Source organism: Ylistrum balloti, unplaced genomic scaffold (genome assembly GCF_031769215.1).
Source record: "Ylistrum balloti isolate Yb309-2 unplaced genomic scaffold, AGI_CSIRO_Ybal_v1 Utg370700, whole genome shotgun sequence".
Taxonomy (NCBI): domain Eukaryota; kingdom Metazoa; phylum Mollusca; class Bivalvia; order Pectinida; family Pectinidae; genus Ylistrum; species Ylistrum balloti.
The window spans coordinates 474,006-700,985 of NW_026782420.1; the positions used below are offsets into that span (position 1 = coordinate 474,006).

The 226,980-nt window shown below is 35.9% G+C and overlaps 7 protein-coding genes across 7 annotated transcripts; 4 read left to right on the forward strand and 3 right to left on the reverse strand.

The window, feature by feature from the left end:
• Positions 1-22,076: 22,076 nt before the first annotated feature.
• Positions 22,077-23,339, forward strand: LOC132557617 (thyrotropin-releasing hormone receptor-like). The gene has a single exon (XM_060222125.1). It carries the CDS (start codon positions 22,077-22,079, stop codon positions 23,337-23,339), a length of 1,263 nt encoding a protein of 420 aa, XP_060078108.1.
• A 13,407-nt stretch (positions 23,340-36,746) lies between these two features.
• Positions 36,747-62,790, forward strand: LOC132557614 (contactin-like). Its single transcript, XM_060222121.1, has 24 exons — positions 36,747-36,807; positions 37,916-38,010; positions 38,403-38,488; positions 38,681-38,832; positions 39,540-39,647; positions 40,242-40,420; positions 40,631-40,787; positions 41,487-41,582; positions 41,785-42,018; positions 43,724-43,832; positions 44,169-44,368; positions 47,997-48,272; positions 49,082-49,381; positions 49,914-50,084; positions 50,322-50,444; positions 50,781-50,948; positions 52,819-53,063; positions 56,574-56,675; positions 58,262-58,412; positions 58,579-58,700; positions 59,220-59,409; positions 60,167-60,282; positions 62,289-62,466; positions 62,678-62,790. The coding sequence occupies exons 1-24, from the start codon at positions 36,747-36,749 to the stop codon at positions 62,788-62,790; spliced, it is 3,732 nt and encodes a 1,243-aa protein (XP_060078104.1).
• Positions 62,791-74,218: 11,428 nt separating this feature from the next.
• Positions 74,219-76,162, reverse strand: LOC132557601 (transient receptor potential cation channel subfamily V member 6-like). The gene has a single exon (XM_060222109.1). The coding sequence runs from the start codon at positions 76,160-76,162 to the stop codon at positions 74,219-74,221; it is 1,944 nt and encodes a 647-aa protein (XP_060078092.1).
• Positions 76,163-76,226: 64 nt separating this feature from the next.
• On the forward strand, positions 76,227-96,930 carry LOC132557602 (uridine phosphorylase 2-like). The gene is made up of 9 exons (XM_060222110.1): positions 76,227-76,292; positions 76,839-76,894; positions 78,364-78,478; positions 78,930-79,091; positions 83,971-84,091; positions 85,785-85,855; positions 86,844-86,979; positions 96,462-96,608; positions 96,791-96,930. Exons 1-9 carry the CDS (start codon positions 76,227-76,229, stop codon positions 96,928-96,930), a joined length of 1,014 nt encoding a protein of 337 aa, XP_060078093.1.
• A 5,499-nt stretch (positions 96,931-102,429) lies between these two features.
• LOC132557609 (tRNA-uridine aminocarboxypropyltransferase 1-like) lies at positions 102,430-106,082 on the reverse strand. Its single transcript, XM_060222118.1, has 4 exons — positions 105,914-106,082; positions 105,294-105,434; positions 103,472-103,973; positions 102,430-102,801 (listed from the first exon to the last, which is right to left on the reverse strand). The coding sequence occupies exons 1-4, from the start codon at positions 106,076-106,078 to the stop codon at positions 102,527-102,529; spliced, it is 1,083 nt and encodes a 360-aa protein (XP_060078101.1). The 5' UTR covers positions 106,079-106,082; the 3' UTR covers positions 102,430-102,526.
• Positions 106,083-109,619: 3,537 nt separating this feature from the next.
• LOC132557588 (protein NCBP2AS2-like) lies at positions 109,620-114,482 on the reverse strand. The gene is made up of 4 exons (XM_060222097.1): positions 114,407-114,482; positions 112,505-112,538; positions 111,194-111,266; positions 109,620-110,637 (listed from the first exon to the last, which is right to left on the reverse strand). The coding sequence occupies exons 1-4, from the start codon at positions 114,427-114,429 to the stop codon at positions 110,402-110,404; spliced, it is 366 nt and encodes a 121-aa protein (XP_060078080.1). The 5' UTR covers positions 114,430-114,482; the 3' UTR covers positions 109,620-110,401.
• A 5,287-nt stretch (positions 114,483-119,769) lies between these two features.
• On the forward strand, positions 119,770-222,605 carry LOC132557587 (double-stranded RNA-specific editase 1-like). Its single transcript, XM_060222096.1, has 10 exons — positions 119,770-120,805; positions 122,691-123,040; positions 141,222-141,248; positions 170,212-170,234; positions 176,104-176,147; positions 179,842-179,887; positions 183,873-183,875; positions 194,654-195,303; positions 216,066-216,740; positions 221,509-222,605. Exons 1-10 carry the CDS (start codon positions 120,787-120,789, stop codon positions 222,045-222,047), a joined length of 2,376 nt encoding a protein of 791 aa, XP_060078079.1. The 5' UTR covers positions 119,770-120,786; the 3' UTR covers positions 222,048-222,605.
• The last annotated feature ends 4,375 nt before the right edge of the window (positions 222,606-226,980 follow it).

The window sequence follows — 226,980 nt, forward strand, 5'->3', positions numbered from 1 at the left end:
TGGAAAATTTGTGAAAATGGAGAACCGAAGCCAAAGAAATGAAACTAGTCTATTACACACACAAATGGTAGAAGGACTATAAACTATACTAGGACGTGTGCTGCTGAACAATCTCTAATTAGCCAAAAAATCGCGTTTGTATACAATGTGTTCGGGGTGAACCACCAGTAGATGTAAATAATCAGCAATCAACAGGAGAGTACATGAAGCCAAGAAATGAATATCACGAAGCTGTTCCGATTCTTAAGGGCCGAAGATGTTACATGCGCGTTCAACACACGTTTATAGGTCATCTGAGACAAAGCATCATGGTTATTTTTGCGATCACCTTCATCCGGCGTCGTGCGTCCGTAAAGAATTGAACATTTTAGACTTCTTCTAAAAAACCTGTTGATCAGATTTCAATTTTTCAGAAATCTTCCCCGGCCTAAGATGAACCAGAATTGTGAATTACACAGTCCCAACCCCACAGGGGCCTGAGGGGCGTGGCCAAAAGGGGTCAAATTGACTTAATTTTCAAAACTCTTCTTCTCAACACCCAGATATGGTACAATCAAATACTCTTCGTGGATGGAAGCATCTAATAGTGCTATACCAAAACTTTGTGTTTCGTGGCCCCAAGGTATCACATTTCCCCTAGGGGCGGGGGTAAAGTTTACTACTGTCTATATAGGAAAAATAGATTTTTGAGCATAATTTGTTTAATTTCCATTGGAAATGCGTGTATTTCAAACTTGGTTATAATTATGAGCGAACGATAACAGCTTGATAGTATGCCTATCCTGATCCTGACTGACCCCCCGGGCTGATGGAAGGGATTGAAAGGGTTCAAATTGACTTAAATTTCAAATACATATATATGTATATATATATATATAAACAAGTTATTTCAACTGATACTAGTCACTCTTGTTGGTCCTGATGTAAGCGCGCGAGGGGTCTTATTTTGAGAGGAAACCGGAGTACCCGGGGTGTCTTCTCAACACCCAAGTATGGTAGAATCAAATACTCTGTATGAATGGAAGCATGGAAGGTACTTTAATTACCAATATGTGCCTCACATTTCTTCTTGTGGAGGAAGTTTTTACTGTACTTTACTGTAATTTTCATTGAAAAATTGCACTATTGTACATAACGTTAGTTATTTTCCACTGGAAATTATTAGTATAGGATGAAAGTTTTGATGGTATACATGTTTTGACACCGGATTACTTTATTCAGTGTCCAAATTTCTGTTTCATGACTGTTTGATAACTATGCTTTAACCTTTATATTCAAAATTGCTTATCTCAGGTGACCATCAAGGCCACTAGGTTTTGTTGTTTGTATGTGTTTTTTTTAAGAGAGGGCACAGTGTGTGAAAAGTGACACTTTTCAGTAAAATCCCGTTCTCTTGATAAAGTTTCAGGTTATAATACTTTTATTCTAGAGTCAACAAACGGTTTTAAATAAACGTTCCGGGAACTAGGTATTTTTGTTAAGGTCAAACCGCGGGGACACTACGTGATATCCCACCGCGGTACAAAGACAGCTTCTCCGGAAGTCTGTGCTTTCTTTTAGCAACGTGGACGAGGTTGTGTTTCCGCAGAGTTAGTGTTCTGTAGCGTCAGTAAACATTCGCTAAAGGATTCGTGTTGCCTCACGCAAGCGACTATAAACCTACACAAATTAAACAGCTCCTCGGACAATTGGTTCCGGATTAATCTGCCCATCACTGTCATTCTGACGCTTTGACACCGAGGTCGGGACAGGTAACTGCTACCTTCGATATGTTTATCAATATTATCGCTGTGTACCTGGTAGTGAAAGTAACATTTGAATCGGTTCTCAAAAAGTGTTGATGGTAATGTTACCTTAGAAAGAAAACGGAGTTTTTATGGTCCGGTTAAAGTCACAACAACCCCGATTTTTGGGCAGTTATTAAAAGAAGATCAGATGAAAAAACACACATCATAACCCGTCGTAGATGAATACCAAACTTTCTGATTAATTATTAAATAGATATATTGTTATATTGCTGAGTATCAAGACAAATATATAAGAAGGATATATGAAAGAAGTATAATAAATACGTAGAATTATTCCTCCTAAAATAACAATATTTTATTTAAATGAAGATGTTTTATTTAAGATTAAGATGTTTTATCGAAAATTATACACACATTTAGTGATAAAGCTATAACTGATAACACTTAAACATGGAAGACAATGATCTATTATCCAGTATTGTAGTTTTAATAAAAAATATACACTCACAAAAAATATACACTAATGTACAAATAAATCATCCGTTTGTGAAGTTATTTGGACAAAGATAATCGGATATGTATTATGTGTAATAAACTATATTACAGACTGAAAACTGTAGATGCTCTATCCCTGTCAGAAATGTGTGTACATGTATTTCGTTCTAAAGCTAGATATGCTAATATGCATGATTGCAAAGAATAGACATTCTCGATCCAAAACAGAATACCTTTTTTTTAATCTGATACAGAGTCGTGGTGATTTTCCTATTTCTGGATAGCAACATCTCTTCTTCTCCAACCTATGTGCTAACATGTCGCAGTTGATTCAATATTAAAGGATCTGTTCCCGTCATCACGATTTTCGTGCAAGAATCCGTTAACTGACAACACAATGTCTCAAAAGATGCAGGTTGATGAAAATTATGGGGAAGTTTTACGGTCGTTATAGTGATCTCAGTGATAAATATTCTATTTCTATGAGCGATGTGAACCTAGACGTGTTTGATGCTTGTTAGTATGCCTGTTTGTTCCGTTGTTGTATACCTTGTTCTTTATTTGAGAACCTGGCATTACTTACTTGGATTGACCACGATTTACATGCTGGGTGTCGTTGAGGAAGCAGAAGACGTTTTCTATTCTGGAAACTATGATCTTGTTCTCCTAATTTGTCTTTTGTTCATATTTGCCCTTTTTCATTGAACTTGAGTTTGGACTATGATTATGTCGGCATGTATATTGGCGTTCTATCTATTGTGTTTGTTGTATCATATCTTATTTTAGATATACATTATGTCAGATACTAAAGTTCGGTGTCCCAAGATAAAGGTCAAAGTTCAAACTACAAGCCAAAACTTGTTGACAAAGACTAACCCATGACAATGGTGTAGTGAAACAGGCTGGACATTTTTGAACAAATTAACAGACAATCGACTGCTCCTTAGAATAATTAGTTGAAGAAATCGTGATAAATCTGAAAAATTAATTGATGTTTATACTCTAGAAAGCCCATCTTTGCTTACAAGAGATTTGCTGAAGTCATTGATTCTCCCCAGTGCGTTGAACCTGGTCAGGTAACGATTAACGTGAATCATGCTTAATGAGGGCCTTACATGGCGAGATCCTTATTGATCAGGTGTTCAGAAGTCGATACATCATACCCTTGTCACTTCCATCTCTCTGCAATACAATTTACATCATACAACAAATATGCTAAGAATCACCGAGAAAGTCTCTTTAATTACTGTATTGTAGGTAGCGTCGGTGGACTTAATAATTCTATACAGAAATAGCATTTTAAACTATAATATCTAATAGAACGTTTACCCAGGAGATGCAATGGTCATCAACACAATCAATTGGGAAAATTGGATTTCCTTTGTGTGATATGAAGTCAAATGTTTTCGGTGCTCATTAGAAGGCTTGGTTGTAAGTATCACCAGGATGATAGATTGAGAGACGACCAAATGTAACATGTTGGGTTATATAGATGAGATAAAAGACGCCTACTCTTCCGAACCACATGGTCGTATTCTCCCCTACTTGTCTCTAGCTGACAAAAATGCTAATCCTAAAGACAGAATAATATGATACTTACTTTGATATGTTTACAATGATCTGAATAAAAAATAATAGAATGATATGTCTCAGTAGCTTTGCTATACTAATCAATTGTATTCTTACCATATGCATCAAGTTGTAAAAAGACATGTATAGTGACATCAAATTCACTGCATGGTATAACAAACTGAGAGATGTAGACAATTCAATAGAATTTCCACTGAGTCCTTATCATGAGGTCATTAAAAGAAAGTACATCAAAACCTGTATTTGATCATTCAGTTCGGTTGTTTTCTGCAAATTTGTTTTAGACCAGTTTTATGTATAAAATTATTATTGAACTGATAATCCGTATTTTCCCTATTATTATTTGACTGTCTCTGTACCTAGATCGTGTGGAGTATTAAAGCTAACTACAACAAAGGAGACAAGTTTACATTTATGTTAAAAGTGGCCAAGTAAACAACCAATAAGAATCTTCTTTAATGTAACTCTGCATATTTGTTTATAATGGTTTCAGTATGAGGTCTAAAACGTACGTTAATTGTTGAGTGCAGCTATTTGTCCTCATGACTTCATTACAAACCAGTAGGATTTACCAATTAATTATGTATCGGTTTGTTCTTAAATGACATTACAAATGATAGAACTTTTTTGTAAATATTTAGTAGATCATGGAAAAAATATTTTTTATGATAATAAACTTGAGAAGATACTTTTTCTCTGTATCACGAAAAGGTGTGATTTATGGTCATATCAGATCATTGATAATTCTGTCTGATTCAAAGTCCTAGAGAGCTTGTCACTGTTGCGACCCCAGAAATGGTCATGATATTGTTACGGCTGACAGCCGAGTTAAAGAGATATATAGCAAGTACAGCTGGGGTTTCACAGTAAGAGTAAATTCCATTCTTACGGAAGATCTTGCAATGAGAAAGCTCTCATTCCGTTGGGTACCAAGACTTCTGACAGTTGACCAGAAGCACACCTAGGGAATTTGTAAGGTGTTAATCTGAATCTTTTGGAGGCAGACCCTGCTAACTTTCTGCAGGGGTTTGTGATTATGGATTAAACGTGAGTCTATCATTTTACCCCAGATGTCAAACAGGTTCATACCCATCAATGAAGGCAAAGATTGTTCCATCAACTGGAAATGTTATGGTCTTGGTTTTCTGGGAGGCTAATGGTATTCTTAGATAGTTACGAGAAAACCCAGTGAGGTGTGTTGTTCCACCAGGACAATGCCTCTGTTTACAAATCTGCCATTGTCATGGCTGCCATTAACAATTGTGACTTGTAATTGATTAAGCATCCGCCTTATTCGCCTGATCTCGCTCCATCAGACTTGCATCTATTTCTCTATTTCAAAGACTGAAAATAGGCCATTTCTAGACCCATTTTCCGACCGGTGATGACGTCTTGCATGATGTGAAAGACTTTCTGAGCCGTCAAGAAAAGGACTTCTTTAAATGTGGCATTGAGGCCCTTATACATCGCTGGGAAAAGTGTATAGATACTGAAGGGGATTATATTGAAAAATGATGCGATATGTCCGTCAAAGTCAAACACTTTAGTATGAAGCTCACAACTTATCAATCGGCCCTTGTGTCTATATATATATATATTAGAATAACTTAAAACAACACTTAGAATTAAGCATTAGCGCATACATAAATTATATATTTATAATCTAGTAAATAATATTGATGGTATGGTCCAATATTGGTACTGAATCCTAACAAACAAATATTTGTTGGATGTGTATTACTGGAATAGATGTATGATCAATGACGTGATAGCTACAGTACGGACAAGCGAATTGTCAAATTTTCGAGGCAGTCTGCTTCTTTATCAAGATACAAATATTGCATAAATTACATCACATACACAGAACATAAAAAATACAAAGTTATAAATCTAAATCGAGAGCGGTTGTGTAAATTTAGGTTCCTCGATAATCCCTTCGGCCGATGGACGCTGAAAGCCGTTCATAACGGACAACAAACCCAAGTTGTTGTATGTAAGATGGTGATTACAATATCAGGAATGTTTTATATCAGTCTAGGTATGTTTTGCATGTATATGCATATCTATCTTATATATGACCGTGACAAAAAAAGATGATTACAAGTTTTCATTTCCTGTGAAATGTTTAAAACAAGGTTAGTTAATCTCCAAAAAGCCGACATTTAATCCGATTCGCGTCTAATTAATGACCCACTAATCATAACTCTGCTCTAAATGATAATATGGCAGTACTAGGCGTGCATATCTAACCAGAGTATTGGCGGAAAGGTTGGACAATTTTGTAACGTCTTGTAGGCCCTGCTAACAAACAAGAATATGGTTATTTAGAGCGCCGTAACTAAAGAGCCTGTGGATAATCAAGGCTTTGATTGAGGTTCTGTGTGTGTTTGAATTATTTCCGTGTGTTAGAGAACTGAACTGTGAACTATGATAAGACTAAATTTAATGCTGATCTAATAACATGACGTTAATGAGAGCCCCTGTTAGCCTTTCTTACTCTCACCGGTCGGGCATCAAAGGTGAGAAGACACGTGGCAATCAACACGATAAGGAGTCAGGTACCTTACTAAATACGATAGTGTTTCTAAAGTTTCGGACTACAGCAATTAGCATAGAGGTTTCTCTAAATATATTGTAGAAAAAAATACGGTCAAAGTCATCGAATTAAACAAAATGAAATCTACATTACCACCCTAGATACACGATAGTTTACTTTCAGTTTAATTACATGTGATATGACTAGTTTAGTTGGTTACTATGACAATTCATCACCACTAACATCACCACCACAACCACCACCGACACTATCATCAACACCACCAACACCATCACCACTACCACAACCACCAATAACGCCATCACCACCACCATCATCAACTCCACCAACACCACCACCAACACCACCACAACCATCACCAACACCACCACAACCATCATCACCACCATCATAAAATCCACCACCATCATCACCAACACCAACACCATCATCACCACAACCACCACTACCACGGCACCATCACCAACACCACCACCACCATCATAAAATCCACCACCACCATCATCAACTCCACCACCACCATCATCAACTCCACGAACACCATCACCATCACCACTACCACCACCACCAGCACCATCACCACCACCACCACCACCACCACCATCACCACCACCACCAGCACCATCACCACCACCACCATCACCATCACCACCACCACCATCACCACCACCACCAGCACCATCACCACCACCACCACAACCATCATCACCACCATCATAAAATCCACCACCATCATCACCAACATCAACACCACATCAACACCACCACCACCATCACCACCATCACCATCACCACCACCACCATCACCATCACCATCACCACCACCACCATCACCATCACCATCACCACCACCACCAATCAAGTGCGACTTTTAAAACATACTTAAGCAGAATGGAAAGTGATAGTACGATCCAATCTTCGACTGCCAGAAAATAAATATTTCTTTCGGAATAAGAAAGGAATTTTTAACTACCTTAAATAAAAAATATACATGCTATTCTGTTGTTTTGTTTGGGACTTTTACCCGGTGTAATGTAGTTAAATGTTCCTTTCATTTTCCCAAAATAAATATTTATATTTTCTGGCAGTCGAGAAATGGATCGTACTATCACTTTCCACTCTGCTTAAGTAGGTTTTAAAAGTCGCACTTGATTGGGAGGACATACACTGTCAGTAATGTTTTATTTGTTGCTATAACCTGACTACAGGACAGTATCGATGAAATCGATTACCTGCTGGTAATGAACGCTGCTATTGGAGAAGAAATTGCCGTATACTACACCGCGGAAGGTAAACAGACGGTTTTATAATTAACTACCGTCGATAATCTCACACCTTCCTATAAACAGTCAACGCTCTGACCGAGGCAGGTGTTACATCGAGTTTATACTGCCGGAACTTTACAGGTAAATCTATCACTTATTACATGGTATTATATTATAAACACTTTTTGTCTGATATTTAAAATTTAGAACCATTCATTGATCAACATTATAGATAATATTAATGGTCAATTTTGAATTACACAGTTTTACGTTTCATCCCCTGAACTATTCCTTTATCTTATCAGCTTTCTTTACATTCAAATATTTAATATGTCTTCGATATAGACAAATGTTTTAAATGAATATGATTGTTCCCTATATAGTCGTGGGTGCTGGGCCACGATAGGACTCAACATTCTAAAACCTGTGCTTTGATATCAATCATAGTCTGTGCTTTATAAAAAAAAAAAAAAAAAAACTAGAAAACTTTTACTTATTTTTCCAATAATTTGTTGCAATTAGTATTTTTTTTTCTGAAAATTGAAGTCGCAGGTCCTAATCTTCGCTAGGTCTAAAGTTGTGCTGGTAAAGCATATGGGGGTCATGTACCTCGCTAGAACTCAGTGTCGCAGGTCCTAATCTTCGCTAGGTCTTAAGTCGTGTCAGTAAAGCTCCTAGATAGGACCTAAGTTGTACATAAAAGACTCAAAGCTATTCTTTGATATGAGTCAAAGTACGCGCCTCTTTTAACTCGTTGCAAACGTGTACTAATAAATCCTATTTATTTTCACATGAAACATTGTATTGATTCCATATTGAATTTGAACACGCCCTTCTGATATATATCTACCACAAAAACATCGGTTCTTATTTAATCTTGAATTTCCTTGAATGTTACCAGCAAGGACATGTAATTGTATTTTAGAAATACAAAAGCGATATTTAACTAGACGACGTTGTCATCAGTATATTGTTTGAGGGAGTACTGTATATCTGTACCATAAATGATACAAAAACATTCCTTGTTTATAAATAATATCTACTTGTCATGAATTAGAGGATAACGGTGTTAATATAGTTAACATAACACTGACTGTCAATTAAGATTAGAATTTTTTTGGAAGTAATTGATTTTTTAGTATTGATCATACAAGAAATGAAATTGGTATGTTGGTGATCATCAAGAATGTATGAAGATTTGTTGTCCATTGAAAAAAGAACCTTTGTTCTGCTGATGGGTTTTTGTGAGTTTCAGAAAGTAATTAAAAACAAAAAGTCGTCTTTTTCCGACACAGGAATACGTGTAAAAAAAGAGACCATTTCACTTATCATTTCTGATTTTCCTGAACAAGAGGTATTCCTTGTTAGTTTCGAGGCAACCTTTATAGACACAAATTCCTATTTCATTAAGTCATTAAAACGTAGTAGAATATTACTGGAATAATGATAGAAAAAATAATTAGATAATACTTTAAAATTTTATTTCACGAGATTAAAACTGCATACCAACCAAAAAAAATTACATTTTTTAATTTCTTAAAAAGTCTTTGATAGAAAAATGTTCGAGGTAAATTTTTCGTAGATAAACAAGATGGTGTCACTGTGCTTTATGCTTTGTAAGTTTTACCTAAATACCTGGCTTTAGCAAGATCCAGAAACAGAAATATTTGTTTTCGGATCCTGAAAATCAAGTAATTAAAAGCTCAACTTTTACAGTAATTAAAGATGCAGTAAATAGTGTTGGGAATTTGTACTCGACTGTTATAATTAGTGGGCATCTCATGCCGCGAAGCAGATAGTGATAAATTATGTTAATTAAGGGAAAGCCACGACAAAGGTTTTTTTCATTACATTAAGTAATATTCATCATTTCCATCTAAAACCAGGAATTCAAAGTTTAGTCATGCCAGGTCTAAATATGTTAATGATAAATATTTATAAATTTAAAAAATATATAAAAATTAAGTACTTATACGGGGGAACATGGCTAAGAGGGTTTCCGGTTTATGTCGGGGAGTTGTTTCAGAATATTTTTATCATTCTGCGCTTTTTAATCTTGTTTGTGTGAGTGTGTTTTCGCTTCAGGTCCTTGCAACTTACGGGTATCCTCGATCCTAATAAATAATTTGTACCAACAATGTCGACGGAAATAAAAGGCAGTTGACAAGGAAAAGCAAAATACCATAAAGAAATTTAGAGGGAATGTTGGTTTTAATTAGGGTTGATCAGTGTCATGATATTGCAAAGTTCAGAAACAAATAGTTCGATACTCTTTATAAACAATTTATACCGACATATTGACTGAACTGAAAGTTTTCTAGACATTTAAATTTGATCAAGGAAAAATAGCAAAAATCCGTAAATATACGGTTGTACATTTTAACTTTGTTTACAAACAGTTATGTGACCTGCTGTGTATTTTACTTAGCCTAATAGAGAATTTCATTCATTGATGATCAGTTTGTTGGATGGAGCTTGTTTTTATTTAAACATTATAGACCGGTCAGAATGTTTTGACGTAAGACTGTAATTATACACAGTTTTCATTATACGGAATGTTTTCGCACTGGAAGATCAAACTGATAATGATATGGGTTTAGGTCCGATGGCTTACTTAAACGAATTGTCTTCTTTCCCAGGAAGTAAAAGGGCCTTCAGATACCTTATTATTAACTATTCTAGCACTCGTTAAGATAAATATTTTAGTCAGCTTACTTACCGACTTCTTACTCGTTAATTGTTTAAATTCTCACTTTAAGACGATGCATAAAACCCCGGATCAAGTTGTAAATAAATCTCAGTTATCAACACTGTGGGGCCAGTACATAGAGGAAAGGTACTTAGCAATAAATTGATATGTTCTTACAGAAGACTGTATTGTGTGTAGGGAGGATGTCAACACTGAAACACCATCTTTATCACTGTTTTGTTCAACGATCAAATAAAAACAAAAAACAAAAAAAGTACACACACACAATTAATTTAGAAATGATAATACAGAAATTGATGAGATTTTGTATGAGATAGTGAACGGCGTTACTCAGATCATGTAGTTTTAAATCCCCTAACGTTTAGATACTTTGTACATTTAAAAAAAAAATCACTTCAATCTAAAAAAATGAAATAAATCATTTAAAAACCAATAGAGTATTGTCTTCTGTGATAAGTCATGGCATTTTTTTTAAAAACAAAAAGCCCGTTTTGACTTTTGAATATCATTTGTAAATGTTGTGCAAAAGACATCCTAATCATGTATTTCAGTAAAAGATAACACTGAGAATCCCCACATATCCATAGAGTCTTTATCCATACTTAAATACTAAATAGTTCGAGGAGAATTCAAAATTAGATTCAGCACAGCTATAAACCAGAGTGTGTCATCCTCAACATACTCACCAGTGATGTTATGACGTAGAGGGAGGATAACAGAATTTTTATCGGGTCGGAAAAAACATCGTCAGATTATAGTGATCATATTTAGTTACTTTTTGTAATTACATCTGTATTTCCAAATTTTGAAGAATGTTCTGTTTACTACAATGTAAAGCTCCAGTACACTTATCCCATTTTATTGCCATCAGCGTATGTTACAGAAATGTTGTCCGGAACTTTCAGTATTACCTGAGTCTTAACGCTCGAACAATTTCCCTCTCTTCTTTCTGTGCGCTTGTTATTACTGATACATGAACTATTGTCAGTACTGTGTCTGTGTCCCGGAAATGCAATCATGAACACTCAGCATCATCCGTGTCTAGACTCCCTGCACCCTTCCTCATGAACACTCAGCATCATCCGTGTCTAGACTCCTGCACCCTTCCTCATGAACAATCAGCATCATCCGTGTCTAGACTCCTGCACCCTTCCTCATGAACAATCAGCATCATCCGTGTCTAGACTCCTGCACCATTCCCCATGAACAATCAGCATCATCCGTGTCTAGACTCCTGCACCATTCCCCATGAACACTCAGCATCATCCGTTTCTAGACTCCTGCACCATTCCTCATGAACACTCAGCATCATCCGTGTCTAGACTCCTGCACCCTTCCTCATGAACACTCAGCATCATCCGTGTCTAGACTCCTGCACCATTCCCCATGAACACTCAGCATCATCCGTTTCTAGACTCCTGCACCATTCCTCATGAACACTCAGCATCATCCATGTCTAGACCCCTGCACCCTTCCTCATGAACACTCAGCATCATCCGTGTCTAGACTCCTGCACCCTTATATATGGATACATATTTGCATAAGTTCTATGTACTTGTTTCTGAATCCTAACATATTTGTATATGTAACACTGTAATATACTATGGTGAAATAAAGTCAAAGTTTAGATCTCGTGGTTATAGAAAGAGTATTCGAGACAACGTTGGTGCAGTAGAACATTGTATGAAGTATAAAGAGGAACAATTAAAACATCGAAAAACAAGAAACTGACAATTCATTTTGCAAAAAAATATATAAAGATCTACCTTTACAGAGTTTTCACTCTACGACAACCAGAAAAAATATTGGGAATTCAGGTATTTTAAATGCAAAGGTTGTAAATGAAAAAATTCCAGAGGGAATTTAGAATTTTATTGAATTACATCGCAATTTTTTCATGAACATAATTATCGTCTTTACCAAAATGACAATAGGAAATGACGATTACACTACCTGTATAGAATTCAAGTCTCATACATCATAAACTATAAATTCATGGCATTGTCAAAGTGTAAAATAAAAACTCGTTAAGATCGCGGTCACAATCCTCGGTAAGATCAGAGTCGCAGTTTCCGGTAAGATCAGATTCACAGTTTCCGGTAAGATCAGAGTCATAGTTTCCGTTAAGATCAGAGTCGCAGTTTCCAGTAAGGTCAGATTCACAGTTTCCGGTAAGATCAGAGTCACAGTTTCCGGTAAGGTCAGATTCACAGTTTCCGGTAGGATCAGAGTCATAGTTTCCGTTAAGATCAGAGTCGCAGTTTCCAGTAAGGTCAGATTCACAGTTTCCAGTAAGGTCAGATTCACAGTTTCCGGTAAGATCAGAGTCACAGTTTCCGGTAAGATCAGAGTCACAGTTTCCGGTAAGATCAGTGTCACAGTCGCCGGTAAGATCAGAGTCATAGTTTCCGGTAAGTTCAGAGTCACAGTTTCCGGTAAGTTCAGAGTCACAGTCTCCGGTAAGATCTGAGTCAAAGTCCCCAGTTAGATCAGAGTCACAGTCTCCAGTTTTAATGACCAGTATCGATATGTCAAAGTTGGTTACTGTGTTACCTATGTACATCTGAGTTTCGTGTTATTAAGGATGAGACTTTCAATACGCTGAATTTAAAAGCAAGGTCATGTAGTTAGGTTGTAGAAATGGTTGGTTCACCTGCTCAGGTCTTTATCCTTGCAATGTCACCGGCCCCTGCTAGTGTACTAGATTCTTTTGAAGAATAAGATCTCTTAGCATAAAAGAGGTGATATTTGTACAAATTTGTACCAAATTCGAGGTCCCTCGTAAATATTGTCCCGTTTTTGTGGATCTAGAGAGTATTGATAATGACCAAACTGAATACTCCAAGATGTTTGTGATAATACACTAGTATAAAATAATTGACCAAATCAAGAATTGTCAAAGTCTTGAAGATAAAAAAACTCCGAAGTATTCACACCGAATGTATCAGATCAAGTTTCCAATATTTCCAGCTTGTCTCATTAACAGGAAACATTTTCCCATGTTCAAGCCTTATTTGGCCAATCATAGTATTATTACACAAGAAATAGGTGATGTACGGTGTTATACGAAGGTGTGTCTGGGTTAAAGGGGTGCTGTGGTACAGGTAGGGACACAACTCGGCGATCTTTATACTGATCTATATTTAGGTTTCATTTGTCTTTAACGGGAGGAGAGGGGTGGGTGGGGATGGGTAGATATTCTGCTGCTACTAAAACACGAAAAATATCATTTGCTTTGCTTGTGCCTGTCGCTGTTAAGCTGGTCATGTTTATTTGGCCATTTACACAGTACATTATCGAAATTAAAAACACGATACACAGTAAAAAAAATCACCAGTCTGGAGTTATTTTTAAAATTGTATGGATTCTCCAAAAATAAGTTTTTCAAATGTAAAATAAAATTTGTGAAAATGACATTTGAATAGAAATCGTACACAGTCCACAGAAAAGAAAGGTAAACTGTTCATTAGTGAAAACAATCCTTCACGCATCGTTTGTTCCCTTCTCACTAACTCATCATTTTCTGTCCCCTTCTCACTAACTCATCATTTTCTGTCCCCTTCTCACTAACTTATTATTCTCACTAACTCATCATCGTTTGTTCCCTTCTCACTAACTCATTTTTCTCACTAACTCATCATCGTTTGTTCCCTTCTCACTAACTCATCATCGTTTGTTCCCTTCTCACTAACTCATTACCGTTTGTCCCCTTCTCACTAACTCATCATTGTTTTTTCTCTTCTTACTAACTCATCATCGTTTGTTCCCTTCTCACTAACTCATCCTCGTTTGTTCCCTTCTCACTAACTCATCCTCGTTTGTTCCCTTCTCACTAACTCAACATTGTCTGTCCCCTTCTCATTAACTCATCATCGTTTGTTCCCTTCTCACTAACTCATCATCGTTTGTCCCCTTCTAACTCTCTCATCATCGTTTGTTCCCTTCTCACTAACTTATCATCGTTTGTTCCCTTCTCCCTAACACATCATAACTCATCATCGTTTGTTCCCTTCTCACTAACTCATCATCGTTTGTCCCCTTCTCACTAACTCATCATCGTTTGTCCCCTTCTCACTAACTCATCATCGTTTGTTGACATCTCACTAACTCATCATCGTTTGTTCCCTTCTCACTAACTCATCATCGTTTGTTTCTTTCTCACTAACTCAACATTGTCTGTCCCCTTCTCACTAACTCATCATTGTCTGTCCCCTTCTCAATAACTCAACATCGTTTGTTCCCTTCTCACTAACTCATCATCGTTTGTTCCCTTCTCACTAACTCATCATCGTTTGTTCCCTTCTCACTAACTCATCATCGTTTGTCTCCTTCTCACTAACTCATCATCGTTTGTTGACATCTCACTAACTCATCATCGTTTGTTGACATCTCATTAACTCATCCTCGTTTGTTCCCTTCTCACTAACTCATCATCGTTTGTTCCCTTCTCACTAACTCATCATCGTTTGTTCCCTTCTCACTAACTCATCATCGTTTGTTCCCTTCTCACTAACTCATCATCGTTTGTTCCCTTCTCACTAACTCATCATCGTTTGTCCCTTCTCACTAACTCATCATCGTTTGTTCCCTTCTCACTAACTCATCATCGTTTGTTGACACCTCACTAACTCATCATCGTTTGTTCCCTTCTCACTAACTCATCATTGTCTGTCCCCTTCTCACTAACACATCATTGTCTGTCCCCTTCTCACTAACACATCATCGTTTGTTCCCTTCTCACTCACACATCATCGTTTGTTTCCTTCTCACTAACTCATCATCGTTTGTTCCCTTCTCACAAACTCATCGTCGTTTGTTCCCTTCTCACAAACTCATCATCGTTTGTTCCCTTCTCACTAACTCATCATCGTTTGTTACCTTCTCACTAACTCAACATTGTTCCCTTCTCACTAACTCATCATCGTTTGTCCCCTTCTCACTAACTCATCATCGTTTGTTCACATCTCACTAACGCATCCTCGTTTGTCCCCTTCTCACTAACTCATCATCGTTTGTCTCCTTCTCAGTAACTCATCATCGTTTGTTCCCTTCTCACTAACTCATCATCGTTTGTTGACATCTCACTAACTCATCATCGTTTGTTGACATCTCACTAACTCATCTTCATTTGTTCCCTTCTCACTAACTCATCATCGTTTGTTGACATCTCACTAACTCATCATCGTTTGTTGACATCTCACTAACTCATCATCGTTTGTCCCCTTCTCACTAACTCATCATCGTTTGTTGACATCTCACTAACTCATCTTCATTTGTTCCCTTCTCACTAACTCATCATCGTTTGTTGACATCTCACTAACTCATCATCGTTTGTCCCCTTCTCACTAACTCATCATCGTTTGTCCCCTTCTCACTAACTCATCATCGTTTGTTCCCTTCTCACTAACTCATCATCGTTTGTTCCCTTCTCACTAACTCATCATCGTTTGTTCCCTTCTCACTAACTCATCATCGTTTGTTGACCCTTCTCACTAACTCATCATCGTTTGTTCCCTTCTCACTAACTCATCATCGTTTGTTCCCTTCTCACTAACACATCATCGTTTGTCCCCTTCTAACTAACACATCATCGTTTGTCCCCTTCTCACTAACTCATCATCGTTTGTTGACATCTCACTAATTCATCATCCTTTGTTTCCTACTCATTAACTCATCATCGTTTGTTTCCTACTCATTAACTCATCATCGTTTGTTGACATCTCACTAACTCATCATCGTTTGTCCCCTTCTCACACACTCATCATCGTTTGTTCCCTTCTCACTAACTCATCATCGTTTGTTGACATCTCACTAACTCATCATCGTTTGTTCCCTTCTCACTAACTCATCATCGTTTGTTTCCTTCTCACTAACTCATCATCGTTTGTTCCCTTCTCACAAACTCATCGTCGTTTGTTCCCTTCTCACAAACTCATCATCGTTTGTTTCCTTCTCACTAACTCATCATCGTTTGTTCCCTTCTCACTAACACATCATCGTTTGTCCCCTTCTCACTAACTCATCATCGTTTGTCCCCTTCTCACTAACTCATCATCGTTTGTTCCCTTCTCACTAACTCATCATCGTTTGTTCCCTTCTCACTAACTCATCATCGTTTGTCCCCTTCTCACTAACTCATCATCGTTTGTTCCCTTCTCACTAACTCATCATCGTTTGTTGACATCTCACTAACTCATCATCGTTTGTCCCCTTCTCACTAACTCATCATCTTCTCACTAACTCATCATCGTTTGTTCACATCTCACTAACTCATCATCGTTTGTCTCCTTCTCAGTAACTCATCATCGTTTGTTCCCTTCTCACTAACTCTCATCATCGTTTGTTCCCTTCTCACTAACTCATCATCGTTTGTTCCCTTCTCCCTAACACATCATTGTCTGTCTCCTTCTCACTAACTCATCATCGTTTGTTCCCTTCTCACTAACACATCATCGTTTGTCCCCTTTGTTTTCTTCTCACTAACTCATTATCGTTTGTTTCCTTCTCACTAACTCATCATCGTTTGTCCCCTTCTCACTAACTCATCATCGTTTATTCCCTTCTCACTAACTCATCATAGTTGGAGACATGGTTCGCACCCATAATTTTAATGAAATGCGTGCTGTGTTTTAAGAGACCTGACTTGACGTACTTGGTCCACTTACAGAGAATACTCTGTGTTGGTACACGAGAAAGCTTTTACACATCTTTTAAACAAATGCCACGCCGTCTTTCTCGTGGAACTTCCTCGTGAAAATGTTGTTGTTTTCACTTGACATTACATTGAGTAACAATACGTTTCCGTCGGTAAACATTTGACGCGTAAAATGTTACCACGCTTCATCGAATCCCAGCTGTCAACGACGCAACTACAGCGCGAATTGTTCACTTCTTTCAATACTGCTACGACTTACACGAGTAACATCGGTGTCCTTATTGAGTCATTCTCGAGGTTTTCTTCAGGCATAACGTACCAAAGTTTGTAATACGCAATCTACATTCACGGGACATCTAATTACTTTGATTTTAACTAGGCTGAATAAGTCGCTTCAGAAATAATCCTATCGCTAAGCTACAATCCTTGTTAATATATATCTGCATTTATCTACCATTTTGATGCACCGGAGCTATACTTCAATTTTTTTTTTTTTTTAATTTGACATTGGCAATTTCTCAAGAATCCACAAGTTGTCAATTGTTTTGCAGTTCATATCAGTTAAAAGTTTTGTTAATAGCGATGTGTATAAGGATTGTTAAATAGACACAATATAGTTACACCTTGAATTGCAAAGATTGGACCCAGTAGAGCCAAATTTGAATTAAACTCAACACAGGTGTTTCATTCTCCTGGAACCTGTCATTACCTAGAGAGCGACAGAGGAAAGTCCCAATGCGTACCGAGTGTTAAGAATCTGTATACAATATCTTTATCGTTTCTATAAACCATATGTCACAATATGGACGTCATTTAGTTGGCCCAACCCAGCACTTCCTTGAGACAATATTGCGTTTCCGAGGGCCAACGCGTCGAGGAGTCACAACTTTCACACAGAACTTCCGTATTAAAAACATTTGCCAAGGATTTTAGACTACTGGGTTCCGCAGTAATGGTTTAAGTTCTGATAAGTCGGTCAAACCAATCTGGACACTATACTTCCTAACTGATAGTTCAACAGATATGTAGTTACTGAATTCTGAAATGTATGGGGTGATGTATTACATTTCACGGATATAAAGCATGTCGTACGTTCGGTTTGAAGATACGGTCGAATCCAGCTTAGCTGTCAATCGGCCATGTGTTTCGATTGTGACGTGATGAAATAGTCCCTGTTGGACACCTTTCAGCAAATGCAGGTACGCAGAGCCTTATAAGTCAGAAACAGTCAGAACAGTGATAACGATACCAAGTCTTTCAATCTTTTAGCCAAACCAATTTATCATGGTGTTAATTGATGTCTTGCCTTTTGCAATAACATCAAGATTTGAATTTTCTTGTGATGAAATATTTGAAGATCCTACAGTGTAGATAGCGTATATACCTATTGATGTAGATGCTATACCAGGTACTGGATAGCTGTGATATAGAACACAAAGGCAGACCTATGCCTCACGCTGCAGTGACCTAAAATGTTTAAATGTCCACTTCCGATCGGTGTGGTGAATGCCCCTCCATATCTTTGATGTTGGTCAGCCCCGATGAAGAACAAGTAAAGCCCACACCTAACATAACATGCCACTTATCGAATCCCACATGCATAATAGATGTATATGAATATTCATGAGGATAAATACGGTCGCAATTGATAGACATAGCGACATCGTTATTAACAAGAAGTAGGCAGTAAGTCTTGTTTGATGGATATAGAAAACTAGGTATTAAAAACAAAGGTTTTCTTGTGACTTAATTTATGTATTACATACCCTGTTATCATTGTGGCGATCATTAAGCCATTGTGCATATTTTAATTGAAAATGCTTAGCGGAACTGTGGCTGGTCAAGGTTTCTGTTTTCACTCCGAGATCATCATTTCGTAGCGTCTTATACATTGCGTTTTTTTATCGGTTCAGTCAAGTGCTGTTCCCACGAATGGTTTCAAAAGTGTCAACTTATGCGATAAACAGAATTTTACATTCGTTTCCATGATACTGGCATGCGGAGAAAATTTAATTATTGGAAAAATATTCAAATTAGCACCATCTGCAAGAAAGGAGATCATAATGAACCTAGGTAATTGAGACGATCTTGAGAAGTGGATTATGTGAATCAAAATGGACTACCTTCGCCGAGATGATACGGTTCCTTTACGGCAGGTTAACTACGCTACACCGTAGGGTACTGAACACATGTCTATAGACTGCAGTGATAGCGGACTTTCAAAAAACACTTTATGCGTTCGCTCGTGAAAGTTTAATAAGAAAAATGTCATCGAACGGGTCAACAAAACAGGTTTTCAAATGATTAATAGAAAAAAAAAACTAAACTAAAACTAAAATGAAAAACTCAAAGTGGACCACAGTTACATTGGGAGTGCCCCAAGGATGTCTGGACCTATTTTTCTTGTAATAAACATGACTTATATTCCACATAGTTTCAAATATACTGGCTACATTTTTTTGTTGATGATACAGAAATGAAAAGTCTTTCTAAGTGGAAAGTTCAACCTAGTTAATGTGAATCTATTCAGAGGGTTTGAATAATGAAGTATATGCGCAAGTTAAAAAGGCAAATATGAATGAACGTGCTTCTCTCTTTAGAATATGAAAACACTGTCATGGTACCCTTACAAAGCTAAACATAATAATATGATTGAAAGAGTTCGAAGAAGGATGCCGGAACAAATTCCGGATTTTAGGATCTCCCATACTCGGAAAGAATAAAAAAAAGACTGAAATCTTATCTGAGTTATAGACGTGGAAGACGAGATGTCATTGAAGTATACAAGATAACAGTTTCTTTCACGCCAGATTGTCTTCAATTGTGGCAGGATTATTTTGATGTGGTAACATGGCACATTCCAAAGCAATTAATCCACAACTTTCACGGATTGAGGAAAAACTTATTTCCTCTGATCGAATAGTCTTCAGAGGAGATGATAACACTGTCGATAGATATATGAACTCTTGATAAACACTGGATTGGTCAGGATACTATATGCAATTACAGAGATAAGTTAACTTAAAAACGTGGGATGACCATACCAAAAAACTTACATATAGTTGTACTGTAAAATACATATTTAAACAACTTGTTTGAGTTCGGTGGACCGGATCCTGAATCCTGAATTCCGAATAAAAAAACTGAACTAAACTTAACTAATACTTACATAAACCGTCACTTGTTTTTCTCTTTACCTCCCCAGAGAATCACGTAGATAAACCAATCTGACAATTACCACTTAATTGACATAAAATGGAAACTATTTTAAAATATCCTAGGTAATATTGTGATATCATACTCGTATATCGTAATTACAACTGAATTCATAACGACATGTAGGTTTTGGTCGGTTAAGGTCTAGATAATGAGACCTAACGCAATCTAGTCCTAATTAAGCATTAAACATATCGCTCGTGTTCATTTCACGAACTTGTTACATATATTACACACACGTGATATACTAATCAGACATGTCATACAGCTTAACAATATCTGTCACACGTATATCTGGGAATGTCGTACATAAATTGATATGTCAATATAATTCGTTTGTTGACTTTTTCATAAATATTCTGAGAACTGTCACAAACATCTGGTTATCTTCCCCTTTTCCACGTGTTCATCTATCTCACCTACATCAGCACGTTGTGTGTACCGTGCAGTAGAAGTTGTAGTACAGTATATAACATGTCACTATATCTCACCTACATCAGCACGTTGTGTGTACCGTGCAGTACAAGTTGTAGTACAGTATATAACATGTCACTATATCTCACCTACATCAGCACGTTGTATGTACCGTGCAGTAGAATTTGTAGTACAGTATATAACATGTTACTATAATTCACCTGCATCAGCACGTTGTGTGTACCGTGCAGTAGAAGTTGTAGTACAGTATTGTTTCAGTATATAACATGTCACTATATCTCACCTACATCAGCACGTTGTGTGTACCGTGCAGTAGAAGTTGTAGTGCAGTATTGTTTCAGCATTACATCAGTAGGTTGTGTGCACTGTGCAGTAGAAGCTGTAGTACAGTATATAACATGTTACTATATCCCACCTACATCAGCACGTTGTGTGTACCGTGCAGTAGAAGTTGTAGTGCAGTATTGTTTCAGCATTACATCAGTAGGTTGTGTGCATTGTGCAGTAGAAGCTGTAGTACAGTTTTGTTTCAGTATACAAAATGCATTTGCATTTAACACGGAAAATAAATGAGTATAATTCTCTACAGATTTACGTTTTGTCGGAGAAAGACGAATGCTTTGATGTTTTAAGGGACCCTACTTCACTGGAGGTTACGACGACCAATCCACATCTACCAGATTCGCTGTCCTCTTCTGTTGGTATGGACCAAAACTTATTTTCAAACAAAGCAGTCGAACTACGTGAATGAGATGCTGACATCTAGCCAAGTGAATCTTGGTCAAACTAATTAATGTCACGTTCCCAAATGAAAACAAGGGTAACAAAACGGAACTACCAGTCATACTAACAAGCATCAACACGTCCAACTTCATATCAAGCATAAGACAATATTCCCCAATAAAAACATTGTGACGACTGTAAATTTCAACCTGCATTCTCGGACTCTTGGGTTGAAAGTTTGTCTGTTAACGGTCAGTATCTTTTATAGAAATCGTATTCTTGGGGACACGTCATTACATGTCAAATCAAACGCTACATGTAAATACCCAACAGATTATGGAAGCAGGAGATGTCAATTAAGATAAAGTATTCGATTTGGAAACGTCTAAACCGTATAGAAACATTGAGTTCTAAGGCTATTGTATATTCACTGATATCAGGCGGTATGGTTTGTTAAAAATCAATAACAGAAACAAGAAAATATCAATCAAAATCGATGAAACGAGAGGGGAATTTAATAAAAGAAAGATTTATACGAAGGCCATTGAAAAAATAACAACAAGTAATGTTATTAAAGCCATATAAATAATGCCATCTAACTTAGTAGCGCTCAAGGAAATTGCATTCAAGCCCATAACAATGTCTTTTTTTCGTCCTCAGATAGACGCTGCCAACGCTGATTATGAACATGTCAACAGAAGCTTCTAACACTTCCGTGGCAAACACAAGTTTATCGTCAGCCATATTTTTTGATAACATCACTTCCGGTTCCAACACAACGTCTACTGTTAGTTCGAATTCGGGACCATCGATATACGACTATGGTGAATACTGGGCTGCACTATACATTAACAAATATTATCTTTACGTCATAGTGGCCATCGGGTTACCAGGCAACCTTGCCGCTGTTGTGACGATTTGTAACATGCGTCCACTGACGTCATCATCCATGTATATGGTTGTTCTGGCCGTTGTAGATAGTATTAACCTGGGTTTGAAGATCCTTTACCTCCAACTGACATTACACGATGTACAAATGGGTCATAACGGCTGTAAAGTCATGTTTTTCTTTGGAACATTCTTCATGCATTATGCCAACTGGATCTTAGTTGCCATGACTATTGAGCGTTTCCTGGCGATATGGCTACCTCTGAAAGTGTCCGAGCTGTGTACGCGAACCCGCGCGATGTTTGTAATGGGTCTGATAGCCGTGCCACTCTTAGGACTCAATCTACACTTTTTCTGGTCGACCCTCGAGGTTTGGGACGACTACTACTCATGGGATTGCCAGTTCAGGTCTGAATTTGAGTACTTTATGACCAAGTTATGGTACTGGATAGATGGCGCTGCTTACAGCCTGATCCCTTTCATCATTCTTGTGGTCTTCAACATCCTCATCATCGTCGGCATCAAGCGAGGACATCGGGGAGTTATCAGTAAGATCGACAAAACTCGTATGACTGAGAAAATGAAACAACAACAGCAAATCACGATTATGTTGATCACCGTGTCTTTGGTTTTTGTCATTCTTACAATGCCAAATTGCGTTTTTTTCATCTTTCAAAACTACTGGGATTACACCGCGACCCTGCACGAATACGCCCGATATTTTCTCTTCTATCAGCTCGTGTTTGTCCTATCCGATTTTAATCACGCCATCAATTTCTATCTGTATTTTCTCAGTGGTAAGAAGTTCAGAGCAAGATTTCACGCTATCATCTGTATCTGTCGCCGGAAACAGATCAGTCGTCGACTTGGAACAACCATCTCGCACATGGCGTCTACTCGGATGTCGGCCACGGAGATGGTAAACGGACACTCTCGGAGGCCTCCCGAAAGGACAGTGCCACCAAACAGCAATGGAACGAATACGCCGGTAACGTTTAACGAAATTTGTGAATCGAAAAACGATGAAGGAAAACTAACAGAAAATGAATACATGTAAATAATTTGGATTGTTTTAATGTTAAAGAAGGCCTACAGGTCACAATAACCGTAAAGGATGGTTCATTGATAAACAGAGATACAATGTAAAACTTTTTATCTTGGTGCCAATTGTATATCGACGGGAAAACCACCATGTCATGTCAGCGGACCTTCCAGATTTAGATTGCTCACAGGTTGCACACGATCCTAGAAATAACTCGTTGCAACTTTTGATTTTTGATTTTGATAAAAGGACGTCAATCATGGGAAAAGAGACGACTTACGTCTATCCGCTGATTGACCGGGAATTTATAAGACCTGACGCTCAGCAAGATCTGCGTTCGATTTATTTACCTGCGCTCCGAAAGGCTGAAAAAGGTATTGATAACAGTTGATCTTTGGTGCCAGGATGCGAAATACGAATTTAAGACAAACAAAAACAAATAAGGACACGGTCATCAGATGGATTCTGTACAAGACACCCAGGTGTCGAAAATGTATGTGATCACAAAGGACATACGGGTAGATAGTTAAACAAGCATGCATTTGTTTGAAATATCCACGCGTGCCGAGCGTCGGAGACGAAACTGTAAGAAGTCACAATTAATGTTCTACAAAGTTATATTAATCAGTGTTGGTGGTTTGGAGGGCGTATCGTCCATATGCATTCTAAATGTGAAAGGAAACTAAAGTGCGCGAGGAAAACCCGCCGTCGAGCAAGTTTTCATCTCCGGTCAAAGAATCGAACCCTGGTCGCCGAATGTTAGGGACCATATGCCAATGCGCATGCAGGTTTTTCGGTATAATTTTTATTGCCATGATAACCAGATCATTATACAGAGTTTTTATTTTAATCAAGCATAGCTCATCAGTACTTGGGTCAAAGACTTTATTTTAACGCGTCAGGTGTTTCCAGAACCGTAACTATGGAAACATAATAGAGGCTTATAATTTTTTGAAATTGGGAAATTTTCCGATTATTCTGAAGTTTAATCATGTCAGTGTTCTGAAGAATGGTATTTGCATGACAAAGGTATTTTGCATGTCTAGGGAAATTCAAGGTCATACATAAAACATGGATGTCACACTGGGATTGGATCTAAAACTGCGAGGTGTTTATTATTATCATTATTATTACTGTTTTTTTAGTGGGGTTGGGGTGTTAGTGTGACAGTTCAAGGGAGAAAGGTGCGAACAAACAAACTATATATATATCGACCCATTCTGATAGAAGATCATCTCAAAAACGAAAATTATTATATTATATTCACAATTCACATTTCGCAAGTTTGCGTATTTTTCAGCCTTTTATTATCAAGACTTGTTTCACTGAAAGTACTAAGTTCGAACCTTAATCGTGAAAATACAGTGATGTATTATTGTTGTTGTTGGTATTGTTGTTTTAATGTTCATAGACAATCGCTTATATTGTACGTTGAATAAAATAAAAACCACAGTTGGTATGTGGACTCAGTAGTAAGTACAACGTATGGACGGCTTCCTTACCGGCAGTTAACAGTAGCAACTGACCTCTCTCAAAAATGTCTATACTTAAGAAAAGTATGCCTATCTGGACCTCCAATAAAAGAGAATAATATTTTAAAAGTGATTTCCTGATAGGTGAATCTCGCTAGCTTTTGTCAATAGTAGATCATTCTGTTTCTCTCTCAGTTATCGTGTAGTTCTATATCCATTAAATGTATTTTTACACGTGAAAACAATTTCCTAACTAGCCCATCTCGTGATTTATGTGATATTTGTTTATCGTATCGACCTTCAATGTTCTCAGGTAACTTGTTACTGATATCGTATGTACAGTGATATGTATACGTGTGTAAAGTAAAGTGGACAGACAAGTGTTCATTTACCATTTCATTACCTCACGGTAGATACGTGTGTTAATTATACAGTCAATAAAGGTTCGTACAGCTATGGAAAATTCTTTGTTTGATTTTGATGTAATATAGCTAAAACTTGTAGCAAAGGGTCACAAACAATAGAAATCCGCGGATTTTCTTGATTGATTGATGAATAACAATGACTAAAAGAAAACACACACTATATGTGATTTCGTCAAAATTACGAACCTCGAAAAAAGTTTCTTCAAAGTGTGATAATGATATTTATGCAATTTGTGTAATATATTGTATTTGTAAGGACAATACAAACCATACAAATATATAAAATAATAAATACATATGATATACATAGAAAGGTCTTCTAACTGCATAAATCAACAATTAAAAATACCTATTTCTTTAAGTGGTATCAGTATCCTTCATAACGTCCAGACAGGCTAAAAAAGTTATGAAATGAAGTTGCTTGCTTGGATACAGTGACAACATGTGGGAGACAATGGCCTGTATGGAGTGTGTTTGGTTGTTAGGGTCATCACCGGTGAACAATCAGGGTCATTTTGAGGCGGACTCACACTATAGTAGCTGTTGGCTATCCTATTGAACAACATCCAGGAGGCACGTCGCATGCGGGGCAATTAGAGTAAATTGCCTAGCCCAAGGACACAACCACGTCAGCACAGAGACTGGTCCCTTTTAACTGCTTCCTGAGAAATACCAACCTGCACGAGTAATGAGAGTCGAACCACGCACCTCGGATCTTCACCTAAGGTCACGTAGAATATCCCTCCATATATAGTAACAATGGCCGGTTCAGAAGGAAGAAAGCTACAAAACGTCAACTAAACAGCACTCGAGACTCTGAATTCATCAACTTATGACAACGGAACCATTCCACTACAAGGCGGAAATACCATCTTTGCCAAAGTTCGACTTGGAGTGGAACTTGACTATTTTCACTAACGTTGTCAGTTGTAGTAGTTTCTGACTGTTATGGAGATCCGTTCCGGTTATTGTTCTCGGAACGAAGGATGAATTGGATCATAACTTGACCATTTTGACCACGGCAAGGAAAATGGCAGAGTCTTTATGACGTTACCCTCTATATATCTAGTATGTCTCATAGCGATGTGCAATCACGCAAGGAATTCTTCAAATCGCTGTGAAAGGTCAAATCTTAACATCTCGTGTCATGTAACTTTTTAAAATGCTACCTCACAATGACCTTATACATCAGTATGACACAACAATTATCTACGATTTATATACAGTCTGTGTGTTTTATAAAGATATTTCGGAAGGTTTTTCAAAAATTTATTACAACACATCAAGAGGTGCTAAATATCCACATTTGTTGATGACGTCATATCATTGTTTTCGGTACTATTGTAGTGTTTACTTAAGTTCTGATTTCAAAAATAATTCGAGTCACTATTAGCAGTATAATGTTGGAAATGTTAATAAGCAGATGACTGCAGAAATCAAAGTAATGTGTTATTTTCGCTAGTAGAGCATTTGCCCGACCACTACACTCGGTTTCTGTCTCCGTTTCTGTGGATATGATGTTCTGTCACACTGATGTCGGTTTTTGACACTTGCAGCGGACAAAGTCTTCACAAATAGACCGCTTTATATGACGAGACATATCGCCTTTGTTGTTTTCAGAGTAGGTGGTAAATATTTTGAAATAGCCTTAAGCTTGGAAAGCCTTCCCAACAAGTAAGAAGTGAAGTGAAGGAATGAAAAGTACTGCAAAAAACTTCTAACGACAGACAAGTTAATGTACCACTGTCTACAGCACAAACCATGGGACCCTGCCTTATCACTTCTCTTAATGTAACACTGTTTACAGTACAAACCATGGGACTCTGCCTTATCACACCTCTTAATGTACCACTGTTTACAGTACAAACCATGGGACCCTGCCTTATCACACCTCTTCATGTACCACTGTTTACAGTACAAACCATGGGACTCTGCCTTATCACACCTCTTAATGTACCACTGTTTACAGTACAAACCATGGGACCCTGCCTTATCACACCTCTTCATGTACCACTGTTTACAGTACAAACCATGGGACCCTGCCTTATCACACCTCTTAATGTACCACTGTTTACAGTACAAACCATGGGACCCTGCCTTATCACACCTCTTAATGTACCACTGTTTACAGTACAAACCATGGGACCCTGCCTTATCACTCCTCTTAATGTAACACTGTTTACAGTACAAACCATGGGACTCTGCCTTATCACACCTCTTAATGTACCACTGTCTACAGCACAAACCATGGGACCCTGCCTTATCACTCCTCTTAATGTAACACTGTTTACAGTACAAACCATGGGACTCTGCCTTATCACACCTCTTAATGTACCACTGTTTACAGTACAAACCATGGGACCCTGCCTTATCACACCTCTTCATGTACCACTGTTTACAGTACAAACCATGGGACCCTGCCTTATCACACCTCTTCATGTACCACTGTTTACAGTACAAACCATGGGACACTGCCTTATCACACCTCTTAATGTACCACTGTTTACAGTACAAACCATGGGACCCTGCCTTATCACTCCTCTTAATAATGTAACACTGTTTACAGTACAAACCATGGGACTCTGCCTTATCACTCCTCTTAATGTAACACTGTTAACAGTACAAACCTATGGGACCCTGCCTTATCACACCTCTTAATGTAACACTGTTTACAGTACAAACCATGGGACTCTGCCTTATCACTCCTCTTAATGTAACACTGTTTACAGTACAGACCATGGGACTCTGCCTTATCACTCCTCTTAATGTAACACTGTTTACAGTACAAACCATGGGACTCTGCCTTATCACACCTCTTAATGTAACACTGTTTACAGTACAAACCATGGGACCCTGCCTTATCACACCTCTTAATGTAACACTGTTTACAGTACAAACCATGGGACTCTGCCTTATCACACCTCTTAATGTACCACTGTTACAGTGCAAATCAAATATGTTCGTTCATTTCGGTTGCCGCAAACTAAAATGAAACAAATATGTGGTAGTTGAGATGAATGAATTGTGACAACTGTATTATAGATACAGATACGATTGATCGGTGTATAATATACTGTTTGTATTACTAACTAAAACTACCATACTGGGTGATAAATAATCGAATATGTAATTTTTCGTGTCAAATGTGTGTTTTTTGTTCAATATCGTGAGTATGACAGGGATGGGAAGACATATTAAATTCAAAGCAGAATATTGCCCTATCCATGTAATCTGATGAACTAGTAGTTCTGGGATAATCTACTTTGTAGTTGGTTCTACAGTCTATGTAATCTGAAGAACTAGTAGTTCTGGGATAATCTACTTTGTAGTTGGTTCTACAGTCTATGTAATCTGATGAACTAGTAGTTCTGGGATAATCTACTTTGTAGTTGGTTCTACAGTCTATGTAATCTGATGAACTAGTAGTTCTGGGATAATCTACTTTGTAGTTGGTTCTACAGTCTAATTAATCTGATGAACTAGTAGTTCTGGGATAATTTACTTTGTAGTTGGTTCTACAGTCCATGTAATCTGATGAACTAGTAGTTCTGAGATGCTTTACTTTGTAGTTGGTTCTACAGTCTATGTAATCTGATGACTTTGTACTAGTAGTTCTGGGATAATCTACTTTGTAGTCGGTTCTACAGTCTATGTAATCTGATGAACTAGTAGTTCTGGGATAATCTACTTTGTAGTTGGTTCTACAGTCTATGTAATCTGAAGAACTAGTAGTTCTGGGATAATTTACTTTGTAGTTGGTTCTACAGTCTATGTAATCTGATGAACTAGTAGTTCTGGGATAATCTACTTTGTAGTTGGTTCTACAGTCTATGTAATCTGATGAACTAGTAGTTCTGGGATAATCTACTTTGTAGTTGGTTCTACAGTCTATGTAATCTGATGAACTAGTAGTTCTGGGATAATCTACTTTGTAGTTGGTTCTACAGTCTATGTAATCTGATGAACTAGTAGTTCTGGGATAATCTACTTTGTAGTTGGTTCTACAGTCCATGTAATCTGATGAACTAGTAGTTCTGGGATAATCTACTTTGTAGTTGGTTCTACAGTCTATGTAATCTGATGAACTAGTAGTTCTGGGATAATCTACTTTGTAGTTGGTTCTACAGTCCATGTAATCTGATGAACTAGTAGTTCTGGGATAATCTACTTTGTAGTTGGTTCTACAGTCTATGTAATCTGATGAACTAGTAGTTCTGGGATAATCTACTTTGTAGTTGGTTCTACAGTCTATGTAATCTGATGAACTAGTAGTTCTGGGATAATCTACTTTGTAGTTGGTTCTACAGTCTATGTAATCTGATGAACTAGTAGTTCTGGATAATCTACTTTGTAGTTGGTTCTACAGTCTATGTAATACTTTGTAGTTGGTTCTACAGTCAGTCTATGTAATCTGATGAACTAGTAGTTCTGGGATAATCTACTTTGTAGTTGGTTCTACAGTCTATGTAATCTGATGAACTAGTAGTTTGGATAATCTACTTTGTAGTGAACCTACTTTGTATGTAATCTGATGAACTAGTAGTTCTGGGATAATCTACTTTGTAGTTGGTTCTACAGTCTATGTAATCTGAAGAACTAGTAGTTCTGGGATAATCTACTTTGTAGTCGGTTCTAAAGTCTAATTAATCTGATGAACTAGTAGTTCTGGGATAATCTACTTTGTAGTTGGTTCTACAGTCTAATCTGATGTAATCTGGACCTACTTTGATGAACTTTGTAGTTGGTTCTACAGTCCATGTAATCTGAAGAACTAGTAGTTCTGGGATAATCTACTTTGTAGTTGGTTCTACAGTCTATGTAATCTGATGAACTAGTAGTTCTGGGATAATCTACTTTGTAGTTGGTACAGTCATGTAATCTGATGAACTAGTAGTTCTGGGATAATCTACTTTGTAGTTGGTTCTACAGTGTAGTTGGTTCTACAGTAGTATGTAATACTTTGTAGTTGGTTCTACAGTCTATGAATCTGATGAAGAACTAGTAGTTCTGGGATAATCTACTTTGTAGTTGGTTCTACAGTCTTTGTAGTTGGTTCTGTAATCTGAACTAGTAGTTCTGGGAACTACTTTGTAGTTGGTTCTACAGTCTAATGTAATCTGGAACTAGTAGTTCTGGGATAATCTACTTTGTAGTTGGTTCTACAGTCCATGTAATCTGATGAACTAGTAGTTCTGGGATAATCTACTTTGTAGTTGGTTCTACAGTCTATGTAATCTGAAGAACTAGTAGTTCTGGGATAATCTACTTTGTAGTTGGTTCTACAGTCCGTGTAATCTGAAGAACTAGTAGTTCTGGGATAATCTACTTTGTAGTTGGTTCTAAAGTCTAATTAATCTGAAGAACTAGTAGTTCTGGGATAATCTACTTTGTAGTTGGTTCTAAAGTCTAATTAATCTGAAGAACTAGTAGTTCTGGGATAATCTACTTTGTAGTTGGTTCTACAGTCTAATTAATCTGATGAACTAGTAGTTCTAATCTACTTTGTAGTTGGTTCTACAGTCTAATGTAATCTGATGAACTAGTAGTTCTGGGATAATCTACTTTGTAGTTGGTTCTACAGTCTACATGTAATCTGATGAACTAGTAGTTCTGGGATAATCTACTTTGTAGTTGGTTCTACAGTCTAATTAATCTGATGAACTAGTAGTTCTGGGATAATCTACTTTGTAGTTGGTTCTACAGTCCGTGTAATCTGATGAACTAGTAGTTCTGAGATGCTTTACTTTGTAGTTGGTTCTACAGTCTATGTAATCTGATGAACTAGTAGTTCTGGGATAATCTACTTTGTAGTTGGTTCTACAGTCTATGTAATCTGAAGAACTAGTAGTTCTGGGATAATCTACTTTGTAGTTGGTTCTACAGTCCATGTAATCTGATGAACTAGTAGTTCTGGGATAATCTACTTTGTAGTTGGTTCTACAGTCTATGTAATCTGATGAACTAGTAGTTCTGGGATAATCTACTTTGTAGTTGGTTCTACAGTCTATGTAATCTGATGAACTAGTAGTTCTGGGATAATCTACTTTGTAGTTGGTTCTACAGTCCATGTAATCTGATGAACTAGTAGTTCTGGGATAATCTACTTTGTAGTCGGTTCTAAAGTCTAATTAATCTGATGAACTAGTAGTTCTGGGATAATCTACTTTGTAGTTGGTTCTACAGTCTATGTAATCTGATGAACTAGTAGTTCTGGGATAATCTACTTTGTAGTTGGTTCTACAGTCCATGTAATCTGATGAACTAGTAGTTCTGGGATAATCTACTTTGTAGTTGGTTCTACAGTCTATGTAATCTGATGAACTAGTAGTTCTGGGATAATCTACTTTGTAGTTGGTTCTACAGTCTATGTAATCTGATGAACTAGTAGTTCTGGGATAATCTACTTTGTAGTTGGTTCTACAGTCCATGTAATCTGATGAACTAGTAGTTCTGAGATGCTTTACTTTGTAGTTGGTTCTACAGTCTATGTAATCTGATGAACTAGTAGTTCTGGGATAATCTACTTTGTAGTTGGTTCTACAGTCCATGTAATCTGATGAACTAGTAGTTCTGGGATAATCTACTTTGTAGTTGGTTCTACAGTCTATGTAATCTGATGAACTAGTAGTTCTGGGATAATCTACTTTGTAGTTGGTTCTACAGTCTATGTAATCTGATGAACTAGTAGTTCTGGGATAATCTACTTTGTAGTTGGTTCTACAGTCCATGTAATCTGATGAACTAGTAGTTCTGGGATAATCTACTTTGTAGTTGGTTCTACAGTCTATGTAATCTGATGAACTAGTAGTTCTGGGATAATCTACTTTGTAGTTGGTTCTACAGTCTATGTAATCTGATGAACTAGTAGTTCTGGGATAATCTACTTTGTAGTTGGTTCTACAGTCTATGTAATCTGATGAACTAGTAGTTCTGGGATAATCTACTTTGTAGTTGGTTCTACAGTCCATGTAATCTGAAGAACTAGTAGTTCTGAGATGCTTTACTTTGTAGGTGGTTCTTAAGTCGATGGTTTCTGCGATATATCCGCGGCTGAACTAAATTACGCAACGATGCCATATAAACACCAGCGTGTGACAGGGGAGGCAACTCCAATTTTGATATCTGAAATAATAGACTAATAATTGACATCGATTTATCTTGTTTAGGAGTCGTCACAGGCTCTATATGAGTCTCACTTACCTTGAGAAAAGGGACATACTTAATATTATTTGTGAAGTAAAGAAATATCACGGATGCCAGAATTCAAATGCATGTATTTACGGATGAATAAGTTAGCAATTCGCTAAAAAGACAGAAACACAGTGACAGTTTCTAAACAGAAAACACAACGTGTGTAGCCATAACTTTCTATAACAAATAATGGAGGGGGTGTGGCTTAATGACGTCAGACTATGATACGTCGTCATTATGCTGTTGAATATGCGTGGCAGCTTGGATGATGTACACGTTGTCATGGTGCCATTGTGTCGTAGAGTGTGTGTGAACGCTCGGTGATGTCAGACTGTTAAAAATGATGACGTCAGAATGTGTTGTCTTTGTGTTGTAAAATGTGTGTGAGAGCTTGAAGACGTCTGACTGTTTGAACTGGGTGAAGTAAGAATGTCTTGTCATTGTGTTGTAGGGTGTATGTGAATGCTTGATGACATCAGACCTTTAAACTTGAAATCAAATGTGTTGTCATTGTGTTGTAAAGTGTGTGAAAAAGCTCAGTGACGTCAGAATGTTAAACTTGATGACGTCAGAGTGTGTTGTCTTTTTGTTGTAATTTGTGTTTGGTAACGTTAGACTATTAAACTTAGTAAAACTTTATGAAGGTTCAGCTGGATGTCCATTTAAAAAGTTAACTTGGTGACGTCAGAATGTGTTGTCTTTGTGTTAAAGCTAGGTAACATCAGACTATCAAACTTAGTAAAATTTTATGAAGGTTCAGCTGGGTGTCAATTTAATTATTATTGTCTTTATTTTCTCCAAAGATGAAGAGCATTACATACAAATTACAAAATAAATCAACATGAAAAGCATACAATTAAGGTGGAAATTAATGCAGATATTACAAATTATGATTATACATACAATATGTTAGTTTTATGTAATTTATACTCCGTGAAGAATTATCTTGCAAGTTATAATGTTATGAAATAATTACATTCTAAGTATATATGTCACAATAATAGGTTTTAAGTGTACATAATACAGAAGGCCTCCTGGCGCACTATACATAGCCATATAGTTCAAGCATCCTTTTTATAGAACATGCTGACTTCAGTCTAAATTGTTCAAAATCATGTTTGTCTAACTGATATGCCAGAGGACCTCCTAGTAAAATGTGAAGCAATATATAATCTGGCAACGATTGTAAGTACGAAATAAATTCAATACTCGAAAACGATACAATTGCGCACCATAAATCGTCACGTACAATTTCTGTTAATGAACAATGTAGAATTGCATGATTCACAATATCTGTATAAAAATATCCACAAAAATGACACAAAAATTGTGTATTTGAGTTTCGTATGGAAATAATAAGTTTGATTACATAACGGATATTATCGAGAGAACTAGGGTGATACAGAGCTAGTTTCCACAAACAGTGTGGTTTTAAACAATCGTGCAGTAGTTTAAATCTTGAAAACTCTGCGTTGTTAGACATTCTTTGTAACCATGCATTTGTTTCATAGTCTTTTACAGAATTATAAGTCAGTTACTTCCAATGTGTTTTGTTTGGAAAAGTACCGTCATCCAGTAAAAGTTCGAAATGCTGGAATAAATTATACTTCTTGAAGATTCTGACAATATCTGGTATATAACCATTTTGTACATATTCATTAATTGTTAACTTGGTGACATCAGAATTTTTGAACGTCAACTTGGTGAAGACGGAATGTGTTGTCATTGTGTTAAAGAAGTGATGACATCATGACGAATGCCAGTATGGCGTTATGTTGTAGTGTGTGAAATCTTCCGAGTGTTTAAGGTTAGAAAAGTCTACAGTTACAACTCACCCATGCCGTGTATATATTGGTGATTTTTTTCCGCTCGCATGATGTCGGATCACATAAACCGTTCATACCTTATAATTATTCACGACTTAACAGATACTGTCTTCACTCAGTTTACTGTTAATAGCTCTACATTTTTCGAGCACCGAAAATTTTCGATGAATTTAAAACCACGTTTAATTTTTTTTTAACTGAACAGATCACGACAAGTAGCATGCCCCTCTATTCAAAATCGCTAATATATATATACTGCTTGTCTTACCAGATCCTCGGGTCACTCATTAAATAATTGGCATTAATTTCTTAATTGCTGAAATATGACTGACAGGTTTAACGAGGGATATTATCTCTTTTCATTGGTTAGAGGTGTCGTTTTCGCTATATTACATAATCCAGGTGACTCCCCGGGTCGCCCGTGTGACCCAGTGAATGAGAACGTACAGGACATGCCCGGGGGCTAGCGCACTGCTATGAACAACAGCGGAAGAATGCTCGGGCATCATCGGACCGTACCGTCAACAAGCCATCACTAAACCGTGAAGAGTATCGTCCTTTTTGAGGCTGATCAGATAACTCTCATCCTTCTATACACTGAAGAAAGGCTCAAGTGTCATTCGACTCCTATATAAATGCTGATGCATAATAGGAAGGAGAGTTTGAAGGGCATTCATTGTTAAAGTGTAGTAATTATAAACTTCGGAATACCAACCCATGGATGGTAGGCGCTACATATTCAGGTGAAAAATACAGGTAAGCTATTTCTCAGTTCAAGAACAAACTGATTAAAATCATTAACATTGTTTTCAATATTGTGTAAGTAACAAGAAATTTAGCTTATGAATGAAAGTGTTTTAAGTCTATGGTGAAAGGTTATATGGTTATCGTATGGGTGTCGACATGACGCGCTCAATACGTAACTCCCTATGTTTTCACTTTCTTTTAATTTCTGATAATCTGTCGAGAAATGGGGCACTAGGCTAGATCTAATTTGATTTCTGCTCATTAAAAATCTGCTATGGCGATATTATGGTTTGCAAGAGGAATGATAAATTTACATGTCGCTGAACTGTTTTGTTTTTAATGTACAAATGTATATATAAGTTTGTTCGAGACAAAACCGCCTATACAAAATGGCGGACTAATATGCGCGAGGTAATTAATCAGCTATCCACGCCCTCGGGTGACAGTTGTAGGGATATATGTGTGATAGTAAATATGATTCACCAAGCTCTGCTTTCCAATACAATCTCACAGAGATAACGTGTACAATGATTTAAAGGTGCAACTGTGGTCCTTTTACGACGGCAAAGTTTTCACACAGATTCAGCAAGTTGTGGGCCCGAAACATTTGTATTGGTGTTGTTAAAAGATAAAGTTATAGCTGATACCTGTTATGTTAATGCTATAATGTTGTTTTCACTGCAGATAATAATTATCAGTGTCTAATACTTTTAATCTTTATTTTAATATTTGCTTTAAACTGTTTTCAGAATCTTACCCAGCACACAGCAAAAACATAATGGGTAATTGTTGTTTGAAATAAATATAGCTAATTTGGTCATGAGTTGTAGTTTATACAAAAATTGTTGATAAATTCTAATCACTTTTGTGATGATTTTCCGAGATCATGACACCTATTACTAAGAAGGATTTTCTCAAGGTCAAAAAGACCAGACAACTTAAGCACCACACCATACTGTTGCAAAGTCTCACTTATTTCATATGAGGACATAATTAGAACTAGGAAAGCCTCCTTATTTATAGATCAGAGGTCAAAAGGTTAAGGTCATTGGATGATTTTTTAGTTGCTTGTGACTAAATTTTCTGGTAGAGATATTTTACTGACATTGGCTATGGATTCATGTGTAATGAAATATTGAGCATGAGATCAGTTGAGCTTGTGTGTCCGTTCTCCCCTTATATGTATAGAAAATCATTCTGGTATCTATTAGTTACATTATATTTAACAAACTTGATTTATCATATCAATCAGTCTTATCAAGTACAATAAAAAACAAGTATAGTTATAATGAAATATTTTGCATAAATATTCTTTTCTTGGCTTAATTTTGTGAGATACATTGTATCAGGGGCCTGATTGTATTTAGTGAGTTTTGTGGGTTTTTTTTACACCCTTGTCAGAACACAATTTTAAAATGTTGACAGTTTGATTTCCCAGTAACATCCGTGACAGCCATCTAAATCGATGGCCAGTCAGTCCTGTACGAAGATCATCATCATAAACAATTTTGTTTTGTTTTTTATTCTGTTCTATGACTTGCACAGATAGGTACTTTCTAAGTAATTAAGTTAGTTATCCTGTGAAATCTTGATTTCTTTTGACTTTCTAGAAAATTGTTTTGTTGTATAATAGATGGCTATGACTTAATTTTACAAGATGTGATATCAAGTTGATAAGATCAGTGAGCCTTGATTTTTTTATCATTTACAGTGCTATTCTGTGATAAATCTTTCTTATCATTGACAGGTGTGACCAGGAGTATGTTACCAGTGTACTTGTTGACCCTGCTGCTGACAGGAACAGATTCAGCAACTATGTTTGGTAAATTAACAACTGTCATTCTTTAACATTTTCATTTATTCAGCTTACTGCAGGATTTTGTTAGTATAAGTGGGTTGGTACTCTCTTTCCCTGTAGTCAGGTTAGGGTGGATATACTGCAATCAGCTTGTATCTCAGTCTGTTCATAGAATTTTTTGATCAATTTAATTGAAACTTGGTTACGTAATGTAAATTATCAATGCTAGTAATTTTACACATCATATGTTTCCAGAACCCTTATCCTGGAAATACAATGGAGGCTTATGATTGGTTAAAATTGGGATATTGTCCGATTGTGCTGAATAAAGATATGTAAGGGTGTTGAGGGAATGTGATTACAATGGTGCCATTTTCAAAAACGTTCAATGCCATTTGATTGCTATAGTAACCACATAAGATCCATAATTAAAGAGAACTTTTCCAGGCTTCTAATGTTGTGGACCAATTTCAATGAAACGACATAGGGATGTTAGAGACTATGTGTTGATAGTCATGCACGTTTTTTTAGTAGAAATTGTGGTTGCCATGGTAACCAGGTCACTATACACAGGTTTCCAAATAGAGTGCCATAGCTATTGGCATTTTTACTGATTTCATTTAAGCTTGATAAAATTCCAAAGCTTATTAACACATTGCAGGTTTCTGATTGGTTGAAATCAAGATATTATTCGATGAATTTGGAAAAATGTATATATAGGTCGCATTTGGTTGCCACAGTGTCCAAATGAAGGCCTCTTGAATCTTTGCTCTGAAAAAACCCTTCTTTACTGTTGATTGGTGAGTGGGTATATATTAGTCTGCCATCCTGGGTACAGTTCTAGTCATACCAAGCACAGACTGATTGGTAGATCAGTTATGATTAACAATTTGTACAAGTTTGTTTTAGCAAGTAAGTGATGCAGGCCCATAAGGCATTTTGCTTTAAAGTTGCACAAGGATGATTTAATTGTTAAAATAGCTTTACATGTCTATTAGAGATATATCATCATTTTGTCCCTAAATATTAAAAAAGATTAATTGTCTCCTGAAATCAGAAAAAGGTCATCTTGACGTGACAGATAGAAGTTAGATTGTTTTTACAATCATTTAATCTTCCTTTATTTTTTCAGACTGCCCTAGCGATTGGTTAAACAACGACTTCACTTGTTACAAGTTTTTGTTTGACCCAAAGGCCTCTTATGAAGAAGCGCGTGCATCCTGTGCAGTAAGTATTAAACTGCAAATAATCTGTATGAATACTTGAAATTACAGTAGTATGATTACATTCAGGCAATAAGTTGTTCCGTCACAACAACATAACATTTACATTTACCAATATGTCGTCAGAAACAGGCATTGTAGTTGTTCATTATGATCAGTAATAAACAGTTTTCGAGTTTCTTTATCTATCATTGTGATGGAACTCTTTTGAAATACTGTGGGGAAAAAATTTAACTGTTCATATAAGAGAAAAATGTGTTTTATCAAACTGAGAGTTTCATAAACGGAATTCAGAAACAGTCATATATACTAATTAAGATAATCATGAAAAAATTACCTCCTTGTTGAGTTCAGCGTTTTACTTTTTGTGATGAGTAACTTTCTTGATGGTTGTAGATAATGGGATCGTCCTTATTGTCAGTGGGCAGTCTAAGTGAGCATAATTTTATCAACAATTGGCTGCAACAAAATGACTTTTACAGGTGAGAATTAGTAAATATGCATTCAAATACACTTTTGTAGGAGACTGGAGGAAGCTATTTTATTAGCCTATATTGTAGCAGTACAATTTCACAGTCAAATATATCATTCTTCAAAAATAAGCCGTCTGAAATTAGAAGACTGTTAAATGTTCTCAATTAGTAGAATATACCTTAACTGATTTACATCCTCAGGAATGTATGGTACACCAGTGGTATTCAGGAAACAGGAAGCTCCAATGTCTATAGATGGGCCAGTGATAGTTCTTTAATCTCATCAGATCTACAGTTCTGGCTTGCCAACCAGAACAATGTTCAGGGCGAAGTCATCGTCTACAAATTTGATGGTAATTTAATTAGTTATTTTATCACTTTTACTGCTGTGATTTAGAAAATTGACTTCCTTGGATATGTCAGTAAATAAACCAATCACAGCTATATTTCTAGGATCAGTGTAAGAGTAACACATCTGTGTTCTAATTTTGCCTGATGCACCTTCAATAATAGTGTTGAATTCTGCACCTGTGGATATCAGTTTGAAATAACAGCCCGACTAAAACTTAGGTTATTGATTCATTGTGCTAAAACATATTTAAAGATCAGGTGTTATATTTTTTTATTTGCAAACACTTTTAAAAAGCAATTGATTTAAATGTTTGCCTTGAGTTTTCTGAAACGAAATACATTTTTAGGTCATCTGACCAAAAAGGTCAAGATGTCCTATTGCTATCATGCATCATCTGTCATCGTGCACCATTTGCCATTGAAATCCTACTCTTCCTTAATGTTTTATGATCTTATTCGGAAATTTGATTTGACGTTACAGGAGTTGGGGGCAGGGCCCCATGGATGTGAAATTAGACGATATTTTGTTTCAAAATGCTACTCGTTCTAAATGCCTTCAGCCAAATTCTGTGGTTTGTTCATCCATTCATGGATGGTCAAATGACCGTTTTGGGCCATGGCACTCTTACTAGTAATGGTAATGCTGTTCTAGATTTCAATTTATGTACCATATATGTGTGTAGCAGGATTGTTGGATGCATTTTTACAGGTGCCAGTTATGGGTGGAGTAAATCGGCTAAGGATGTGATGCTCTCTTACATCTGTGAGATTAGTCAGGAGGAAGCTTATCGACTAGTGCAGGAGAAACGAGACTTCGGTAATTAGGATTGAAAAAAAAAAGTCTTTTATTTTAGAAAATAGTCGTTGTAATGCTTTATGGAATTAACCTTATTTTTTTTGTAGAAATCATTATTATATTATTCCCTTCAATAAAAATGAATCTTTTTATGATACCAAACCCTAAGTGTAAAATCATGTATTTTCCATCTTTTTCCCCAAAAAAGCTACTTTTTTGCGGACACTTGATTTCGTGGATAAATATTGCCAAATAAATCTAGTTCTACATGGACTTATATAGAGTTGTGGATGAAAATAATTAATGAAATCAACAAAAACAAATTCCTGATGATAATAAGTTATTTCATAGTGATGTTTATTGCAAATTTAGCTTTATCAGTAATTAAGGAAGAATTTCCTGTGAATGTCATCAATATTCTGTTCTAGTGAATTTAAGATATATTGATTAAGAATATTGATCAATTGCATGTTTAATACTGAAACAATTGATTTTACGATTGTGTAATGCTGTGATCTTCCACCAGTATTTGTAGGATGGCTTGCACTAAAGAAAGTCAAATTTTCAAAGAACTAAATAAAGTTTATTCTTAGGTATCAACATTCTACTATTCAGATTATGGACAAGTGGTGTCAAATATGGACGACATCATGTTTGGACCACAGATGACAGTGCAGCCACAGAGTGTTATAGTGGTTTCACGGGCAACTAAGGCTGTGTTGGAATGTCGTGCCCTTGGAAACCCACGTCCCCAATATACCTGGTACAAGATGGTCAATGGTTCTGAGGTGATGGTAAGTTTACGGTCAAAGTTTATTCAGTTAACAATTTATCAGAAAGTAAATTTTGTGGTAAAATTACATTAATTAATAATTTTAACTTTTAAGATAGAGTCAGCATACGTGTCAAAGTAACTTTGAATGTAACCAGAGAGACATGAAATCGGTTATCCTATTGTTGTATTCTTCCTTTCTGTCTTTCTCAATTTGGTTTTTCTTTGACAGATAACGTCCAGTGTGGACGACCGATTTACACTAACCAACGGAAAACTTACGATCCAGAATCCTAACGAAGATGCAGATGCTAATGAACGTTACCAGTGTACCATAGAGAACAAATATGGAAAGATATTCAGTGATCCGGTGTCTCTTTCTTTTGGTTGTGAGTTATTTGAATATCATTAATAATTTTTTTGTAAGCATAAACATCAGGATAGAAATGTATAAAGAAATAACCAGAGGACTAATTCAGTCTCACTTGACATAGATAACCAAGTCTTTTGTTGGATATAAAACAAATCTTGATTGCTGTTTTCTTGTCATGAAATGAACTTTATTGGAACTATAAAAGCTTATCAGAAGTTCAGTATGAAAACGTTTATTGTGACAAACACGTTATAAGTTGCATGTGCCCTGTACCAACTTTTATTGCACAGAAGATAATTTTGCTGATGCCAAAGAAAACCACTGCATTCATAACAAGCTGACACGTGGAATAGTCATCATGGAGAAAGAATGTCAAACTCAGCATAAACACTAAAATATTTATGATTAAAAATAACATTATGGATTGTTTGCATTGCATTATTGTTGAAGTGTAGATGAGAATGTCAAATTTTGGCAGGAGAAGGCTTTACCTTGCTGTATTTTATGAGCTTGTCAGTGTCTAGAAATGCTTAAGAGAATATTGCAGTCTTTCTTGGGTATTAGATGGTTTGTCTTTTCCAAGTCTGAGGCCTTTGTAATTAACTAGCATTAAGTATAAAGAGTTTACTTGTTTCTACAAAGTATCCATGCAAAAATGACTATGACATTTATTAACCACTGAAGTTTAACCTTGACTAAATACTTATGGTTGCAGTCTTGGGGGACTTCTCGAATGTACAGGACGCACCTGTGTACGCCTTTGCCTACGATGGGGCTGTGATCAAATGTAGCAACATCAAATTCAAACCAGGTAATGAGAACCAACATGTGTCACATTTTATGCCATGTCATCATCCCGTTTGCTTCTTTTTCTTATTCATTAAAATTAAAAAGTTACTAGATTTGAATTTGTAGACAAAATCAAAACACTTATATTAATAGAATTATTGCAACTTCAAAAAATTGTCGAAAATTTTCATAATTGAAACTGAAATGTTTTATTTTGGATACAGCTGCGGTATTTAACTGGCAGAGAGGGGAAAAGAAGGAGTATATATTTGCCTCTACAACACCGTATACCTTCATCTCCAGTAATGGTCAGCTATACTTCTCTGAGGTGACCCGAGTGGATGAGGGGGACTATTACTGTCAAATCACACTGACGGCTCTGTCTGGCACTGCTCTAGGGACATCACAGGCGCCAAGTAAAACCAGTCTGGTCATCACACTCAGTATCATTGACCAAGGTCAGTCACTGTAGCACAAGTCTAAGGTCAAGATCAGCAGGGCTTTTTCTGGGTAAATTGGGGAAAAGGCTCCTCTGTAAAATTCAGAAAAAAGCATTGACATGTCAGCAAAATATGTCCGTCAACAAAAACCAGTATATTGACTAAATTTTTCATTCAGACCCTCAACACAAATAACCATCAGGTTTGAAAAAAATGCCCCTACTTTTAACAGCCATTTCATCAAACTGAATCCTCTCTTCTAAAGTTGGAACAATGTTTATCAAGTTTGTTACTGAAGATACTCTTGGAAAACATTTTGACCAACACCCATCGATTGGCCTGATATTTCACGTGTCAGTTTGAACTGAAACACTTTGTTTTGGTTCACCAGACTTTGTCAAATGTCAAGTATTTTACTGTTGTTTGCAGCGTTTTCCTTCTAGATTTTACATACGGTAACCTGCATTTTACTTGGCATTATGTGAGGACATGATGACAGACATCATACACAATATGCAATGTTGAAGAAATGCTTTCCTAAGGCACTTTGCAAAAAAATACTTCATTTCAATGACTCTCTATATATAGGTCAACAAGACACTTTGCATATTCATGACTTAAGAGTTTGTTTTTCAAGCAGATTGTCATCAAATGTTGATTGCAACCTGCACTTAACATTTTCACTTTCTAAATATTTTATTTTGGTCATAAAACATGCTTTTAAGGTTCAAATATGCATCATCATCAGACTTGGAGGGGGAGGAATTCTGAAACTGGGAAAATTGAAGGCTAAATCTCATGGGGAATGGGGCTGTATATCGGCCCCTAAGACACCCCATAAAAAGCCCAGATCAGTCACTGTAGCACAAGCTTAAGGTTTAGGTCAGTAACCGTTACACATTCTTTAGTCAAGGTCATCACAATAACACATGCTCAAGGTCAAGGTCAGTTATTAAAGGTATAGATAAAGGTCTGTGGCAGTAACTCACAGTAAAGGTTAAAGTGAGACACTGTTACAGACAGTTGCTCAAGTTTTAGGTCAAGGTTAGTCAAGGTATTTCAGGCTATAAGTCAAGGATAATTGCAGTATCTCAAGGTATAGGTCAAGGTCAGGTTCGCTATCTAGAGGTCTAAATCTAGGTCAGTCAAAGTAACTCAATGCAGCTAGAGTAACTTGGTGTAAAGGTGATTCTTCATAAATGATGGTGACTCAAAATTACTTTCATAGGTCAAAGTTGTTCACATTTTAAAGTATAAGTCCATTCATTATCTGCTTAATGGCTTGAATGCCAGTACAATTCACAATTTATATTATTTTCAAAGGTAATCAAATACTCTCTTTGAACATGGTGACGAATGTTGTTTATTATTTCATACATCATTTACTGCATTACATTGGAAGTTTTTATTAGCTTGTATATTGGTGTGAAATGATGTCACCCAAAATCACTGCATGTAAATAATTCTATATTTGTCCTGTGAAATTTTTTTTACTTTCTTTGATACATTATCACAATTTGTCTACACTTGTCACAATTCCAGCAAAGTACATCAGAAAAATGATTCTTTTAAAGTACAAAAATTTACAATAACTATACCGAAAATGTTCAACTGTGAGAGTGTCATCTACTTTGTGTTTGAAAGAATAATTGACTATGTTAATAACACTAGCACATGTCCTTTAGACGTTGTAAAATGATAAAACCATTTTGTATATCTGCAGCTGCCAAAACTGACTGGGGACCAGTCATCCAGGATGATTTCATTGCAGTGTTTCCACAGCCTCCTCTAAAGGGTCAGGATGTCCGACTGGAGTGTTTTGCTTATGGATCGTAAGACTTTTGTCATGAATTGTTCACTTTCGGCTAATTTGGTATTTTGACATCATAATGTGCTGATTATATTTCGGCTAAGTTGGTACTTTGACATCATAATGTGCTGTTTATATAAAGGCTTTACTGTTCCTCTTGTAAATCCACACCAGTCTTTTGGAATGGCCTTACTTCTTTCTGTCTTGCAAGAATTTTGAAATTATCTTATTTCAAATTATATCATTGAATATATGTAGTGTTCTTTTAAAGGCTGTAATACATGTGTTAGTATTCCTGCATTCATGACATATAGCAAGTCTTTCATTTTGTTATCTGATATCTGTCCTTGTTTCCCAGGGCCCAGAACTACATGGACATGTGGCATTACAGCTGGAGTCGAGAGGGCCAGCCAATGCCAGAGACCGCTAAGTATGAAAACTTTTACCGTGTTTTAATTATCCAGAATGCACGATTAGAGGATCAAGGCAACTACACCTGTTTGGTTCGCCGTGGCAACAAGGCAGCGGACAGTAAAACACTCTACCTCCGACTGGAGGGTAAGTAGTGCTACACACTCCTGTAAGTTGACATATTTGCATGGAGACATATATTTTTGCAAATCAGAGTTGATTTTGCCAGCTATGTTGCCTGTAGCTTTATCCAGGAAGTCTCTTTTTTTCTGGCCAGCATTCTCATTCATTGTCATAGATGTGCCATGGCAATTTTAGCACAAATTATAAAATACATATTAATGCAAAAATTATCCCGTTTATTTTACTTTCTGAAGTCAATGATTGTACTGACACCATTATACCCTGGTCCCCTACTGGTATTCCTTGTGATATAGGGTAGTCATCCCTTCATGTCAATCCATTACTTCATCTTTGATGTATCTTTCCTTTGTGACAGGATTCTGTCCACCAACATGTCTATCTTGGATTTTTAGGTCATCTGAGACAGTCTCGGGTTGACCTATTGAAATTCCCTTTGTCCGGCATTGTGCGTTGTAAACTTTTTTTACTTCTGGTAAATTCCTGAACAGATTTCATTGAATTTTTCAAAATTATCCCATGGACGAGGGCGCCCTAAAATTGTAAATTTCATGGTCCCCAATTCCCAGAGGTCTGAGGGGCAGGCCAAAAGGGGTTAAATTGATAGAAACTTTAAAAAAATCTTCTTAAATCCCAGGTATGTTAAGATCAAGTACTCTTCATGGATGGAAAGGTCTTCACATGCTTTACCAAAATTGTAAATTTCATGACCACAGGGTCTCACATTTCCCCCTGGGGAGGGGCAAGTTTTACTATAGTTTTTATTGGAAAATCACATTTTTGAACATTATTTATTTTCTATTGGAAATATTTCTTACCTGGATATATCTATTAGATTAAGATAACGGTTTAACAGAGATGCACATATTAACCTCGACTGACACCCAGGGGCTGTTGGGCAGGACCAAAAATGAGTCAAATTGACTAAAATTTCATAATTCTTCTTCTCAGTACCCAGATAACATAGAGCCAAAAACTTTTCATGGATGGAAGTGTCTTGCAATGCTTTATAAAAATTATAAATTTCATGACCCCAGGGTCTCACATTTCCCCCAGGGGAGGGCAGGGCCAAAAGTGGGTCAAATTGACCCTTTTGTATTTTGGGAAACACTCAGAACAACATACAGATCTTATGATAGAATAGGGAAATGTAGAACAACATACAGATCTTATGATCGAATAGGGAAATATTATGTCAAATTCAGAAAAATCCATTTATTGTCTAACTTGAGCATGTTCACAGCAAGTTTCTTCATCAGGGATCTTCATCAAGAAATCCAAAGATACATTACAGAACAATGCACATGTGTTGCTTGGGTGTTTGGTTAAATTCAAGATTGTAGAATAATTTACATGTGTTGTTTGGTGTTTGATGAAATCCAAGGTTATAGAACAATCTACATGTGTTGTTTGGTGTTTGATGAAATCCAAGGTTATAGAACAATCTACATGTGTTGTTTGGTGTTTGATGAAATCCGAGGTTATAGAACAATCTACATGTGTTGTTGGCGTTTGATGAAATCCAAGGTTATAGAACAATCTACATGTGTTGTTTGGTGTTTGATGAAATCCAAGGTTATAGAACAATCTACATGTGTTGTTTGGTGTTTGATGAAATCCGAGGTTATAGAACAATCTACATGTGTTGTTTGGTGTTTGATGAAATCCAAGGTTATAGAACAATCTACATGTGTTGTTTTGTGTTTGATGAACGCCAAGGTTATAGAACAATCTACATGTGTTGTTTGGTGTTTGATGAACGCCTACATGTGTTGTTTTGTGTTTGATGAACGCCAAGGTTATAGAACAATCTACATGTGTTGTTTGGTGTTTGATGAACGCAGAGGTTATAGAACAATGTACATGTGTTGTTTGGTGTTTGATGAACGCCAAGGTTATAGAACAATCTACATGTGTTGTTTGGTGTTTGATGAACGCCAAGGTTATAGAACAATCTACATGTGTTGTTTGGTGTTTGATGAACGCCAAGGTTATAGAACAATCTACATGTGTTGTTTGGTGTTTGATGAACGCCAAGGTTATAGAACAATCTACATGTGTTGTTTGGTGTTTGATGAACGCCAAGGTTATAGAACAATCTACATGTGTTGTTTGGTGTTTGATGAACGCCAAGGTTATAGAACAATCTACATGTGTTGTTTGGTGTTTGATGAACGCCAAGGTTATAGAACAATCTACATGTGTTGTTTGGTGTTTGATGAACGCCAAGGTTATAGAACAATCTACATGTGTTGTTTGGTGTTTGATGAACGCCAAGGTTATAGAACAATCTACATGTGTTGTTTGGTGTTTGATGAAATCCAAGGTTATAGAACAATCTACATGTGTTGTTTTGTGTTTGATGAACGCCAAGGTTATAGAACAATCTACTCAGTGGTTTTGTGTTTGATGAACGCCAAGGTTATAGAACAATCTACTCAGTGGTTTTGTGTTTGATGAACGCCAAGGTTATAGAACAATCTACATGTGTTGTTTTGTGTTTGATGAACGCCAAGGTTATAGAACAATCTACTCAGTGGTTTTGTGTTTGATGAACGCCAAGGTTATAGAACAATCTACTCAGTGGTTTTGTGTTTGATGAACGCCAAGGTTATAGAACAATCTACATGTGTTATTTTGTGTTTGATGAACGCCAAGGTTATAGAACAATCTACTCAGTGGTTTTGTGTTTGATGAACGCCAAGGTTATAGAACAATCTACATGTGTTGTTTTGTGTTTGATGAAATCTGAGGTTATAGAACAATCTACATGTGTTGTTTGGTGTTTGATGAACGCCAAGGTTATAGAACAATCTACATGTGTTGTTTGGTGTTTGATGAACGCCAAGGTTATAGAACAATCTACATGTGTTGTTTGGTGTTTGATGAACGCCAAGGTTATAGAACAATCTACATGTGTTGTTTGGTGTTTGATGAACGCCAAGGTTATAGAACAATCTACTCAGTGGTTTTGTGTTTGATGAACGCCAAGGTTATAGAACAATCTACTCAGTGGTTTTGTGTTTGATGAACGCCAAGGTTATAGAACAATCTACATGTGTTGTTTTGTGTTTGATGAACGCCAAGGTTATAGAACATGTGTGTGTTTTGTGTTTGATCAAGGTTATACAATCACTGTGGTTTTGTGTTTGATGAACGCCAAGGTTATAGAACAATCTACTCAGTGGTTTTGTGTTTGATGAACGCCAAGGTTATAGAACAATCTACATGTGTTGTTTTGTGTTTGATGAACGCCAAGGTTATAGAACAATCTACTCAGTGGTTTTGTGTTTGATGAACGCCAAGGTTATAGAACAATCTACATGTGTTGTTTTGTGTTTGATGAAATCTGAGGTTATAGAACAATCTACATGTGTTGTTTGGTGTTTGATGAACGCCAAGGTTATAGAACAATCTACATGTGTTGTTTTGTGTTTGATGAAATCCGAGGTTATAGAACAATCTACATGTGTTATTTTGTGTTTGATGAAATCTGAGGTTATAGAACAATCTACATGTGTTGTTGGAGTTTGATGAACGCCAAGGTTATAGAACAATCTACATGTGTTGTTTGGTGTTTGATGAACGTGGAGGTTATAGAACAATGTACATGTGTGGCTTTTGTTACTTTCAGCTAAACCCTACTTTATATTGGGACTACAGAACCAACATGTGGATGTGGGTGGCCAGCTGACATGGCGCTGTGAAGCCAATGGCTATCCATCTCCAGTGTACCAGTGGTACAAAAATGGTGTGGAACTTGTAAATTCCAATGGTGGAGACTTGACCATTACTGGTAACAACCTGGTGATTCGGTCCCTGAACAAGGATCTGCATGATGGCATGTACCAGTGTAGTGCCACCAACGTCCATGGTACCAGTTTTAGTTCTGCACAGCTCCGAGTATTAGGTAAGTTTTAACCTGAGTTCCACACAAATCAGAGTTTTAGGCAAGTTACAACATTAATTTATACTTTTTACAGCTCAGGGTTGTAGGTGAGTAGAACTGTCAGTTTTAGCACTGCAGAGAACGTGGTTCTGAATCTGCAACACTCAGCTGAGTTTACATATCTTAAGATTTCTTGCATTGAAAGTAGGATAATGAAACTTGACATCAATCATATTGTACAGGTGTATCAAAGTCAGAGCCATAATCCCTTAATAACAGTATTGTTTTTGTATCTAGAGCATGACTTTGTCCATGGTTAAAAAATGATAATGATGAGACTTGGTGTATACACTGACTACACTGATGTGCACTGTTCTGAAGTTGAGGTGTACAATGTCTTAATTACAGAGTTATACTCTGTGTTTTGTGTTCATTAAAGTTGTTTTCGGGGAGCATTCATCTATTTAACCGATACTCTGCTTGACATTAATGCCCGGTAGTTTTGTTCTCATTTTAGATTGTGACATCACTTAATTAGGTTGACCAGGATTTACATAGTGTTTGTGAAGATCCTACCCATCTAGAACCCAAATTTTCTTCCTGTACATTTTAAAAGGTCTTCAATGAACACCTTTCTTTTCTTCATGTTTTTACCTCGTTGATGGATTTTGAGTTTGTTCCGTTGTCATGTTGGATGACTTGGGTTTTCAGTTTATATCTCTTTTGCTTAGACTTGGGTTTTGACTATGAAACCAAGTGAATCCTAGAGCATAATGTCAAAATATTCTCATAACTTTTACTACACAATTTTATTTTCCTTTTTTTTGCAGGTTTCCCTCCAACTTTTGCCAAGTATCCAGTGACCGAAGAATTCATTGGAGCTTTGAATGGCAACCTAACAATTGTGTGTCGACCTGAGTCAGCTCCGAAAGCAACTATCACATGGCTCAGAAATGGTGCCAACATGAACCTGCGGGTGTCTTCTGTGGAAACGGGGGACCGTGTGAGACTTTTACCAAATGGCTACCTATATATGACTAAACTGACCTATGGTGACAATGGCTTGTACACTTGTGTGGCAGAGAACATACTTGGAAAAGCCACTAGCTCGGGGCGACTTACCATTAAACGTAAATCTCACCAAGATATTTATGTTAATCATAGGACATTTATCTATACTTTAGAATTCAGGTGTGGCTCATGAATATTTGAAACATCGAGATTTTTTAATTTGTTTAATATAGGTCTTACCTATGTGCAGTATTTTTATATGCATATTAAGGAATGCTTTCCTAAAGTGACCATGTGTGTGTTCATTCCTCAGTTTAAATTAAAGGATAATTGCTGAAAACTTAAAGAATTCTTATTAAACAACAGTTACTATTCATCTGTTGGTGCCACAATCAATTATCTCCCTTATGCAGATCCAGAAATAACTTTCCCAACTGTTGAGTATAAATAACGTTGTTGAAATCGAGATTGCAAGTTTTCCCAGAATACTGGTGTTTGAATTATCATGGGTCCACTGTAGCCACAATAAAAATAACATCCTGAAAGGATTCAAAGAAAATTATCATTTCAACCTGCTGAATTTTGTCCTGTTTTCTACTTAATTCAGTTTGAATTTTTGAAGTAACATGTCCTTATTATGAATGTTAACAGAGGGCACTGTGATCACCCGTGGCCCACAAGCAGAAACCAAGGTGGTAATGAATGAAACGGCCTTCCTCCCGTGTGAGGCATCGTATGATACCAATCTGGACCTGGTCTATGTGTGGAAGTTCAATGGCCATGATATAGACCCAGACGTGGACGTCCATTACAAAGTGGTGAGTGATTTAAGTAACGTTACACTATCAGTAATATACAGAGTATTGATTGTACCATGTTGGTAAATTTAATAGGTCACTGTGATTACTGTTGTAAAACAGCTGGTAGAATAGTGAACACTTTTTATGATTTTTTAACTAAGGATACTAAGCAAAACAAATACATTTTATTTTCAGATTTATTAGAAAATAAAAAAAAGCATGATTATATCTAAGTGGAAACTCTCTCGTTTACAGGAAGTGTCATCATACCTAAAGGGCTTGTATATTCAGAATGTTCTCTTCAAACATGAAGGAACTTACGAGTGTGTGGCTAAGACTCCGCTCAATCAGGCCTCAGTGTCGGGCTTCTTAGATGTTCTGGGTAAGTAGTACTGCTATGGTATTGTTTCAGATTACAGAATTTCAATAAAAAAGATGACTAATTTTATTGTATTTCTTACCTGAATTAAGTCATCTTCACATTAAAGGCAAATATATTAAGTCTATAGGACTTCTTTTGGTTCTAATCTGACTGTGCATTACAGAAACAACATTGTTGATAAACTGCCCCAATGAAAGGTATGCATTTTTAGTATTATAAGGTCACCAAGCATGGAGAAATTTTTAATGTGAACACAAACATGTGTTACAAATTGTGTTTCCTGACTGGATGGTTCAGGGCCCTCTGTACTAATACAGCATTCTCATTGATTTTAAGGACCACCTGGAGAACCTGCCGGAGTGTTTGGGGATTCTAAAACTGTTACTTCCTACTCCATCCGTTTACACTGGTTCCCTGGTCATGACAATGGACGTACAATCATCTTCTATCTCATACAGTCTGAGATGGAATATGATCCAGGAGTGTGGAGAAACGAGGTAGAGAGTAAGTATTGGTGTAAAACAGGTCCAAGAGTAAGTTCAACACTGTAAAGCAAGTCCTAGAGGAAATATAGGTGTGAAAAAGGTACATAGTCCGTGTAGGTGTAGTGTAAAACTAGGTCCAGAATAAGTACAGGTTTAAAACAAGTTCCAGTGTAAGTACAGGTGTAAAACAAGGTCCAGAGTTAATACAGGTAAAAAACAAGGTCCAGAGTAAATACAGGTAAAAAACAAGGTCCAGAGTAAGTACAGGTGTAAAACAAGGTCCAGAGTAAATACAGGTGTAAAACAAGGTCCAGAGTAAGTACAGGTGTAAAACAAGGTCCTGAGTAAATACAAGTAAAAAACAAGGTCCAGAGTAAGTACAGGTGTAAAACAAGTCCTAGAGTAAGTACTGGTGTAAAACAAGGTCCAGAGTAAATACAAGTAAAAAACATGGTCCAGAGTAAGTACAGGTTTAACACAAGGTCCAGAGTAAGTACAGGTGTAAAACAAGTCCTAGAGTAAGTACTGGTGTAAAACAAGGTCAAGAGTAAATACAAGTAAAAAACATGGTCCAGAGTAAGTACAGGTTTAACACAAGGTCCAGAGTAAGTACAGGTGTAAAACAAGGTCCAGAGTAAATACAGGTATAAAACAAGGTCCAGAGTAAATACAGGTAAAAAACAAGGTCCAGAGTAAGTACAGGTGTAAAACAAGGTCCAGAGTAAATACAGGTGTAAAACAAGGTCCAGAGTAAGTACAGGTGTAAAACAAGGTCCAGAGTAAATACAAGTAAAAAACAAGGTCCAGAGTAAGTACAGGTGTAAAACAAGGTCCAAAGTAAATACAGGTGTAAAACAAGGTCCAGAGTAAGTACAGGTGTAAAACAAGGTAAATACAGGTGTAAAACAAGGTCCATAGTAAGTACAGGTGTAAAACAAGGTCCAGAGTAAATACAGGTAAAAAAACAAGGTCCAGAGTAAGTACAGGTGTAAAACAAGGTCCAGAGTAAGTACAGGTGTAAAACAAGTCCTAGAGTAAGTACTGGTGTAAAACAAGGTCAAGAGTAAATACAAGGTAAAAAACATGGTCCAGAGTAAGTACAGGTTTAACACAAGGTCCAGAGTAAGTACAGGTGTAAAACAAGGTCCAGAGTAAATACAGGTATAAAACAAGGTCCAGAGTTAATACAGGTGTAAAACAAGGTCCAAAGTAAATACAGGTGTAAAACAAGGTCCAGAGTAAGTACAGGTGTAAAACAAGGTCCAGAGTAAATACAGGTGTAAAACAAGGTCAAGAGTAAGTACAGGTGTAAAACAAGGTCCAGAGTAAATACAGGTAAAAAACAAGGTCCAGAGTTAATACAGGTGTAAAACAAGGTCCAGAGTTAATACAGGTGTAAAACAAGGTCCAGAGTAAATACAGGTAAAAAACAAGGTCCAGAGTAAGTACAGGTGTAAAACAAGGTCCAGAGTAAGTACAGGTGTAAAACAAGGTCCAGAGTAAGTACAGGTGTAAAACAAGGTCCAGAGTAAATACAAGTGTAAAACAAGGTCCAGAGTAAATACAGGTGTAAAACAAGGTCCAGAGTTAATACAGGTGTAAAACAAGGTCCAGAGTTAATACAGGTGTAAAACAAGGTCCAGAGTAAATACAGGTAAAAAACAAGGTCCAGAGTAAGTACAGGTGTAAAACAAGGTCCAGAGTAAGTACAGGTGTAAAACAAGGTCCAGAGTAAGTACAGGTGTAAAACAAGGTCCAGAGTAAATACAAGTATAAAACAAGGTCCAGAGTAAGTACAGGTGTAAAACAAGTCCTAGAGTAAGTACTGGTGTAAAACAAGGTCCATAGTAAATACAGGAATGCACTAGATGAAATACATATACTTGCAGATATCCCAGATATAGAGACAATTGTTCCGACCACAGAAGCCAGTGACATGCATAGTTATGTGGTGACAGGCTTGCGTCCTGGCAACGGGTATCGCTTTCGTGTGCAGGCTATCAACACGTTTGGATATGGAGAGTTCAGCATTCCATCTGATGTGTACCAGACAAACCCTGCCCCACCATCAGTTGCCCCTAGCCATGTCCGTGGGGGAGGTGGCAGTGTAGGAGACCTCACAATGAAATGGGATGTAAGTTTGCTAGTTAGGACAAAAGTAATGGAAAGATCAAATGGGCTCAACATGATAAGTTTTGTAGAATGAAAGTTCTTGTAACATAAACCATTTGAAGATTAGAGTGTGATGTTTTGATGATTTCAAGGGCACCTTCATCAGACAAATGATCAGTGTGGAGCATACTAGCACTGACGTACATAGTGTATGAGATGGTACAGAATGGACCATTTTTACCAGCTATACTATAGTCCTATGTACACTATGGTCGAAAATTGTGATGAAATGGTAAAGAGATTATAGACCAAAAAACACCTTAACCAACTGCCTGAAAAGGTTGTTGACGATTTTGGTATTTTCCCAGTCAATGGTATGATTACGCTGTTAGGAATATCTGTAAGTGCAGATTTATTGATCTCGGACTTTGAATGTTTTAGTTCTAATCTTTATGATGTTCCTCGAGTTGGACCCCGAATCTCCTGTCTGTTTCTCTGATATGTATTATGCAGGGCAGTTCTTGCATATGATTTTGTATACCCATTCTGGGACATTTTCTTTGGGTGTTTTATACTTAGGGTGAACTAGGATATTTTGAAGCGTTTTGTGAGGTTTCATGACTGCTGCAATGCCATGACCACATAAAAATCCTCTGAATGCCTCTCCTGGATGATATACCTAAATGATCTACCTTGTGTGATCATTATTGTGTTGTACATGATCTAGGTACATCATGTGATCATTGTTGTGATGTAGATATCTAGGTACATGGTGTGATCATTGTTGTGATGTAGATATCTAGGTACCTTGTGTGATCATTGTTGTGATGTAGATATCTAGGTACCTTGTGTAATCATTGCTGTGATGTAGATATCTAGGTACCTTGTGTGATCATTGTTGTGATGTAGATGATCTAGGTACATTGTGTGATCATTGTTGTGATGTAGATGATCTAGGTACATTGCTGTGATGTAGATGATCTAGGTACATTGTGTGATCATTGCTGTGATGTAGATGATCTAGGTACATTGTGTGATCATTGCTGTGATGTAGATGATCTAGGTACATTGTGTAATCATTGTTGTGATGTAGATATCTAGGTACATTGTGTGATCATTGCTGTGATGTAGATGATCTAGGTACATTGTGTGATCATTGCTGTGATGTAGATGATCTAGGTACATTGCTGTGATGTAGATGATCTAGGTACATTGTGTGATCATTGCTGTGATGTAGATGATCTAGGTACATTGTGTGATCATTGCTGTGATAGAATTGTGTGATCATTGCTGTGATGTAGATGATCTAGGTACATTGTGTAATCATTGCTGTGATGTAGATGATCTAGGTACCTTGTGTGATCATTGTTGTGATGTAGATATCTAGGTACATTGTGTGATCATTGCTGTGATGTAGATGATCTAGGTACCTTGTGTGATCATTGTTGTGATAAAGATATCTAGGTACATTGTGTGATCATTGCTGTGATGTAGATGATCTAGGTACCTTGTGTGATCATTGATGTGATGTAGATGATCTAGGTACATTGTGTGATCATTGCTGTGATAAAGATATCTAGGTACCTTGTGTGATCATTGTTGTGTTGTAGATAATCTAGGTACATTGTGTGATCATTGCTGTGATAAAGATATCTAGGTACATTGTGTGATCATTGCTGTGATGTAGATATCTAGGTACATTGTGTGATCATTGCTGTGATGTAGATGATCTAGGTACCTTGTGTGATCATTGCTGTGATGTAGATGATCTAGGTACCTTGTGTGATCATTGCTGTGATGTAGATGATCTAGGTACATTGTGTGATCATTGTTGTGATGTAGATATCTAGGTACATTGTGTGATCATTGTTGTGATGTAGATATCTAGGTACCTTGTGTGATCATTGCTGTGATGTAGATGATCTAGGTACCTTGTGTGATCATTGCTGTGATGTAGATATCTAGGTACATTGTGTGATCATTGCTGTGATGTAGATGATCTAGGTACATTGTGTGATCATTGTTGTGATGTAGATATCTAGGTACCTTGTGTGATCATTGTTGTGATGTAGATATCTAGGTACATTGTGTGATCATTGCTGTGATGTAGATATCTAGGTACCTTGTGTGATCATTGTTGTGATGTAGATATCTAGGTACATTGTGTGATCATTGCTGTGATAAAGATATCTAGGTACATTGTGTGATCATTGTTGTGATGTAGATATCTAGGTACCTTGTGTGATCATTGTTGTGATGTAGATATCTAGGTACATTGTGTGATCATTGTTGTGATGTAGATATCTAGGTACATTGTGTGATCATTGCTGTGATGTAGATGATCTAGGTACATTGTGTGATCATTGTTGTGATGTAGATGATCTAGGTACATTGTGTGATCATTGCTGTGATGTAGATGATCTAGGTACATTGTGTGATCATTGTTGTGATGTAGATATCTAGGTACATTGTGTGATCATTGTTGTGATGTAGATGATCTAGGTACATTGTGTGATCATTGTTGTGATGTAGATGATCTAGGTACATTGTGTGATCATTGCTGTTGTGTGATCATTGATGTGACCTTGTGTGATATTGTTGTGATAGATCTAGGTACATTGTGTGATCATTGCTGTGATGTAGATATCTAGGTACATTGTGTGATCATTGTTGTGATGTAGATGATCTAGGTACATTGTGTGATCATTGTTGTGATGTAGATGATCTAGGTACATTGTGTGATCATTGCTGTGATGTAGATATCTAGGTACATTGTGTAATCATTGCTGTGATGTAGATATCTAGGTACATTGTGTAATCATTGTTGTGATGTAGATATCTAGGTACATTGTGTGATCATTGTTGTGATGTAGATATCTAGGTACATTGTGTGATCATTGTTGTGATGTAGATATCTAGGTACCTTGTGTGATCATTGTTGTGATGTAGATATCTAGGTACATTGTGTGATCATTGCTGTGATGTAGATATCTAGGTACATTGTGTGATCATTGTTGTGATGTAGATATCTAGGTACATTGTGTGATCATTGCTGTGATGTAGATATCTAGGTACCTTGTGTGATCATTGCTGTGATAAAGATATCTAGGTACATTGTGTGATCATTGTTGTGATGTAGATATCTAGGTACATGGTGTGATCATTGTTGTGATGTAGATGATCTAGGTACCTTGTGTGATCATTGATGTGATGTAGATGATCTAGGTACATTGTGTGATCTAGGTACATTGTGTGATCATTGCTGTGATAAAGATATCTAGGTACATTGTGTGATCATTGCTGTGATGTAGATATCTAGGTACATTGTGTGATCATTGTTGTGATGTAGATGATCTAGGTACATTGTGTGATCATTGTTGTGATGTAGATATCTAGGTACATTGTGTGATCATTGTTGTGATGTAGATGATCTAGGTACATTGTGTGATCATTGTTGTGTTGTAGATAATCTAGGTACATTGTTGTGTTGTAGATGATCTAGGTACATCATGTGATCATTATTGTGTTGTAGAAGCTGTATCGTATAGACCATGGTGGACCAGGTGTAGGCTACTATCTGTACTGGAGGCTGTATGACCCAAACCCTATCAATGATGGTGTTAAGTTCAACCATGTAAGTCATATTCTGTATGTAATCGGGGGTTGCAAGAAACGTCACAACACCGGAGTTCGTTCTGTATATTTATTACGATCATAAGGACGACACCCTGTAACAAATACAAATAGAACACATTACACTCTTGCCTCTTACATACTATAAAAAAAAAACAACAAGGGGAGGTAACTCGTACAAGTTAAAAAAGCGATCTTATTAACTGAAATATGTCACTGTACATTTCGTTTATCTCTTATAATTATACATATAATCTGGTATGAGGCTATATGCTTGGTTATTACAAAATATAACAATATATATCATACCTGCATGTAGTGCAGGGCCGATGATCGTCGAACCACACTCAATAAACTGAGGATCAGGATCACATTCTAAAAATAACAACATACACACTCTTACACACTGATATACACAAAGTCAACAGATATATAAAAAAACTCTCATGAGATAGACACATCTGACCATCATGTACTTTGACAATGAGACTTCATATCACACACGTTTAGCCATTGCCAATTGCATAAATTCAAATAAATAAATAAATAAATAAATAAATAAATAAATAGAGTAAAGTGTGAGATTAATAGTAAGACATTATAGATAATAAGACTTACATTAAATCGTCTGTCTTTGTCGGAGCCAGATCTATAGCACAACTGCTAGTTCCAAAACAAACTTGTCATCTGGCAAATTCCCGCCAACTGACCACACAAAGAACAACAAACACAATGACCACACCAACTGACCAATCAGAACACAAGACATAATAAAACACTATGACACTAACGCCACCAAAGGCAATCACACCTTCGGACACGGACGGACGCGGATATATATATATATAACGACGTCAACGATAAAATAGGCAAAGCGAAAGCTGGTACTTACGACATGAAGTAATTATATTAAATAAAACAATAACAAATAACCCTGTTACATGTATATCATATTATTTATGCTCTCTTTAGATGTCTGAGATAACTATATTACACAGCTACTACCTTTCACAGCTACTCACTTTCACAGCTGCTAACTTTCACAGTTGCTAACTTTCACAGTACTAACTTTCACAGCTACTCACTTTCACAGCTACAGCTACTAACTTTCACTGTTACTAACTTTCACAGCTGTTAACTTTCACAGCTACAGTTACTAACTTTCACAGCTATAAACATTCAGAGGTACTAACTTTCACAGCTAATAACTTCCATTGCTACTATCTAGGTTTTAATTAGTAATATTTTATTTTCACAATTTTTCTTTGCTCTTGAAATTGGTGAAAGTAAATTGTATGTGAAAGAAATTTAGTTTAAAGTATTCTGTATTGGTAATGTACCCCTAAAAAATTCACTAGGTCTCTATATCATGTATAATTTTCAGGAGCTTGTTATTTTTTTGGATGAAAAATTTGCATGTCATTGATCTCTTTTGAAAGGAAGCCCGGAAATTCACATGTCTTACTATACACACACCTTTAACTTTGTTTTTGCTTCATTTATTTTGTTTGACACTAGGGGCATTCTTGTCATACAGACATTTATAGTCAGACATATTGATATCAGATATGTTTTGTGATATTTCAGAAAAAGATATACGATTACACAAAAGAAAAATATGTAATGTTGGTAGGGGAGAACAACTTCTACCTCCAGTATGAGGTAAAAATACAAGCCTTCAACAATTATGGCAGAGGACCTAACTCCAGTGTTGTTCTGGTCTACTCAGCAGAGGGCAGTAAGTATGACCTGTATTTTATAGATAGAAAGGTTTTCACTTGTATTGCTGTGATATTCACATATTAAATTGTTTTATTAAGTATCCTAGATGTATAGAATATTGCATGTATTACATTATGTTTGTGTCTGGTGAGGTAGGTTAATAACAGTGTTATTTTTTTTAGTGCCAGTCGCAGCACCTCAAGGGTTGTATTGTGATGGTTACAATGCCACTGCCATGACAGTGACCTGGCAAGCAGTACCTGACACCAGGGAAACAATGAAAGGACGAGTTAGAGGTTACCAGGTAAGTAACACTGTTGGAGGTTTTAATGGGTTACCAGGTATGTTTTACTGGTGAGGGTTGTCAGGGGTCACCAGGTATAGAGTACTCTGAGGGTTGTCAGGGGCTACCTGGTTTCTAGTACTGGTAAGGGTTTTCAAGGTACACCAGGTATGTTTTACTGGTGAGGGTTGTCAGGGGTAACCAGGTATAGAGTACTCTGAGGGTTGTCAGTGGCTACCTGGTTTCTAGTACTGGTGAGGGTTTTCAGGGGTAACCAGGTATAGAGTACTCTCAGGGTCGTCAGGGGCTACCTGGTTTCTAGTACTGGTGAGGGTTTTCAAGGTACACCTGGTATGTAGTACTGATGAGGAATGTCAGGGGTTACCAGAGGTATATAGTACTGGTAGGGGTTTTCAGGGGTCACCAGGTATGTAGTACATGAACTACTGGTTCAGCAAGGATTTTCAGTAAAATTATGTTTGTGTTTAGGTGAATTACTGGTTCAGCGAGGATTATCAGTAAAATTATGTTTATGTTTAGGTGAACTACTGGTTCAGTGAAGACACAGACCCAGTGTACAAACAGTACATTCGTTACCCAGGACAGTTGGAAGAGGCAATAGTAATCGGGCTGTGGGATGACTCCAACTTCTGGTTTGAGGTTCAGGTCTACAACACAGCAGGGCTCGGACCACTCAGTGAAAAGTTTATACAGGAAACCCTACATCTTGGTAAGTTCTACCAGTAGGTTATAAGTTTATAGAAGAAACCCTACATCTTGGTAAGTTCTACCAGTAGGTTATAAGTTTATAGAAGAAACCCTACATCTTGGTAAGTTCTACCAGTAGGTTATAAGTTTATAGAAGAAACCCTACATCTTGGTAAGTTCTACCAGTAGGTTATTAGTTTATAGAAGAAACCCTACATCTTGGTAAGTTTTACCACTTGGTGAAAATGTTATACAGAAGGAAGTTAATGTATTTTTTTTATATCTAGACTTGTATATTGGCATCCCACTTTTTTAAGCTTCCATGTCAGTGTTTTACATTCAGATCCCTGACATACCCACAGGAAGTCCATGTGTTCTTTGATAACGAGACTTGAAGGTCTGTCTTTACTTTCAGCTCCCCAGTTATACCCACAGGAAGTCCATGCATTCTTTGCTAGCGAGACTTGAAGGTCTGTCTTTATTTCAGCTCCCCAGTTATACCCACAGAAAGTCCATGCATTCTTTGATAACGAGACTTGTATGTCAGTGTTTACTTTCAGCTCCCCAGTTATACCCACAGGAAGTCCATGTGTTCTTTGATAACGAGACTTGTATGTGGGTGTTTACTTTCAGCTCCCCAGTTATACCCACAGGAAGTCCATGTGTTCTTTGATAACGAGACTTATATGTGGGTGTTTACTTTCAGCTGCCCAGTTATACCCACAGGAAGTCCATGTGTTCTTTGATAATAAGACTTATATGTGGGTGTTTACTTTCAGCTCCCCAGTTATACCCACAGGAAGTCCATGTGTTCTCCCATGGAGCAAACAGTGTACGGTTAACATGGCGAGGAGTCAGTACAGCTGTAGAGGAAGCCGTTCTCTTGGGATATTATGTAAGTATTTACCTTTTTCTCGTTGTTTATGTCATATATTTTGCTTATTAACAGAAAAAAATCATATCTTTTAATGGATACAAATAGTGGTATTGCTGAAATATATGAAATCAATGAAATTTCACACATCTGGGGTTGAGAAATTTAGAAAAATAAGGCTTAAATTCTCCAAACCAAGATTTGATGCATGGGAGTGCAGGTACAATTATACAACTAGATTTAGCTCACCTGGTTTAAAGGATCAAGTGAACTTATGATGTGATACGCAGCATCTGTTGGCCATCCAGCGTCATTATCTTCCTTTTACATCTTCTTCCTAAAAACATAGAGGTCTAAAGTCACCATATTTGATTGGTATTTTTTAAAAAGAAATGACCTTGACCCATATTTATGGTCACAGGGGTTGAGGTAGTTGAAATGCTCAAAGAACGTATTTTGATTAACTGAAAAGTTGAGAATCCTGGTATTTGGCTGGTAGCTTTCTTGAATAAAGCCTGACCAATTTTCATAATTACAGAGTTCAGATTGATACAATGCACTTATGTCTTCTTCATAAGTGCCTGTGGTTCATGGTGTGTCTGTTAATCCTAAAACAATTCATGTTACCACTCTTTCTAGAGAGGTACGAGGGAAATCTTCCTCAAATTTCTCTCAAATTTCATATGTAGAATCTCCTTGGTCCCTAGTTGTGCATCGTCCCATTTTCAGACTGATCCAAAAAATAATATGGCCAACAGGCAGCCATCTTGGATTTTAATGGAATAGGTTATTGCTAGTTCTGGATAAGCACTCCATTGATCTCTCAAATTTGATATGTACTTACTTATAGTTACAGTAGTTTTACAGTACAGGAGTTTATAGTTTCACATGTTAATCTGTCACTTCCTGTTATCATGTTTGTAACGTCAGCTCAGTAGATGTAGTACATATCCTGGTGTTTCCATAGCTTGTTCAGACGATGTTGGTGTTAGGGGCATTAATTACATGTTTGGGTAAGTTGTTTCACACTTTCCATACTCTGATGGAGGATGTTTGAAGGTATGTTCTAGCTGTCGGTAGATTTTATTTGAATTTGTTCTTATAGGGACACCTTGGTGCCTAGTTGCACATTGTTCCATTTGAAAAAACAACATGGCCTACAGACTGCTTTCTTAGATCAGACAGTAATAGTTTATTATCACTTCTTCTTTAGATTTTCTTGATGGATCTATTTCCAGTTTCATACATAGTGACCTTAATTGAGAATCATTCCATTTCCGGACTGATCTAAAACAACAACGTGGCTGATAGGGGGCCAACTTGGATTTTGACAGTTCTAGTTTGGTATTGCTATTTTTAGAGAAGCACTGGATGGATCATTTTTAAAAATAACTTGGCTGGCAGGATATCATCTTTGATTTAATAGTAATAAGTATAAGATCATGTGTTTGCCTAATATTAAGATATTTGGCTGGTAGGTTTCGTGGAAGATGATTGCAATGTTTACGAGGAGAAATGACCTTTTCCTACATTGAACACCTTAGAGTCAAACATGTTTCAATGCTGAAACAACTTAGATTTACTGAAAGTTCTAAGTTAATATTTAGCTGGTCACAGTGGTGTAAAGAAAACATTTTAATAACTTCAGCTGCCTGTGAATTGATGTTGTCCACAGAAGGGTCCATCCATTGTAGATAGATGTTCACCTTGCAGCATAAGCATGCTATTATCAGAGTTTTTAAAATAAATTTGATATAGATTACTTTCAATGTTCATGACATGTATTTGTTAAAAAAACATTGAATTCCAGGTGAATAACAGAAGCTTGTCATGTTGTCTATAAATCTTATTATCAAGCTGTACCTAATCTACACTTAAGGTTTTGAGAATCCTTATAACTATCTTGCTTGATAAACATTCTACAGAGATGTAAATAATATCGTATAGTATTTCAGAGCAGTCGACTGTCGATCTGTAATTATGTAGGAACAAGTATGTGGTATTACTTTGTTATTTTATTATGATAGATTTACCTGTGGCCAGCTAACGAGCACTACCGAACAGCCAAGATGATTGAGACAGAAAAGTTTGATGTGGAATTTATCCTAAATGACATTGATAAGGGCAAGGTATATGCTGTACGTGTGGCTGGTTTCAGTGACGGTGGGGAAGGAAAGAAGTCTCCAACCCTATACTTTACTTTGGGTAAGATTTAAACCTACCTAAGCTTGATTTCAAAACCAAAACTAAAACAAATCTTTAAAAGTGTATTGAAAAGTATAAAAATATGCAATTTGTATCAGTCCCAGAATGTTGTTAATAAGATAAAAATCATGAATTCGGCTTCAACCCCTGTATATTATATAAAGTTAATGACTTGTATGTAGACCTAAAGGGAATCTCTCTTCTTTTGTAGGTGGTCAAGTACCCATTGACCCGACAGTGTCAGAGATCCGAGCAGGTGCCCCTCCCACAAGCTGTCCTGTTTTCCTCCTGCTAGCGCTGTCCCTTCTATTTATGTTTCTGTGAAATAGCTGTTTGATTTTTCTCTGGCTGACTGTCCGTCCAAGGCATGAATTTGTTCTAAGGTTAATGTTATGTTAGACAATCTTGAATGAGTCACATCTGATCAATGAGAAATAATAGCCATGGATAATTGTTGATAGTGCCATACATATTTGGAATTTATTTTGGGACAAAAAAAACATAAGATATAACTAACTATATAATGACAGATTTGATGCAGGAACTTGGTTTCTTGTAGTAATAAACACTCATATGTTGAATATAAATAATTTCAGTTGCCATACATATTTTCAAATGCCATGTAAAGAATCATTACAACAATATGTTTAGAACCAGTGTATCCCCTATAGAAGGTACAGACATGTTAGTCAAATTTACCTACAGATTGAATTACTTGATACAACTGGAAATTATTGACCTATGTTGAAATTTTACCTTATACATGCTACATGGATAAAAAATTATCTGATTCAATTAGAATCTACAATGTTTATTTCCTTTGTTTTGAAAGAATTGAAAATATATATGTCTATACTCATTTTAAACAGCTTGATTTTTAAACTTGTACATAACTTTGTAAATAGTCATGTATATAATGAAAACCTCGAGCTACCAGAAAATGGATTTTTTTACTAAGTACTCAGTTATATAACATTTTGATGAAGCTGACAAAACATATTTGCTCACACCTGAAGTATGTTTATTACTAGTGATACTGAATGGATTATGGATTGGATTGCTCCTTTTGTCCAGTAGGTCGGTTCTGCTTTTACATGACATTCTGAAGGTATACTCATGCTAGATGTACAAATGAAATTGAATATCTTTATTGAATACATTCCATTCATCATAAGATACCTTGATTTGGTGTTATATATAATATTATATCAGTTAAGACATTCAGACTTCATAGTGAAACTGTTTTCAAGTATAAACTATTTACATATATAGAAGTAAACAATCAGGATACTTGAATTCATAATCATTCAGACTAACAGTGTCTGAGAATAAAAACTGTATCGAAGCAAAATCAGGTTATTTCAAAGGCGAAGATTATTCAACATGATTTCATCCAAATCGAGGTGCAAGCCTCTGTAAGGATATTAAAGAATCTTACTCCAATACTGATATAATCTGTTTCCATTAAGTTGCTGATTTTGTTAATCCTTGTACACATGCTGGTCATGGGTGTTCAACTAAGCCAGGGTTTGGGGTGGGGACATTTACATTGAAGAAGTTTATGTGATAAGAGATTTGATTCTTATTGATGAAAATGTATTTTAAATCAGAGCTTACATATGTACCCAGGTGCCTGTTGATATTCATGGTTTATGGGAAGCCCCTAGTGGTAAATTTTCATTTACTGGTAAATAAGAATTTTGCCTGGGAGTGAAAAATTGACCCATGACCTCGGTATCAACCATATCATCAGATTCTCATTGCTGTATATAGTTTATTGAAAGATTAAGACCCAGAGTTTTTATTCATATTGTTTTATGCTTTGTTAGCTCACCATTTTTTTTACATCTGTCCATTGATAGAATATATTTCCATTTCTATGGAAATGACACTAGAGCTGCTGTTGATCATCAATCTCAGATCTAGAAATTTCATATTTCTCCCTTTATTATCATGTTTTTGTTTTTTTAACATTTTACTGCTTGATTCTTTTATTTTATATCTCTGCAAGGTTTCTTTGATCCTGAGGAGCTGGTTTCAAAAACGTGTATTTTAAGGTACAGCTTTTTTTATTGAATTTTCTTGAAATATCAATTGTGAAAGATATCATATCCAAAAAGTTTAAAATTGTGATTTGATGGAAAATATCCCAAATTACAGCAAGAAGACTTCATGACAAGGGTTTAATTCTGATAAATAATTGAAACTTAAGATTGTTTGGTACCCTAGCTGCTCTTTTAACCATAAGTAAAAGATAAAATTCATTGTAAAGAATCATTAATTTCATATTTTAATGTATGTTGTCACTGTTTTGTTTGATACGGCACATCTTGTGTGTTGTGTCACTTTTTTGAGATATGTCACCATCTTGTGTGTTGTCACTTTTTTGTGATATGTCTCCATCTTGTGTGTTGTTTCACTATTTTTTGTGATATGTCTCCATTTTGTGTGTTGTCACTTTTTTGTGATATGTCTCCATCTTGTGTGTTGTTTCACTATTTTTTGTGATATGTCACCATCTTGTGTGTTGTCACTTTTTTGTGATATTTCACCATCTTGTGTGTTGTGTCATCATCTTGTGCATTCTGTCACTGTCTTGTCTGTTGTCACCACCCTGTGTTCCTCTGTGTTATGTCACCATAATGAGTGTTATGTCTCCATCTTATCGGTTGTGTCATCATCTATGCATTATTCAACCATCTTGTGAGTTGTATCAATAAACAAAATGAGAGATACAAATGTACATGCTTTCAAGTCAACTTCTTATACAGGAAACTTTGTTTATAAACTTTGAGATATCATTTTAAGGTATCCCATTTGAATGACAGTGGTGCACTTCTTTGTGCTGTTAAAAACATGGACAAAATGATGCGTACAAGATTTTGTGTGCCAACTGTCACTTTTTAAATGCTACAAGCAACAAATATTTTGTTTTTGTTTTAATTAATGAAATAATTACTGCTGAGCTATAGCAGTTGTTCATCCTGTGTTTACATAGCTGTACTTACACTTATGATAGCATGATTTTCTAATGCATTTAATAAATTGGGAACTTAAACCAAAATGTTAACAACTGACTTGTCTACAAATTTAAAATACAAAATTCAATATTTTCACTAAATCCATTTTTCATGGTAGTTTTTCATTCATTTTTCATGTCATTGTTAATATTACTTTATTTTATCAGTATAAGATGTCTTAGCAAACCAAATAAATCCCCTTTTTATACGAAAATATGGTGTTGTTTTCAATATTAAATATCGAGGAAATGGTGTATTTGGGAAGTAAACATTGGATGGAATTGATGGGTCTCCACTGGATAGAATCAATGGTTCACTCCACCTGATAGAATCAATGATTCACTCCACTGAGTAGAATCAATGGTTCACTCCACTGAGTAGAATCAATGGTTCACTCCACTGAGTAGAATCAATGGTTCACTCCACTGGATAGAATCAATGGTTCACTTCACTGGATAGAATCAATGGTTCACTCCACTGGATAGAATCAATGGTTCACTTCACTGGATAGAATTAATGGTTCACTCCACTGGATAGAATCAATGGTTCACTTTACTGGATAGAATCAATGGTTCACTCCACTGGGTAGAATTAATGGTTCACTCCACTGGATAGAATCAATGGTTCACTTCACTGGATAGAATCAATGGTTCACTCCACTGGATAGAATCAATGGTTCACTTCACTGGATAGAATCAATGGTTCTCTCCACTGGATAGTCTCTCCACTGGATAGAATCAATGGTTCTCTCCACTGGATAGAATCAATGGTTCTCACCACTGGATAGAATCAATGGTTCACTTCACTGGATAGAATCAATGGTTCACTCCACTGGATAGAATCAATGGTTCACTTCACTGGATAGAATCAATGGTTCACTTCACTGGATAGAATCAATGGTTCACTCTACTGGATAGAATCAATGGTTCACTTCACTGGATAGTCTCTCCACTGGATAGAATCAATGGTTCACTCCACTGGATAGGATCAATGGTTCACTCCACTCGTTAGAATCAATGGTTCACTCCACTGGATAGAATCAATGGTTCACTCCACTGGATAGAATCAATGGTTCACTCCACTGGATAGAATCAATGGTTCACTCCACTGGATAGAATCAATGGTTCACTCTACTGGATAGAATCAATGGTTCACTCCACTGAGTAGAATCAATGGTTCACTTCACTGGATAGAATCAATGGTTCACTCCACTGGATAGAATCAATGGTTCACTTCACTGGATAGAATCAATGGTTCACTCCACTGGATAGAATCAATGGTTCTCTCCACTGGATAGAATCAATGGTTCTCTCCACTGGATAGAATCAATGGTTCACTTCACTAGATAGAATTAATGAACCACCCTGCAATAATTGACTGAAACAACTTGCTTATGAGTTGAGAAAATGTCTTATTATCCGTTTTATTAATGTTTAAATAACACCAAATGAAAACGTTTCTGAAGATGCTGTCCAAATTGATTTGACTGATGTCCAAGTCTTTCAATAGAAGTAATAAGGGATTAAGGAGATATGTTATATCATGATTGACACCAAAAAATTGTGATGATGGTAAGCAAACAGATGTCTATATTGTGGTTTTATTTAAATTAATGAGATGATATGGAGGCTTATGGCGATTGTGAGTTTTAGAACTTAATGTTGTTGTGAAATTGATATTAAAAAATAAGATACAATTATTGAACTAGATGACTTCGTGGAAGTGATTTCGATCGTAAGGACATTAATTAGAAATAATATTCAGTGGTGTGGCAACTTTTACCATTTTTGTTGAATAAAATGTGTTGGTGTAAATAGAAGCACACATTTCCTAAGAACATTTGTTACGCCACTGATATTAGCAGCACAAACTAGACCTAGAAACAAGCATCTATTCCATCTGTAACAATACTGTTCATCTCTTCCCTTGTATCGTGTTTCTATCAAAGAGCCTGCTGCTGCAAACTTGTATAATTATCGATCTAGAATTATACTTCTACATTTAGTACATTTCTAAGTTATATTTTATGATAAAATAGCAGGTCTACCACCAGTAGTTTGTGACGTTTTAGATGCCGTTCGAACCTCCCACGAGCATGAGAAGTTAGGTCAGTCCAGATAAAATATTCATCCTTCGTGAAAGGCCGAATACATTGGCGTGCAGACCGCGGGAACAGACTTGTTGTGAATAGTGTTTATCTGACACAATGGACCACCAGGACTCCGTTGAAAGGTATGTGTGGAGACCTAATAATTTAATTTAGGCATACTTTAGCAGAACTAGAGCTTGGTTTAAATCGGCACGTATGCAGAAGCTTGAAATATTACGAAATATAGATCTTTTCATCACTAGATATATAGGTCAATATGGATCGATAGGACCGTTGACTTGGACTAGGCCGGGTGTGAGATGTAAATTGTATGGTTAATGTAACCGATTTGTACTCATATGGGGTCATGAGACCATGCAGCATAGTGTTAGACTCCTGGAGGTATCGATCTTCGCCTCTGCCGCCCTGCCCTACCTTTTCGTTCGCCACCCGTTTGTCAGTTGGTCCTCTCGAGATCCCACGCTTCCCTCCCTTTTTACGGTTAAAACATTATATCTCCGAGATTTGTTTTTAAAAACCGTGTATCACTCCTTATTTTGGTTTCTTTGTATGAAAAGCAAAGACTAACCACACTTCAAAACGAAAGTAATATGCAAAATAGTGTAAATATAGATCCTTACTTTCGGTTTCATTAATCGCATGAGTGATGATCCATGTTTTGAGTCTTCTGTGGGATTGTTCAGTGAATTACAAAAGATGCAATTTTCGTCACCCGAAAGTGTATTTTTTTCACTGTCTAATCTATATCGGATGTAACACCACAGAGTAGTTGGCACCCATGAATGAGACTGTATGAGTAACATACTGTATGATACCTACCCCACACCAGGGACGTATAATACATCTGTATTACATCTGTATTATACTTTCCTGCCCACAACAGATGTGTTTTACCTGTACTGATCTGTGTTACTAGTGTGTTGTATGTCATCTGTAGCAGTTAAATATATGCATGTTTCACAAAATATACAATTCCCCAGGATCTGTAGCTGATATGCATGCATGTTATAGGTTTTGGTTGACTTCTTCATCATTGCCTTGCTCAATTTGGAATAAAATTTCTTTTCCAAATTAAATGCAGTGTCAATGAACCAGCCATGGCGACACTGAAATATTTAACATCGACTAATAATATAATGAAGGATACCATGGCTGAACTCCATTACTTAAGAAAACAGAAAATCTCAAACTGAGCTGTATATATTGATGGGTACAGCTCGGATTCAGAATCAATGGAGTGGTTGACCACTTTTTGATGACAGCTTATTTTCCGCTGACAATGAGAAGACAATGAATCACCTGATGATGAAAGGGTGAGGTAAGCGACAGCTAGAGCAGAGTAATGTATATAAACAATAGTAGCGGAGCAACAGAAAATTGTTTTTCAGTCACAAACATGTACAGACATTCAACCCAAATCTTCAGGAATTCAAAGACAACTGCAGAATAAATCCAATTTAACCAAGGTACAGTTTGTTACTGTGTGATTGAATTCACCTAATCATCATCTGCTTGTGATAAAAAATATTAATATGTTACAACAAGAAATCACAATCATCTCTGGCTTTGGGCCCTCACACCTGATCAGCAGATAATGCCTCAGGTTCAGTATTGATGCTCTGAAGAGTCCTTCAAGTTTCATCTTCCTCATGAAAAGTTTTATTACAGAAAAATGTAGTCTGGAATTACTGTAGGAAACTTTTCATGGTGTGAAACAGTCTTCCAGTGTTACCTCCCTTGGAACAATACAGAAGCTGACTAGTTGATATTAATGGGGATATCACTGCCTCTAAAGAAATGAACTAATTTGTGAGTGATCAAAACTTAAGTTATTTTCAGGGAAAGTACTGATACATTTAATTCCAGGTCCTTAAATGTTTGGGATACCACTTTTCACCAGAGCAGTTTTCAGGGAAAGTACTGATACATTTAATTCCAGGTCCTTAAATGTTTGGGATACCACTTTTCACCAGAGCAGTTTTCAGTGTGTGATTTAAGGCTCTTAATTTGATTGTTGCTTTTTGAGAAAAAAACAAGTGACTGTTGTTCAGAGAACATTTAATTTTAAAGTTATTTGATTTTTTTTCTTCCTTATTTTGTTTCTGTTTGTTAAATTTCAGGAATAGTTTGGTTTATTAACAGAAATTAACAACATTAGCTGTGATGGGTCTGTAATCCCTATCATCACAAAATTGATGTATGGCATTTTATGGTAGTTGCTTCCTTTAAGAGTTATTCCCCTTTGGTTACCAGAAAACATAAGCCTTGCCTATATGGGCTTATCTGACACACCTGATAGGCTTACTACTTAGTCACACAAGGCATAGTAATCAGTCATGCATTTTACTCATCATCTCTCAGGTTACTGCAATGTCTACATATGGAAACGATTCCTCTCTATCAACACGGTTTAATGTTAAAAAATTGATGTACATGACTGGGAGTTTTGCATCTAAACATGTTCCACTTAACTCACATATACATATTTAATAGGATTTACTGACACAGTTCATCTAACATGTACATAGACCGTTGTTTCCATGTCATCATGACAATAATTAGTAAACACTTCAGTAATTGTAGCACAGCATTTGGTTTAAAAGGAATGTTCTCAATGTGAGGGTGATAACTCAAGTTTTCAGCATAGCTGTTGTTTAGTCCAACACTGCGTTGATATTTTAGCCGAACTGAATTGTGAATCATCACTCCTAGCCAGTTGTTAAAACATTATCAAGTTATATCATCCCTCTCCTAAACATTGTTCAAATCAGAAAAATAGTTCATTGGAATTGCATTGGAACTCACCAAAACTATATTGCTTTACATAGAATATGTTGGATTAGATATATCATAACATAATGGCTTTGTTTCATCCAGTAAAAGAGCTCTGTCTGTACATTCATCCATGGCACTTACCCCTAACTATCTCTGTCCATCTGTCTGCAAAGTTATGTGGTGTCCTATTTCCATCAAGACAGGTTGATGACTTTGTGAGTTTTTTCCAGTCAGATAATGTGCTATTGCCTTAATTTTGCAATGAATGTTCTCTTTAGATTTAATAATGATGATATAGATTGAATTTTAGAAAGCCACTCTAGTTTTAAAATTCTTGTTTTGACATGTTTGGAACTTAACATTTTTTTTTCTTTTCTTAGCTCACCTGGTCTTAAGGACCAGTGAGCTTACACCATGACATGCCGTCCATCATCCGTCTGTCCTCTGTTATCCAGCATCCAGGTCCTTTATCTTCTTTAAAATCCCTCTCCTCCTGTAGTAATGAATGGATATTGCCCAAATTTGATCTGAAGCATTCTTGGGTGGAGAGGAATCAGTCTTGTATAGAAGTAAGGTCTTGGTACTCTGGGGCAATAAGAGGCGGGGTCCTATAGGGGAAACTGAGCAAATGCTTTTAAACTCTGCTTCTCCAGTAGGAATGATTGGATTTTGCTCAAATTCGGTTTGAAGCAGTGTTGAGGGAAGGGGTATCAATTTTGTATAAACATTGGTCTTGGCCCCTTGGGGCAGGAAGGGTTGGGCTGATAAATTTTGTATAAACAGTGGTCTTGGCCCCCTGGGGCAGGAGGGGTTGAGCTGATAATTTTTTTATTAACATTGGTCTTGGCCCCCTTGGGCAGGAGGGGTTGGGCTGATAGATTTTGTAGTAACAGTGGGTCTTGGCCCCCTAGGGCAGGAGAGGCATGGCCCAGCAGGGGAATTGGGCAATTTCTTTAAAATCTACTCCTTCTGTATGAATGATTGGATTTTGCCCAAATTTGGTCTGAAGCATTGTTGGGGAAAGGGGAATCAATTCTGTATAAAACTGTGGGTCTTGGCTCCCTGGGGGAGGTGGGACAGGGCCCATTAGAGGAAATTAAGCAAATTCTTTGAAATCATACTTCTCCTCTGGGGCGGGAAGGTTTGGGGCCCCATTTGGGAAATGTAAGTTCTTCAAATTCCTTAATCTGCGCAAAGATATTGTTTGGTCTGAAGCAAATTTTGTTAATAGAGAATTTGACTTCTGCTTGACCACAAGGCTTGGACCAAATAGAGACATAATGTAAGAAATTATTATCATATTTGAAATTCTTTATTAAATTGCTGAATAGGTGAGTGAAATCCTTAATTTTAGTTGTTAAGGAGAAAAAAACACGAAAAAAGAAACTTTAGCTTCATATAAACAGAAGTTGAACTCATTTAGTATTCAATAAACAAACTGCTTCATATCTTGCATGACTTAATTGGAATATATTATTCAGGAACAAAGAATACCGACATGCTAATGTAAGACATGTTTTTATTGATACAGAAGCATACATTGTCAGTCATTTACATAATTACACAACTTATTGATCAGCAAATCACCAGAACATGTGTATTTATTTACCTCTACTGGTCAGCATCAGCCTAAACAAAGGGTCAGAGCCCAAACATTAACACTGCATATTAATATCTTATATGAAACAGGAGTATTTCAGTTTGCTTCTGAAAATCGTTCTTGATTTTTTTATGCCAGATATGTTACACTTGAATCTGTAAGGCTGATCTTTTCAATAACAATTACTGACATGGTATCTGATAAAAATATAGATGTAGGTGAGAAAAAAGAGGAAGATATATCATTCATGGATCTAATACTTCTTCTTTCTAAAAGACATTATTCTTCATTTATAACATACCAGAGCTATCCTGTGCAGATATTTAAACCAACATTTCACAAAAGAATCACAGAAAACTAAGTAGAAAATACCAAAGTTGTTCTAGATGTTGTATATAAGAAAGCTGTGGTTATTTACACATTAGAGTGTTGCTCCTATATATACTATCAATGATAATATCCACAAACAGATATGGTGTAGTTAGACCAGTTTTCAGCATGTTTCCACTGAATTATTGATCACTGTCAGTTGAATGAGCAGTAGAATTTCCTTTAGTGAAACGATTTATGATGTAATAAGGTTTAGGTAACAATGAAGTTGTAATTAAGCCTTCATTCAAACATCATTTCCGTTGATTTCTATGGTTATTCTTCAACTCAAGTGAACAAAAAATTAAAATAATTCCTGTGGAGAACATAAATCATTTACTGTACAAGTGTTTACAGAGAAACATACAGGTATCTGCTGTGTAAAGTATACAGGGAAACATACAGGTATTTACTGTGTAAGGTACACAGAGAAACATACAGGTATTTACTGTGTAAGGTACACAGAGAAACATACAGGTATCTACTGTGTAAGGTACACAGAGAAACATACAGGTATCTACTGTGTAAGGTACACAGAGAAACATACAGGTATCTACTGTGTAAGGTACACAGAGAAACATACAGGTAGCTACTGTGTAAGGTACACAGAGAAACATACAGGTATCTACTGTGTAAGGTACACAGAGAAACATACAGGTATCTACTGTGTAAGGTACACAGAGAAACATACAGGTATCTACTGTGTAAGGTGTATAGAGAAACATACAGGTATCTACTGTGTAAGGTACACAGAGAAACATACAGGTATTTACTGTGTAAGGTACACAGAGAAACATACAGGTGGTTACTGTATAAGGTACACAGAGAAACATACAGGTATTTACTGTGTAAGGTACACAGAGAAACATACAGGTATTTACTGTGTAAGGTACACAGAGAAACATACAGGTATTTACTGTGTAAGGTACACAGAGAAACATACAGGTGGTTACTGTATAAGGTACACAGGAAAATACAGGTATTTTCTAAGGGCCCAGAGAAGCATACAATTATTAACCGAAATGAGACACACAGGTAATTATTCAAGTTTATTATATAACTGTCATTTTCCTTCATGCTGATTGGTCAAAATACGTGCTATAGATCTATGTAAATTGCAAAATTTAACATGCAGAATCTATACACATGAGGTTAATAGTCCAAAGCAAGTTGGGTGACTTGCTTGTAAATATAACAATCCATTAACCACTGCTACAATTTTTAAACAGAAGCCTGAAGAGTCATTATATAGTAATATCATTATCTCAATGGGAATTATCATGAAAACATGCCATACCACCAGAATAAAGGTCAGAAATTGTAAAATATTGGCTGTTCAGACTTAGTGAAACATACACAAAAACAGTATGAAATGAAGTCCATTACCTACCTGCATTAAAGATCATCTACATACTAGTTCAACAAATACCTGTTAATACAGGTCACTGGTATGTAACAAATACCTGTCTATAAAAGCCTCTATTATATGATGGATACCTGTCTATAAAGGTCACAACTAGCTGCGAGTCTCAATGAAATGCAATTTAATTATTGACCTCTGTATAAAGGCCATCTGTCTATAGAGGCCTTTCTGTTTTGCTCTTTGGTCTTTATAGACAGGTTTGACTGTATGTACAATATATCACCTGCATTAAAAAAAGAAGCTGGTATTTTAGAATAAAATTTTGTTTTTCTGTTTAAATTTCCCTCAAAATTATTGGTTAATTTACAGTTGTTAAACAAATCTATCATCAAAATTTTTGACTCTATAAATACATACTTATTTAGTTTTATTCAAATAAGATTGCACACCTTGATTTTCTTAATTTCATCAAATATATAGAGCTATTGCATCAGGACTTTTTGTTTTCTGTCAATTTATCTGTGGGTGTTGATTCCTTCAATAGCGTCTGGGTTTGCCATGAAAGCCTTACCCTTGGTGAGGTCAATATCTTTCTCCCATGCAAGCCTTTCTAGCATGTTGGCGAATCCTTTGTCTTCATCGTCAGAGAGCATGGACACTTTACGTGAGATAGATGGTTTCACACTAAGTTGTCCTGAAACACCACTTTTCTTTTGCTGCCTAATTTGGTCAACGATTAGCTTATTTGCTCGTCTCCAGAATGTAATGGCTGCTTTTCGTTTTCTAGCAACTGTTCGATTATGTTGTTTGATGACAACTAGTGCCCTCTGTTCAATGGTACTGTCTTTTTTGGAAAGATTTGCTAAAACAACACGTGGTTCACCAGAAATTTTCACAGAATATTCCATTTGGAATTTTAACAGGTTTTTCTTTGTAAATCCTTTTTCTAAAACAACTACAATTTTGGCCCACTGTCGTCGCCACTCCTTTGCGGACTTAGAAACCACTTGTTGGTAGGTGTTTCCCATCATGGCGATGAGCATGTTGAGTAGAAGGATTGGTACAAAGATCATAAAGAACACAAAAACTATTTTAATCAACGGAGGGTATCTTGTTCTCTCAAATTCATCGTACTTAAACTCACCAAGGGTCATCTGGAAGAGTGTCATAGAAGTCTCCCATATATTGTTTGCAGCACTAATGTCCTCTGATCCCTGAAACAGGAAGTAAAATGCTTGGGAGAAAAGCAAAAGGAAAATTCCGTACATGCTTCCAAATTTAACCATGTCGGTAGCAAGCATCTGGTACGTCATAACAATCATTGGCCCAGTTAGAGGGTAGCCTTTGGCAAAAAACAGCAGGTAAAACCAAGAACCTGGCACCGCAATAATCAGAAGTACACTCTCCGCTGTTTCATACCCAGTAAATCGTAGAGGGATACACAACATGATGAGAAGACAAGATATTAGAAATGTAGTTTGTGCTGGAGCATGACGAGTGTTCTTCAAAAATGCCCAAAATCCTTGTGAAGCAACTTCTCCAATATCAATGATTAGAATCAGAACACAGCCTATACATACTAGAATTTCACTGACAAACCTAACAATATCTGTAACACTTCGTATTTGCAGTAACCCTTCTGCAGGACGTGTGTATATCGCAACACTTATTAGAATAAGATGAACAAATGCCATTATAAGCCGCTGGAAGAACCATTTTTTGGCGTAGCGCTCCCATTTTTCATCAAGGAGTTGTCTCATCACTCCACCCTCGAGCAATTCCAGATGGTCATCTGTCTCACCGTTTATTATGAGGATGAGTGCTGAATATATGTTTGTGTTACCACAAGGGCCAATAGAATCAAGAGCCAGCAGAGGATATGCAGAACATGCAATATTGCTGTATCTCCAGAACTCCAAACTACCCATCTCCAACATCACTTTAAACAAGGTATGACGTCCAAGTTTGCATGCTAGAGCAAGGGGTGTCAGATTTGCCTTGTTTGTTGAAACAGTGTTTGCAGGTTTTTTTGGATGTCGTACACAATACTTAAACATTTCTATTTGATCTGCAACAACTGCAACATGAAGGACAGTGTTTCCATATGAATCCTGGAGATCTGGATCAGCGCCACTGTTTATCAAGAAGTCATAGATTTCTTCATTGGCATAAAACGTGGCGAATGCCAGTGGATATTCTCCATAGTAATCCATCTGGGCATAGTTGACTTCATTCGTTTTACTTTTTTGAACGCCATTGACAGAGAAATTACCTTTAACTTTTTCGTGTATATCGCCTCCATTGTTGATAAGATAGATGACCTCCTCAAGGTCATCATTGATGATTGCAGAGTGAAGAGAACTGGTACCTTCTAAGATGTTTATAGTGTCTACATTCTCAGCTTCATCATCTGATATTTCTGTTATTTTTATCTCTGGCGATACTTTTGATGTTGACATGGTTGTGATGCAGCATCAGAGTCTCCTTATAAATAACACCAGTCTGTAGGCTATTTATATAAAGATGCTTTCCATGAGTTTCCTTTCAGCTATTAAACTGGCCAATCGAAATCCGTTACAGAATTATGAAGTAGATATCTTGTGTTGGAGAATAGTGTAGAAATTTCCTATCAATTTTCTATTTTAAGCGACAACAAGTCAGAACATTTTCATGAGGTTCTACACAGTCCAGTGGATTTCATTTAACAGGGAATATGACAAGAGCGCTGTTGTGATCAGATTTGCTCCTTGTTGCCACGGCGATTGTATGTCCCATCCTTTATCTACCAGTTAATGTCCTCCTTTGATGTTTTTGTGTGACGAGATAAAACAGGTTCCTGGGCCATTTTTATGCGTTCATAAAGGTATCCTCCATATTTTCTCTCACGAAGATGGAAAAGCTCATTAATAAGTCAGATTTAAGGCACTGTGACCGCACAGGGTGACGACAACCATTCCCTGACATGTTTTTATGTCCTGGCAGCCATGAATGGACGCCATAAAACTTCTAGAGAAGGTACTGAATGACGCTGTTTTTCGATTGAAGGCATTTATCATAGATCCATTATTAATTTTTGCATTGAATATTCTTGGTCATGGTTAGAATCTAGAACAAGTTTTTGATCCTGTGTTGTAGATAATATGCTGTGGTGTTTGTTCTAGTGATTCACAACATGACACAGCTATTGTCTGGTAAGTCAAAAGCTGAATGACTGCTTCTTCAACTGTGTAGTCTCACATATACTTGTTCTACTTGTATAACTCCAAGCCTAATACGGTATGCATGAGTTGATGCTTGAATTGGGTAAAATCATCCTTGTGATCTTTTGTGAAAAAGAATATACAGCTTACCGTAGCAAGTATCCTGTACCACATACACTTGGAGCCAATAGCTATGAAACGAGGTCCTACTCAAACATCAATAATTAGCAACGCCTTGCTGCTCTGTACTAACAAGGGTTGGATGATTCTATCGTCAATAACCATCTCTTTACTTTTTCTCTTAACAGTTCAAATATTCACTAAAACCATATCGGGTGTGTAGATAGGGTTGGATTGTGTTCAATAAATAGTTACCAGCGTTTATAACAACCGAAAGTCGAACCTGACAGAGATGCTGACCTTTTGTTTTGTTATTATGATTAATCAGGAGGTTACCTACTATCCAGGTAAACTTTAATCCTGTTTACTCTCGACCAAATACAGAGAATCAATCCAGGAAATATCTTATTATAATTTGTAATAATGTTTATACATCATTTATCAATATTCAGAATTTGACAAAAGGTTTTTTTTAAAATATCATAGAATTATTTGATCTAGAAATACATAGTTAACATGTATTAATTATTTTGTAAAATATTTTGTGATAAAAGTAGAACCATGTGTTACTACCAGCTTGAGTACCATGAATAAGGAAGCAATTAACAATATCACAGATTTAATCCTAAATAGTAATCAAATAAAAACATTTGTGGATTAATGGAGTCAGGCTTACAGTATCTTTTCACATTTCTAAATTTTCAAGTGATTGATATAACTAACTTATATAATAGCCTAACTGGGTGATGGTCTTCATTACTGCTGAAAATAGGATTCATACACATATCTCAACATAGCCAGGGAATAAAAGGGTTTATAAGTGATAGATGTCATTGGGTCCATGTTGTTTTGGTATTTCTCTTCCTGTTTGGTATAGCAGGAGACTGTGATAAACTTGAAATGAAAACACCAATTGTCATATAGATTTTTAAAGCATTTATAGTAGTAGATTTGAATATAAAACATGTCCAGGGAGTCACACTCTCTCTGTCACAGATTTCACAAATGACAAAGAAGTTCAGGAATTTGGATTTATCTTTTGCCAAAAGTTTAGGCTGACCTTCAAAAACTTCATATTGATTAAAATGAATGTTTATTGCATTGTCCTTTAAAAATATCTGCAAATAATTTGTCAAAATATTTTCATTTTCGATTGTTGAATTTTGTCTTGATTCTGTAATTTCATTATTCAGATCAAGCTAAAGAAGGTAAATTTGGATGTCCTCTGTCTGGTCATTAGTTCATTATCTGTCTGTCTGTCACACAGGTTTAGCTTCAAAAATCTCCATTATTGAAACTTGACAACAGGTGTAATTTAATTTATTGTCTATCTTTTACAGGGAGCCTGCTTTTGTTAGGAACTCTAATTTGGCTTGCATGGAAGAAGACGTCTTGTACCATATCGCCCTTGGGAATAGGTCACATGACTTGAAAGAGATGTTTTCTGATGTAAAGGTATAATTTAGCATTACCAAATGACCTTCAGTACAGTAAGCTGTACACAACCTGACCAGCATGAAGTGTCATTTTCACTGCTATTGTGTGTACTGATACACAGTTGTTTTCAGAGTTATTGCCCTTTGTGTAGATGACTAGTACATTGTAAGGTCTAGCTTTATCATTCTTGTATCATAACCAAGATACATGTAGATGTTTGTTAGCGGACAGCAATCACTTTGTGCCATCAGTGGTGGCATCAGTGGCATCCGCAGCAATGTTGTCCAAGTAACAGTTCTCAAAGAAATGCAGTGACTTTCATTAAACTTTCCACTTTCAGTATTGCTGTCTTAAGTTTGTTGGTGTGATTTGGAATTTCAATTAACTGACCATCAGTATTCATCTGGTTTCTCTATTCAAACTCTTATCTCGTTGACGTCCCTGAAGGAATGCTTTCCTTTTTTTTCAGTTTGTGTGTTTTGGAGGATCACCAAACCGAATGCAGAAATTTGCATTTCAACTGGTGGATGAACTAAAATACAAAATGACTGCTGGACAGACGCTGTGTAATGTGGCTGGAGGGTCTGACCGCTACGTCCTGTACAAAGTTGGTCCGGTTATTTCCGTCAGTGTGAGTACCATTGTAATATTAGTATGATCACCACAGGGACTGTGTTTATTGTTTGGATTAAAATTCTGGCAATCAATTCTTCCTCTACAAAGATTTATAACAGTTTATCTTCTGCCTCCATGTGTAATATTGACTACTGTTGAATGTTTTGGCCTGATTTGGGGGAAGGATGGGTTGTTTTTACGTGTATATGTTCAGAAGATATATATTATCATAATGATAGTGTTATCTTTATAGAGTGTTTGTGGTGTTTTAATGAACCGAAACAAAAACAACATCAGATTGTGCCTGAGTACAGAATATAATTGGCCGAGCTAAGATTGGACCGGTCAGTGTAAAACTAATCAATGACTTTGCAGTAACTTAATAAGCCAAGGAACAAAAATCAATGCCTATGATTGACCCATACATGTGGCAGGTGTCCACATAGAAGAAATATCTTAATCCACTTTCAAAGTCATTTGTCTAAGTTTTAAAGACCATTTCCTTAAGATCTGCACATAACCGATGACCCACACAGCTTACTGGGGTGAAAGATATTAAATATATTAAAATGTTGGTAGCCTTAAATGAGATTAGATTTGTGAAATCTTGAAACCTGTGAAAGTCGGTTTTGATGATCAATGTTTGGCCTGTAATATGTTGGCGTGTAATTGCTTAAATCATTGATCTTATTCTAATGTTGCTGGCCCAAAGAGCAAAGTGAGCTTTATGACAAAATGTGGTGTCTATCATCTGTTTTTTCATTAAAAAAACTTCTTTTCAATAACACAAAAGATAAAAGTCATCATATTTGGCTGGTAGCTACCTGGTATGAAGCCCAGCAATATTTCCAAAAAAGGTGGTCAGCAAATTTCAAAAATACTCACAGGCTGTATTTGTTGAGGCATTAAAATAACTTTATTTGATCATAATATTAAATTGTCCTTTATCATCCACATCAATTCCTGAAAAACACCAGGCCCATTGGCCCTCTTGTAGTTTTTTTTCATCAACTTTAGTATACCTGGTATGAGAAAATCAACTTCAGAATTTAACCTGAACCTTTAACCATGATTGCAGTATATTTTGTCATTCTACATTTTATCAAGTTAATTATTGCATGGTTCAGATAATATATTGATTTTCAGTTTTTTGTGGGTTTTTTTGTGTTGTAATTTATTTAGAGAGAAACAATTGGGAAGCAACTGAAGTAGAAAATTGTTTATATGATGAATGTGTTTGATGTACTTTAGCTAATATATATCCTGTTCAATAAAGTTCAACTTCAAAAAATACCTGAAAACATTTAGGTACACATATCAGGCAATTAATATTTCAAGATATATATATTGCAATCATAGACACACTAGATACTGTGTCTGATAAGCCCACCCCTACACTGACCTTGTCATTAAAATTTCCTTGTGATAAGCCCACCCCTACACTGACCTTGTCATTAAAATTTCCCTGTGATAAGCCCACCCCCTACCCTTGGTTTGTCATTTAATTTCCCTGTGATAAGCCCACCCCCTACCCCGAGTTTGTCGTTAAAATTTCCCTGTGATAAGCCCACCCCCTACCCTTGGTTTGTCATTTAATTTCCCTGTGATAAGTCCACCCCCTACCCCGAGTTTGTCGTTAGAATTTCCCTGTGATAAGCCCACCCCCTACCCTTGGTTTGCCATTTAATTTCCCTGTGATAAGCCCACCCCCTACCCCGAGTTTGTCGTTAAAATTTCCCTGTGATAAGCCCACCCCCTACCCCGAGTTTGTTATTAAAATTTCCCTGTGATAAGCCCACCCCTACCCTTGGTTTGTCATTTAATTTCCCTGTGATAAGCCCTCCCTCTACTGAGTTTGTCATATAATTGTCCTCTAAGAAAAGCCTACCATCAACTGTGTATTTGTGATTCAATTGTCCTGTAGTAAGCTCATCCCTTTATAGAAGTTAGTTATTTAATTAGCTGTGATAAGACCATCTCCTACTATGAATTTGTTAGTTGATTATATATAACATATACCTGTGTATGAAGGTCTCCTTTAGAAGATACATAACAAATGTGACCTGTTTGTTAGAATTAACTGTTTATAAAGACTGCTGGTAGATTCTAATATATTTCACTGTTATTAAATCTCCATATGAAAGTCTCTGTTCCTTTGCCTGGCCTTTATAGACAGGTTTGAGTGTGTCCCTACCATGGTAGCAGATATCAGAGTCATTGTAATGAAAATGTAGATGACCGAATCCATATGAACCAACATAAGCACAAAATGGAAAACTTTTTAATCGTTGATATTGAGTAGAGAGAGAATTAACCGTCAGGCTACAGACACCGTATCAGAATGTTCTTGAATAAAACATGGTTGATAAAATCATTGATTTTTTTCTCTCCAGTCTAAATTTCAGAGTAGTAACATATAAATCTAACATCCTATTGATATGAAGGGGCGGAGAGATGAAACCATTTGACGTAATACATTTTGTTTGATATCTGTACTGTTTTGTCATTCCTGTGATAATGTTTAATGTCAAAGCTATTGGCAGAGGCACTGAGGAAGCTGGACGCTCCCCATTAAGTTAAAGTGTAAACAAATATTGGTAGAGTCCTTTATATATACAGTAAGCCATTAGTCACATCAATCTGATATATGGATCTGTACATAAAACCAACATTTCTCACAAGCTTCAGCTCTGTCTCTGTCTTTCTCTGTGTCTCTCTCCTTCCATCTGTCTGTCTGTCTATCTGTCTCTCTCTGTCTGTCTGTCTCTCACTCTTTCCTCCTCTGTATTGAAACCAGATAAATTTTCATGGTAGAATTTTATATGACACCATAACCTATATGCACATTGTTTGAAATGTGATTGAAAGACAAAATACTTAGCCATATCTTTGGGAAATTGTACAAGTCTGATGACTTGTATATTTTCAATATTTAATTTGTTATTCAAAATTATACTATCACAGAAGTGGAATATCACTGTGGAGGTTTGTTTCTTATATTTATTTCTAATAAGGAAGTAAACATACTTATTTCTCTCAAGAAATATTTCAGAAACTAATGTTCATACCTCCTTCACGAAATGTTTCATATAAGTTCAAATCTGCCTCAGGAAATGTTTCAGGAAACAAACATTATATCTCCCTTGACTACGAGGATGACAAAAGCAATCAATGACTGAAGCTCTCTGGTGGCAGGCTTAGCAAACTGCTGATGTTTCAAAACTTTCTATGAATCAATACTGACCTAAGGTCATATCAACAGTTACCTTAAATTAAAATTAAGGTAGATAGTCAACAGATTTATTTGAAAATTTGAATTTTTGACATTAGGGTAAAACAATATAAATTAAAAAATCAAATTTATATTTAAATTGATTTCAAAATTAAATACAATTGAGATCTTTTTTTTGGTTAAAAATCACCAGACAATTAAAAATCTTTTTGCAAAATTAATGAATATTTTATATAAATTAGGAAAGAAAAAGGATTGTAATTCTGTGGAGTTCAACAGAAAAATATTTGATTAGAAAAAAATAGAAATCATATCAAAATTTGTCATTTTACCATAACACAGACCTCTAATAGCAAACAGGAGGAATGTCGGGTGGATATGGATATATTAAGTTTAAAATATTCCAGGAAATTTCAGTTAAATGTGTGATAATACAGCCTGTGGATTACTTATTACCTGGACAGGTTATTAATAATTAAATATTGATAGGTTTATCCTATGAAAGCTTTCCTTTTTATCTGTAGAACAAATGGTTTTTCATGCATAAGGGATGTGGCTTCCATTATAGTGAAAATGAGAATTTTATTAGTGAGAAATAATGAACAGATTTCATTCAGTTTCTCCAAGTTAAGTGAATGTTTACTGAAATAAGTGTTATTCAGTAAACTTTTTTCTAAATAGCTGTTATTTTCCTACTTCAACTGAAATCAAAGATATACATGTATGCATGTAGGAGTTGGTAATTGGCTGAACATATACTAGTGGAAAAAAGAAACGCAAGTTTGGTTTTTGTAATGGACCTTTTAGACATGTGGACGAAATTTAATTAAATTTGACACTGAGCTACTTTCTTACACTGTGAAAACTCTGGTAAATCATTACAAATTGAACATTGGATCAGTACAGTTTAGCTACACAACATCTCCTTTCCAAGTGATTGTAGAGATTAGATGGGATTGAGTGAAGACGCTTTACAGGTCAGATGAACAACAATGTGTCTATCGATGTTATGGTGAGCAATATTCTGATGCTTGCATAATGGAAAGTGATTCGGGGGAGGGTCTGGGCACAAGCTGGACAGGAAGGTTAGGGAGCATCCCACATATCATCGCTCAACTCACGCAGCCCTTATTCAGGAATGAAATAATATCCCTCAAAGAAACACCATGATAGAGTCAATGTTAAGGCGAGTAAGAGCAGCAACTGAAGTCAGAGGTGGGCTCATACGCCTCTGATTTAGATCATTCAAATATCGTCTGTAATAGGACAATGAAAATCATCAAAATGTATTCAGTAATGACGAAATAATCGAAGAACCCAAACAATGAACTAATCACCAACGAATCGTGTAAAACAATAACTATCAAAAAACTAATTGTAACTTATTTTCACTTATGGCCTTACATTCAATGGGTGTCACAATATATCAGATTCATTTTTTTTAACTAGAAACAAGATTTAACCAAATCTTATATCAATCAATCTGTTTGGCCCAGGTGAAAGTGCTGAGTTAGAATATGGAAGGAAACCTTAGTACTCAAAGCAAATCAGCTTAAGATGTCATGTTTCCACAGCTCTTTACACTGTTTATGGAGCTGGCTTCAAATTAAAAAATCTTTCTCTTGTATGGTATTCCTTTATTCTTTACCCCATCTGTTTTCAGCATGGTATGGGTATCCCTTCATTGTCCATCCTCATTCATGAGATATTAAAGCTGCTTCACCATGCTGGCTGTTCTCCCAGTGATGTTACCTTCTTCAGGATTGGCACTAGCGGAGGTCTAGGTAATACTACAGATCTGTCATGTAATATTACAGATCTGTCATGTAATACTACAGATCTGTCATATAATACTATAGATCTGTCATGTAATACTACAGATCTGTAACATAATACTGCAAATCTGTCACGTAATACTATAGATCTGTCACGTAATACTACAGATCTGTCATGTAATATTACAGATCTGTCATGTAATATTACAGATCTGTCATGTAATACTACAGATCTGTAACATAATACTGCAAATCTGTCACGTAATACTATAGATCTGTCACGTAATACTATAGATCTGTCACGTAATACTACAGATCTGTCATGTAATATTACAGATCTGTCATGTAATATTACAGATCTGTCATGTAATACTACAGATCTGTAACATAATACTGCAAATCTGTCACGTAATACTATAGATCTGTCACGTAATACTACAGATCTGTCACATAATACTATAGATCTGTCATGTAATACTACAGATCTGTCATGTAATACTACAGATATGTCACGTAATACTACAGATCTGTCATGTAATACTACAGATCTGTCACATAATACTATAGATCTGTCATGTAATACTACAGATCTGTCACATAATACTATAGATCTGTCCAAAATAGTACAGATCTGTCACATAATACTATAGATCTGTCCAAAATACTACAGATCTCTCATGTAATACTACTGATCTCTCATGCAATACTACAAATCTCTCATGTAATACTGCAGATCTCTCATGTAATACTACAGATCTGTCATGTAATACTACTGATCTCTCATGTAATACTACACATCTGTCATGTAATACATGTAATACATCAGTATGATAAATATGATACTACATGAAATTTAACTAACAGAAATATTACAGATCTTGCATATTGTTCATCAATTTAATAAATATTATACTACATGTTATAATACTAGTAGAGGTTGAGGTAATATTTCATAACTATTATGTAATATATCTATGTAATAAATACCATACTATGTGTAATAACATGTCCATGAGGTTGAGGTAATATTTTCCATTTATTATTATTTTATATAAGAATATATCAATGCCCATCTGGGTTTTTAGATTACTTTTCACCTGTTTAATATTCCTCCGTAGGTTTCAGTAATAGAGACGTTTAGTAACACTGATGAGTGACAGAAGCATCAAACAGGTTTATGATGCAGTTTAATTCATTATTTCATTCTACTGTATCTAACTTTAAATCCGTATTGAAAGGTGCTATTCAGCTATGTATATTTTGTACGATCTTTGTACGTTTGTCATAGTTACCTTTGTTTGTGACAAAGTTTTAACAAAGCAAGAGAACAATGCCTGGTTAGATATCAATGACATTGTCACCAGATTGATGAATGTGATAATGATTTATTCTCAGCTAGCCTCATTAGACTAGGGAGCTGATGCTGCGTGTTTCCTCCATCCATCAATTTTCCCTTTGAAGTACAGTGAAAGTATTCACCTCACTGGGCATTGACCAAAGCAAAAATGAAAGCTGGGGACCTAGCTGAGAACACAATGCTGGGGTGTAAATGGGAAATAATTACTAAACTCTAAATGTATTCCTCTCTTTTGGTATCTATAATGGGATTTTAAGCAAACTTGAGAAGGAACATTCCTAATCTAATTGTTTAGGCTGTTTCAATTAAAGGGATAATAACAACAATATTTTTTTTGTCCTATAGGCCTGGAGCCAGGGACAGTAGTGATATCTGAGGCAGCTGTGGATGGCATCTTACGCCCATATATGGAAGTGGTAATACAATTTATCTGAACCTTTATCAAATACTGATTGAAAGCGGTTATGCGTTTTTTTTACTTATTAAATTATATATCCAAAAATATTGGGTAGATATGAGAGAGCAAAATAGATCGGAAGTTGTAGGACAGATTCAAAGATGTAAGACAGGTCGGACAGTGGAAGACAGGTCTGAAACTTAAGGACAGGTCTAAAGTTGTAGGACAGGTCTGAACATGTAGGACAGATCTGAAACTGTTTGAAGTTGAAGGACAGTTTAGAGGGTGTAGGTCATGTCTAAAATTGTAGGATGGATCAAAGGATGTAGGACAGGTCTGAAATTATAGGACAGGTTTATGATGTAGGACAGACTTGGAGTTGGATGACAGATTGGAAAAATGGAGGACAGATTGAAGATGAAAGGTCAATTTCTGTAGGACATATTGGAGGGATGTAGAACAGATTGAAGGATGAAGAACAGATTAGAGGGTGTAAGAGAGATTGGAGGAGTGAAGGACTGATCAGAGGGTGTAGGAAAGATCTGAATGTTTAGAAAAAAATAGAGGGTGTAGGACAGATTGCAGTTTTAAGACTGATTGCTAGTGTAGGACAGATTGATAGTTTAGGACAGATTGATAGTGTAGAACAGATTGATAGTGTAGGACAGATTGATAGTGTAGGACAGATCAGAGGGTGTAGGACATATTGATGGTGTAGGACAGATTGATAGTGTAGGACAGATTGATAGTTTAGGACAGATTGATAGTGTAGAACAGATTGATGGTGTAGGACAGATTGATAGTGTAGGACAGATCAATGGATGTAAGACATATTGAAGGCAGTGGAGGACAGATTCAAAGATTTACAATGGGCTGAATGCGACAGGACAATAGCCTTCAGAAATCTGAATAAATATTTTAAAGTTTTCATAATTAGTCTGGGAGGTCCCAAAATCATAAAATTTTCATTACAAGTGTTTTAGTACTTGACTTTCTATCTCCACAAGGCCACACTGGGGATGATTATTCAACATCCTGCTCTACTGGATCGGGAACTTAACAATAAACTACTGGCAGTCGCCAATGAGACGGGTATTAACGCAGTCCTTGGTAAAACCATGTGTACCTATGACTTTTACGAGGGTAAGTATATTGATGTGATGACATCATTATATGTATATGATTTATTCCATTCCTTTGTCTTCAGTAATAAAGACATTTCAAAAAAGTTGATATTTCATTATTGATGAAATATTGTTTTTAAAAACTCAGTCCTTATAAAACTATTTTTAATGATTTTTCAGAGTATAAAGCTTAAGTAGCCGAGAACAATGACTAACCTTGATCTCGTACCAACAAGTGCAGTTCTATGTTTCAGATCTGTCACAATGCACGACCAGGTCATCTTTATTTTTCAGTGGTTATTTCAGAATTTCATTGCATAGAAAAGTGCTTACTGTTTGTTTAGAACAGGCGTCATAGGAAGGTTGTTACAATGTTGGGTCAATAATCTCTCCCACCAGGATTCTTTTTCATTTTCTATCATAGGGGAGTACATAGATAACAACCATCACTATTTATGTTATAAATCAATATGACAGCCATTAAATGAAATAGGCTTCCTTATCATACAAAACTGCAGGAGGATTGACAGGTTTATCAAACAAAATGTCATCTCACTTTTTATTCTGATGAACAAACATTACAGAATATGCTGTAAAAAATGGTAATTTTTGAATTTTTGTGCTGTCTTTTGAAATGTTGGTGGTCTCACTTTTAATACTTTTATGAAATCTATAGATCATTATCACTATAACTGTACATCAGAATATATGGATATCTCCATATTGATTTCTTTGATGCTAAAAACATTTCCACACCTCAAGAATTCTAATTTATATAGAAACTTTTTATACCTGGCCAGCAAATGTTTGATGTTTTAACGTTGAAATTTCTTCAATATACATCTAAAAAATTGTATGTCCTACATAGTTGAAATGAATTGCGTGTGTTGAATACATTGGTGAAGTTTAATATTTTGGGTATTAGTGTGGTAGCGGTGGTGTATTAGTTTGGTAGTGGTGGTGTATTAGTTTGGTAGTGGTAGTGGTGGTGTATTAGTGTGGTAGTGGTGGTGTATTAGTTTGGTAGTGGTGGTGTATTAGTTTGGTAGTGGTGGGTGTATTAGTTTGGTAGTGGTAGTGTATTAGTTTGGTAGTGGTGGTGTATTAGTTTGGTAGTGGTAGGTGTATTAGTTTGGTAGTGGTGGTGTATTAGTTTGGTAGTGGTGGTGTATTAGTTTGGTAGTGGTAGTGTATTAGTTTGGTAGTGGTGGTGTATTAGTTTGGTAGTGGTGGTGTATTAGTTTGGTAGTGGTGGTGTATTAGTTTGGTAGTGGTGGTGTATTAGTTTGGTAGTGGTGGTGTATTAGTTTGGTAGTGGTGGTGTATTAGTTTGGTAGTGGTGGTGTATTAGTTTGGTAGTGGTGGTGTATTAGTTTGGTAGTGGTGGTGTATTAGTTTGGTAGTGGTGGGTGTATTAGTTTGGTAGTGGTGGTGTATTAGTTTGGTAGTGGTGGTGTATTAGTTTGGTAGTGGTGGTGTATTAGTTTGGTAGTGGTGGTGTATTAGTTTGTAAGTGGTGGTGTATTAGTTTGGTAGTGGTAGGTGTATTAGTTTGGTAGTGGTAGGTGTATCAGTTTAGTAGTGGTGGTGTATTAGTTTGGTAGTGGTGGTGTATTAGTTTGGTAGTGGTGGTGTATTAGTTTGGTAGTGGTGGTGTATTAGTTTGGTAGTGGTGGTGTATTAGTTTGGTAGTGGTAGGTGTATTAGTTTGGTAGTGGTAGTGGTGGTGTATTAGTTTGGTAGTGATGGGTGTATTAGTTTGGTTGTGGTGGTGTATTAGTTTGGTAGTGGTGGTGTATTAGTTTGGTAGTGGTGGTGTATTAGTTTGGTAGTGGTGGTGTATTAGTTTGGTAGTGGTGTATTAGTTTGGTAGTGGTGGTGTATTAGTTTGGTAGTGGTGGGTGTATTAGTTTGGTAGTGGTGGTGTATTAGTTTGGTAGTGGTGGTGTATTAGTTTGGTAGTGGTGGTGTATTAGTTTGGTAGTGGTGGGTGTATTAGTTTGGTAGTGGTGGTGTATTAGTTTGGTAGTGGTGGTGTATTAGTTTGGTAGTGGTGGTGTATTAGTTTGGTAGTGGTAGTGTATTAGTTTGGTAGTGGTGGTGTATTAGTTTGGTAGTGGTGGTGTATTAGTTTGGTAGTGGTGGGTGTATTAGTTTGGTAGTGGTGGGTGTATTAGTTTGGTAGTGGTGGTGTATTAGTTTGGTAGTGGTGGTGTAGGTTTGGTAGTGGTGGTGTATTAGTTTGGTAGTGGTAGTGTATTAGTTTGGTAGTGGTGGTGTATTAGTTTGGTAGTGTATTAGTGGGTGTATTAGTTTGGTAGTGGTAGTGTATTAGTTTGGTAGTGGTAGTGTATTAGTTTGGTAGTGGTGGTAGTGGTAGTGGTAGTGTATTAGTTTGGTAGTGGTGGTGTAGTGTATTAGATTGGTATTAGTTTGGTAGTGGTGGTGTATTAGTTTGGTAGTGGTGGGTGTATTAGTTTGGTAGTGGTGGTGTATTACTTTGGTAGTGGTAGGTGTATTAGTTTGGTAGTGGTGGTGTGTTAGTTTGATAGTGGTGGTGTGTTAGTTTGGTAGTGGTAGGTGTATTAGTTTGGTAGTGGTAGGTGTATTAGTTTGGTAGTGGTGGTGTATTAGTTTGGTAGTGGTAGTGTATTAGTTTGGTAGTGGTGGTGTATTAGTTTGGTAGTGGTGGTGTAGTTTGGTAGTGGTGGTGTATTAGTTTGGTAGTGGTAGGTGTATTAGTTTGGTAGTGGTGGTGTATTAGTTTGGTAGTGGTGGTGTATTAGTTTGGTAGTGGTGGTGTATTAGTTTGGTAGTGGTGGTGTATTAGTTTGGTAGTGGTGGGTGTATTAGTTTGGTAGTGGTGGTGTATTAGTTTGGTAGTGGTAGTGTATTGTTTGGTAGTGGGGGTGTATTAGTTTGGTAGTGGGGGGTGTATTAGTTTGGTAGTGGTGGGTGTATTAGTTTGGTAGTGGTGGTGTATTAGTTTGGTAGTGGTGGTGTATTAGTAGTGGTGGTGTATTAGTTTGGTAGTGGTGGGTGTATTAGTTTGGTAGTGGTGGTGTATTAGTTTGGTAGTGGTGGTGTATTAGTTTGGTAGTGGTGGGTGTATTAGTTTGGTAGTGGTGGTGTATTAGTTTGGTAGTGGTGGTGTATTAGTTTGGTAGTGGTGGTGTATTAGTTTGGTAGTGGTGGTGTATTAGTTTGGTAGTGGTGGGTGTATTAGTTTGGTAGTGGTGGTGTATTAGTTTGGTAGTGGTGGGTGTATTAGTGTGGTAGTGGTGGTGTATTAGTTTGGTAGTGGTGGTGTATTAGTTTGGTAGTGGTGGTGTATTAGTTTGGTAGTGGTAGGTGTATTAGTTTTGTAGTGGTGGTGTATTAGTTTGGTAGTGGTAGGTGTATTAGTTTGGTAGTGGTGGTGTATTAGTTTGGTAGTGGTAGGTGTATTAGTTTGGTAGTGGTGGTGTATTAGTTTGGTAGTGGGTGGTGTATTAGTTTGGTTGTGGTGGGTGTATTAGTTTGGTAGTGGTGGGTGTATTAGTTTGGTAGTGGTGGTGTATTAGTTTGGTAGTGGTGGTGTATTAGTTTGGTAGTGGTAGTGTATTAGTTTGGTAGTGGTGGTGTAGTTTGGTAGTGGTGGGTGTATTAGTTTGGTAGTGGTGGTGTATTAGTTTGGTAGTGGTGGTGTATTAGTTTGGTAGTGGTGGGTGTATTAGTTTGGTAGTGGTGGTGTATTAGTTTGGTAGTGGTGGTGTATTAGTTTGGTAGTGGTGGTGTATTAGTTTGGTAGTGGTGGTGGTGTATTAGTAGTTGGTAGTGGTAGTGGTGGTGTATTAGTTTGGTAGTGGTGGTGTATTAGTTTGGTAGTGGTGGTATTAGTGTATTAGTAGTTGGTATTAGTTTGGTAGTGGTGGTGTATTAGTTTGGTAGTGGTGGTGTATTAGTTTGGTAGTTAGTTTGGTAGTGGTGGGTGTATTAGTTTGGTAGTGGTGGTGTATTAGTTTGGTAGTGGTGGTGTAGTGGTGGGTGTATTAGTTTGGTAGTGGTGGTGTATTAGTTTGGTAGTTTGGTAGTGGTGGTGTATTAGTTTGGTAGTGGTGGGTGTATTAGTTTGGTAGTGGTGGGTGTATTAGTGTGGTAGTGGTGGTGTATTAGTTTGGTAGTGGTGGTGTATTAGTTTGGTAGTGGTAGTGTATTAGTTTGGTAGTGGTAGTGTATTAGTTTGGTAGTGGTGGTGTATTAGTTTGGTAGTGGTGGTGTATTAGTTTGGTAGTGGTGGTGTATTAGTTTAGTAGTGGTGGTGTATTAGTTTGGTAGTGGTGGTGTATTAGTTTGGTAGTGGTGGTGTATTAGTTTGGTAGTGGTAGTGTATTAGTTTGGTAGTGGTAGTGTATTAGTTTGGTAGTGGTGGTATTAGTGGTAGTGGTGGTGTATTAGTTTGGTAGTGGTGGTGGTGGTAGTGGTGGTGTATTAGTTTGGTAGTGGTGGTGTATTAGTTTGGTAGTGGTGGTGTAGTGGTGGTGTATTTAGTTTGGTAGTGGTGGTGTATTAGTTTGGTAGTGGTGGTGTATTAGTTTGGTAGTGGTAGTGGTGGTGTATTAGTTTGGTAGTGGTAGTGTATCAGTTTGGTAGTGGTAGGTGTATTAGTTTGGTAGTGGTGGTGTATTAGTTTGGTAGTGGTGGGTGTATTAGTTTGGTAGTGGTGGTGTATTAGTTTGGTAGTGGTAGGTGTATTAGTTTGGTAGTGGTAGTGTATTAGTTTGGTAGTGGTGGTGTATTAGTTTGGTAGTGGTGGTGTATTAGTTTGGTAGTGGTGGGTGTATTAGTTTGGTAGTGGTGGTGTATTAGTTTGGTAGTGGTGGTGTATTAGTTTGGTAGTGGTGGGTGTATTAGTTTGGTAGTGGTGGTTTATTAGTTTGGTAGTGGTGGTGTATTAGTTTGGTAGTGGTGGTGTATTAGTTTGGTAGTGGTAGTGTATTAGTTTGGTAGTGGTGGTGTATTAGTTTGGTAGTGGTAGTGTAGTTTGGTAGTGGTGGTGTATTAGTTTGGTAGTGGTAGTGTATTAGTTTGGTAGTGGTGGTGTATTAGTTTGGTAGTGGTAGTGTATTAGTTTGGTAGTGGTAGTGTATTAGTTTGGTAGTGGTAGTGGTGGTGTATTAGTTTGGTAGTGGTGGTGTATTAGTTTGGTAGTGGTAGTGGTGGTGTATTAGTTTGGTAGTGGTGGTGTATTAGTTTGGTAGTGGTGGTGTATTAGTTTGGTAGTGGTGGTGTATTAGTTTGGTAGTGGTGGTGTATTAGTTTGGTAGTGGTGGTGTATTAGTTTGGTAGTGGTGGGTGTATTAGTTTGGTAGTGGTGGTGTATTAGTTTGATAGTGGTAGTGTATTAGTTTGATAGTGGTAGTGGTAGTGTATTAGTTTGGTAGTGGTAGTGTATTAGTTTGGTAGTGGTGGTGTGTTAATTTGGTAGTGGTGGTGTATTAGTTTGGTAGTGGTGGTGTATTAGTTTGGTAGTGGTGGTGTATTAGTTTGGTAGTGGTGGTGTATTAGTTTGGTAGTGGTGGTGTATTAGTTTGGTAGTGGTGGTGTATTAGTTTGGTAGTGGTAGTGTATTAGTTTGGTAGTGGTGGGTGTATTAGTTTGGTAGTGGTGGTGTATTAGTTTGGTAGTGGTAGTGTATTAGTTTGGTAGCGGTGGTGTATTAGTTTGGTAGTGGTGGTGTATTAGTTTGGTAGTGGTAGGTGTATTAGTTTGGTAGTGGTAGTGGTGGTGTATTAGTTTGGTAGTGGTGGTGTATTAGTTTGGTAGTGGTTGGTGTATTAGTTTGGTAGTGGTGGTGTATTAGTTTGGTAGTGGTGGTGTATTAGTTTGGTAGTGGTAGGTGTATTAGTTTGGTAGTGGTGGGTGTATTAGTTTGGTAGTGGTGGGTGTATTAGTTTGGTAGTGGTGGTGTATTAGTTTGGTAGTGGTGGTGTATTAGTTTGGTAGTGGTAGGTGTATTAGTTTGTTAGTGGTGGTGTATTAGTTTGGTAGTTGTAGTGGAATTGTATGTTAGTTTGGTAGTGGTAGTGTATTAGTTTGGTAGTGGTAGGTGTATTAGTTTGGTAGTGGTAGTGTATTAGTTTGGTAGTGGTAGTGTATTAGTTTGGTAGTGGTAGTGGTAGTGTATTAGTTTGGTAGTGGTAGTGTATTAGTTTGGTAGTGGTAGTGTATTAGTTTGGTAGTGGTGGTGTATTAGTTTGGTAGTGGTGGTGTATTAGTTTGGTAGTGGTGGTGTATTAGTTTGGTAGTGGTGGTGTATTAGTTTGGTAGTGGTGGTGTATTAGTTTGGTAGTGGTGGTGTGTTAGTTTGGTAGTGGTAGGTGTATTAGTTTGGTAGTGGTGGTGTATTAGTTTGGTAGTGGTGGTGTATTAGTTTGGTAGTGGTGGTGTATTAGTTTGGTAGTGGTGGGTGTATTAGTTTGGTAGTAGTGGTGGTGTATTAGTTTGGTAGTGGTGGTGTATTAGTTTGGTAGTGGTAGGTGTATTAGTTTGGTAGTGGTGGTGTATTAGTTTGGTAGTGGTGGTGTATTAGTTTGGTAGTGGTGGTGTATTAGTTTGGTAGTGGTGGTGTATTAGTTTGGTAGTGGTAGGTGTATTAGTTTGGTAGTGGTGGGTGTATTAGTTTGGTAGTGGTAGTGTATTAGTTTGGTAGTGGTGGTGTATTAGTTTGGTAGTGGTGGTGTATTAGTTTGGTAGTGGTGGTGTATTAGTTTGGTAGTGGTAGTGTATTAGTTTGGTAGTGGTGGTGTATTAGTTTGGTAGTGGTAGTGTATTAGTTTGGTAGTGGTGGTGTATTAGTTTGGTAGTGGTAGTGTATTAGTTTGGTAGTGGTGGGTGTATTAGTTTGGTAGTGGTAGTGTATTAGTTTGGTAGTGGTGGTGTATTAGTTTGGTAGTGGTGGGTGTATTAGTTTGGTAGTGGTGGTGTATTAGTTTGGTAGTGGTAGTGTATTAGTTTGGTAGTGGTGGTGTGTTAGTTTGGTAGTGGTGGGTGTATTAGTTTGGTAGTGGTAGTGTATTAGTTTGGTAGTGGTGGGTGTATTAGTTTGGTAGTGGTGGGTGTATTAGTTTGGTAGTGGTGGGTGTATTAGTTTGGTAGTGGTGGGTGTATTAGTTTGGTAGTGGTAGTGGTAGTGTATCAGTTTGGTAGTGGTGGTGTATTAGTTTGGTAGTGGTGGGTGTATTAGTTTGGTAGTGTGTATTAGTTTGGTAGTGGTGGTGTATTAGTTTGGTAGTGGTAGGTATATTAGGTTGGTAGCGGTAGGTGTATTAGTTTGGTAGTGGTGGTGTATTAGTTTGGTAGTGGTAGTGTATTAGTTTGGTAGTGGTGGGTGTATTAGTTTGGTAGTGGTAGGTGTATTAGTTTGGTAGTGGTGGTGTATTAGTTTGGTAGTGGTGGTGTATTAGTTTGGTAGTGGTGGTGTATTAGTTTGGTAGTGGTGGTGTATTAGTTTGGTAGTGGTGGTGTATTAGTTTGGTAGTGGTGGGTGTATTAGTTTGGTAGTGGTGGTGTATTAGTTTGGTAGTGGTAGGTGTATATGTTTTTTTTTATTGGGTGAATTAGATATTGGTAGGTGTATGAGTGTAGGTTGAACATGCTAGTTGTAGCTTTGTATATATTGTGCCACTGAAGTGTAATTATAGAATGTGGTACTAGTAATGAGTTTAATAACCATGTCCACTGAAGTGGAAAACATGCAATAGCTGTCCCACGCAGGTGTAGAGCATTGTAAATAGACCAGTCAAGTGTGAAAGTGGAATGTGCTAGTCATATAGTAGATAGTACAATTCCACTACAACACCTAAACATAGCATGATAGTTTCCACCTCACCGTCAGTTGTTGTTGGATTCAAATAGAGAACGTAACTATAACATATGTTCTCTATATTCTGTGTGATTATGTAGGTAGATACTAGTCCTAGAACATACTGTACCCTGTAAGTTTACTATACATCAGGGTACAGGCTATTATTATTATTACAGGATATCTATGGTTGATTGTGGTACCTTCCATGTCATGTCTGTTCATCATAACTTCTTGGCTAGTTAGCCCACCATCATCAGATGATCAAATCCCTCTACGTCCATGGACCGTCATCCGTTTGGTGGCTGTCCGTTGTCTGTCTGTTGTCCATCTGTCCATAAACAATTTTTGTTATCACTATTTCTTGAAAAGTACTGGATAAGTCTTTCTTAAATTTCATATGTAGGTTCCCCTTGGTCCTAGTTGTGCCTGTTTGCTTTTGGGAATGATTAGAAAAACAAAATGGCCGAAAGGCAGCCATTTTGGACTGTGCAAGCTTGTTAACACTATTTCTTGAGAAGTACTCAATAGATCTTTCTAAAAATTCATGTATATGTTCCTTTATGATCCCTAGTTGTGATTGTGTGAGTTTGGGACTGACCAGAAAGAAAATATTGCTGACAGGCAGCAACCTTGGATTTTGCCTGGTAAAGATTGCTATTGCTATTTCCTAAGAAGTACTGAATGGATATCACTCAAATTTCATATGTTTTTCCCTTTAGTCTCTCCTTGTGCTTGTTTAATTTTGGGACTGATCAAAAGAAACAGGTGGCCATTTTGGATTTGACAGGGAAAGATTATCATTGTTATTTCTGCAAAGGAATGTTCAAATGTCTTATCATTAAGAGCAAAAACAGAGAAGAGAAGAAAAAAGAAGGGAAAAGATCCAACTTTCAAATAGCAAATAAAGATCAAACAATGGAAGGATCTCTCTGGGATCTCTTGGTAACCTCTCTATAAAGTCAGAAATTTGGGCTGAGTATGTTGTTAGGATTTGTATCCTGATTCTGTTAGATTGTCACCCATTTATTAATTATATGTATGTCGGATTGAATTAAGTTTGAGATGTTTGAGATGGTAAGGTGGTGTAGCGGTATCACACTGACCTTTTACCAAGGTACTGCAGGGTTTGATTGCTTATGATTACTTGTTTGAATATTTGTTTGATAATTTGTTTGAATATGGCTTAACATATAATCTTAATACATATTTGTGTTTTTGTCACCTTTGAATATTTGTGTGATAATTTGTTTGAATATGGCTTAACATATAATCTTAATACATATTTGTGTTTTTGTCACCTTTGAATATTTGTGTGATAATTTGTTTGAATATGGCTTAACATATAATCTTAATACATATTTGTGTTTTTGTCACCTTTGAATATTTGTGTGATAATTTGTTTGAATATGGCTTAACATATAATCTTAATACATATTTGTGTTTTTGTCACCTTTGAATATTTGTGTGATAATTTGTTTGAATATGGCTTAACATATAATCTTAATACATATTTGTGTTTTTGTCACCTTTGAATATTTGTGTGATAATTTGTTTGAATATGGCTTAACATATAATCTTAATACATATTTGTGTTTTTGTCACCTTTGAAATAGACACATAAAATTTATGAACTGAAATGTATGTCTTAATTTCAGGCCAGGCAAGACTAGACGGTGCTTTTTGTGATTATAATCCAGAGGACAAGATGGCTTTCCTGAAGAGGGCACATTCCCGAAGAGTAGTCAACATTGAAATGGAGTCACTGTGTTTTGCTTCTATGACACACAGAGCTGGAGTGAAAAGTAGGTCAAACTTAATGTTGGTACAAAATGTAGGTCATGATACATAAGCCTAAATGTGTTTAACAGACAGAGTTACTGCCCTTTGTGAACTGAGAGAGTTAATTTGAAGAGGTGTCACATACACAGATATAGAACGGTTTCACCCAGAAGAATGATTATCTTAATTTTGTTTTTCTAATTAGGTGCAGTCTTGTGTGTAACATTACTGGATAGACTGAAAGGAGATCAGATCAACTCACCACACGACATCATGGAAGAATGGCAGCAAAAACCCCAACGCATTGTCATCCAGTATATACGTAAACAGTTGGGTCTGGAGTAGTCCCTTGTACTTGTGATGTTCAAGATTTAAAGTGAGACTGGCTTCATCACAATATTGACTAAAAGGAAACAACTTGTAAACTAAATTTATTTTTTATTAGCTGTGTTGGCTATGTCATATTTTTAGCCAGATTGGTTGTGTTATGTTCCCTACTGGTGAAACTAGGGACAATTGGGTTGTGTTTCATATTGTCTGTCCATTGTGTCTCCGGTCATATTTTTCTTGTGGTCTGTCCCATTTTTGTATCCTCATGTTCTGTTCGCTGTCTATCCATCCTTGTTTTCTGTCCTCTGTCTGTCTATCCTTGTTTTCTGTCCTGTCTGTCCACTGTTATATTAAGTCCCCTGTCTTTCTATCCTTGTTTTCTGTCCTCTGTCTGTCTATCCTTGTTTACTGTCCTGTTTGTCCATTGCTATGTTAAGTCCCCTGTCTTTCTATCCTTGTTTTCTGTCCTCTGTCTGTCTATCCTTGTTTTCTGTCCTGTCTGTCCATTGCTATGTTAAGTCCCCTGTCTTTCTATCCTTGTTTTCTGTCCCCTGTTTGTCTATCCTTGTTTTCTGTCCCCTATCTGTCTATCCTTGTTTTGTCCCATCTGTCCATCCTTGTGTTTTGTCCCATCTGTCCATCCTTGTATTTTGTCCCATCTGTCCATCCTTGTGTTTTGTCCCATCTGTCCATCCTTATGTTTTGTCCCATCTGTCCATCCTTGTGTTTTGTCCCATCTGTCCATCCTTGTGTTTTGTCCCATCTGTCCATCCTTGTGTTTTGTCCCATCTGTCCATCCTTGGTGTTTTAACCTGACACCAGAGATAGCAGACAATTTATCCTGATATTGTCTATCTATCTTTGTTCTAACAATCCTTTTGGAAGTTGTGTTCCATACCCTACTGGTGACATTGAGCTTTGTTTTAGCACAGAGATGTAGATGGATTGGAATGAGAAAGGAAAGTGGTTCAGGGAGGGGATCAGAAGATACTGTAGTTGTGTAAACAGATTTATAATTAATTGTACACATACAGACTTCGTACTGTGGCAGGGTATTTAGACTGTTATTACTGCTCATTAGAACCAGGGTATATACATTGTCTCTACTGCTGTCAAGGCTATTATAGACTATTACAGTGTGTTAAAATGATAGGATTCACATTATCATCAAGATATATGAAATGGGATAAATATTTAAGAATATTCCTAAATAATTTTATCAACTCTTCATCTGGTTAATTCAACTGAACAGAACATGATTTTTTGTTTCATCCTTTTCTTAGCCCACTATCTTGAAATGGTAGGCTTTTCTAACTGTCAATGTCTATTGTCTGTCCATCTGTAAACAGTTCTTGTTGTCACTATTTGTAGTGTATGTGTATGTGCCCCTTGGTCCCAAGTTGTGAACTGTTGATTTTGGGACTGAAAGGAAAATCAAACGACTGACAGGTGGCCATCTTGGATTTTGACAATGAAAGATTTTTATAGCCATTTCTTGAGAAATACTGGATAGAGCTGTCTCAAAATTTATGTTAGCTTCCCTTAGATCCCTAGTTGTGACTGATTAGAAAACAAAATGGCTGACAGAAGACCATCTTGTTTTTGGCAGGTAAAGATTATAATTGCTATTTCTCAAGAAGAATTTTCAAATTTCATATAATTAAGAGCAAAACTACAGCAGAGAAAAGAAGAGAAAAGATCACAATTTTAAAGAACAAATAATGATCAAACAATGGTGTGTGTTTAGATTTAAAATTAATATGTCCTTTAAAAGTTTATATTTTCTGCAGTTAATAGTTGGGCAGTTGTCCTTTTTACATTAGTTAGGATATTCTATATAGATTTAGGAATTGTGTCTACTTGAAGGGGAACAAGTTAAGTACCATTTCTTTGTGCCTTCCACTATTGCCAGAGATACATTAATGTACTATCAGACCCCAGTTGTTGAAAGGCTGGTTAGATATAACCAGTGGTGGGCTAAACTTTCCAACTGTGAATCAAACTAATTTGGGTACATATTAATCATTTCACACCTGTACATGTGTAGTGGCAGGTGAGGCTTATATATTTTAAGTGTTTATTTTTTCCTTTATTACTCATTTTTTTAGCAGAAACATTTTAAAGTTTTCACTAACCACTGGTAAACTTTAATTGACATTTGAGCCACTGAGGCCAGCTAGACAGTCATATTAACTCCCTTGTATACAAAAATTACTCAGTCCTTGATGTATCATTGTCTGTTTTTACATGTCCTGTATTATCTAAACACAGAAAAGAGGGAACAGCACTGCTTAACATTGGCATGTGATCACATTTATGATACACACTACTGATAGTAATTCTAGGGCCTCTTGATATGTTATTGGTTTGAAACAAGTATAGTATCAATGGCCTTTCACATTGGATGATATTTCTTTAGTTTAATCTTTAATTTTTTCCCTAAGATTATATTGATATTTTGCATAAAGAATGCAGCAGTATTAGTTTTTAGCTCAGTACCGTGGACTTAATGTGCTCAGTGTCTATTCCAAATTTTCGTGATTTCTTGTCCGAATAAATGTGTTATTGAATCAATTTCCAGTTTACACAGATATATCTATTGCTTTACAATTGTTATCTAAATATTGAATGGAACCTTTCCTGATGATCTTTACTGAAATGTTGCAGCATTGGAAACTTATTTATTGTTAACATGTAGCTACCGTCCTGTCCTGCATCAATTTATTTTTTGGAAAATATTATCTTCTCTTAACAATTAGCCATAGAGTCATGATATTTGACAAAAAGCATCCTGGCATGAAAGTCTATAAAGTTATCAAGTTTGTCGAGATGAAAGGCCTTGACCCATCATTAGTGTCATATAGTTCAGAGTGGAATAAGCTGCATTAAAACAAAGGTTCTAAAAGTATTCTGTAATAATATCCAATAAATACCCGGTATGAACAATAGTAAGCCTCCATTATGCTATTAGCAATAATATTAATAAAAGGTGAGTTTTACATGTCTATTGGGCCTCTTGTATTTATAAAACAATGTTTCACTGACTTATTAAAATAAGGATCCAAATTAAGGTAATTTTTTTAGTATTTTGACATTTTTTTTAAACTTGTGTTAAAGTTTTGTAGATTTATACAAAATCATACATTTTACAGATAACACTTATAATTAAATACCAAGGTCTACTAAAATCAGATGTGAATTTTATCTGTTTGACTTGTTTTCTTGCTTTAACATAAACACTTTTGTATAGTGTAAAGTTTGATATACACAAGATTTTAAAAATCATCAAAACATGGATTTTTATGATCATTTAACAAAGAAACACTTGTTAAATTCAATCCCTCTATAAATAAATCACATATAAAAAATGGCTTTATTGTTTATGGTGAAGCAGGTTGAACAATTCGGATATTTCTAGAGATAGAGAATTTTTCCTAAATAGTTAATAGTTTTGTTTTTATTTTATTTCTTTTTTAGTGAGAGAATTCTTTATAAGTATTTAACTCAGAATATTATGTTGTATATGTTACAATGAAGTGTCTATATACCTACATGTCTACTATTTATTGAAATCCAGAATCGTAAATGTTTTGGTCTACTATGTTTGTGATATGTCCATTCCTTTAAGTACCAGTGACCTCTGCTATTTTGATCAGTGTGTACTGTTAACCATGCATATGCTGTGTTTTATATACATGTAACATGTGAAATTTAACTAACCTCCTGGTCTACGCATTATCTGGTAAAATATGGTTAAATAATTTTTGTGACTTTTGCCAAATTTCCTGTTTACATAGGACTACTGATTTTATATCCATTGTGCTTACTCTACTAAGAGTAAGAAATATAGAATACAGGATCTTACACAAACTTCTTACGAGGTTGATAAAATTTCTCACAAGCATCTGTTGAGGTAAAATGAAAAATTTATGACAAATTTCATTACTATTCACTCTTTCTTCAGAGATATCCAGAGATTCTAACTAGGCAGTTCGTAAAGTCTACTTTTCCTACACCAATAAATACAAGCTTTTATGAAGAACAACAAAGCTAAAACTCCTTCCCTAGGAGTGGACCAGCACAGTTTTAGATTCAGGGTGGTATATTAATGTTGATATGGTCCATATATTAATGTTGATATGGTCCATATATTAATGTTGATATGGTCCATATATTAATGTTGATATGTTGATATGGTCCATATATTAATGTTGATATGGTCCATATATTAATGTTGATATGGTCCATATATTAATGTTGATATGGTCCATATATTAATGTTGATATGGTCCGTATATTAATGTTGATATGGTCCATATGTTAATGTTGATATGGTCCATATATTAATGTTGATTGGTCCGTATATTATGTTGATATGGTCCATATATTAATGTTGATATGGTCCATATATTAATGTTGATATGGTCCGTATATTAATGTTGATATGGTCCATATATTAATGTTGATATGGTCCGTATATTAATGTTGATATGGTCCATATATTAATGTTGATATGGTCCATATATTAATGTTGATATGGTCCGTATATTAATGTTGATATGGTCCATATATTAATGTTGATATGGTCCATATATTAATGTTGATATGGTCCATATATTAATGTTGATATGGTCCATATATTAATGTTGATATGGTCCATATATTAATGTTGATATGGTCCATATATTAATGTTGATATGGTCCATATATTAATGTTGATATGGTCCATATATTAATGTTGATATGGTCCATATATTTATGTTGATATGGTCTATATATTAATGTTGATATGGTCTATATATTAACGTTAATATGGTCTATATATTAATGTTGATATGGTCCATTGATTCATTACATATACATGTTTTATATATCTTTCTTGTTTTTGATATTCTTACAGACTTGATTATTTATATGTAGTAATGATAAATATGGAAAATTATCTTGTTAAAACCTTATTTGTTGTAGTTATACTTGTTTACATGGTTAATGCTGTGTAAATCAATATAAAAAATTAAACCAATACTGATGTCTTCAGTTCTCTGTTCTAACTTCTACACTACTGTCTGACCCTGAACACCTTACCCTAAGAGGTCTGAGAATTGAATACTGATGTCTTCAGTTCTCTGTTCTAACTTCTACACTGCTGTCCGACCCTGAAGCTGAGCACACCTTACCCTAAGAGGTCTAAGAATTGAATACTGATGTCTTCTGTTCTGTGTTCTAGCTTCTACACTGCTGTCCGACCCTGAAGCTGAGCACACCTTATCCTAAGAGGTCTGAGAATTGAATACTGATGTCTTCAGTTCTTAGTTCTAACTTCTACATTGCTGTCCGACCCTGAAGCTGAGCACACCTTACCCTAAGAGGTCTAAGAATTGAATACTGATGTCTTCTGTTCTGTGTTCTAGCTTCTACACTGCTGTCCGACCCTGAAGGTGAGCACACCTTACCCTAAGAGGTCTAAGAATAATGATGGAAAAGCCAAACAAAAAGGAAATCCTATCACATATATTATAGACATATACAAGTTTTTATTCATTTAACATTTCTCAAACAATATTCTGGAACATCTACACAGCAGCCCTTTTCAAAAATACTAATATCACATTCACACTTTGCTCTTTGATTTCTCTACCCTTTGCCTGTAAGCCTTCAAGTTTTTTCCACCATCATACATATTTTTTATTTTATTGTACATAAACGTGAAAAAGAAAAGCAGGTTATCATATCTGCCATCATACTTTTCACTTGCCAAGAAGATGTCATGGTAATCTCTTACAAAATAGTAGATAGCTTCAATTGTGGATAGGTATGTTGGTGGAAGGTCTTTCTGGTGTCTCCAAAAGTTACTGTGTCTCGTCTTCAGCTCCAAACAGGTAAGGCCTGAAGGAGAAAACATTACAGGGTTTTATGACTGATCATTTTTCAAGAATAGTTAACCAATGCGCATGATTCTCTTTCAATGATTAAATCTAAATCAACCATGAGACAATGTTTAAAGTGGAGATCACTTACAGACCAGCAGTGTGTTGTCATAAAGCTGTGATACAGACCTAGTTCTAAGGGGAGATCATTTACATACCCGCAGCATTGTCTGATGAAGGTGTCAGTGAAGTCATTGAAATGTTGCGATAAAAGTCTACTGGTTTTGTTATATGAACTTTTATTCTATTGACATTATCAACCTGAAGAAAATGTTCCAAAATTACAGACAGCAAACTAATGTCATATAGCTCAGATATAGACCATGCTCTAAGGGGAGATAACTTACTGACTAGCAGTCTATTGTCATATAGCTGATAAGATTACAAATGGTATTACTTTGACTGAAGAGACAAAGTGGTATTTTGTCACAAATTGCATTGAAATATTTATCATATTTAAAAATATTTGACTTCACTGCTGGAGATAATTGAGAGCAACATATCATATCTAAACCAAATCAATTTTACGTTTCACCTTGTAGGCAACCAGAAGCCTTGTTGGAATGTGTGTCAGGTTCCAGACATTTTCAAAAGAGAGAAAAATCCTTAATGGATAGTTGAAAGCTTACCTCTGAGTCGCTCATCTGAGCTGATCCTCTTCGTCTGATTCCATGTACTGTCAATAATTATTACTTTGTCAAATGGAGGCTTGACCTCTAACCTTTTTGTATTCTCAGTCATTAACTTTGACCTTTTAACTTCCTTGTTATCTACTAAGTGTTTTCTTTTCTTGCTTGCAGAATTCTCATTTTTCTGGCAAGTAATGTCTGTATTGGCAAGTGATGTGCTATCACATAATGATTCTGTACTTGTTTGGTCATGTTCATGGTCTACCACTGATTCTCTGTCAGGTGAAGACAAAATGTCATTGTAAACTTCAGTACAAGTGTGCTGATCTCCATTGGATGGGGATCTTTTACAGTATGGATACAACTCATCTGTTTGTGCCACACAGCTACCACTGTCTACCTTACTTTTGTCTTCCTTCTTATTATTGTATGAAGGAGGAGAAAACTTCTCAGCCAATGCTGCCATGTTAATGGATCCATCCCCAGGAAATAACAGCACCACCTACAATATACAGTACCATCTACAAATGATAGTAATATAAAGCACCATCTAAAAATGATAGTAATATAGATCACCATCTAATAATTATAGTAATAGTTATATACTGCACCATCTAATATTTATAGTAATATACAGCACCAACTTATAATTATAGTAATATACAGCACCACTTACAAATTATAGTAATATACAGCACCACCTACAAATTATAGTAATTTAAAGCACCACCTACAAATTATAGTAATATACAGCACCATCTACAAATTATAGTAATATAAAGCACCATCTACAAATTATAGTAATATACAGCACCATCTATAAATTGTGGTTATATACAGCACCATCTACAAATTATAACAATATACAGCACCATCTACAAATTATAGTAATATAAAGCACCACCTACAAATTATATTAATATAAAGCACCATCTACAAATTATAGTAATATAAAGCACCATCTACAAATTATAGTAATATACAGCACCATCTATAAATTATGGTTATATACAGCGCCATCTACAAGTTATAACAATATACAACACCACTTACAAATTATAGTAAAAGTTAGAAGACTTCAGAACTACTTTTGCTGTTAAATTGACACCTAGCCATAAGGAAATGCTGTGATCTGGCTTCACTCTGTCATCAAACTGGTGCAATACCAGTACTTGAGCAGCTTCTCGGAAAAGCAACTTCATCAACTCTAGTTTTGAGAGAATTACATGTATATTTAACTTACTCTCTTTGAACAGGTTGGCTAATAATTGGACATTGACAGATGAAGAAAAACAATGGCCATGAAACAATATGACGTTTTCATTTTAATTTACAAATACTTACTTCTACATAAAACAGAAGTTTACAGATAATATATTGTCCCTACAGTTAGGTGACACAAAAAATACACTGTCTTTAGTCAAATAGCAGAAGCTAATAATATTTCCACTAATGAAGACACTGTCCTGTCTTTCATCAGAGTAAAGACATGTGGGTTTAGATAAGTTATTTGAACTAAGATTTTACCTCTGTTCTGGTTATATGGGGCCTGTTCCTTTTTGCAGAAAAATCATTTTGTTAGAAAGGAAAATAAGATCAGTAAATCCCATCCTTCTTTCATAAATGAACAGCCAGAGTACACCTGGTCAAACTGAAAAGTTATGGTATTGGACCCTTACCTTGCTCTCAAAGGACACGATACTTATTTCATACCAATCATGATCAGAACTGTTCCTACACACATCTATACACCTGGTTACAGTGACAGTAACTTCACCAGTCTGTTACGCCAGGTGTACAACTTCATATATATTCTTCTTACCCGGTCTCGATCTAGGTAGTCAGGAATGCATGGATATGTGTAGATGGTCACATCATCAGGGGCAATAACTCTTGCATGACCAGAAGTACTTTTTCCATCACATTCACTGGGGTGTTTAATGATATCAATTTTGAATGGTAGCTGAAATCATAATGAAACTTTGCATGTACATGAAAGGTGCTTCTTGAGTATCCATATTGGAAGCCAAACATGGAGATGGAATCTATTGCAATACAAAACTTGGCTGTGAATTTTTTTTTGTCATTTTTTTTCATAAACTTTGCATCGATTTTAATAACGTTTGGAGGCTTTTTTTGTCGTATCTTTATAGTCAGATTTTGTTTGTATTGTTTGGTATAAACAAAAAAGTTTTGAAAATTATCCAGTAATGTCTTGTGAATCATTTAAGAAATATATCATAGAAGATATATCATATATATATTAATCCATGCTCAATGAAATGAAGTACACACATGAAAGTGTAAGATCATTTACACTAATATCAGTAAAAAGTGTCTTGTATAATTTTTTTTACCCTAATGTTGCTTTGAGTTATAAAGTCATATTTTAAATGTAATGCACTGTAAAAATACACGTTTGAAATGTTATCCAGTTCTCACCTTGACCTTGGGAATCTTGTGCTCTATGCCAACAACAGGCACATAACAGGTATAGCAATAGTATTTTCTGGATTTGCCACACTTAGGACAAGACGTACGGCCATCCATTACATCGAGAAAGGACTGAGAATCTACCTTTAGATCTGCAAATGGGTCATCCTCCATTTTAAAGGAATCTGGAAGAAAATTAAAAAATGATAATGTTAAGTTTATCTCGATGTACATTAGATTCTTTTTATTATTATCTAAGATAAATACTTTTGCTATCAGCTAGAACTCTCCTGAAAGCTTTTCATTTCCACCAATAAAGTGACCATTGTAATGATAAATGATTGGGTGTATGATTGATTTATCGCCCAAGCAATAGTCAGGGTTATTTTGAGGCAATGTCTCCTTGTAGCTAAAGGTTATTCTCTCACCGAATAACATAGCATCTAATCCTATTCAGAGCAATCAGGTCCCAATGAAACAATTGTTATTGCTCTTGATGATCTGATAATTATAAGATGTTTAAGGACCATATGTACCAAAATAGGCCATATGATACGTTTTTTTAAACTCAGCATTTTAAGAAATTTAAAAAGTTAACAATTAAGTGAGTCATACTCAGCTGATACTAACTTCTCCACAAAGTTGTTACTCTTAATATAAATTCAGACTTCGACAGACTGACAGGCTAACAGATGAAATGCACACGTGGCGACGTGCATTTATTTATTTACTGTTCATTCATATTTCGTTTATGGGGAAGAAGCAAATACCAGTTAACGTCAGGTAGGTGCCAAGGGTTATGAACAATGAATCATGTGATCCTTGCCAAATTAAGATTATCAATTAATTCTGAAAAAAACATAATGGACAATAAGGACTTGCCAAACTCTCTGTCGCTTTGCGAAGTTCAGATTGGATTCTAGCCAACCGGAAGTTTATTTTTTCGACTACATCAGCTTGATGTTTGAAGGGACATACTAAATAACAGAACATTTATGCCGGTTTTTGATAACCTGCATAATAAGTTGTGTGAGAGCTGAAAAGTTTAAAATGAGTAATGATGTAGAAAGAAGTGAGGTGACCGATTTATTACATTTTAATAAAGGTAGTACTTCTTCACTGATTGTTACAGACCAATTTTCATTGTGTCATTCATACATTAAATGGGCCTTATACAACTAACAGTTCTGTAAGAAAGTGAGAGTGTTTCACCATGGTACATTTGAAGAAAATTCACTATATCTAAGTCCTTGATAACTGGATTATAAACGATTAAACAATCACAACTGTCAGTAATTTCTGTAATAATCCACACAGACATTTCAGATGATTATTCTTTTATTCACGTCTATGGACAGCGTCGTAATGAGATTATGTAAACCGCTTTGCAAATCCGCCGGAGATATTTTAGCACGTTAAAAAATTTCTAGCGTCGAATGTCGTTGCTTATTATAGAATGCTCAGACAATGTCCCAGCGAGTCAGTACAGTTCTTAAAATTGGTGGCGAGATCCCAGAAAAAATGAGAATGTGTGCAAAGTCGGCAAGGTCTGACACACATTTAAGGGTAATATGATCATTATGTTATCCAATGTAATAAAATACTTCATTGACAACCAGCCCTGAACCCACTGCGTGTTCACGACAGCAGATATTGATCAAACTTGGGGTAAACCTTATATCGTGAGAATTCTTTTTTCTCTTTCTTTTCCATTTTTGTTCAAGATTTTCCTTTCTTTTGAACCACAAGTTAATAAGGTTTGTCAGATCAACCCCTCACGTACCAAATATTTCCTTTAACTGCAAGAAAAATCATACGGACAAAAACGTACGATAGATGGCTCAAATTGAAAACGTTAGGGAAATTATATACTTGATACAAGTTTTATTTGTCCTAAATGTCAGGATGCCGATTAATACAAGATGTATTTGTTTTTGTGAATTGTCCTTACTTCATGAAGTACTGTCAACCATTTGCATTGGTTTACCTATATAACTTTAATGTTACCACTGTCTCCCATACATCAACATTGAATGGATTTAGAAAAGTTTCCATCACGGACAATGAGTCCACAGAAATGATTATACGAAGTAGTAGTTACGGTCTACAACACACTATATAGTAGACGTATTTAAGTCCGTGGTCTGATGGTCTTGAGATTTCTGTCTTTTAAACAAACAGTATGTATGTAATGGGTTCATCTAAACAGAGACGTATATAACATATATAATAGGTCTCTGATCTAAATAAAAGAATCTTGAAACTCGCCTTGACATAAGGTCCGCGATCTGTTAATTACTAATGCCTGGAACCATTATCCATTGTCGTGAACATCCAGTCTCCGAGGTAGGTGTAAGCACTTTAGATAACGTAATGCAGAGTTAAATGGTTTGATCAGAGATACTGGCCTCCAGACCAAAGGTTTGTGTAACTTTGATTCGAGAAAAGCAGGCTGGCTGGAGCGTACTGCTTCCAAAGTTTTAAGCTCATCTGTCCCAACGGATTGCGGTGTCTCTCGTTCTTTGCATTGGTCTTTTCGGCGTTGAAATGACTTTGACCCTAAATCAATGTCACGTGAGTCAATCTGTTATCCTACAAACGACATCTTCTGACGAACCAAAAGGCCTAGAATCAAAATATTTGGTTAGCAGGTTTCTCGGAAGGCCCGAGTAAGTTTGTTGAAATACACTTTCTTGGCCCTTATTCAAGGTCAGTTATCAAAAATGTTAAAACATTCAAACAACATATTCTGAAGATTCAAAAGACCTCGAATCATGATATATGGCTGATAGCTTTCCGAGTTCAATCCTTTTAAAATTTGCAAGAAAGAAATGACCCTGACCAATATTTAAGGGCACATGATTCAAATTTGTCAAAACTTTCAAATAACATGTTCTCAATTACCAAAAGACTCTTCGATCTCTTTGGTTGGAGGATTCTTTGGATGAAGCCATTTATTTGCGAAAAAGACATTATTAAACCATATTCAAGGCCACAGGGGTCAAATGTTGAAAAGTTCAAGCAACTTCTTCTCAATAAATTAGAGACCTAGAACCGTAAGATTTGCCTGGGGGCTCCTGGGATGAAGCCTGACAAAGTGTGTTCAAACATTCAAACTTACTTCTGATTAACCAAAAGGCTTATAATTATATCTGGCTTGTTGATCCTGGGATGAAACCTGACAAAAACTTGAGAAAAGAAATTACCTTGACCCATATTCATGGCCAAAAGAGGGTTAAAATTGATCAAAACATCTTCATCTGATGAACCAATAGGAGCAAGCCGAAGGTTCCATGTATGAAGCCTGACAAAGTTGAGAAAAATAAAATGACCTTGAACTACATTTAAGTTTAAATTTGTCATTAACCAAGACTTTGAATATCAATGATGTGAAATGTTAGTGAATAATTTGTGAAAAGCATTGAATTCAAGGTAGGTATCTAAGTAAATCCTGACAATTCATGCAAAATACAACAATGACCTTCCTCCAAATTCAAGACTTTTTACGACACAAGACTAGTATCATATCTGGCTGATAGGTTCCTTCGATGAAGTCGACAGAATTTTAAAAATTGACCCATAATCAAAGTCAAAGGGGTGCAAACACTATCACATTTGTTTACAGTAAACCCAATCATCTAGAATTATACTTGGCTGGTAGGTTCCTGGAATTCAGCCTCACCCTGATACAAGAACAGATAATAAATAAACTCCATAAATCTTACTGTTTATTATGAAAGACATATTTCTAGGTATTTATTACATGGCAAGTCGTAATATAAATATGTATTTTTAAAAATTATTTTTGAAATGTCAGGAGATGATAACACATCAAAGGTAGCTTTTGTCACAAATGACTAATTATTCATGCTTTGTTGATGCCTTATTGAAGTTCACAGTTATTCTCTCAGTAACAAAAATACAGCAGAAAGAAGAACTTGTTACTATGACTACACCTTGCCACGAACATGTATGTCATGTAAATATCACATTCTAGGAGTTTAACAGTACAACTCTCCCATCCGGCTATCAAACAGTATTCAATTATCATATGCACTGAACACTTCTCAACAGATACACACTTTCATACTGGTTTACACATTCCATGTTATCCACAAATAGCTTATTTACAGACTTGTGTTGGCTAAACACAATCCTGTGATTCAGTATTCACACAGACTTGCGCTGGCTAAGTACAACCTTGTACCTCAGTATTTACACAGACTTGTGTTGGCTAAACACAATCCTGTGATTCAGTATTCACACTGACTTGTGTTGATTTAACACAATCCAGTGATTCAGTATTCACACTGACTTGTGTTGATTTAACACAGTTCTATAACTCAGTAAATATATTGACATGTTAATCATATTTCACACTGACTAGTGTAGATTTACACTTAGACATTTTCAAACAGTATATGTGGTGACATGGACTTTATAACAAATCACTCATTCAACAAATAAACATGTACTACATACATCTTAAACAAGACACTATTTTCTTTGATTTTCTCTTTTTAATTTTTCCTCCATTTCTTGTCGTTCTTTTTCGAGTTCTTGTTCTCGTTCTAACTGTTCTGATAAGCCTTTAAACCCATCTTTGAGTTCTCGTATGAACGTTTCTGAAAAAGATCCTGGTACTGCTGATGATGTTGTTTCCTCATGTTTCACTGAATTTTGACTCATTGCATCTTTTGCCTTCCCCTTTAGTTCATCCACTTTATCTTCAGCTGAAATATATTGGTAACAAAATCACTGAAAACACTGCGAAACAAATACCTGGTACATACTGTACCCAGTTCCAGTACAATACCTTGAAATATAATCAAACAAGGAATCTACTGGTAAATCTATCAGATCTTTAGAATGGTAGAAAAAAAGAAGATACCATTTAGTCAGAAAATTACTTTGTATGTGTAATTCTCACTAAAGTCTTCATTACTGAAACTTATTGTAGCAAATCAAAGGTGATGGAGACAATCTGGCCAAGTCACGATAAACAACTCACCACCATGAGCAAGTATAATAATAAACCCACTGGTAGAACACAGAGGTTTGAACTAAATTAAGACTAATATATATATTTGAGTTCAACAGATACAAATAATGGTAAAAAATAAAATGTGTTATACATACATGTACAGATGTTCTATGACTTATCAGAGATACTTATCAAAAGCAAAAAGTGTTAAATTCTAGAAGGGAAAATTAAAAAATCCAGATGTTAAGTACATGTTAAGATATATATAAGAGTTTCAGATTTCAGATTCCACTGGTTACTCTTACCATTAAAACGAGCTTTATTTATCATGCCAGCGACTACTCTCGCAGAATTTCTGATAGGAGGAGACTCTGAAAGCTAAAAAAACATCAACGAATTAATGGCTTGAAAGGTAGCTATGTGAAGCCCTCAAACTTGTATCTGTAAAAGGACATCAAATAGTTTACTGTTCTACAGGACCTTTTTTAATTACCAACATATTTGATCCTGACATTGACACATTAATGTGACAGCATGATGATGCCAATATAATTACCACTTAGTTCAAGTGGCCATTGGGCATGATTGAAAAAAGCATTTCAGCCAGATTTGATCATAATCTTATAAACCCTTCAGGAGGGGAGAGATGTTGAATGGAATCTTGATCTCACCTCACACTTTAAGCTTCAATAATGACACGAATGGATGAATCACACATGAGGCTCACGAGCATATTTATTGATTGATTTAAACATATTTTCAATGTCATCAAACAACCAGGATTAGACACAAGTTATAACAACTTAGTGATGCCTTCTCTCTATCTATCTATAATTTTACACACAATTTTGTTACGTAAACTAACCATGAAAATGGAATGCATCTGCTAATTTAAAATACTTACATGATTTTAACATTAAACATTAATTCAAGGGAACCAAGAATAATTAAGTGAACACTATCTAATGGCACACTGGTAGTATTTACAGTCCTGGATTATGGAACTACTTTGTTTTGGATTCATTAAATAAGCATTGTCCATATCAATTCTAGTTAAGAGTAATACATGCACAGGCATTCTAGATGACTATTAGATCACTGGGTATGAATTCACCTGAAACCTAACACTGAAATATAAAATCCAAAAATTTGCTAAGGCAGCCATCTTAAATTTCAACAAAACTAACAGGTCACAAAATGACCACTCGCTTTGCACCATCATTGGTTAGCACATTAATCATACTTGAGGAAGATGTTGAGATATTTTTTTTTCCATTTTCCCTTTCAAATCTACATCACTGCTCCCAAGAAAAGCCACCATTTTCACTTCACAACACAATTAATGATTTATCCCAATTTCCATTGGGCCTTGGATCACTACAAGGAGTGCTCTATCACATAAGATGTTAAATGACTCAGCTTACATTTCACATTTATATCTCCGAGTCTAGCAAATGATGACCATACATAATTTACATTTAAATTTGTATCTCCAGGTTTAAATTTATAATTCCAGTAAAGTTAATTTTAACCATATATATTTTTCTACATCTCAATTTAAATTTGCATCTTCAGGGAAGTTGTAACTATACAAATTAAAGTAAACATGTACATACCTTTTGTATCAACTGTGGATTGTTAAGAATCATGCTGAAAGTAAAAATAACACAGTTACCATCAGAGTTCATCAATTCTATAAATAATATACCAAATATCAATGTTATTCCAACATATTGTTGGATTGGATAGACTTAAAGGGCTGACCTTTTGTTTTGTGTTTTTTTTTTTTTTTTTTTTGCAATTTTTGTCCACGGTAAATCAGAGACATTGATTCTTTTTGGTGACTCTATTTTCTCATTGAGTTAACTCCCTTGATTCACAACAGACAAGTGAAACTCCCTTGATTCAGAGCAGGAGTAAATATGATAAATGTTGAATGATTCTAAATATAGCATATAACATGAGTAGAAACCTCTCTCTAATAGCGACATACGTAAGTATATAATTACGAGTAGGTAAGAGATGAAGCATGGACACAGGACCAACCAACATCAGAACCAGTAAATATCCAATGTTACTCAATTGTCATGATTTTCTGTGTGATACATGTATGACAGTTATAACAACACAGTGAGGATGTGAAATTTAACAACTTTGTTAAATCATGTATTGTAAATTGACCCAAGAAAATAGAACAGACACAACAACCAACAATCCTGATGTTGGAATTCCTCAACTTTTGTCAACTTTATGGCCAGTAAGGTTCAGCACTTCTTAGTTGATCCCTTCCAGTCATGGCTTCTTAATGTTAACCACATGTTCATTGCACATCAATTTTGTCTTACTCATGTATCTCATTCTATCAGGTATTTATGGTCTATCTTTGTTTACCATAATTATCTTTTCTTTTAACAAAAGTGAATTGAAAGGAGTAAATACAGATTTAACATATAATGCAGGCTCCTGAAGGGATTTATCCTTGCTTTGTTTTGGATGCCAAATGCAAAGCTTTTGGGATATTGTTGTACTTACTGCCAAACATAAACACAGTTTATGAACTGTAAACACACAGGGGAAATATTGCGGAAATCATAGGGTGCTATTTCAGTGTTTCAATCAACCAAAGGTGACATCACTGTAACAGAAGTCATTTTTTTTATTTTAATACCTTTGCTAGGAATCAAAACTAGGACCCCTATCTTACTAATCTGACGCTCAATCAATTGAGCAAAAGAGAAGTTCTCTCTAGCCAAGCAGTATATTGCAGCTAGCTTTTACCAGGGTTACATACTCCCCCTGTAAGAAATCACTTGTTCTCGAGTGTCCAGGGGTTACAGTGGTACTTTTGAAAGTAATGCGAAGTATTCTCTTCCCAAGTCCCTATATGGGCTCCAATGTAACAGAGGTCATAATTTATTTCAGTGCCTTCGTTAGGATTCGTACCTGAGACCTATGGCTTGCTAGCCTGACACTCAACCAATTGAGGTAAAGAGAAGCTCTTTCTAGTCCAGCAATATTTTGCAGTTGGTGTTTTACCAGGGTTATATCAATGATTTCATTGAAGGTGCGTCACCTTTAGGATCAATATTAAAAAATGACAACATCAGATACAACTGGTACTTCATTTATTGGTATCATTAATTCAAGTTAGAGAGAATCATTTCCATGAACGAATCAATTATATCACTGATTCAATTCAGTGATATACTATCAGGATTGATTACGACGTATTTGGTAATTCCTTATGGATTGCACATTTTGCAGAACTAGAACATTGCCATGAATTTAGAATTCCCATGAATTCAATGCAGTAATCAAAAGCTTGACAATCCCATACTTAAAGATACTGTGAAACTTCAGACTAAGGCTAGGACACAAGGGCTTGTCTAATATTGGATTATCTAGACAAGACCTTGTGGTTGGGCTAACTTGCGTATTACATAGCTAAACCTTACGCACTCTAGCATGTTAAAATCAATCACTTGACATAATTTGGTCCGACAGAAGATGATACTCACTTTAAAAGTGACCTCCATGCCATGACGAAATGCACTTCTGCTGTTTCGATTTTGGTTGTGCAACCAATCGCTCTCAGTGTGACGCTTATGACTGCCACTAAAGTTCTGACTTTTCTGAGATTACCCTGATTGACCTGAACGATGTTGGAACGTGTAAGGTTACAGTCACGTGCATCGAGATCATTGAAGAGTCATAGTTCATGTCAATGTCAAAACAGCTGTTTTCAATACATTTTTGACTAATGTAAAAGTGATTACAAACTAGATTAACTTTTCCGTCACAAATACATCATATATCTTCCAACAGGCTGCATCACACTCCAATAATCCCATTATATTACACCTTCACAAGAAATTTTGGTTAGAAATAAAGAATTTGAGATATACAACAGACTACACTGATTCATTTATACAGCGTCCATTGGGAGTAACTTATATTCTATATATGTTTTGTGAGTTAGGACCAAAAAAAGTAAATCTGAAAAATCCCAGTACAATTGTTTAAATGTCATCTGACTATAATATCAATACCAGAATAATATAGTAATATTTAGAGGTAGTGTAACCAATTATGAAATAAGTCACTAAAACATCTCTGAATTTCAGTAGTGTATGTTAAAGTTGTTCTTGACAACTTGCCATTACATCATTTAGATATTTAAATACCAAAGGTAACGTTAATCAAAACTGATTTCAGATCACCACACAACACAGAGTCGGGACCATCTCGGGAGTATTTCCGTCAAGTTTGGGCTAAATTGCATTTTTTGTTCAGTTACAGATATGTACATGTATTATTAAAGAAAACCATGAACGCTCAGTCACGTGACCTGACAAACCATACTGAACCAGACTGATAGATAGTTTAAATACACCTCTTTCGTCACAACTCCACCAATTTTCAGTCGAAGTCAAGAGTGTGTCTTTCCAGAAAGTGTAGTCATATTGAATTTCGGAATTACTGGATGAAAACTTAGAAAAAAATCAACAATATCGGACTAGAAAAAAGGATGATCTCACAATGTTTACAGTTTCTATAACTGGCGTCTCTTAAAACCCCGTGCTACGATATCATGTAAATGCCCCAGAGAGGGAAACATCGTGTTATAATAATAATAATAATAATGTAGCAGGTTGATATTTTATGACTGTTTTTTATTGGTTTATATTGTATATATATTCGTATTTTGCCATATTTATGTTCGTAATAAGTGTATGAAAATAAATAGAATATGATGGTGCATGTCACCTTAATGTAAGTCTGTTATACAAGTTGTATAAAGGTCAAGTAGTGACCTTTTGCACTATTATGTTTTAATTATTCATGTAATGACATGTGACTCGACATTAGACATCTGACTGGACAGTACCAAATAACATCTCTGGTTTTCTTCGGACTTTCTTGTCTTGCTTTCTTGGCACTTCACACATTTCCCTCCTTGGGTGTAGAACCTGTTTGTCCGCGGGAGAAGATTGGTTTTCCTTGTAGATGCGTCGTCGCTTAGCCCGTCTCGTCCCTGTTGGGGATTTTTTGACTCTAAACTCCCACCTTATCCCGTTGGGTGAGTGTCAGAATGAATTTTGTGTCTTGTATACATTCTATCTTGAGTGAATGAAATTGAAGCATGTTAATTCTATAAATTTAACATGTAAACGTATTCTTTTATATTTCTGTAAAAGAACTGTATATACTGTTTTGTTAAAATATATTGTAAATTCTAAAATACAATTTACAATAATATAACTATGTATAAATGTGTAATTGTGTAAAATCGAATACATGTGTATCAATAACCGTGACGGGATTATCGCCCTTGTGTAAGAATGAACGTTGAGAGTGTGCTCATGTATTGTATTTTTATGTTTCAGAGTTTATATCCACCTTTTTGTACAATAAAAACCAAGAACCCTAAACAGTGTTTGTCTAAGAATCAGACTTGCACCTGTTACAATAATAATAATAATAAATTTATTCATGATAAATATGTACAGATTTGTATACAAACTAAATGAATATATGGCACATATAACATGTTATACATAATCAGGAATAAGTGTTACTATCAAGAAAGGGCTCACTCACAATCTGAGATTTCCCCACTCTGTTGATCATACTGCTATAAAACAGATATTGATGGTTAAAGTGCAGAGCGGCTTAGTTTGTCTAGACTTTAAATTGAGGAAATTGGTCGATAAATATTCGTCGTGAACATGTCAGGCTACATATGGTATGTCGCAACGTGCATACTAAGTTTTATAAACAATTTCAGAATATACACATCTACTCGACTTTATCTTAAAACTGAAATTTGAGGTTAATGTATCTTATTTCAACCAATTTTGGTTTCCCCGGTTTCAAGATTTAGTCCGTTAGCTTCACTGACGAATCCAAGAAGGACGAAACGGCTGTATGACGCAGTTTGATACAATAAGGTGTAATACTGTTGCATGTCTTTTGTACACTCTACATTGTAAACGTGAAACTGAAGAACTTGAATCAATATTATGGTGATTGTATGTGATACTCTCCAGACGACTTGCCCCATTGGTGCTAGTTGGTTGTATGTCAACTCGCCCCGAAGGTGTGTGCAACAGTGCGTGCAACACACCCAGTTCGTGTTCAGTCATACCTACGGTACAGCGTACCCCTGGTGTATCCAACATTCCCTTATCTTACAACAATATTCTAATATTTATCATGTAGCCGATATAGTTTAGTCTTCTATGGCTTCGTTGCACGTGGAATTATAACAACTTATATCGAAGTATGAATCAGTACAGTTGATCAGTTATGTTAAACTTGATTACATCCTGGACCAGCAAGGTCATCCCGCATTGAGCTAACGTGGCGTAACCAACAAAGTAGAAAGTTACCCAAATGAAATAAATATGATGTCATGAGACAACGCACAATTATCCTACAATAGTTCTAAACAATGGAAAAACGACTGTAATGAATATCTTAAAGGACAGGCGACGAAGAAAAGCGAAGAAAATTTCACCCAAAAATATCTTATCTAAACTCAAATTCGATGAAACTAGGACACAACTAAAAAACAAGAAAGAATTGCACGCAGTCCCATGAAAAAGTACAAGTGCAGTCATATCAAACGTTCCGGAAGAGTTATAATGCTGTTTGCTTCATAAACATCCGCCATGTAAAACTAATTCAAATCAAGTAAGACATGTCACTTTTGAAAATGAGGAACAGCATTGGCGGGAAAGGCATTGAATATCGAATCAAACACCATATTAAGGTGTGAAGCAGGGATTGTCTAGAAATGGTAATTTTCTCAATAATAATAAGTTTAAGAATAGACATCATCAATATACCTCAAAATGGGCTAGTTTTCATAAGTTCATCGATAAATTCAGTCTTGTGTGAAAGTAAACAGAGTCCGCCAAACCAGAGGAGACTCATGGAAAACTCAGCGAACATATTGTCAATCAGAGTATGCGATCATCTTCACGATTTCAGAGTCGTCATTCATCAGAGACGTATATAACATATTTGAAGAAAAAGAAAATTCTCAAACAGAGAATGAAGGTGTTCCCCAGTTTGGATTGAAGTACACAAGAAGTATTTTTTTAATAGTGATCAATTGATCAAAAGCTCTTAAGGGCTCTTTAGAATTCCCATTTCTTAATCTAATCAGTTGGATATATTTTATTTTTTCTTATTTAAGTTTTCCATGTTGACTAGTGTTACTTATAACAGTTATTAACATATTTTTGGAGGACGTAACTTCATCATAGGCGAGCATGGCCGAAGTTTCCGGATGATGCCGTCTCCGCCTCTCTGTTTAATATTAGATTAGAACTTCCAACATGGATGCGAGCGGCTTTCCAATCGATTTTGTAAAAGGTTTGGCAGATTTATAGTTGACAGGACAAAGCTCCATTATATTTATTTATATATGCAATGTTATCACACATCTATTGTTAACTTAACACAACTTCGGAAGAGAATTAGTGTAGATGGCATGGCGAATTTTAGCTCGCGTCACACCACAATCGTGAATCGTAAAATTTAAGGACGCATGCTTGTACGGTCCAGGATAAAATAGTTCCACTGGACGAATTTGTGGCAGACTTATCACCACGTTACATTACCTGCATGTTGTATTACATCAGAGAATTCTTAAGAATGCAAATAAGTCCTATTAAATAGTGGAAATCCTGACGGTATTATTCGATTTCCCGTTTTATCTAGCAGTGGATCAATACTTCTAATTCATGCAAGATCCACAGGCGCCTGCGTCCGGTTTGTAAATGTATTATATCCTAACCTTAAAGTTGTCAATACTGTAGAAGTTTGACAACAAATCTATAAATCGGACACAGGCACCTGTAGGCACGAACATGATTGTAACTTGCAGAAATCACTGGGGCTAACGCATTGAAATTTGACTGCTTTAATGATAAACCTTTGAAAAAGTCATAAAAGTCCAGGTATATTGTAGTTAATTTTTTTATTAATTATTTCTTACATCTTTTTTTCTGAGGTTTACATTTCAAATAAATCTCTTGGTTTGAGAGTGTGTTGATCAATGTATATTGGCAAAATGGTATTAAGATATTTTATTGTTTTCATTGAATTTGCTAGACCCTATGATGGATAGTCAAAGAACATCAGAGTAATCCTTTTAGAAAAACGTAGTCATGAAATAACATGAAATTAGATAAAGGAACTACAATGATACCAATAGCAGGAAAGCTGCATTTGTGATATTTTTTTCTGAATTCAAGTATCAACACATACTTTTATCTATTCACCAAAAAGCCCATGATCACTAATAGACCCACCCACATCTATTTGTGTTTCAGTACAATTTAGCTCTGGTAAAAAAAACTATCATTGTCCTTGAATAAGCCCATCACCCTTAGATATGTGTGACATATATATATATACAGACTAAAGTTTTGCCTCCCTGGGCTTATTGCAGGATAGATATGGTACAAAGCAAATTTATTGGGGGGCAGTCATTCAGCAGAAACAAATTGCACTAATAACAACCAAGAATAAATCATTTAAAGTGGCTATGTATGTAGAGCTATCATCATATGGATTAGATTACCAACATCATATGAGCTTACCATCATTATTATATAGTTTTGCCTATCATTATTATGATTTAGCCTACCATCAATATCATATATATATGAGTTAGTTACCGTCATTATTATATAGTTTTGCCTATCATCATTATTATATGATTTAGCCTACCATCAATATCATATATATATGAGTTAGTTACCGTCATTATTATATGATTTAGCCTACCATCAATATCATATATATATGAGTTAGTTACCGTCATTATTATATGGTTTAACTTGTCATTAAGTATTCAAATTTGCCTTCATCCGTGGTCCATTGTTCATCTCAGTTATTTTTATTGCTGTTTTTTGTGAAGTACTCGAGGGATCATTCTCATAATTTCCTGTGTAGATTGCCTTGACCTTTAGTGGCACTTCTTTAATTAACTGGAGATAAAAGAGCAACTAGAAAAAGAGGAGAAACCATACAACATCAACACAGATCCCTTTGGATCTCATAGCAATTTTCAATGTCATTCTTTCAATAAACCCAGATATGTATTGGATCTTTACTGTTCATCTTTAACACTGGTGACCGTCAAGATCTTGAAATGTGTAATCACACCTGATTAATGTGTAATGGTCTTATATTGTATATCTGTTTAAAAAGTTTAGTCTTATTATATATATATTTATCATAGCAGTAAAACAAATTAAAAATATTGTGACTTTTTTCTATGGCATGAGGATGCAGGCATGATTTCTGAAAAAAATCGACATAAAGAAATCAAAATTACTTTTTTGTACAAGTAAAACATGTATTTCACTTCATCAAGAAGTCCTGACTGTCTCAAACGAAGTGTCATGACAAGTTCTCACCTTCTGTATAGAACCAAGAACAGTTTATTCTGTAATGATAAGATACACAATCAGATTTCATGAAGTTAAAATGCACATGGCCATGAAATCTAAATCTGATAAAGTTTAAATTTTTGTGATATGCATTTGTTTCGGATCTTATTTGAAGTACATGTATTTGAGAAGTCTTGGTTAGTAATAAGGTGAGCCAATTTATTGTGGCATTGTCTCTAGTGTTTGATTTTTGATTGTACCTATTTGAATTAAGAAATTATGTCTGCATTATTTTCTTCAAATTAAATTTCACATACAACAGCATGTTTGTATGTACTGCCATTTTATTGCATTTGTAAATTGTCATTAAGTTTATGATGTCTGGTGGTTTAATGAAATTTACATTAATACAGCACTCCAAACTTCTTCAATTGAAGGTGCTCCCCTCAGCTTAAATTGTCCACATCATATCGGGACATTGTGTGTCCATGGTAACAAACTGCCAGGGTGAGTTGCAACATTGCTGTCATGGCAACACAGCTGGATGGTCTGACGTTATAGTTATCACAGTTCCGCAGTTGGAAAACTGGATGCAACTTTGATCATGCCTTACCAAGCTTTATACATGGGTTGTGAAATTTCTGTCTCACTTTGAGTGCCGCCCGTGTATACACGACTAGGGCGTCTCTGGGTGAGATAGGGGCATTCTGACATGTGTTGGCGAGGTGGGGTGATTGAGTTCCCTCCAGGACGTCAGGAAAAAGGCATATAACATTGGACCATGTCATAGTGTGTATTTGATAATCTTTTATTACAGTGACAGAAAGATCAGGAGGTTTTACACACTGTATGATATGTTTAAACACTACTGGTGATGTGATCATGATTAGTAAAGATGTATGTGTAGGTTGTATACTCAGTGGTGACTTATTATAACTAAGGAAATTAAAGATGACTTAAAGATGCTTACGCGTACTATGAAGAAATCCATCTTGAAAACCAACCCAAGTTTGACTTCATCATACACATACATTGTATATACATGTAGAATAACCAGGTAAATAGATGTTAGAAAAAAAGTAACTAGGGCAAAGTGACGAGTTTTTCCTAATTTACTGATAATACAATTATAGTTCAATTATACAGAGCAGCATTATCATTTCTATTACAGTAAACATGAGGAGATCGTATGTGGAAATGCTACGTAAAATTACAAAAAAATAAAAAAATAAAAAAAATATAGTGTCACTTGGATATTGATAAAATTGATTTTTCATGAGATTTTTTTTTCACAGAATGAAATATTACCAATATGTCAGTATATCATGATCATATTGTAGTTTATCTCTCTTCTTTTCAATTATGTTATATATTTGTAACTTGGAACACTAGCATGCTTCTTAACCTATGTTTTGACAATTGAATTTTATATACAGTTACTGCACCTCAGATTTGAATGCTGTTTATACATTGTTGAACATTACTTGATTGTCTTTTACCCTGTGATAGGCACCATACTGTTATTTTAGAGTTCCTTTGATGTGACCCCACTGAAATGGAAAAAAAAAATTTGATGTCTTGTCTATTTAACTCGAGAAGATGTGATGCCATAGCTTATACCCTGTCACATTTTCCTCACCAATTGCAATTTTCTTCACACAATCAAGTTTTGATCATCAGATATTTATATATATAAACTTTTCTTATTCTTTCATGAATGAGAATTTAGCTACTGTATTGGATCCATGGTGATGGGAATAAAAAGTTTTTCACAACAAAAGTAAAATGTACAGAAAAGTTTTGATGCTGCCTTCCCAGGGACTAGATCGCTTGTAATGTGTAGTTGTACGCATGTTGGAAGTGATTGCATTCCAGTATAGGCAGCTACAACAAGACTTCTCAGTGGGTTTTACCTCTTGTAGTGAGAAACAGTTTAATTCCTGTCATCATATCTCTGTTCTTGTTTAAATTGTGGTTTGTCTGTTATAGTGCAGTTGAGAAGTTTTTGCCCTTGTTTAAGGGAAATATGATTAACTTGTTATCATCGTTGATATATCTCAATACATGTAAAGTATATATACTGTTTAACCCAAGTTACATGTAAATAATCAAATTTTATCTAGAGCTTTTTTGCAATGATTTTTTTCTCTCTCTTTTTTACTGTAGTTGTAATTGTATTTGAGAATGGTATAAGAACATGTAATTTCAGTTGTAAGGTTGATGTAATGCATCTTGGTTAGGTTGTAAACAGACTCTAACAGTGAAATATCATATAAATATACATATGTGGTATCAAGAACTGTAACATTACTAGAAATGTTGACTCCTGTGGATGTAATAATGAGCTTCAGTTTCTTTCTGTATATAATCCAATGTCCCTACTTTATTGTAGCAAAGGGCCTGAACTGTCTGCCAAATGTTTTAGAGTGTGCACCTGCCCTGTTGGAGGATGACAGCAAACAAGAACAAGGACAAGTTATTAAAAAGGAGGAGCAAAATGAGATGGATCAAAGCGGTGAGAAACCCACCATGTCAAGCAAGAACCCAGTACAGAACCTGAATGAGCTACAGAAGGGCCTAGTGTATGAGTTTGTCAGTGAGTCTGTTGAGGGCAGCAACAAGTTCTACACGATGAGCGTTGAAGTGAGCGGGGAGAAGTTTGAGGGTACTGGTCCTAACAAAAAGCTGGCAAAAATGGAGGCTGCCAAATATGCCCTCCTTAAGATGTTCAACATTCTTTATGTACCAGGTCAGTATTAAGTTGAAACCAAGCACTTGTGTCCCTGTGTGGCTCTGACAGAAAATATAAGATTTCTAAAGAACTGTCCCTAAGAACTTTAAAAAATCTGTTTGACTTATACATTGTATTAACAATGTTTTCACTCTGATGACCATAGAGGTATATTGACCCTTACGTATATTTACAATAATATCATCAGTGGATACTGTACCACTGTTATTGGTGGTAGAGAAGCCTTTACTTCCATATACTATGGATACTGATCCAGTACATTTACAATTATTATCCCCAATGGAACGCATGGATATTAATTTGGGATCCGTCCATCCGCGCGCATGTCTGTGAGTTTTTCCAGGCTATAACATTAAAACCATTCAAACTCAACTTAAAAATACTTGCTGTATATTTGAAATTAGTGCTCTAGTTGTGCCTTTTGCTATGAATGACATTACATTTTTTCATATTGTTTGTGTTAACATGAAAACATAGCCAAAAAAACCCCACAAAATCAGTGTTTACTTTCCTTTCCAGACTACAATTTCAAAACCATTATACTCAGTTCCACAAAACTTTTTTGATATATTAAGTTGTGCCTTTTGCTTTTGACGACTTTTCATTTTTTTGATATTTTCTATTACCAAAGAAACAGTAAAAAAAAAATAGTGTAAACTTTCCTTTCTGGGCTACAACTTTGAAACCATTCCACTCCTTTCACAAAACTTTCTGTACATACAAGGTTATTGCCCTAGCTGTAACTTTTCTTACTGAGAACATTTTCTTATTGATCTTTTTTCTGATACTATTAAATTTTTCAATATCTTGTCACCTCTTTTATTACTCTAGAGCTTATAGTATGTTGTATAGATTTGTTCATGGACAATACCAAGCTCTATTTGAATATAAACAGTCAAACACACAGGATCTACATCAAGGCATAGACTCTTACTATAAAGTTTATATATAAGATATATATATGTATACAGTGGAACCCACATAATGTCACATCTGTTAGTGACACTTTCCTGTTACTACCACTTTTGCTTGCAACACCAATTGTCCCCCTATATATTCCATGTAATCTTAACAGCTGATAATGTCACTTATTTTCATGTGGGCAATGCTTAATATCACTTCATTTTGACAACTATCACCAGAAAAACACACAGGAAATTGCCTTGCACATCCCAATTGAATTGTTAAAATGGGTTTTAAACCCTTTGCCACTTGGAAATTGTCACGATAGAACTTATGTTGGAGTTTTCCAAGGTGTTGCCAAAAAGCTTCTTGTATCATCAGTCACGATAATTTATGATAGTAGTTTAGATATTTCAAATTATAAAAATATTAAAGTTAAGAAAGATCACTGTTCTTATGGGAAAAAGAAGTCAAATTACAAATTTCTTGTCTTCAAACAACTTCTGGTGGACATAAATCAATTTGGTACATCAGAAAATTAACTTCCTGGTGTAGACGTCCAGAAAAAAAATGCGTCAATTGTGAATGTCATATTCTGCCTTTTATCACAGGGGATAACACCATGCTTTGTTGGCTCCTTGTTTAAATTATAGAATTGTTAAATTGTGATTACTTGTGACAAGTTGTTTTCATGTACTGGATATTTACTTGTGTAAGAAAATTTTAAACATGTTTCTTGTCAGTTTTGAATGAGACACCAGTCAACAAGGAAGGTGTGACAGAGGGAACTGGTAAAAAGAGGAGAAAGAGGAAGAGTACAACTCCCATGGAGACACTGACTAGTGAGGGTCAGGAACCATCAGGTCCAACATACTCCTGTAAAAATGCAGTCATGCTCCTGAACGAATGTAAAAAAGATATGAAAGTGCAAGTAAGTAACACCTCATTAGTCACAGACTCTGATTGGTCATTGTTTATGTGACTAGAAATGTAGACAAGGTTTTAGCACCTGTTCTGGAATGGTAAGATTTGTCATATTGATGCCGGCCAAACTTTTAGTTTTTAAGTAAACATGAAACAACTTGATTGTACCTTTTATCTCACCCAGCATAAACTACTTGAGATATCATTTGTCTGTCCACTTGCTTTTTCTATAAACTTCTTATAGTTAGAGACTTGAAATAATGGTAATTTGCCAGCAGCAAGGGGAAAGTCTTGATTACAATGGGCCTGTAGTCATGATATTTGGCTTTAACCCGTTTGCAAGACTGCAGAGATAAAAAAAAGCAACACCTTAATTAATCAAATAGAAAAACTATCAGAGTTCAGAAGTTAAGGTGTTCAGACTAAAGCTTTCTGGTTTAATGATAAGTAATTCTATGTAGAGTTACTATCTTCTTCAATTTTCAAGATAGATAGTTGTGACACACTTAATATGTTCCTTAAGTTCAAATAAAAGAGTGGATGATGAAAGGTTAATTATTACAGAACAAATGCAGTTATGACCTGTGATTTAAAATCCAGAACAGTAAATGTCTACCTGTATGATATTTCTGATTGTTTGTTCAACCTTATTGTACCATACAGTATGAGTTAGTGCGGGAATCTGAAGAGGGCACAAAGGAACAGGATAAGATGTATACAATGGCGGTAGAGGTCAACGGAGAGAGATTTGAGGGCACAGCCAAGAGCAAGAGACTGGCAAAGATTGAGGCTGCAAAGGTGGTGCTTGAAAAACTCTTTAACATCAAAGTTGTTCCAGGTATGTCATGTTTACTTTGAAAGCAAATCTGTTAAATTCATTTTAATTGAAAGTAAATGGTTTAGAATTCATACACTGTTACAGTTTGGGTGAAGTTGTGAAGTAAATTTAGGTGAAGGTAACTAATATTTACAGTAGAGGAAATTACTTGTAGGCCAGTCATTGATCCTTTCCTTTTTTATGAAGTTTTACGAAACTTTGGCGTCGGTGTTTGTACTAAGCCATGCATTACAAGGAGGAAAATTATTTCCAAGCATTACCTACCCTGTACCAGGATTAATAAACAACACATTTTTAAAAATCTGAAGTTGAGTTTTGTTCAGTCTCAGTACTTCCCTATAGAATTGAAAAACTGTAAAAGTTGTCCTTGTATATGCAAGTGGTTATCACCATAACTATGTCACAGTGACCTATATACAGATATAAATAATAAATGAGCAATTGGGTTGTATGTTGATTTTGTTCTCATATAAGGAAAGGAAGTACAAAGCAGAATAAATAGCCAGTTATGAGTATATCTCAACAAAAGATGGTGCACATGAGTTACAAGCACCTCTTGGACAATCGCAAAATACATGTCATTTACAGAATTGGAGATGCCAGTAAGTTTTGCATTGTGTTTATATAATTTTACAGAATCAGAGATGCCAGCTGATCCTGCTGGAGATAATGGTGAGTACTTTTACATGAATTTCTCACAGTCTCACCAACATTGGCAGAACTTCTCAATAGAACATGCCTCACTGTCCTACATTTCCTCAACTTACAGGTCTCACCTAGACAGTGTTGAGTTACAAACATCTGTGGAAATTTGAAGCAGTGTAATAGATTATTGTTCACTTTAGTTCCTTTGAGACATTTTATCCATTTTGAACATAAGATGGATTAAGAATGTTGGTAAAGCAAGGCTTGGTGATATCAACATATATATATATTTATATGTATGAACAGTATGATGTTTTAACTTGTGGAAATACATGTATATATGCATATGTGCAAATCAGTGAAAAACTTTGGTAATATCTGTTTATAGATAATTTGGAGGTCATTGTAGTTAATAATGTTAAACTGACGCCATTGGTAACGAAACATTTTTTTTTACCTATGGCACGAAATATGCAGACAAGAAAATCTTGTCAAGAATGAACAGATTTTTGTACATGTGAAGCAGAACATTAGAATGAACGAGTTGACATTTCAAAGTTTGTCAGTACAAGTGAAACAGAAGTGCGAGGTTAAAAACGTTACTATACCATGACTGATAAATAAAGTTAAGCTCCTTGATGTAAATATGGGATTATGATTACTCCGAATTGACCAGCCTGAAAAGGTCTGTTTTCTAGTGGAAAATTTATCAGAATTCAAGGCTTCCCAAGAAAGTTTATCAGCATTCAGTACTCTTCTAGAATGTTTATCAGAATTCCATATTTTATGAGTGTTCCAGACTCTACAAGAATGTTTGTCAGTATTTCATACTGCACTAGAAAGTTAATTTGTATTCCATACCCGAAAAGAACATACCAGTATTCAGTGCTCTACTTGAAATTTATCAGTATTCAGTACTCTACCAGAAAGTTTATCAATATTCTGTACTGTTCTAGAAAGTTTATCAGTAATGCAGTCTCTACCAGAACATATATCAGTATTCTGTACTCTTCAAAAAAGTTTATCAATATACCAGAAAGTTAATCAGTAATGCAGTCTCTACCAGAAAGTTTATCAGTAATGCAGTCTCAACCAGAAAGTTTATCAATATTCAGGACTCTACCAGAAAGTTTATCAGTAATGCAGATTCTACCAGAAAGTTTATCAGTAATGCAGTCTCTACCAGAGAGTTTATCAATATTCAGGACTCTACCAGAAAGTTTATCAGTAATGCAGACTCTACCAGAAAGTTTATCAGTAATGCAGTCTCAACCAGAAAGTTTATCAATATTCAGGACTCTACCAGAAAGTTTATCAATATTCTGTACTGTTCTAGAAAGTTTATCAGTAATGCAGTCTCTACCAGAACATATATCAGTATTCTGTACTCTTCTAAAAAGTTTATCAGTATTGCCTACTCTACCAAAGAGTTAATCAGTAATGCAGTCTCTACCAGAAAGTTTATCAGTAATGCAGTCTCAACCAGAAAGTTTATCAATATTCAGGACTCTACCAGAAAGTTTATCAGTAATGCAGATTCTACCAGAAAGTTTATCAGTAATGCAGTCTCTACCAGAGAGTTTATCAATATTCAGGACTCTACCAGAAAGTTTATCAGTAATGCAGTCTCTACCAGAAAGTTTATCAGTAATGCAGTCTCTACCAGAATGTTTATCAGTAATGCAGTCTCTACCAGAAAGTCTACAAGAAACTTTATCAGTATTCCACCTCAACCTTAAAGTGTAGCTGTATTTTGCGCTCTATTGGAAAGTTTATCAGTAATCCTTACTGAATCAAAAAGTTTATTAATATTCCATACTCTGCCAGAAAGTTCATCAAGTATTCTGTAGTCTTCAAGAATGTTTTTATCCTAATATTACATGTCTAAAATCCCTTTTTGAAACTGTTGAGATTTGTAAAATTCTACATTACCTGAAATATGTTGGTCTATATGATAATCTTTTGTGTTAGTATACTCATTTAAAATTTTTAACATTTGTCTTTTACCTTTTGGTTTGTTTAATGTTATTTCCTTTTGGATAGCTGCGTGTTTTACCGTTTGTTGGCCCTAATGACTTTTTATGTGTTGACGGGACATTAATAATGTAATAATAATAATAATAATTGAAGAAAGTTAATCATTGCTCATTATTCTGCCAGTAATTTCATCAGCATTTTGCGCTCTTTGTACTCATTTTGATTCTCGTCAGTTTGGAGAGATGTGAACATTAATTTGGTAAGTAATCATATGATGAAAAAAGTTATCCAAGAGAATTCATACATTCATCTTTACTTTGGACATCTTTAAATTTTGGATATCTGACTGTAATTCACTGATATATGAAGGGCTTGGTGTTAAGATGTGTGACTGGTATATATGGAGAGCTCATTATATAATATAGATATCTGTCATCTGTGGAAGGCTCATCATTAAACATAGATATTTGACAGTCAGTTTTAGAATGGTTATTGTGAAACAGATATCTGTTATCGGTCGGAGAGGGGGGGGCTCATGATTAAACATAATAATTATTTTTCCTTTGTGGAGGACTCACTATTAAATATAGATATCTGACTCTGCCAGTTGTTGGAGGCCTACTAAGAAACATATATATCTGTCATTTATGGAACACTCATTATTAAACATAGGTATATAACATATTTGTCAGAGGCTCATTATTAAACATTGCTATTTGATTGTCATTTGAGGAAGGCTCATACATGGTTGTAATGAAAAGCAGATGGAGCTAACAAAACATGGTAATGAGAGATATTATACATTTATTTGAAGGAATAGACACAGTAATTTGTAGTGTGTGGTGTTGTGTGTCAGTCAATAAGGAAGATGTGTGTTATATGTTGGTACTAAATATTAAAATGGAGGGAAACAAATGGGCGGGGGCCATGTAAAACCAAATAATTTGATACTGATGAGAAAGAATCGTCCGTCATTTTACTGTTACCAAGGAGGCATGGAGTTGGAGTACCTGTTGTTTCTGGAGCTGGGCTAGGTAACAATGACTTTCTATCTGTTTTCATTTTCATAAAACAACAAAATTCACTTCTTTTTTATAATGAATGAAAAAGCAGATATTAAATAAGTGTTAAAATTGCAATCACAGACTTGAATATGTAGTTCAGATCCAAATTTGAGTTTTATTAAGTTGATAATAATACTATATATGTTAACAGCACATGTGCATGTAATCAGCCGGAAGTCAATGTAGATACTTCCTAGAATAATCCATTCTGTATCATTGAACAGATAATTCCACCACAACGCGCCCTGCTCTAAAGCTCACTAGTAAAACAAACTAAAATAGAATAGTGGAAAGTAATAAGTATCTGTTTCAGATTTAAAATCATATTAATTTATATGATACACTGTAATATATATCCCCAAACCTTTCTCAAGGCTATAGAATTGTTAAGGGTATAGTTGATATAGATCTTCCAATTTTTAATGTCCAACACTTGTCCATGTGGAGATTATTTTGTGATTTAATTATATTTAGTATTTCAGACTTTACGAGCTTGACCATTGTGTGAATCTGTACTGTGGGCAGGAAATCTTAAGATAATCAACTATATATAAAGCTGCCAACCATTAATACTTTTTTCTGCTGGTGTAAGCCATACCTGTAAAAACAATGTAGTGTCCATATAAGTTATTTTAACATTAAACTTACGTGAAATGAGCCATACATTAAAATGATGTTAAAAATTAACATTAAAATAATTTCATAATAACGTTGAAATTTTCCATCGTTACTATATATCATTATTATAACGTTAAATTCTAACGTGATTTTAATGTATGTGCTTGTTTCACGAAAATTTAATGTTAAATTAATGTTACTTTAACGTTGAAATGAAATTATGAAATATTGGCTGTGGCCACAGGGCCACACCTACATATCCTGTTTTGTCAATTGGATTCTGTAATTTGTCTTGTGATTTGTGTATGGATTTAATGCTCCAGATTTCACAAGGCTGTATTCTGCTGTTTGCCTTTGTTTAGACAAACATTGTGCAGATCCTCCACCCTGCTATCTAGCAAAAATTTTCTGTTGAAAAAAAAAAAATGAAAAGTATCATAAAAATGACAACCATAACCACAAGATGTGTTTTTACACAGGTTAATACATTTTCCTATCACATTCTCTTATTTCTCTTTTGCCAATATTTACAATCACATAGAAAAATAATACTGACAGAGTGCAAGTCAACTACCCTGGACACAAGTTCTAACACTGTCCTGGACACAAGTTCTAACACTGTCCTGGACACAAGTTCTAACACTGTCCTGGACACAAGTTCTAACACTGTCCTGGGCAGAAGTTCTTACACTGTCCTGGGCAGAAGTTCTTAAAATACTGTCCTGGGCAGAAGTTCTAACACTGTCCTGGGGAGAGGTTCTTACACTACCCTAGGCAGAAATTCTTACACTGCCATGGGCAGCTGGACAGAAGTTATTCACATCAGCCATCATTGAAAGATGAGAACATGTTGAGAAAGGAAAACACTGAAAAAAAGTCTGAGATGACAAATATTAAAAGTTTAAAACAATTATCAGTCTTAAGTCAACTACTTTTCTACAAAGTTGGATTTACAGTGTACTTTAAAAAGGAAAGCAAAAAGTTCACATATTGTGCTAGAGAACTACTTTATGAACTGATTGTATTTATGGCCAACATGTTACTTAGGATTGTTCAGAATACAAATCAAAGGATGAGAATAGACAGCTGCAGCTGAAAAGTATATGTGATCCATGACCCCTGGTCACCCTTGAACCCAGGTCACCCCTGACATGTGGTTAAGTTTCTTCAGCTTGTCTTTTACAATGTAAAAGGTTGGCAGCTATGTTACGTTTCACTTAATCAGTTTGACCTCATCAATGTCTCCACAAGCTGTTTATTTTGAATATTGACAATAAAAGCAATTTTGACTGCAGAATATCTTTGTTATTAAACTTTTTTACTCTGTTTTGGTACCAAGTTTTTTGTTTTGTATACCTGTAGACCTGTCTGACCTTCGGGACTTGGTTTATCCTGATAACATGCACATGTGCATACATACATATATTTACATATTTAATTTGTTATCACATTGGTATTTGTTGCATGCATTGTATCACTTGTACATCTACATTATATCTAAGCTGAATTAGTGTTTTGATTCTGGTAAACTTTGTTTATATCATTATGATGTAGCAGTTTAAATAGTATATTTATTCTGAATGATTTCTTCTGAATGTTTATCTCGTTGTTATGGAGATTTGTAAAGATTGATTACTTACTTTTAGGACACTCTGTTGCCAGCAGTGTTTCTGCAGGTGGAAACAAAGGAAACAGGTGAGATATTACCATCATTACAGATATATCATACCCCGTTCTTACATAAGGGGGAGAAGAGGGGTGGTAAATAGTAATACATTTGTATGTATGTATGTATGTGATCATTTTGTGTACAAGATACCTCATGAAACACAGGACAGATTTAGGAATACCATTCACACTATAGCATTACCCTAGCAAGACTTGATTACATTTTAGTGGTCATTGATCAAAATTAAAGGTAAAACTTGACCATTTCCCAAATAACAGCCTTGAGTACAAGATGTTGCATGAACCCCATGGCAGATTTACTTCATTTTCACACCATATCATCGTTCCACCAGGATATACACCTGAGAAAATTTGCTTGTATGATTATCAGTCAGGGTTAAAGGTCAAGGGTCACCCTTAACCACATTTGAAATAAGATGCATATTCAAGATATTTCATGACTGGACAGATCTAATTAATATTCACAGTATTGCATCACATTATTCATTTCTACACAAAAATAGATTTTAGTGGTCAACAGTCAAGATTTTAGGTCAAATGTTACTGTTGACCTCGATTGAAATACAAAATATTTTGTGAAGTTGAAAAAAGATGATGATGGGGGTATGTCTATGTTAACCACTACAGCTCACTTTGTTTTTTTATTTCTTACCTTACTTTATCTCAGTGTTTCATATTTTATAAGCTTAAGGTCAGTTTTTACAAGTACATAGCACAATTGTAATTCAATTATATTTCTAAATAAAAACAACTGCCTTATTTTAGCTGTTTTCAATTTAAGATTCAGTCATACACAGGTAAAGATTCAGTCATACACAGGTAAAGATTCAATCAGACACAGGTAAAGATTCGATCAGACACAGGTAAAGATTCGATCAGACACAGGTAAAGATTCGATCAGACACAGGTAAAGATTCGATCAGACACAGGTAAAGATTCAGTCATACACAGGTAAAGATTCGATCAGACACAGGTAAAGATTCGATCAGACACAGGTAAAGATTCAGTTAGACACAGGTAAAGATTCAGTCATACACAGGTAAAGATTCAGTCAGACACAGGTAAAGATTCAGACACAGGTAAAGATCAGACACAGGTAAAGATTCAGTCATACACAGGTAAAGATTCAGTCATACACAGGTAAAGATTCAATCAGACACAGGTAAAGATTCGATCAGACACAGGTAAAGATTCAGTCATACACAGGTAAAGATTCGATCAGACACAGGTAAAGATTCGATCAGACACAGGTAAAGATTCAGTCATACACAGGTAAAGATTCAGTCATACACAGGTAAAGATTCAGTCATACACAGGTAAAGATTCAGTCATACACAGGTAAAGATTCAATCAGACACAGGTAAAGATTCGATCAGACACAGGTAAAGATTCAATCAGACACAGGTAAAGATTCGATCAGACACAGGTAAAGATTCGATCAGACACAGGTAAAGATTCGAACAGACACAGGTAAAGATTCGAACAGACACAGGTAAAGATTCGATCAGACACCGGTAAAGATTCAGTCATACACAGGTAAAGATTCAGTTAGACACAGGTAAAGATTCGATCAGACACAGGTAAAGATTCAGTCATACACAGGTAAAGATTCAGTCAGACACAGGTAAAGATTCGATCAGACACAGGTAAAGATTCGATCAGACACAGGCAAAGATCCAGGTAGACACGGACACATACAAGATTAATTTGTTGAACAGTTCAGGTACTTTTAAATGTACGTATGTAAGTTTAATCAACTAAAAATAATTTTGTTGTAGACAAACAGAGCATGCAAAGAATAACATGGCCACAGTGGCAGAAATACATCCACAACCTGCGAGTTTAGAGGTATTTGTTCTTTGACATTGTTTGAATTTAAGGATCAAATCTGACGGCAAGGTGAAGGTCACAGTTGCTTAAAATGTGCTTAGATTTTTTATGTTTATAACAAGCAAATAAATGTATTCATAACCCAAGGTCATGGTGGCAGAGGTAAAATTTTATTTCGCTGAAGTTGTAAATAATTTGTTAAAAGCAAAAAGCAAGAGCAATCTACAGTCAAAAGTAAAAATCACAAAATTGTTGTGAATGTCATTATCTAGAAAGTTTTACTGATAACGACTTAACAAACATGATACTTTCACCTGTAAATAAAAGTCCATGTAGTATGTATAAAATGGACATGTAAATAATGACCTTTGACCTGCTTGTTTACTTTATTTTACAAATATTTGACCCGTTCATACTTGTTTTGCTATTGTAAAATCATGTTGTTGTGTTTACAAATTCTCCTATTGTTTTCATAGACACATGCTGTCAGAGGTGGAAATCCTCTTTACTTGAGGTCAAGAGATTTTGGAGGCAGCATGCAAGACCCAGAGGTAAAACAACTACAGATAGAGGCATTACAGGCAGAAAAAGACAAATTCCTCACAGAACGTGAGGTGCTTCTTCTTGAGAAGGACAAAATTTTGATGGAAAAGACATTATTGCAAATAAAAATAAAGAAACTGAAACGAGAAATTGAAGGACAAGGCAATACATCTGATGAATGTTAAATGTGTCCTTTTATCACCATCATTGTCAGGAAGAATATTGGAAGGCATCTGAGGAGGTATGCCCTAAACTGATTTGTGGAGACCAAATGTCTAGTGAAGCACTCCGTGAACTCATTCATTTTGACCAGTTGTCAATAGTTATACATGAGTTATTTTTAGCCCATCATCATCAGAATATGGACCATTCAAATTGCCATACGTCCCTGGTCGTCTTGTCAAGGCATCTGTCCGTCCATCAACAATTTTTGTTATCGCTATTTCTTTAGAAGTACTGGATGGACCTTTCCCAAATTTCCTTCCTTTCCTTCCCCTTTGTTCCTAGTTGTGCCTATTTGATTTTGGGACTGCTCAACAGACAGCCATCTATGATTTTGATTTTGAAAGTTTGTTATCTCGGCTTCTGGAGAAATACTCCATAGTTATTTTGTCAAATTTCATGTATTGGTTCCTCTTTGAGTTTGGGACTGATCAGAAGAACAAAATGGCTGACAGGCAGCCATCTTGAATTTCACCTAGTAAAGATTGTTATTCCTATTTCTTAAGAAGTAGCAAATTGATTTCTCTCAAATTTCATATGTATGTTCTCTTTGGTCTCTTCTGTGCCTGTTTGATTTCGGGACTGATCAGAAAAGAAAAAATAGCTTTTCAGGCGACCATCATGGATTTAGCAGGTAAAAATAATCAACACTAGTTCTGCAAAGGAATGTTTAAATTTCTTATCATTAAGAGCAAAAAAGAGAGAAGAGAAAAGAAGGGAAAAGATCCAGCTTTCAACGAGCAAATAAAGATCAAACATTGGTGGGCGCCAAGTTCCTCTAGGATGTCTTGTTGTTTACAAGGTAAATCTTGGAATTTGTTTTATTTGGTCCTCAATTCAGTTGGGTTGAGTCAATCAATGACTATTTTATTCAGCTTTTATCAGCGCGTGATGAAATGAACATGGAAGTTTTATATTGTGGGATGTTTTATGGTATAAATATCAAAATGGGCATTTTCCCGATCAAAATTTGATACACTTGTTATTTGTTTATTCCGTGTTTATTATTGTGAATTTTTATTAACACAGATTGGTCTTTAAGATTCTGTTTACTCAGGTCAATACTTGATGTCTGTATCTTAGAAATCTTTTGTTCTACCAAAGCATCATTAGGAGTGTCGGACAATAGTTTTTCTCATTTCAAACTAGGGCTATTGTAAGTTCTGTAACAAAGATTTGTATGACAGTTAGCTGTTCATTATTATTGTTGTTTAAATGTAGGAGAACTGTTTGTCATGTGTTTAAAGCACTATAAATATGAACAGGTCTTGATGTTTGTAATGAAGGACACTTCTCATTGAATACCTAATACATAAAATATGTGTTCAAATCTTTCAACAATGTGTTCCTAATGCATTTAAGGCAGACATCATAGAAAAGAGATTGAAATGATTTCTTAATAAAAATGATAATATGATGAAGGTGTTGATGTTTGTGTATTATTTCAGCTTATAGTACTGATGGTAAACTTATCTTGCACAAAGAATCATATTATGACTGACTGAAATCATTGCAGGCCTTATTAATATTTCTGAGGACCAGCTGGGTTTCTTTAAAGGAATAAAATGTTACTAATATCACTGCAAGTTAATAATATCATTGCAAGTTAGGTCTAAATTCACAGATGGATTCATGCCATGCTTGGTAACTGGACTGGAAGCAGGGACCAAGAAACACCTTGTAATACTGATCATATTTGGAAGCAACACGATTATACTTGGTTTTTCTTTAGTTGTTTTTTTTTCTGTTGTGTTTGATGAATTAAAAAATTTTCTTGGTATTTTTTATATCCATTTTTATATCGGTATTGATAATATACAATGGTTATGTCCATGCCCTTTAAATTTGTTATGAATCAAAACATTTGCATAAACAATTTTTGGTTGTTGTTCTCCTGTCCCAGTCAGAAATCTCAGCTGCTTCAAACAGATTAGGCAACTGTTACTACAACATAATACCCTCTGGATTAATATTTTGTTGTAAGAGTTATTTCCCTTCTCTCTTTCATTTTCCTCCACCTCTTCATTACTAAACTTCTCTGCTTGTTGACTGTGTTCTTGGCAATACCATATAGTCATTAATTATTGACCAAGAAGGATCAAATAATTAACTTTTAATTTTTACACATCTATACAAGTTTTATTTAGGCATGGTTGTCTTCAGATTGATTAAAGTGGACAGCCCTATATTGTTAAAGAAAACCTTGAAAATACACTGAACTTACCTAGTATGTAGATAAAAACATCCTGAGAATAAGAAGCTTTTAAAATCAAACCAGTCTCAAAAATAAATGGAACAAAACCTATAGCATATTTCTGAAATTGTAGGGTGCACAGATGAGAAAAATGGCCAGATATATTGTGTAGTTATGACTGCATGTATGATTAGTGACTGAAAGCAAGAAAAACAAGTCAGATTATAGCCATTTCAATATGTAAACTGCCAAAACAAGTGAGAAAATATGTTAGTAGTTGATTTTGAAGGTGTATATGCTAAAAATCATATATGGTTCAATCCAATGTGGTGAACTGCATAATGGCCATGCAAACAATATTTTTGGTGGAGGGTTAGGGGTTATATGGCTTTGTTTGTTTGCTTATTTTTTTTTAGATTTTCTTTTTTTTTTTTTTTAGATTTTTGGTTAATTATATTAGATTATATCTGTTGATGTATTTTTCAAAATTGGACCAAACTTGTAGATATTTGAGGGTGATGACATTTACACGGAATGTGACATTGCACACGTCTGCTGTTGCTGATGGTGTGTTAGTGATGTGTTGGAAGCCATAGACGGCTTCTGTATCTATATTTGTTTTTATGGAGTAATTGGATTCGACATTAATCAGAACTTTCTCATGATGCGTGAAGGTGTACACATGTACCAGTTACTCTGTCTTATCATCCCTACCTCATGTTATTGGTTTCTTATCTCCTTATTTGTCAAGTAATTCCCGGGAATTAATCAGATCAGTATAGAGAGTTATTTCCCTTGGGAATATGAATCATTTTTCTTTACATTCTGTTTCCTTATAAACAAGTCTTTTCAGTAAATACTGTTCTAGTTATATATTGTGTTATTTCACCAAGGTTGAATTATAACTGTACTGTAATGCTAATTTGACCATGTAAACATACAAAAATGAAGGAACAAAAGGGATTGTTCTGTATAGAGAGGTCAGTTGTCATCATTTGTGGGGAAAACCTGTCAAAGATTGTGAGGAAAGTCTTTGTCATTTTCTGTTTTGAGGGATCACTTGTGATGGAAACCTGTCACAGTATGTGATGAAATGTTTTTGGTCACTATATGTATTTAGATCACTTGTGATGGCAATCTGTCACAGATTATGAGGAAATGTCTTTTGTGACTTTCTGTATTAAGAAGTCACAGTTTTTTAGGAAATGTCTTTTATGACTTTCTGTATTGAAAGATCTCTTGTGATGGAAATCTGTCACAGTTTTTGAGGAAATGTCTTTTGTGACTTTCTGTATTGAGAAATCACTTGTGATGGAAATCTGTCTCAGTTTTTGAGGAAATGTCTTTTATGACTTTCTGTATTGAAAGATCACTTTTGATGGAAATCTGTCTCAGTTTTTGAGGAAATGTCTTTTGTCATTTGCTGTATTGAGAAATCACTTGTGATGGAAATCTGTCACAGTCTGTGAGGAAATGTCTTTTGTGACTTTCTGTATTGAGAAATCACTTGTGATGGAAATCTGTCTCAGTTTGTGAGGAAATGTCATTTGTCATTTTCTGTATTGAGAAATCACTTGTGATGGAAATCTGTCACAGTCTGTGAGGAAATGTCTTTTGTGACTTTCTGTATTGAGAGATCACTTGTGATGGAAATCTGTCTCAGTTTTTGAGGAAATGTCTTTTATGACTTTCTGTATTGAAAGATCACTTTTGATGGAAATCTGTCTCAGTTTTTGAGGAAATGTCTTTTGTCATTTGCTGTATTGAGAAATCACTTGTGATGGAAATCTGTCACAGTTTTTGAGGAAATGTCTTGTCATTTTCTGTATTGAGAAATCACTTGTGATGGAAATCTGTCACAGTTTTTGAGGAAATGTCTTTTGTCATTTTCTGTATTAAGAAGTCACTTGTAATGGAAATCTGTCACAGTTTTTGAGGAAATGTCTTTTGTCATTTTCTGTATTGAGAAATCACTTGTGATGGAAATCTGTCACAGTCTGTGAGGAAATGTCTTTTGTCATTTTCTGTATTAAGAAGTCACTTGTAATGGAAATCTGTCACAGTTTTTGAGGAAATGTCTTTTGTCATTTTCTGTATTGAGAAATCACTTGTGATGGAAATCTGTCACAGTCTGTGAGGAAATGTCTTTTGTGACTTTCTGTATTGAGAGATCACTTGTGATGGAAATCTGTCAGTTTATGAGGAAATGTTTGTTGTCACTTTACGAATTAAGAGATCATTCAATGACTGGTAAAGGTGTTTTAATGACAAGTAAGCTGAGCTTTCCTGAGTTCCTATAACAAATTGTTCAATACAGGTAACAGTGATACCTGATTAAACATCAAACAGGTAGAAAAGCTACAGTTGTTAATTAATATTGGGTGATTTCAAGTGTTTGGCTTTGAACTAATCTGCTTTATAAGGTTGTGAGATGTTGGACCAGTTGCTAGCTGATAGTGTTACCTGATAAAGGTAGTTGTTACATGTGAATAATCACAGTGTTTGATGGCGTTGTGGTGTAATTACACAAAGGATTGCCCATGGGGGGCAATTGTGTTGTGCTGGTCTTCAGATACTGTAATTAACTCTGCAGAACAATGACCTCATAACTGACCTACTATACAACCTTTGACCTCAGGTGGTGCAGTGTATGTACCCAGATGTGGGTACATGTCATTATGATACTGTAATCTTCAAAGGTAGTAGCAGGATGTCAATTATTGATGACTATTATTCTGTTTGGATGTCATACACGTTTTTGTGGTTGTTTTCTCCATTTCGTTCTATTTCCCAGAAGTCTGTTCAGACTACAGTGATTGATTTAGCCTTGAAATACGGATTGTAAATATTTGATGGGACAGAACAAATGATACCTCAATATTTACACCGGACATTTTATTTACTTGCCAATTATCACCTTCACTGATGATTTATCAGGTAATATAACCAAGGACCTTGCAGTGTTGATATTAATATGCATGCTGAATATGTGAGTGGCAGGCATTCTGAGAAAACCTGGTCACATAGTTTTAGTCCCAGACAAAAGATTTAATCTTTATCTGTGTAATATCTGACTTACTACAGACCCCAATGTGGTATTTACCTTACTATAGACCAATGTGTAATATTTTACCTCACTACAGACCCCTGTTTAATATTTGATCTTACTACAGACCCCTGTGTAATATATTACCCTATTACAGATCCCTGTGTAATGTATTACCCTATTACAGACCCCTGTGTAATATATTACCCTATTACAGACCCCTGTGTAATATTTGATCTTATTACAGACCCCTGTGTAATATCTGTCCGTACTACAGACCCCTATGTAATATCTTTCCTTACTACTGACCCCTGTGTAATGTGTGACCTTACTACAGACCCTTGTGTAATATAATACTCTATTACACATCCCTGTGTAATATTTGATCTTACTACAGACCCTTGTGTAATATATAAACCTATTACAGACCCCTGTTAATATTTGATCTTACTACAGACCCCTGTGTAATATATTACCCTATTACAGACCCCTGTGTAATATATTACCCTATTACAGACCCCTATGTAATATCTTACCTTACTACAGACCCTTTTGTAATATATTACCCTATTACACACCCCTGTGTAATATATTACCCTATTACAGGCCCCTCTGTAATATATTACCCTAACACAGACCCCTGTGTAATATTTGATCATACTACAGATCCCTGTGTAATATATTACCATATTACAGACCCCTGTGTAATATATTACCATATTACAGACCCCTGTGTAATATCTTGCCCTACTACAGACCCCAATGTAATATCTTACCTTACTACTGACCCCTGTGTAATGTGTGACCTTACTACAGACTGGTGTGTAATATTTGACCTTCAGACCACTTCTACTGAAAGATGCATTACTGGTATAGGAACAATGTCTGTTGTGGTAGTATTTTAACGTCTGGTTGAACGTTGATTTTCTTCCACTCATCATCGAAAGCAACATTTGTTTCCTTATTTGCGTTTAGGTAAAAACTCTACAGAGCTTTGGTTGATTGAACATGTAAACCAAAATCAATTACCTGTGGCCAATTAAAGCTTCTGAACTGCATCCTTACTGAGAGTATTTACTTACGGATTGCTGAAACAATTTGAAGGTCAGAGATCAAAGTCCTTGAAGTCCTTGTTATTATAAAAACTCTTTAAAGAAAACTAGTTTTTGTACAGGTGCAGGAGATATATCTTAATCTTTGCCATTTTATTTGGTGTAAAGTATATTCAGGCAGATGTATAGTAAGGTGATTTCAGTGTGAATGTTCATCTATTGGTGCTGGCATTTTACTAAAGATCACATGAATTCATGATCAGTGTGTGATCTAATAGAGAAAAACAGATCTGTAGATAACTAATTTACTGACTTCCTTTCTGACAGGGAAGTGTTTCTTATAATTTTAGATATATTAAGTTTGTATCAGGTAATACTATTAACTATCATTGTTGTTTCCGTTAACCTCTATTTAAGGATAAGGTCTATATTAGTAGAAATTTATTTAAGTATAAATATACGAAAGGTTGCTTTAATTATGAATGACGGACTTACGATCTGACCCAATAAGACTTCCCATTGTGTGAATTAAAAGTAATGTCTGTACTGTGAACAAAAGGGCTGGTATATAAAGAATCCTTTTATTATACTCTATTGATTAAAATACAAATAAATGTTCTGTGTAGACTAAAGAAGCTTCTGGGGATGGTGGTGTGTCATGTTTAAAATTTTTGGTGAATGACCCAAATTATATAGCATAATGGAAATGAATAGTCCAGCAATTTTTAAATACTTTACTTTGAAATGGAGAGCATGTTTGAAAGACGGGTTTACACAGACAGTGATTAATGAGGTGCAGACTCGTAAAATCTACCCAACATGATATCCTAGTTATATCCCGATACAATTTACCTGTCAATGTTAACATATAAACTAAAGGCTCTCATCACCTTAGTTTGTCATATCAAAAAATAGATAAACAAGATATTTAAGGTGACTAGATTATGTTTGATGTGTCAACAGAATAGCCTGTGACATTGTGTGGGGTATTCACTGGTGGGAGGTTCCCCCTAACACACTTGAGAATCGCCTAGTAGACACATGAATGGCCTTCACAATGATGTCAGATTTTGATTGTTTAGTGTCTATGCTTACACGTTTATACTAGAAGTTTCTGAGTAACTTGGTCAAGCATGTTTCATTGACATGTCATGTAAATCTTCCGTTTATCAACTTTTGAAATAATAGATCCAACACAGTGAAACATTGATTTGGGCAAAATTAGTAGGAGTAATCCTCAGCCGTATAGAGTCCATGTACATGACTGTGGTGAAATGATGGGGTTAGTGAACCACTAGGGAAAGACTGGTCAAGTCTTATAGGAATAGAATGTGAATTTTTAAAAGACTGCTACTCTGGAAGTAGTATAGATGAAGATAATTGAACCTAATTTAGGTACAGAAAATCCCTTAGGAGAGAGGTTTAATGCTTAAAAAGAGAATGAAATCACACCACACTGCTTAATTTGTGGGAACTAATGAAGATGAGGCCCCACTCCCTTGCTTTGTAGAAACATTAAAGACCAGATGTCACTCCATTAATTTGTTAGGAACAAATGAACAAGACTGATAGGGGAAACAAGAAACTTTAAAAAGAACTCATTTTCAGTACGAGTGAAGCTTTATCACCCATCAATAGCCAGGGTCGTTTTGGGACCAAGTATCCTTGCAGTAGCTGGCAGCTACAGTACTAAACATACAGGAGACTCCAGATCAATTGTCCAAGGACAAAAACACGACAGCAGAGGACAACTTAGAGTTCTCATCTTCCTGAGAAACGCAAACCACCCAAAGTAGGGATCATTCAAACACATGCCTCCGAAGTTGCCAAGTCGCTCTGCCATCTCTTTGAGATACAGAGACAGAGCTCAGAAAGGGATACAGAAAGTAAATCCTCGTGAAAATGTTTTTATAACCAAATCTGTTATATTTACTAAGGATTCTGATCATGAGCAAGAATATAGTATAAAGTAAAGAATCGGCAGTCCCCATTTCAGGAGAACAACAAGGCCTGACAATTATAGATATCTATTTCATTGCTATATATTACGAACACAAACTTTAAAACATACATGGATCCAACGGAATATGCATGTATTAGGATTAGGCAGGAGATGATTGGTGGGGACCTAATTATGACAAGACCTTATATAAATCTTCCTTACTAAAGAAACTCGGCCTTCTGTGGTAATATGCTGTCTTGTGTCATTGATTCGTCAATACTAGATGACTTATTCAGATCCCAGAGATCAGTTTTCTGAATAATCATTCTTAGTATATTAAACTATTTCAAAGCTAACAAATGACAAACACAAGCAAAGTCAGTCCACACAATCATATTAAACACGGAGAATGACCTTTAAAGAGGCAGGCTTGAAGTCAATACTACAGAGCAGGTGAGAACAATGGAGTTATATTAAATGGTACATGTTGGTCATTCACCGTTTTACAATTCACTCTTTTCGGGTAATTAAAAGTTTTGTTCTGGTAAGTATTGAGTCAATAAAGTTTTTTTGTTACGGTAGGTGTTGAGGTTTTTTTTCTGTGACTGTAGCGTTTTAACATTGATCACTGAATTAAAGGTATAATTGGCTGTATATAATGTACAGGTTTATGTACTGTTAAGTATTGTTATTTTGCCTGTCGATTGGAGTAATGTGAACATGTTCACCAATTGTGTCCCGAGTATTGACTACCCATTATCTTAGTGTTGTGAATCATTTCTGTTTATACATTGTAAGCGGAGGTTTTGTTCTCCCAGTCACAAAAGAGTTTGCATTGTGTTACGCTGTCCCTCTATTCAAATGAGCCAGGTTCATGGCCTGCGGGTCGTCATTGTTTTGGGCCAACGATCAGTGTCTGTCCACAAGGAGAAGCCACGAGGTTTGTGTAAACTTTATTTATGTTATATATTTTCAGGGAGGCACCTTTTCCTTAGGACTTGTTCAACCATTAGTATAAATGCTGCCTTATATAGTATACTTACATTTTAAAGTTATTAAAGCTCATAAACTCTGCATTCCTTCATCGTCAGTTACTTTGATGATATATATCTAAGATTTCAGGACAAGTTCATTGTTAATTAGACATGTTGAAATGCATTTTACATCTAATTAATCAGACAGGTATTCATAAGGGGCTAATGGTCTTATAAAGCTAAATTAAGAATTGTCAAAATTCTGAAAATTAGTAGAATTTAGTTGGAATCCATCATAATACAGTACATGAATACACAGATATTTCTATACTACCTTGCTCCATGGGAAGTAGCTCCAAGGGAGGTAACTTGACACAGTTTGTGTGAAAACAAAACTATTACAACTAAAATGTACACCTTATTATTGATTTACAAGTTTTGTGAAATGAATATTAGCAAAAAAGTAAATGACACTAGTTCAACCTTTTAGTAAAAGGGAAATGTTTATATGCATGTGACAAGTTTGTTCAAATGTGTGGCCTTGATGAGTGTTGAAGGTCATGTGATGTGATCTATCAACTTTTTCTGAAGAATAAATTAGCGATGATTCCCGGGATCAAATTCTAGCTTTATTGTGCTTAATTGAAAGGCTTTTAGTTTTGTTTAAAATCACTTAATCCACTTTCAAGGAATCAAATGTATTAACATCCTTACATACCAAAGTTGTGAAAGTCACAAAAATCAGACAATTTTTAAGAAAGAAGCATGGATTATTTGTAAAGAATTTTGAGGCCTTGAATAGTATTAACTTTTTATTGTGCTACATTGCATAATCTGTGATTGAGATATAAATTATAATCAACTATTCAGTGTCAATATTCTGTCTTAATTATTTTTCATGATATTTGACAGTTTATGCATGAAACTGCTGACAGTGGCTTCTATATTACATTTGTAACCTTTGTTATACTAGAATAGATGTTTATGTTATATCTGACCTTGAGGACAAGATATATGAAGTGTATTAAGGTAATATCTATTGTATATTACCCCTGGGAGAGGTATTGTTTTATTGACGGAGCGTGTGACATCTCTACCAAAGTAAGATGATCCAGACCAGGGGGACAAGACTGGCATGCAATATTTATGTGGGATGAGAAGTGGCAGATCACAAGGCCACCAGACCTTATTAGCTTGTTACCAGGGCTGCTGCTCCTACATGAAAACTAGATATTGGCTTCTCTTTTGGTTGAGAACACTGTAAAGATATTTTTTGCATGGTTCAAATGTTTTTTAACTTTGTAACAAATTTAAGAAGCAAAATGGATGTAATTTTTGCAAAAAATTCTGAAACAGTCTATAGTTTTAATGGAAAATTGCAAGGAAATAGAATCTGTCATAACAGCTTGTACAATAAAAGGGATTCAGTCATTAAGGACTATGTATTTAGGTGAGCTGTAGTGTGGTAAGATACTGTACGGTAGGGATGTCATTGACCTGGTCTTTATGAGTAACCATGACAACTAGTAATCTCAAGGTCAAATGTGTAAAAGTGTTAAGTGATTTCCTTTTGCCAGTACAACCTTCTGTACTTACAATGGTATCACTGTACACGCTAGGTCTATATATCCTTTCCGAAATCTCCAGACATTCAGTCATCAGTACGAACTGTATAAAATTATTCCATCACTCTGTGCTGCATTTATTCCAGTCCTTCCTCTTGTCACTGGAATGATTCCCCTACACTGATGTTAGGGTGTGAACTGTTCAGTTTTACGAGAAACAGATAAGTATAGAACATGAATTATGTATGATAGCAAGCTTGGTATTCCCGGATTTAGTCCAAACTGGCTCCCAGGAGATTGTCTCGATGGGAAAATTTGGAATTTACAATTTATTGGGATCTATCAATTGGAGGAGATATTGCTGTTATCCTGTTATGATATTTAAAACAATCGACTGTCTTGGCTGATCATGAATACATTGGCGTTTATGTTGTGTGCCTTTTTTGAAAGATTCTGGCAAAATTTATTCTCTTTTGTTCATGTTTAGTGGCCTGCATTAAAAAAACCTTTGTTCTTAGGAGGTGACAAGGTTATAGCATTTTAGGTATATATAGGTCAGCTTCCCTTAACATGACTCCTGTTTAATTGTGATCATAATCAAAGTTTTATAATTTTCAATTATTGCTGTGATATAAGGATTTAGGGTAGATGAAAGAAACACACTACCACATCTGTATTGTGTATAAGTTAAATGTGATGCTACCTGTAACACTGAAATTCTGATGCACATGCCTGGATCATTACAAAAGACACTGGCACCTGTATTGAACATAAGATACTGCAACATCTGTATTACGGTACACAATCTACAGTCATCTGGGGTAATTTGTTTGCCCTCACATAAAACTCCATTTTCACCACATATTAAATTACCATAAAATTCATTAAATTAGTTCTTTGTGACTGAAACATCATGTAACACCTTGGATTTTCATATTGTTTCTATTCATAATTCACCATCTTTTGTCTTGTCAAATTCCACAACAAAATCCTGTTCCAAACTTCGTTTGATAGACTCAAGGCCATGCCGGAGTGCTCTCCATTGTTGTGATATTGACCCTCTGACTGTAGCTACCTAAAGATATGTGAAGTATAATCAGCCATCCAGCTGTCCCTGTATATTGGTACTAGATCTATATATAGTCCATTTAGTTCATTTCGATCTTCTTCTCGACTCAAGATCTACGTTCTTTGTCAATTTCAGAATATAAATAGTCTCTACAACTGTAAATGTCGTACTCATCTAATTGCAGGGGAGATAACTTTAAAAGATATTGATTTCTGTGCATGTTGAAGATTTATTGTGCATCACTATGGCTGGCAAATTATTGGTAGATTGCTTAAATCTTTCAGCATTAAATAATGAAGGGGAGACAACTCAGTTTCACTATTTGGTAAATATGGCATCAGACTAAGTTTTAAGTATCTAAGGCATCAAATGTGATTTCTGCAGTGACTGCACAAAAAAAGGATTAAAAGGGAGGTAATCTCCTTTTGGTTACTGAGTAAGAAAGTGAAAACAGGAACAAAACTGCCTTTTTTCAATCTTTAACTACAGGGAAATCATACCATGTGTATTGAGTAAGTAAGCAGACAAACTCCTATCATTATTGAGTAACAGTAGGAGTTATTCCATTTCAGTAATAATGTTTGATCATTCTGAGGTACCTTATTTATTCTACAATAAGCCCAGGGGCTAACTCAACCTAATGACTCAAAGTAGTTAGGATTGGGCTTGTCATAAGGCAATACCCTGGCATTTATTGTTATTTCTCTACAAAACTGGTATATATTTAGATATGGTTGGGCTTATTAACAGGTATGACTTTGCCAGTTAGATATCGTGTCTGAGAATTCAGTAAAACTTACTGAATATTTGAATATTATCAGCGTGAATGACATACAGCTGCTGAATGGCATGGAGGGTCAGGACAGCCAGTTCACTTGGCCCTGTAGCTTCGAACAGCCAGTGTTGATGAGGGTTAGGACAGCTTGTTCAGTTGGCCCTGTAGCTTAGAACATCCAATGTTGATGAGGGTTAGGAAAGCCAGTTCAGTTGGCCCTGTAGCTTCGAACAGCCAATGTTGATTGCCATCTGGCATGCCATGCTGCAGTACTTACCTCTGACAGTGTTTAAATTAACCAGGCCATTTTATTACACAAATGATCTTAGTGTCATTACCACTTATGATTCTAATATTGTGCCTTTTTTTCACAAAGCCCACAACTCTTTTGAATGCAGAGATTGAATGTTATCTGATACCTTTGTAGTGGGGAGGCGGTAATTCATTATTCTGTTGGACATATTTAAAGAAGGGCTTGCTGTGTTCCCAGGAAAGCCAAATTGTTTTGTTTTGCAAATTGGGACTAATTAAAGAAAATGGAGTTGTGCAATATCAAGGCAGCTAAGTTATTATCAAGGCTTGAATTTTTTAATGTATGGTTACATTATACTGAATGAAACTAGAACCAGGTGTTTTTGTGTAATTTGTAGGAGAAAGTTATTTATTCCATACAATGTTAGTTTGTAGAAGAATGGTATGGAAATCCTCTGTAAGCTGTATTTTTATGGGTGGGGTAGATTACTGAAGATTCTATAATCAAAGGAACCCATGTAATAAACAGATCACAGACTACCTGGTTAATGTTAGGCTAGTACACAGGTACTATGTATTGATCTCTATTCTACATGTTAAACCTTTGATCCATTTCCATTTCCACATGGTAAATCTTTGATCCATTTCCATTTCTACATGTTAAATCTTTGATCCATTTCCATTTCTACATTTTAAATCTTTGATCCATTTCCATCTCTACATGGTAATCCATCGATCCATTTCCATCTCTACATGGTAAATCTTTGAATTATTTCCATCTCTACATGGTAAATCTTAGATCCATTTCCATCTCTACATGGTAAACCATTGATCTATTTCCATCTGTACATGGTCAACCATTGATCTATTTCCATCTGTACATGGTAAACCATTGATCTATTTCCATCTGTACATGGTAAACCATTGATCTATTTCCATCTGTACATGGTAAACCATTGATCTATTTCCATCTGTACATGGTAAAACATTGATCTATTTCCATCTGTACATGGTAAATCTTTGAATTATTTCCATCTGTACATTGTAAAACATTGATCTATTTCCATCTCTACATGGTAAATCTTTGAATTATTTCCATCTCTACATGGTAAATCTTTGAATTATTTCCATCTCTACATGGTATATATTTGACCCATTTCCATCTCTACATGGTAAACCATTGATCTATTTCCATCTGTACATGGTAAACCATTGATCTATTTCCATCTGTACATGGTAAACCATTGATCTATTTCCATCTCTACATGGTAAACCATTGATCTATTTCCATCTGTACATGGTAAACCATTGATCTATTTCCATCTCTACATGGTAATCCATCGATCTATTTCCATCTGTACATGGTAAACCATTGATCTATTTCCATCTCTACATGGTAATCCATCGATCTATTTCCATCTGTACATGGTAAACCATTGATCTATTTCCATCTCTACATGGTAAACCATTGATCTATTTCCATCTGTACATGGTAAACCATTGATCTATTTCCATCTGTACATGGTAAACCATTGATCTATTTCCATCTGTACATGGTAAACCATTGATCTATTTCCATCTGTACATGGTAAACCATTGATCTATTTCCATCTCTACATGGTAAATCTTTGAATTATTTCCATCTGTACATGGTAAACCATTGATCCATTTCCATCTCTACATGGTAAACCATTGATCTATTTCCATCTGTACATGGTAAACCATTGATCTATTTCCATCTGTACATGGTAAACCATTGATCTATTTCCATCTGTACATGGTAAACCATTGATCTATTTCCATCTGTACATGGTAAACCATTGATCTTTTACCATCTCTACATGGTAGATCTTTGATCCATTTAAACCCCCATGTGGTAATCCTTTGATCCACTATTGTGACCAGATGGTAATCTACTGGTCCATTTTGTCTCCACATTGTAAACCTTTTGATCTACTTTTGTATCTCTCAATTATTCCAAACGGTTATCTTTTGAGATACCCAAATGGTAATCAGGAATTGTGGAGAATAACCTGTGGTCCAGTGTAATCAGGTGATGAGGATTGTTTTAGGATTGATAGATGTACATGTTTTATCTGCTTGTGTTGTTTTTATTATACAGCTACTGATAATAGATTCTGTAATAATTTGGCTGTGTTTCCGTGGTAACAGCATGTCTATCTATCACCAGTTACATCAACATTCCTGTCTGTTGATAAACTGTAATGAGATGTGTGTCTTACCGTTTACAGAACGGCCATCATTTGATACACTCCTTACCTACTGTGGGTTGGTATTGTGTTCGTTTCATTCAATGGTATATTGTAGTATATGGTCTGATGGACCAGCCCTCTAATTTACTTATGGTTATGGTACATGAACCTCCCACACATCAAAGCTGGAAATTATCACTAAATCATTAGTATAGATACTGGTGTTCATTCTGACTGCATGTTTTTGAGAAGTTTGCAGATATTAAGAGGATATTCAATAGTTAACATAATATCATATCTATTTAACACATCAAAAGTGTAGAAATATTCTGTTATATGAGTAAAATTTATATTAAATGGGAAATCATTAAAATATCTTTTTATATCAATTTTAAAGGAAAAACAAATGAAAAAACTGAACCAAACATCAGAGTAAACAGGTACTCAAAAAAAGTTCAGGAAATATAAGTGTTGTAGTCTACCATTTAGTGCTGTAATGGGGTAAGAACTGCTTACATACAGACAAAATTTCAGAAAACCAAATGTACACAGGAATTAATCAATGGAAGACAAAGGTATTCAACCTTGTTTTATTTTGGTGTGAACATCAGTGGACTTTCAGTGCAGTGACTCTAGTTGGTCAAAGCTACGTAACTTGTATCACTGGAAAAGTCCTATCATTACTAGTGATGATATATCCTATATCATCAAAGCACTGATGATGTAAGTTTTATCATATTGATGAATTCCTATACCACACCCAAAAATGTAATAAATGTTGATTTGATATCCTTAATCAATTTTCATTTGATTCATTAAGTTAAGGTTACCTGGCCTAAAACAGAAAATTAGCATCTTATTGCAAGTTTGCCCCTAACTGAACAATCCCAGGAGGGTAAGATACTGTGAATATACTCGTCTTAGTGGTGATCTGATTTTACATCTACTATTAATTCGCTAATTGTAGTTTCTGATAACTATTTAATGGCAATTATTGTAGTGAGGCAAAGTCATCATTGCACTAATTGATAAAGATGTATACTTCTAACGTATGAGGATTTGATTGGACCAAAATAAGTACGTTTTTATAGAACATGGAAGGTGCCAAGTTACAAGGCTCAAACCATTGAAGACTGCAACCTGCTTCAACTGTGTTTTGTATGTCTAGTGTATCAAATGTATGTAGTATTTGGATGAAACATTTTATAGATTCAGGCTTTGTATCACTAGGAAGGCAATGAGGTACCATCTGGACACAGTCAAGGTCAGTAATTGAAAAATCAAAGGTTAATGATCTACTTTATTACATCACTAAATCATCAAAGAGAAAGTTTATGAAATGAATTGTCAGAGTGATATTTGTGTTTATATAAGCTGTAGAAGATTATCAGGACTCTTACTAATACGAGAAAACCAGTGATATGCTAAGTGATAAATTGTGATAAAATTCGTGTACTCAAGGTAACTGTAAACATGCACTGTTTTTATCAATCATCTAACTTTTTCAATTAAACCAAAACCTGGATGCAGAAGGCATGTATTTTGGAAAAAGTATGAAATGGACGATTGTTTTCTGTATCTGAATTCTGTTTTCAAGGCATTTGTTCATCATGGTTTGAACCCATCTTTCTTCGAAAAGCATAACATTAGCTTTACAGTAATGGAAATTTGTACACATTTATAGTTATTGTGATGAAGTCTGTGGAGATGTTGTTTTAAAGTCAGTCTTCAGGATATAGAGAAGCACAGGTTTATTATTCCAGGAGGTGATTCTATCTCTACAGTATTGTGCTGAGGTATGGGGTGCCAAGACAGGATTTCGGTGATAGTATCACACATATTGGGCTTCCTTTAAAAGCTGGAGAGCTGAGATACAGAAAGATGAGGTTCTAAATGGACCTGATAATATCAAATCTGTTATAAATTATGTAAAAAATTTCCCCCTTTTTCTTTGTAATGTGATTGTATCACTGCCGATCCACTGGGAACACTGCCTGATGATGGGTGTTTGTGTCTGGCCTGTAATCCTTATGACTTTGTTCTCATTCAAACACCCCAGACCTTGTTTGGGATCAAAAGAAGGAAGCAGTATTCCTGATAAAGACAATTATAAAGCAAACTTTGATTTTTTTCTTCCTATCCTAAAAATGTAATCTTGTTCTATATGCAATGTAGACCTTTGTAATGAAGAATTTTATTTCAACTGTAAACAGCGACAAACATATCAGGTTTGCATTTTTAAAGGTAACAAAAATGGTATTTTGAAATGCACATGTTGATCACTGTAAGATGCTGGTTTTGGCTGAATAAATTAAAAGTGAAATCAGAAGATAGCTTCATATTTTTAGCTCAAATGGCCTGAAGTGCCTACAGATCTGCCACTTTTTTCTCAGGGCTAGAGAAGTGAAACATTTTGTTGAAATATTTGAATTTCTCTTTAATGATTATTCATGTACGTTACCTTGCCCATACAATATCTCATGATTTAACCTTGCCCTCACTACCATCAGATGTTTGTTTTCAGAACGATTCTCAAAAAAATTCCCAATTTCCTTTCACATGTACATATACTACATGACAGACTGGATTTGAAATTTTGCCTTACAAATTTTGCAGAATTGTACTGTAATTTTTCTACATGAAAGTGTAGGAAGCATTTGAAGTTTGATTCAAACAAATAATGTTGAATTATAGAACAACTTTGCTGGTAAAAGTAGATGTGCATTAACTTGTGCTGTGTCTCAATCTCCCAGCTCTTCAAGTTTTACTGTCTAAATACCCTTTAATTCTGACATGTTTTACAATATTTTTCAACCACTCACAATTTATGAAGTAAAGTATCTAAAAATAGTAACAGAAAATAATGCATCTCAAGATATTTGGGTGTACATCTAGAAACTGCATAAATGTAAACTGACTTTGTGAGTAAAAACAAATGTTGTTGATGCGCTGCAATCCTGAAATTTCTATTGAAAGATGCTGTAGTACTTAATAATGTAATCGGTTTTTAGTAAACTGGCTCGATGACCACCCTGACAATGAGACATGGCTTTTTCACCTCTTTCACTTAAAAGAATCTAATGAATATTTAAATTTGCTGTTGGTTGTCCCACAGTCACACCATGTTAATTCCAGGGTTAAGATTCTCAGTGTAAAAGTACAAGCATTTTCCACTGGTGATCACTCTTGAATGCTGGGCATGTAATCAGGTTCATTTCCATCAAATGTGGAGTTTTTTTTATTCCTGACTTCTTGACTTGGAAATACATTAGGCGAGGCACACAGCTGGAGCAGTCATGTTGCTTGAGGGTCGACGTACACTGTACAGTACTTTTCAGGTTGCATCATGAAGATGAAAAATGTAGTGGGATGTTACTAACTGGTGATCAGGTGTCAAATGTTCAATGTTACTAAGTATCTGTAGTCATGGTTTGTTACTTAATATAGTGGTCTTCGCTTGTAACTTTTTCAATAATGTGGAATCTTTGAGGGTATAAGGAGAGACAGTTTAGACAGACAGACTAAGTGTCCCTGATTCTAATTAATTAGCTGATAAGAAAGCATTGTCAGAATGAATCAGCTGTGTAAATTAGAAAGCATCCAGTGAGGTGAAGTGAAAGTTTGTTGTTTTAAGATTAGTAAAGTGATTATAAGAATAGTGGCTTGATGCTACTGAGGTTTACAGTCAATTATTAGGAAAGTAAAGAAGGTGATAAATAAAGTTAAAGAGTGTTGTTGAGGTCAGCCACAATAAGTACAGGATGATGTGTTCAGAGGTAGTGTTATTGACTGGACACCTGAGAAACATGCATATGAATTTTTATCTATACAAGGCAAAATTTAACGTCATGATTGTATCCAAATCTTGGTAAACCTGTGGAACTGACATTTCTGTCATTGTAAGCAAAAGTAATGGCTCTATCTCAGTAATTTGTCAAAATAATCTTGCCATATGAAACACGCACATATATTACTCTTGTTGGCCTAGATTGAAATATGCAAATTATCCTCTTTACTGTTAGAGGAGAAAGAAGTACCTGGCATACCTTTACAGGTCAGATTGGTGAATCCAAACCCTTTCATCTAGGTCGAAGACAATGAAATTCCACTGCACCATACAAAGTATAGGTAGTCATAATTTCATGATAAGTAATCTCTGTATCAGGTATGAGAGCTAAATCTTTGTAAGATTAGATATTCGAGGTAAATTTTAGTTCAACTTCATATTAGAGGTAGTTCTTGGTTAGACTAAATATTAGAGGTAGTTCTTGGTTAGACTAAATAGAAGAGGTAAATCTTGGTTAGAATAAATATTAGAGGTAAATCTCGATTACACTAAATATGAGAGGTAAATCTCGATTACACTAAATATGAGAGGTAAATCTTGGTTAGAATAAATATTAGAGGTAAATCTCGATTACACTAAATATGAGAGGTAAATCTTGATAAGACCAAATATGAGAGGTAAATCTTGATAAGACTAAATATGAGAGGTAAATCTCCATTAGACTAAATATGAGAGGTAAATCTCCATTACACTAAATATGAGAGGTAAATCTTGATAAGACTAAATATGAGAGGTAAATCTTGATAAGACTAAATATGAGAGGTAAATCTTGATAAGACTAAATATGAGAGGTAAATCTTGGTTCGAACAGATATTAGAGGTAGTTCTTGGTTCGAACAGATATTAGAGGTAGTTCTTGGTTAGAACAGATATTAGAGGTAGTTCTTGGTTAGAACAGATATTAGAGGTAGTTCTTGGTTAGACTAAATATAAGAGGTAAATCTTGATAAGACTAAATATGAGAGGTAAATCTTGGTTCGAACAGATTTTAGAGGTAGTTCTTGGTTCGAACAGATATTAGAGGTAGTTCTTGGTTAGAACAGATATTAGAGGTAGTTCTTGGTTAGAACAGATATTAGAGGTAGTTCTTGGTTAGACTAAATATAAGAGGTAAATCTTGGTTAGAACAGATATTAGAGGTAGTTCTTGATAAAACTAAGTAGAATATGTAAATCTTGGTTAGACTTAGTGTTAGAGGTAAATCTCGATTACACTAAATATGAGAGGTAAATCTCCATTAGACTAAATATGAGAGGTAAATCTCCATTACACTAAATATGAGAGGTAAATCTCCATTAGACTAAAAATATGAGAGGTAAATCTCCATTACACTAAATATGAGAGGTAAATCTCCATTAGACTAAATATGAGAGGTAAATCTCCATTACACTAAATATGAGAGGTAAATCTCCATTAGACTAAATATGAGAGGTAAATCTCCATTAGACTAAATATGAGAGGTAAATCTCCATTACACTAAATATGAGAGGTAAATCTTGATTAGACTAAATATGAGAGGTAAATCTTGATAAGACTAAATATGAGAGGTAAATCTTGATAAGACTAAATATGAGAGGTAAATCTTGGTTCGAACAGATATTAGAGGTAGTTCTTGGTTCGAACAGATATTAGAGGTAGTTCTTGGTTAGAACAGATATTAGAGGTAGTTCTTGGTTAGAACAGATATTAGAGGTAGTTCTTGGTTAGACTAAATATAAGAGGTAAATCTTGATAAGACTAAATATGAGAGGTAAATCTTGGTTCGAACAGATTTTAGAGGTAGTTCTTGGTTCGAACAGATATTAGAGGTAGTTCTTGGTTAGAACAGATATTAGAGGTAGTTCTTGGTTAGAACAGATATTAGAGGTAGTTCTTGGTTAGACTAAATATAAGAGGTAAATCTTGGTTAGAACAGATATTAGAGGTAGTTCTTGATAAAACTAAGTAGAATATGTAAATCTTGGTTAGACTTAGTGTTAGAGGTAAATCTCGATTACACTAAATATGAGAGGTAAATCTCCATTAGACTAAATATGAGAGGTAAATCTCCATTACACTAAATATGAGAGGTAAATCTCCATTAGACTAAAAATATGAGAGGTAAATCTCCATTACACTAAATATGAGAGGTAAATCTCCATTAGACTAAATATGAGAGGTAAATCTCCATTACACTAAATATGAGAGGTAAATCTCCATTAGACTAAATATGAGAGGTAAATCTCCATTAGACTAAATATGAGAGGTAAATCTTGATAAGACCAAATATGAGAGGTAAATCTCCATTAGACTAAATATGAGAGGTAAATCTCGATTACACTAAATATGAGAGGTAAATCTCCATTAGACTAAATATGAGAGGTAAATCTCCATTAGACTAAATATGAGAGGTAAATCTCGATTACACTAAATATGAGAGGTAAATCTTGGTTAGAACAGATATTAGAGGTAGTTCTTGATAAAACTAAGTAGAATATGTAAATCTTGGTTAGACTTAGTGTTAGAGGTAAATCTCGATTACACTAAATATGAGAGGTAAATCTCCATTAGACTAAATATGAGAGGTAAATCTCCATTAGACTAAATATGAGAGGTAAATCTCCATTAGACTAAAAATATGAGAGGTAAATCTCCATTACACTAAATATGAGAGGTAAATCTCCATTAGACTAAATATGAGAGGTAAATCTCCATTAGACTAAATATGAGAGGTAAATCTCCATTAGACTAAATATGAGAGGTAAATCTCCATTAGACTAAATATGAGAGGTAAATCTCCATTAGACTAAAAATATGAGAGGTAAATCTCCATTACACTAAATATGAGAGGTAAATCTCCATTAGACTAAAAATATGAGAGGTAAATCTCCATTAGACTAAATATGAGAGGTAAATCTCCATTAGACTAAATATGAGAGGTAAATCTCCATTACACTAAATATGAGAGGTAAATCTCCATTAGACTAAAAATATGAGAGGTAAATCTCCATTACACTAAATATGAGAGGTAAATCTCCATTAGACTAAAAATATGAGAGGTAAATCTCCATTAGACTAAATATGAGAGGTAAATCTCCATTAGACTAAATATGAGAGGTAAATCTCCATTAGACTAAATATGAGAGGTAAATCTCCATTAGACTAAATATGAGAGGTAAATCTCCATTAGACTAAATATGAGAGGTAAATCTCCATTAGACTAAAAATATGAGAGGTAAATCTCCATTAGACTAAAAATATGAGAGGTAAATCTCCATTACACTAAATATGAGAGGTAAATCTCCATTAGACTAAATATGAGAGGTAAATCTCCATTAGACTAAATATGAGAGGTAAATCTCCATTAGACTAAATATGAGAGGTAAATCTCCATTAGACTAAATATGAGAGGTAATTCTTGGTTAGACTTAGTGTTAGAGGTAAATCTCGATTACACTAAATATGAGAGGTAAATCTCCATTAGACTAAATATGAGAGGTAAATCTCCATTAGACTAAATATGAGAGGTAAATCTTGATAAGACTAAATATGAGAGGTAAATCTCCATTAGACTAAATATGAGAGGTAAATCTCCATTAGACTAAAAATATGAGAGGTAAATCTCCATTACACTAAATATGAGAGGTAAATCTCGATTAGACTAAATATGAGAGGTAAATCTCCATTAGACTAAATATGAGAGGTAAATCTCCATTAGACTAAATATGAGAGGTAAATCTCCATTAGACTAAATATGAGAGGTAATTCTTGGTTAGACTTAGTGTTAGAGGTAAATCTCCATTAGACTAAATATGAGAGGTAAATCTCCATTAGACTAAATATGAGAGGTAAATCTCCATTAGACTAAATATGAGAGGTAAATCTCCATTACACTAAATATGAGAGGTAAATCTTGATAAGACTAAATATGAGAGGTAAATCTTGATAAGACTAAATATGAAAGGTAAATCTTGATAAGACTAAATATGAAAGGTAAATCTCCATTAGACTAAATATGAGAGGTAAATCATGGTTAGATTTAGAATTAAATCTTGATTATACTAAAGTGTGTCAGTTAGACAAGGTGCGAAAAGTAAAGCTTGGTATGACGAAGTATGAGAGGAAAATACTGGTGAGAGTAAATGTGACAGATTATATACAAAGTATGAGAGGTAAATACTGGTGAGAGTAAATGTGACAGATTATATACAAAGTATGAGAGGTAAATACTCGTGAGAGTAAATGTGACAGATTATATACAAAGTATGAGAGGTAAATACTGGTGAGAGTAAATGTGACAGATTATATACAAAGTATGAGAGGTAAATACTGGTGAGAGTAATTGTGACAGATTATATACAAAGTATGAGAGGTAAATACTGGTGAGAGTAAATGTGACAGATTATATACAAAGTATGAGAGGTAAATACTGGTGAGAGTAAATGTGACAGATTATATACAAAGTATGAGAGGTAAATACTGGTGAGAGTGAATGTGACAGATTATATACAAAGTATGAGAGGTAAATACTGGTGAGAGTAAATGTGACAGATTATATACAAAGTATGAGAGGTAAATACTGGTGAGAGTAAATGTGACAGATTATATACAAAGTATGAGAGGTAAATACTGGTGAGAGTAAATGTGACAGATTATATACAAAGTATGAGAGGTAAATACTGGTGAGAGTGAATGTGACAGATTATATACAAAGTATGAGAGGTAAATACTGGTGAGAGTAAATGTGACAGATTATATACAAAGTATGAGAGGTAAATACTGGTGAGAGTGAATGTGACAGATTATATACAAAGTATGAGAGGTAAATACTGGTGAGAGTGAATGTGACAGATTATATACAAAGTATGAGAGGTAAATACTGGTGAGAGTAATTGTGACAGATTATATACAAAGTATGAGAGGTAAATACTGGTGAGAGTAAATGTGACAGATTATATACAAAGTATGAGAGGTAAATACTGGTGAGAGTAAATGTGACAGATTATATACAAAGTATGAGAGGTAAATACTGGTGAGAGTAAATGTGACAGATTATATACAAAGTATGAGAGATAAATACTGGTGAGAGTAATTGTGGCAGTTTAATCTTGGTTAGACATTTTACAGAAAGGTGAGTTTGTGCTGCTCCAACAAAATATTCTCAATCTGCATTATGTTCAAGTAATTAGCCTAGAGCTTATTAACAACTTTTCGTACAGTGTTTAAAAAATCACTGAGGATATATAAAGGCTTTATATGTCATTTCAAATGGTTTACCACAAGGTCAGTGTTTCTATTTACAGAAAAGCTTTCATTGTTTTAGCTGGTAATGTCTTCTAACCAATATTCATTAACTACAATGTTATGGTGACTTTATTGTCTCTAGGAATAACAAACAAAGTTTACATGTCAATATTTCTTACTATACAAGATTTGTGTTGTAAGTAATGCTCTGCTTTAAAATTCCTGTACATTAGTAAACTTTTTCTTATCAGCATAAAAATCGGATTGAATTCTCTTCTTCCACATTCCACAATGATAAATGTGTGTTCTATCTATTGAAATTTTTGTTTGAATTCACAGCTTTAATTTCACTTCCAGGTGTTATTATGATCTGTCTATGGGAGTCCTCTATTTTCCACTGACTATACCTGATTGTTTTTTGTGACACACCAGTATCAGATTAAAACTAATGTTCAGAGATCAATATCTAAGAATTAGTCTAATCCCTTTGAAGTGGAGAAGTTCAGGTTTGAGAAGATAACAACTGATTCCTCCCAAGCTGTCACCAAAGAAAGTTAGTTCTAGTAAAAGTAAATATTTGATGTGAGAATCTGATAATGTTTCAGCCATGTCTAATCGATATTTATGTAAAAGTTTTTGTTGGACAGGGGGTCCCTGCTGTGGCAGGTATCTGATGGGCCCTGGATCAAATCGTAAAGTTACATGATAGACTTTGTGTTTATACCGGTACATAAAAAAAGCTGGGTACTGATAACATAGTTTTAATTGTAAGTGTGATAAACCTTTGATAGCTTGGTCCTGTACTGGTTCCTCTGTGTTTGTGTATGGTTTAGAAGCAGTTAAAAGCTATCAGTAAGTATATAAAAAGCAATAAATGATACTGAAATTTCATGTGGGTATCTCCTGATGTTGGTTCCCAAATGGGGGTGTTTCTGTACAGGATATACTTCCCAAGTCTACAGGGGCTACTGAGAGTGTATTTAATCACTCACTTAGTCAGTTTAATGAGGAAGCATATGCCAAACCTGCTGATACCCCTCCACCAGAGCCCAAGTGATGTAGGGGTCATCTAGATATCCTCATACTAGGAGACAAAGATAGCCACACAACATCTGTTACTAAAAATTAATGTAAAAAACAACACAATTCCCTCATGTTGAGAGGGAAATTCTGCGTGTACATCTGTTTGTTTATCATGTGTTAATGTCTGTTGATAAGGTAATACCTGATGGGCTTCATCAACAACAAGGTAGTTCACTTCTCCAGTTTTCTTCTACTGGGATTTGTAAGGGATATCAGCTAGAGTGGAGCTCCAGCAGCCTCCACACTGATATTTAACCCATAGCTGAAGTATTAAGTTGGATGAAGGCTGGTCATATTAATGACCTTATGTTAAGGTCATAGTGGACTTCAACCTTTACTTTCGAGATCACAAGGTTCAAATGTTTCAAGCAGATTCGGAGGTAGAATATTGGTAAGCTACACTTAGCTATCATGTATATAGGGTCACTATGGCAAGATTATTTTGCATCACTAATAGGTAATGTGATACAGGCCCATGGGGACTCTTCTCCTGATTATATCATGTCTGAATTAAATTTACTTGAATAGTCGACACTTGGGTGCAATCAAAAATTGGCAATGCAGGCTAGATAAGATAGACGCCTTCTGTTGATGAAGAAGGGTCCTTGTTGTTAGTATATTTTGCCATTGAGCATTGCTGATAGACTGGTCAGCAGAGTTGATAAGACAGGAAGTCTACACTCTGTAGAGGTAACCAGCCCTCCCACTGGACATTCAGCAATTACATTATGTGTATTGGAGTTCACTAAAGGAAGGAGGCGGGGCTACCTGGCATATCTCTATCTAAACTCACTGTTTACACCTCTACAGGAAACACAGGGGAAAGTAGCAGGTGCTGAACCCAGGCGGTTTTTCAAATGATTTAATAAGTTGGCACTGGGGATAATAATCAGTATTGGCCAATAACAGAACAGTTTAGTAGATATTCCTGTGGTAAATTGGATGAGTTTGGGTGGGTTCTCTATTATTCTGGAACATTTACCAGTTATTGATATATTTACTATTCACCTCTACTGACTTTTCTATTTTCAGTTAAGAAGAAAACGTACTTGTCAATTCCTCTTATTAAAGATGATATTCTCTGCTTGTTGAACTATTGTTAATTTATATCGAATGTTTGTTGTAAGTGAGGTATTAGTGATGGAATGTATCACCTATTTTTAGATCTGATATTAGGTAACACCAGGCAGCAAGGACATCAGTAAAAGCTCCCGTTAATGATAGCAGCAGAATTTTATCACTCAAATGGGATTTTCTTTTCTCACTACAACTTGAACAAGAAAACTAGGATAATAAGCAACTCCATGAATTTGCTGGCAAATATGTTGAAATGTGAGCAAGTGGAGGAATTTTAATACGATTTAAATGTTGTGCTTATTGTGGTAGCAATACCTTATGTTTTGATTTCTTTATTTTGTGAGGAGTCCTAGGTTACATACCTAATGATTTATCATAAGTCAATTGGTTCACACAATAATCAAATTATAAATGGTAAAAAAAAAAGTAAATGTCTTTTTAAATGTGAAAAAAAAAATTGATTGCACAAAATAAAGTTTTACAATTAAAAAGATTTACCGATTTTGAAAGGCAGTGATTCTCACCATTACCAAAATAATAAAAGTTCTGTGCATATTCAGAAACATTTTCAAGGATTTTTCATTCATATTTCAATGTTCATTTAAAAACAATATACGAACAGACAATTGAATCATTTTCAAGAGTTATTTTTTTATTTTGAGACTACCAACCATTCCTTCATCCCTGGCCTCATTCCAGTTTAGTACAGATTGGTAAGCTCATTTGCCAGCAATTAATCAGTGCAATGAGTTATATTGTTACAACAGAAATAACCTACAGGTAACACATATGTCTGTATTTCTATCTGAGCAAAACAGTAAACAGATGAAGATATGTGGAAAATTATATAAATAAAAGATTACGTTGTTACAAATTACCTAAATATCTATAAACCTTCAGCTGTTATCAGTTCTATACCCTACATAAAAATAAGCCATGCTGGAGAATATGTCTCAAATACTTCTACTTAGAGATTCTATCTGTGTTTTACACCTCGAATATCCCAGCCTTCTGCTCATTTAAACAATGGATCTGTCTTCTGACAACCGACCAGTCACAACTACAGCCAAGTGTCTTGTGTATCCAGGTAGCTGTTGAGGAGAGGATTGCTCGGGCAGAGTTGTCACAGATGGTGTGAAGGGTAGCTGTTGTAGTCAGTTAAAGTAAGGGCTCTGTCACACAAGTCAAGGTATTGGCTTTGTACACGACACAACTGGCTTGTTACAGAACCTGTTCTACCAAAACACTAATGTCGCCTGTGTGGTAGACTCAGCGGTGATGATTTTATAAAGGGCTGGTGTTACTACAGGTGACGGCCTTGGTAGACAGTAGCTCCAGTGGCTGTGTAAGAAGTGGCTGCACCACCAATTGGTCGACTGGTCTGCTCCCTAACATCTCCTAAGGTATAAGTCTTAGTGGTGACTAGTAACAGTGACAAGAGCCATTAATAATGGATGTGAGATGAAGAACAACGAAATGATATATTTTCTAATTACCAAAGAAGCAGGACTATGTCCCGATTAACGCTACCAGACAATTCAGACTGCTGCGAGGCGTGAGGAGAGAAGTTAGTTATCTGCGAGGGAGCTGTCAGTATTTTATAGGGAGCTGTGTAGTAGTGCGACGTCGTTGTAGGTAGTTGTCACGGTGAGGGAGCTATCGGTACCCAGGACACGGATAGGTGGGATGGTGGTGTAACACCTCCTTATTGTATAGATAGTCACATTATGATGGTCGGATACAGAGGTTCTGTCAAACGGGACTACTATTGGCCCTTCTGTAGTAAGTCTTTAATTTCTCCTTCACATTGTCACTGATATATTTAATGGTATGAGGTATTACAGTCTCCATTCATCGTTTACATTTTACAGTTTTGTCCTCAAATTTTCTGCCGATATTTCTACGTTGACCATTGGTCATTATAGCGTTAATTTTCACACAATAACATGTGTAGTGTACTTAGATATATCTGGCATTTTGTTTCTTATGTAAGGTTGTAAAATGATAATTATTTTTCTTATTGTGTATCCTAAGAAAATCTTGACATGAGCAAATTTTTCTTTTCTGTTTCTGACATGTTAGAGATTATATTTTTGACATATGATGAAAACAATAACTGAATGCAATATTTTTAATACGTTAGTGGAGTTTCAGGTAAAATCATTAGACCTAGTGATCCAGTGATTGCTGTAGCACCTCTGTCTTGTTTATCAATCACCAAAGCCACATTTGACAAAGCAATAATTGGTTTTTTGAAAAAAAATAGGTTTTTGTAATTTGTTCTACAGATGAAATCAAACATTAACTGCACAGCTGTTAAATCAGAATTGCTTCATCCCTTTTCTGCTCCTATAAGGAGCATTTGATTGTGTCTAGGTTTTGTAATTTGCTGCCAGTTTTCATTTTGTTTCACTTTACTATTTATTATATTTTATTACCATAAACAATTTCTGTTGAGTTTTACTGAAGCCTCCAGTAATCAGTGACTTGATATTAATATTTCACTTATAATTGTGTAACTTTGTAATTAATGTCTGTACATAATCATGTAGCTAACGTGTGATGTGAGTAATACATTCTGAAGGTACAGTAGGGAAAATGTTAAGTAAACATTGAGATAAGCTAGTTTTACACTATTTAAATGAATAAAGGAAGAAAGACATTAAGTAAATAAATGATATCAAGTTGATAATCTGAAGTATAACTCACTTCACAAACTCAGCAGATTGACTCAGTGCATTGGAAACATTTCTATATGACCACCCATGGTTTTATGGAAGCTGGTGGTTTTATCCCAAGGCAAGCACTGTTACACGATCTCCAACTCAAAGACGATGTTTATTTTTCAGAAGGAAATTTCTGATGCATCTTTATCTTTAAAAAACCCCCGTTGAAATTAGAAAAGTTAATTTGTGTGTATTTTCTGACACTCAGATTATCTGATTACATATATGGATGATGATTCTTAATTTTACAACAAACAAGGTAAGTTTCTCAGGAAAGTCCAGAGATTGAAGAGCATTATTGGTAACTTAATTATCAATTTCCCAACAGTTTTCATATTAAATAGAAAGATATATATCCTATATAACAGCATTAATCAATTTTCATGTTTAAGAATTTATGAGGAATTTTTCCAGAAGATATATATTCAAAATATTTTGATTGCTGTATGTATTGTACTGGCTGTGAAACATGCACATTATCATATCAGAAAACACATCAGCCTATTGGAGTTTTTATTTTGTGTATGTTCTGGTATGCTTACCACCAAAGAACTGTTGTTATGGGTGTGAAATGTCTGTTACTTACGTCATCAGTAGGTACACGAGCTTAGTTAATGTTTTGTGGATATTATTGTCTTGTCATTTGGTGATGTCCAAGTCTGTCATGGTTCTTACCCGTGGTGAAAGCCTGATATCAATTTCAGCTAGATCACAGGGACTTGGCACCAATTTTAATGGTTTGTATATAATTGGGTAAAGATATTGTGCCAAGCCTCTGTGGGTTATGTGGAAGAGAAATCAATCATAAAATTTGTTAAAACTTCCTGAAAATTATTCCACAGTTGCAGCATATATTCTGTATTTTTAAGACAAGCCCACATACTGATCTCTTCTGACTACCTGTGTAATCCTCTCTAATCAGATACAACTAATGATATAATCCACTGATTAGATGTGAAACTTTTAGCAGCTTCAGGCAAACAAACAGCATTACAATCAACACAGGTTGCTTTATAGACCTAGAATCAGCTGTTAGATTGATACAAATATCTAGATTCCAATAGTTTCAGACTACGATCAGCTGTTAGTTTGATACAAATATCTAGATTCCAATAGTTTCAAACTATAATCAGCTGTTAGTTTGATACAAATATCTAGATTCCAATAGTTTCAGACTACAATCAGCTGTTAGTTTGATACAAATATCTAGATTCCAATAGTTTCAAACTATAATCAGCTGTTAGTTTGATACAAATATCTAGATTCCAATAGTTTCAAACTATAATCAGCTGTTAGTTTGATACAAATATCTAGATTCCAATAGTTTCAGACTACAATCAGCTGTTAGTTTGATACAAATATCTAGATTCCAATAGTTTCAGACTACAATCAGCTGTTAGTTTGATACAAATATCTAGATTCCAATAGTTTCAGACTACGATCAGCTGTTAGTTTGATACAAATATCTAGATTCCAATAGTTTCAAACTATAATCAGCTGTTAGTTTGATACAAATATCTAGATTCCAATAGTTTCAGACTACAATCAGCTGTTAGTTTGATACAAATATCTAGATTCCAATAGTTTCAGACTACGATCAGCTGTTAGTTTGATACAAATATCTAGATTCCAATAGTTTCAAACTATAATCAGCTGTTAGTTTGATACAAATATCTAGATTCCAATAGTTTCAGACTACGATCAGCTGTTAGTTTGATACAAATATCTAGATTCCATTAGTTTCAGACTAGAATCAGCTGTTAGTTTGATACAAATATTCAGATTGCAATAGCTACAGACTTAGAAATTGGCAGGATTATAATAGCTACAGACTTAGAAATTGGCAGGATTATAATAGTTACAGACTTAGAAATTGGCAGGATTATAATAGTTACAGACTTAGAAATTGGCAGGATTATAATAGTTACAGACTTAGAAATTGGCAGGATTATAATAGTTACAGACTTAGAAATTGGCAGGATTATAATAGTTACAGACTTAGAAATTGGCAGGATTATAATAGTTACAGACTTAGAAATTGGCAGGATTATAATAGTTACAGACTTAGAAATTGGCAGGATTATAATAGTTACAGACTTAGAAATTGGCAGGATTATAATAGTTACAGACTTAGAAATTGGCAGGATTATAATAGTTACAGACTTAGAAATTGGCAGGATTATAATAGTTACAGACTTAGAAATTGGCAGGATTATAATAGTTACAGACTTAGAAATTGGCAGGATTATAATAGTTACAGACTTAGAAATTGGCAGGATTATAATAGTTACAGACTCAGAATTGACTGGATTGCAATAGTTACAGACTTAGAAATTGGCAGGATTATAATAGTTACAGACTTGGAGTCAGCTGGATTAAAACAATTACAAACTTGGAATTGGCTTGTTGTTATAGTCACAAACTCAGAATTGACTAGATTGTGATACTTAAGGACTAAAACTCGGATTGGACTGTGATTCTTAAGGACTAAAACTCGGACTGGACTGTGATACTTAAGGACTAAAACTCGGACTGGATTGTGATACTTAAGGACTAAAACTCGGACTGGACTGTGATACTTAAGGACTAAAACTGGGACTGTACTGTGATAGTTAAGGACTAAAACTCGGACTGGACTGTGATACTTATGGACTAAAACTCAAACTTGACTGTGATACTTAAGACTTGTGATTGGCTTAATTGAGCATTAAGTCTTGATAATGTGTAGCTAACTCCTGCCATAAATGACAAGCTTTAGGTTTCATTGAAACTTATTTAATACCAGATGCGTAAAGCATGCTATTGTCAAGAACATTTCTGATAATCTTTTGGTAATTGGTACATGTAAAATTGGCCAGATTATAAGGTATGAGAACAAAGGTGGGTCACCACAGTTTAAAAGCTTTTAAGATGCTAAATATTGTGTCCTTGTTCCACACTGGTTGTGTAAATACTTGTACAAAGCACAGGATACTTGTCATATTATACCATACAAGCCCCCATCCCTCAGAAACATTGTTACTGGCCCCTGTGGTACAAGGAGGCAGCTGTCACACTTGCACTCAACAGTCTCTGTCAAGCCATTGAGACTGTCTGAAAAAAAATCAAAATCTTTGCTTTATATGAATTTTTTATTTTGCAGAATTAAGCAGTTTTCATTTGTTCTAAGCAAGAGTTTTTTTCATCTGACTTCAACAGTAAACTTAAGAACCTATACCAACAGGATAGTCGGGTAATGCAATGGTAACACACTCATCTTTTACCTAGCCATTTGGGGTTTGATTCTCGCAACGAAAAGCGAAAATGTAGGGGATCGCCTTTCCGACCATGTGGGTTTTCTCAAAATTATCTCTGACAGTCTCCCACTGTAATACCCCTCATTGCTTACATCCGGGCCATCAAGAATAATTAGAATAAGTTGCTTTAACTTGTTTTACAATTGTTGTAAAAGAATTAAAGTTTAAAAAAGTTTATATAGTTTTGAGCTTAGATACCATGTGTAGGGGTTTTCTGAACCAGCTACATCACACACCTGAAAGACAGAAAGAGGTGTCCAGGTGTATGAAAAAGCAGATTAGGGGCCTCACAACATCCAACAATAAGTTTCCTCTGATAAAGTTTTCTTCATGAGATGTGTTAATGTTATACCGCTTTTAACAAGGAGTATTGGATGGTGTAGTTTATCATAAAACTCATAAGATAGGTAAAACAGTGTGAAAGTGTCTATGTTTCTGAGGGTCAAGCTGACTGTTGTTGATACACACAAGTATGAACTCCACTATCTTGATACCAATATGGCAGCCTCCATTCGAGCACTGGGATCATGCTATATATAGGACGGTATTGCCAATGTACATCATCTCCCCATGCCAGATCCATGATGTCTCTGAAGTTTAAATTATCTTCACCAACTTTCCCTTCTTTTACACACATCACTTTCTCTTTGATAAATGAAATTTCCAAAAGTGTGCACCTACATTAATGGAATTCATTGAATGATTGAAATATTTTGGCAGGGAGAAGACTTTTTCAAATTCAGCATTCAGATCTCTATCACAAATTGCTTTTAAGCAAGTGATGCATAGTTTCAAGAATCAAACTGTTTCAATGAATTGTTAATGAAAATGCACAGTACAATTGATTTGATTTATACGGCTGTGTGTTTCTGAGAATACAACCTGTAAGTGACAAATGATGAATAGACCATCTCACAGGAGTTCCAATTTAACGTGAGATTTATTAAACTTAGCTAAAAACTTTTCATATTATCAAGTCTTTATGGAGAGTTGAAATGGAAAATTTGTGGTAACTTTCATAAACTTCATACGAATTAGCAACCTTTGCAAGAATCTTTAATACTACCCTATTTAATCTTTAAAAATGTTAGTTTGACTCTTTGTGACATCACAAATAAATACATATTACATTATGAAGTTGTGATGTCACAATTAAATACATGATTCACCTTGAAGTTATGACATCACAATTAGATACATGTTACACCATGAATTTGTGACACCACAATTAAATACATGTTACACCATGAAGTTGTGACATCACAATTAAATACATGTTACACCATGAAGTTGTGACATCACAATTAGATACATGTTACACCATGAAGTTGTGACATCACAATTAGATACATGTTACACCATGAAGTTGTGACATCACAATTAAATACATGTTACACCATGAAGTTGTGACATCACAATTAAATACATGATTCACCATGAAGCGCTGACATGACTAAGTTTTCGATGAAAACCCACTTATAATTCTATTTCATTACAGAAATATAAAGTATAATATGATGTAATAATGGTGTGTATTTGTTGGTGTGATAATGGTGTGTATTTGTTGGTGTAATAATGGTGTGTATTTGCTGGTGTGATAATGGTGTGTATTTGTCAGTGTGATAATGGTGTGTATTTGTTGGTGTGATAATGGTGTGTATTTGTTGGTGTGATAATGGTGTGTATTTGTTGGTGTGATAATGGTGTGTATTTGTCGGTGTGATGGTGTGTATTTGTTGGTGTGATAATGGTGTGTATTTGTTGGTGTGATAATGGTGTGTATTTGTCGGTGTGATAATGGTGTGTATTTGTCGGTGTGATAATGGTGTGTATTTGTTGGTGTGATAATGGTGTGTATTTGTTGTTGTGATAATGGTGTGTATCTATTGGTGTGATAATGGTGTGTATTTGTTGGTGTGATAATGGTGTGTATTTGTTGGTGTGATAATGGTGTGTATTTGTCGGTGTGATAATGGTGTGTATTTGTTGGTGTGATAATGGTGTGTATTTGTTGGTGTGATAATGGTGTGTATTTGTTGGTGTGATAATGGTGTGTATTTGTTGGTGTGATAATGGTGTGTATTTGTTGGTGTGATAATGGTGTGTATTTGTTGGTGTGATAATGGTGTGTATTTGTTGGTGTGATAATGGTGTGTATTTGTTGGTGTGATAATGGTGGGTATTTGTTGGTGTGATAATGGTGTGTATTTGTTGGTGTGATAATGGTGTGTATTTGTTGGTGTGATAATGGTGTGTATTTGTTGGTGTGATAATGGTGTGTATTTGTTGGTGTGATAATGGTGTGTATTTGTTGGTGTGATAATGGTGTGTGTTTGTTGGATGGTGTGTATTTGTTGGTGTGATAATGGTGTGTATTTGTTGGTATGATAATGGTGGGTATTTATTGGTGTGATAATGATTTGTGTTTGGTGTGATGGTTTGTGTTTGATGGCGCAATGGTTTGATAATGGTGTGTGTTTTTTGGTACTGATACATTCATTGTTTGTGTGTATGTAAAGGTTGAGAAGAGGGAGAGATATGATATGTTGAACTGGTGAATGCTTTTTCAATGTGATAGTGGTCTGTGGAGGTTTTTTTTATATAAATGTGTTTGATAGTGCTGACTAATCCTATCCAGTGCTGGAGTTTGATATTGATGTAACAGCTAGCAGAGTGTTCTGATATACAGCTAGCTTACTGGTATAAAAGGTTTGTAATTTCTACACTTCAGATTTTCAATGAGGCAGCTTTGTCACCTGTCCTATCCTAGTAACTATGTAGATGGGTATAACATGGAAATGGTGGACGTAAATCTAAACTTGACATTCAGCCATGTCACATTGTGACTCCATGTTTAACAATAATCTATATTTGGCTCAGTGCCGTAGGTATATTCTAAAGAATGTACACATTTCTGTTACTATTCTATTTTCACACTGTAGGATTTGAAGAGGACATCCACGAGATGCTGGTACTAAAACATATAGACCTACCTTACTGACCTTTCAGTTGGTTCAATATGTTGGCGTTTGATTTCGTAGACACATTGCAATTTCAGTTTTTACTTTTAGTACAGCCTATGGTAACAGTCATTGGTAATAGCCACTGTTTCAACCCTGCCTGTACTGTTATAATTGTATGTGATGTGTAGAATGGGTTTATTTCTACGGGACAAACAGACAGTTCTCAATCTATTTTCATGAGTCAGCTTTTATTGCTTAAAACATTGGGTAATACAATGTAAAATTTACGGTTTTTCCAGAGTCCATCAGAATTCTATGAGTACAGGACTTGGGGACCTGTATGTATAGATTTATTGTTGAACAGACAAAAAAAATTAAAAATATCTTCTGACTTTGGAAATTCATCTTATGGATTATAGAAAAATGGTTATATTGTCTTATAAAGAAATCGTTATATTGAAAAATGTTTGCCCATCAAATATATTGTACTAATTCGGGTTGATACTGGGGTGTCTTTTAATTTTCAATTGAAGAAAACTTCATTATGATGAATATATTTTCGCCATGAGGGATTTAAACATAAGACTCCTGTTGAGTGAAGGAAGTGATAGGATATATCAATTTGTAATTCAGAGTGATGTGGTGTGTTACAGACTGTATGCTCATTGATTCCAATAGTCATCTGTTCTTCAGGTTAGGTGCCAGCTATGGGAGGGATGGGAAGAGTGTAAGCTACAAGGTACAGCTGCTCCTTATAGTACTCAGGGAGGGCATGAAGTGGTGCAGCTTTGACCTACAGCTCGTCCCTATAGTTCTTAGGGTGGGCATGAAGTAGTGCAGCTTTGACCTACAGCTCGTCCCTATAGTACTTAGGGAGGGCATGAAGTGGAGCAGCTTTGACTTACAGCTCGTCCCTATAGTTCTTAGGGAGGGCATAAAGGGGTGCAGCTTTGACCTACAGCTTATCCCTATAGTACTCAGGTAGGGCATGAAGGGGTGCAGCTTTGACCTACAGCTTGTCCCTATATTACTCAGGGAGGGCATGAAAGGGTGCAGCTTTGACCTACAGCTTGTCCCTATAGTACTCTGGGAGGGCATGAAGGGGTGCAGCTTTGACCTACAGCTTCTCCTTATAGTACTCAGGGTGGGCATGAAGGGGTGTAGCTTTGACCTACAGCTTGTCCCTATAGTACTCTGGGAGGGCATGAAGGGTGCAGCTTTGACCTACAGCTGCTCCTTATAGTACTCAGGGAGAGCATGAAGTGGAGGAGATTTGACTATCAGATCTTCCTAACATTTGTAATCAAGGATGGAATGCTTTGAAGAAGAGCACCTCCCTTCAGTTTTCAGGGAGAGCTTGTAGGATGGCAGCTTATATGATGAACATCCTCCCCCTACAGTTCTCTGGGAGGGCATGAAGGGTAGCAGCTATGATAGACAGCTTCTCTCTTTAGTACTCAGGAGGGCATGAAGGGTGGAAGCTATGACTGACAGCTCCCCCTTTGGTACTGAGGAGGGCATGTAGGGTAACAGATATGTACAAATACAGGACCTCAATTTCACTAGGAATAAATTACTTGGTATGACATTTCTCAACCTGAGCTTCTTCCATGTCATCAAATCATCACCAATATAGTGACCAATTCCTGCAAACCTTGACCCAAAATGTCATCATTGAAATATTGACTCTAAGCTGTCAGGGCTTGAACATATTCTACGACTTGATAAGCGAGAAGCTGTGTATGGATTTTTGTGGTGTCTCTGTGGAGCCCCAATTATTTACCAGTAAAAAGAAATCTTCACCTGTCAAATGCAAAAACAAAACTACAAAAACTTTCCTGGCAAATTCTGGAATGGTTGGGTGTCTCTTGGGGTGATATAATGACATAAACTCCTCAGACACAGCTTCAGATTAGCTATGCACTGATCGGTTTGTGACTTCTTTAGAAGGCAATGTTTTCTTGACACTACAAGCGTAGGAGGAAAATGAGTTGAAATAATACAAGGCTATAGTCCCAGTACGTAGTCTTTCTTTGCAAACATCAAACTGTTTCATTTGAAAGTGCCAAGTTTTTAACAGACTGCAAACACATGTGATTTGAGTTTATTTGGCTGTGGAGGTATATCGATCGAAAGTCACTGGACACCTAAACAAAGAAGATCTCTAATCACATTTCAGGAGTTCCAAGTATCAAAGTGCTGACAATGCAGTTGCTATATGAGTTGAAACCAATTAGAAGTGCCAGATTTTGTCTTACAAGCTTAAGTGTCTATTTTGACACCAGCTTCCCAGGATGTGTTGTGTTTTTACAATGGTGTATGATAAGTTCTCTTGTTGTTAGTGGACCAATGAGTCGCCTGGTCAATAGAGCACCAGTCTAATGCAATGTGAGGTGAAGATGTAGTGTTTGATTCCAACACAATGCAGTTTGTGTTTCTTAGAAAACAAGTGATGTCTTGGTGGTATCCTTGGGCAAAACACTGTACCTAAATTGCTCTGAATTGCATGTGATTGGCCTCCTGCATGATGTTCAGAGAGGTAAAAGACGTTGATGTGTTATACTTTTACATTGAACCTTTGTACCATGAATTTGTCACAACTTTTTGACCTTGAGCTTTGGTATATATATATATCATGACTTTATCTTGACTGCTTGCTCATGACCTTGATTTTTGGCACCACGACCTTGACAAATCTATAGACTTTAGCAAGAGTGGCTGTAGGAATGTTCTATGAATTCTGTGCTTTCAGTGAATGTACTTCTGCAAGATAAATGATGAAAACAAATAGATATTTTGACAGGGGAAGATCATTAATGGTGTGACAAATGAGAGGAGACATTTGGACACCTATATGATATTACAAGTATGTGCTTTGACATGTAAAGAACATCTGTTCTCCTTGACTTACATGTTACACAGAGAAAGAGATTGACAACGTAATACATGGTAACACATGGTATGTGTTGTCAGGGATATGATGTAAGTATCACCACCTAATAACTGCCCCTGTCAGGTCTTAACATATGGTGCAGAGATTTCTGTAACTTACAGACCTAACACAGGCAGCTGTCAAGTTGTGATAGGAGTCATGTAGCTGGATCTTACTTCATGATGTTTAGGGCAACCTGTGTGAGATGTGGGTGTTAAAAAACACATTGTTGTGGGTGACATGTGTGAGATGCAGGTGTCAAAAATAACATTGTTGTGGATGACCTGTGAGATGTGAGTGTTGGAATCACATGGTTGTGGGCGACCTGTGTGAGATGCAGTTGTTAAAAATCACATGGTTGTGGGCGACCTGTGTGAGATGTGGGTATTGGAATAACATGGTTGTGGGCGACCTGTGTGAAATGTGGGTGTTGGAATCACATTGTTGTGGGCAACATGTGTGAGATGTGAGTGTTTGAATCACATGGTTGTGGGCAACATGTGTGAGATGTGGTTGTTGGAATCACATTATTGTGGGCGACCTGTGTGAGATGTGGGTGTTAGAATCACACTGTTTTGGCGACCTGTGTGAGATGTAGATGTAAGAATCACATGGTTGTGGGCGACCTGTGTGAGATGTGAATTTAAGAATCACATTGTTGTGGGTGACCTGTGTAAGATGTAGGTGTTCGAATCACTTTGTTGTTGGCGACCTGTGTGAGATGTAGGTGTTCGAATCACTTTGTTGTTGGCGACCTGTGTGAGATGTAGGTGTTCGAATCACTTTGTTGACGACCTGTGTGAGTAGTAGGTGTTCAAATCACTTTGTTGTTGGCGACCTGTGTGAGATGTAGGTGTTCAAATCACTTTGTTGTTGGCGACCTGTGTAAGATGTAGGTGTTCAAATCACTTTGTTGTTGGCGACCTGTGTGAGTAGTAGGTGTTCAAATCACTTTGTTGTTGGCGACCTGTGTGAGATGTAGGTGTTCGAATCACTTTGTTGACGACCTGTGTAAGATGTAGGTGTTCAAATCACTTTGTTGTTGGCGACCTGTGTAAGATGTAGGTGTTCGAATCACTTTGTTGTTGGCGACCTGTGTGAGATGTAGGTGTTCAAATCACTTTGTTGTTGACGACCTGTGTGAGTTGTAGGTGTTCGAATCACTTTGTTGTTGGCGACCTGTGTGAGATGTAGGTGTTCAAATCACTTTGTTGTTGGCGACCTGTGTAAGATGTAGGTGTTCAAATCACTTTGTTGTTGGCGACCTGTGTGAGATGTAGGTGTTCAAATCACTTTGTTGTTGGCGACCTGTGTAAGATGTAGGTGTTTGAATCACTTTGTTGTTGGCGACCTGTGTGAGATGTAGGTGTTCGAATCACTTTGTTGTTGGCGACCTGTGTGAGTTGTTGGTGTTAGAATCACTTTGTTGTTGGCGACCTGTGTGAGATGTAGATGTTCGAATCACTTTGTTGTTGGCGACCTGTGTGAGTTGTTGGTGTTAGAATCACACTGTTTTGAGTGACCTTTGTAACACATTTACATCAAATATAGTTTTGATATTGGTGTGGTGGAATTGCTCATGTGTATATTTCCTATATTCTTGTATATTGTATTTTAAGTTTTGAATGGAACGTAAAGGAAAAAACAGTAAATATAGATATATAAAGTATTGTTTAACAACAATATGGATATTTGAAACATTGATGAAAAGAACTGTGGGTAATATCTGTAGTACAGCTGCAGAAAGTATAGTATACAATGTGATATATTCTCTAGGCTTGGGAGCTATAATAACTTTGACATTAGACTTGTAATAAATTTACTTCAGAGAGTGTTCTACTTTACACAGGTCTAAGGTAACTATATGTTCCCAACAGTAATTTTATAAACAGATTGAAATTTATGCCTTTAGCAACTTGAAACTGCACAAGTTTGTATATTTTCTAATAACAGTAGAAATAAATGCAAATTCTGTATAGATGCATTAGTCAATTTGATGTGACTGGCTCTGATATTTGACAATTTGATCATATCTTGCCTTATTCTAACCTGTAAATATCTATATATATATATATATATGTGTTAACTCTTCGTGTGGATTAAATGTGTATACCTACAGGGACCTGTAACAATATTACTGCAGAATGAGGGCTTGTAATTGGTATAAGTAGTAAAGAGGAAATATCTGAGAGAAATTTACCACCCTCAGTAAAAACATGCGATATTCAACCAAAACATGTTTTACATCTATGGAACCAAAATGTTCACGCAAAAATTAGCTATATTGTACCCAACACGAAGACTAAATAAACTCTCTCTGTGGATGAAATATACCATATCCCACATGAGTTCCTGCAAAGCTGTCTGTCTCACACATTCTACCAGCTTTTCTCAAAATGACAAATTATCATCTGTGTATTTTTGTGGGGTTAATTATTGAATCTAATTAGTATACTCTCATGTGATCCTTAAAACCTAACAAAGATGAATGTTTGTGGAGGTTTGATCTTTGAGAATTGGGCATGATGCTGAATACGTAACGGATGCTGGGTTTTGATAAATGATGTAACTCTTCTCAGGCTCACCCTTCTCTCTGAATCCTCATGCTGGTAGGCAGTGTTTGTAATTTTGAGAAAACTATTTTTAAAAGATCTGTCCTTTAAGACTATGATATGGGGTTTACAAAAATGTATGCTTTATTATTGAAATAATTTACATTTCAAAAATTTATGTGAGTGCTGTGTGGCTATATTACTGTGTGTTTGAGTGCATTTCAGTAGAACTTCTCGACACAGGAGCTCCCATCATGTCGACAAGGGGAAACAGCAATGGTATTAATTCTCAGCTTCTCTTTCCTTCCTTTTTTCTCAATTACTGACTGAGATGACATTGTAAAACCCACATGCAGGGTATTTGGCTTATCATCCAAGCATGATTGTGATATGCTTAAAATCTGTGGTTCTACAGTTATCATAAAAAAAGAAAAGAAAGAAGAAAAAAAATATTGATAGAACTGGTTGCCAAGGAAAAGATGGAGTCCATTGGAGCAAGAATGCATAATGAGCTGTCATTTGGCAAAGCAGTTTTGGTCCAATGACAGAAGGTTGTGTCAGTATTGGTGGTATCTGGTGCTGTAGTAATTACAGTGTTATACCTCAGTGTGTTGGAGTCTACTGTTAGTACTCCCTGCTGATGTGTATAGTCAACAGCTATCTCCATATACCCTGTCATTAGTCAGTCTCTCCAGCATCTTATTTGTCAGAGGCACTACCTACCTCACATTATATATCAGGTTGGATTTTAACCTTACTATAAATAGACATATTGAATTGTCAAAAGAGCTAGTGTGGAACATAATTTTCGAGACTTTACTTAATTTGTACATTTTGGAAATTGTTTTGTATCTTTTATTGAATTTTGGCAATTTGCACTGAAAGTGAAGGCTACTTTTACTTTAAATAGAAAACTGTTTCATTATGCTCAATCGTTCAGTTGTTTCCTGATTTCCTTGGTGCTAATTCACATGAAAGCATTCAATTTTTGAGACAGCCCTATTATTGTTTATGTATAGGTCGAAAGATGGGAAGGCATTTATGTATATACAAAGCAGACCTTAATGTATAACCTTGGATAGCCTGGGAGGGTTGAGCAGACCTTAATGTATAAGCTTGGATAGCTTGAGAGGCTTGAGCAGACCTTAATGTATAAGCTTAAATAGCTTGGAAGGCTTGAGGAGACCTTTATCTTTAGGCTTATGTAAGCCTTTATGTATAGAGTAGGGCAGGTCTTTATGGTTAGGCTTATGTAAGCCTTTATGTATAGAGTAGGGCAGGCCTTTATGTTTAGGCTTATGTAAGCCTTTATGTATAGAGTAGGGCAGGTCTTTATGGTTAGGCTTATGTAAGCCTTTATGTATAGAGTAGGGCAGGCCTTTATGTTTAGGCTTATGTAAGCCTTTATGTATAGAGTAGGGCAGACCTTTATGTTTAGGCTTGTGTAGGACTTTATGTCTAGGCTTGTGTAGGACTTTCTGTCTAGGCTTATGTAAGCCTTTATGTATAGAGTAGGGCAGGCCTTTATGGTTAGGCTTGTGTAGGACTTTATGTCTAGGCTTGTGTAGGCCATAATGTACAGTGTAGGGCAGGCCTTTATGTTTAGGCTCATGTAGGACTTTATGTCTAGACTTGTGTAGGACTTTATGTCTAGGCTTGTGTAGGCCATAATGTACAGTGTAGGGCAGGCCTTTATGTCTAGGCTTGTGTAGGACTTTATGTCTAGGCTTGTGTAGGACTTAATGTCTAGGCTTGTGTAGGACTTTATGTTTAGGCTTATGTAGGACTTTATGTTTAGGCTTATGTAGGCTTTTATGTCTAGGCTTGTGTAGGCTATAATGTACAGTATAGGGCAGGCCTTTATGTCTAGGCTTGTGTAGGACTTTATGTTTAGGCTTATGTAGGACTTTATGTTTAGGCTTATGTAGGCCTTTATGTCTAGGCTTGTGTAGGCTATAATGTAGAATGTAGGGCAGGCCTTTATGTCTAGGCTTGTGTAGGCTGTAATGTACAGTGTAGGGCAGGCCTTTATGTCTAGGCTTGTGTAGGCTGTAATGGACAGTGTAGGGCAGGCCTTTATGTCTAGGCTTGTGTAGGCTATAATGTACAGTATAGGGCAGGCCTTTATGTCTAGGCTTGTGTAGGCCTTTATGTCTAGGCTTGTGTAGGCTATAATGTAGAGTGTAGGGCAGGCCTTTATGTCTAGGCTTGTGTAGGCTGTAATGTACAGTGTAGGGCAGGCCTTTATGTCTAGGCTTGTGTAGGCTATAATGTACAGTGTAGGGCAGGCCTTTATGTCTAGGCTTGTGTAGGCTGTAATGTACAGTGTAGGGCAGGCCTTTATGTCTAGGCTTGTGTAGGCTATAATGTACAGTGTAGGGCAGGCCTTTATGTCTAGGCTTGTGTAGGCTATAATGTACAGTGTAGGGCAGGCCGTTATGTCTAGGCTTGTGTAGGCTATAATGTACAGTGTAGGGCAGGCCTTTATGTCTAGGCTTGTGTAGGCTATAATGTACAGTGTAGGGCAGGCCTTTATGTCTAGGCTTGTGTAGGCTATAATGTACAGTGTAGGGCAGGCCTTTATGTCTAGGCTTGTGTAGGCTATAATGTACAGTGTAGGGCAGGCCTTTATGTCTAGGCTTATGTAGGCTATAATGTACAGTGTAGGGCAGGCCTTTATGTCTAGGCTTGTGTAGGCTATAATGTACAGTGTAGGGCAGGCCTTTATGTCTAGGCTTGTGTAGGCTATAATGTACAGTGTAGGGCAGGCCTTTATGTCTAGGCTTGTGTAGGCTATAATGTACAGTGTAGGGCAGGCCTTTATGTCTAGGCTTATGTAGGCTATAATGTACAGTGTAGGGCAGGCCGTTATATACAGAGTTGACCTTTATTTGTTACTAGACTTTATGTTAAAGTTCATTTATAGAGTGCTCAGTATTATATTATAGTTAAAAAAACACAAAGTAAAAGACAGATAACTTTGGAAGTTTGGTTTCAAAATAAGTGTGATTAGAATATTGCCCCCTGAATAGTGTTTATACATGCAAGTGTTCGTGTGAACCTGCAGACTAAGCCGTCTGAAAGACTATAATATTGCTGTACAGGCAGCTGAAAAATATTGTACATTGTATATTTCCTTTTCATGCCATTTCTCCTGCTATCCATGATTCTCTAATCTATCTTACTGTCCCTGTCCATTGTCACGGCTCTGACATTTTATTTCTCCAATGAAATTAACATCCCAATCTGCCGCCTTTGTTATTCCTATTCTGACACAGCTTAGTTATAAATTGATATTTTCTGGCTTCACAATTGAAGCGTAATTCTGTTATTATTTTATGTTTGAACTGTATTGTAATAACTATTCTGTGTGATTGAGGCGAGGCAAATAACATTCACTGTGACAGTCTACAGTGTTGTATAGGACAGACCTGGCACAAATATCACACACTGTAACAGTGTACAGTGTTGTGTAGGACAGACCTGGCACATATATCACACACTGCATGTCTACAGTGTTGTGTAGGACAGACCTGGCACATATATCACACACTGTAACGGTGTACAGTGTTGTGTAGGACAGACCTGGCACAAATATCACACACTGTAACGGTGTACAGTGTTGTATAGGACAGACCTGGCACAAATATCACACACTGTAACGGTGTACAGTGTTGTATAGGACAGACCTGGCACAAATATCACACACTGTAACGGTGTACAGTGTTGTGTAGGACAGACCTGGCACAAATATCACACATTGTAACAGTCTACAGTGTTGTGTAGGACAGACCTGGCACAAATATCACACATTGTAACAGTCTACAGTGTTGTGTAAGACAGACCTGGCACAAATATCACTCACTGTAACGGTCTACAGTGTTGTGTAGGACAGACCTGGCACAAAAAATATACACTGTAACAGTCTACAGTGTTGTGTAGGACAGACCTGGCACAAATATCACACAATGTAACAGTGTACAGTGTTGTGTAGGACAGACCTGGCACAAATATCACACACTGTAACGGTGTACAGTGTTGTATAGGACAGACCTGGCACAAATATCACACACTGTAACAGTGTACAGTGTTGTGTAGGACAGACCTGGCACAAATATCACACACTGTAACAGTGTACAGTGTTGTGTAGGACAGACCTGGCACAAATATCACACACTGTAACGGTCTACAGTGTTGTGTAGGACATACCTGGCACATATATCACACACTGTAACAGTGTACAGTGTTGTATAGGACAGACACTAATATCTGTATGCACTAATTGTTAAGTGAGATTCAGTGATACTTGTATAGACTTCATTTTAGCTGATTGCCTGTTAAACTTGTTTGTACTGTATGTAAATTGATGGACAGTAATACTGGTATGAATGGTAACATTGAAAGTAACCCTGTAAAGAGAGTGTTTTGGTACTGCTTGATGAACTCAGTATATTTTGGAGGCAAGATTTAGGGTTATTTACCATTCTTTTAGCTGGAAAACAAATAAAAACTTTAAAGCAATATATTTATCTGTTTGCAAAATTCTCATACATTTTCTTTGAAACCTTGATCTCCAAATCAGTCATGATCCTGAATTATCCAGGATGTGTAAGGACAGTTGTACTTGAGATTTGAAGGTGGTATTTCGCAGGGAAGTGTAGCACAAACTTACTGGTGGTATACATCTGCTTTGTTCCCTCGTGTTACAGTAATAAAGCACAGACCTATCAATTATTTAACACCAATTGTCTCCAAACTTCCATGGAACAGTCTTAATAATTCAGGTTCAAGTTTCAATAAAACGTTGACAATTGATTTTAGTTAATGTTACCTTGTATACATTAATAGCTTGGACGCAGAAACTGTCACTATCTGATCAATTTATTACCAAGATTATGAAAGTTTTAAGATATAAAATTTCAATATTTAGCAGGGTAAAATTATTAATTTTCTCTAATAGTTATTTAATATCAGCTGGCCTACTAATTCTGATTTGTAAAGGAAAGCTAGTCGGCTCCGGCTTTATTGCTGTGTCCAGGATGATCTGTATTTTGATTGGGTTGTCCTCTGCTCTTTATTGGATAACTGAGATCAACCCAGTGTAGTTCCCAGTTAATTGTCCTATACATAGATCAGCCTTTCAGGACAGTCGGCAGGTGCTTGTTATTCCTGGGTAAATGAAGAGATGTGTTTCTTTGTTGAAGCCATCTATCAAGAGAGGCCTGAGCATGGTGAAGTTATAGGTCACCCCCCTGTATCGATTTATACTGTAGGTGATGCCCTTATATGGCAATTGCCGTTTCCTTATGTGATGATTAGCTATTGTTTGAGCCGATTCTCTTCTGAATCTGCCGATAATAGAATGCCCTTTTTCTATGACATTTGCACAAAGCTGATTGTGTGTGCTAGGTGATGGTAAAACTAATAAATAAAAGTACAGTGCAGTTGTTGAATGTCAGTTATAGTAAATGAAAATTTAACTTGTATTTTTATTTTCAATTTCATTAGTGACAGGCTTATAACTTATATTGATCTACTTTAATGCTGCAAAGTATATACCTGCTACTGGATGTTTTTGTTTTTTTCTTGGAAGCAGGGTCCGAGTGCAGAGATGGGGATGTACATGTATTTCTTTACTGATTTTCTTAGTACTAATAGGCAGTTACAATCATTATAGAAAATTTAATACTAAAATAACTAAAATAAATAGTGTTTCAGAATGATGGAGCTAAGATCCTGTACAGAACCTGATGTAGTACAGTATCAAGTTATAGAGGACTGATGTTCAGGATCAAGTAATAGAGGACTGATGTTCAGGATCAAGTTGTAGAGGACTGTTGTTCAGGATCAAGTTGTAGAGGACTGTGTTGTTCAGGATCAAGTTGTAGAGGACTGTGTTGTTCAGGATCAAGTTGTAGATGACTGTGTTGTTCAGGATCAAGTTGTAGAGGACTGTGTTGTACAGGATCATGGATCAAGGTGACTGTGTTGTTCAGGATCAACTGTGTGTTGTACAGGATCATGTTGTAGAGACTGTGTTGTTCAGGATCAAGTTGTAGAGGACTGTGTTGTTCAGGATCAAGTTGTAGATGACTGTGTTGTTCAGGATCAAGTTGTAGATGACTGTGTTGTACAGGATCATGTTGTAGAGGACTGTGTTGTTCAGGATCAAGTTGTAGAGGACTGTGTTGTACAGGATCAAGTTGTAGAGGACTGTTGTTCAGGATCAAGTTGTAGAGGACTGTTGTTCAGGATCATGTTGTAGAGGACTGTGTTGTTCAGGATCAAGTTGTAGAGGACTGTGTTGTACAGGATCATGTTGTAGATGACTGTGTTGTTCAGGATCAAGTTGTAGAGGACTGTGTTGTACAGGATCATGTTGTAGATGACTGTGTTGTTCAGGATCAAGGTATAGAGGACTGTGTTGTACAGGATCATGTTGTAGAGGACTGTGTTGTTCAGGATCAAGTTGTAGAGGACTGTGTTGTTCAGGATCAAGTTGTAGAGGACTGTGTTGTACAGGATCAAGTTGTAGAGGACTGTGTTGTTCAGGATCAAGTTGTAGAGGACTGTGTTGTTCAGGATCAAGTTGTAGAGGACTGTGTTGTTCAGGATCAAGTTGTAGAGGACTGTGTTGTACAGGATCAAGTTGTAGAGGACTGTGTTGTACAGAATCAAGTTGTAGAGGACTGTGTTGTACAGAATCAAGTTGTAGAGGACTGTGTTGTACAGGATCAAGTTGTAGAGGACTGTGTTGTACAGGATCTAGTTGTGGGGAACCTTGATGTAGGCGATATTGTTGTACAGTTGTTGTTGTTGTAGGGACTGTCAAGACTGATATATTTACCTGGCTGGGTGGTTGTCTTTGTAGTGAAAACAATAATATTCTTCAAGGTAAAGAAAAACTACAATGGCATATCGATTGAAATCATTGTGCAACATGTGCGAGCTATCTGTTGTTTTGTCACCTGTACTGTGTGTATTGGTAACATTTGGTAGATTACATCTGTAAACATCTTCAGGGGAGTATGGATGTAACACATGTTGGAGTGCATTTACTTAAATCATTGACCCTCCTTTACATTGTATTTGCTTGCAAGTTGATTAATTACTGTTTTATGTTGATGGAAGTTGACAGGGTGAAAGATATATCCATTAATGTTATGGTAATGACCTCCTTATTATAAAAAGTTGATACAGAATTTTGTCCACAGTCATGTCACCTAAAACAACAAAATACAAAAAACTTTGTCTCTACCCCCTCTATATTAATGACACAGTTGTGTGTCTCTACCCCCTCTATATTAATGACACAGTTGTGTGTCTCTACCCCCTCTATATTAATGACACAGTTGTGTGTCTCTACCCCCTCTATATTAATGACACAGTTGTGTGTCTCTACCCCCTCTATATTAATGACACAGTTGTGTGTCTCTACCCCCTCTATGTTAACGACACAGTTGTGTGTCTCTACCCCCTCTATGTTAACGGCACAGTTGTGTGTCCTTACCCCCTCTATGTTAACAACACAGTTGTGTGTCTCTACCCCCTCTATGTTAACGACACAGTTGTGTGTCTCTACCCCCTCTATGTTAATGACACAGTTGTGTGTCTCTACTCCCTCTATATTAATGACACAGTTGTGTGTCTCTACCCCCTCTATATTAATGACACAGTTGTGTGTCTCTACCCCCTCTATATTAATGACACAGTTGTGTGTCTCTACCCCCTCTATATTAATGACACAGTTGTGTGTCTCTACCCCCTCTATATTAATGACACAGTTGTGTGTCTCTACCCCCTCTATATTAATGACACAGTTGTGTGTCTCTACCCCCTCTATATTAATGACACAGTTGAAGGCCCTTAATTTGTAAACCAGAACCTTTGTCCCGTGTGAGTTACTTCTGCATTACTTAACACAGAATACTGTAAAATCCATCATTTTTGTGGTGGATTTATTTTCGTTAATTACCTGGGTACTCTAAATCTACGAATTCATACATCCACAAACTGTTTAAGTGAATAGAAGTAGATTTAATGAGCTAATCTATTGTCCATGAAGTGGTATTTTTTGGAAAACCACAAAATTGAGCTCCACCAAAACATGTGATTTTACAGTATGCTTTTCAATATTTGAAATAGATTTCTGATTTAAATTTTTGGAACAAATTGCTTCAAGCTTTGTGAGAATAAACCAATTGTAACAGTGATTATTGACAAATTTGAATTTTGGATTAGATTTAGATTTTAATCAAAGCAAAACTGACACTCAAAATATATCAACCTAACTTATCTCAACTAACATAGAGCTGTGAAATATCACTTTTGTTTGATACGTAGCTGTAAATTTTCACTGAAGACTTTTTAACTCTAACGAAGCATTGGGAAACTGGCTGCTTGATGTTTACCATAAACAAGGGATGAAGATCTTGGCCTATGAAGTAAGCAGTACCACCATATGGAATGGGCCTGAAAACAAATATGCGATGATTTGATTACTGAATTAAACAAATATTACATTAGTGATATCTATTGACTAGGCATCCTTTATATAAAATAAGGGTAAAGTTTCATTGTATATGTTGATGAGAGATCAATGATACTTCAACAATTTCCTACTGTGGTATTTATTGCCAAGAGCTTTTGTGATAAATTATGTTCTATAATACCATTACAGGTCAGAAGTGGTTTGTATGTTATGGTTGTGTTATGTACCCTATTAATTACCGTGTTGGGAAATCGGTTTATTGTTGTATTGTGTGGCCCTATAACCTGAGGGACTAAGTAAGTCGGAGGGCTGTATCAAGATTCACTCAAACTCTACTTAAGCTTCATCAGGCTGCTAGACATACAACATTATAACATGCAATGGGGGATATTTGAATTCACTGACTGAAATGTCTAAATACACCTCTTGGCTCTTTGGCCATATTTAAGGTTTCTTGGTAAGGAGATGTAATTTGCTTTGTATTAAACCTGTAGAAACATAATGATACTGTCTGTTCTAAGTATTATAAGATGCCATGTTTTAAAACTGCCACGGTATAAGTAGCAAGAGAGCTCCCTTTTACATTCAGAACTGGACGGTGTTCTGTAGAGATGTTATTGACAAATTAACAAGACTGAAATACAAAACTCTTAACACAAATTTATGTTCAGGTGTCTGTTCAAATCACCATGCTTCCCTGGTCATTGTCTCTCCATCAGTCTATGATCGATGACATCCGTCCTTTTAGACAATCATTGCTATGCCTCTTTTTTGAGAAGTACTGAATGAACCTTTCTAGAATTTCACTTGAAGGTTACCCTTGGTCATTAGTTGCACTCTTTCGATATTGGGACTGCATAGAAAGTGTAAGAAATATATAAGTATATAAATAAAGTGTAAGAAATATATACGTATATAAATAAAGTGTAAGAAATATGTAAGTATATATAGAAAGTATAAGAAATATATAAGTATATAAATAAAGTGTAAGAAATATATAAGTATATAAATAAAGTAGAAGAAATATATAAGTATATAAAGAAAGTGTAAAAAATATATAAGTATATAAATAAAGTATAGGTATGCTGTTGGTGGTGTAAGAAATCTTCATTTTTGAGATCACTGTTATACTTTATCCATGAGACAGTACGGATTGCTGTATGTTGGAATATGGGTTATACAGCTTAGCTATAGTGGCTGTATGGTATTCTGACATGCCAGATAATTTGTAGCGTGAAAACGATTGCCTTATGAACGTAGTTTTTATTTTCACAGTGAGTGCAAGTATATTGAACACATTCAGGTATAAGGCAGCAAGCAGGCAGGAAGCATCTTCTGAGGTTGTGTGAGAGATATTTTGCTGATGTCTAATTGTAACCATCCATGTTGATGATTATTGAAGTGAGTGGATTTTAAGAGTACTTGGTTCCATCACTCCCTATTCACATTAATATGTTTATATAGACAGATTATTCCTTGATAGTAATATTTGTGTAGCATATGTGTGGTAATTGTTTAGAGAAATGTGAGTGACTTTTCTGTGTAATTTATTGATTTGTGACTAGATGTAAGAGACTCCCCCTCCCTCCGAGTGCCATTTAACTTTGTTAAGTATAGATTACCAAGGATGTCAGTAGTTGTAACAGTTACTAAAAGGCTTGCCTGCTATCCTCACTCCAGAAAGTTAGACTAGAGTTAAAGTACTGTGACCAAGTCCCTATAGAATACTTCTATAATGATATATTTGGTTTAGTTACACTGTTTGGTACAGTGAGCATTACGTGATACTACTCATACTGATATGAAACAGATGAATACTGAATTTTTTGTGGTGGTATGATTTCTCAGGAGATTCAATCCTAACATCATTTTTGTTTGAACCTTTGATATGACAATAACAGTGACATAATGGTGGAACACAAACCTAAACACTATTCCAAAACGCTGGCGGAGAACAGCGGTGTACCCAGGCCGCGAATCCTGGTGTATTATTGGAGATTAAAAATGGATGTATTTCCAGTCTCGATCATGGTCGCGTAACCCTGTCCAGCAGTGCCTCCGACAAGTATTGTAATTCTTGTCAGTCATCGCACTAGGGAGTTTCTCTCACTTCATCCTAACTGTATGTTTCCTCCCAGCTTTCTGCTGTCTTCATATCATTGACTTTGGAACTGGAGGTTCTGTAGTTCTGTGTTTTTGACAGGTATGTAAAACTTTGTAAGAACTTGTTTATATCTCATCCTTGTTCATGTTATAGGGTGCATATCTGACACTTGTTTCATGGGGTACATATTTTAGGGGAACCATTTATCTTTTATGGGGTACATATTTTAGGGGAACCATGTATATTTTATGGGGTACATATTTTAGGGGAACCATGTATATTTTATGGGGTACATATTTGAGGGGAACCATGTATATTTTATGGAGTACATATTTGAGGGGAACCATGTATATTTTATGGGGTACATATTTGAGGGGAACCATGTATATTTTATGGGGTACATATTTGAGGGGAACCATGTATATTTTATGGGGTACATATTTGAGGGGAACCATGTATATTTTATGGAGTACATATTTGAGGGGAACCATGTATATTTTATGGAGTACATATTTGAGGGGAACCATGTATATTTTATGGGGTACATATTTGAGGGGAACCATGTATATTTTATGGGGTACATATTTGAGGGGAACCATGTATATTTTATGGGGTACATATTTGAGGGGAACCATGTATATTTTATGGAGTACATATTTGAGGGGAACCATGTATATTTTATGGAGTACATATTTGAGGGGAACCATGTATATTTTATGGAGTACATATTTGAGGGGAACCATGTATATTTTATGGAGTACATATTTGAGGGGAACCATGTATATTTTATGGGGTACATATTTGAGGGGAACCATGTATATTTTATGGGGTACATATTTGAGGGGAACCATGTATATTTTATGGGGTACATATTTGAGGGGAACCATGTATATTTTATGGAGTACATATTTATGATAAAGTGAAATCAACATTTCAGTAAAGAAGCACGGAGGTGCATGCAATGTATAAACAGAATTTTCCACTTTTGATACCGGTATGGTACAGGTTACAAGCCATTACTTTACTACAAGGACAACTATTGGAGCTGAGGTTATCATAATTAGGTCATGTGACCCGAAGGTCATGATGACCTATAGTCATGGTGCTTCAATCTCGTCTGGTGTGCGTCATCTGCCATCTGCCATGGGCAAGTTTTTGACGTTTCAAACTTCTTCTCAAGTTCAACCAGAGAGATTGAGCTCAAACTTGCATGAAATGATCCTGAGATAGTCCTGACCAAGTGTTGTTATTTTTCGGGTTTGTCTGAAATCCAAGATGGCCACCATCGTGAAAAAACATATTTTAATCTTCTCCACTGGTGCCATTGAAGTAAAAAATTGATGGAAAAGGTAGCCAGCAAATTGGTTTTTTTTTACCTTGTCAAAACTTCCATCCAGGGAGTTCATTTTGTGATATGATTGCACAAGTATGGTTTTGCTGTACAACATCTATTTCAAACTTCTCAAGTTTCACCAGTTGGAGATCTAACTTTACAGTCAAAATTAGGTATCAGATTTATTACAGTTACCTACTGCTCACCAGAACTACCATCTACATCATGGAAAACAGCTTCTTAGTAAGATTTCGTTCAAAGTAGAAAAATAACCCTGCTAAAAGTTTTTATAGTCAGATGAACATCAAGACGCATTAGTCTTTTGTTTTTAATTTCTTGTATTGATTACTCAATATGCTGACTAATAATGAAAAAAGGGGAATGTTCATTTACATACTGATGTTAAGATCATATGTGTACAGTTTTACTTTATTACAATTAGACCTCAACATTTGAAGTATTCAGTAACTTTCGATAGCAAGGCGATCAGTACATACCTTCTACAACTTATACTGCTTCTTTGGCTGTGATTTCTCGGATGTTACTTTGAAGTAGTTTTTCCCTTTAGCGTCAAAACCACTCGACATTTAAACTAGACTGTACTTGATCAGCTTTACTCTGAAAACATTTTGTAAAAGACTTTTGAACCAAAATTTACCATCTCTATGAAGTAATGAACTCTTACCTAGGTAAACAGCTAGCTGGCTGTGTTTTCAATAATGAATATTGATGTAATTGAAGTAGACTTAAATCTGTTCCCTGATTTATCATGCTGCACCATTAGTACTCAGTGGTAGCTTCTATACTTAGCTGGTTGTGTAATGTGAATTTATCATTATAGTACTGATTTCTCAAGATTGTAGAAATATAGTTATTTTGGTGTACAAGGCTAGACTTATCTATATTAAAAGTGCACTGTTTTTTAAGCTACAATAGATCTATAGATTATATCAACACAATCTGCCTGAAGAAGCCAAAGAAAGTAGAATCACCATGGGGACAGTCTTGTGTTTTTGGCATTTTTTTTTAAACATATGGTCAAATCTATGATACAAAATCTTACCAATGAAAATAGATTTACATTATTTTATATCTTAAAGAATGTAAAAAGTCTGTTAGATTGATAAAGAGTCCCTCCACATTCTACTCCATCCACATTCTTCTCCATCCACATCCAGTTCCATCCACGTCCCGCTCCATCCACAGCCCGCATTCATTCTGCCTGTTTGTTGAAGTGCATTAAGAATTCCCCAGTAGGTTACTAAATCATTGACATAACACCATTATATTGTTTCTTTTTTACACAAAATTCTTTCTTTATGATGAAAGCATGGGAAGAATCAACTTGTAAAGTCGTAAAATGAGAACAGATTGTGAGGAAGATTTTAGGTTTTATTATATAAAACCATTTGGCCAACGTTATCAGGTACTGCATCATCAGGTTTACTTCAACAAAGAAACTGAATGTTATTAATAGAGTAAATGAAAGTGCTTTGGTAATATGATCTTATATATTTCTACTGTAAGTGGTATCAAATCATCGCATTATATATATTGTAGTTAAAAAATTATAGCGTATTTAAGATCAGATATTCTGTACAGAATCCAATATGTGTTATTTTTTTTTACCTATATATTACCGCTGAATTTTTGTGAAGTTTACATAAGTAAACGCATTGTGATTGTAAATAGATTTCTATTTGATTTTACAGAAGTAGATAACGGCTGCGTCTACTGACATAATAAATATAACCATCAACCATTTGAATGTTGATTTATTCAACTCTTTGATGGATTTTTAATGGATACACAAGGGATCTTCATTATTGGTAACAGAGACACTGTTTGTGTGGTCCTTATTGACAATAGAGACGAGCAGCTTTATAAAAATAATTGAATATACAAGTAAGCAAGTCTGACTTTGAGGCAAGGTTTTACCTCATTTTACAGAAACATGGAAAGGAAATTACCATGATTTTTTTTAATATTTTATGTGTTTTCAATTTCCACTGATTCATCTAGTTTTCTTGTCATGTTGCGACCACCATTGCTTGTTAACAGACATGAAGTTGGGTTTAGAACATGATTGTTGTTTTTATTTGATGAAATTGTTTTCATTATCAGTTGAGTCCCATTACCAATAAAGTTTATTCTTTTACATAAACTAGATGAATTAGGACTTGCCTCTTTGATTTATAAATCCATGCAAGACAAAGACATATTTTCCAATTTCAGTTTAAAAGTCTTTAAAAAAAACCCCTAAATTTAGAGCTAGAGATTTGAACCCCGCATTATGATATGTGGGTTATTCAGATTGCCCCAGTCTGTGGTTTATCATCCGTCTATTAACAGTCATTGTTATTGCTATTTCTTTAGAAGCATTAGATGGATCTTTCTCAAATTTCATCTGAAGGTTCCTGTTGGTCCTTCATTGTGCCTGTTTGAGGACTAATTGGATAAGCAAAATGACTGATCGGTGACCACCTTCCATTTTGACAATGACATTTTTTTTTTTTTTTTCTTTAGCTGGTTTAAGTTGGATCTTTTTCAAATCTAATATGTAGGTTCTCCTTAGTTCTAGTAATGTCCTCATGCCTTTCTGTCAGATCAGGTAATCAGAGTGAGTGACAAATAGCCATCTTCGATTTTGACTATTAGAGAATATTATTGCTAATTCTAAGAGGAATTTACAAATTTCATACTATAAAGAGCAAAAACAGAAGAAAGAAGGAACAAAAAAGAAGTGAAACGATTGAATATTTAAAGAACAAATAGGTAACAAACCGTAGTGGACTCCAAGATTTCTCTGATATCTCTTTTTATGTGTGAATGATTAATAAAGGTATATATGTAGGATATAATTCTAGGGCTGTTTGATGATACAATTGATCTGATGATGACCTTACAGGTGAACTTGTGATGATCTCAAGGAGACCTTATAAAATTACAGATGACCCTGTGTTGATCTCAATAAGATTTAACAGTCTTGCTAGTGATCCTCTAGTCAGCTGTTCTTAAAGTGACCTTCCTGTGCGCTGGTGACCTTACAGTTGACCTTATAATGACCTTACTAGTGACCTTATGACCTTAGAGATGACTCTGTGATGATTCTCTAGTGAGTTGGTGACTTTATACAGTTGAAATTTATTGACTTTGACTGTAAAGAAGACCTTATGACCTTATAATGACCTTATAAGTGTTGACATCGGCTTGACAGTCAAAACAAATTTTGAATAGGTACATATTTAACGAATCTTACTTTTAAATTGTCAGAACTAACAATTCCTTGCCTGTTGTTGTGGACTTGATTAGATTTCGTCCTTCGTCTTTGACAGGTAAACAATCTTGACATTCAAAAGGAAATTACGTAGCAGATACCTGTTTTAGATTTGGGATTAGTTGTTGTAGTTAGATGTTTCCTAAAATAAACAAAAATCACTTTTTGTTTTGGTAACTAATGGAAACTTCACAGGTTTAAGTGTAAAACCAATTGGTAGCTTTGTAAGTGGTAAATGTGAAGAGAAATGGCAGGATTTGTTTGTTATGGAAGCTGTATTGGCACATGTCCAAGGAAAGATGGGAGGTTGACGGGTGGGGGAGGGCTGTACATGACACGGGGTCCTGTTATTATGCACTTGTCCAGCAGACATTTCTTGAAACAGGGTCCTGTTATTATCGACACATGAAGAAAAAACAGTATTAAAACGCATCAAATTTATAACAACCTCTATAATGCTCTATAAAACTTACAATATCACTTGAAATATATTACTATAAGATGAATATCTAAAAACATGATAACGTCCAATAGTGTCACCCAATTCAATATCATGAGCCGGTTCCTTGTGTTTGTCACAACCAGTTGTAATATTGACCAATATCAGTGAATACAGACAGTGTCTCTTTGGTTATATAGCTGAGCCACTCAGCCAATTAAATAAGATATGTACTGAGGAGAAAGGTTATCCTAGATAATACACATATTCAGAATGTTTGTGGCTGGTGAATTAGTTTTTGTATTAAAACTTTCTCAAAACCAATATTTACCGTCAGATTGCCTGGAATTTCATATTACATTTAGACACTTTTTTAGAAAAAATATTACTAACAATTCTGTTTTTTCAATGCAATAATGAAACTAGACACACAATATTTTCACCTGAAAATTGACAATATGCAAACACTTCAATAAAAATTTTCATCCATTCATGCCATCCTTTGAACATCTTTATGTATAACATCTTTCAAAACTCACATTAAATGTAAATATATATTGAGAGGTTTTAGCTTTTCAAACCACTTTAAGACAAACTAAGAAAACCATTCATTATTCTCCAGTTTTAGTCTAGGTAGAATATAACTACATTGCAGTCAGTCCGTCCCTGGGTTCTACACTCTACAGTAATTGATTAGAGGGGGGTTCTTTGGGGTTACAAACACGTCACAAATTGGTTTAGTTGTACTTACAGAAGTGCCATCTATTGTTCAGACTCAAGCGGATGTGACTAGATTAGCCAGGCATCTTGTTTGAAACACATCAATATGGTCTTGAGTTTCTTGCAGTTTGTCTATAAAAGTAAATTATAAGTTCCCATGTCCTGAGTCAGATGTCTTACCTTAAATTAAAGCTCTGTGGTCGGTAAATGAGTTTTCAGTAAAGCTGCCTGATCTTCTCTATTAATGTTGGAAATGTTCTATGGAACACGTAGATGATTAAACATTGGAGAAACAGACACATGATAAAGTTAGAAAGCATTGATGGATGTACTAGATAAAGTTAGAAAGCATTGATGTATGTACTAGATAAAGTTAGAAAGCATTGATGTATGTACTAGATAAAGTTAGAAAGCATTGATGGATGTACTAGATAAAGTTAGAAAGCATTGATGGATGTACTAGATAAAGTTAGAAAGCATTGATGGATGTACTAGATAAAGTTAGAAAGCATTGATGTATGTACTAGATAAAGTTAGAAAGCATTGATGGATGTACTAGATAAAGTTAGAAAGCATTGATGGATGTACCAGATAAAGTTAGAAAGCATTGATGGATGTACTAGATAAAGTTAGAAAGCATTGATGGATGTACTAGATAAAGTTAGAAAGCATTGATGGATGTACTAGATAAAGTTAGAAAGCATTGATGGATGTACCAGATAAAGTTAGAAAGCATTGATGGATGTACCAGATAAAGTTAGAAAGCATTGATGGATGTACTAGATAAAGTTAGAAAGCATTGATGGATGTACTAGATAAAGTTAGAAAGCATTGATGGATGTACTAGATAAAGTTAGAAAGCATTGATGGATGTACTAGATAAAGTTAGAAAGCATTGATGGATGTACTAGATAAAGTTAGAAAGCATTGATGGATGTACTAGATAAAGTTAGAAAGCATTGATGGATGTACTAGATAAAGTTAGAAAGCATTGATGGATGTACTAGATAAAGTTAGAAAGCATTGATGGATGTACCAGATAAAGTTAGAAAGCATTGATGGATGTACTAGATAAAGTTAGAAAGCATTGATGGATGTACTAGATAAAGTTAGAAGGCATTATGGATGTACTAGATAAAGTTAGAAAGCATTGATGGATGAAAGTTAGAAAGCATTGATGGATGTACCAGATAAAGTTAGAAAGCATTGATGGATGTACCAGATAAAGTTAGAAAGCATTGATGGATGTACTAGATAAAGTTAGAAAGCATTGATGGATGTACTAGATAAAGTTAGAAAGCATTGATGGATGTACTAGATAAAGTTAGAAAGCATTGATGGATGTACTAGATAAAGTTAGAAAGCATTGATGGATGTACTAGATAAAGTTAGAAAGCATTGATGGATGTACCAGATAAAGTTAGAAAGCATTGATGGATGTACTAGATAAAGTTAGAAAGCATTGATGGATGTACTAGATAAAGTTAGAAGGCATTATGGATGTACTAGATAAAGTTAGAAAGCATTGATGGATGAAAGTTAGAAAGCATTGATGGATGTACCAGATAAAGTTAGAAAGCATTGATGGATGTACTAGATAAAGTTAGAAAGCATTGATGGATGTACTAGATAAAGTTAGAAAGCATTGATGGATGAAAGTTAGAAAGCATTGATGGATGTACTAGATAAAGTTAGAAAGCATTGATGGATGAAAGTTAGAAAGCATTGATGGATGAAAGTTAGAAAGCATTGATGGATGTACTAGATAAAGTTAGAAAGCATTGATGGATTAGAAAGCATTGATGGATGTACTAGATAAAGTTAGAAAGCATTGATGGATGTACCAGATAAAGTTAGAAAGCATTGATGGATGAAAGTTAGAAAGCATTGATGGATGTACTAGATAAAGTTAGAAAGCATTGATGGATGTACTAGATAAAGTTAGAAAGCATTGATGGATGTACTAGATAGAATTAGAAAGCATTGATGGATGTACTAGATAAAGTTAGAAAGCATTGATGGATGTACCAGATAAAGTTAGAAAGCATTGATGGATGAAAGTTAGAAAGCATTGATGGATGTACTAGATAAAGTTAGAAAGCATTGATGGATGTACTAGATAAAGTTAGAAAGCATTGATGGATGTACTAGATAGAATTAGAAAGCATTGATGGATGTACTAGATAAAGTTAGAAAGCATTGATGGATGTACTAGATAAAGTTAGAAAGCATTGATGGATGTACTAGATAAAGTTAGAAAGCATTGTTAAAGACACCAGATGAAGTGAGAAAGCATTGATGGATGTACTAGAGTTAAATGGAGAGCAGTGATGGATGTACTGAAGTTAAATGGAGAGCAGTGATGGATGTACTGAAGTTAAATGGAGAGCAGTGATGGATGTACTAAAGTTAAATGGAGAGCAGTGATGGATGTACTGAAGTTAAATGGAGAGCAGTGATGGATGTACTGAAGTTAAATGGAGAGCAGTGATGGATGTACTAAAGTTAAATGGAGAGCAGTGATGGATGTACTGAAGTTAAATGGAGAGCAGTGATGGATGTACTGAAGTTAAATGGAGAGCAGTGATGGATGTACTGAAGTTAAATGGAGAGCAGTGATGGATGTACTGAAGTTAAATGGAGAGCAGTGATGGATGTACTAAAGTTAAATGGAAAGCAGTGATGGATGTACTAAAGTTAAATGGAGAGCAGTGATGGATGTACTGAAGTTAAATGGAGAGCAGTGAAACTTAAGTTAGAGGGAAGGACAGTAAGATGGAAAATCATAATTGAGATAGCAGTGTAGCCTCTAAATATCCAAGAATACAAGAAAAAAGGCTAGATTCTAGGTATTTCTGAACATATTCAAATATATCAGTGGTTATTAATAAATGACTGAAATACATTTTGATATGTGTTTTGGCCTAATGAAAACAAGACAAGTCAGAAAGGTATTCTATATGACATACTTCAGTATCCTTTGATTTTGTTAAACTTAAGGTGTATTCTGTATGTTCTAACCATACATCACATTAAATATGTGACTGTTAAATGACACATGCAGAGAATTTTCTTTTACATCTTCTCATTTCTGGCTGTCCTCTTTAAAGTATTGGTTTAATTTTATCATTTCAGATGACACAATAGGAGGCGACATGTTGGGTAAGCGACGTCACGGTATCATGGGGCCGGGTGGTAAACGCAGGAAACTTCATGGTCCACCCGTCCAGAAAAATGCTCTGATGCAGCTCAATGAACTGAAGCCTGGACTTGAATTCCGATTTGTTTCCCAAACGGGGCCAGTGCATGCCCCAATGTTTATTATGTCAGTAGAGGTGAACAGCACAACTTTTGAAGGAAATGGTACAACCAAAAAGCTGGCTAAACTTCGAGCTGCGGAGAAGGCTCTGAAGTCTTTTGTACAGTTCCCTAATGCCGCCGAAGCCCACAAGGCTATGGGGCGTGACATCACAACCGATGATTTCACATCGGACACAGCAAACAACTCAAATAATGAGCTGTTGTTTAATGACTTTGAATCTCAAAAGAATGATGCAATGGGGAATTTTCCTGCCATGGAACAAAATGGTTCCAGCAAACCTAAGAGGAAGTCTGCCGTTCCTGCTCAGCCAGATGGAAAAAATCCTGTCATGATTTTAAATGAACTTCGACCAGGACTAAAGTATGAATATGTTGGGGAGAGGGGTGAGAGTCACGCAAAAAGTTTTGAAATGTCAGTGACAGTGGATGGAGAAATCTTCACAGGATCAGGTCGTAATAAAAAAATGGCTAAATCTCGTGCAGCACAAGCAGCGCTGACAAAGATATTTCATCTGGAGTTCCCCTATGCACCAGGTATGTTATATCACATTATATTTCAGTGTTTATGTGGATATAGTAATCTAGGTAGTAGTGACTGTATGGGTCATGCCTGTAGTGTGTGTAATATTTACCTGGTCATTAGTGTGTGTAATATGTACCTGTTAATTAGTGTGTGTAATATGTACCTGTTAATTAGTGTGTGTAATATTTACCTGGTAATTAGTGTGTGTAATATATACCTGTTAATTAGTGTGTGTAATATATACCTGTTAATTAGTGTGTGTAATATGTATCTGTTAATTAGTGTGTGTAATATTTACCTGGTAATTAGTGTGTGTAATATGTACCTGTTAATTAGTGTGTGTAATATGTACCTGTGTATCTGTTAATTAGTGTAAGATGTACATGTGTACATGTTGATTTGTGAATGTATGAAATACCTGTGAATTAGTGTGTGTTAGATGTACCTGTGTACCTGTTTGTGTAAGTGTGATGTACCTGTGAATTAGTGTGTGTTAGATGTACCTGTGTACCTGTGAATTAGTGTGTGTTAGATGTACCTGTGTATCTGTGAATAAGTGTGTGTTAGATGTACCTGTGTATCTGTGAATAAGTGTGTGTTAGATGTACCTGTGTACCTGTGAATTAGTGTGTGTTAGATGTACCTGTGTACCTGTTTGTTTAAGTGTGATGTACATGTGAATTAGTGTGTGTTAGATGTACCTGTGTATCCGTGAATTAGTGTGTGTTTGATGTACCTGTGTACCTGTTTGTGTAAGTGTGATGTACCTGTGTATCTGTTAATAAGTGTGTGTAAGATGTACCTGTGTATCTGTGATCTAGTGTGTGTTAGATGTACCTGTGTACCTGTTTGTGTAAGTGTGATGTACCTGTTTATTAGTTTGTGTTAGATGTACCTGTGTACCTGTTTGTGTAAGCGTGATGTACCAGTGAATTAGTGTGTGTTAGATGTACCTGTGTATCTGTGATCTAGTGTGTGTTAGATGTACCTGTGTACCTGTTTGTGTAAGTGTGATGTACCTGTGTACCTGTGAATTAGTGTGTGTTAGATGTACCTGTGTATCTGTGAATTAGTGTGTGTTAGATGTACCTGTGTACCTGTTTGTGTACGTGTGATGTACCTGTGTATCTGTGAATTAGTGTGTGTTAGATGTACCTGTGTATCTTTGAATTAGTGTGTGTTAGATGTACCTGTGTATCTGTTAATTAGTGTGTGTTAGATGTACCTGTGTATTTGTGAATTAGTGTGTGTTAGATGTACCTGTGTATCTGTGAATTAGTGTGTGTTAGATGTACATGTGTACCTGTTTGTGTAAGTGTGATGTACCTGTGAATTAGTGTGTGTTAGATGTACCTGTGTACCTGTTTGTGTAAGTGTGATGTACCTGTGAATTAGTGTGTGTTAGATGTACCTGTGTATCTGTGATCTAGTGTGTGTTAGATGTACCTGTGTACCTGTTTGTGTAAGTGTGATGTACCTGTTTATTAGTTTGTGTTAGATGTACCTGTGTACCTGTTTGTGTAAGTGTGATGTACCTGTGAATTAGTGTGTGTTAGATGTACCTGTGTATCTGTGATCTAGTGTGTGTTAGATGTACCTGTGTACCTGTTTGTGTAAGTGTGATGTACCTGTTTATTAGTTTGTGTTAGATGTACCTGTGTACCTGTTTGTGTAAGTGTGATGTACCTGTTTATTAGTTTGTGTTAGATGTACCTGTGTACCTGTTTGTGTAAGTGTGATGTACCAGTGAATTAGTGTGTGTTAGATGTACCTGTGTATCTGTGATCTAGTGTGTGTTAGATGTACCTGTGTACCTGTTTGTGTAAGTGTGATGTACCAGTGAATTAGTGTGTGTTAGATGTACCTGTGTATCTGTGATCTAGTGTGTGTTAGATGTACCTGTGTACCTGATTGTGTAAGTGTGATGTACCTGTTTATTAGTTTGTGTTAGATGTACCTGTGTACCTGATTGTGTAAGTGTGATGTACCTGTTTATTAGTTTGTGTTAGATGTACCTGTGTACCTGTTTGTGTAAGTGTGATGTACCTGTTTATTAGTTTGTGTTAGATGTACCTGTGTACCTGTTTGTGTAAGTGTGATGTACCTGTTGTTTAGTATAGTTATAGTTTGTGCTTGACTTCCCCTGCCTTTGTGGAACTGGAAGTTCCTATGAAGGCTGTTACTCTGCCTATAAGGTTAACAGTGGGTACTTGTACTTTGTACCTCTGTTTGTAGAACTGGGAAATCCTATGCTTAAAGTGATGTAAAAGGAGTGGGTTGGTGTGGCTTACATATAAATACTATGTCACATTGGACATCACTGTGAAAGAACGGAAAAATACACATTTCTGCCTAGTGTTATAACAGGTATTGAACCCAGGTTTCTATCATGATAATCGACCACCTCTACCAATTGAGCCAAAGAAGTATGCTCTGTCAGCTGAGTGACATAGACTGTTTCTAACACTATATGCAAGCCACACCAACCCAATCCTTTTACAGCAATAACAGTTTGTAGTATGGGATTTCCTATCATAGGCTGCTTGTCTATACTGGTACCCTGTAAAAAAATCAAGCTGGAAGATGAAGATTAATTAATCATGGCTACCTTTGTAAACAGGTGTGAAGACATGTTTTACATGTAAACCACAACACAGTAATGGTCACACCTATTGGCTGTTGATGACCAGCTCAGACAGATAAACCTCCCATCTGTTCAAACGGAATATCATCAGTATACGAGATTATTAACAGCCCTGAGCACGCTAATGTTGGGGGACTAGTCTAATTACGACTACCTGATGTAGAACCTGGAGAACTCCTGATAAACCCTCCCAAAGGACCCAACACTACCTCATGTCTGGCTATTTTAGAACTTCTTGTTTCTAATTCTGGATTTCTGGTCTGTTCTTTAAGTACATTGTCGTCAATATAGATGTGTAAATTTGGATGTGCTCATTCATTAGATTTGACTTTGATACTTTTGTAGAGATTCCCTTTCATCACTATCTGTAGATTGACCTTAACATAAACTAATACTTTTTGTATGTTTATTGAAAATATTTTTCCCAGAAATTTTGAATTAACTTCAGAGATTGCAACTTTATTTAAAATTTACACTATCAACTGATCTTCCTGAGAAGAATTCTAGCGTGTATGTATTTGCTTAATAGTCCCCACACACAAGGATGACCTAATTGACATCATGATAACTCCAGTGAAAGCTTGTGTTTCAACTTTGCCAGTCATACAATTGATTTAAACTGAACATTTTTAATGTCTTGGCATGTCACCAACTAAATATTTCCAACATTTACTACTACTGCTTCAGTTACTGTAGTAACAGCCTCCCAAATGCTGGTTGTAATTATTGTGCTGTTTTTTTGCACAAATAAATTTTTAGAAGTACGTCACTCTTAAAAATGTTTAGGAAACAATGTCCTATATATAAGATAATGGTGATTACTTGGAAATGGAACTGAGTTTTTCCATGTTCCACAGATGTGTCACCATTTTTGAAAAGAACATATGGATGTTTATAATGATCCACCTAGATAAAGATAACTTACATTAATTATCTGGTATTCAGCAAATACTCTATAATGGGATTCATTTATTCAACACATTTCACCCTAAGTGACCATTATATCATATTTAGTCAATTAGTTGATTTTGTCGTATATCTCTTTTTATTGTATGTAGTGATTTTGAGAACCCCAAATCAATCTGTTCAGTCAGAGATTTTTTTTGGACTGCGTCAAACATGAGCAATAGATTATAGTGATCTCACACTAGAATTTATTCAAAAAGTTCAGTATTTCCACATCATGTTAATATGAAAGTGGACCTCTATATAAATGGTCATTAGGGTGTAGGATTTCTGTATAATGTTAATATGAAAGTGGAACTCTATATAAATGGTCATTAGGGTGTAGAAAATCTGCAACATCATGAATCCTTAAAGCCAGACATGAAATTGTTAAAATGAAAACATGCTTTGTTAAACTTTGTTTAATTAAGAGCAGTGTTATGTAAACTGATGTAAAGTAACAAATGGATGTGTACATGTGGAAAGTGTATCACAGAGATTGTATATCTTGTTAGTGTAATACAATAAAACTTCACGATGTAGTCAACACTTCACAGGTTTGTTTAGCCTTCTTCTGACACTCAGCTCGTCTGTTCATTCATTAAATGAGAAATCGGGATGTGTACAATCTTTAATCTGTATAAACATTGATAAATAGACATACAGTTCTGTTTATTCAGACCTTGCTGAACTGAAAGTTCTGTGGCTAATAAATGCCATCACACCCATCCGTCTACTTGACTTGACGTCATTCCACCAATACAACATTCAATTCTTTACAATAGATTCCTTACCATAGACTTGCTAACAGTAGATTGGTGCAGGAGTGTTAGAGCTATAAGCTGACTTAAGGGTACTCTTCAGTCCTGCTATTTTGCTATGTTTTATGAGTATTGTACGTAGGAGAGAGGACATTTCACCATATTAATCCCAGTATTCCTTCTCTCTGTCTTTAAATTATCAGAATAAATGAATCTAGTTTTATATCTCCAGAGATATGATCACTTTGTAACTTGATTTGTTACTAAATCAGTTTTATTCTGATGGAACTCTTTGTGGTATGGTAGGCATCTTCTTATTGTAGTAACTTGATTTTGTTGTGGTAGAATTGATTTTGTTGTGGTAGAACTGTCTTTGTTGTAGTAGAACTGTCTTTGTTGTGGTAGAACTGTCTTTGTTTTGGTAGAACGGTAGAACTGTCTTTGTTGTGGTAGAACTGTCTTTGTTGTGGTAGAACGGTAGAACTGTCTTTGTTGTGGTAGAACTGTCTTTGTTGTGGTAGAACTGTCTTTGTTGTGGTAGAACTGTCTTTGTTGTGGTAGAACTGTTTGTGTTATGTTGTAGAACTGTTTGTGTTATGTTGTAGTGGAACATGTTGTTGTAGAACTGTTTGTGTTGTTGTAGAACTGTTTGTGTTATGTTGTAGAACTGTTTGTGTTGTGTTGTAGAACTGTTTGTGTTGTGTTGTAGTGGAACTGTTTGTGTTATGTTGTAGAACTGTTTGTGTTATGTTGTAGTAGAACTGTTTGTGTTATGTTGTAGAACTGTTTGTGTTATGTTGTTGTAGAACTGTTTGTGTTATGTTGTAGAACTGTTTGTGTTGTGTTGTAGTGGAACTGTTTGTGTTATGTTGTAGAACTGTTTGTGTTATGTTGTAGAACTGATTGTGTTGTGTTGTAGAACTGTTTGTGTTATGTTGTTGTAGAACTATTTGTGTTATGTTGTAGAACTGTTTGTGTTGTGTTGTAGTGGAACATGTTGTTGTAGAACTGTTTGTGTTGTTGTAGAACTGTTTTTGTTGTGTTGTAGAACTGTTTGTGTTATGTTGTTGTAGAACTGTTTGTGTTGTGTTGTAGAACTGTTTGTGTTGTGTTGTAGTGGAACTGTTTGTGTTATGTTGTAGAACTGTTTGTGTTGTGTTGTAGAACTGTTTGTGTTATGTTGTAGAACTGTTTGTGTTGTGTTGTAGAACTGTTTGTGTTATGTTGTTGTAGAACTGTTTGTGTTGTGTTGTAGAACTGTTTGTGTTGTGTTGTAGTGGAACTGTTTGTGTTATGTTGTTGTAGAACTGATTGTGTTGTGTTGTAGAACTGTTTGTGTTGTGTTGTAGAACTGTTTGTGTTGTGTTGTAGTGGAACTGTTTGTGTTATGTTGTAGAACTGTTTGTGTTATATTGTAGAATTGATTGTGTTATGTTGTAGTAGAACTGTTTGTGTTGTGTTGTAGAACTGTTTGTGTTATGTTGTAGAACTGTTTGTGTTGTGTTGTAGAACTGTTTGTGTTATGTTGTTGTAGAACTGTTTGTGTTGTGTTGTAGAACTGTTTGTGTTGTGTTGTAGTGGAACTGTTTGTGTTATGTTGTAGAACTGATTGTGTTATGTTGTAGTAGAACTGTTTGTGTTGTGTTGTAGAACTGTTTGTGTAATATTGTTTTTGTTGTGATAGGATTGTTTGTATTGTTGTGGGACTGTTTGTGTTGCGGTTAAACAGTTGGTGTTGTGGTAGAACTATTTGTGTTGTACTAGACCTGTTTCTGAGACAATTTTCTTCCAAAGCATCCTACTTTGTCTGTAGCCTCTGATTGGTGGCATCAATAATGAATATTTCTCATTTGTTGTTTTCATTCCCACACGGTCACTCAGGCTTTGATGAAATTTTAAAGCATGGACATTATGCAACTAAGACAGAATTAAAGATGAGCAATTAATCTATATATCTAATAAACATACTGCATTCTGATTGGCTGAAATCTTCTGTAAAATATGTTAGCAAATATAATTGGACTAATAAATAAATAAATAGATATAATGATGATAAAAGTTATAAAAGATCAACATTTATCAAAAACAAAGACATCTGGTGACAGACACATCTGTTTTGAGTTAATGTCATAGTCTGAGATTCTGTGAACAGATTTAGTTCTGTGTTCCCAATAGTATTTATCAGAAAGTTCTACACCTTATCATATCAAGGTTGTCAGTGGTTAAGGAGTCAAAGCTCACATTTGCCAACTTCTGCAGATTCATCAATCCATGATACTTACATGCATTGGACCAGATGGAGGCACTGATATCTTTAGTGCTAGACATGTCCTAGTTAGTCAAATTGCCCTGTTGATAAAAAGCTGTCAGAAAAACTTCAATTAATACAATAATCTATTGGAGGACAGGGACGACTTTTTTAATGATTAATGATACTTTTTGGATAATAATGAAGAGACCCTGATCCCATCCTATACTAACAGTATTATATAGAAAGTTTTACAATATATGTATAATATATGTCAGCTAAAATATAGATATTTGACAGAGTCAAGTGTTGTGTAATTACAATGGTTTAGATGAATTTTTCAGATAAGTTACAGATATGTCTCTTTGCACATTTAAATTCACACTGTAGTTAATTACTATCTATCCTGCAATTAAATCATGTTTGGTAATAAGCCCATCCTTGTATTGCTGTGCAGTCATTGCTTTTACACTGTCCTGCTATAAACCCATTCCTTGAGACAGAATTTTGTGTTGGCCTCCTGGGTGTTTTTCCTGCAGTAAACCCATCCCTTGAGACAGAATTTTTGTGTTGGCCTCCTGGGCGTTTTTCCTGCAGTAAACCCATCCCTTGAGACAGAATTTTTGTGTTGGCCTCCTGGGCGTTTTTCCTGCAGTAAACCCATCCCTTGAGACAGAATTTTTGTGTTGGCCTCCTGGGTGTTTTTCCTGCAGTAAACCCATCCCTTGAGACAGAATTTTTGTGTTGGCCTCCTGGGCGTTTTCCCTGCAGTAAACCCATCCCTTGAGACAGAATTTTTGTGTTGGCCTCCTGAGTTTATTGTAGAACTGATAAAGCACACAAGTAATGTTGGTTTTTATAAAGATTGGATGACCCTTCTGACTCGGGTCAGTGTTCTATTATTATGCCAGAAGGTTTTCTGGACATTTTCTCCGAAGCCATTGGCCAGCTACTAATGAAACTACGAAGGAGTATTGAACCTCTCCAAAAAAAAATTGCAATGGCTTGGCGGAACATATTAAAACTTCCCACAAGTATTGACAGGCATGTGAAAATGTACAATAGGCACTTGTGTTTCGGATCAGAACATCAGACTTCAGGTCGCTGCCTTGGATTGGCTACAACATATTAGGCAATATAACATTTGTTCTATTAGACCAGTTCATATGTAAGTTGTTATTTGTGAATGCGTTTGTAGTTTATGGGATGTTTGTAATGGCTGCTGTTATGTAAAATTTTGTCTACATTTTAACCTTGTGCTCTTTCTAGACAATAAGTTAGACACAGAAGTATTATTTATTATCAAATTCACTGCAATCTTGAATTATCAGGTTTTATTTTGTTATTTGAGACTGCCAATCTCAACCAAAAGTGGTGTAACTTTTAGAAACATTTGTATATAAATGTAAGGATGGACATACAGAGTATATACATGAGGCAGTGATGCCTGTATCATCAGTAAACTGTGGCTGTATTCTAGGGTCTGATGTTCGACACACTGTTGGATATTTTTTTATCAGGAGATGATTACATTACGCTGAGAGAAATAACACTATCAGATAGCTGCTTCATATTATAATTGATTTTCAAATTTTCTTATCATTATATGATAGCCAGCATGAAAAAACGGAGAGTCTACTGTATGGTTGGAATCATTGGTTCATTTTCCTGTTGGTCATTTTTGGATTTTTGGTCGCTTTGCTGAACCAATAGTATATATATTAATCAACTTTTCATTTCAAAGACCTCTTCTTCAGAATGAATGAACAAATATGAACGAAATTTGTTGAAGTATTCCTGCTCAAGATGACTCAATTAACACTTTATGAATAAATAGTATGTGGTAGTGCAACAAAATATTTAAGAAATGCATAACATTATATCAGAAAAACATTCCTTTAACACTACATTCGTATAATGATTTTTTAGGAATAAATTTGAATACCATAAAGTAATTATTTTTCGAAGGAAATTACTTTCCATTGATTTCCTGGGTACTTTAAGTCTATGTATTCATACGTCCATGTCAAGTGAGTATCCATTTATCAAGCTTTGTTTAGTCAAGAAGTCCAGTGTCCATGAAGTAATAATTTGTTGTGAGGTCATTATTTTGCACATAGGACGTGAATTTCACACATTATAAAACACCTCTGCAAAACCAAGTCCATTGAAATATGGTTTTTATGCCAATTCTTGTCTAACTTTGAGGGGGTTTTTTTTAACGAAAGCTTAATGGAACAAATATTTGAATTTTGTATTTAGCAAATGATATATGATATGTGAAATATTGAAAAATTGTTGTTTGTTTTAATACTGTGGTATTAGAAAGACTGAAACGATAGCTTGTTCTATGATGGTAGTTTTCAGGCCAGCAGAATGTTTTTGTTATACTTGTGTCTGTAAACTTTGGTATAGATAAAAGTGAAACTGTATTTTAATGAAGAAAAACTGTAAATCTAAGGATTAACTTACTGTTTTGGTTTGGTTATTGGTCCATAACTACAATTTAACTTGTGTAAGTTTAACATAACTGTACAACTTACCCAACTTTGATTATAGAAAGTTAATCCTTTGGTGATTTAATTTGTCTATGGTAGAAGATACTCTACTTGAAAGACTGTAACCCACTATTATCTATATATTACCTACACCAATGTTTGTTGCCATATATGTATATTATTGATCACATTTAATGCATTCTCTGTTTATATCTGGATAATTAGATTTTTTATCTGTAATAGCTCTGTAGTTGTCTTTCCCTGACTATTTAACTATTATTGTAGGCAGTTCAATGCCTAGGTAGATTGCTATCCCATTTCTAGACTTATCTGTCTAGATCTACTTTCACTTTGCCTGTACTTATCCATTGATTGTATGGCTGGGTGACAAGCTGATGGATGTGTCTGTTTATAATCTACTTTCACTTTGCCTTTGCTGACAATAGTGATAAGACCTTGTGATGTATCACTATGATACTGAATTGGCACACACCCTCCTTTAATGATACAGGACAGCTCTCTGCTACCTCTTTGCTACCAGTCAGCCTCTGCTCGCTTTGCAACCTTACATCAAGATTGATGCCTTTTTAAACAAGCTTTGATTAAATAATTGTGTAAACAATTAGTGACCACAGTTTGATAAAGATTGATGATGCTATTGGGCTGCTGTCTGTTTGTGACTGGTACCCTTAAATAGTACCAGTGGGTTTTCTTTCATTCCTGATCAGTGTATTGTTGTGTTTTATATAGGAATCAGTTTAAAAAGCTGTCTTACCATGAAAAAAGTTTACCGAACATTTCACAGCTGTAGGTGTGAGATTTCCTGGCTCTATAGGTACTGTTACATATAAAATGTTCATAATTTGTACTTCTTTCTCTAAACGGATTTCAGGAACACTGTAGTGACGATAGTTGTACGCTTGCAGGATTTAATGCAACAACTGTGTTTGAGTTTGCTGTAAAAAAACTATGAAGTAGTGATTTTCTCAAGAACTACTGAAATCAGAAATTAAGGACACATTTATTTTGGTTCATACAATCATCAAATGCAAATGACAATCTTTTGTAAAATTTCAATAGATATATATATATATGTATGTTTGGAAATCAACAAGCATTGTTTTCCTTCAAATGAAAATGAAAAAATGGGAGTTGATGAATGGACAAAGAAGGTTTGAGGACTTGGAGGTATTGAGTGATTTACCCTACTTATAATTCTGGCTGTTTTCTTCTGACTTGTATTTTATATCAAAGCTTTTGATGTACATGGACAGGTACATGTACATATTCGAGCCCCTGGGCGGCTGTGTTTATGTTACCATGGAAGCAAGTTGTAAAATTATAGTCAAAGGCATCGAACATCAAATGTTCATCAAGTCGAACAATTCATCTTGAGGATGTTTCTCAGGTCTGGTGATTCATTTTTTTAACAGTTTTTAGATATGAAAACACATCAGTTGAAGGATGATTTTACGAAAATAGGAATTTATCAGGAGACTATGTGTAGTGATATATTTTATATAGATCCCCGGGTTACTGGAATTATGAGATAAACAGGTTTGTCTGTCAGTGTGTGCACAGCTTATGTAAGCTGTGTTGGACTGGGATGGGGGCTAAGATTTGGGAAGGCCATGAAGTTATTTGCCAAAATCCCTGGGGCTTCTTCTCATGGAGATAAAAATGAAAAAGGAAATTACATAACCGGTCTACATCAATACTAAACTAAAGGAAGCGTACGATTTTAAATCTCCCAAGTTTACAATGGTGTGATGCTAAAACACATGGAGATGACAGGTCACTCAATGTTCTGTAATGTTTCAGTGTAGACACTGTCAAAATGATTTACAAAAATGGCAATGTTTACAGATTTTAAAACCTTAGCCATGTCCAAATTTTGTTTGATTGAAGAAGTTTAAAGTTTGATATTTAGAAAATTATTAGATAAAATTTCCTTTCGTTGTTTTGGAAAGCCAAAGATTGGCTGAAAGTGTGAGTTCTGTGATATATTCCCCGAACTGATCTTTTTCACAATGGCATACTATTTAAGACACATGAGTATTGTTCCCTGTAGTGTTGTTCTGACAGTGTTCTGTTTCATATCCTACACTAATAGACTTTCTATCGAACCCACCAGTAGTGCTGGACATTTACATAGGATGACCTGTGTAGGTGTGTTGACCTAGTGTTTACTGGTTATCATCTGTATCATAACTTGACAAGCCTTTGTGAAGTTTGGTAACAGACTCTGGGATGATATATAGCCATTCTTTTAGATCCCTGCAGGATAGGTGGAGAAGAAACTGAAGATTGGGGAATACTTTAGGGACAATAATTGATCTGCTGCCCCAGTTCCTGTTACCACACTCAGTGATCTTTTTGTTTATTTTTACATGTTTGATGGTTAAAGTCTTCAGTATATGACCAATATCTGCAGGGAAGCCCAGACTGCCTTACACAATTATAACTCTTATGAAGAAAAAATGCCAAGTAGACTATATATCATAGACTCAGACAGCATGACTTGATTGTCAATCCTCATAAGGATACATTCCATTCAGAAATTTACAGTTGCGACTTGGATTGAGACCATGCCTAGCATATTAATGTGACACATGCTGTACTTCATGCTTACACTGCACTCTACTCTGAGCTACCTTTTCTATCTCAGTCTAAAAGGCCGAGTAGCCATGGTATATATCATTTCTGGTTATCAACTCCTCTGTGACTTCATGTTTTTATCTCACTTTGAGATGACCAGTACAGAATATCTCCATGTCAGCATGCTTTGTGTTGACCAGTACAGAACATCTCAGTGTCAGAACATCTCTGTGTCAGTATACTTTGAGTTGACCAGTACAGAACATCTCAGTGTCAGTATGCTTGGTGTTGACCAGTACAGAACATCTCTGTGTCCGTATACTTTGGGTTGACCAGTACAGAACATCTCAGTGTCAGTATGCTTGGTGTTGACCAGTACAGAACATCTCAGTGTCAGTATGCTTTGTGTTGACCAGTACAGAACATCTCAGTGTCAGCATGCTTTGTGTTGACCAGTACAGAATATCTCAGTGTCAGAACATCTCTGTGTCAGTATGCTTGGTGTTGACCAGTACAGAACATCTCAGTGTCAGAACATCTCTGTGTCAGTATGCTTGGTGTTGACCAGTACAGAACATCTCAGTGTCAGTATGCTTTGTGTTGACCAGTACAGAACATCTCAGTGTCAGAACATCTCTGTGTCAGTATGCTTGGTGTTGACCAGTACAGAACATCTCAGTGTCAGTATACTTTGGGTTGACCAGTACAGAACATCTCAGTGTCAGTATGCTTTGGGTTGACCAGTACAGAACATCTCAGTGTCAGTATGCTTGGTGTTGACCAGTACAGAACATCTCAGTGTCAGTATGCTTGGTGTTGACCAGTACAGAATATCTCAGTGTCAGTATACTTTGGGTTGACCAGTACAGAACATCTCAGTGTCAGCATGCTTTGTGTTGACCAGTACAGAACATCTCAGTGTCAGAACATCTCAGTGTCAGTATGCTTGGTGTTGACCAGTACAGAACATCTCAGTGTCAGTATACTTTGGGTTGACTAGTACAGAACATCTCAGTGTCAGCATGCTTGGTGGTGACCAGTACAGAACATCTCAGTGTCAGAACATCTCAGTGTCAGTATGCTTGGTGTTGACCAGTACAGAACATCTCAGTGTCAGTATACTTTGTGTTGACCAGTACAGAACATCTCAGTGTCAGAACATCTCAGTGTCAGTATACTTTGTGTTGACCAGTACAGAACATCTCAGTGTCAGAGCATCTCAGTGTCAGAACATCTCAGTGTCAGTATGCTTGGTGTTGACCAGTACAGAACATCTCAGTGTCAGTATGCTTTGTGTTGACCAGTACTGAACATCTCAGTGTCAGTATACTTTGGGTTGACCTGTACAGAACATCTCAGTGTCAGTATGCTTGGTGTTGACCAGTACAGAACATCTCGGTGTCAGTATGCTTTGGGTTGACCAGTACAGAACATCTCAGTGTCAGAACATCTCAGTGTCAGTATGCTTGGTGTTGACCAGTACAGAACATCTCAGTGTCAGTATGCTTGGTGTTGACCAGTACAGAACATCTCAGTGTCAGTATACTTTGGGTTGACCAGTACAGAACATCTCAGTGTCAGTATACTTTGGGTTGACCAGTACAGAACATCTCAGTGTCAGTATACTTTGGGTTGACCAGTACAGAACATCTCAGTGTCAGTATACTTTGGGTAGACCAGTACAGAACATCTCAGTGTCAGTATACTTTGGGTTGACCAGTACAGAACATCTCAGTGTCAGTATACTTTGTAATGACCAGTACAGAACATCTCAGTGTCAGTATGCTTGGTGTTGACCAGTACAGAACATCTCAGTGTCAGTATGCTTGGTGTTGACCAGTACAGAATATCTCAGTGTCATCATGCTTAGTGTTGACCAGTACTGAACATCTCCATGTCATCATGCTTTGGGTTGACCAGTACAGAACATCTCTGTTTTAACATGTCACAAAGAGATGACCAGTTCACAACATTTCCATATAATCATCTTAAATAGAGATGACCAGTCAAGATTGTGCCTTTGAGATCAAGAGGTCCAATTAATAGGACAAAATATCATTGGTCGATTGTGTTTCAGTATTTTATAAGATGAATGTGGGTCTACAGTTATAGATCAATAAGCAGTATACTAGACTCACATGATATCAGACTCCTGGGTTAAAGGTCAGTCAGCAGTATCATACCACTACTAGACTCACATGATATCGGACACCTGGGTCAATCAGCAGTATCATACCACTACTAGACTCACATGATATCAGACTCCTGGGTCAGTCAGCAGTACCATACCACTACTAGACTCACATGATATCAGACTCCTGGGTTATAGGTCAGTCAGCAGTATCATACCACTACTAGACTCCCATGGTATCAGACTCCTGGGTTATAGGTCAGTCAGCAGTATCATACCACTACTAGACTCACATGACATCAGACTCTTGGGCCATAGGTCAATCAGCAGTATCATACTACTACTAGACTCACATGATATCAGACTCCTGGGTCAGTCAGCAGTATCATACCACTACTAGACTCACATGATATCAGACTCCTGGGTTACAGGTCAGTCAGCAGTATTATTCCACAACTAGAATCACATGATATCAGACTCCTGGGTCAGTCAGCAGTATCATACCACTACTAGACTCACATGATATCAGACTCCTGGGTCAGTCAGCAGTATCATACCACTACTAGACTCACATGATATCAGACTCCTGGGTCAATCAGCAGTATCATACTCACATTACGCCTGGCAGAAGGTAGGATTATCTGTAGACAATGTTAGTGAGCTATGATAGATATGGATGGGCTTAATACCAGGCAGAGAAATACTCTTATAGAGTGTATATACAAGTATGTCTATACTAGGTAGGATACCAGTTATCATTGGTAGCAGATGATTCATTGATTCTCATTTGTAGTTATAGGTCATCAATCTAAATGATATCTTTAACATTTTAGGCCGTTAGCATCACTGACGAGTCCTAGAAGGATGAGACAGCTCTATGATGCCATTTAATGGCCCTACTATATCTAACTCTCAATTTGCATTGAAAGGTGCAATTCATTTGTATGTATACAGTGTAAATGTAAAGAGGATGTATACAGGTTCATGTGTAGAGGGTATAGAAGGGTTACACAGGTTCATGTGTAGAAGGTATAGAAGGGTACACAGGTTCATGTGTAGAGGGATATAGAAGGGTTACACAGGTTCTTGTGTAGAGGGATATAGAAGGGTACACAGGTTCATGTGTAGAGGGATATAGAAGGGTTACACAGGTTCATGTGTAGAGGATTTTAGAAGGGTTACACAGGTTCATGTGTAGAGGATTTTAGAAGGGTTACACAGGTTCATGTGTAGAGGGATATAGAAGGGTTACACAGGTTCTTGTGTAGAGGGATATAAAAAGGGTACACAGGTTCATGTGTAGAGGGATATAGAAAGGTTACACAGGTTCATGTGTAGAGGATTTTAGAAGGGTTACACAGGTTCATGTGTAGAGGTATAGAAGGGTTACACAGGTTCATGTTTAGAGGGATATGGACAGGTACACAGGTTCATGTGTAGAGGGTATAGAAGTTTACACAGGTTCATGTGCAGAGGTATAGAAGGGTACACAGGTTCATGTGTAGAGGGATATGGACAGGTACACAGGTTCATGTGTAGAGGGGTATAGAAGAGTTACACAGGTTCATGTGTAGAGGGTATAGAAGGGTTACACAGGTTCATGTGTAGAGGGTATAGAAGGGTTACACAGGTTCATGTGTAGAGGGTATAGAAGGGTACACAGGTTCATGTGTAGAGGGATATATACACAGGATGTGTAGAGGGTTACACAGGTTCATGTGTAGAGAGAGATTATGTGTAGAGGGTTACACAGGTTCATGTGTTGACCACATGTTACACAGGTTCATGTGTAGAGGGAAGGGTACACATATGTGTAGAGGGTTACACAGGTTCATGTGTAGAGGGGGTACACATATGTGTAGAAGGGTTACACAGGTTCATGTGTAGAGGGATAGAAGGGTTACACATATGTGTAGAGGGAGAAGGTTACACAGGTTCACGTGTAGAGGGTATAGAAGGGTACACAGGTTCATGTGTAGAGGGATATAGAAGGGTTACACAGGTTCATGTGTAGAGGGATATAGGAGGGTGCACAGGTTTATGTGAAGAGAGTATAGAAGGGTTACACAGGTTCACGTGTAGAGGGATATAGAAGGGTTACACAGGTTCATGTGTAGAGGGATATAGAAGAGTTACACAGGTTCATGTGTAGAGGGTATAGAAGGGTTACACAGGTTCATGTGTAGAGGGTATAGAAGGGTACACAGGTTCATGTGTAGAGGGATATAGAAGGGTTACACAGGTTCATGTGTAGAGGGATATAGAAGGGTTACACAGGTTCATGTGTAGAGGGGTATATGTGAAGGGTTACACAGGTTCATGTGTAGAGGGTATAGACAGGGTTTACACAGGTTCATGTGTAGAGGGTATAGAAGGGTTACACAGGTTCATGTGTAGAGGGTATAGAAGGGTTACACAGGTTCATGTGTAGAGGGATATAGAAGGGTTACACAGGTTCTTGTGTAGAGGGATTACACAGGTTCATGTGTAGAGGGTTATAGAAGGGTACACAGGTTCATGTGTAGAGGGGTATAGAAGGGTTACACAGGTTCATGTGTAGTGGGTATAGAAGGGTTACACAGGTTCACGTGTAGTGGGTATAGAAGGGTACACAGGTTCATGTGTAGAGGGAAGGGTTACACAGGTTCATGTGTAGAGGGATATAGAAGGGTTACACAGGTTCATGTGTAGAGGGGTATAGAAGGGTTACACAGGTTCATGTGTGTATAGAGGGATATGTGAGAGGGTTACACAGGTTCATGTGTAGAGGGATATAGAAGGGTTACACAGGTTCATGTGTAGAGGGTACACAGGTTATGTGTAGAGGGATTACACAGGTTCATGTGTAGAGGGGTATAGAAGGGTTACACAGGTTCATGTGTGTATAGAGGGTTACACAGGTTCATGTGTAGAGGGATATAGAAGGGTTACACAGGTTCATGTGTAGAGGGTATAGAAGGGTTACACAGGTTATGTGTAGAAGAGTTACACAGGTTCATGTGTAGAGGGTATAGAAGGGTTACACAGGTTCATGTGTAGAGGGTATAGAAGGGTTACACAGGTTCACGTGTAGAGGGTATAGAAGGGTACACAGGTTCATGTGTAGAGGGATATAGAAGGGTTACACAGGTTCATGTGTAGAGGATTTTAGAAGGGTTACACAGGTTCATGTGTAGAGGTATAGAAGGGTTACACAGGTTCATGTTTAGAGGGTTACACAGGTTATGTGTAGAGGGAAGGGTTACACAGGTTCATGTGTAGAGGGATATAGAAGGGTTACACAGGTTCATGTGTAGAGGGATATAGAAGAGTTACACAGGTTCATGTGTAGAGGGTATAGAAGGGTACACAGGTTCATGTGTAGAGGGGTATAGAAGTGTTACACAGGTTCATGTGTAGAGGGGTATAGAAGGGTACACAGGTTCATGTGTAGAGGGATATAGAAGGGTTACACAGGTTCATGTGTAGAGGGGTATAGAAGGGTTACACAGGTTCATGTGTAGAGGGGTATAGAAGGGTTACACAGGTTCATGTGTAGAGGGATATAGAAGGGTTACACAGGTTCATGTGTAGAGGGGTATAGAAGGGTTACACAGGTTCATGTGTAGAGGGGTATAGAAGGGTTACACAGGTTCATGTGTAGAGGGGTATAGAAGGGTTACACAGGTTCATGTGTAGAGGGTTAGGGTATAGAAGGGTTACACAGGTTCATGTGTAGAGGGGTATAGAAGGGTTACACAGGTTCATGTGTAGAGGGGTATAGAAGGGTTACACAGGTTCATGTGTAGAGGGGTATAGAAGGGTTACACAGGTTCATGTGCAGAGGTATAGAAGGGTACACAGGTTCATGTGTAGAGGGATATGGACAGGTACACAGGTTCATGTGTAGAGGGGTATAGAAGGGTTACACAGGTTCATGTGTAGAGGGGTATAGAAGGGTTACACAGGTTCATGTGTAGAGGGGTATAGAAGGGTTACACAGGTTCATGTGTAGAGGGGTATAGAAGGGTTACACAGGTTCATGTGTAGAGGGGTATAGAAGGGTTACACAGGTTCATGTGTGTAGAAGGGTTACACAGGTTCATGTGTAGAGGGGTATAGAAGGGTACATACAGGTTCATGTGTAGAGGGGTATAGAAGGGTACATACAGGTTCATGTGTAGAGGGGTATAGAAGGGTTACACAGGTTCATGTGTAGAGGGGTATAGAAGGGTACATACAGGTTCATGTGTAGAGGGGTATAGAAGGGTTACACAGGTTCATGTGTAGAGGGGTATAGAAGGGTACATACAGGTTCATGTGTAGAGGGGTATAGAAGGGTACATACAGGTACATATAAAGGAATTACCAGGGGTAGGATTAAGATAAGTATTTTCTCTTGTGTAATATTTAAGTAATGTATTTTTAATGAGCTGGTAATTTTTAGGGAGGACGAACAAGAAAGTGAAAGAGAAGACAATAGAACCCTTAAAAACAGATTCAAGAATTATGAGAAGGATGATCAAGTTTCATATGAAATGTATGTACTACATCTTTGTCGTAATGATAATACTATTGGCCGTACAAATGTACCAAATCAGCATCACTATAGTGACCAAATATTGATCTACAATGTACATGTAGCCGATCCTAAATCATGGTAAATAACCAAGTAATTCTGTGTCAGAAAAATGTCAAACAAGCTAAAACATGGGATATAACATAGAGCTGTGACAGATCATAGGGCATCATTGTCCAGTTCTGATATCAAATGTTGCAGCTCTTTGATTTAAACAATGATTATTCGATACAGATTGACATATGACAGTTGTTATACTTGGTTCCAAGAGATGCCCACTTGATATGGACATGCAGGTCTCGTGTTTCTCTGTATTCAATTTACAAAAATCTTGGTGTTTTGTCACTTCTGACAGAAAGTTATCCATTGTGGGATTAGAGAGTCAACAGAAAATCACTGTCAGTGTCACACAGTAGCATTAGAAATCTCATGGAAATTTAGTACTGGGGTTTGGCTCTGACATTGTTGCTGATCATACGAACAATTACATTTGTAAAAAATAAAGATAGAAAAACATTTTCTAGCAAAATCTATAACTTTTTTAGTGAAGGTCGGATTTTAGATTTTTACACATGCAATATATGTTAATCATGAACTCAAAATCACATGTGAAATTTGCACAAACTATTTCTTTAGGACATTTAGGCCTTGAGTCATGAGTGTGTCGCCTTATAGGTGGGTATGGTTACAGGTTTTCTAAATACAAAGATAAATATCAATTCCTGGCTCCAGGCTTCAGTTTCATGACCATGCGATTCCAAAATTTTCATCTATTACTATATCCTGATGTTAGCATAAAATTAGAGTGGTACAGGCCCCTGGGACCTCTTGTGCTGAAAGATCTTTATATGGCACTTGAACAGCTGTGTGAATGGGTGAAAATGTTGTAAGTGTTTTATTTTTTTTTGCAAAAATTGAGAGTCAGTTTGTTATTCTACACATGTCAAGGAGACATTTTTTGGTAAAGGGTCCTGTAATTGTGCACATGTCAAGGAGACATTTCTTGGTAATGGGTCCTGTAATTGTGCACATGTCAAGGAGACATTTCTTGGTAACGGGTCCTGTAATTGTGCACATGTCAAGGAGACATTTTTTGGTAACGGGTCCTGTAATTGTGCACATGTCAAGGAGACATTTTTTGGTAAAGGGTCCTGTAATTGTGCACATGTCAAGGAGACATTTTTTGGTAACGGGTCCTGTAATTGTGCACATGTCAAGGAGACATTTCTTGGTAATGGGTCCTGTAATTGTGCACATGTCAAGGAGACATTTTTTGGTAACGGGTCCTGTAATTGTGCACATGTCCAGGAGACATTTCTTGGTAACGGGTCCTGTAATTGTGCACATGTCAAGGAGACATTTTTTGGTAAAGGGTCCTGTAATTGTGCACATGTCAAGGAGACATTTTTTGGTAACGGGTCCTGTAATTGTGCACATGTCCAGGAGACATTTCTTGGTAACGGGTCCTGTAATTGTGCACATGTCAAGGAGACATTTTTTGGTAAAGGGTCCTGTAATTGTGCACATGTCAAGGAGACATTTCTTGGTAACGGGTCCTGTAATTGTGCACATGTCAAGGAGACATTTTTTGGTAAAGGGTCCTGTAATTGTGCACATGTCAAGGAGACATTTTTTGGTAAAGGGTCCTGTAATTGTGCACATGTCAAGGAGACATTTCTTGGTAAAGGGTCCTGTAATTGTGCACATGTCAAGGAGACATTTTTTGGTAAAGGGTCCTGTAATTGTGCACATGTCAAGGAGACATTTTTTGGTAAAGGGTCCTGTAATTGTGCACATGTCAAGGAGACATTTTTTGGTAAAGGGTCCTGTAATTGTGCACATGTCAAGGAGACATTTTTTGGTAAAGGGTCCTGTAATTGTGCACATGTCAAGGAGACATTTTTTGGTAAAGGGTCCTGTAATTGTGCACATGTCAAGGAGACATTTCTTGGTAATGGGTCCTGTAATTGTGCACATGTCAAGGAGACATTTTTTGGTAAAGGGTCCTGTAATTGTGCACATGTCAAGGAGACATTTTTTGGTAAAGGGTCCTGTAATTGTGCACATGTCAAGGAAACATTTCTTGGCAACGGGTCCTGTAATTATGCTCATGTCAATACTTAAGGTTTCCACACAAGGTCCAAAATGTTAATACTTAGGGTTTCCACACAAGGAGGGTCTGAAATGTCAATAGCCAGGGTGTCCACACAAATGTCAGTTCAATTATTGAATTAAACCATTAACAATAAAGTCAATATCAGCAATAAAGCAATGAAGTTAGGAATGACTTCGTAGGGAAGCCTGTGGGAAATCTTTGCAATGTTGGTTATTGGTATGGTTTGAAAGTGATACAACATGTCTCTAAAGGTTTCTGCTTGATCTTGTCACAGGTATGCAGCCGACAGGTGACGTAGCCACTAATGTTCCCCAGGAACTTGCCGACCTTGTGGCAAAGCTGGTCTTGGAAAAGTTCAGTGAGCTCACAAATGGCTTTACAAGTCCCCAGGCACGAAGGAAAGTACTTGCTGGTGTTGTCATGACAACAGGGGAGGATGCTACCAATGCTAAAGTGCTTTGTGTGACTACAGGAACCAAGTGTATTAATGGCGAGTACATGAGTGATAAGGGCATGTCTCTGAATGACTGTCATGCAGAAATTCTGTCACGTCGCTGTGTACTCCGTTTCTTACATGCAGAGCTTGCCAAGCATTTATCCATGGAGGATGAAGTAAAGAACACTTCCATATTTGTTGATCGTGAGGGGGGAGGGTTCGCACTCCGCGAGGGTGTGCACTTCCACTTGTATGTGAGTACCGCCCCCTGTGGAGACTCGCGTATCTTCTCACCCCACGAAACAGCAAACGAGCCTGGTGATTCAGGAGACAAACATCCAAATCGAAAGGCAAGAGGACAACTACGCACAAAGATTGAGTCAGGTGAAGGAACCATACCAATCAAGTCATCAGCAGGCATACAGACTTGGGATGGAATACTGGAAGGCGAGCGCCTCCTCACCATGTCCTGTAGTGACAAAATAGCTCGTTGGAATGTTCTCGGTATCCAAGGTCAGTATTATAGTGTCAGATAGGTCATACAGCTATGTTTAGTTTAACTGTCATCATCTTTGTGTCAGATAGGCCATACAGCTATGTCTAGTTTAACTGTCATCATCTTTGTGTCAGATAGGCCATACAGCTATGTCTAGTTTAACTGTCATCATCTTTGTGTCAGATAGGCCATACAGCTATGTCTAGATTAACTGTCATCATCTTTGTGTCAGATAGGCCATACAGCTATGTCTAGTTTAACTGTCATCATCTTTGTGTCAGATAGGTCATACAGCTATGTCTAGTTTAACTGTCATCATCTTTGTGTCAGATAGGCCATACAGCTATGTCTAGTTTAACTGTCATCATCTTTGTGTCAGATAGGCCATACAGCTATGTCTAGTTTAACTGTCATCATCTTTGTGTCAGATAGGCCATACAGCTATGTCTAGTTTAACTGTCATCATCTTTGTGTCAGATAGGCCATACAGCTATGTCTAGTTTAACTGTCATCATCTTTGTGTCAGATAGGCCATACAGCTATGTCTAGTTTAACTGTCATCATCTTTGTGTCAGATAGGCCATACAGCTATGTCTAGTTTAACTGTCATCATCTTTGTGTCAGATAGGCCATACAGCTATGTCTAGTTTAACTGTCATCATCTTTGTGTCAGATAGGCCATACAGTTATGTCTAGTTTAACTGTCATCATCTTTGTGTCAGATAGGCCATACAGCTATGTCTAGTTTAACTGTCATCATCTTTGTGTCAGATAGGCCATACAGCTATGTCTAGTTTAACTGTCATCATCTTTGTGTCAGATAGGTCATACAGCTATGTCTAGTTTAACTGTCATCATCTTTGTGTCAGATAGGCCATACAGCTATGTCTAGTTTAACTGTCATCATCTTTGTGTCAGATAGGCCATACAGCTATGTCTAGTTTAACTGTCATCATCTTTGTGTCAGATAGGCCATACAGTTATGTCTAGTTTAACTGTCATCATCTTTGTGTCAGATAGGCCATTCAGCTATGTCTAGTTTAACTGTCATCATCTTTGTGTCAGATAGGCCATAACTGTCATCATCTTTGTGTCAGATAGGCCATACAGTTATGTCTAGTTTAACTGTCATCATCTTTGTGTCAGATAGGCCATACAGCTATGTCTAGTTTAACTGTCATCATCTTTGTGTCAGATAGGCCATTCAGTTATGTCTAGTTTAACTGTCATCATCTTTGTGTCAGATAGGCCATACAGTTATGTCTAGTTTAACTGTCATCATCTTTGTGTCAGATAGGCCATACAGCTATGTCTAGTTTAACTGTCATCATCTTTGTGTCAGATAGGCCATTCAGTTATGTCTAGTTTAACTGTCATCATCTTTGTGTCAGATAGGCCATTCAGTTATGTCTAGTTTAACTGTCATCATCTTTGTGTCAGATAGGCCATACAGCTATGTCTAGTTTAACTGTCATCATCTTTGTGTCAGATAGGCCATTCAGTTATGTCTAGTTTAACTGTCATCATCTTTGTGTCAGATAGGCCATTCAGTTATGTCTAGTTTAACTGTCATCATCTTTGTGTCAGATAGGCCATACAGCTATGTCTAGATTAACTGTCATCATCTTCAGAAAAAAAAAACTCACATGACCTAAAGGTAAAATTGACTTCCGCTTTAATATAACTTTATCACACACTACCTTGCCCACCTGTCCTTACCTGCCCTTACCTGTATAAAATGTAATCACAGACTACCTGGCCCACCTGTTCTTACCTGTATAATGTGTAATCATAGACTTCCAAGCCAATCTTTGATCAACAGTGGAAGTCTGATTAAATATTCTGTTTTTATAAAGGAAATATTTGTTATTATGGTATTCAGACAGATAAATGTGTGTAGTAGTTAGTTATTAATCACCTATATATGGCCTGTTCTACATTTTCAGTGTATGTAACAATAGGGACACCAGTGTTATCAGTGGTAATCTGTATCACTATCTACACACTGTGCCCCATGTCTCAGAAACTGCATTTGTTACTTGGTTTTATGTCAGTGTGTCCATTACAACTTCACTTTTTGATGTCTTTTTGTGATTCAAAACTTCATGTTTCTTTTTGATGACTTACAAAGGTTAAGCCTGTGTACAGTAGATGGACTGATCAAATCGCCTTTTATCCATTGTCTGTCCGTCTGTCCAGACTTGAAAATTTTTGTTATCACTATTTGCAGAGAATTAATGGATGAGTCATTTTAAAATTTCAAATGTTGGTTTAATTTGAATTCTAGTTATGCATGGTTTTTTTTTTTTTTTAAATAAATCGGAAACCAAAATGGCAGCCTATCAGCCATCTTGGTTTTTGTCAGTTGTAGTTTGTTATAGCTAATTCTTGAGAAGTAATGGTTGGATCTTTGTCTTTCTGTTTTTCTTTGTCCAATTGTTGTGCATTGTCCGTTTTAGATATATCAGAAAAATAAAATATCTGACAGCTGCAGGCAGCCATGATTTTGTCAGTATTAATTTGTTATCACTATTTCTGGAGAAGTACTAGATAAATCAGTCATAAACTTTAATCATTCGTCTGGTCCTAAGTTTTACATGTCTGGGATTGATCAGACAATTAAATGACTGACAGCAATCATCAACTTACTAGCATGTACTCTATTGATCATTTTTAAATTTCAGTTTGCATTCATCTTGGTTGATTGCTGTGTATGTTTGATAAAAGCACAAAGCTATGACAAAGTTTGTTATCACCATTTCTTTTGGAGAACATGATGGATCATTCGGAAATGTATTTTCTTATTATTAGGACTGATCGGGTAAAAGTGGCCCACAGGTGACAATTTCAGACATTGAGTGTGAAAGTTTATTATATCTGTTTCTGGAGAAACTCTGAAAGAATCACTCTCAAATCTCATATTATTTTTGTTTCCTTTTGTCCCAAGTTTTTTATAGATCAGATTAACAAAATGGCTGACATATACATAATCAATTTAGTAATAACAACAATACAGACAACTGAAAAATTCAAGTCAAATTTTCAATACACAAATGTTACTTAAATTACATCACATACATAGAACATAAAACAGATCCAAAGTTATAAACTACAATCGGGAATGGTGGTGTAAATTAAGGTATCTCACTCATCCCTTAGGCCAATGTATGCCGAAGGCCCTTTATAAGGGACAAAAAACATCTGAAGGTGTTGTATGAAAGATGGTGATTCAAATATCAAAATTTTTTATATAAACCTCAGTACATTGTGCACTGTAGCCACTGAGCATATATGTGATTGCAGGAAAAAACAGATTTTTTTCATGTCACACTCCAAGGAAGGAATGTTTGATTAAAAAATAAGAAAAATTCATTGTAAAAAAAATGAATGAATTTAGTTACAATTAAAAGTATTTTTGATAAAAATCACCAGTTGAATGCACAGAATTTTTTTAAAATATTATTTTGAATATGGTCCAATAGGCCCCAGATTCATCAAGTTAGCCCAAGAAAACAAGATTGTCTTCCTCTGGACTAAAGTTGATAATTGGCACCAATTTAAAATAGGAACAAAAGCAGAGACTTAGCAACTAAATGAAAAGTACAATACATTTGGAAAGGAGTGTATGAAAAATGAAATGGGGTGGGGGTTGGGGGTGGGGGTTGGGGGTGGGGGAACAATTCTTTTCCTGTAGGAGTTGGTGGCGTAGGAAAGTACCAGTTACCAGGTATGTATGACCAGACACGTTTGATGTATGAAGATCATCTCTTGTTCGTGCCGAGTGGGTAGCAAGTTTGGAGTTGGTGGATCCAGTGTTGTTCTAACTGAGGCGTTGCTGGCCACCCATACTCCTGCTATACATATATAGATTTTTGTTTTTGACAAATTAGGTTTACTATTGCTGATTTTAGATGGTTCTTTGTTTAAAATTGCATATGTTGGTGCCTTCTTGTCAAATTTACCATTGTAACTAGTCAGATATTAAAAATAGTGACAGGGAAGCATCATGGATGTAGATAGTTATTACTTTTTGTTATTGTGATTTTTCATAAAAGCACTCAATAATTTGTTCTTAAAATATCATCTATAGGTTTCCCTTGGACCTTAGTTTCACATATTCAACTTTGTGATTGATTTGAGAAATAGATAGAAAAAAAAAATAGGTTGTCTTCATATATACATGTGTATGTTCTTACAGATTGTTTCAAGTATCTCTTTAGATAGACTGGATGGACAGGTTTAAACTTTTATATAAACCTGTAGAATTATAGCATCAAATGATGTTATATTATAGAATCAGCTGTCTGTTCAACAAATACCTGGTAGTTAAGATTAAATGAGAGAAAGGGAAATGCTCCAACTTATATTACTGATAAAGATTCAACAGTGATGGTGGATGAGATCCCCTTATTTTGGTAGGTTGATAATTTTCAAATTTTTGAAAATGTTGTCTTACGTAATTAAGACACAAACATCAAGTGTTAGGTACCATTCTTTGATAGTTTTCGGTGATACCACTTACAAGTGTTTTTTTTGTTTTTTCATAAAACCACTATCAGGTGCTTTCCCCAAGTGTGGAAGAGTTATGTCCCTTAGAACCACTATAAGGGTATTTTGTTCCAAGTTTAGGAGAGTGGTGTCCCTTAGGCATTTATATCTTTATCTAAGTTGCTAATTAAAGATAGGAAGAATTGTTATTTGCTTGTCTTGAATTGTGCAGAATCTATGAAGGTTGAAATTGTTTTGATATTTAATCACTGATATCCTGTTTATGTATGTTGACAGGAGCCCTACTAAGCCATTTTATACAGCCCATCTACTTTGACAGTATAATCCTGGGGAGTTTATATCATGGCGACCACCTGTCACGAGCTGTGTGTACACGCCTGTCAGGCATAGAAAACATCTTTGAGCCCTATCATCTCCACCAGCCGTACCTCAGCGGCATCAGCAATCCGGAGAGTCGTCAGCCAGGAAAAGCACCAAACTTCGCAGTCAACTGGTGTTGTACCGATCCCAGTCTTGAGGTTATCAATGCTATGACTGGCAAACTGGAGGATGGTGGCGTTTCACGTCTGTGTAAAAATTCTTTGTTCGAGTCATTCTCAAAACTGTATGGCTGTCTGCCATCTTTAACCAGCCAAACTGTAATTGCCAAGCCTAGGACTTACTCAGAGGCCAAGGGCGCTGTCATGGACTACCAACTTGCCAAGTCGCAGCTTTTCAAGACATTCCAGTCACTTGGACTTGGCAGCTGGGTGAAGAAACCTATAGAACAAGACCAGTTTACACTGGACCCTACACAGATCTCTTCTCACAGCTAACCAGGACAGGAAGTCATCACATGATAGGGATTGGGCATGACAGAAAGTTGTTGTTAGATGGAAGTAAACTCAGCATCGCAGAAAGTCATTAGGTCATGGCCGACTGACCACAGGTCAGCTTGGCAGGACGTCATTGGATTAAGGTAGACTGACCACTATAGAAAATTGTAAGATTTGTGTGAACTAGACATGACAGAAAGTTTGAACGAGTGAAAGTGATCACAGTTTCCTCAAGATTTTTTACACATAAGCCATTTTTTAGTCATTGTGTTCAAAACAAATTTGACTGGTTGGCCCAGAGCTGTCCGTTTATGAAGTGAAGATGGACCTTAGAATCAGAAAGTTTTTTAAGCATAGAAATCAAACTTTCAAGGATGACATGTGAAGAATAATGAAACTTAACAATTGAAATATCAATTCAAAAACAACCAAACTAAAAGAGTTAAACCCTCAAAGGTAACCAGTGGAAAGGAAAACTGGTGTTTGGTAGATGTCTTTTTCATTTTTGTATCAATACACAAATCAACAAGTAATGTTTTCAAATTATAAATCTTTAGACCACACAATGCTAATTTCTGCTTTATCGTTTTCTTCAAGATTAAGAATTTTTCTATTCTGCAAACAGCATTAATTAGATTAATATGTATATCAAGCATTTTAAATCATGAAGCAACATTTCCATTAAGTCTTGGATTAATTTCCTCACGTGGACATGAAAAGTGTTGAGTTAACTGAATGACCAGATCTCTTGAGTATCCATGTAACTACTGTACACTGTTCTTTACTGAGCATACAAGAATAACTCATTGAAAATGATGTAATATATTTACTGCAAAATAAACAAAGTGTAAGTCAAAAACTGAAAAAAAAAATTAAAAAAGGGAAAAGACTTAAAATAGTTTTGTGTATTTATGAAATGTTGTTTCTTTGATTATAAAGGGGAATGAAGAAAGGCTCTGTCTGTGTCATCTGACTGTAAAGTTAAAACTAAGTAAATGTAAGGACAATAGGACAACCCTTACCATGGTGACATCTCCATTTTGATATAAGTTACTTATAAAGTTGTTACCTTCTAAAGTTGTAAATGTGAAAATATTGTTAGAACAAAGAAAAATTTGACATGGCCTACTTTGTGGGGCACTTTTTTTTCTCTCTTGAATATTTCCAAATGTATCTATGTCCATGGAACAGTCACAGTCTTGTTGATATAATTGACTTCAATTTTTTATTGTTCCTTTAGAACTTTTAAGCAATCAATCATATGTGATCTCAATCAGGTAAAGTATAATGCTTCCTGACTAGGTGGTGAAAGATTTTGACTCCGTAGTGTATGAATGTTTGTGTGTTTGTTTTCATCTTTTATAAGATGGTTGGTTTATAAACAAATATGTATAAATTTATCAAAAGCTTTTTTACTCCCTATCAAAACATTCATAACTTTTTACCTTTCTAAAATCAAAAATAGCTTTTATTTGGGTTGGCTTTGACTTCAAGCCTCCATGTTTACTAACATTCTTCTTTGTGTTTTAAGGAACGGTGTTACCAGAATTTGTCAGGTCAACCTAATATTGGTGATACTGTGACTTAATTAAATTGTAAAAAGTGCTAAAATCACCTAATATTTCTTTTCTTTTGATCAGTGTTTAAAAGTTTCAAATTTAATTTTAAGATTTAACATAGTCAAATTAATATTCTAATACAACATCTTAATACATACAGTTGTGATAAGTATCAATTAGAATTGATTATAAGGTGTTTGCCTTTGATGACCCATTAAAACACCCTGTCACCCTTGATTTAAAGACAATGACCAGGTATTGACAAGAGGTTGGCGACATTTTGGGAACATTGTTTTGTATACAATCTCAACACAGCAAACATAGATTTAAATGCTTCCTTTATATAATTATTTTGTTTATTTTTCTCTCCTATTGATGTTCTAATGTTGTATTTACATTAATTGGTGTAGCATATTTTACTTATTCATTTGTATTTTTAAGAGAACAAATGTTTTTAATGTTTCTCCCTTGATTATGGAAGTAGAGGAACTGATATTCTACTCAGTACCTTTGCTTTCTTTGTTCATAGAATGAAACTGTGTTTAATTCCTTACCAGATATATTTAATGTAGGTTTTGTATCAGATAATGAGCCCCAGGCTGTTCTTTTAAACTTTGTGTATAGCTTAATATAGTGTTTGATGCCATTAGTGTCTCGTAGCATACAGTTTTTTAATAGACCAAAGTCAAATCATACAGATCCGTTGTTTAGATATATTGGGAGGGTGTTTAAAACATTCCTAAATGTGAAATACATATGTTTTCATGATCCAAAGAAGTTTTTTTCTTATTTTTCAATTTGTTAAGATAAGGAATGATGAGAAGGATTTATTAGAATAACTTAGGTTACACAGAGATATGGATCTGTGTGCCTTTTGTCTGCAACATTTTTTATTCCTCAGTTGGAACAGCTGACACTTGTTAACATATTTATAGGGAAATTGCAATTATTCTAATTTTTTAAGTCCTTAATTCTTAATTCTCGGAAAAGTATGTTTTAATTTTGTGTTTGAAATGGACTAAAAGAAAGCAGGTTTTAAGAATATTCATGAAAAAATTACCAGATCTTTCTCCTGATAGAGAAGGTTGAGAAGCGTGTTTTCTCTCACTGAAGGGGATGACAGAGAAATATCCTGCACACTTTTTGAAATATTTAACAGATTGGTGAAGAAACCGTAGATCATGAAGTACAGACCTCTCTCTGTATGTGATTCAGTCCTGATTGATTGGTATTTTGTGTTAGACAGATTCTATCCAGTCACTAACTTCTTGTTATGTTTTTAAACTTAAATGAGATTTATTTGCAAGTCTGTTTCAAGATAGTGTTATATGCTGTCCTATCAATCAACTGAGTGACTGATGAAGATGTTATAGTTATGTAATTTGTATAAAATCTAATGAAAGTTATTCGTTAATATGACTTGCTGTTATCTGATGGGCCATAACTGGTGGAGGTTTTATTTAAGTAAGAAATGAGACTATTGTATTTCTATCTTACAATTGATATGGACTTTTCTATAGAAAGTCTACTTTGCAAGTCTGAAGACACCAAACATATAAACATACACTCATTGTTATGTGAAAGGTGAATGTGCTTCCCAGAGAAGATTTAACAATATAGTAAGTGTGAAAACAGAGACATTCATACATCACAAAGTTTACTTGTTTCTCCATTTTATAAACAATTATCTGCACATAAAGATATGTTTGTAATCTGTTAAAACACTTAATCTGTTGTTTATAATTCTAAGTAACCTGTGTTTTGTTGACAATCCATTGCAGACAATGCCATGTCAGTGTCATAAAATAACAAAAAACAGTATGTTTGAAATAATGTATTTAAACTAACTACACAGCTTAAAAGAAGTTTGAATTACCTTTATTGTAATATGTCCATCGCAGGATAATTTATAATTTCACTTGAATATTTTTAACAAAGCTTACAACATTTCAATAAACATGATTAACTGTAACCTTATACCCTCAATGTCAAGGTCATTGAGTGTTAGTGGTACCACAGAGTTGTGTGTTACCTTATACAGTATTTCACCACTCAGTGTCAAGGTCATTGAGTGTAAGTGGTGCCACAGACTTTTGTTTTACCTTACATAGTTTCTCACAAGTCAATGTCAAGGTCATTGAGTGTTATTGGTATGACAGATTTGTAGGTTACCTTATACAGTATCTCACCAAACAATGTCAAGGTCATTGAGTGTTAGTGGTACCACAGACTTGTGCATTACCTTAATGATTATTTCACCCCTCAATTCTAGGACAAGGTCATTGAGATTGAGTGGTAGCACAGACCTGTGTGTTATGTTATGTAGTATCTCACCAGTCAGTGTCAAGGTCATTGAGTGTTAGTAGTATCACACTTGTGTTACCTTAAAAAGTATCTCACCAGTCAATGTCAAGGTCATCAAATGTCTGTGGTACGACAGACTTGTGTGTTACCTTACACAGTATCTCACAAGTCAATGTCAAGGTCATTGAGTTTAAGTGGTACCACAGACTTGTGTGTTACCTTACACATTATCTCACAAGTCAATGTCAAGGTCATTGAGTGTTAGTAGTACTAAACACTTGTGTGTTACCTTACAAAGTATCTCATAAGTCAATGTCAAGGTCATTGAGTGTAAGTGGTACCACAGACTTGTGTGATACCTTACACAGTATCTCACAAGTCAATGTCAAGGTCATTGAGTGTAAGTGGCACCACAGACTTGTGTGTTACCTTACACAGTATCTCACAAGTCAATGTCAAGGTCATTGAGTGTAAGTGGCACCACAGACTTGTGTGTTACCTTACACAGTATCTCACAAGTCAATGTCAAGGTCATTGAGTGTAAGTGGTACCACAAACTTGTGTGACACCTTATACAGTATTTCACCACTCATTGTCAAGGTCATTGAGTGTTAGTGGTACCACAGACTTGTGTGTTACCTTACACAGTATCTCACAAGTCAATGTCAAGGTCATTAAGTGTAAGTGGTACCACAGAGGTGTGACACCTTATACAGTATTTCACCACTCAATGTCAAGGTCATTGAGTGTTAGTGGCACCACAGACTTGTGTGTTACATTATAAATATCTCACAAGTCAATGTCAAGGTCATTGAGTGTAAGTGGTACCACAGACTTGTGTGTTACATTATAAAGTTTCTCACAAGTCAATGTCAAGGTCATTAAGTGTAAGTGGTACCACAGAGGTGTGACACCTTATACAGTATTTCACCACTCAATGTCAAGGTCATTGAGTGTTAGTGGCACCACAGACTTGTGTGTTACCTTACACAGTATCTCACAAGTCAATGTCAAGGTCATTGAGTGTAAGTGGTACCACAGAGGTGTGACACCTTATACAGTATCTCAAG

Excerpts from the sequence above, each read along its gene's own strand:
- LOC132557617 (XM_060222125.1), top strand. The coding sequence starts at position 22,077 with ATGAACATGTCAACAGAAGCTTCTAACACTTCCGTGGCAAACACAAGT.
- LOC132557614 (XM_060222121.1), top strand. The coding sequence starts at position 36,747 with ATGTTACCAGTGTACTTGTTGACCCTGCTGCTGACAGGAACAGATTCA. Across the intron at positions 58,701-59,219 it reads GACGAGTTAGAGGTTACCAG|GTGAACTACTGGTTCAGTGA; the intron begins GTAAGTAACACT and ends GTTTATGTTTAG. Across the intron at positions 62,467-62,677 it reads AACCCTATACTTTACTTTGG|GTGGTCAAGTACCCATTGAC; the intron begins GTAAGATTTAAA and ends CTTCTTTTGTAG.
- LOC132557601 (XM_060222109.1), bottom strand. The coding sequence starts at position 76,162 with ATGTCAACATCAAAAGTATCGCCAGAGATAAAAATAACAGAAATATCA.
- LOC132557602 (XM_060222110.1), top strand. The coding sequence starts at position 76,227 with ATGCTTTCCATGAGTTTCCTTTCAGCTATTAAACTGGCCAATCGAAAT. Across the intron at positions 78,479-78,929 it reads AGATGTTTTCTGATGTAAAG|TTTGTGTGTTTTGGAGGATC; the intron begins GTATAATTTAGC and ends CTTTTTTTTCAG. Across the intron at positions 84,092-85,784 it reads TGGCACTAGCGGAGGTCTAG|GCCTGGAGCCAGGGACAGTA; the intron begins GTAATACTACAG and ends TTTGTCCTATAG.
- LOC132557609 (XM_060222118.1), bottom strand. The coding sequence starts at position 106,078 with ATGGAGGATGACCCATTTGCAGATCTAAAGGTAGATTCTCAGTCCTTT. Across the intron at positions 105,435-105,913 it reads ACAAGATTCCCAAGGTCAAG|CTACCATTCAAAATTGATAT; the intron begins GTGAGAACTGGA and ends TTATGATTTCAG. Across the intron at positions 103,974-105,293 it reads ACTACCTAGATCGAGACCGG|GTGGTGCTGTTATTTCCTGG; the intron begins GTAAGAAGAATA and ends TGTATATTGTAG.
- LOC132557588 (XM_060222097.1), bottom strand. The coding sequence starts at position 114,429 with ATGGCATGGAGGTCACTTTTAAA. Across the intron at positions 111,267-112,504 it reads ATCCACAGTTGATACAAAAG|CTTTCAGAGTCTCCTCCTAT; the intron begins GTATGTACATGT and ends ATGTTTTTTTAG. Across the intron at positions 110,638-111,193 it reads AAATAAAGCTCGTTTTAATG|CTGAAGATAAAGTGGATGAA; the intron begins GTAAGAGTAACC and ends AATATATTTCAG.
- LOC132557587 (XM_060222096.1), top strand. Across the intron at positions 123,041-141,221 it reads AGATGTTCAACATTCTTTAT|ACTAAAGAAGCTTCTGGGGA; the intron begins GTACCAGGTCAG and ends TGTTCTGTGTAG. Across the intron at positions 170,235-176,103 it reads ATATCAATTTGTAATTCAGA|GTCGAAAGATGGGAAGGCAT; the intron begins GTGATGTGGTGT and ends GTTTATGTATAG.